This window comes from Labeo rohita, chromosome 24 (genome assembly GCF_022985175.1).
Source record: "Labeo rohita strain BAU-BD-2019 chromosome 24, IGBB_LRoh.1.0, whole genome shotgun sequence".
Classification (NCBI taxonomy): Eukaryota; Metazoa; Chordata; class Actinopteri; order Cypriniformes; family Cyprinidae; genus Labeo; species Labeo rohita.
In genome coordinates, this window is record NC_066892.1 from 30179417 (window position 1) to 30415539 (window position 236123).

General features: G+C 39.7%; 3 protein-coding genes and 1 long non-coding RNA gene across 6 annotated transcripts; 1 reads left to right on the top strand and 3 right to left on the bottom strand.

Moving 5' to 3' along the window:
• Positions 1 to 6028: 6028 nt before the first annotated feature.
• On the bottom strand, positions 6029 to 18059 carry LOC127156003 (dermatan-sulfate epimerase-like protein). 3 transcript variants are annotated; one of them, XM_051098667.1, is made up of 2 exons: positions 17549 to 18059; positions 6029 to 14887 (listed from the first exon to the last, which is right to left on the bottom strand). In XM_051098667.1, exon 2 carries the CDS (start codon positions 14697 to 14699, stop codon positions 11058 to 11060), a length of 3642 nt encoding a protein of 1213 aa, XP_050954624.1. In that variant the 5' UTR covers positions 14700 to 14887; positions 17549 to 18059; the 3' UTR covers positions 6029 to 11057. The 3 variants fall into 3 exon arrangements, with proteins under 3 accessions (XP_050954624.1, XP_050954623.1, XP_050954622.1); XM_051098666.1 differs by having other exon boundaries at positions 6029 to 14884; positions 17459 to 18059; XM_051098665.1 differs by having other exon boundaries at positions 17459 to 18059.
• A 1939-nt stretch (positions 18060 to 19998) lies between these two features.
• Positions 19999 to 40569, bottom strand: tmx3b (thioredoxin related transmembrane protein 3b). Its single transcript, XM_051097612.1, has 16 exons — positions 40478 to 40569; positions 40319 to 40379; positions 39128 to 39167; positions 38919 to 39042; positions 38118 to 38163; positions 34965 to 35045; positions 29137 to 29236; positions 26400 to 26477; positions 26198 to 26264; positions 25246 to 25344; positions 24814 to 24871; positions 24655 to 24708; positions 23692 to 23748; positions 23418 to 23547; positions 22983 to 23051; positions 19999 to 21836 (listed from the first exon to the last, which is right to left on the bottom strand). The coding sequence occupies exons 1-16, from the start codon at positions 40554 to 40556 to the stop codon at positions 21570 to 21572; spliced, it is 1410 nt and encodes a 469-aa protein (XP_050953569.1). The 5' UTR covers positions 40557 to 40569; the 3' UTR covers positions 19999 to 21569.
• A 4150-nt stretch (positions 40570 to 44719) lies between these two features.
• LOC127155426 (uncharacterized) lies at positions 44720 to 48635 on the bottom strand. The gene is made up of 5 exons (XR_007825599.1): positions 48122 to 48635; positions 47847 to 47931; positions 47679 to 47746; positions 46931 to 47060; positions 44720 to 45233 (listed from the first exon to the last, which is right to left on the bottom strand). It is a non-coding gene; the product is annotated as an uncharacterized LOC127155426 (long non-coding RNA).
• A 34920-nt stretch (positions 48636 to 83555) lies between these two features.
• LOC127155422 (cadherin-7) lies at positions 83556 to 226610 on the top strand. Its single transcript, XM_051097605.1, has 12 exons — positions 83556 to 83723; positions 93376 to 93824; positions 108238 to 108532; positions 127267 to 127386; positions 137363 to 137530; positions 150033 to 150220; positions 165785 to 166038; positions 170454 to 170590; positions 178681 to 178802; positions 186472 to 186589; positions 187165 to 187416; positions 225228 to 226610. The coding sequence occupies exons 2-12, from the start codon at positions 93600 to 93602 to the stop codon at positions 225743 to 225745; spliced, it is 2397 nt and encodes a 798-aa protein (XP_050953562.1). The 5' UTR covers positions 83556 to 83723; positions 93376 to 93599; the 3' UTR covers positions 225746 to 226610.
• The last annotated feature ends 9513 nt before the right edge of the window (positions 226611 to 236123 follow it).

The following is a 236123-nucleotide window of genomic DNA, read 5'->3' on the forward strand; positions in this document are numbered from 1 at the left end:
TTAATAACACAATTTCGAAAAGCATATGTTGTCCATAAGAACGCAATGACATCTCTCATAAAGGTGTGCATCTTTACAAAGTAAACAATGGTCTAAAAACACTTGGTATACTACGTCCGCCACCTTGCCGGAAGTTGTACCCACGTTCTTTTTTACAGTAGCGCCCCCAGAAACTTGTGGATAGAAAGCCTGATATGTCTGATATGTCTTTTAAATGGAGTAAGTCTTATTGAAAACAAATATCATGTGTTAAAGTAATCTGTATGAAACCAACCCCGTGTCCAGTCTTTCTCGTCAGACCTAATTATTTTTAATTTGATCACACCCACAAGCTACTTTCGGTTTGTTATTATAATCAGCCACGTGGAGGCGCAAGTGGCGAACCGCCCACATTAACGGAAACAAAGCGGGAGACTTCACTTCATTGTTCATCTCGGCTACTTGCATCTTGTTACTGGAAGAAGACACGCTGTGAGGAGTAAGATTTATATTTCCCTCAGAGGAAGAGCGTGATGCGACACACGGCGAGATCCACCGAAAGAGTAAGTCTTTCTTTTATTAGCCTACTGACGTTAGTTGTTGTGTTACTGTGATATAACTTGTACACATTGTAGTAGTTAGACTTTTTCCAAACTATAATTCCCGACTACGTGTAATCAAGTGAAACGTTATTAAGTGTGTTTCATTTCATTGCATCAAAATGTTTGACGCCAGGATATTTTTAATGTTCTATAAAATAAAAACGCGATATAAAAGTAATAGTGTTTACACTGTAAAACTGAATGATACAGTCTAAGATTGTTTAGACCAAACTACTGTTATATACTCTGTTCACGAATATATGTTTATGACGTGCTTCACAATAATAAATTAGTTTCCCAGACATAAAATGGTTTTGTTGTATAATACATACAAAGCATCCTTGTGTTTATTACTGTAAAATCATATTTATTTATAACCTATTGTATAACAATAGGATATAAAAGTAATATTAGTTTATTTTTAATACTGTGTTTGTGAGTAGGTGTTTAACATGCTAAACAATAATAATTAGTTTCTCAGATATAAATTGTCAATTTTTATGATAGTATAAATCATGTGTGAGTCAATGACTACAAAATCATACTATATGTATATATTACAGATGCTCCTGATATTAACATGCTCACAGATGTTTGTTGTTGTTGTTGTTGTTGTTGTTTTTTTTTTTAGTGATCTGATACCTGCACCACAGATGAATGCTACATGAATGCCACATGAAGACTGCCACCTGGACTACTGATGATGAGTTTTGTTTCTTAATTTCTTAAATCCATGGAAAGAAGCAGCAATCGCTTAAATATCAGGTATAATTTACTTGTTTCACTTGCTGAACAGAATCCAGAAAACAGTTTGACACAAAGTCTGTTCACATCTCTGTACATGTAACATCAATTTAGCCAATAATGTGCTTTTGACCTTCATTATGTATGTTTTGATGATACTGTGTTGTAAATAAAATACAAATAGTCTAAAACTCCATTCTCTGAATCTCTCATTGTTTCTACCTGACAGTCACAGTCTCACTGATGGGCCATTAGAGGAGGGTCTTTTGTCTCTCAGGTGTGAATCACTAAATATTCATGGTTGTTGTCACTCCCTCGCATATTCCCTTTCAATCACAAAACATGACTTAGAAAATTTAAATCAATATATTGTTTTCTGTAAACGCGTGAATGAGATGATTTTCACATCATTTTGTAGAAAAAACTCTAGACTACCACATCCAGTTCTCAAAAGTCTTGTGAACAAATGTTCTGAATGTGTTTCATGGTCTTATTTCAGTGACTTAAAGATTTTAGTTTTTCACTAACCACGCATAAACATCGTTTTCTCAAAAACACAAACATGCACATTAATGTTGCTTACATATTATTGTAGTCCAGTTTGTGCTGATTACAGTGTAATCAAACTTTAGCCATTAATATGTTTTTTAGATACTGAAAAAAGCACAAATGTCAGGGCATGTCAAAACTTCTCCAGGGTGCCAAAACATCCTCAGACCCCAAAGGGTTAATCAACAACAAATTGTGATGTCTGGTGACCCTATCGCTAACCCTGAAGGTACGTAGGCCATTGTTTTAGATCGCTAGTTCATGTTTTTGTAGCCGACCCGTCCATTGCAGCTTTCATACTGAGACTAGACATGCAAACACCCCTTATGATCCAATGACAGGGACGCACATAGACCGTTAACTTAGGCTATTGGACGTATTTTGAATGTCCTGTAGTCCTCAAACAACATTGTAGGCCTGTCAACATTTAAGTCTGTTGTTAACATTTCATCATAGTTTTTATCATCAGATATTAGTTTTAGCTCGTCAGCGTCTCGTCTTAGTCACGGAAAAAATGTTCGTTAATGAATTTTTTTCGTTGTCGTCTTCGTTGACAAAATTAACACTGTAACAGACATGAGCCTGTCAGTAAGAATTTTGTGAGCAGTTTTCTTCCTTACCACTAGGGGCGCTAGAGTGTTTCAGGTTTCTATAGGCTGTGTGTGTGCACCAAAGCATTTTTTGCCAGCTGCCATCTTTTTCCTTTGAGATGTTGTGGTTGTTATGATACGGAATATCCTTACTCAGGCAGAGTAAGACAAGACGAACGTTTGTCATTACAAAGAATATAAACTGTATTATTTTTATGAAAATAAACGATCGTTTCACTAGATAAGACCCTTCTTCCTCGGCTGGGATCGTTTACAACCACATTTGTGATCATTTGAAGCTGCATTTAAACTACATTTTGGAAGTTCAAACTCGGGGCACCATATCAGTCCATTATATGGAGAAAAATGCTGAAATGTTTTCCTCAAAAAACATAATTTCTTTACAACTGAAGAAAGAAAGACATGAACATCTTGGATGACAAGGGGGTGAGTACATTATTTGTAAATTGTTGTTCTGGAAGTGAACTTCTCCTTTATCTTCTCCAATGTTGTTCAGTCGAAGTACAAGCAGGGTGATCGGTATTAGCCCCACCCCTCCTCTGCTCTGATTGGTTAGCTGAATAGAAAGTGACAGTGATGAGCAGCATTTTACTCAAAGTTGAACATTCTTCCTAAGCACTCGGCACACTCCAGGCGTTTTAAAAAATGTGGCACTCTCGTTGAGAACAATTGAAAATATATGCTAGCCATGGGGAAAAACGTTTTGGTGGACACGTGACCTTAAAGCTGCATTCTGTAACTCTTTTTGGTTAAAAATTATACAAAATAAATTCTTCGAACAAGTACATATTGAGCCAGTGTTCTAAACTATCACTTTAGCCTGATTCACAATGGTTTTATAATAATGTTTTCTTATTTGAGTGGTACGGGTAGGTTTTCGTGTGAAATTCAAGCATGCCGGCACGACATGACATCACGTCTGTAAACGTAAAGAAGACTAGTAGGCCGTATAGCATGTAAGGTTGCTGCAGGTGCCAGATCATTTATAGCCTTTTCTCACAGCTGCTGGAATAATTAGAATGATCATTTTGATGGTGGGGTGTAATCCTAAAAGCTTTATGGGACATTCTACCAGAAACATTCATTATCTCTGACTTGTTACAAGGAATAAAAAGTATAAAATAAAACAAGTAAATAAAAAAAAGTCTAAAATGGACTAATGGTTGATTTCTGTGAGATGTTCTGTAAAGGAATGTCATTCATTAGGTTCTCAGATATTATTTTCCTTTATTAAAAACACTTTTGCAAATTACGAATCCTGTCCTTGTCCTCAGCCAAACTGGATCTACTATACAGCTTTCATAGTTTATGCTAACAACTATAGTTTTGAAACTATGCTACAAAAAGAAAAAACTCCATCAATAACAAGTTTAAGTTGTTATCATTCACATCAATTTATTATAAACATGAAATTATATGTAAGTTCCACAAATAAATACTATTTTACAACGGTCCCCATGTTTTCGGTCAGTTCTGTCACGTTTACATATAAAATGTGTGCAATATGCATTTAAGGGTTTGACTCAGAGGAAGTGATTTGACCATCATTTGACCGAGGTGAAGCTAACACTGATCAAGGATGAGTTATTGTCATTGTATTGTGTGATTTTAATCTTGTTTTTGTATGTTTATTTTGAGGAGGACGGGCTAAAGCGCCAATGTCACAGTGTCGTGTGCGGGGAAATGAGGAGGAGGAGCGAGGAAATCCAGAACATAGAGTTTATTAATATAATCCACAGGGAACGGGAACAGGAACAGCAGGGAAACAACGCAAACACAACGTAAAAGACTTAAAATAAACCGGAGTGACTGAACCAGACTGAACATGACAATACAAGAACCGACGATCAGATGTGGAACACAACCAAACTTACACAGACTAATCAGGGGAGGACAGGTGAAAACAATCAAACAGTGACATCATAATTAGAAACGGAACAGGAAAGACCAAATAAGGACATACATGAGGGAAAACGCACAAAACAGTCCACAGGGGTGTAACAGTCAGGCCCTGTCATGGTAAAACATCCCAGAAAATAATGAAAATGTCTGAAATCCAAAACATGCCAAAAAAGGTTAAAAAAAATCCCCTGATTGCATCTTAACGTTTTTATGCTAGAAGGCTGAGTAATGGCAGTTGAAAATGGCCGACCGTCAGACAGGCCCTGTCACATCCCGGCGTGATACGGCCTTACAAATGAATGGCATTATTCTTTTTTATTACCTTTATTGCATATAATATGTATTTAACAAATCCCAAGTAAAACATTATTTGAATAAATAGACATACACTGTAAATCCAAAGCTTTTTCTGTTAATCCACCAATTTTTTATTTGTTTTTGTCCCTCTTTTACCTGTGGCCTGTGTAGCACTGCTTTTGAGGTTGCACGTTGTATATTAATTAAATTTCAATATGTATATAGATATAATTGTAATTTCTATTAAGTTTGAGTAATGCTGACTGTAATTGTTCCAGGTTGCAGTGACTTGACTCCATTTACTGCAGCTGAGAGACAAAGGCAATGTCAGGCACAACTAAATGCAGACGCTGAGAAAAAGAGAAACATCTTCAGAAAGAAAGGCAGAGATGGAAGCATTTGTATTTTAAAGTGCTATGGAAGAGTTCAAACATGGCAAATTCATGCTCAGATTGTGTCTAATACAAAAGATTCCAACATCTTGCACATAACATTGTGTCCACATCAGGCATGACAGTAAATTGGTCATTAGTGTCATCTGCTGGAAGGAAGATTTTCCGCCTGGGCACATTTTGGAATTGAATAGAAACTTGAATAAAAACATCTTTCTATTGATGTATTGTTTATTAGGATTGGACAATATTTTCCTGAGATATTGGAATCTGAGGGTGCAAAAAAAAAAAAAAAAAAATAATAATAATAATAATAATAAAATAAATAAAAATATTGAGAAAAATCAAGTTTAAAGTTGTCCAAATGAAGTTCTTACCAATGCATATTACTAATCAAAAATTAAGTTTTGATAAATTTGTGGTAAGAAATTTACAAAATATCATCATATAACACGATCTTTACTTGATATTTTAATGATTTTTAGCATAAAAAAATCGTGTTTTGTTTGTTTACTGAATACATGACGTTAACTGATTTGTATGATCTTAGAGCTGTATATTATTGCCATAAGGACATGCATTGATTGCCAGAGGCTGAGTTTCCCTGATGAGTTTGGAGACTCTCAAGGTTTTTATCTAATAAATCATTACCAGCTTTTCTCTTTTCACAGGCTCCTCTGGCTTCACGTCTGTAACATTTAAAACATGCACTTTTTGTGAAGCTGCTTTGACATGATGTGTGTTGTGAAAAGTGCTTTACAAATAAACATATGAAAACTCAGTCTGGCCGTGTCCTCACTGACTCGACTGGTTGATTGAGTTGATTTTATCTGAGTCAGCACTGAAGAGTGGAAGTGTTTTCCCTGTTGGCTGCAGGATTAGAGCCCAATTGTTCTATCAGACAGCGACAGAGGAATGACACAAATACAGAGGAAAGAAATGATGACCAGTCTTTATTGAAACTCAAAGAGAGAGAGAGAAAACTACCCAGAGAATAAATCCACAGAGCAATAAATGATGGGAGGAGTCTTGAGGACGCAGAAGGCAGTTCAGAGACTGATAAACTCCTGTAGAGCTGAGAGAGAGCAGAAGAGCAGCACCGCAATGAAGAACAAATGAGAGCAACCCGGCGACTATATGAGACACACAGGGGAGAGCAGATACTCAACTAACTTGAGTAATCGCAAGGGAATTACACAAACAAGCATTTCCTAGGAGACGTTGATCGCTCTGATCACGTGACATGAGAAACACACATGAGGAAACAAACACAGAGATCCAGCAGCGACAGACATCAGAGCTGCTGAATCTGTGATGTGTAAATCTGTCAGGATTCTTCTGTTAGCTCTCCTAGCATTAAACGACAGAATTTTGTTAATGGAGTATTTGTTATTCATTTTGTTCTTCCATCCAGGTTTCTAGTTTTCAGTTTTAACAGCATATTCAGACCCTGAATGTGAGATTTTCTCATTCCAGTGTCTGCCGCATTTTATTGGCATGAAAAATATGGGTTTGTCACATCATCATATTCTTATGTAAAGTGTGGTTGTAACTTGGAACGATGTACTTTTCCATACCTTAATGCTAAATTAAATGCTATTACATTTATGTATGTTGAAAAAAAAAAAACATAAACAAAGCATAAACTGATTCTAAACAAAATCCAGTTGATTTGTGTGTTATATTAGCAGTCATCAGAAACTGTTCTAGGTCTGTTCATTTAATTACACAGGTCTGAATGTGAAATCTCATTGGGTCTTATGTGTCTGAATTTGACACTGCAACAGTCAAATGTTTTGAGTGTTACTATCTTTATAAGATCAGGAGAAGACTTGCAAACACTTCAGAGATCAGGCTGAGGTTTCAGACTGAGAACACTACACATCTCCATCAAGTCATCTCCTTTAAAGGGCACCTATTATGCAAAATTCCTGTTGTTTAATCACACCCACACTATAATGATAAAAAAAACACCCACTCCTTTCTTTTAAATCCCCATAAATCATAAGCAGTGTCTCAGAACAAACCAACAAAATGTGACATTTTACAGCCGCACTCATGACTCATGTTGATGGACACTGTGGTGTTAGCAGAGACACCGCCCTGAGTGAGCCGATTTTCTGATTTATTTTATTGTTTGGGTCACATTATCAGCGGAGACTGCAGTATAGGTACTATGTTTCGCTGCTGTCACTTAATACACAGATCTACATGTGATTTCTTTTCTAGCTGTTTAACTTTACAGACATAACCAACTGTTTTAGTATCTTCTGTGTGTTTTCAGCATAAACTTGTGTGTATCTGACAGTTTAAGCACAATAAAAGAGAAAGGTTTAGTATTCACATGACATGTGACATCTGGTTTCTGTACGTGTGCTTTGGATGTGTGCGCTCAGAAAACCCTATATCATAAGATTCAACTAATATGGCTTTAAAACGCATCACTTCAATTCAATAGACATGGAAATCAAACCAAAAATATTTTTTTTTTGGCATGCACGATATTGTTACCGTAGGCACTTAAACAATACAGCAAATAATTCTTTATTAGAGATTTTTGTATGCATTGTAAGAATACTTTCCCTATCAGCTGGTTAAAATGCACAACACCGCTGTATGCTGCTGAAAGACAAACGCCCACTCTGATGTAAACAAGCCCAATATGGATGAGAAGCGCATGGCGAAACAAGTGAAGGAGACACATTGAATGAAAGTGCACATTCACTCTCTGACAGCAGATGGCACTGATGGAACAGCAGAAATGCAGCCGTTACCCCGGTAACCATGTAAACAAAACAGCTGCACTGCTTTCTGTTTCTGAACAGGATTTAAATGATTAAACATTCAGATTTTTGTATTCACTACAGTGTTCATCATAGCACCAAATACTTAGACTTTTTAGAAAATATTTATTTTCAAACTTTATTACATTTTAATCAGGACTACAATATGTCCTGCACTCTAAAAGCTGCTGGGTTAAATAAAACCCAGCGCTAGGTAAAATATGAACATACCCAGTGATTGGGTTTTGACCCAGCTGTTGGGTTAATATTCAGAAAGTTATGTTTAACATTTAATCCAGCTGCTGGGTCAGAACAACCCTGTCCATGTTTTACCCAGCACTAGGTTGGTTTTTTACCCATCGGTGTGTAGAGTGTAGAGTGTAGATATTGTTTGAAAATGTTTTGATTCTTTATTGTTCATCACACTTTACATTAAGGCTACATTAGTTAATATTGGTTAATTCATTGGTTAACATAAACTGCCAATGAGAAAACCTTCTAAACATTAATTAATCTTAACATATTGTTCTTTATAATTCTTTTGCACTTTTATCTGTTTGAAACATATTTGTTTACTTTATATATTTTTGTGCATTGCTTTATTGCATTTAAATGTTCAGTTCTTTTTGTTATAAGAAAAAAAAGTTATTAAACCTGTTATACTGTTTTCTGACAACAGTTTTTGCAACTAAATTTCAGTACTGTGATAATACCGTATACTGTGACAAAAGGTTCAGCGATTATTGCAACAAGAAAATTTGATACTGTCACATGCCTAATTTACATATTAAAATATATAGAATGGTTAAGTACTAGTGACTACTGAATAGAGACTAGCCACTATTGAAACAAGTACTAGTAATTTTTGTATGTTTTAAGAAAAAAAAAAGTCTTGCCATAGAGTGTGACGTCAAGTGGTGTTTTATAACACATGTAGTAGACTGCATTTGCTGCATCTGATCACAGGTTCAAAATCATACATCGACTTTATTTAATGTTGAGAAATCAAACCTTAATAAAGCTTCAAGAGTCAGAGATCAAGGCCACTGAGACATGAAAACATAAAACCAGTCAGACTGAAGAATCAGACCATCAGGAGTGCGTTTCCCCAACAGCGGCGTAACTCACTGCTTAACTACCACAGTACCAGAAAGAACTAGTCAAGACTTAAGACTGTTCTCCAAACACGTAGGAACTTCGTCACACATCTGTTGCTTAAATTGAATTGTTGTTAATGATGTCAAGCAGGTGAAATCAGTTCCAAATTAATGTCAGATTATTGCTGTAAATAATGAACATATGGAGCCTGTTTCGTTATATCTATTATTTTGCTTTATTTTGAGGGTTTCCTTGTCACTCCAGGGTTCCCCTTCGGTATTACTGTATAACACATCTGCACACGCACACTCTGAAATGGCACTTTAATTCTGTAAACAAACTAAAAGATGTAGATTGAAATTTTGTATATGTATCGAATAAAAGATATAGATTGTCAGGTGGAGAGCTGTAGTTCCAACCACATAGGTTTGCGATGCTGTTTGCAATTGTTCGTTGTAACTACGATTTCAGGAATAACTGAATTACTGAACTATGTTGGTACTCCTTTGGGGAAACGCACCTCTGGATGCGAAAAAGAGCAGGACTGCAGACACAGAACGCAAAATGACAGCAAAAATACAACCAGTGGTTTGTGTGAGTGTACATGGCTAAAGGGAATTGTTACAGTGTCTTTGTATTTTTTGCATGCAAAAAATAAAACTAAAACATTCTACACTTTGTTACTGTCAAATTACTTGTGGAAATATGTAAAATGACATTCTGTCGACAGTGTCAAACATTATTTCTGCCTACAAAACCTAACTGGAAAATGTCCAAAAAAAAAAAAATTAAACATTCATCTTAATTCATTCTGTCATTTTAGGACAGTAATCTCATCAATCATTGAATATCTAATTATGCCTAAAAAGGGCTAATCCGGACAGTGGATTTTTAATGTAATGGTGAAGTTCTTCAGCCACTGGACTTACATGTAACTATATGGAAGCCAAACGTTAACTTTTTCCCTCCCTGATAATTAAAGGCGGAACAACACAGTATGTAGATAACTGTGACTAAATCACTGCAAACACAGTGTCTAATATAAAGGAGACTAATGTAAATATCTTTACATAAAAGTGTGGATTGGTGCAATGTTTTTCCAAGAAGTCTCTTCTGCTCAACAAGGCTGCATTTATTTGATCAAAAATACAGTAAAAATGCCATATTAATATTGAAAAACATGTTTTTTATATTAATGTATTTAAAATATATTTTATTCCCGTGAATTTTTAGCAGTCATTTGTCTTCATCCTTCAGAAATCAGTTGGTGACACTTTACAATAAGGTACCATTAGTTAATGTTAATTAATATATTAACTAACATGAACAAACAATGGTCATGTTAATAACCCTAACCCTAACCCTAATCTTTGTTTATGTTAATGAATATACAGTTGTTCATTGTTAACTTATGTTAATTCACAGTGCACTAACTAATGTTAACTAGCACAACTGATTTTAATAATGCATTAGTAAATTCTGACATTAACATGAACTAAGAGTAATAAATGCTGAAAGTAGAACAATACTAGAAGTACTGTTCATTCTTAGTTCATCTTAACTAAAGTAGATAAGTACTGTTAACTAATGAACCTTACTGTAAAGTGTTACCAGTCATTATACTATGCCGATTTGAGATCTGTTCTTGAATAGACTGAAAACTGTATTCACATTTTAATAAATTGTGGAAAATGAACAGCATTTATTTGAAATAGAATTTTTTTTGGAACAATGTAAGTGTTTGCTGTTACTTTTAATCAATTGAATGCGTCCTTGCTTTGCTGAATTCACTCTCTTCAACACACACATTGCAGGACGGCTGGTCCCCACAATGTCAAAAATTTCAGGTTTTACTATCCTTGTGGGGACATTTGGTCCCCACAATGTAGCAAAAACAAGTACACACACACACATACTGCATATTAGATTAGACATGATGATTGGACATGGTGCAGAATCACAGACTGAAGTTCATTTCTTGTGCCTAGTTCTTTCATTTTCACTTTACTTTGATTGCAACTCAAATTTGTGCAAAAGTACAACACAAATATCAAACAATCAGATACAAGAGATGAATGACAACAGCTGGCCTGCAGCTATTTAATCAGTGAACCTGTGATACCCGAGTTGCCTCATCAGTAATCCACATGTGTACTCTATGAGTCTGATGTCTCTCCTTGGCATGTTTCTCCTCCATTTGTCGATGTTGGCTGGTGATATGTCCCCTTCATACATCAGGTTATACAAGTTTGTCGAGGTGGTGAACGTGAGCTGATTCAGGGCCGACGGTGATACGGGGATTCCAAGGAAGGAGTGTATCTTCTCGGCCGTCTCTTGAGGATAGTTCACCACATCCTCAAACCTGACTTGAAGATAGGACTCTTCAGATAAGGTAGATGCGACTCTGAGAACAGCAGCGGTGTGAGCGAGCCACAGGTGGGCGAGCAACAGCACAGGATTGGTCTCTGAATGGGATATGAGCTGCCACAGCTTCCTAAACTCGGTGGCAAATGCGGTCGGACACCTGTCGCTCACCATATCCTGCTTGAAAATAAGAGCTAGATGCTGTGGAATGTTCTTGAGTGAGTAAAGGCTAGGTTTGCTATTATACAGCATCAGATAAATCCATGCACGAGGGTCCCTGACAACATAGATGGCTCTCAGAGAAGGGCCGATAACTTCTTGGAGAAAGGGCAGCTTAAGAGCCCAGCTGCCACTGCAGAGATTGAGAACCACACGGGCGTTAGGATAGTCCACCGTGTGTCTCCTCAGCTCTCTGACGTACTCGACGTCCCTGTCGACTCGCAACCGGCCTTTCATTTCAGCCTTTGACTCTCTCCTCCTCAGTCTCTTCCTCTTGTCCTGGGAAAGACTAACTCTTTGGGCCAGTTTCAGGTGGCTGGTGTCATGGAGTGGGATGTTTTGCAGGAATAAGTGGGTGTTGTGAACCAGTGAATGTAGCCAGCCCTGAATCATTTTAAAACGCCCGCACTGGGCTTCCGACCGCGTCCATTCGCAAGCATCCACTAAAGAGTCAAATTCGAACTCTGTTTCGGGGATATCCAAGTGTTCCGTAGGGATGCGCAGGTAGACAAAGTCTGTGTTGTTGTAGAAAAGGTGCTTAAGGATGTCAGATCCAGAGCCAGGTAGCGTGGTTATCACTACCGTGGGCAGAGGGAGCTGATACTGGTCATAAAGCGTCATTTGTTTACTAAGCTCAGGGTCTGTGGTGGCTCCGCGCCACTTCACCTTACAGAGGAGCTGATCGCAGCTGTTCGAGACAAACAGGAGCTCGGTTATCCACAGCATTAACACCGAAAGCAAAGCATAACGCATCAGTCTGCTAAAGCAAACGTAAAACTTTCGCTGTAGGGTCAAGAAAACAATGGCAACACACAGTATTACTCCGGCTACGACATTCACTGTAACTCCAAAATCAAAGAGATGATTGTGCAGTTTTGTCTGTTTGGGGACAATCTGGGTCCCCAAGCCAAAATGGATAATCTGATGTCTGTCTTCCACCTTTGCGTAACCCCCAAAGCCCAGATAGCTGGAACGCGCCCCAATGTCTCTGTGATTGGTTACTATAGATAGTATTTTCTCAGTATTGTTGATGACAAGAGAAAGTTTGAGCCCATTCTTACTGCTTTCAATGAACCTGCAGTTGGAAACTTTAACGTAAGGCCCGTGCATCACATACACCATCCTACCCACTGAGTCTGTGAAAGGAAAGGTGACGTTGATAAACTGCGTCCACCTCTTTTTAAACTCGGCTTCCTGCTCAGCCTCCTGTATTTGTGTATCGGGGCTGCGTCCCTGACTATCGAACCAGAACATTTTGTAATGAGCATCCCAGACGTCCATCAGTGCCCCATTGTACCTGTCTGTGAAACTATGGGGCACGTATTTAAAGTCGATATCAAGATTGTGAAAGAACGCGCTGACGACGTTCACGGGTGAGTCGTCTCTTTTCTCGATGTGGTCAACTACCACAAGAGTCTGCGAGTTGAGGAGAACCAGGGCTCGGTACACGCTCTTCAGTCTCATGGCTGAGGAATACGCCGCAGCCGCTTCTCCGCTCACAAACATAGTGTCTCCATGGGCAGAAGCAGCGATCAACTCTCCCGCCGAGTCTCCGACCCCTGTGTCGGTCCAGCGGAGCCACTTGGCACATTCCCCGAGCTGTCCTTCCCAAGGGACATTACACTGGCTCGTTGGAGAAGGGCTGAACACTAACACGTTGTTTAAGAAGCTGTATTTGGGGCCATATAATGCCTCAGAAACGAATACTTGTCCGTTAGGGGCGAAAGTAAACGAGTTTTGGTCTGGGTGCTCATGACCGGGGTTAAAGCTGTTCCAGCCATCGACCCATGAATAAGGCTTGGCGTGGACAATGTCAAACACCGCCCGACCGCCCAGCTTACCAGATTTAAATGAGACAAAGGTGTTGCCCTGAGCAACAGATAAACCTGCCCCGTAAGTCACCACTCCCCAGTTTGAGAAGATGTGCATCTTAGCCTTATTGTGGCCATAAGGGGGCTGTGGAGTAAGGTCGGCGTTATACCAGAGAAACTCAGTGTGAAGCGTCGTCCAGCGCTGGGCGAAGGACTGACCCATGGGACCATCTTTAGGTCTGTGCTTCCTAATCTGCTGTGCCAGCCAATTCCCGGACCCGTTTTTGATCACAAAGGAATCTAAAAACACTAGTTGGCTCTCTGGTCCATAGAACCAGTTATAGTTTGAGTCCCCTATACCAACCGTTCTCTGAAAGCCCGGAAGCAAAGTGGCGTAATAAAACCAGAAATGAGTACGCAGCCAGTTGTTCTGCGTGTTGTCTATGCTGAAGTGGCGATTTGCCAGGAAAACGTACTGCGTGATTGACTTTGCTGTGTAACTCCCGTATGCAACTCCCTCGTCCAGAGAGCCGTCTACTACGTGACTTAACAGAAACATTGTCTTCTCCATGTAATTTACAGACACCTGTTTCCAAACCATCGACTGAGTGTCATCGTGTGCACCCACAACTATAGCTCCAGTCAGAATAGCAACTATATTAGTGGTTTGATGGTTCTGAATAAACTGCTTTCCCCAGCCCCTGTACTTAGACGTCTCGTAGAGCGCTTGGGTTTCAGCAGAAATTTTCTTTAAGTACAGGTCTCGGCGCTTCTGATCCAGCAACGAGTAGACAAAGTCAAAAGCGGTAGCAAATCCAGTGAGAGAATGAGCCATTGGAACTTCGTCGTTTGGTGCGCTGCTTACTTTCCAGTCAGGATATTCCGACATACGGTCCATAAACTTAATCAGGAACTGCACGGCAGCTGTGTCCTCGGGATACAGTAGGCAGTAGAGGGCCAGAGGCGGGAGGTTGTTTCCATAAATCTCATTCCATTTGCTGGTGAACTCCTCGTGCTTTGTGGGTGGCATGTAGAGCGGACCGGCGGAGAGCATCGTCAGCACAGCTGTCCGGATCACTTTAAAGATGTGGCTGTGAGTCGTAGTTGACCTTTGTCTCAACTGTGTTATATCGTCCTGGTTAAAGTATAAGTTAGGGTGAAGATTAGCGGCTTGGAGTTTCCGTAGCTCTGGTGGCCCATTCTCAGTAATCTGGAATTGTCCAAAGTCACTAAAAATATCTTTCCCTGTGGCATTAAAGACTTCAGAGAATGAAGCTCCCATTGCTAGAAACAGAGACGCTGCAAATGTAGGCCACCCTATGGACCTCCAAACCGCTGTCCACAACATTTTCCCTTTGTTTGGTGGCTTTGGTGCTCCTCTCCCCCGATTTAATCTGGTTTCCCTCTCCCCACGTTACCTTCTGGTTCAAAGGCAATGTTTTTCATGACATACAATGATAATGGGTGCTTGTTTCAGTCGTTATTGACTTGGGCTCTGGTAAGCGTTTTCTTTGGCCTCCACAGTCTGATACACTGCTGTAAAACAGAAACAAAATATGGGTTATATTCCTTTAACTGAACAATATTAAAAAAATCTGTTTAACATTAAAGGGGTTATGACAGGGCTGGGTGATATGACCAAAATCATTTTATTTCACTATAATAATCTAATTGTAAAATGAATTGTTCAGTAGGCGATTGATAGAAAATAAATTGTTTTTAAGTATTCCATGTGGGTCTAACATTTGTATTCAGGTAAGAAATACTATAAGAAATTAAATAAATTAAAACATGTCCTGTCACACAGCAGTCGTGCAGGAACTGTGTGTTATTGTACAACAAACTCCTGTATGTCATAAACTAGGCGTGGGCGGTATGCAAATGACCAACCAGTACAACATTATCAAACAGATTAATTTTTATAGTCCATTCATACAGTTTGTAGAAAAGTAACATTACTGTTGTAAAATGCAGTCCTGTTTGGTTAGTGTTAGGGTTAAGTAGTTTAGGAGGTTGTTGTACTATACAACACAGTTCCTGCACGACTGCTGTGTGCACAGCTTCCTGTTCCAGCTGTCATTTATCTGAGCGGATGTTGAGACTCAGCAAACTTTGTGCTGCTCCTGGCTACAGAAACCCACGTCTCCACTTCCGAAGGATCGATATTAGAAAAGGCTGAGGCTTATTTTAACGAAGTACCTGATCGCTTCAGTGCAGGATTGTGTTTGATCAGCATATTTCAGTACAGATTGTTTATGAACCATGATGCAGGCCTGGCAAATAAAGCATTAGTGAATGATGGGACAGTGACAGCAAACCCCTCGCAACTAATTTCATTCTAATGCTTCATCTGCTGGTGTAATATTTATGAGTATCCAGAGTGTGCTGACTTTTATTGTTTTTCATAAATGTTCTGGATGTGTAATGCTTTAACAGGTTGCTGTGTTTGTGCTTTTGTGTATCTGTATTTCACTATAGTTGTCATTATTCGCCATTGCAGGGTTAAAAAGACATTAGTTTTCCTGTCACAAGCGCCTCTTCCTTACCAAATAGGTTATTTTGATGGCACACAGGTGCCGACAGTGAGACGTGTCTATACGGCAGGTGTGCCGATATCGAGGGCTGCTGTAGACTGATGATCGGTCAGTTTGATTGTCTCAGATCTGGTTTTAGTCTCATTGTCAAGGACATGATATAACGAAGATTATGCTCAATACTCTTTTTTTGGTCTCAGCTCCTGGCTTTATTCCTCACTTTCTCTGCCTTTCATTCATCTCTCAGGTGATATTCCACATACCTGTTGGCTACAATTAATTGTACATGGATTATTAACTACTTCCTGCATCCACTTTAGTACAACTTCAAGTGTACCCTTAAACCTGTACTTCTAATGAACTCTTTCTCTTAAATTATGTCCAAACAGCTGATCTATATATAAATGACTGGACCGCGCACAGGTGGTGAACCCATATTGTTATTCTCTACTGACAGAAGGCATCATTAAAATCACCTGATCTACGGCGCATACGTCGCACAGGAGTTTTTGTAGGATACGTGCATATAAATGAACTGTCAGATCTGTAATGTTTAAAGTTAAAGTCTGCTTCACGCTGCCAAAAGTGGTAATGAACCAAACACAAAATATATTTCTTTATGTATTTAATTATGCAGATAATAAAAAATGAACATGTATCTGGGATAATTATATATCTTATCAAAAATAAGTTATTAATTAAGAATACGTTGTGTATTTTATTTTTAAAAGATTTATATTATGACCAACATCTCGTTCTGTCTCTTGGGAATAATGACAGAACAAAAAGTTACAGAACAACACAAAATCTATGGCATTTGCAGTTTGTATTGGAATGAAGTGTTATCTATATACTGTTGAATTCATTTTTAATTTAACCAATTTTTAAATCGTTAACAAAACCATTGTTGAAAAATGGCATTATTTAGGGAGCATAATTACGTAACCACAGTTAATAACTGTAAAAGTTTAGTGCGAAGCATAAAAGTTTGATACATATTTTGAGGATCTCGTCCGTCCACCGATCTGATGATAACTACTGTAATGAATATGAATATAACTCTTCTCCAACTACACAAACAAGCATTTACATGCTTAAGATGTTTGTTATAAGAGGGAGACTCCAGATATAAAATGGTTGATCATTAGATGACGTTTTCACATTAAAATCAGATTATTTCAATATTCAATAGAATGTGTGTATAAATAGTTATGATAGATTAGTGGTCCGAACTAGTTTTGATTTGAAGTTAACATACTATTGCATTACACTATTGTCAGATTCTAGAACTGCTCTGTTTAAACTCTGTTTATTTCCATTGTTGATATAAATAACAGGGGGCTGTATTTTTTTAACCATTACACTGTTAATGTTTTCCTACAGGATGAGGCAGTGTCAAAACACTTCAGATCTGATGATCCGATCACACACTGAACGCAGCTCAAATCTGAGCATTTCATTCAGACCATCAGACAACACACTCTACATTTCAGTCAACAAAACACACCTGGATGACAGTAATGTGAAACAGTGATAACCCCTCTATCATCAGCTCTGTCAGCACTGAACTTACATGTGTCCAATCAAACAATGAGATGAGGAGGAATGATGTGTAGAATAAGGTGTAAGTCACTAATCCATTCATTTGTAGGAGAAATCCGACCTAGTTCTCTGTAATCCATTAAATGGAGCTGTCAGGTGATGTGGTTTGGATTGTGAGCGTGCGCGCGCGCATCTGCTCCGCTCCATCATCATCATCATCATCATCACAGTCGATCCTTCATCAATCTCGAACCCCTCCGATCATAACACACAAACACACGCATCATCATCATCACGATCATCATCACGCAGCGCTATCTGACATCTTCAGGAAAGGATCTGTGCTCCCGCGCGTGCTGATCGTCTGTTCTCCATCGCGGACGCGCGCTCATTCGCCGCGCACTGCAGACAGATGTAGAAACAGAGCGCAAGTTAATGGAAACTTCCAGTAGAAATGAAGAAAAGGCACAATCCACGACATTCTAAATAACGGCTATTTCACTGTCGGTCTAATAATCCTCAGAGATGACATTTATGATGTGTGTTTGTCCGCATCCGTCCGCTAACGCGTGATTTTGTTGCGTAAAACGCGTCTGATGTTCAACGCGTTCTGCCATTTGTCTGCGGCTCCGTCGATGACACTGACGTTACCATAGCGACCGCTGACTGTAGAGGGCGCTGTCTCTCTCTCTCTCTCTCTCTCTCTCTCTCTCACACACACACACAGTGATCAGTCTGTCCTTTAACATTATATATGATACAAAACAAAACAACACCTAAAAAAAAAAAAAAAAACACGACCTGCTCATCATCATATCACGCAATCAATAAACGTCATTTTATAAAAATGCGAGTCCAGATGATTTTGGCCAACAGGAATTCACAAGCACCGATGAATATGAGGAGCTGAACACACTCATTATCTGCTCATTATCACACATTTAACTCTGCCCTTCTTCTTCAATAAAAGCTGTTGTGTAGAAGCAGAGGGTCAGTGTGTAAGACATGAAATCAGCTCAAATTTAGGAAATCACTTTCCAACATTACACAGGTGTAAAGAGAGATGTGTAATAAATGTGTTTCAGGATGTGAAGAATGACTGTCTATAGAATATTTGGTCAAACTGTTCTCGTCTAACACACACTGCTGTAGTAAAGTGTTTCTGAAAGGACTAGTTCACTCACAAATCTCCATTCTGTCATCGTCTGTCCAAGACTGAATGACGTTCTTTCATCGAACACAAAGGCAGTTTTTATGGCAGAATCTCCCAACTCTGTTTACAGTGAAAGTGAAGGGCTGTCAAGATAGAAACAGAAAATTCACTCTCCTCTTTACATAAAGACTTGTGTGGACAACTTCTGTGGTGTTTTCATGCTGATCTGCTCTGATCCACTGTATGATGTTTTCTGTTTCTTCATCCACTGTCATGATGATCCTGAACATTGGTTCAGTTTGTGAAGATGAAGCTGAAGCTGAAGCGGAGACAGATGTGACAGCAGGAGAGTGAAGTAAAATCTTTGAGTCACAGCACAATGTTTTCTGCTGATATCAGTTCTGTCGGGCTGCTGTTGGGCCTACACAATGTCCATCTACCATACAAACACATTCGACTGCCGTGTGTGTGTTTGATGTGTTGAAAGACAATTTGACTCCTTGTGCTCGTCTCAGCATGTCTGCATTGTTGAGAGGGAAAAGCTGTTGCTGATTTCTACATGGTTTTAATTCTGGCTTCTGGTTTTGTGCATTAATCAAACGATCCCGAGCCTGATGATCGTTTAAAGAGTAAATGTTTTATTGCTCAGTTTTTGCTCTTTCACCCCAAACTCATGCTGTTTCAAATATGTGTGACTTTCCTCCTCCTGTAAAACACATTTTTTTCTGGGTGAACTGTCCCTTTAATGGAACTGTTTTATTTAATGATCAACTTTGAGTTGACAGACACAAATGTCATTTGGTTCAGTTCACACTGTAAACGCATAGAGCCGTACATGATATTTTAAAGTGGACAGAATATCGGAGACCTGAGCATGTAATGAATCGTCTGCAATAGAAGCACGGATCGTGAAGCTGTTCAGTGTTAGCAGGCTCTGTTTCAGTCGATATAAGCAAACATCTTAATTCAATCTATGTATGCCAGTGTTAATGTAATGTTGTCTAGACGAAACTCAAGAAAATCATTTTTCTGATGTCAAATGAAACTCGACTTCATTCAAATCACAGTGAAACTCTGTCCAGCAAAAACACAAGTGCAGACGTACCGTCCTGCGGCACAGCGTTTCTCTCTTGTGGTTTAAACCGGTCTAAAACAGTCTGGGCTTAAAAAAACCTGCCTTACACTCTTACTTTCATGATTTTAGTAACCACAAACATTAGTCCTAGGACTGCACAAGCATGCTGAAATGACCACCATCCACACAAGCTTTCTTGTTGTAAAGGTTCATATTAGCACCTGTCCTAATGCTAAGACTCCTGTAAGAAATTTTTCTACATGGACTATACATTGAAAGAAATGCCTTCCCAGATCTGAACTCATGATGTGATTTTTTTTAATGAATTACAGCTCCACAAAAATGTGTCAAACATGGACTTCTTTATTGATTGTAATTGTTTCAGCATTGTTTTTGGCAGAACGTTGCTGTTCACGATAGGCCCTTTATAAACGCGGACATGTGACGCTGACACATCTTACCCCATTAACACCTAAACTATATCCATACATAAACGTCTGAGCTGAAAGAAAAATAAAAACGACTGAATCTTTTAATCAAAAGCAGTCTGTTATAAATCCCTACAATTACCTTTCAGACAAATGTAATCACATACAAAAACTGAACGTGATCTAGTCAGACTCTACTTTATCATATTGATGTGAAGGGAAGAACGTAGAAGGAGAGAGAAACAAAGAAACATTTAATGAACAGCAGAAACAATAAGACAAGTGATATGTCAAAGTATCCTACAGTAACAACAGGCATCAGGAAGGGAAGGAGAAGGCAAAGTGAGCAACGTTACTTCATTACGATCCGGTGTGACCCTTCAGATCGAGTTTGACCATGAAGCAGCATGAGCTTCCAAATACTCGTCAGTGTTCTTGCGTAACGACAGCTTTGGCTCAAACTGGAAATGCCATCTAGTAAAAGTGTGTCTGCGATCAGATGAAGATCTTCAAACCGATGTCACCTGCATCAGCGCGAGATCGACAGATCCGCTCATCACGACAAACGTTTCGTGTCACGCACTTCTGCAACCGTTTACAGTGGTCTGCTGCACTTTTGAGAATCTAAATAAAAGTTCTGAGTCTTCACTTTCATTTTTCATGAATGTGATAACAGTTTCTGAGTAAAATTTGGTAATCAATGCTGAAAACAGCTGACATATAAAGCCTTTATATCTATAAAACACATACACAGACACTACTTGCTATAAAATGTTAAATATAGCACCCTACAGAAGGAACGCCCATGTTCTCCAGGATCAAGACTATTTCGTTTAAAAAAAAAAGAAAAAAAAAAAAAAGAATTGAAGCTGAAGTTGCTGTGTGTGTGTGTGTGTTCAGTGCATGATGTCAGTTCAGTGCATATGATAAAAACCAAGCCTTCGCTCCTTTCAGAGAAATAAACACACTCTCACTGGAATCACTTCACAACACTTCTACATTCGGTCAGATCACGTCCCCGTAACAAGCAGGAGAAAAGCTTTTATGTGCGGTCATTACGTCTGAAAATGGTTATTATTCATATATAAGACAATCCTCTGTAGATCAAGTCTCTAATGCAACAATAACTGCACTTTCTCATTCAAAACAAAGTGGGAAGTGCGTCCATGGAGAGATCAATCGTTTAGCATGTTTCAACTGAGAGACAACTGCAGTGGACACCAATAAAAGTGAGAGAATGGCTCGTTATTACAGCAATGATTATTAATAAGCACAAAGACCTGCTGTCGCCTCACTTTAAAACAGTCAGTGTTTGTCGCCCATGTGCTTTTTGTAACTGGAGCTCCACGGCTGGTCCTGAAGACTTTAAATTTGATGTACATTTAGGGAAATTCTGAAAATAATGAACTGGAAAACAAATAATCCAAAGCAAAGATGCGAGGAGATTCTAGGCCACGGTTTCCTCTTCTGAGGCGTTCGATTCTCGTTAATCAACCTTTTTGTCACTCGGACTCTTCTCTCCGTCTTCATCCTCCTCTCCCGTGTCTTCTATTCTAGGCGTCAGTCGGCGCTGCTCTTCCTCCTCGCCCTCTTCTTCCTCCTCGTCCGTAAATCCGTCTCTCTTCATCAGCTCCGCGTCGTCCGCCGCGTCGTCGGATTCGGCCGTGCAGATGCCGTAACACATGAGGCTGATGACGCCTAACGGCAGGCCGAACAGGAAGCAGCCGAGCACCGGAGAGCTGCGAAACACAGACTGCAGACGAGAACGAGAGAGAATGAGAGAGAGACATTCAGTGGGCGGCACTAACGACACACCCTGATGGGTCTCTAAACCGTTCTAATAGTATACAACTGTCCTGAAAAATTTATAACACAATAATAACACATCTCAAAGCGATCGTCTGGAACTGGACAGGTGTTTTGAACCATCAGCATTCAGCGTTGATCTCGTACTGGGGATCTGAACCTTTCAATATGTTAATCTCAAAACGTTTCCATTAGCATCTTCCACAATGAATACTTTGTTCACCGACAGCTTTTCATCAGATTAAACGAAAACAGACACTTGTTTACAATTTTGTATTTTTTCTTGTCATATTGTTGGTAATGAACAGATTGAGCAATGCTAAGAATAAGGAGGTCTAACATAAAGATGGGTTACTGTCCTGGGACACATGAGGTGTGTGTTTAAGTGTTAATCAGATGGAAATCACAGGTGTTTGTTTAGGATGCATGACTGGCACATCAGTCTTTTGCTGTGGATCCAAGTTCATCTGATTCACTGCCATCAGTCCGTGCTTATATTCAACGTAAAAGCAAATTACAAATTCAAGAGCACATAAGAGTCACACTAGAGTATAATATACTAAATGCATTAGTTATTATGGCTGTTTATCAGCTCATGTTCTTCACATCTCTAAAGTTTCTGTCAAGTTTTGGTGGGAAATAATGAAATAACACAAAGTCTAGAGCAGGGATAAGTAAGGTCGGTCCTGGAGTGTCCGATGTCCTGCAGAGTTTAGCTCCAAAAAAAACCCCCCACCTCACCTGCCTGTAGGGTGTGTCATCCTGAAGACACCGATTCACCTGTTCATGTGTTTGATTAGGGTTGGAGCTAAACTCTGCAGGACAGCGGCACTCCAAGACTGACGTTGCCCATCCCTGATCTACAGTCTTCTCTTGAATCATCACATGCACTAGCTACTGCAGTAAAACCCAACTCAGACTCAAGTCAGCATCAGTATGCACTTTGACTTCTCGTTAAACAGCAATGATTGTTTAAAGAAGGAACATGATTTCAGTCAGTACACAAACATCAACACCTTCAGCTGAGTAAAGATCGACTGCTGTTTACTAAACATGACATTCAATCAGGTTTGTTTTTCTGAACTCGGCTCACCATTATGGTGGATCTGGCATCGTACGCCACGCGCTTGATCCTCTGGAATATCCCGTCTCCTCCATACGCCTGTCAGGAAACACAGAGACCCTGCTGTTAGTAAAAAGCACTATACAAATATTGGTGTTAGTAGAGCTGAATCAAGACACCTGAAGTCCACCTGAATCTCTGTAAGGACAGCAGCATGCAGACGCTGCTCATTCACAGCACGATTCTGCCGTCACATCAAAAACCACTGACTTTTACAAGGCAAGTTCCTGTGTGTGGGCACTTACCATCCAAACAGAAACATTTACAGAAGGCGCTTCATCTCATTCAGTCGTGAAAACAAGATTGTGTGCGTATTTTATTTATAAAGAGACGTGATAGTGTTTGAGCAGTAACTGAAAGACATGGAGCGGTGCGTGTGTGAATCTGCAGATCGGAGGACAGTACCGGAGCGCTGCCGTCCAGAACGCTGCTGAAGAACAGGAGCAGCTGCTGAAGATCCTCCACAGGCTCCGCCGGCAGGAAGTACTGCTCGTTCGAGGTGTTGAGGATGATGATGCTGGGCACCGACACCTCACTGCGGGAGGAAGAGCAAACGACGGTGATTTAAATCAGAGTAATGACATATATCACGACCTAGTTATTTTTGCAAAGTATGTCACCTATTACATAACCTCCTTCCCCTGACCTCTGTGCGACCTGAAGATCCAGAGATACTCACCCCATTATAAGGCTGTTGATATAGTCATTACCGTCCATGTGACCGAACTGGAAATCCCTGGAGGACAGAGAGGAGGACAGCATGAGAGACGCACGTGTGGTGTACTGCGATCATGAGCTGTCCTGATTCGAGACGTCTGAAACAGCGTGTCCGGATGGGGTTGCTGACGTGGTCGAGACTGTTCACTCTCTCAGCCCTGCTCTAATGTCTCAGTGTTTCCCCTACCATTATATTATTTTTTCCGTATATGTAGAATCCTAAATGTAGATGAATCATACGACAATTTTAAATGAGTATGAAGCTGTCCGTATGATTACTTAACATGCTTACAGTTCAGTAAACAAGTGTTTCTTCACAGAAATATTATACTATGTTTTCTCAAAACAGACAAATAAAATAATCTCTTCATTTTATATGTACAGCAATTTATTTAATCACGTCTGGCAACCGGTTCAGTGTTACTGCGATATATAAAACTTATAACAACACGAGTAATCTATAAACATTTCACATATTTCTTCATAAACTATTTACAGAAAACTGTACCGTCATTTTTTATCCTGGTGGACAACATTAAAATCACAACCTCAAATACTGCTATTTACGGTTTGCCCATAAAAGTCAGAAATACTGACTGGGGTCATGAAGCTAGTACTTACATTACTGTACTTGATAAAAATATAACGGTGTTTGTAAAGTATTTGTGATGTGTTACAACATGTAGTAACATGATCCAGATGTTAAAACACATTACAGCAGGTGCTGTAATTGTTTTTTTCTGTGAGTGCATCATTTCCTCAGGGAAAACTCAAAAATACGTAATCCAAGGAAACAGTAGACTGCTTAAAGATGCTGTTTGTTTACAGTAGAGACTGAAAAACAGCAGCCATCACATTCTGAGCTACAGTACGGAGCACAGACGTGTGGATCTGAGCTGATGCTGGGAATCGTGACGACTCTCACCTGCTGAACAGATCCCTGTGTTCAGTAGCAACTCTCTGGATCAGACCTTTCAACCTGCAAGAACACAGATCAATTCTATAGTCAACCGTTTAAGCAGGAAATACTGACTGACATCACAGCATCACATGACCACAAAAACCATTCGCTGCTCCTCTGTACCTGCTGCTATGCTCTGTTGAATCCTTCCCATCAGTAACTGCGATCGCCACCAATTTACCTGAGAATAAAGAAAGGAAAACAACAGCCATAGTTTCTTAGCCTTTAGCACAGACAGAAAATAGGCTCTCGCTGATCATGTTCCACTTATCCACGTTCATCAAAGACATCCAGTTTAAGCTGGGACTCCATGTTCCGGTCAATGTACGTTCGATATATGATCGTATGTCGTATCGTATGATCATTTCATATGGAAAGCTCTGCATATCTGTGCTGAAGGGACTAACAGAAGCCAATTCATAAATGGAAAAAATAACAATTATTTCCAAAACATGTAAACAAATAAGGCTGTTCTAGGACTGAGCTTTCCATCCAGCATACGCTATACTTTGAAACAACTCACAATATTTTGTTTAAGATCGTACGGTGTAATACCTGTCTCTCCCAGTTCATAGAGCGTGAATCCATCGATCGGCAGGTAGCTCTGGAATCGCTCTCGATTCACCCAGGATGACAAACTGCCGTCCTCATACTCTGAAACAGAACACGAGCCATCTTACCACAGACAAACACAGGAAGTCACATACATCTGTGACGGCACGAGGGACAGAAAATGATGAGAGAATTTCATTTTTGGGTAGAGTGTCACTTTAAGAGCTCAATTTCTAATGTTTTTTTCTGTTTTCTATTCTAAATTGTCTATTCATTTTTCAAATTAAACAGAGTAAAAAGGCTTTACATTGGTTTGTGGACATAAAAGTGGATTCAAACCTCTTTCAGTTGTGATAATGTCTGTCTACATCACATTCACACTGCTGTTTTAAGAAAGCCACACAATCAGAATATATACAGTAATAGTAAAAATTATATATGACAAAACGAATGATAAATATTTTATATTTTTCTTTACACTAATACAGAACAATTACAACTTTATTGTCTTGCAAAAGTTTAGCCTACAAACTTTTATTTTGGCAGAAACCTGCAGTTTCTGTGAAAACAGATGCATCATATTACAAATCAGGTGAAATACTCCAATCATCTGCACACAGATATGCTAGAAATGAGTGTCTTTCAATTCCAGTCCTTGTGAATTCAGAACCGCTGATATAAATGATCCAAGTTTGAAAGTAATGTGTAACTTTAACATTCACAAACGCACATTAAACTCAGAGCACAGGAAGAGATGGAGTTTGACTGCATTCACCCTGGAACTGATGCGTTGTTCGTGACTGAACAAAAACACAATATCGTGCCTTTCACTTCAGTTTGTTTGACAGATGCTTAACCAACGTAACAGTGCAAAACACAACGTCAAAGTCCAAAAATATTTTGGGCTCATTGTGAACCTGTGGTGGCCGCCAGACTCAGATTTCACTTCACTCACCATCATATGTGAAATAGCTTCCATCTTTGAAGACGACCACTGACGGCAACTCGTGCAACGTCACAGACTGCAGCGGAACAACACATTTGAGTCAGATTTCATGCGACTGTTTAAAACACATGGATATATGACATATAAAACACACAAATATAAGAAAACACAAATATTTGATGTAGTATTATCTGGAAATGATTCATTTCACCTCCGGTAAGACGTCTTCAGATGCAAAGAAGAAATACGTGTACACGATGAGCTCAGACGCCACCTCTATGTACTTCTCCTGAAAATCACACAGTAGCAGCAAAATGAACTCCAGTGATCAAAGAGGTAAACGGATGACAGTGTGTGTGTGTGGAGAGATGAAAAAGAGGTGATGAAAATGAGTGCAACATCAAAAACACTCACTGAAACTTATGGACAAAAAAGTCAAAGCTTCAAGATAAGAGCGATGGCAGATTGGGTGTTTGCGTTTCATAGTTGCTCATCTCGTCCCATCACCAGAACCGACTACTGTTTAAAGGTTCATGAAACCCCAGACTAGCATTTCTGAGATTTTAGCAGAGGTGTTTGTGTTGCACATCATAGATGACAATGTAGGCATCCGTTCATTTTAATTGTTGGAGAAAACTGGTTAATTTGGAGCTTTTTTGTGCTATTTTCACCTTCCGGATTTAAAATCTACATTGAGTTGACATCACAGTTTGTGACGTGGCGATGGACTATAGTACATCGATGACACGTCGGTGTCTCTTAATTATTCATGAGGCTGTGTGTTCTTATCCTATGAGAAGACACTTTGCCTAATTATTCAGGACAGTGTGTGTTGATTTGCTGTGACAGACGCTTCAGACTGAGAGATTGCATATATTAACTGAGAGAAACGTTCATGAATTGAAGGAGTGTGTTTGTTTTGTAAGAGTTCGGCACAAACGTGATTCATATGGCGAGTGAACAGCAGTTTTTACAAATCCTTGACGCAACCCATCAAAAGGATTATAAACGGCGCAAAATAAGCCTTAAAAGTTAATAAAGGTGCAACAGTGCGTTTATATATGTGATGCGATCTAGGAAAACCCAACACATGGTGAAATTTGACCTTTTCTAGGTTGATACCATATGAAAGCTTGAATGTAACCAAAGTTATGGCTATTCTAATTTGGGTGATAGCGATGATTTTCAGGAATAGAATTTTGAGAAAAACAGGTTTAAAGTGAGACGGCTTTTACTTTTACTTTACGGGTTTAACGAGAGCTGTCGGAGATTGTGAATTGATACGCCTTTACTAAATATGTTACGTGGTTTATTTTGATAGGTTAACTGTTTTTGCGGTGTTAAGAGAAAACACCTCAGCAGCGTGTTCTTAACATGAGAGAAAAACATATTCATTTCTGTTTGCTGCAATAATTTTTTTCTATTTTTCTGCACTAAACAAGTGAATTTTGCAGAGATATTTTCAGAGACGATAGACAAGACATTATAGAATAATAATTTAATGAAAGCCTAATTTTGACCAAAAAAAATGTTCGACCTATTTTTCAAATTTCCTGAAAACGTCCCAGCGCGACATCTGACGGGTTTTCCCAGATCACATCACATATGTTTTTGTTACAGAGTGCAAATGGCTGTGCATTTATTTGTGTTGTCAACTCAATAGGAGCAAAATGAAACTGTCTGAACCCGAAGTTGACTCTCTCCCCTCTTCCCCCTCCGCGGTGCACCACGCCCACTTTTACAGCATTTTTTAAAACTGTGGTGAGAACGAACCTGTGCTGAACAGGGGTTTCATGACCCTTTAACAAACGGCATTTAGCCACACTTGTGTAGATGTTGTGAGGCTGTTTAGCACATAAAACATCTGCTGCATCAGAGCTGCTCGTTTCTTGCAGCTACTGTTCAAGCACATGTATTCAGCTTCTCTGAAGTGTCCGGCGCGGTCGCTGACACTAGCCTCAGTTCTTGAATCTTGTTTTCTCAGGCTTTTACTTAAGATTGGCTTAATGGTTTTTATATTGAAATTTCTCTGATTGTACTCCATTTAAAGTGTTTGTGTGTTTTTTAAATGCTTAATACATTTTCTGTACAGCATTTTGATGCAACTCGGTTACTTTTAGATGTGCTATAGAAATAAATGTTGAGTTGACTTGATAAACCGCTGCATCAGCTGTTTGCTGTGTGTTGTATAAGGCCGTATCTCCACTGCGGTTCATGAGGAACTGCAGGGTTTTGATGAGTTGATGAAAAGATAATAATTAATTAAACATAAAAACATAAATAGAAATCTGATGAGTCTGAGTCTGATGAGCGGCGTGTTTGAGAGTGAAGGGCGTCACTGTGTTCATTTACATGCGGCTCCACATCAGCTCCATCTCCGCAAGAGTTTGAGTCAGTACACTTCATCTCTCAATACTGTGCGTACTTGCGTTAATAAATGTGCAAAGTCAGCACAAATCACATTTGCTTTGCCATTATGAAGTATGGAGTGTGAACTATAAAGTCAAACTATTTAAGTCTGTAGCAAGATAAAGTGTGAAGTAAATGAAGGGCTCTGGACACTGAATGAACTGTATAATGGTTGTGAATGAACGATAATTACTTTAAAAATTGTTTTTTCCAATATTTAAGCATTTTTTCTTATACGAACATGTTTTTTGTAAATCAAACACACTGAATAAATGGCGTCATCTGCTGGGTGTGTAACTGGACATCAGTTACTAGACATAAACAAAAAAATAACTGAGGATTGAGGATTATGAAATCTATATACTTTGGGTTTTAATTTGTAACGGTGTAACAAAAGTATTAAGAAATTATAAAAACATGTGCTCCAAGATAAATTTAGGGTGAAGGATCATTCGAAGAATATTAAAGGAGAGACTTTACACACATTCAAGTGTCAACTTTAGTTATGTGTAGATATGAAGATGGGTTGACCAGCTCACTTTTAGAGGAGATTCACCTCCGACATACAAAAACAGCACATTGTGCCTCTTCAAGACATGCTCAAACATCTGTCTGCTGGGCAGCGACCGCACGGCTGGCCTGAAACACACACACACACACACACATATACACGATCATTAGAAAATGACTTTGGATTGATCAGGTTCATCCAGTCCTGCACGTTCCCAATCCTAAACCTGCAGAGTTCAGATCCAACAGGCTGTGTCCCAATTCACCCACTGACACTAGAGTATGCACACTTTGTGAAGATAAAGCACGTAGTTCTGAGTGTGTAGAGGAAGAGCAGGGAAGTTTTGGGACAAACTATTACATCGTAAGACTGCCGTGAAAGCCTGCAGGTATCTGTGTGTTACTCATCTTAACGTGTTGTGACGTGGAACACGCTCATTCCAATCCCAGACACGGTTTAGGGTGGAGAGCGTGTGAACTGGGACACTGGGACTTTTCCAGTAATCCTGATGGCCTTGATCGACTGATTCAGGTGTTTATTTAGGGATCTGCTCACAGAAGCAAGTTTAAGATCGCAGCTCAATCTGATGACAACATACTGAGAAAACTGATATAAACGTGTTGTTTACTGCACTGCTATTTATTATTACTCCCTACACACTTTCACTTTACTAAGGCCATATTCACATTCCGTTTGCCGGTTAGCCTGCCATTTGCGTTCCCACTCACGTCTCTATTCACGTCTACTACCGCTTTCCTTTCTTCCCTCGCTCTCGTTGATCGCTCGTTTTTATTCTACAACCGCGAGTGCAGCGTGTTTGTAGTGTGTTAGCCGGTTAGCTTGCCATTCGCTTTTAATTTTTTTCTACGCCTTTTTCTACACAAGTTCATCAGACAACAGTGGTGAGTTGAAATCATTCTACATCTACGGTGAGTAATGGCTTCTTCTCCTTTCCTGGTAACCTGCATCACCTGTCATATGTATAGTTTATCAATCTCTGTCGGCAGCGAGGGATTCACATGTGATAAATGCAGGGAAATAGTTAGGCTGACAGAGAAGATTTCAGAACTAGAGACACGCATCCAAACTTTAATCGAGGATAGTAAGAATGTGAGGGCATTAGATACGGCTTTGGATGCGACTAGCTCAGGAAGTCCCGTACATTGTTCGGTTCCGGTAACTTCGCCTTTGCAGCAGGGCAACTGGGTGACTGTGAGACGGCATAGTCGCGGGTCAAAACACCGCTCTTCCGTTCCGATCAGAACATCAAACAGGTTCTCCCCACTCAGTGACGCACCCACTGAGAAACCTGATCAAAGTGCTCTAGTTATTGGCGATTCTATTGTACGGAACGTGAAAATAGAGACACCAGCCACCATAGTCCAGTGTTTACCGGGAGCCAGAGCGCCTGACATCTTGGCAAATTTAAAAGTGCTGGCTAATGCTAAACGTAAATTCAGTAAGATCGTTATTCACGTCGGCACAAATGATGTTCGACTTCGCCAGTCGGAGATCACTAAAAATAATGTTAAAGAGGTGTGTGAACTTGCAAGTACGATGTCAGACACTGTAATTTGCTCTGGCCCCCTCCCTGCGTATCGTGGTGACGAGATACATAGCAGACTGTCGTCACTGAATGGCTGGATGTCTAAGTGGTGCCCGCAGAATAACATAGGTTTCATAGACAATTGGACAAGTTTTTGGGGCAGACCTGACCTGTTGAAAAGAGATGGTCTTCATCCCTCCAGGGGTGGTGCTGCTCTTCTCTCTAGTAATATGGCATATAGTCTTAGAGTTTGCACTTGACTAACTGGGGCCCAGGTCAGGAAGCAGACAGACTGGCTAATCCGACCGTCTGCTAGCCGCCTCACGTCACCAAAATCAGTTAATTCTCAGCACATAGAGACCCTTTCACCTAGATATCATGCTATAGAGACTGTGTCTGTTCCCGAGCTAGACAATACAAAAGACGTCCAAACCAATTTAAGAGTAACAATCTAATCAACGTTCAACAAATAAAAAACTTACATAATACAGAGAAACAAATGATAAAACTTGGCCTTTTGAATATCAGGTCCCTCTCTACAAAAGCGCTTTTTGTAAATGATATGATCATTGATCATAATCTAGATGTGCTATGTTTGACAGAAACCTGGCTAAAATCAGATGATTACATTATCTTAAACGAGTCTACTCCTCATGATTACTGTTATAAACATGAGCCACGTCTAAAAGGTAAAGGGGGAGGTGTTTCTACAATTTATAGCAATATTTTTAGTGTTTCACAGAGAGCGGATTTCAAGTATAACTCATTTGAAGTAATGGTGCTTCATATAACATTATCCAGAGAAACAATTGTTAATGATAAATCCCCTATGACGTTTGTACTTGCTACTGTATACAGGCCACCAGGGCACCATACAGATTTTCTTCAAGAATTTGCTGATTTTATATCTGAGCTGGTGTTGGCTACAGATAAGGTCTTAATAGTAGGTGACTTTAACATCCATGTTGATATTGAAAATGATGCGCTGGCAGCTGCATTTACAGACATTCTAAATTCTATTGGAGTTAGACAACACGTGTCAGGTCCCACTCATTGTCGAAATCATACTCTAGACTTAATACTGTCACATGGAATTGATGTCAATGCCGTTGAGATTCTGCAGCAAAGTGATGATATCTCTGATCATTATCTAGTCTCGTGTTTTCTCCAGATGACTAAAACTGTAAATTCAACTCCTTATTATAAGTATGGTAGAACCATCACTTCTACTACAAAAGATTGCTTTCTAAGTAATCTTCCTGACTTATCTGAATTCCTCAGCATGTCCAATAGCTCAGAAAAACTTGATGATGTAACAGAAACTATTGACTCTCTCTTTTCCAGGACTCTAGATACGGTCGCTCCTCTGCACCTAAGGAAGATTAAGGAAAATAGTCCAACCCCGTGGTATAACGAGCACACTCGCGCCCTAAAGAGAGCAGCCCGGAAAATGGAGCGCAGCTGGAGGAAAACAAAATTAGAGGTTTTTCGTACTGCTTGGCGGGAATGTACCCTATGATACAGAAAAGCGTTAAAATCGGCCAGATCTGACTACTTTTCGACTCTTTTAGAAGAAAACAAACATAACCCTAGGTATTTATTCAATACAGTGGCTAAGTGGCTAAGTTAACAAAAAATAAAGAACCAACAGGCACTGACTATGCCCATCAGCATAGCAGTAATGACTTTATGAACTACTTTACTTCTAAGATCGATACAATTAGAGACAAAATTGTCACTATGCAGCCGTCAATTACAGTGTCGCACCAGATAGTGCACTATAGATCTCCTGGGGAACAATTCAACTCATTCTCTACTATAGGTCAGGAAGAATTGTATAAACTTGTTAAATCATCTAAACCAACAACTTGTATGCTAGACCCTATTCCATCTAGGCTACTAAAAGAGATGCTTCCAGATCTCATAGATCCTCTGCTAAATATTATTAATTCATCACTGTCATTAGGATATGTCCCCAAAACCTTCAAACTGGCTGCTATTAAGCCTCTAATTAAAAAACCACAACTTGACCCCAACGAATTAACTAATTACAGACCTATCTCGAATCTCCCATTTCTGTCAAAGATATTAGAAAAGGTTGTATCCTCACAGTTATCTTCCTTCCTACAGAAATATGATATCTGTGAGGATTTTCAGTCAGGTTTTAGACCGTACCATAGTACTGAGACTGCTCTTATTAGAGTTACAAATGATCTACTCTTGTCATCCGATCGTGGTTGTATCTCTCTGTTAGTGCTACTGGATCTTAGTGCTGCGTTTGATACTGTTGACCACAACATTCTCTTGAATAGACTTGAGAATTATGTTGGCATTAGTGGTAGTGCATTGGCATGGTTCAAATCGTATCTATCTGACCGCCATCAATTCGTGGCAGTAAATGATGAGGTATCATATCGATCTCAAGTGCAGTATGGAGTACCGCAAGGCTCAGTACTAGGGCCATTACTCTTTACACTTTACATGTTACCCTTGGGTGATATCATCAGGAAATATGGTGTTAGCTTTCACTGCTATGCTGATGATACCCAGCTCTATATTTCTTCGCGGCCTGGCGAAACATACCAATTTGAAAAACTAATGGATTGTGTAGTTGAGTTAAAAAATTGGATGACAAGTAATTTCTTACTGCTAAATTCTGAAAAAACAGAGGTGTTAGTTATTGGGCCTAAAACCTCAGCGTGTAATAACCTAAAACACTGTCTAATACTTGATGGCTGTTCTGTCAATTCTTCGTCATCAGTTAGGAACCTAGGTGTGCTATTTGATGGTAATCTTTCCTTTGAAAACCACATCTCTAGTATTTGCAAAACTGCATTTTTCCATCTCAAAAATATATCTAAACTACGACCTATGCTATCAATGTCAAATGCTGAAACATTAATTCATGCGTTTATGACCTCACAGTTAGATTATTGTAATGCTTTATTGGGTGGTTGTTCTGCTCGCTTAATAAACAAACTCCAGCTGGTCCAAAATGCAGCAGCTAGAGTTCTTACTAGAACCAAAAGTATGATCATATTAGCCCGGTTCTGTCTACACTGCACTGGCTCCCTATTAAACATCGTATAGATTTTAAAATCTTGCTAATTACTTATAAAGCCCTGAATGGTTTAGCTCCCAGTACCTGAGTGAGCTCTTATCGCATTATAGTCCCTCACGTCCGCTGCGTTCTCAAAACTCTGGCAATTTGATAATACCGAGAATATCAAAATCAACCGCGGGCGGCAGATCTTTTCTTATTTAGCACCCAAACTCTGGAACAATCTACCCTACAATGTTCGGGACGCAGACACACTCTGTCAGTTTAAATCTAGATTAAAGACCCATCTCTTTAACCTTGCTTACACATAACAAATCCACATTCTTATAATTCAAATCCGTTAAAGGATTGTTAGGCTGCACTAATTAGGTCAACCGGAACCGGGAACACTTCCCATAACACCCGATGTACTCGGTGCATCGTCAGAAGAATGGCATCTACGCTAATATTAGTCTGTTTCTCTCTTATTCCGAGGTCACATTAACCACCAGATCCAGTCCGTATCCAGATCAGATGGTCACTGCAGTCCCCCCGGATCCAGTCCGAACCCAGCCCAGACGGTGGATCAGCACCTAGAGACGACCTCTACAGCCCTGAATGTCAGCGGAGTCCACATCGACTAGATGAGCCCCAGAGACGGATCCACATTAAAGACCACATCACCTAGACGGCTGTCGGCACAAGACCACGGGAACTTTGGCCAGAGGAGAACTGGCCCCCCGACTGAGCCTGGTTTCTCCCAAGGTTTTTTCTCCATTTGTCACCGATGGAGTTTTGGTTCCTTGCCGCTGTCGCCTCTGGCTTGCTTAGTTGGGGACACTTTCTCTTAACACAATATTGCATTTTATTTTATTGTTTTTGATTAACTACCTTTACCTATAATGTGAGTGTTTAATGTTGCCTTTGGCATTGTTGATGTACTGTTTCCTATTTAATACTGTACAGCCGCCTTGTCACAATTCTGTATTGTTAAAGGCGGTATATAAACAAAGGTGACTTGACTTGACTTGACTAGACAAGAGTTTTACATAACAAAATGTTAACTCTTCTGGAGACCCTGCTGCAAATCATTTCATAGGAAACAATGCACATGTGGTTTATAACTGTAGATAAAATTACATCCAATCGCTGTATTAAGCCCTTAACAAGGTTTGGAGGGGAAAAAAAAAATAAAAATAATAATAAAAAAAAAAACCTTAAATTCAGAAATGTAACTACAGGTTCGACAGTATCTGTATTCAATTCTCACCCAGCCACTCTGTTGGCAAACTCGATTATGTCGTCTTTGGTTCTTGGTCCCTTGTAGTTATATGCCATCTCCCCCTTCAGCCTGAGAAAGACAGAAACACACCTTTAATTAATCAACAATAAAGACTACAGAGCAGTTCCACTGAATCACTGATCCAGATCATTTTCAGCAGCATATATCAGGAATAATCCTCACATCACACCACATGAGTCAAAGAATCACCACACATGAAATGCATCAGTCTCATATTATACGAGGTGGCCTTAACTACTATATACTTACACTTAAAATAATCATTTGATACAACACATTTGTGCACATACATGTTTTTACAAAGTATTGACATTTTTAAGAATACTTGCATGTAATTAGACCAGTAATTAGATTTATAATTACACTGCTGACCCATCCCTTACACCTTACCCCACCCTTAAACCTACCCACACCACTAAACCTGTCCCTAACCTGACCCGTATCCCACCTCAAAAGCAGCAAAGGTGTTTTGCAATACAATACGAACACAATAACTACATTACACTTATTTTTTGATGCAAGTACATAGTAGTTAGGGACACTTAACATAAAGTAGGACCAATGCATCTAAATCATGTAATTCACACCTACAGTGAGTATAAAAGTCTACAAACCCTGCTACAAATGCAGCTTTTTGAGACGTAAAAACTGAAAGCAAAGTCATGTCAGATGTTTTTACATCTGCAATGTAACAATGAAACTCATGTAACAAACAACAGAACCACCTTCTGTAACACTGATCCTCAATGTGCTTTTACAGTAACACGCGTTACTCTGTGTGGAATGAACCGACCGCATTCAATCTCTGACCGTAAAAATAATTATAATCTTCCTCTTGTCATTTAAGTGATTTTTTTTTTTATTTAATAAATGCCAGATATTGGACAACACTCAACTATTCAAAATTGTGAAAGTACAACTGCAAACTGTATTTATTTAGTTATATTATTGTTTTTATTGACACACTGGGGTTGAATTGATCTTAGTTGATGTCATTCAATAAACTCCACTCAGCTGCTAAAGGTTGGATGCTGTATTGAGAGGCAAATGATGGTAAAACTCCTCAATAAAGAAATATTTCCTGTGTGTTCACATTATTTTGACCAAGCTATGAATACACAGAGTATATGCAACTGTATAATCTATAAATATCTCACACATTAAATCTCTACTGTCGTGTAAATGATGCAATCGATCCTAAGTTATCGCCCAGCAACTGGTGTTGTGAAACAGCCAAACAGGAGCATTTACCACGGTAACAGAAGTACACAAGACTATTCCAGCCTCCTCCAGAGAGCATGAAGTCAAGCGACTCCATCCAGCGCTGCTGTAAGAGCTTCACGCCGTCAACACCACGACTGATCTGAGCTTTCCTTCAGTCTCCAGTTCACGACTGACGCACATCAGTTCAAGCCCAGCGTGCCAATCAAAACAATAATTTAACAAATCACATAAATATGATTAACTATATACACTTTCATGTTTCTGCATTTTCTTGTGAGACGGACTCTGTCCTTCATTAGGTGGAGCATTAGCCTCATGGGTAATTTCATCAACACCTCTGTCCCCTGACTCACGGCCCACGTCTGATGGGATTCATCCCGACACCCGCGCTCCCACGCACAACGGCTCAGTAATGATTATTATAATAATAATAGTTTCAGAGAAACAGCAAAACAAGCAGAAACGCTGACAATAGTCTGATCCAGCATCGAGACTGAATCAACACGAACTCCTGAAACGCATTATATTATACTGCAATCATAGTAAACGCTCCCGTTCATTCATTTATGAACACATGTTGATTCTTTATGCAAGTAATGTTGTCCAGTGACTTCATTGCATCTATATTACATTTTTGTGAAGCAACAGCATTTTTTTGGAAACAAAGTTGGCCACAGTAATGTTAAATTAATTTTTCAAGATCAAGAATATTTGACTGGTTAAAAGTGGTTATCAATGATCATTTGGTTAATGACTTCTGTAAATTAAAATTTCTTTTGCTTTCTACAGTAAAGACTTAAAAAAAAAAAAAAGACTTATTTTAATAAATAAGCTTATATGACACCAAAATTTTACATACCAAATAAAATTTTACAATTTTTGATTCCAATTTCGATACCACTCCTAAACCTATTAGCCTAACTAAAGTCCAAACATTATTAATTATTATTAATATTTTATTAAAAATGAAAAGATGCTTTAGGGAAAAACAGCAGACAGACTGAAAGAACGCAAACTCAGTGTTTGTCAGCAGGTGGCGCTTATGAATTAACAGTGATATTCCGTTTCTATGGTTACCACTGTAAACAAAGCAGCTCGGTGCTTATGAACGCTACTTTAAATACATCATACATGAGCAAATGAAAGAAAACGCCATGTAAACAGTCAGTTCCTCTCACAGACACACTCTCATAAACCACAGTTTCAATATTTAGGATAATATTTGCACATTGTACACTGTGATCTTGGTCTTCCTGCTACAGTATTTTTTTCTCTTCGCGTTCATCTTTAGCATCTTTGGCCTCTAATTAACGGATGTCTAAAGAGTTCGTCATATTTCTACACACATGCCATTTTGACAGAAGATTGCATGTAGTTCGTGTGCAAGCCCAGAACAAGAGATGGGTTGAAATATGTCCGGTCAATCGTGCATCTGTCTCCACTCTATAAATTATGTATTGATCACTGTTAAAGCTACAAAGATAATACTTTTGTAGGATATTTGTCCGTCAGAGACAGAGTCTCTCTGTGATTGCTTAAAATTTTAAATTATCAAGGATAAAAAAAAATTTGCAAATTATAAACTTTCGTGACGACAGGGCAGTGGCCCAAACGGGGCAGTGATATATTCGTGAACTGTCCCGAGCGTCTTTCGTGCTGGCCCCGGGGCATCGGACACTCCTTATTGTCGAGCCCTGCACGGGCTCTGTTGTTATCAGTCGCGTCACCTCGGGTTTAAGAAACGTGTCCAATCAGGACTAAACAGAATTATTCTACACGCTTCCTCATGATCAGTTAGTCACTAAACTGTTTAGGCAACCCACAACTACTAGATTTTGAGAAGATATTAAGTGCAGATGTGTGGTAGTGTGGGTGAAACGCTGGTGAAAGACTTACAGTTTAATGGTGGGATATCCTCGCACGCCGAACTCTGACGCCATACCTGCATCACAACACATTAGAATCACATGACATACAATCCATCACAGAACCATCAGTAACATGCAAACAGCAGCACCAGATGTAATCCGTGACAAACTGTGCTTGGATCAGAACCATTTGTGTTTCTGTAACTGACAAAAGGCCAGTCTAGTGTTGAGCGATTCAGTCTACAGTCACATCATCAGTCTGTGAGATCACTGACACTCAATATCATCATGTATTTAATGTGATCGCAATTCAATAAACGCACTGAAAGTTACTAATTGCAACACTTTGATTTCCACATTTATTAAAACAGCGAATAAATGATAGACGAAGAACGATCAAAGAACATTTACATTATCAAAGAACTGACTCCAGTTATAATCAGTGAAACTGTGTACGCCGTGAAATGAATCTTTTACATCATATGTACATCTGCACTTTGTGGTTAATGATGGGAGAATCAGCTGTGTTTAAAGCTGCTTTTGATTGAGACCCACAAACACTGAGTGCGTCTGCGTGTGTGATTAAATGTGTCAAAGAAAAACAACACTTTACTCGCTTACCAAAGTGTCTGCTGATCAATTACTTGACCTTTGTCATTAAAACAGTTTTGTTTGCAATCTTTTACGAATTACAATAGCATTACTTCAGCTTTCAAACACCGTATGTTTGATTTCTTTATAAAGAAACAGAAGTGACTGCACAGAGATCTTGTGTTAAGGAGATTCAAATCTCATAAATAAAGTCGACCACTTCATCGCTCAGTCTCACCCGAATACGCGGTGGCGTCCATTTTGCCGACTCGGACCGGCGACCCCGAGCGCGTCAGCTCCGCTCCCACATCCTGCCATATCGGCTCCAGTTTCTTACAGTATCCGCACCACGGCGCGTAAAACTACAGCACAACACAGAGACAAATCAAACGCATTCACACACACACACACACGGCTCTACATTAGACACGTGTGCGTCTGACTCACATCCACCAGCCAAACGTCATCCATCCGGCTGTCTTTAAACCTGAACAAAACAAGGAAGACAAACAAACAGAATTTGCATTTACTGGAGGAAATAAAAGCAGAAACGTACTAAAGAACTAGAAAAGTCATTAACAATACTGAATTGTGGACTAGATTGGTACCTCTTCCTGACCGGTCGGTATTGATAAACGCTGCTGATTAACGAGTGTCAGTGAGTATATGTTGACATCTGTACGTAACATTTACACGCACAACATGTTTGGATGGAATTAAATGAGTTTGGAGAGCAAATGAGTTGACTGTGTTAAATACAACTGAAATCAATCTTATTGATAACACACACCAAAAAATACTAACAATCCTATGAATTCAATATTCATAGACTAAATAAGGAGTTTGAGCCCTTATTTTTGAACCCTTTCTGAGATTAGCATTGCACATCACAGCATCCGTTCATCACTGAACCCTTCATCATCACTGAACCCTTCATCATCACTGAACCCTTCATCATCACTGAACCCTTCATCACTGTCAGCAGCTGCAGCATTTCATCGTGCACACAGATGTCAATGATATAAAAAGTAGAGTGATAAAGGGCGCGGTGTTTGGCGACAGCAGACACAGACACAGTGAACTCACTACAAGATTAATATATTGAGCAAACATGTTGAAGATCAGCATGGAGAAGCTATTTTATAAACTGATCTATTTTTTTCAATTGGATGAATTTTTCATCAGTAAAGACAATCATCACATTTAATCAACTAAAGCATCTTATTCTTTGACTTTAAAACAGAACAGCTTTGACTGACATCTCTTAAACTCATTTACCAAAAAAAAACAAAAAAAAAAACAAAACCTCATCAGCACAGAAAAGAAACTACTTGTCAAGCAATTTCATGAGGTTTAATCAAAACTACTTAAGTCCTGTAATCATGGGCTTCATGACTGAATTTTAAAAAAAGCACTATATAGTGATCTGTAAATGACAAACACACACAGGCCGGTGCAGCTGTCACACATCAATGACAGAAACCGAATCAAAGCACCGGATCTTCATTTCCTCACACTCACATTCACACTGCAATCAATCAAGACTGTTCACAGCGAACCGCAACTCTCGACATTTCTCAAAATTCTGTTCACATTATGAAAATTCGAAAATATATGAAAGGAGAAGGAAAATCTCACGTGTCATCGAGTTCCTGCACCAGAGCAAACACCGCGGGACTCAAGAGAAGACAAGAGAAAACTGCAAACACACACAATCACACCGTCAGACGCCCATCTGATTTAAGATGACTGAGATCTCAGATTTGATCATCATTGTGTTAAATAAAGAGTCTGTACCCGCTCTCAGCAGCGCCATGGCTCCGAATGAGAAGAGCATCAACAGGAAATGCGAACAGCGGCGGCGGCGGAGGCGCATGCGCAGTGGCGCTGATGCGCTTTCAGTCAAAAAGCTGAAGCTGCGTCACGCTGCGTCTGATTCGGTCACTCCGGTTCTTTTGCCTTGTCCAAATACTCACACTTGCGGTCTTTGTAATTGACCACTTCTTGACCACTTGTCTACTTATATGATGTATTTACTGTATTTGTTCAAGTGCTCAAATGAGGATGAAGAGACCACAAGTGTTTTTTTCCCCTCCAGAGTTTTATTGTTATTTTCAATATTTTGTATTTTAAAATCAACGTCTAAGCGTCTGTTCATTAGTCCCTATAACACATGGCTCAACTTAATTTGTGGTGCTTCTAATTAAAAGGGTGCTATTATGCTTTTTCACTTTTTGAACTTTAGTCAGTGTGCGGTGTGTATGTTTGGGCTTAAACAAAAAGATCTACAGAGTCACAAATCTCAGAGTCCTCTCCAAAAGAACATATTTAGTTTTTAAAAAAAAAACTCCTTCCAAGAACTACAACGAACGGCTCCTGTGGACTACAACGTTTGTTTTCTGCATGCAGTGATGTCACAACACAGTCCATTAGAATATCATTCAATTAAATCCCGCCCACAGAAATTCAAATTGTTGGGGGGTGAGTGGAGACCAGTGTTGGGAAGGTTACTTTGGAAATGTAATAGGTTACAGATTACAAGTTACTTGATTTAAAATGTAATAAGTAGTGTAACTCTTCAATTACTTTATTAAAGTAATGTTATTTTATATAAATTTTATATAAAGTAACTTATTTTAATTACTTTTTGATTACTTTTCTAAATTTCTAATATTTTCAACTGTTAATCATTTTGAAACATTTAAACCAGGCAGAGTGAACCTTACAGTAGCACTCAACACTGATCACTATTTTGCGATAACAACTGGCTGAATGTACATTATCTCACTTATTACACAGCTGCTTGATAGATTATTTAGATGTTTCGTGTCAAAATTATTAGACACGAAACACTGATCTGAGTTGAAATATTTGAATGCAAAGCTTCCACGAAGAAATCAGTTGCTAGCAAACGGCAAGTTCAAACTAGACATTTTAGGGATACAGTGCAGTCATACCAGTTTTCTTACACAACATTTCACCACATAACTAATTAGTAGTACTAATTTGTTAGTTATCTTATAATCCATTACAGTGTACAAAAAAAAAAAAAATGGCAGCAGCTGTTTGTATAAAACAACAGAGCGAGTCCACGATACCAGGATGACAGAATTAAGAAATTGTCCACATAATATTGAATTACGCTTTAATATTTTATTAGCTAACCAAATGCAAAGCTTCCACCAAGAAAAATTATAACTTAAGTTGCCCTGAATGAGCCTGAGCTGTGTAATAATTTCATTTAAAGCACAGCCACAGCCTTTTTTGGGGTTTTTTATGCCTTTTATTGTGATAGGACAGTAGAGAGATGACAGGAAAGAGCTGGGAGGAGAGGGGAGCGGGATCGGCAAAGGACCTCGAGACGGGATTCGAACTGGGGTCACCGTGAGCGCAGTTGTGCTATATGTCATAACAAGATCATAACATAAATAACATCATAACCAGAAATAGTTTAATCACCATGATACTGGGTTTGAAATCAGATGTTTGCATAGTTATGACAGGAAACCCTAGCATCTAACAATGCCTTGGAAAAAACAATCTTAAAAAATAAAGTTTATGCATAAACCCAAATAGGAAATAAAACAGTTATCGAATAAGCATGTGTCGTGTTCTGTGTCCTAAATATGGAGTTAGAATTGTTGCATAATTCCAAATAAATACATTATGATCCACAAATAAATGTAAAGCGATCGACAAAAACAAAGCATATTCACAAAATAAATAGAATGAGATTCACAAATAAATCTTAGAGTTCCACAAACATGAATTATATTCACAAGTAAAAATAACATACTCACAAATATTTTTTTTTTATTTTACAAACACAACTTTGCCCGGCATTTATATGTGAATCGCGTACTGTGCATTTGTAGATCGCTGCACATATTTGTGGTTTTTGAAACATTTCAAGCCTCAAGACACACACTGATCCACAAACGCATGGACTCCACCCACCTTCTACTTAAGCCAATCAGAGGCCGGCCACGTGGGGCTGACCAATCGTTGCATGTTCTCGCTCCAACCAATCACGTTTTGCCTTACAATCAGTGCGGGACCAGCCGTAATTCAGGACAATTAACCAGTCTCTTCAAAATGGAGGACCAGGATAGTGGTGCTCATCACAGCATTATTGTAATAATATCTAAAAAATAAAACAAGTAATGTTATGTGTAATGTAATCAGTGTTTCATGTATCACTGAGTCGATGCGTGTTTTGACCGTGAGTGTGTTTAGCAAACTGGTATTCTACGGTGACCGGGAGGGGAGGTCTTCGGTTCACTTAGTTTTGTCGTGGCCACGACATATAAACTCGTGAGAACGTGATAATATAACACAGCCACGAGATATGAATTTGTGGGAACGTCATATTATGTCGTGGCCACGAGATCGTTTTGTCGAGGTAACGACATACTTATGCCACGACTTCTTATGTTGAGGGAAAGACATATTTTTCTCGTGGCCACGAGTTTATTGCATAAACAAACCTGCGTGACCATAGCAACCCGGGATTATCAGAGATGGATTCATTATTATTTTATTTTAAATTAATAAATTATTATATTAATTATTGTAGATTATTTCATAATTTCTTTTATTGTTTTATCATATACATTATTATATTGCACGCAATGTAAACAGCATTCATATTAAGTTTATAATGAATAAACGTTACCTAAAGTAGCCTAAATTACGGTGACCGGGAGGGGACACCTTCGGTTTACTTAAGTTTGTCGTGGCCACGAGATATTAATTCGTGGAAACGTCATATTATGTCGTGGCCACGAGATCATTTTGTCGAGGTAACGATGTCGTGGCCACAAGATGCTATGATGAGGGAACGACATCCATTTCATCCAGTTTAATGTGTAAACAAACCTGCGTGACCATAGTAACCCGGGATTATCGGAGATTTTTATCCGAGATTATTACCATTTTATTTTGAGTTAAGAAATTATTATATTAATTATTATAGAAATGAATACATTATTAAATGATTATATTAACAACAGGGGATGCTGTCTGTGTGAATGCTGTCTGTGCGCGATGCATTCGAAAGAAGTTTATCATTAATAAATATTACACAAAGTACATCAAATAAAATAGGCCTACAAGATATTTTTATCCAACCTCCTATTAACTGATCGTTTTTTCAGTATAATATTATTATTATTATTATTAGTATTAGCCTATTATTTTATTTTCGTTTATGTTCTATCTCTTTACTTAACGTTCTATATGTAAATACTGTAAATGCTCGACATATGTTATATGACTGGGATTTTTACTGGAATGCAGTTTAAAGGTTCCCAGCGAGCAAAAAGCGGTCTAGAACACGTCTATAAGACGTAATTTATAGACATCCAGAAGACGTCCTCACAGGAGCCAGAATGAAAGTTTTTTATACGTCTTTTCTGGACATTGCATAGACGTAATTTAAAGACGTGCTACAGACGTAATTTATAGACATCCGTAAATACGTAATTGTTGGACAGCTAAAGGCAGCCAGAATAAAAGTTGGATTAAATGCTTTTTCTGTAGAAATGTCTAAGACAACTGTACTAACATGGAAATCCCATCTGTGCATATTTGCAAGGATCAAACTTTAAAAAATGTTTACTTCAAACAGTGGAAGTGAGTTAGTTCTCACTAAGAAAAACCCAGTTACTCTTGTTAATGGTTGTCGCGTCATGAAACTTCAGACAGACCATACACTGTAAAAAAAAAAAAGTATAATATACGGTAAAATACCGGCAGCTGTGGTTGCCAGAAGTTCACCGTAAAATATATGGTCACAATGTGAAATGCTTTATAGAATACTTTTTGATAACCCGTAAATTTTACATTTGAGAACTGCTGCTTGTTTACAGTACATTTCTGTTAAATAAAACAGATATATTGTAAACATGTTTACAGTAATTTACTTTAAAATAAGCAGTTGTAAATGTAGATTTTCTTACAGTAAACTACTGTTAATATAATAAATATACTGTCAAACTAATTACATTCTATTTACGTAACAAACACAATACAACTGTATAGAATATTATAGTATTTTATTGTAATGTTCAATTTTACAGAAAATTACCGGCAGCTGTGGTTGCCAGAATTTCACTGCAAAAAATACGGTAAAATACAAAAGGCATTACAGTTGTTTGCCACATATTTTACAGTAATCAGTCAGGTTATTGGAATTGCTAAATTAACTAATAAATACTGTCTATAGTAAATCAAGGCACAAACCATAATTATTAGATTTTAAAGAAACAGATTCTGCACACAGGCACTGTGTTAAAACAGTCTGAGCTGATCCAATAACTTGACCAGTGTACTCACAAACACGTGTTGATCTTGGAAATAAAATGTGTCCATATAAATTCAGGATAATCAATGATGACATAAACATCAATCAGGGCCGCTTGTCTGGTTGAACAACAGTAATGAGTCCACACTTGATGGAAGACATGGGACTGAGTCAGTTCGAGAAACTGGAAATGTACTGCTTGAAGACTTGAATGTTGTCACTATTTCAATGTGGATTGGCATGATCTATCTGCAGAAAACAGACACAAAGACAAGTTAGTTCATAAGCAATATGCTTAAACAGAGATAAACTCAGTCTTCTTTTGTCAAATTGATTATTAATGAACTACACACAAGCAAGCAACACTCTGAATTATGCAGTCTACTTTGATAATCAATACGAGTATCAGGGCAAAAGACTGAAATACACACATCTACACCTATTGTAGCTAAAAATAAAAATACTGTTTATTTCATTTGTGCATTTGTACTGTGTATTATGAGGCGCCACGTAGGATTTAAATGAAACTTCGCTTATCAATACATACATAAAACACATGCATATACACCTAGAAACTACTTGCGTATACATGTATACTATTGGATGTTCAAAATATATATATGAAATACACGTGCACACTAATATGAAATCCATACCAATACATCTTTTATTAGTAATGAATACATATACACTTGTGAATAACTTGTATATACATATTAACTTAACGCATGCATACGCTAATAGACACTCGCTTATACGTATAAACTTGATCCATGCATATAAACTCGCTGCATGCAGACACACCTGTACATACTCGCATATACATATAAACTTGATCCATGCATATACACCTAAAAACACTCGCACATACAAATAAACTCGTTGCGCGCATATACACCCATAAAACACTCACACAAACATACAAAATAAATTTCAGGTAAGACGCAGGCTTTAGTTGTGTATATACATATATGCAAGTGATTTCATATGTGGATGTGCATGAACTTTTCAGCGGGGTATTAAAATTGCTTTTGAAGGCGTGTGCACGTTTTACTTTCGGTTTTGTATGAACAATTGCGCAAACTCTCAGTGGTGCTGAACGGGATTTTGAAAAGTGCCCAGTGGAAATTCGCCCCTGGTACATCGTATGCTATATTAAAGTTATTTTTTAAACACTATTTTAATGCATTAAGTCACGTTAAGCGTTTTAAAATGCCCCGGCATCTGGAGATTCCGCCGGAAGTGCCGCTGCTTCCGTTTGCACTGAAAAGTTAACGCACATCCACAATTGAAATCACTTGCATATATGTATATACACAACTAAAGCCTGCGTCTTACCTGAAATTTATTTTGTATGTTTGCGTGAGTGTTTTATGGGTGTATATGCGCGCAACGAGTTTATATGTATGTGCGAGTGTTTTTAGGTGTATATGCATGGATTAAGTTTATATGTATATGCGAGTGTGTACAGGTGTGTCTGCATGCAGCGAGTGTATATGTATATGTGCGTGTTGTTGTAGGTGTATATGCATGGATCAAGTTTATACGTATAAGCGAGTGTCTATTAACGTATGCATGCATTAAGTTTATATGTATATACAAGTTATTCACAAGTGTATATATATTCATTACTAAGAAAAGATGTATTGGTATGGATTTCATATTAGTGTGCACGTGTATTTCATATATATATTTTGAACACCCAACAGTATACATGTATATGCAAGTAATTTCTAGGTGTATATGCACATGTTTATGTATGTATTGATAAGCGAGGTTTGATTTAAATCCTATGTGGCGCCTCAAAGTGTATCTTTGATCTTTTTAATAGTAAAAATAAAATGATGAAATAAATATTTTTTTTTTATTATTCACTAATAGTTTGAACTGAGTGTTGTGCTTGAATCTACCTAGCATTTGTTACACTGAACTATACCACTACTTACCATTAATTGTCCTTGAGACTGCTGTCTTATTGGGTCCAGACTTGACTGAAGAGAGGTTGGACAGAGTCTCTTGCTCACAGGATACAATGTTCAGAAAACTGGAACTTTGAGCTGGTGCTGACATGATCCTCTTTGCAAAAAGGAGATAAGAAACAAAAAAAGAAAAAAATGATAACATAAACAGTTAAGTGATATAACAAATTTTATAGCATTTACACATTAGCTACAGTAAGTGCTTCACTTAGAAATATTAAGCAGGTTGTGTTATTTCCAACTAAAAAAGTAATCATCGTCAACATTATGTAAACAATGTACATGAATATATAATACATTTTACTCAAGATCTTTTACATGCATGCATACAAGCTTCACGAAGATGACAGAATGTGGTGAACGTGTGGTAATATTAATCTGTAAATGTGCAAGCAATTTTAGTAATATGATGTTAAAAGTTTAGAAAAATTAGCATAAACAATATTTTACACATCAGTTGAGATCAAGCATTAGGACCTCTGTTTTTTAAATTAAAAACTGACATATGCACTGCTATAGAATGAAAGATTGTGAACACATTTATGTTGTAATAAAATACTCTTTAGAAAAAAAAGATTTTAGTTCCACAATTTTATCATATCAGTGACAACAGAGTAAAGTTATTTGAGCAGCTGACCAAAAGGTAACATGTATGATCTGACAAATATTGATGCAGGGCAGTTACTTTAAAAGCTTATGAATGAAATGTACTCACTGAAGCTTAGCACTCTGAGACTTGGCCATCCCACATTTCTGCAAAGTTGGAAGCACTGAAATTTCCAGCTGTGCAAGTTAAAGAAAGGGTTAAATAATTAAATAGTACTTCAAAAGTTTTTGGTAAGAAAGTAAAAGAAATTAATGTATAATGAACAGCAAAACTTACTGCTATTTATTCTTGAAAAGTATCGAAATCCAAATGGATACTGTCAGGAAAAAGAGATTGAAGAGGTCCTTGTTGCGTACAACACCTGGCATAACATAACAAAAACAGGTAAAGGGAAAAATATTGTCCTAAATAAGACAACATATTTTCAAGCATATCTTTCACTCTTTTAAATGCAGTTTGCACATTACATGTAATAAATAAATGGCCACATTTAGTGAAAAACCAACAGTTGTGCCTCACAAGTGGCTAATCAGGTTCAACACAACACATACCATTATTGTAGCAACCAAAGTTCACTTCCACCTGTGTCCTGGTGCTGCAATCCGGATCTCTCTCCATTGTGTCTCGCAAAAACATGTCATTAAAAGTTAAAACCAGTAAATTAAATAAATACTGTTGATAAAAGAGTACAATTTCACCACTTTCTTTTGTCACAAAGGTCCAGAAAGTTGTTTCCTCAAAGTCATCATCTACTGAAGTTTGAATGCAGTGCCTGAAATGTGTCAGAATTGAAAGACTTCAATTTTACACTAGTTATGAAAATAGCTTATACAATGTGTGTGTGTCTGTAAAAGCTATTTTACTTTTAGCAGAAAAATTTGAAAGTATTTACTTACTTTTAAGTAGATTCCTAGATCTTAGCAATGCCATCAGCCATTAACTTAATTTGAAAGGTTACAACAATCACTGAAAAAAGGTGTCTGGAAAGTTTTCCAAAAGGTTTATTAACATCAGTATGTAAACAGCCAAACACTCTAAACTCCCTGTTGACTATTTTGAAAAAAAAAAACAAAACGTCTAAAATCCAAAACTAAAAGCATATCACACTATATGCAGGGAGTATAATCAATTTGTTTTGTAACATCTTTAGAAAAATGTAAAAAAAAAAAAAAAAAAATGCTCTTTTTTTTTTTTTTTTACTGAACTGAACAAATACAGCCTTTAACAAAAATGTCCAAAATGTTACATTGTTCTTAGGTAATCATTAGACATTAATAACTTTTACCAAAATGTGAAATAAGCCAGTTTACCAATTGAACTGAACCAAAAACAATGCTTATTAAAACATTAACATTAACCCAAAACCTAAAAGCATACTTTTTCTGTTAGTGGTTAACAGATAAGGTACAGTAAAGTGGATGCTGTTCCATACAGGTAGTGCTGTTTAAGTGTTTTGTCTTAACACTTCAAATGGATGTGACTGCACATTTAATAGCGGTAATGTTAACAGCTGTCCCGACAGTAATGTTAACAGGCGCATTAACATTATGTTTTCTGTAAAAATGAGCCTTAAATGATGCATATGTACAGAAAGTCTGTTTGCAATCGGCTGCAAAGCACTTAAATAAACAACGTGGTTCATTTCGGTGAAGTTTGCAGTGTAGTACATACCCCCTCAATGATTTGACCGACTTGCCACAGAAATTGCAACACAACATCGCGTCTACAAGACAGGATCAATAACTACAACGACAGTTGTCGGAGAGTTTTACCTTTTTAGTTTAGAAAAGTGTTGTCGGGCTTGACTCGAAAAGAGATATGAAGTCCCCAGAAGTCAAACAGTTGTGTTATCGCGTATCGTTATTCCAACAGTTGCTGGGCGGTGGGCGAGCTAAAATGGCGCTGACTAAAAAAAAATGACGTCGACGTTGTTAACGTTCGTTCAATGAGCGGTGCCCTTCCCCCATTTTAAATTAGTGCGCATTCCCGTGCACTATTGTTTTTTTTTAAATAAGCCCAGAAATGGGGAATGGGTTATGCACTTTGAAAAGATGTTATACTAAACAGATACACATGTAGCATGCGTCAGCAGTGCACGATAATGCCTTTCCCCTCACCTTCACAATTTGCAAGTAACCCTAAATAATATAAACAAATAAAGGCATTATAGTACTCACCACTTGTACTGCATGCAGATCGCGCCGTGCAGTTCTCATGATGTCAGAAGTCGGGACTGGAAGCCGTCTTCTTCTTGTTGTTTTTTCTGTCTTCATGTTTGTTCATGATTTTGATAAATGTTTCTCAGTGTTTCACAGTTTTATGATAGGTTACTTTATTTATTAATTTTTAAAAAATAGGCTTAGATCATGAATAATAGGCTACTACACCGTTTTCAATAATTTACTTTTAAAGAGTATTTTTAATAGGATTTTTAAAACATGCTATCATGAATAATAAAGGATAAATAATAAAACACATTTTCATAATTTTCTTTTAGAATGGGCAAGTTTTTGTTATGTCTTGTGCTCTTTTATTTAGCTTATTCTATCTGATTTTATTTCATAGCCTATAGTGACAATTAAAAAATAATATGGAAGATCAAATATTTTTACAATATGATTACATAAAGGTCAATATATTTGTATTCTTAAAATTATCTCTTGACTTTTTTCAAGACATCCATTTTGTTTTTCGTTGCATTTTAACGATCAAATTTGATCCATATTTAAAAGAAAAATACACAAAAGTACAGTCAATTACAGAATATTTTAATTTTTTTAATTAAAGGGATAGTTCACCAAAAGAAAATTTAAATTATGTCATCTTCGGAACAGATATTAAGATTTTTTGGATTTAATTGTGTAATTATGGTGTAACGACCATTGCTGTCTATCTTAATTTGTGTTCCAAAGATGAATGAAATCTTACGGGTTTGGAATTTTCATTTTTGGGTGAACTATCCCTTTAAAATTGACTTATTTAACAACCATATACCATATGTTTAACATCTTGCTACAGTAGAATTTAAGGTATGTGTTTGTCGAATTTTTGAAGGTTTTATGTTGTAAATTCTATAGTACACATCAACAAAATGTGTTTTTACACAGAATTATACCGTTGATTTTAGGGGGATTACTTGCTTGAGAAGTTACGGTAGTTTTTAATTTATTTTAGCCAAAATTAATCTTTTCACTGTAACAATTTGTGTTTTTTACATTTTAAGAAAGTAAAAATTTAAGTTATGTACTGTTTCTTAAATTACGGTAATTTAATGTATGTAATACATGTAGTGACATGCCATTTTTGTTTAAATAATCTTTTACTGTTGCTGCTTTACAGTTTTTTACTGTAGTTTTCACAGACATTTTTTACAGTGTAGACCTAAATTAGATTTGAAAGAATACTGATAATACTGAATATTCAATTGAATAACTGTGTAGTGTATACTAGTCTTGCATTTTTGAATCTTATCAATATAATTGTAATAAACTGCTTACCATTTTCCTGTAAACCAAACTGATCACTCCCAGAAATCAACTATTTAAATCTCAAAATATATTTTTATTACTAATACTTAGCAAAACTTAAAACTAGAACAGTAGTATAAATTAACACAACACAATAAAACTTAAAACGATCGTGTTTAAGGGCTTGGCACTTAATCTGGAATGAAAGACTTTAGGAAATTAGTCTGGACTGAGGGACTCTGCAATTATGACAATGACGATGGTTGTTAATTTTTTTTACAGTCATTTCAGATGTCTTTTTTGATTGGTTGACGTTTCGACTGTGGCCTTAACATATTTTCTGTCATTTATTGACTAAATCTGGATGTTTACGGACGTTTAGATTGTGGCCAAATTGGACATCTTTATTCACGTAATTTGTCGAATAATTCTGGATGTCAAAGGACGTACAGATAATAGCCAGGATGAACGTCTTTTCTCAACTAAATCTGGTAGTCAGTGGACGTTTAGATTGTGGCCAGATTGGACATCTTTATTCACCTCATAAATCGACTAAATCTAGATGTCAGTGGACGTTTAGATTATAGTCAATATGAACGTCTTTTCTCAACTAGTACTGGCTGTCAGTGGACGTTTAGATTGTGGCCTGATGAGACATCGTTTCTCAGTGTCATTAATCGACTTATTCTGGCTGTCAATGGACGTTCAGATCATGGCCTGGACGGGCGGACGCGATATCAACATGTTTTGTATGTCCACAGACGTCACTTGCTCAGTGGGTTGAATTATATTTTATTTTGTTTCGTCTAATTATTAGACTAGTGTTTTAGTGAGGAATGAATCATTCACGTAGTTTAATTTGTAAATGAAAACACTCATTTATCGTCACACACGGGCATAAATACAATTATATAGTCAAAACTTTATTGGCATAATTGTCAAGCATTAATAAAATTAGCCCTAACCAGTTATTAAAATAATAATAGCCTAACCATAATAATAATAGGCTAATAATAAATTATAAGTGACTTATAAGTGGCTATATTTTTATATTTATTGTGTATTGCTTTGCCTAATGTTCTGCCCTATATGCTAGTATTTGCTATATTTTGCAATTACTCTTTTGCAGTTGTTTTCATTTACAAATTAAACTACGTGAATGATTAATTCCTCAGTGAAACACTATAATTAGACGAAACAAAATAAAATATAATTCAACCTTTAAACTGCATTCCAGTAAAAATCCCAGTCACATAACATATGTCGAATATGTCGAGCATTCCCAGCAAACACAGAACGTTCCCCTAACGTTCCCCTATGGTTCCCGTTTGGTTATTTTTTTGGGAACCAAATGAGAACGTTCTAGGAACGTTCCCTGTAGGTTCTCTTTTTAATAACCTACAGGGAACGTTCCCAGAACGTTCCCTGCAGGTTATTTTTTGGTTTAAATTTATAACCTAAAAAGAACCTTCCCAGAACGTTCCCTGCAGGTAATTTTTAGGTTTTATTTTTAGAACCTACAGAGAACGTTCCCGGAACGTTCTCTGTAGGTTATTTTCAGATTGCATTTTTACAACCTACAGGGAACGTTCCCAGAACGTTCCCTGCAGGTTATTTTTTGGTTTAATTTTATAACCTAAAAACAACCTTCCCAGAACGTTCCCTGCAGGTTATTTTTAGTTGTCATATCAGTGTAAACTAATAAAAACTTGGCAGATCTTTCTGATCATTCTAATGTTAAAATGTATTCTTTTTCATCATAAACAAACTATTTTTTTGCAGAATTTCATGTCTAAAATAAGCGTTTAATAAAGTGTAGACATCAAAGTGGTCAAATCGAATTATAATTATAATATAATTCCAATTAAGCCAAGGTTAAGCGTAGTCAGAAAATCATATCATTAACACTGGGTTTGTTTGTATATTTATTTTCTGCGCGCCTCTGATCTGCACGCGCTTCTCTAGCACGCGCTCAATCCTGCCTTCCACAGAAAGCCGCGCACCCGCGTAATTTAAAAATTAACGGTCATTTCGTTTTACTGACTGACTAACATTCGTTGATTGATCGCTTTAATGAATAATTACTTATAATTAATATATATACGAGAGTAAATATTGTGATTTCAGGGAAATTTGACACGTCCAATTGAAGAGAACATGATGTTAACGGAGAAGTTTTTGTGTACTGACCAAAAGAGAGAAGCACATCGTCGTTAATTCAGTGGTAAGAAACGAATGTAATATTATTCTAAGTCAAATAAATGTATTCGTTTTCAATGTCTGTAAAAATAAAATTCACATTTTTAAAATCCAATATTTTGTTGAAGTCAGTGTTATTTGGTGCTTTAATAAACAAAATCTGGGTTATGGTACTTCTAATCTTATATATTAACGAATAAAACAAATCTAGGATATTAAAGGATAATTTAATGTCATTTTATGGTGGCTAAATGTGCTCTAAATATCTGTAAGGATTAAACAATAGTTTAAAACAAGACATGGTTTGTAGTAGTGATTATTGAGGTCCACATCCGTCCGTCTGCTTACTACGGGACGCGGGAGTGCTGACATACGGCAGCGGTATCGGAGTGAAGAGGTTAGGAGAACGTTCTGGGAACCTTCAGAGAACTTTCAGGGAACCTTCTAGGAACATAAATAGAATGTTCCCTATTGGTTAGCCAGGAAAGTTTTCTTAACGTAAATAGAACGTTCCCTGCAGGTTAGGGGAACGTTCTGGGAACCTATCGGGAACATTCCGAGAACGTTCCCAGAACGTTCCCTGTAGGTTCCCAGAACGTTCCCCTAACCTGCAGGGAACGTTCTATTTACGTTAAGAAAACTTTCCTGGCTAACCAATAGGGAACGTTCTTGGTAACGTTCTGGGAACGTTCTGGGAACCAAAACCTAACGTTCCCAGAACGTTCTGGGAACCAAAAATTGTTATCTGGGTTCACGGTATTTACATATAGAACGTTAAGTAAAGAGATGGAACATGAACGAAAATAAAATAATAGGCTAATAATAATAATACTAATAATAATAATAATAATAATAATAATACTGAAAAAACGATCAGTTAATAGAAGGTTGGATAAAAATATCTTGTAGACCTATTTTATTTGATGTACTTTGTGTAATATTTATTAATGATAAACTTCTTTCGAATGCATCGCGCACAGACAGCATTCACACAGACAGCATCCCCTGTTGTTAATATAATCATTTAATAATGTATTCATTTCTATAATAATTAATATAATAATTTCTTAACTCAAAATAAAATGGTAATAATCTCGGATAAAAATCTCCAATAATCCCGGGTTACTATGGTCACGCAGGTTTGTTTACACATTAAACTGGATGAAATGGATGTCGTTCCCTCATCATAGCATCTTGTGGCCACGACATCGTTACCTCGACAAAATGATCTCGTGGCCACGACATAATATGACGTTCCCACGAGTTGATATGACGTTCCCACGAATTAATATCTCGTGGCCACGACGAACTTAAGTGAACCGAAGGTGTCCCCTCCCGGTCACCGTACTAAATAACATAGGCATACAAGAAAACATTTTTACCCATCCCTCAATCGTCTTCAAAATATTTAAATATTATTATTAGGCCATTATTATCACCATCATCTTCATCAACATCATTATTATTAGCCTATTATTATATTTTTATATTTTTCCTTCATTTCGATCTTACATAACGTTCTTAATAATAATAATAATAATAATAATAATAATAATAATAATAATAATAAGAATAAGAATAAGAGAGATAAGAATAAGAGAGAATATACAAATATTAAATTAAATGTTTAATGTTAGTAAAAATGTTTTAAACAACTCTGATAATCCCTGGTTGCTATGGTCACGAAGGTTTGTTTATGCACGAGAAAAATATGCCGTTCCCTCATCATAAGAAGTCGTGGCCACGAGAAATGGATGTCGTTCCCTCAACATCTCGAGGCCACGACATCGTTACCTCGACAAAACGATCTCGTGGCCACGACATAATATGACGTTCCCACAAATTCATATCTCGTGGCTGTGTTATATTATCACGTTCTCACGAGTTTATATGTCGTGGCCACGACAAAACTAAGTGAACCGAAGACCTCCCCTCCCGGTCACCGTAGAATACCAGTTTGCTTAACACACTCACGGTCAAAACACGCATCGACTCAGTGATACATGAAACACTGATTACATTACACATAACATTACTTGTTTTATTTTTTAGATATTTTTACAATAATGCTGTGATGAGCACCACTATTCTGGTCCTCCATTTTGAAGAGACTGGTTAATTGTCCTGAATTACGGCTGGTCCCGCACTGATTGTAAGGCAAAACGTGATTGGTTGGAGCGAGAACATGCAACGATTGGTCAGCCCCACGTGGCCGGCATCTGATTGGCTTAAGTAGAAGGTGGGTGGAGTCCATGCGTTTGTGGATCAGTGTGCGTCTTGAGGCTTGAAATGTTTCAAAAACCACAAATATGCGCAGCGATCTACAAATGCACAGTACGCGATTCACATATAAATGCCAGGCAAAGCTGTGTTTGTAAAATAAAAAAAAATATTTGTGAGTATGTTTTTTATTTGCAATTCTAATTTTTTTACTTGTGAATATAATTCATGTTTGTGGAACTCTAAGATTTATTTGTGGATCTCATTCTATTTATTTTGTGAATATGCTTTGTTTTTGTCAATGGCTTTACATTTATTTGTGGATCATAATGTATTTATTTGGAATTATGCAACAATTCTAACTCCATACCTAAACTCCTGAAACATTGGTGTCTCATTTTAGAGCAGTCAATGCAATTTATGAAGGAAAGTCAATTAAGTCTGTAAGTGGGGGTGGGTGTGTGAAAAAATTCAGATGTAACCCCCTTTGTAATCACTGGCATTTTTCAAAAGTAACTGTAATTTAATTACACTTTTTTTTTTCTCAGTAACTGTAACTAATTACAATTACATTTATTTTGTAATTAAATTACCTAAATCCTGAATTACGGCTGGTCCCGCACTGATAGTAAGGCAAAACGTGATTGGTTGGAGCCAGAACATGCAACGATTGGTCAGCCCCACGTGGCCGGCATCTGATTGGCTTAAGTAGAAGGTGGGTGGAGTCCATGCGTAACTAGTTACTCACGTAACTAGTTACTCCCCAACACTGGTAGGGATGAGGTGGGGGATTAGCATAACTTTAGCGATGCAGTGCGGAGAGCCGCTTCAACGAGCCCCAGCGCGGTGGGTATAAACACAAGCATTGGCGCCGCAGACGTGTGCAGTGTGTGGTAAGAGATTTATTCATAAAGTGTAGATAGCTTCACTTATAACATAAGTGTTTTTTAAAATGCATAAACTTGCACTAGAATAGGCTAGACTAATCAGCGATGATGTTCTTTGATAATGTATGAATAAGTAAATGAAACTAAGTATGTAAATTAAATTAATTAGCACTATAATATCATGTATCTGCGATCTCACAGGCTGAGGATGGGACTAAACACTACTGTACTGTATTATTTACTCACACTCCATGCATCCTAGGTGTATTTGACTTTCTTCTTTCAGACGAATGCAATTGGAGTCTAATAAAGTCTAATAAAGTGCATCCATCCATAATAAAAAGTGCCACTAGCCCTACCACAAAAAAATTAAATAGGTGCTGTTATCATTGTTTTTGACTCATGCTATATTTTATTTTAATAAATAATTTTATATGACACTAAAATTTTACATACCAAATAAAATTGTACAACTCTTGATTCCAATTTCGATACCACTCCTAAACCTATTAGCCTAACTAAAATCCAAACATTATTAATTATTATTAATATTTTATTAAAAATGAAAAGATGCTTTAGGGACAGACAGCAGACAGACTGAAAGAACGCAAACTCAGTGTTTGTGTCACGAATCTGGTCGGTGTCCCGCTGTCCGCTCACCGCCAGATGTCACTCTCACCCTATCGTCACACTCTGACTGTTGTACTACACCCCGGACTACATCCCCCGTCATGCATCATGCTGATCGCGTCTGCGCATGTGACCAATCAGCAGCACCATAAAAGCCCCGGTCTTTCCCCATGCTAACCACGGATTGTTTATAGTGTTTCTCCCTTTGTCTAGTGTTTCATAGTTCCTTGTGTTTTTGATTCTCTCGCCTGGCTCCTCGTTCTCGACTGTTCGCCGCCTGCCTTCGGATTATCGCTCGTTTATGGACTATTCTCTCTCGTCTCGCCTCTTACACTCCCATTTACTGTTGTCTGACCCTGCCTGCTCGACTATGTATTTGTCTCCTAATGTCAATAAAGGCTCGCAAATGGATCCGCTCGCCTCTCGTCCGTTTCTCCCTGTGACAGTTTGTCAGCAGGTGGCGCTTATGAATTAACAGTGATATTACGTTTCTATGGTTACCACTGTAAACAAAGCAGCTCGGTGCTTATGAACGTTACTTTAAATACATCATACATGAGCAAATGAAAGGAAAACGCCATGTAAACAGTCAGTTCCTCTCACAGACACATTCTCATAAACCACAGTTTCAATATTTAGGATAATATTTCACACATTGTGCACTGGGATCTTGGTCTGCCTGCTACAGTATTTTGCTCTCTTTGCGTTCGTCTTTAGCGTCTTTGGCCTCTGTTAACAGATGTCTGAAAAGTTTGTCATATTTCTACACACGAGACATTGCATGTAGTTCGTGTGCAAGCCCAGAACAAGAGATCGGTTGAAATATGAAATATGCATCTGTCTCCACTCTATAAATTATGTATTGATCATTATTAAAGCTACAAAGCTAATACTTTTGTAGGCTATTTTTCCATCAGAGACACGTCTCTCTGTGATCGCTTAAAATTTTAAATTATCAAGGTTAAAAACACATGAAAATTGTAAACTTCCGTGACGACCGGGCCTGTGACATATTCGTGAACTGTCCCGATCGGGTTTCATGCTGGCCCTGGGCCATGGGACACTCCTTATTGTCGAGCCCTGACTATTATCCTAGCTTGCGCTAACAGCTTTGATAAGGGGCGTGTCAGTACTGAAACAGCGTCTAAGCTGTTCGCCAATCGCAACGCAGGGGGACAACTAACCAATCACAACACATTTGCTTTTTTTCAGAAGGCGGGCCTTCATTAAACCCAGAACTAATCAAGCTATTTGTGCCAGGCTGGGAGAAATGTATTGTAATAATGTAAATTATGTGAAAAATAATGCGTTTTTCTAAACAACAAGCATGAGAGCATGTTCCAGTACACCCCCAAAACAAAATTAAGACTTTGAAAAAGAGCATAAACGGACTCCTTTAAGTGATAAAAAGCAGTTGCAAATGTTGCACTAAATAAATATCACCACAACTCATCTTTGCACCAATAAAACGTGCAACACTTTGTGTTTCTACCAAATTAGATGTAATATCTAAATAGTATATTAATATTTAACTTCCATTTGCAAGGTTTCTGTGACCTCTGGCGAGATCTCGACAAAAAGCCTCGAATACTACTCCTGAGCGGTTTTCAAGATAGTGTGGATTTAGTGTGCGTTAAGGGCACTGCACTTTGGCATGTTTAAGACCTGGGACAGTATTGCACACTTACTTCCTGTCATGCGCACATGTTTTTAAGTGGCCAAGATTGCAAGTGTGGGTATTTGGACAAGGCATCTATGAAGTGCATGACATGCAGTACACTACAGAGAAGGACAGAGCGAAAATGAATGAGAGCATTCGGACATTGACGTAAATGGTTCTTGGTGCTGTTGCATAAACAACCTCGTAATGGGAAAGTTTTACATTCATAATGCAATGGCCTGACTCCAAAACAATTTTTCCTCACTAAAAGAAAAGTCAAGCTTCATCGTAATGTTTTTAATAAGTGTAAAGGTAAAAGGTGACACCTAAGCACACATTATCTATCTATCTATCTATCTATCTTGTTGTGCTGTTCCAAAACTCTAGCGAAGGTTTTCCATTAAAAAAAAAACACTTTGTCACTCATAAAACGATGACTGAAAAGCAATATTAGTTTTTTCTGTAAAATTTCTTTACAAATGTATAATGAAAGTTCCCTACTGTTCAGAATTCACTGCAATGTTACATAGTCCATGTTTATATTATAGTAAAAAAATCCTAATGTGTCTCCTTTTGTATAGATGTATGTAACTGAAAGACTGTTAAAACCATTGTACAGTTGTTTGCCTAAATATAGGTGTAACGTTGAGTGAGAGGCGAGCGGATCCATTTGCGAGCTTTTATTAAGAGGACGAGACAGAGACATGGTCGAAAAACAGGCAGGGTCAAAACAACAGCAAACAGGTATGTCAAAGGCAAGACGTAGAGAATAATCCAAGAAACGAGCAATAGTCCAGTAGGCAGGCGGCGAGACAGTCGAGAAGAGAAGGCCAGGCGAGAAAGCTAAACACAGGGAACTTGGAAGCAAGGGAACAGGGAACTGGAAACTAGGAACAATAACAATGAAAATCGTAACAACAATACTAAACACAATACTCCGTGGATTGCAAGAGGAAAGACCGGGGCTTTTATAGCGCTGCTGATTGGTCACAGGTGCTGACCCAGTCAGCGCGCTGAATGACGGGGAATGTAGTCCGGGGTGTGGTGCAACAGTCTGAGTGAAGTGACAGGGTGAGAGCGACATCTGGTGGTGAGCGGACCGCAGATCACCAACCAGATTCGTAACAATAGGGTAACTGTTGTGACAGTGTTTCATTTTGTTGATTCAAAATATCTCTCAATATAGTATTACTGTAGAAATGTAGCAAATTTCTGTCTCACTTATTTTTGTATAATGTTTTTGATTTCACGGTTTTCACATTTTTGTAAAAAACATGTACACATGCAAATTGGCCTGTAGATACACTGAGTACTATGCCCTAAAAGTATGTGAGAAAAAACAAACAAACAAACACATAAACAAACAAACGAAAACATACCTTTAAGTGTGTAGCAGAAGAGTGAGCAGGACAAACTACTTAATTGGTTCAAATGCAATGATAGAATGTCTTGCCTAGGCCTAGGTCAGACTGTATTTGCATATCTCCCTGCAGCCAATAGCGAGAGTTTTGGGTGTGGCTACTTTAGCAGGCGGAGCCAGAGGGTGTTTAGCCAAAGCCACTAGATGGCAAACCTGCAACCATTAGCCAAAAAAGCACACCAGCTAAAGCTAACGCTTCTGGTCTGGCAGTACGGCACTTCCCATTCATTCCTACGGTATCCGTAAATGGCCAATGAGTGTCGCACAACTCTGACTGAAATTCAATGAGGTCAAAGCTGTAATGTGATTGGTTATTTTGGGACACGTGGCCGAAAAGCCATTGGTCGAAAGCGGAGGAAAGGCTTCACATCAGCTGCCTGGAAATGCTAGCAGTTTGTCGGGCCTGTCAGTTCTTCCTGCCAGACCTAAGGGGACTCCATGTATTGATCCGCTCGGACAACATGTCAGTAGTGTCCTACATCAATTGCCAGGGAGGTCTGTCTTCGAAGCGCCTCTTCCTTCTGGTAGAGCACCTTCTGGAATAGGCCCAGCTCCACTTGCGCTCGCTGAGAGCATCACATGTTCTGGGCAGATTGAACTGAGGAGCGGACATGTTATCGCGGAGCAAGGTCCCTTCAGAGGACTGGATGCTCCATCTGCAGATGGTTCAGAGGATTTGGGAGATCTTTGGCAAGGCCGGGGTAGACCTCTTCGCCTCAGAGGACAACTCTTATTGCCCAGTTTATTATTCGAAGGACAGAGATGCATTGTCCCATGATTGGCCCAACCTCCTTCTTTATGCTTTTCCCCCATTCGTACTGACCCTACAAATAATGAGGTGAATCAGGGAGCAAGGGCACAGGGTTCTCTTGGTGGCCCCCTCTGGAAGAACCAACACTGGTTGTCAGTGCTAACTCAGCTAATTGTAGCAGCCCCATGGCCCATTTCTCTTAGACAGGACCTCCTCTCTCAAGTGAACAGGACAATATGACACCCCCGGCCCAACCTGTGGGCTCTACACCTGTGGCCGCTTGACGGGAGCCTGCAAGCCTCCCAGAGCATGTATTGAACACTATTTCAGAGGCTAGATCCCCATCTACAAGACGCCTCTACACCCATAAGTGGTCTGTTTTCTCCGCTTGGTGAGATCTGTGCAGTGGCTGGCTGGGCCTCGCTGTCCAAATTTGCTAGGTTTTATAACCTGGATGTTCCGGTCTTACAGGTCCTCTCTGCTTAGCTGGGTACACACTTGTTTATGCAGAACCAGTTCTGAGGGAGTTCAAGCTCTTCAGGTCAGTTTACTTGTGGACTGTCGGCCTGTGAAGTCCAGGAAATGCATGTGCATGTGGGCCCACCTTTTAATTAAAACGAGGAAAAATATTTCCAATTTGTGGCATAAGTAAGTAAGTAAATAAATAAATAAATAAATAAATAGTCTGCATGTCATGTGCAGGGCTTAGTAATTTCTTGTGTGCAGTTGTTATATATTGCTGCTGTAGAACTGCGTCATTTTTTAAAACTACGTGCAAACACTGCATTGTCACATTTTAATATTTAAAAATATGATTAATATTTAATAAATAAAAATAAAAAAAAAAAACTTACGTGAGGTTGGTAGCTAGCTAGTTGAATGTATCACAACTGTATCACATCTAGCTTCAGCGGCACCTGCACCTGCTTTTAATTCTCATTCTTTCCACTGAGAATACACAAAGCCTTAAAATAAACCTTGAGGACATTGTGGATGAAATTGGCTGAAAGAATTCAAATTAATTACAACAAAAATGTGAGTAGTAAGTAGTTTTTTTTTTTACTTTCTTTCTGTCTTTTTGAGTTTTGGGCCACTGTGCCAAGAATGTGTTTGCATTAAATAATTTACTAAATATGGCAGCGTTTTAGTACCATAATATTTTTAGAATAAAGTCAAAATTACAAGATTAAAGTTCTGTTAAAAAAAGTTAGTTATCTGACTCATTTATGAAAATACTAAAACAATGCTGGCAAAGTTATATTATTGGCGTTTCCGAGGGTATGTTACGACTGTTATTTACAAGTTGTTTTATTTAGACGATTTTCGAACATTTATTGATCGATTACATGAGACATTCGTTTTATTAAGTTGTTTTGATTTTTTTCAACATGTCTTCTGATATTTATTTTTGTTTATTTATAGTAGAAAAGAGAAAAAGATGACTGATTCACATGCTGCTTGAACTCGGTTAACCATCACAAGACAATTCAGACTTTATGCATCAAGTTACAAGCTTTTTTTTTTTTTTTTTTTTTTTTTCAAAATCAGTTTATTTGTTTCAACTAAAGTAAAACCTTTACATTTATATTTTAATTTCTTTGGAATTTTGTGCCCCATATACTTTAATTCCTGCTCCATTACTGTTAACACGCCTCAGATGCTGCAGATTTGTTTTGTGGAGGATCAAGTCACGTTCATATAATTTGTGCACGGGTGTTTTTGTATAGTGTTGAATGTAACAAATGTTTGAAAACAGATCAAATATAAAAAATAGTTTTTTTTTTTTTGCCAACCAGAATAGCAGTGCCAGTCCAACAATCTTGCAGAAAACCTGAAACTTTACAGGCCTTTAACGTTTGGCATTTAAAGTATAAAGAAAATGTTTAACCGAGAACTTGTCATGTTTCAGGGTAATTTGTCTAATTTTAAAAGGAAATACATGGTTTTCTGTAACACATCTATCTGTGTCATTTCCAAGGAGTGACCTGTGATAGTTTGTGTTAATAGTGACGTGCACTAGAGGGCAGCAGTGTTATTCGAACTGTACTGCTGACAGACGAGCATCTGTAGCACCTTTGCCATCATTCACCGCTTCACTGCATGTGTTCAGTACACTAACAGTCCATTGCTTTTTTCTTTCCTCTTTATTGCTGCTTTTTTTTTTCTTTTTTCATTCTTTCTTTCATTCTTTCTTTCTTCTGGTAATTCATTTTTGTTCATTGTTCTGTTGAATCTATTCTGTGGCTATGAAAAGAGATAAAAGAGAGAGTGATTGTAAACCATCATGACTTTACCAAGACTTTTAACAGTGAAAGCAGCATCTGCCTCATTATAAGAATCTGATATGTGGCTCGTCTGAATGTGTCCCTTAAAGTTCGAACGGAGGTTGCTCACATATTCTCTTTCTTTCACAATAGACTCTTGAATAATTGATTTTTGTTGAGTGCACTTTTTTTTTCTCAGAATGTATAAGATGAATCAATGCCATTCTCGGAGAACTAAACCCTCTTCACCAACATTAGGTGAAATAAATGAGTTATTATTTATGGCAAAGTGAGACTTTTATCAGCCTTTCTGCTTTTACAAACGTGAAAGTGACATGCATGAGAATAATTCTGAATGCATTATTTCTTTCATTGCAGAACTGCATGTATGATCTTTTAGCTTTCCCCATCTACACACACCCCTGTAGTGGGAAAATTTGGACCTTTTCCCTTTTTGGACACCCAACCCAGATTTTTTGATTTTACAGTGACAAAAATATGTTTGTGAATCTTGTGAACTATTGAAAATATCTGGATACTGACACTGATTACTCATTAACTCTCAATCATAGACGAACACAATCTGAATAATGAATTACACAATTTTTATTGAATACATTATCATTGATAGTGTAGCATGGGAAAAGTAAGTGAACGAGTAACTGAAATGAGATGGGTGAAATGAGTAACTTCCTGCAAACATTTCCCGTAGCTCCTTATAGATTTTTCCCTTCCCACAAATCTGTTTCAGTTTATCTAAATTTCTGGCTTGTCGTGATAGTGCAGCCCTTCTCTACTTTCATCTTTTTCAGCCGTTCTTTTAGCTGATTTACATGTGTGCTTTGGGTCACTGTCTCGTTGTATCACCCAGCCTCTTAAAAGTCATGAACGGCTGTTGACTCGACGTCTCCTCAGACTGTTCTGGATTCAGCCAGACGTCACAGTAGTTCAATATATGGATGCCACGGAGTCTCAGCAGAGCCAGAGCCGCTTGCATGATTTTCGTGTCTGACAAAGCGCTCTCCCGGTTGAATCTGTGACATAATGTAGCACAGGCCGCAGACTGCCATGTGTCTAAGCCTAACCCAATCTGCATATGAAACATGAGGGTTAAAAACAGACCGATCTTACTGTTGCTGATACGTGATCTGAGACGTGACTCCTGAGGTCTGAAAGCACTGCCGTACAGAGCTCAAATGTGTCCGTGTTTGTATGGAACAGTACAGACGGTCTGCTGTCGTCAGAAGCGTGTGCTGCGCTGGGCCAGACCAGGACAGAATTAGTGAAGAACACCTGAAAACATCCAGAAAAAAACAATAACGTACAAGAAAAGCATTTCACATCAGATTTTATTCAGAACAATTCAGATGCTAATCAGACAAGGGAAATGATTATGAGCTTTCTGCAGAAATCAGGTAATGAATTATGTGTCGGTGACTTTGATGTGGAGCTGATGTTGATCTGGTTTGATGAGTTGTTTTTCAGAGCGGGACAGTGGCCCATTTTCCCACCGAAACAAAAGCTCACCTTCCTGCTAAATGCCAAGGGTAATAAACCTTTGCTGCTTTCACACGCTTTGGGATTTAAAATATATGCTCTAATTAATGCCACCAAGAGCCGAACAGCACGATCAGAGCTAATTAACCACTGAAGGCAATTTTGCCTTATTAATTTTTTACTTGAGTTTCTCAGTAATGGCAAGTGTGCTGGAATCCAGGATGGAGATGTGTTGCTTATTATCCTGCAGACCCTGAGCACGGCACGTTCGGTCTCATCTGTCATAGAGGCTCGGGTTCAGGTTGCGGCTGGAAGCGCACAAAAACAAGTGATGGTTAATGGTGACCACAGAACCCCTGACCCATCCAGAGAGTCATAAGAATGAGAATGATTTTCTCCATATGCATTTAGAAAAAAAAATGTTCAAGACTTTGAACAACAATGTGTTCTAATCTTTGATCCAAACCAGCCAGCTCTGAGATTGAGTCCATGTGAAGGTACTGTATGTTCGAAAGCCTTTAAAAACCACACAAGGTTAAAGGAAGTTAGCGAGATCTGACGGCTGTGGCTCCGATTCAGAAACGTTTGAGAAACCCTCAGTTACAAAGCAAACCACAAAACCATGTCATACTCTACAAAAATTCAAAGAAATAAATAATAATCTTGCAAAAAAATATGGCTCATTGCATCCTTAAAACCATTAAGATTTTTTTTTCTGTGACATTTTTCATTACAATTAATAACACTGAATTTAATTTGGATTACTTTTAAAGACGATTCTCATTAGATTCTCATTTCTGTTATACAGTATTAAGCCTATTGCAATAAAAATGACTATAAAAAAATGACTGTTTTAAATGACTTTAAAACAGCATAAATCCAAAGCAGTACAAAAACCACAATGTACAGAATGAACGTTTATTTTGTGAATCAAGTATATGAAGCACAGAGCTCAAGTCTCCGGGTCACCATCTTAACTAGAACCTCCTCGACAGAGAATTAAAAGTTTCCATATCAAAAACTTTTCTAACATAATTGGTCATTAACTGCTTGTTTAACAAGTCTCTGTTACTCTTAAAAAAGTTCTTCATCATAAAACTAAAAGCGGTATCCAGAGGTTGAGCACAGCAAACAAACTTCAGCAACTCGTTTGCAAAGCTGGGTTAAGCTGATGTAAAACAGATGCATCTTCAGGGGCTCGGAAACAAACGCTTCCCACCTTCTGACAGGAGACTGACAGCTATTTAAATGCAGGCTGTCAATAACAAACACAAACCTCGACGACACCTGCTTTAATCACAGAAACAAAGGCGCAGCGAGTGGCCGGTCGTCAGGCTGTGATATTCAGATGATGAGGAGGAGCAGCGCTGCACAACAACAACATCAAAAGAGTCGCTCATTTCTGAGCAGGGCAGAGCTCCGCCCGCACGACGCTCGCTAATCACCCGCTAACGGCCACGCGGGGTTAAGAGAAAGAATCAGTCCAGAATCTCTTCACTGCAAGTGCTACAGTTAATTCATTCGTCACTTAACAATATAATGCATATAATGTTTACATATATTTAAGTCACATTTTTATTTCATGCATGATAACCTAATTTATTTTAGGTTACCAGATTAATTATTAATTTGCATATAGTCATTCACACACACCTCTCTCCAGAAATGTTCTCTCACAGACCGCCATCGGTCCTGCTGAGGTTAGCACCAACTCTAACCAATCACACCCCAACAAACTAACCGAGAACTATCAGAAAATGACAGACAGGTGTGTTATGTTGGGATGGATGGGTGCTGAAGCCCTGCTCTTTAAATATTGTCATGTTTGAGGGATACAGAATATGAAGAGCAGGTTCAAAAGCAAATCAGTTGTCACATTGTGTGCTAATGTATCTTAGTCAAACACAACATAGGAGTCGAGCTCTGGAAGTAACAGTTCTGGGATTCTGGGCACCAAACCAAACTGCTTATCCTAAACTAACAACTTCTCCACAATATAGTATTGAACACCCTGGGAGTGAGAGCAACCTGCCAATACACCACAGTAATCTAGAGTAACAATCCAGAATACTCCCCAGAACAGTAATTGTGTCTATTTGATTTTTTTTGTAACGATTATCTTAGAAAATATGTGGGCCAGACCAAAAATCAGCTACACATTCCTTAATTAGCCATATTCCTTAACACGTCCTTAATTAGATGCTCTCAGGATAACGGGACTTCAGGCAAATCCTCTCTGGCCTCTTCAAGACCAATTTAGAGTGGAGAGGAGATGGATCAAGTGCCTTCATACCCGTTACCCTTTTTAATTTATGACTACAACAACACAAACCCTAACCCTTTACCAAGAGAACAAACCTAACCAACCTCTAACCCTACCAGACCCTAAACCCAACCAACACCTAACCTTAACCATACAGCCCCAAACAGTGGTTGACCTTTGACCCCTAACCCTAATGCTTACCCAAATATCCTTAAGCGACAAAACCCTAGTAGTTACAAACCTACAAAATTCAACCCCAGAAGATCTACTCCTACATACACACAACCAACCTAATCTGAATTGAAATTCATGCCTAAAAAGATGAATGTAATAGTTATTTCTAATAAAAAGCTATACAAGGTCAAAAAGATAAATAAATAAACTATCTTAATTCTAAGATTATATTAATTCATCAGGAACATCACAACATTTCAGAAAAGTAACATTTTTTTTTTGAAAAACAAAATTTCAAAGCTCTTTGAAAGACTCTCTAGTGGACTGGGACTGGACAGAAGTGGGCAGACGTAGTCAGATTTTACAGCACCCTAACCATAACAACCCTACAGAGCAGCCTAGTAATCAAGAAAGTCCTAACGACGGCAAACGAGGAGCCAGAAACCCTCAGTAAAACTCTAGCAATGCCTACAAACCAACTAGAAGATCTTACAGTAACAACACCGTATTAATAAATGCTACATGCTTCTTGCTTCAAATCAAATTCAGACTGTGATGTTGTGATTCACCATACAACCTATGAGTTCTTTGAAAAATGTATGAAAACACTGCGTACAAAATTAATGAGAACCAAAACTGCTGGAAAAGCCAGATGTGCTGTATGGAGCCTCATTGTTCAGAACATGTTCAGAACGACAAAGACAGTATCAATACGCTAGAAGTTTGTCCCCAAAAAAGGAGGGGGAAAAATATCAAGAATTAACTGAGTACAGCTATCAAAACATATATTTATAATTTACTGAATTCCTGCATTTCTTAAATAAAAAGTTCTGACAGGCTAAAATGTTTATTTGCGATCTTTGTTTTTAATACACATCCAGAAAAAGTCCATACGAACAGTGGCAGCTTTGCTAACAGTTACAGTGAAACAAGAATGCCATTATATGTAATACTGACTCTGATTTCAGTTGCTCCCTATTATCCATATAATGATTCAATTCATATCTGCTTAGAATAAAAAAAAATCTCTATAGCTGAAATTGTATGGTGGCGCCAAGCGTGATCCAGTGTGGTTAGTCGTAGTTTACAGTATCTTCCCACTCCATCAGTCATCCAGGTGCCGGTATTGTGTCTGTCGTGAGCCTGTGCTCAACGGTTGCTACGAATTGTGTTTCTATGTAATAAAAAAAAGCAGAAGTGATTAAAGCTGAGGCGGCGCAGCCTTAAGCAGACACATTCGCGCCTCTGACGACGCTGCTCTCTCGCTAATTACATGGCAACAAATGAGTTGCCAATCATTTGAATGCATTGTTTGTGCTTTATCAGAAAGACCCATCAAGTCGAGCCAATTAAAGTCTCGAATGAGACAGACGGTGGCGGAGAGCATGTCCTCCCTCTTTACTTAATTCATGATTGCCAATTAAAAAAAAAAAAACAGTTTGTTGTGATGTAAAAACTGCCAGTAAGGTTGGCTGACATTACTCTGTTTCAGATTAGATGATGAATTGTTTTGTTCCTTTTCTCTTGTCCTGTTTAATTTTCAGGCAGTATGCTAAAACAGTTCGAGGCATTCAGTGGCAACTTTCCTGTATCTCCAGCAGTACATAATGGTGCCAGCAACACCAAAGTGATGGAGAAGCAGGAATCCAATCTTGAATGCAGTATTGCTTTGGATAAAACATCTGTCAGATGCATGAAAGTAAATGAACTCAAGATAATCAGTGGAACTGAGGTGAATTGGAGTATCATAATTTAGGATTTGAATCGCTTGACTTCATGTATTAATTGCCGCATCATAGAGAACCAGCAAACATGTACTGCAGAAGTTCTTGACTCTGGAGATCCACTTTGCTCCAACCTTGATCAAAGTCAGCTGCCTGTAACTTCAGTAATCCTGAAGACCTTGATGAGCTTGTTTAGGTGTGTTTGATCAGGGTTGCAGCTTAACTCTGCAGGAAAGTGGACCGGAGCTGTGGGCCAGAGTTGAGAACTCCTGATGTACTGTATAGGACGTTCATTTTCTTCCAGCAGATGTGATTAAGAGGAAACATGAGTATCCTTTGACTAATTGTAAGCCTAGTCTTTTGTAGGTTATGACTGAAACGGCATGTCAGCTTCCAGTCAGAGGTTGCATACTTTTATTAGTCCGTCTGGATGTGAGGTTTTGTTAACAGGTGCACAGGATTCAGAGGAAGGTTTTAACAAGGTTTGGCATTCAGTCTTTGAGAGATATTCAATATATTGTTTAAGGCGATATGTTTCATATGTTTGCCAGTGAAATATGGTGTCTTCTTATGATGAAGAATTATAAAGAATTCTGAAGACAAAGCTGTTCAGTGGCACTTGAATACATTATTTCCAACCATGCATATGCATAAAATAGACTTTAATCGTGGACTCAATACTGTCCTTACAGTCAACTTTTGTGTATAGATGGAGAGCTGCTGTCTCTCTCGTGACCCATTAGCTGCTTTTCTGTGCTGTTGATGGTCTAATTAAAACCAGCCACTCTGAAATGTGTCGCATTTTAATGGCAGGAAATTGATAGCCCACATTCATTTCCATTCTGTCTGTAATTTTTATACTTATGCTGACCTAATGTGTCATTTTGGTCCTTCAGTAATTTGTCACCAGTACAAGTGAGTAGTAATCATGATGTTATTTATTTTGCAGTTTTTAAAACAATTTTAAAAAGTTGCATCCGATTAATCTAATATTTAATTCAAATGCACTGTTATTACTTCACTGTTTTGGAAACATACTTTATTATAAATGTAATTTGACGAATTGAGAGTGCGCCTTCTATATGTATATTCCTCCTTCATTTCTGTTTTGCTCAACTCAAGCATGTTTATCAGGTAGCCGAGCTAAAATGCTGAAGGTGTTTTTTCTCTGAATCATTGAGACGCAGTGACTAGAAGGATTCAGATTCTCGCTGAAGGAACAACGCGTCCCCGGAGATCTTCTCCCGGGGCCTTTCTCACACGAAAACTGACACAAACCACGAGGGGCCGGATCAGCCTCTGTGACTCTGCTCAGCGTGGCCTTGATGTTGCTACCAATGACAGTCCGGATCCTTTGGGGTCTCGCTTGTCAAAGCTCCTCTGGCCGAGCGAGCGCTTTCAGTCACACGGGGCTTCTGGCGCTGTTTGCTGTTTTGTCATTTAGAACCTGTTAAGTCAGACAGAATGTGAAGTTTGTTGATTTATTGATCGGCTTCTCCTGCAGATTTCACGAACTGCAGGCTGTGACTTCCGACAGCCTCGTTCATCACGTTTGGCCTCGATGTTCTTTTGTAACCCAAATGTACGTTTAGATGGAAGGGTGTTTGCTGAGGAGCTCCTGATGGCAGATAGATGGATTGTTAACAGTCATGTTCTGAGCCAAACTGCTGAATTATGAGCGACGCTCGTCCTGGAGCGGGAAGAAACGAGTGTTGTTCGTTTCTCTGAAATCCAACAATGCTGATTTTTCCGATCTCAGTTTAATGTTGTGTTAGCAGTCATCTATCAAATGAGTCAGGAAGCATCATGCCTCGCTAGATTCTCTTAAACTCCCGAGGGCACAAAAATATGTTTCATATGCAAGACTTCATACAGCCCCATCGTTCAGTTACAAACTTTGTGAAAGACATTGTGACGGATTCTTAAAGAAAAAAAATCAGTGCTGAAATGTACCGCTCAAGCTGTTAAGATCAGAGTAGAGTTACTCTTTATGTTGTTGAAAATCAAATTCAGCTGCTTGTTTCTAATACTGCCATTCTTTAGAGGAATATGCAGAGCTGCAGGTGCTACACAGGACAGGCTTTCAAAAACTGTTCTTATCTGGTATTAAGGAATAAGAGTTAGAATGCATTTTTTTAGGTGCCTTACAAAAAAAGTAAAACACATAAAACACAATGACAAAAGCCAAAAATCTGGCCTAAAAACACAGAGCCCACAACAACATGACAAGCAATACAAATACAAATGCACAGTCACCAGAAAACCTGCCTAAAGAGATGAGATTTAAAATCAGGAAGGGTGTCACTATTGTGGAAGCAGCGTAGGTGGAAACTCGAGACCCCACAGATCCACACATGTGAGGAAAAACTAAAGAGGATGATGATGATGACTGATGATGAGTTTGAGAGGGAATATATGTGGAAAGAAGGTCAGACACAGGAGGAGTGAGGTTATTTAGTGTCTTGTTAACAAGAAGCTAAATGTTGAATTCAATACAGTGGAAGCCAGTGCAGCCGTTGAAGGACAGGAGTAATATGTTTCAGATTTCTGGACTGTAGTTTGTGTATACGCTTGTGAGGAAGACCACAAAAAAAAGAGCATTATAATAATCAATACGCGATGAGACTAAACCATAATGGCAGTGCTCCTCACGTGTGATAGTAAACTGTCTGAGTAATCGTGTTAATGTGTGATTCGAATGACAGAGTAATGTTGGAGATGACACTCAAGCTCTTAATCTGTGTAGCAAGAGAGACTGAAGAATCATCCAGAGAAACCGCTGGACTTTGCCAAATAATTTTTTCTACCTGCATTAGAAAGAATTTCTGCTTTACTGCTACTAAGTTTGAGAAAACTGCTTTAAAACCAAGTTTTAACCTCAACCTAAACAGACAGAGGAAGAAAAGACAGAAGTGGGTGTAGACGACTGGTAGAGCTGCCTGTCGTAACAGTGAAAGTGAACGCCAGATTTTACGAAAATGATTCCAAGCGGGAGTAAATGATGAATAATAAAGGGCCCAGAACTGATTCCTTCAGGACACCAGTTGATGATATTAGATGGATTTGAGTAAAACTGGCTTAACTGAACAAATTGAGTATGATCCGAGAGGTAGGATTTACACCAAACTAAAGAATATTAATATGGGTGTGCCATATATACATATATTCTTTACATTATGTGCAATGATTAGTTCACATTAGTGACAGAAATCAATGTTTCCATATAGAGCCAATATTTTTCCTAAATGTCAAATTAAAATGAAATGTTTTCAGTATAAGTAACCAGTGGGAAATGATTAAGCTTAAACTGAGAGAAACAGAAATCATGATCATGATTAAAATATGATATATTGTGCATTGTAACATAAATACAATTCAAAAACCATCTCAAGCGAGCGTAAAACTTTTTTTTTCTGAACTTCGGTGTTTCCATCACTTGTTTATGATGCGATACTTCAAAATGCGCATAAAAACAGGGTGATGGAAACATATCTACAGCCATGCTCGTTTACATCTGTCATCGTTTATGCAAGGAATACAGCACCAGACTTGGACAGGACCCTGCACACATTTTCATATTTAGCTATATTGAAAAAGGTTCAGTTTATTGATTTAGTTGATCTTTTTACCCCATTTTAACCCTGTCTCTGTGGAGACCGGAACACGAGAGCACCCAAACGGAAGTTAGAATCCATCATGGCGGCGTTTATCGGTTACTCAGGAAAAAGGTGTATAGTTTGTATGATGCCATACAGATGTCCTTCTTATAGAAAAGTTGCTTTCCTTACAGTCTATTGGCCAATGGCATTACTGCATCCAAAGGTAATTAAGCAAATAGGCCCTCTGGTACATATACTGCCTTCTTGCAATGTCTTAATTACTGTTAATTAATTAATTCCCATATATTGCAAAAAAAAAAAAAAAAAAAAAAAAAAATGTATGCTCGCATGAGGTGGTTTTTTAGGCAATTCAAAAAAGGAATATTTCGCAAAACGGCAATGGAAACGGCTTTTTCGCATTTCTGCGGCGCGTAACGCTCCGACGCGGTCACCGGAGCTGATGTTGTGTTTATACCAGCAGCGTCGCACACGTTTCTGAAGCGTCTCTCCACGCTGCTTCTGTAAAGATACACGCATACGCCTCTTTCAATTAAATAAAGCCAAAATCCGTCCAAATCCCACCAAAATCCGTTACCATGATTTATCACGAGAGAAACAAATCACGTTTTAGTCACATAACGTCGGTTAATGGAAACGTTGTCATTTCGCAATTCGTTTTTATCGACACTTACAAAATATTTTTAGTTTTGCGCAAATCTGTAATGGAAACGCGCCTACTGTTAACAGATGTTATTCATGACTGACTTGCATCTTGGCTTTCACTTGACACGTTATATGTTGAAATGTGAAATAATGGCATTGTTGTCTATGACATCTTGGCACTTTTCAGTGTCGGAGTCATTCCATAATCGCTGCATGGTTTCAAAGCCATATTTAGTTCTCCGGTCTTCCCTAGTTAGTGTTCTGCAGCTTATAATGATGCAGTTTGGTTTGTCATGTATGTGCAATGGTTTTCTAGAGCAACAGAAAGCGTCATTCTTCTTGGAAGTCAATGCATACTCTAATTTCAAGGGAATAAATGCATTTCACTGAATTATTTCTGAAACGAATTGATTTCCAGTCCTCTGTAAAAGCTCAGTTGTAATCAGTGGTAGTAATGAATGCTGATCAAGGTCCAATATTCACACATTGAGTGTCAGAATACTGATTGGACTGTTAAAAGATTTTGCAGTTGCTGGGTGTTGAACATTTGGACTTTTTCTCTGTCATTAGCACACTACGCAAACATCTCATTTCCAGCGTGGCTGAAAAAGCCAATGAGCCTTTGCCAGAACAACAGCATGAGCGACACACGGTATGATCATGTTTGCGTGTGACAGTCAATAAACACGTGTGGCTTTTTCAGCCTGAGCACTGAAGCACGGCAGCACGTTTTCCCATGAGACACAAGCTAATGCATATTCAATTCAGTTCAGTTCAATTCAGCTTCACATTTATAGTGGTTTTCAGTGTTACAATAAGGAAGTTTTCTGTTATTTGCGTCAAAGTAATGTCTTCATGACAGTAATATACAGCTACAACATCATAGATGTTTTGTGGTTAGTTAACATCATGTATTCAGTTAAGTAGACACAATGATCATAATTACAGCTTGTGATCATAATGATGACAAGACAGGATAATATCTGACTGTTCCAATCCAAAATTGGTTTCATCTGAAAAACCTCAAAAGTGTTGGTTTGTCTAAAATTTTCACCAAGGCTGGATCCAAACTGGAGCTGCAGGTAACATGCAAACATCTCATTTCCAGCGTGGCTCACACCTTTTTGACATTTAAACTAAACGATGACTAAACGCATTTGGCAGCATTTTAAGAGCTTTTATTTAATTTAATGATAATCGGACAAATTAATATGTAAAGTATAATCTTCCCCATGTGAAACCCCTTCAGTCTATTCAGTATCATCTCTAACATTCACCCTAAGCTTACACTGAATAACCCTTTTACATTTGTAGGAACTTACAGCAAATCAGGCAGCGATGACTAAATCAAAACTGTGCAGAAACAGAGCAAAAAGCAGAAATGCATGAGAGGCTCAAATCTTTAAAAAAAGCCTCCATGTTACTCCAAGCCCCTCCAACGCTGTCAACTTTGAGGTCCGAAGACGGCAAATTCCAATTAAATTGTTTTTTTTTTTTTTTAATCATAAGTTAAGACAAAAGAGGGTGACAGAGAGTTAAAACAGACTCCCTTTTGAGACCCTTAAGAAAATTAACCATGGTTTCACTACCAAAAAAAAAAAAAAAAACAGAAAAAAACAAAACAAATAAAAAAAACTAAGTTTTATTCTATTCTCATATTCTGTTATTGTTTTATTTTCAAGGACTTTTAGTTCCTGCTTATCAGTTGTCAAGGTTATTCATTCCTACTAATTAGAGCACACCTGTTTTGTATTGCTCTTGAACACAGGAGTAAAATCTTCTTTAATCTACTCTCTGAGTGGCACAGAGACGACCATTACACATCAAAACACATCAGGGCTCAGTTTCCTGAAACCTTCGTAACGCTACGTCGTTCTTAGGTTATACATTAAGATGAACCTTATCGGTAATACGTGTGTTAGGAATCCTGTCCGTGGTCTTTCGTCCGCTCATCACCAGAGGTCGCCTTTGTATCATATCGACTCTGACACTACACAGACTCTTACACGTCACCAGGGACTACATTTCCCATGTTCCATTTCACTAATTGCGGACTCACCTGCAGCCAATCACACACTCTTTAAGTACGAAGCCCGAACCACTGTTCAGGGCTGAGTATTGTTTGCATTTACTCCTGTGTTAGCGATAGCAACATTATGGAGCCACTCCAAGTTTTCCTAGTTTCCTGAGTCTAGTTAAGTCTTGTTTTTAGTCCGTTTCAACCTTGCCTGTTTATCTCGTTTTGTCTGTCTGTCTTGGATTATCCCTTTGTCTTGCTCTTTGGGACTGTGTTTCGCTCCTTGTCTGGACTCTGGCCTATCTTATGGATTACCCGTTTGCCTTGCACCCTGGTTTATGTTCGCTGTCGTTTGACCCACACCTGTTCCCCAGATTACTCTTGTGTCTTGCCTGTGTCTGACTAAATGTCTCTGAATAAAGCTTCACGTTTGGATCCGCTCGCCTCACGCCTTCGTCACTCCGTAACAATGTGTTTCCCGCTTTTAGTTAAGTACACCCTCTGTAAGTCATACTTTCGACCACTCTTAGCTATACCTTATCACTTTTGACAGTTCTTTACATCTCAGTCTATGTAAGAGATAATCAACGGTCTGCCGTGCATTAAAGGATTTGACCAGACGTGAAGTGCATTTAAAATCCTTTAATGCACAGCAAGCTGTTGAATATCCCGCTTATTACATGGTCATTTGCCAAGTTATAGACAAGTTGAAACTAGTATTGTTCTTTGCAGCACAGTATTTGACCGAATGGGTAAAAATTACAGTTATTTTTGTCAGTTATGACACATCTCTAGCATTCTGACACTTCAAATCAGACACAGAGATGAAACAGTGCGAAAAGATCACATTTCTATGACTGAATTATAGCATAATAATTTATCTATCTATCTATCTATCTATCTTTCGAGAGATGACAGTTGTGTGTGTGCATACCTGCACACTGTGTCTGCGCGTCTCTCTCTACAAACAATTACAGCGATTTCACTGCCTTGATGCTGAGGAATATAATGTAGCGATCTAGTATCCAGGCTATTTTATTAATAAAAATCACGGGGAAGCATTGACAAGAAGTTTATGTATTTGTGCAGCGCAATGCAATCTCCTCTCTCTCTATCTGTGTGTGTTTGTGTGCATCAATTAAAGCAGCGCATTATATAGAACAGTGATTAAACTGACTTGGAACTACCTGTGCAACGGTTTTATTGCATACCTGCCAGCCAATCCAGTATTATGACAGACCATGGAATAAATGAATATAATTCTTAAGTTCTAATACACCCAGTGTTGAATTAGGCTAAAGCAAAGAAAAAATAAAACTGTCATTACACTGATGGTTGTTAGCTTTTTTATTAGGCTACTTCCTGTATATTATCCAAAGGCACATCACCTGGCAAACCATTAGGCTGTAAATTAGGCAATTATTAAGCAGTGCCTCGTTTGTTTCCCCTTGTATTGTATGTGGTGTCCACTGGTGCTCAGAGTATATATATATTTCTTTCTTCGTTTTCTTCCCTGATGTGATGTATGTTGCAAAGAGAAAGGTAAAGTTTCATGCAAGTTCGCTGCCTTCTAACAGGAGTGCCGTGTCTTTATTTAAAATCATTTATGTTATAAAAAACACTACTTTCTCACACAGTGCACTGAAGCAGATCCTGCATAGAGTAAATAATCCATTTTACTAATATCAATTAATTCACCACCACCGCCAGGGACAGCACCTGGAAACACTTAAATCCACCTTAAATCCAGTGCAGTCCCCCGGATCCAGTCCGTACCCAGCCCAGACGGTGGATCAGCACCTAGAGACGACCTCTACAGCCCTGAATGTCAGCGGAGACCACATCGACTAGACGAGCCCCAGAGACGGATCCCCAGTGAAGACCTCGTCACCTAGACGGCTGTCGGCACAGGACCACGGGAACCAGATGAGTCCTCTGCGTCTGGCCAGAGGAGAACTGGCCCCCCGACTGAGCCTGGTTTCTCCCCAAGGTTTTTTTCTCCATTTGTCACCGATGGAGTTTTGGTTCCTCGCCGCTGTCGCCTCTGGCTTGCTTAGTTGGGAACACTTTCTCTTCACACGATATTGTATTTTATTTTATTGTATTTGATTAACTGCCTTTACCTGAAAATTGAGTGTCTATTGTTGCCCTTTTGCATTGTTGATGTACTATTTCCTATTTAATACTGTACAGTTGCCTTGTCACAATTCTGTATTGTTAAAGGCGGTATATAAATAAAGGTGACTTGACTTATTTTTCAGTGCGGAAGTAAGCTATTTTTTGGTCATGTGTTAGACTTTCAGTTCATAAGCTGCTGTAGGGAAATAACGAGAAGAATATTGAAGTGCTGTACAACTGTTTGCACTACAAACCATTGTGTTCATACTTACATTAAAATAATATGGTAAGACACGCCAGTTTGCAGTATCAAGCAGCAAAACGAGTTGTTTTGTACAGATAAAAATAGCTGGAGGTGGATGAGACCGGAATCCAGACACATTAAAATTTCAAATGGCCGCATCCGGGAAAATAAGGCGGATATCTTAAGGAACCTCCTAAGGTATCATTTGGGTAACACACCTAGAAAAGGTACACCTGTAGTTAAGATATAGCTTTAGAGTCCTCGTAGCGCATTAAGACACAATGTTATGGGGAAACGCAGCCCTGACCCCTCCAAATGCTAAGACTTAATCAGATATTGTGCCATTGCATAATTTCACAAATATGTTTGACTATGATAATTATGTCATTATAAATAGCTTTTGAATCGTTTATAGGAAGAATGTGATGTTTGGTTGATTGAATTGGTCTTATTATAGAAATAAATGTTTTATTTCATTTTATTTTATTTATTTATTTTTATGACAGATGTGTAAAGCAAAAAAACAAAAAAACAAAACAAAAACAAACCTTTTAAAAGATACAGTGTTTTTCAAAGCGCTAATTTACAAAAAGGTAAAACTTTTGTGTTTGTTGGGTGAAACTTGTTTCTCACCACACAGCCAGCATTTGCACAATTTTTTAACAACTCTTTTAACAATTTTCAACAATTCACAACAACAACACACCAATATCACCAGTAAATAATACTGATCATTATAACAGACAAGAAAAAATTAAAGAGTCGTCCACAAGGGAACAGATTGCATCATTGTAGCACCAGACAGTTTGAAAAGACATCAAATCCTTCATCATCTTATAAAATTTAAAATCTACCCACACTCGTGCTTTTATCCGGTTCTTAAAAATAGGTACAATTTCACATACTTCTTCACCTTCTACTTTGTTTCTCCTATTTATATACACTGCCATTTTTGCTTCACCCACCAGAAAGTTTAAAAGCTGTGATTTCTTTTTGTTCTTTGATGAGTACCGATAACCCAAAATAAAGTTTTGAACATTAAAACTTTCATTCAACTTATTAAAAACAAATGTAAGAAAATTAAATAAACAATTGAGTCTTAAACATTCTGTAAAACAATGAAAAATTGTTTCTCTTTCCTCACAAAATGGACATAAATCGCTAACATTGGGATTAATAACATGAATAAAAGAATTGACAGCAACTGCACCGTGTACAATTCTCCATTGAAGATCCCCCACCTTTTTATCCAGAGGAGGTTTATAAAAAACTCTCCACTCCGGCTTTATACTTTGATCAAACCCCAATTTACCTCTCCAAATATTTCCAACTCTTTCATTTAAAATTTTAAAGTTTAAAATTTTAACACAAGTTTTGTAGATTTTCTTACCATCAATCTCATTAAAAATGAAACCTTCTACGTTTTTAACCAGTTCTCCACTCTCACCTTCAAAATCAGGGAAAATATATATTTCTGGAAAAGGGTCTCTTTGTTGGGAACCACTTTCCCTTCCCCATAACTTCTAAGGAGAGACAATTCTTCCATCGTAAGTTTCTCTTTTAAAAAAATTAACAATTTTTCAACTAGTCTAAGAGAAACAACCCCAATACAAGAAGCAACCTCCTTTGCATTGTTTAACTCAGAGCCTCCAGCCTCTATTAAATGACACAGTTTGACTTTCCTTTTTTTACACATAGCACTTTCAAAGTTCCATGACATTTCATTGGACATATCCAGTCTGGCTCCACAAATCATTGGTTCCTCCAGTAACCAGTGTAAAGATGATCCACAATCTTCTCTCCTTTTCCTGAAAAAGCTCCACACCTTAAAGAGCCCTTTATAAAAAGATGGTAGTCCATTCAGCTGGATCTTTCTTGAGTCCATTAGAAACAGAGCAGAGTCCAAACCCAATCCTCCAGCCTGATTCAAAATAAAATTAGTAACTTCCCTCCACACAAGGTCTCTTGGTCCAGTTAAAAATCTTTGTATAAACTGTAAACGAAAAGTTGCTCCTCTGCTGGCCAGATGTACTAGTCCTTGCCCTCCTTCCTCCCTGGGGAGAAAAAGGACACTCTGCGGTACCCAATGGTACTTAGTCCAAAAGAAATCCACTGCAACAGCTTGTAGTTTTGCTAAGAGTCCATTAGGAGGGTCAGTGCAAGCCAACCTGTGCCACAATGCTGAAGCCACCAGATTGTTAATAATGATGACCCGTCCCCTGAAAGACAATTTAGGCCACAGCCACTTCCATTTTTCCAACCTTCCCTTCATTTTTTCTAAAGCTCCCTCCCAATTCTTTCGCATCATAGACTCATCACCCAGATATACACCTAAATACTTAAAACCATCCTTCTTCCATTCCAACCCACCTGGTAAACGTGGAAGTGATTTACCCTCCCATTCTCCACAAACAAAAGCTATACTTTTAGCCCAATTTACTTTGGCCGATGATAAAATTCCAAATTCATCAATTATTTCTTTTAAAACATCCACCTCTTTTTGATTATTTACCAACACCACTATATCATCAGCATAGGCTGATATTTTAATTTTAAAATCACAGCGAGGTATACTCCAGCCGTCAATCTTTTCCCTTATTCTTATTAACAAAGGTTCAATCGCTAGAGCATACAACATCCCAGACAAAGCGCATCCCTGTCTTATGCCCCTTGTAATTTTAAAAGGAGCACTCAGACCACCATTAATTTTAAGCACACTTTCAATGCTTCTATACAAAGTCCCAATCATTTTAATAAAAACCGTGTCAAAACCAAATCCCCTTAACGTCTGCAAAAGGTATCTATGTTCAACCCTGTCAAACGCTTTCTCTTGGTCTAAGGAAATAAGACCAACATTAAAATCCAATGCTCTAGAAATTTCTAAAATGTCTCTAATAAGATGAATGTTATCAAAAATTGATCTATCAGGAACACAGTACGTCTGATCCACATGAACAATCCAACCAATTGCTTCCCTTAACCTAATAGCAAGAGCCTTGGAAAAAACCTTGAAATCAGAACATAAAAGAGACACAGGCCGCCAGTTCTTTATATTCCCAAGGTCACCTTTCTTAGGGATGAGGGTGATCACTGCCCTTCTGCAACTCAAAGGCAACAAGCCTCTAGACAAGCTGTCATTGAGTACATCGAACAAGTCATCCCCCACCACTGCCCAGAATGCTTTATAAAACTCTACAGGAATGCCATCAATCCCCGGAGCTTTTCCGCATTTCATACTATTTAGGGCATTGTACAGTTCCTCTTTCGTGAGCGGCTTCACCAGTTCACCATTTACTCCTTCAGGAACCTGAGGTAAACCCTCATAAAAGCAACTGGCTGCTTCTTCCTCCACCACCTGTTCACTTTTATACAGTTCTTCATAAAAGGCCACTGCTACTTTCCTGATTTCTTTAGACTCTGTAATTTCTTTTCCAGACTCAGACAATAAAGAATGCATAATTCTATTTAGTCCATTCCTTTTCTCTAAACCAAAGAAGAATTTGGTTGGACTGTCCAAATGTGCTGCACACTGAAATCTAGAGCGTACCAAAGCGCCCTGTGCCCTGATGCTCAACAAATCATCTAAAATTTTATTTTTTCTTTTGAGAGCTTTAACACGCTCCTGATCTTTTCCAAATTCTAAAGAATGTTGCAAATCTAAAATATCCTTCTCTAGAGCTTCTACCGATTGGGAAATGTCTCTTGAAGCATTGAGCGTATGCGTACGGCACAGTTGCTGTATTTGTATTTTTCCAACATCCCACCATTGCTGTAAAGAGACATACGACGCCTTTGTACCTTTAAAATTATTCCAAAAAAACTTAAAAGCATCACAAAAAGAGTTGTCAGACAACAAATTAGTATTGAAGTGCCAATAAGCACTTTTTGATTTAACATTATTGATAAAAATATCACATTTTACCAGACAATGATCAGAAAAAGCCACAGGTAAAATTGTACAACCTTTAATGGTATTGAAATGATGTTTAAAACAATACCATCTGTCCAACCTAGCCATTGTTACATGATACTGCCTTATTTGTGTCCACGTGTACTGTCTTTGTGCTTTATTCCATACCCTCCAAATATCATACAGATCTTGATGTTTTATAATCTCTTGCAACACACGTTGCGATTCTTTGTGAGGCTCATTATGATTTCTATCAATCACATCATTTTCAGTGCAATTAAAATCACCTCCTATAAATAAAAACTCTTCAGGCTCACAATTTTCCAATGACTCTCTTAACTTATTTAAAAACATAACCCTTTCATTTCCCACTACTGGTGCATACACATTTATAAAAACAAAACTAACATTTTCTAATTTAACCCGTACTTTCAACAGTCGTCCACCCACAACATTTTCCACTTTACATGAATCCAGACTCATATTTTTCTTAAACAAAATAGCAACTCCTCCACTGATGTTAGTTTTGTGGCTCATAATCACTTCTCCATCCCATTCTATTTTCCAATCATTTTCATTCTGAAAGTCAGTGTGAGTCTCTTGAATGAACATAATGTCAATATTTTTTTTGTTTTATTGTATCAAAAAGCATTGCTCTTTTCTTCTGATCCCTTGCTCCATTTAAATTAACACTACCCAGCCTTAAATTACTCATTGATGAATGAATGAAAAAAAAGACTGAGTATACCAGAGGCAAAAAAATAAACAAAAAAGAATAAAATTTAAAACACTGCTTTTTCATTGTTCAAAGTGGTTGTTCTTAACTTTTGAACCATTTTCTTCAGTCTGTAACCCTCTTGTTCTGTAAGACTCCCTGTCCCTTTTTCTTTCATTGAGATTCTTGCTGATTCTATAAATAAATCGCGATCAGGAAAGAAAGCCTCTACTTGTACTCCTTTCATCCCTTTTGTTTTTTGCAAGAACTCCTTAATTCTTGCAGAGGTGTACACATTCCTTTCAGACCTTCTGAGAGAAACTGAATCAACTGAACTTATAGATTCATTCTCACTTTCTGAGAAAGAATCATCTGAATTACTGCACTCAGAAGTCACTCCCTGATCCACATCTTTCATCTGTTTTTCCTGAACCTGTTCTTTTCTTGCTTTTTTCCCCCTTCTCTTCCCATTAGTTTTCCTTTTCAATGTTGGTGTTTTGAAAAAACTATCATCATCCATCATATCTACATCTTTAATGATTTCAAGTTCACCATTGATATCAATGACAGTATTTCTAGCTTCAGTTTCCTCACATCCTATCTTTTGTTCTTTTGTCTTTGTCACATTTTCAGACTTAGCTCCTTGCTCACTCCCGTCACTGTCTTTGCCCTCTTTATCCTCATTTAAGCCTTCATCCTGTACTTGCTGAGTTTCATTCTCCTTTTGAATTTCACCATCTAAACCAACACCATGAGCCGCTTCATTTGTCTCATTGCCCGGACAGTCACGTACAATATGGTTTTCCTGACCACACTTAAAGCACCTCATAGTCTCTGAAGTTACATAAATGTTGTAATCAAAGTCATCAATTCTGAATTTCAGAACAAGATTCAAATCTTGTCCATTATTCAGAATCATGTACACCTGTCTCCTAAATGTAACCACATGTTTTAATTCAGCAGATTTGCTGTTCAAAGTGATCTTTTTAATCTGCGACACAATCTTTCCATGTCTAACCAATTCCCTAACAATCACTTCATCTTTAATGAAAGGTGGAACGTTAGACAAAACAACCTTTTTCGCTGGTTGCATTAGTGGCATCACCGCCGTATAAGCGTCATTTAAAACGATTCCGCTTGTCACAATCTCATTAACTTTATTGACGTCGTCTAAAAACAGAACAATCGCGCTGTTCATTCTCGCCGCCGATAAGACACTTTTATGTCCAACAACTTTAGCCACAGCTAGGCTACATTCCTCCACCGAACAGCGTTCCGCTGGAACAACTTTAATGCCATGCCGCCTTGTTAGCTGTTCCAGCGAAACCCCTCCAGACACCGCCATCGCACTCAGCAAACGCTGACCGGCAGCGCCCCACCCCACTCCAAGAATACCACTCCACAAACAAACCTCCAGATACTTTCTTAGAATCAACAGAAAAGATAGAAAAAAAACTCACAGACAAGCCGCTCGCACTCCTCACACACCACGCACCGCTCACTCGCTCCCGCATGCGCACACACAGAGAGAGAGAGAGAGAGAGACACAAACAGAGGCTCCACATCCTCTCGTTCAGTCTCAGTCTTGACGGGTGCTGCAGCATCAAGTCCACGAGACGATTTCACTCGAGCTTTCTCCTTTCTCTCTCTCACGTCTCGACTTGGGCTTTGACACTGATCAGATGAAAGCGAGCACTTCTGATGACACCTGCGGCTGTTTCTCCACATTTGGTGAGTGTTCTGTGTGTGTGTCTGTGATGATAGATTTTTCTGTCTGCTGCCGGACATTCACATTTAGAAAGAAACAAAAAGAGAGAAGCTATGGCTTTAAAATATGTCTTCAAAACTTGATTTTACATGAATGTTAATAGGCTGGCATGATCGTCATCTTTCACATCCATCCAAACAGGCACTCTTGATCTCATACAAGACAGGACAACTGACTTGTTGTCCAATAGTTCAGGACACTGTGACAGACTAAAATATACTTTATTTACTTTATTTAAAATTAAACTGTAAGGAAAATTAATCAGGAGCTATTTTATTTCAGAATAAATTTTCCTCATAATTTTATCATAATTTTATCTTTTGTAGACATTATAAATGAACCAGACACATAAAGCCATAATAACAACAATCTAATAATAATAATAATAATTATTATTATTAATAATAATTAAGATTTTTGTTACTACATATTAGTAACTAATTGCTGTGTTTTGTCAGAAATCACCCATTCACATATCTTTAGTCTATGTGAGTCACACAGAGACAAATTTATTTTCATTAGATAATTGTCAAACATTTTTACTCACTAAGAACACAAAAAACAAAACAAACAAAACAAAAAGGATCTCCTGTTGCTTGAAACTGTTATGATATTTTCCCCATGGAATATGCAAATAAAATATTATAAGAATATAACAGTTGCTCATTTAAAAAAAAAAAAAATCCTTACATGGTTTGTTCAACATCTTTTCTCCCAGTAGTGCCCTCTTAAAAAAAAAATAAAAAAAGCTCCTGAAAGGAATTGTCTTAAGTTTTATTCAGTAATATCTTATGTGATTCATAACATTAGGTAATATGTGTGTACATTTCATACTGAATATAATTTAATACTGAACATGGATAACCACATTTAGTAATGTAATTGTACTTACACAATCCGTTTGTGGCTTTCTATTGTAGCTTAGAGCAAATTTCTCTGAATGATTTTTTGTGTTTGCGTTTGCGTGAATGTTGATTGCTGCATAGTAAACCATTTGAATGATTTTTAGATTATTTTGCTTCATACTTTGATTAAAAAAAATCAAGCTCACAGATCATTGTACCAGATCAAGTTGGACTAATGATAAATAATATATCTCAAGTCTAGAATAAAATCTAGAATAGAACAACAGCATTTATTTGAAATAGAAATCTTTTGTAACAATTACAAATGTCTTTACTCTTTACTACTTTTGAGCAATAAAAAGATTAGGAAATATTAGCAGTAAAAAGAATAAAACAGGATTGGTTCCAGAGAAAAATCCCAGCAAAACAGCTGTGAGATTTTAAAAGTGTTATTCAAATACGCAGCTCGTAGGATGTTTGGGACAGTTTCGCAGGATGATTGTGATTACTTTTCAATAGGGTTCATTATAAATTTTAATTTCCCAGGATCCCTTATGCATTTGACCTTCACTAACAATAACAAACAGAGAAGGTGCTAAATAAACAAAACAAACAAACGTCATTCTAAGTATGATAAGTGGTCTTAATATCATGTCAGAAAGACATAAATTATAAATAAAATCAATTATTTCATTATTTTTATCTCTGTAGAAGTGTTGTTCTTTGCACTCATTTTAGATGCATTTGTTGTTTGTCAGTCAGAGTCTCTGATATTGTTTCATGAAATTCAGTGGCTGTAACAGCAAAGGCTCAGGTGTTGATTCTTCCTTTTTTTCTTGTTGTACGTGTGAGCAGTGGATCCTATTAATGGAACAGAAGCAATAGAAAAGAGTAAACCAAAAGTCAAGAAATAACAAATGTTTTTTTTTTTTTTTTGGAAAATCAGATTAGAGAACATGTGACGTGATATAATTAGACTTCGCTGCAAATCAAGAAGGCTGATAAGATTGATGGCTCATAAAACATCTAAACAAGCCTGCTAGATATTTGCTGCTGTCCATCACAGTGTGCATCTCCCTCTATATTTCACTGATCATCACATTGTCCATCACACTGCCCATCTCACTCACCATCACACTTTCCATCTGACTGACCATAACACTGACATCACACTGACCATCACATTGATGATCTCACTGAAGATCACACCAACATCACACTGACAGCCTCATTGTCACACTATCCATAACATTGACCATCACACCGTCCATCACACAGACATCACAATGAGCACCACACTGTCGTCACACTGATATCACACTGTCCATCTTAACACCATCTCACTGTCGGATCACACTGACTGCCACACTGTGCATTACACTAATATCACATTGTCCATTTTACTGTGACACATATACACAGGAATATGTGTCATTGCTTTAAATCAGGGGTGCTCAACCCTGTTCCTGGAGACCTGCCTTGCTGCAGAGTTCAGCTCCAACCCTGACCAAACACAACTTAACCAACTAAATTAGGATCTGAATTAGCACTTGATAATTACAGACAGGTGTGTTTGATCAGAGTTGGAACTAAACTCTGCAGGAAGGTAGATCTCCAGGAACAGGGTCGGGCACCCCTGATTTAAACCCACTAAATGCACTGTGTGTGTACTTCCTGTGGATATGTGTGTTATAGAATACTTTGCCAAATCACAGCAGAAGTGGATTCTGAATACAACATTCAAAGTATATATTAAAACTATTTAAGCCAAATAATAAATAAAATGCATTGTAGTTTTGCTGCGTTTCGTCAAACTGTTGGTCGCTGTGTGTTTAGCCTTGGGTTGCTGTCAGCGGTTGGGGAAAGAAGTGATTTTGAGGCACTACAAGACCAGCACACAGTTCAACCCTGTGCATTGCTTTTTTCCATAAATTTAGATCCAGAAAGCTATAGAATTTATTTAGACATTCTGAGCCACAAACACAAGAAGAGCTGAAGACATTGATCCACAGCACATTCCTTTAGCATGATTTTATTATGTAGTGATGCAGAATGATAGACAAAAAAAGCAAAAGCCAGACTATAAGCATAAAGTCTTCTTTGTAGCTTATTCTGGTCAGAAGTGTCCTGTTAGACAGGAAGTGACAGGATCATGAAAACTGAATTCAGTTTGAACTATATTAATTTGTTGGTCAGTGCTGTATATGTCAACAGGACGTCCTGCAGCACCTCACAGATTTTATGAGCATTTTGTGTCATCGTTGCTGGTATTTTTGCCAGTAAGATGACGTGTCAAGTTAAAAATAACTCTACTTTTAAAAACATCTCAAACCTCTGTTCAATCCAGTTGTCATTTAGTCATTTAACAGACACTGCGAGTTAAAGAGAATTACAAATAGAACATCACAAGCACACTAGGATCAACAATATTCTCCGCATTTCATTGCCAGATTAAAAGAATAGCTGGAGTAGTACAGAAGCAGTAAACAGAAGTTTGTTTGCTTATTTATTTATTTATTTATTTATAAGAATTGGGTGAACTCAAACTTTAGGGCACCGTGTTTTGTCGTTATGTGAAGGTTTTGAACTCCTGAAAGCACCAGCAGTAGCAGCAAGACGCCTCTCTGCTCTTCCTGCATAATTGTTTTAATAAGTGCGCAGCACCATGTTTATCATGGCCGGCTCGACTGTGGTTCAGCTCTCAGCATCTTGCTTTTGCTGCACTGTCAAGTTTGTAAATGGTTAAATAACAAGGATCCTGTCTCAGGACCCTGTGCTCTGCTTTATTCTGTCTGATTGTTTGGTCACATGATCATGATCAGGTGTCGCGTCTCAGTTCTCAGAACCATAGAAATTACCTGCCACCGTCATATTTGGCTTGGGTAGTTGGGCTCTAAAAGACACTTAACATTCAGTGATTATCGATTATCGGCTGCAGTGACACTACCAGGTGTGAATAAAACTTGAACTGAGCTGGATGATGACACTGTTGTCTTCTGTAGAGCTGCTTTACAGCTGAATCACATTTGTTTCATAATTGATAAACTTTCCAGTTATTGAACTGAATTAACTCCTAACTGATGTGAGCTGAATAATCACACTATTGACTTGTTGGAGCCGCTTTGCAACTGAATTAGGATTTTTTTTTACTATTGTGAAGCTACTTTGCATTTGTATTGTGCTGTAGAAATAAAGGTGATTGGAAGGACTCAGCAATGAGAGAAAACAAATCTGTGTTTCGCATGATTTGATTATGTGTGTTAATTATCACCCCCCAATAATCGCTCCGTTAAGGAAGGTGAAAAGCACAACACTGAACGAGACTGTCAGAATGCTGCTACAACCACTGCCACCATGAGTCTTTAATCTGCTGCCACCAGAGGTCAGTTGGCTGGTTTTTGTACCGCTGGACTGAATTGTATCATGTACTTTTGCCGTAGGGTCCGGGATGAGAATGAAAGAGTTGGATGAGAATCATTAAAGTCCAAGTGATTTTATTAATGACAGCGGTCTCGTCACGTGGGCTCCAACCAAATTTCAAAATAAACAAAAATAAATCAGCAAAATATCCAAAATAAACTGTGCAAAACATGAGAATAAAACATGCCGAGAGATTCCAGCATTCCAGCATTTGGCTTCACATACAAGGCCTTGGGCCTCCCATGGCCCGACTAGCCTCTACACCCAGACACCATCCCCTGTATATCCAGCCCTCCCGCCAAACACTAGCAGAGCAAACCATTAACAGGAAACATTAACCATTAACCCATGACAGCAACTAGTTTAACATAAGTATTAAAACATACACATTCAACTGATAATCAAAATATAGAATATTACAATTAATCAGACATAACCAATGTACATTTCAAATAAGACAATTACCATTTCTAAGCATTCAAATTAATCTCAGTACCCATTAATGGTATAACCATTAATTAAAGAAATTCAGGATTTTCACGCCATCAAAATGCTCTCCTCCCAAACACAGGACCCCACAGGTAATTCCTACTATTAAACCATAAAACATACGGAAAAACTCCATATACATATAAAATCATAAACATAACATAAACAAAAAATCCATAAACACCATAACACTGTAAACTGAGGTTCACGTGATGATAACCTTATTCATCATCACAGAGACAGCAGCATTTCACAGCAAGCGATGGGCGAGCGATGCTCGTTTAGCCTCAGGCGAGGAGAGCGAGAGACGCTGCGAGTGGGAAGAGCAGACGCTCAGCATGCTGGAGCAATTATCTCTATCGCCGGCACCTGCCCACAGAGAAGAGCCGAGACACGGCAGAAACAGACCAGGGCAAAAGCTTTCCATGCAGGGATTTTTGAGGCGTTCAAACTGACTTTGATGTGGCAAACTGAAAATGACCCGCAGTCTGATCTTCTGCTTGTTTTGGCAGTTGGAGGGATTGTTCAACTTGCTGAGACATGGAGTGAATGAGACTTTATTCCGTTTGCGAAGCTGTTAGAGGAGCGTAATACACCACAGATAGCAGCAGGGTCTGTGTGTGTGACGGAATGATGTGAGGAGTCAGGAGATGATGAGATGCAAACAGGTGACAGACAGCAGAGCGCTTTACTGAATAAACCAATAAAGCAATGTTTGTAAGCGCCACAGTCAGAGTCGCTGAATGCTCGCATCAGAAGGCATTTAAAAATGTAGCTGCAAGCAGAAATTACAGGGCCAAATGCAGAAATGGCACAGTGTTTGATTGAATGTAGCATTTCATGATTTCATTGGATTTTTTTTTTTTCAAATAAAAGCAGAACTACTTGCAAAGTAATACAACTTGCATTTGACATTTGATCAGTAGGTGACTGATGATTTGACAGTAGGTGTAATGCCACGCCAGCAGAGGGAGCCCTTACCCATGGATTGACTGTTACTGCTCACTCTGCTACTTCTTTGGTTACTTCCTGTTTGGTGGTCATTTAAGGAGGGCCATGCCAAACAGGCCTGGTGAAGTATTGTTTTGCCTGCGTGGACTCTACCAAGTGTTTTCCCTGTTTTCATCGCCTTGTTTTGTTATTTCCATGGTTCTTGTTTTATTTCATAGTCATAGTTTTTGCCCTGCTTCATCGCCATAGTTTTGCCTTGTTCCATTGCCTTGTTTATTTGTTACTTTGACTGCTCTCTTGGATTTTGACCTTTTGCATGTTTTATTGGATTACGCTTTTGTCTTGCCCTGGATGTTACTGTTTGTTTGAAGAGCGACCCTGCCTGTCTGACTACGTTGTGTTCAATAAAGCTCGCACTTGGATCTATCACGCTTCATATGAGCCCCGTTACAGCATACTTCGCCTACCCACGGATCCAGCAGCTTTCGGAAAACAGATCAACCATGGACCCAGCATCACGCCTCGTTCGACTCCGTCAAGGTAACCGGTCTATCGAGGAATACGTCACTGACTTTTGTGAAGTCACTTGGTGGACTTTAAAGAGTTTCCTCAAGGACATTTTTTACTTTGGTCTGTGCAAGGACATTTCATTTAGGATGCCAGATCATCACCCTCACTGGTCCCTGGTACGTTACATAGACTTTACTTTTGGCTGGTTCTGCATTCACTGTGGGCATCACGGATGAGGGACCCCGTGATCCTCCAGTAGTCACTAAGCCAAAGCCTGTTCACTCCATGCCTGTCAAGTCAAAGTCTGTTCACGTTATGCCGACCACTCAAAAGCCTCTTCGCACAACGGCTGCCGCTCCAGGGCCTGCACCTGTCATGGCCGCCATCCCAGAGCCAGTCCACAAGATAGCCGCCTCATCTGAGTTCCCGGCCAAGATGGATGTCATGCCTGAGCCTCATCATGCCAAAATCATCTCATCCGAATCTCATCCCATCATGTCTGCCATACCCAAAGCAAGTCAAGTGATGGCTGATCCTCCGGTATCAAGTCAAGTCAGAGCTGCACTTTCAGTCCCAAGTCAAGTCACAGCTGTTGTTCCTGAATCAAGTCACGTTACAGCTGGGTTGTCTATGTTAAGCCAAGCCACAGCTGATCTTCATGAGCCAAGTCAAGCCACAGCTGGTCTTCACGAGTCAAGTCTTTTCTGATTTTTCTGAGTCAAGTTAGGTCACAGCAGACCTCCCTGAGTCAAGTCAAGACACGGCTGCGCTCCTAACAGAGCCTAACAGATCATGGCGATCGCCATTTTGAGCATGTGGGCTACACACTGCGATCCTGAGGCCTTGTCTGCTCCCGAGGAGAACTTCCTAAGGGGGCGTCGTCCTCCTATGAACTCTCTGCCTGTCATGTCACAGCCAAGGAGGCCAAGGAAATCGTCTATGAACTCTCTGCTCTGCTATGGATGTCATTTGTTCCACTGTGGGTATCTTTGCTGCTGTCTGCCCTGCCTGCCTCGCCATGGCTCTCTGCTCTCCCTGCTCCCCCATGGCTCCAGGCTCCTCAGAATCTATCATGGTGGGCTTCTGCTCCAGTGTTCCACTGTCTGCCACTGCTCCACAGCCCAGGCCCTCCCAGTGTTTCACTGTCTGCTACTCTGCTGCTTCTTTGGTTACTTCCTGTTTGGTGGTCATTTAAGGAGGGCCATGCCAAACAGGCCTGGCGAAGTATTGTTTTGCCTGCGTGGACTCTACCAAGTGTTTTCCCTGTTTTTATTGCCTTGTTTTGTTATTTCCATGGTTCTTGTTTTATTTCATAGTCATAGTTTTTGCCCTGCTTCATCGCCATAGTTTTGCCTTGTTCCATTGCCTTGTTTATTTGTTACTTTGACTGCTCTCTTGGATTTTGACCTTTTGCATGTTTTATTGGATTACGCTTTTGTCTTGCCCTGGATGTCACTGTTTGTTTGGAGATCAACCCTAAACAATATTCTTCTACAAGATAGTTTAGAAGATAGTTTACCTTTTAACTCAATGACCTAAAAATAGTCCTCATTTATAAAAAAAAAAAAAATCCATTGAAACATTTTGTGTGAAACTGTGCTCATGCATCTAAAACAGATGTACTGGATTGTTTTGTATTGCATGTACTGCAACACAAGACAGAATTGTAGTAACACACTATCATGTTTATTATTTTGTCTCATTAATGAACTGTGATTCATGTTTTACCAGTTCTAACCCTAACCAAAACAATTCCACAACCAGTGTTGGGGAAAGCTACTTTTAAAAGTAATGCATTACAATATTGTTACTTCCTAAAAAAGTAACTAATCACATTACTTAGTTTCTTTTTATAGACTTTTACGTTACTTTTAAAATCTGGACAGGCCTTGCATGTTTGTTTCTTTTTAATATAAAAAGTTCTGTTTTAAGCAAATGTAAAATCCTTTTCACACCATTCATGTCTGTACAGTAGAATGCAGGAGAAGAAAGAAACACTTTCTTAATAAAATGGTTAATAAAATGGAATTAAATACATAAAGGATATTTGTGTTATTTAACGTTTAATTATTGCAGGTTTGTGTTTGTTTTAATTCATTTTGATGGAGACTGAATCTGCTTTTTGCAAGTGAGATGAATAAATGCATGTTCACATTTAGTTTAGAGCTGCAGTATAATCAGAGCGCACACAACGCCTCTGTACTTCTGATTTCTCTCAACATGGGGACAGGAGATTAGTTAGTCAATAAACGGCAAAACAAAGTAACTGCCGTTACTTATTTGAAGAAGTAATTCAGATATTTTCTTGTCAATTAAAAAGTAATGTGTTACTTTACTAGCTACTTGAAAAAAGTAATCTGATTACGTAACTCGCGCTGCTTGTAATGCGTTACCACAAATGATGTCCACAACACTGCTTGCATACAAATAACTGGCCTACTCACACTAAACCTAATAATGCTAGTCAACCAGCTTCACCAGAAAGACCATGCTGCTGATTCCTCCTGTTCACATGACCGTGCTGCTTCCCCAGCTAGACCAGTGTTAGAATTCATACTGGTTTACTGAATTTCCAGCAGATATGAGTTTCACTGCAGTGATGACTGTTATCTTTCACATGAGACTCCTTGAGTATCAGCAGAAAGATGTGGAGCTGTTCCTAATTGATATTCCCAACAGCAGGTCCATTGGCCTTTCCACTCAAAGTCTGTGTGTGTGTGTGTCTCTGTCTCATCATGTTCCTCTCAGATCTAACAACAACCTGTATGTTTTGTGTTGATTGTGAATGTAATGCATATTAAGCTGAATGACAGCGAGGACACCTGACCTTCTCTACTGTTGTTTAGTAGTCTTATTCCAGTATTTAGCACCAAATACATTGTAAACATATTTCAAGTTCACTGAAATCATAATTCTACAAATTAATTAAACTCTATTTAAATGCATTATGATAATTATGTTGCTAAAACTTAACTGAATTAAGTAAAACCATTAAAATAATAAAAATCATATTAACCCAATATCTTTTGCAGTTAAATAATATATCACATTTGCACACATGCATGTGATAAGGTAACTAACAAAAATTACTGTGCAGGGGTACATTTTAAAACGCATCGTTAGACAACTATGGCTGCAAGTTCTGTCATTACCGACGTAGTTAGTCAGTGTTTCTCGAATCCGTAGTCCCATTGAACATTCACAAACAGCATCACAAAGCTTCTACAGCTTCTGGCCTGTGCTTAGTCGTGGACTTTAGGAGATGAAGCAATTGAACAAAATAAGCAAGCTAACATGTAATACATTCCCTTCAATATATATATATATATATATATATATAGTTGTGACTTTTCCGCTCACATCCGCTCACCCTTATTTTATCTCTGTGTTTCTCTGACAGGTATCAGTAACTCCTCATGAAGAAGAATCGTGAGCAAATCATCCTTCAGAACGATCACATTATAATCACAGTCTGAGGATTTCTTTGTTCTGAGCAGCAGAAACCACAAACTACAAGGTTTTGATGTTTCATTCTCTACGTTTTTTTTGTGATATTTCAAAACTCTTGCTTGTTTGTCTTGTTCCTCAAATCCGTCTGTTGTGGTGATTCGTCACGTGGTCCAGATGAGTTTTCTCATATGTGGTGCCGTCTGGCTCCTCACCGTTCATCTCCCACGAGAGAACGTGAGCTGCTGGGGACTGAGATCTGCTGACGGGTCCCCTGAAAGACCCCACAGTGACCCCAAACGTTCATGGGACGCCCTGCAAAGACAGAAACGAAACTGGGTTTGGAATCAGTTCTTTGTTCTTGAGGAATACACAGGGACTGATCCTCTGTATGTCGGCAAGGTAAGATTTCTATTCTTATTTCTTACAAGAAAGTGGAAAGTGTTGCTGTGTGTGTGTGTGTGTGTGTGTTTTAATAATGATCTTCTTAAAAGTTTAATGTTTAGAAGCACAAATGAGTCAAGTACTGTCTTGGTTCTTTGTAGTCATGAACTATCAAATCAAATCAAAGTTTATTTATAGAGCACTTTTTTAAAACAACAACTGTTTGCCAAAGTGCTGTACAAGCATAATCAATAATAAATAACAGACATTAACACTAAAACAAATACAAGTGCAAGTTATTCCAAAGTTTTGGGGCTGCGACAGCAAAAGCCCGCTCACCCCTGCTTTTCAGCCTTGATCGAGGTACAACCAAGAGTAAACGGTCAGCGGACCGAGGTGCTCTCGATGGATCATCGGAAAGGTAACTTTCTGCTGCCAGTCCATTTATTGACTTAAAATCTAAAAAACTAAACTTAAAATCAATTCTAACACGAACAGGAAGCTAATGAAGAGAGACCAGTATGGGTCTAATTTGTCCCTGTTAACAGACGAGCAGCGGCATTTTGTTCCATCTACTAATGCAGCATTTGCTGTGTAATGTGCCACTGCGAAGTGAAACATACTGTAATACACATGGAAATGAGTGCCAAAGAAACATCAGCTGCATTCGAACCTAAGCACAAAGAATGGTCAGTGATTCACAATTAGAAACATTTTTGTTGTTCATGCAGAAAATTGCAGTTATGAGAAAATCAGCATGTTAAAATATAATGCTTCAGGAGTCTGTATACTAGGGTGAACAGACGTGCCACCTTCCGGGGACACGTTCAGCACAGGATTTCCAAATTTCCTAAAACAACCAGGTGTTGGTCGTTTGCGCTGCACCGAGAGCTGTAGAGAGCAGAGCAGAGGCTTCACGCTTTCGCCGTGCTTTGATGTCATACATTGGGCCTCACTCATGAAACACAAACAGAACAAATTTTTATGTAAATCGTTTGTAAAGCCGTTTTGACATAAACTTTTGAATTCATGAAAATGTTTGTGTTTTCAAACTGTTAGTTGGTACGAAAGAAACGTACACCTCCTCCCTACCACGTGTAAATGGTGCGTAAAACATTCTGTGTTCTTTTTGGCAAACTTATGACAGAATTTAGATCCACTGCCTTAATAATTACAAGTCCATTTGCCCTTGCGCCCTTTGTTTTTTTTTGTTTTTGTTTTTTTTTGCAGATGAGTTGATAACTGTAAAACACAGCGCTCCTCACTGCCACTATTAACCAGCCGTAAATAGAGGACGGGCGGGACAAATACCGACCAACCCAGCCATCCTACTTGTACAACTACTGCTTACAACAATGGAGAATTCAATATTACTGGTTACTGCTTTTTTATATTTAGTAAAATTCTTAAAAATGAGATACTAATAATACGTTGCCATCATGGATATTCCAAATCATAGCAACTAAAGTGTCTCAGCTGGAAAAAAACGCTGTGCCACCAAAGCGCCACCAGCTGGTCATTTTAAGAACAGTGCTTGACATTTTTTCAGCTTTTGTCTGATACCCATCTCAACTTTATTCAAATAAAGATTTAATTAAAATATATTGTGTTTTAACATTTATTTACATTTAATTTAGTGATTCCTCTGAGTACCACTAGTAGTACTTGTACCACACTGGTTTAGATCATTAGTTGTATGACACACATATCACATGTAAACCACTAATTAAAAAAAACAAAAAACACTGGGGGTCACCAGTCCAGATACACAGAATTCCAGTCGCTGGATGTTACACAGCACTGGTCCTGTAGTGTTAAACCATTCTGTAAAGCAGACCCAGACACACACAGTTTCTCACAGCACATGCATGACTTGGCAGTAGATCTGCTAGTTTTAGAGCTGTATTGTCCTGTTTTGTCCCATTTTCTGTCATTTCATGTGTAAGGATGAAGAACTTGTTTTCTTTCTCTCAGCAGCATGCATATATTGGCTTGTTTTGTTAAATTTACATGTAAGTGCAGAAGCTTGTTTGTGCATGTACTGACAGTAACTAGTATCTGTACCTGCTCTACAGCTGAGACATCATAAGATTTCTTAAGATTACTTGGGAAAAGATTCAGTTTGGCTCATCTGAACACAATTTTTGGAATATGTGTAGCAAAAAAAAAAAAAAAAAAAAAAATATATATATATATATATATATATATATATATATATATATATATATATATATATATATACACATAGACGGATATATGTAGATCGGGATGCACATTCCATTCACAAACAAATGTAATCCACTGCATCTTCAGCGGCTCAGATGTCGGGAGTAAATGACGACCACTATGTTCATTATTACATCCAGCAACACAACACCTCAATCACTCAATCGGAGATATTCTTGTCTAACTTACATCCCTGCTCCGCATCGAAACAATGGAGGTCGGACTGTTACAGCTGATCTGAGGTAAGACGCTCATGTCAATCAACTATGGTGGGAGTGGCCTCTGTCATGTGACGCCACAACGACAGGCATCTGAGAATGGCTCGATTTGAAAAAGGGGATATTATTTTTACAGATTAATTAAAAACCACTGCATGGATTTTTATCATTATAGGGTAGATTTGTACATACACTGACAACACACATTAATGTTCAAACAACATGAAAAAGTGAACTTAGCATCCAATGACCCCTTTAAGGAAAGATTAATAAAAAAAATAAAAAAAAACTACTAAACCCTACTTTTCTAACCCTACTAACATTCAAATGATTAATATTTTAATGCCCAAATTATTGTATAAACATCATTTGTGTAGCAGCATTGTTTAACTAGGAGCTATAAATGAAAGTCAGTATTTCTGATACAAATACTAATAAATAAGTATTTATTTTAGTTTAAGTACATTTCTGGGCAAATCATTTATTAATTATTTTTTATAACAACAACTATGAAAAAACAAACAAACAACTTGTTAGTAAACTTATTCAAACACCCATTATAATGAAAATCAAATTTGGCAATGCCTTTTATTTTAAGTCTTTGATGTTTTCAGTACTCCATCAGCTCTCTCTGTCTGAATGAGAGTTGTTGGTTCATTTTCCGACACTTTAACATTTATTTTGTAATATCCAGGAAATGTGTTCATTCAATGTATTAGTCACAGCTGCAGTGACCATAATTTGACCACTTACACTAAAAACACAAAATTGCTTAAAAAAGGAAATGAGATTATATTACGTAGGTCACATAAAAGATTTAATAAAGATTTATATATTAATGAAGGATATAGATATAATAATGAAGATTCCCACTTAGGGAAAAGTCAGTAAAAGTTCAAATGGAGTCTGACTTGATGATGAACTGAGCTCATTAACACAAACTCTTACTGTACATTAGAAAATAGGGTTTTGAACACCACTGTCCAGTGAACTTATACTTAAAACTATTTGTCAGTTCCCTTGATTTTGTGCAGTCTTAAGGTCATTGAACGCTGAAGTCCGAAAATTTAGTACGCGTTTTTTCGTATTCCTCATTCTAAAGCCGCCTTTCGACTGCACGCGACATTCGGACACGACTGACGCATTTCTCCCCCAGTGGCGGCCGCACAGAACTTTCAAACTGGTCGTGCAGCAACCGCTACCTTGGCATATTCACCTTGGTAAAATTAATGATTTGAATGAATATAATCAATGTATGAATGTTTCGTCACGAAACAAATGACCCCCAAATGAAAACACAGTAGGTTTTATGGGGCTAATCAACGTAAATAATGATTTAATTATTATAAAATAATTATTTCTGCCATAATTATTCTAAAGCACCAATTTACAGGAATAGTGTTTAAAGAGTAATGTTAAAGTGAACAACATGACGTGGTCACATACGTCTAGCCGCAGAAGTTCAAATATTTTAACGCATGTGCATCTCAAAATCGGATCTGAAATTTCCGCATACGCATATGATCGGAACTCCACGCAGCTCCCGCACTACTCTCCATTGGAAATGAATGACTTCCGGTCTGTCGCTTGTCGTTCAGCGGAGAAGTGGAAAAGCGGCTTAAATATTTGTCACAGAAACCTTGCATACTGAGTCCGATGCAAATTAATTCATCTGTTGCGAAAGAAATTCGCAAAACAATGCACAATGGAGTCTTCAAGCAGTGAGGATGATTTTGTTGTTCACTCTCTTCTTTAAAGAGAAAAAGAAAGGACATATTGGGTCCATCCAATTATAAGATATAGAGAGGAAGGAGAGAATACCTTTTGTGCGCACCTCCTTAAGAAGCTGTGGGATTATCCCTGGCGATTCAAAGTTTACTTTAGGATGTCAGTGAATTTTGATGCTTTGCTAATGTTACTGGATCCACATATTGTAAAGAAGACCACTCATTTCTGTGAACTCAGTATTCAAGGAACTTTACAGTGTTTTTGCTGCGAGACGAAGTAGATGAACTTGCCAGACGCAAAAATCTGGATTTTGTTAGATAGCCTTGTTAGAAATCCAAATCTGGATTTTGGTGTTCGCTTGTACGGTGGCTCTGATCTGTCAAAACACCTCAAAAATGCTTGCTACGGATGCGAAAAATGCAGAAAATCTATCCCTAACAGAATTTTTTTATGACGGACAAAAGTTTCGGAGACAGTGTGTATAAATGTGATTGACTTAACGTGAGGTCGTATTTATTTTTTAATGTGCGAAAATTTCAGACAAAAGTTAGTGTGTTAGTCATCTTGCTGTACTGTTAGTCATCCAAATGCAGAACCAGACTGTAATAATCAAATAACACAACTACAGAAATCCCACAAATTAGGAAACTAGAAAACAGAACTGAGCAGTGCAAACATTATCATCCATGAAACGAACCAGACTGGTCCATGAATATCCTGCTACTATTATAAGAACCAAACTGACATTCATAGAGCAAACACACAGGACAGATCATTACTCCAGATTAAACTGTATAGAAACGGCTTTGCAGTAAGCATAGCTAACACTTCACTACAAAAGATGAAAGATTACAATACGCAATAGTATTTGGATTGTATATTGGAGCTTGTGTCCAGAAGAGGATTGAAGAGAAGGCTATCTAACAAATATGGGTAACACACACACACACACACACACACTAACTCAGAATATACACATAGTCTCATCATTCAGGCTGTTCACGATTAATCTATTTTACTAAAGGCCACTCTCAACAAATGTCAACTAGCTAACGCAGGTAAACAGTCTGAGCACTAGCCAAATTTCAGAGAGGGGTAAAGGCTGCCAGTTTAAGGTGAATGGAAAAAGGTAAAAAGCATGCTGAATATTTACCATCAGAAATCCGGATGTGCGGGGGGATCCCAGAGGAAATTATCACGTAAAATGACACAATATCCGATCAGAAAGTGAGTTGACAGAAGCATAAACGCAGTCATGGCGCAGCACAAAAGGATTTGGACACTATCATCGCAATTTCTTCCTGCCATTACTTTAAAGCCTTAAATCTACTCTTTGAATAATTTGTAATTATTTAAACTTGTTTAAGGACATGTAATTTTATTTTTATTATTTTTCCTTTTTTATTTTATTTATTTATTTTTTTAAATTGAATTTGATGTAATTTATTTGTTATTGTCCTTGTATGTTATTTGTTCTAAAATTGCAGTAAAAAAAAAAATATATATATTGTTTATTCTCAAATTTCACAGTCAGGACTCAGGTTGAAAATCTGTTGGTGTGTGATGTTCTGTCTTTGCCACATTGCGGCACACCACACACTATAGGAGCAAAACGGTTAAATCTAGGAAGTTTTGTCCTCATGTTTGTGGCTTCTCACATTTTGAAGATCTTGTAAGATTTTAAAAATCTTCTCGTGTGTACCCAGCTTTACACACTTGTATATCACTGTACACCTGTGGATTTCTGAGTGATTGTACAAAGAGAGGGAAATTCACTAGACAGCTGAGCAAATTTTTATTTGTGCTATTACATCACAAGAAAAAAACAAAAACAAAACAAAAAAAAAACCTGTGTCTTAGATACTAACCACCTGCAAAACACCCCACTTAAGCAGGCATAATCCGCAGCAACATAGCAATGCTTAAAGTTTTTAAATTGAGTCATTTCCACACAGACACAGTTCTTTTTTTATTACATTGAACTTTTAAAAATTCAAAAGTTTTAAAAAGTTTTAAAAACTATTTGCTCGACACAGTTTACATTGTGCTATTAGTGTCCAACGAATGCAGTAAATGAATGTTAATTTAAACAATGCTTGTGTGCACTTGCTTGTGATCATTGCACTAGTAAATCAGCCAAAGATGATCAAGAACAGCATGGGTGTTTTGTGCCATTACCTGACTTATGTAATTCATTAGTGAATCAGTTTCTAAGCCAGCACAGATATTGTATACAAAAAACAGCAACTGATTCTTAGACCATTTCCCCTCTGTAAACTGTGGATTTTAATAAGAAACCACAAGAAACAGGTGAATAAAGACTGACAATCGATGTTTAATGTTCAGAAATTAATTTGCGCACATTGTTTTGAACTATACTCTATGGCTGTGTATTGCGATCAGGGCCGTCCCACGCATGGTTGCCATGTGTGCATTGCCAAACTCCAAAATTAGATTATTTTTAAGAAGTGCCAATATTTTATTTTATTGACAAAATATTTTAGTTTGTCGTGTATATTTTTTCATTCCATCAGATAACATTTTTTAAGCTGTCATATGGTCATGTTACAATGTGCCCCTCACATGTTATAATGTGTTGTCACATTTCACTTCCTTTCTTTTGAGGTAAATAATGAAAAACGTACACATTGTAATTATAAAACAAAGCGACATATTTGTACTAGACAAGTGTGAAATTAATGTGGATAAAAATGATACTCTGAAACCCACGTGGATTTACACAAACTGAGAAATTCAGAAAGTGTTAGGTTGTGCCCCGCGCTCCCCCAATCATTGTTCGAAGTACTGCACAAGTCATGTTGTTTACTTTTCAGTATGTACGACTTGTTCAACATTTAAGAACAAAATGTTACTCTTAAATCTGCTACCCCTGAACAGGTAAATTACTTTCACTATATTTTTTGTTCACAATACTGACCCGCAGGCAAAAGATAAGATTATGAATGCTAAACTAGACGTGTCACGACAGACTTCAACTGAACTGCTTCTCTCTGCAAAAATTTAAAGTGTTGTCAGTTGTGTGTTTGTCTGTTTGTTGCAAATTCCCCCATTTTAGAGCTCACCCAATTATTTCTTAGAGATGCTGTTCAATGTGTCTAATAAACATTGGGTGTTGGGTGATGCTCTCATAGGGTTGGTATGAGGTGATGTGTTTAGGGTTTGCTGTCCAGTCAAATGTGTAGCACAGTTTCAATCGGGCTCTATGTGCTCTATCATTCCTCTCTTGTGGGTCTTATAGCAAACATCATTCTATCATTTATCACTATCAGCGGTGACGCCGATCTGAAATCACTTCTCTCTGTGTGTTCACATTGGCGTGTTTAATTAGCCTCATTCCTCTGTTCTGTTCTTCTCCATCTTCACTACCGCACTTGAAACAGCTTTGCATCATGGAATTTTGTCATTGCCAGTGGTACAAACCACGGGCAAATTTCAGCACTGTGTCAAATGCAGAGACGGGCATTTTTTTGGTCCAGTGCAGTGGAATCATAAATGGAGAACATGAATAGGCTTCTTCTTCAAAGAACTATAGAGCACAACACCAAAGCTCTGTGCCCTGCAATATCTGTGACCTTTTTTCCTGTTTGCCTGTGAAATGATAAAGCTGAAAGTTGACAGCTGAAACACTTCAGACAGAAGCAGAGTGAGAGACAAAAACTGTACACGAAAAGAAAGAACGTGAGTAAGTACAGTCTCAAAGTGGATATTTCCAGAGGCAGAACAGTGGCACAATGTGTCATTTGCATTTATATTATTTTGTAGGTGCTGACATCCCTTAGGCTAACATGGCGTCATGCCAGAAACTGAGATTAGATAAAAGAAAGTGGGTAGATATGTGCTTGGATAAACATATGTAATAACAACCTACAGAGACCCGCAGAACATCACAGACAGCTACTTCACACAAACAGCATTGTTCAAGGAACTGTTATGAATGTTTGACAAGCATTTAGCAAAAAACAAAACAAAAAGACTTCTAATATACATCTAATATTCTTATGAAGCTTAGCAAGGGCTACTCAAATCAAATATTTAATCAATTAATACTATGTAACACATTTTGATCTGGGTGCAGTATTGTAACATTTTTGTTTCACCCCGTTGGCATCAAACGCTGCATACGTTGAGGAAGAATATGAGTGAAATTCAGTGAATCTTTGAGAACGAAGGTGACCCACGAAGTGGGTTCACTTTGTATCCTGGTGCTTATTGAAAGATTTGGTCTGTCATTTCAGACACTTACATCGAGCACTGCTTTCCTCAGTCATGTCATCTTTAGAGAGTGAATCTACCAAAAATAAAATAAGTTTTTTTCCTCCGCATTATGTATCACTGCATGTCAGTGTTTTATTCCTGGATTACGATCGACACCGATCAGTTTGGCCTTGATAGATGTGGATGGGGTGGTGGTGGTAAGATTGGCTTTTCTCTCATATAGATGGAGGTCAGTTGATGTTTGGAACTGCAATTATTGGATCTTGTAAATCCTGTATTATATGTGGTGGCTCAAACTTAACAAGGAATGTATTCATGAATTTATGCACTTTGTAGGGGGTATTGTTCCTAATTATGATAAAATGATATTCGTTAGGGACTTTGATATCCATGCATGTTGTCCATTCTTCTATCCGGTACGTCCAGCTCTATGTCAACGAGACTGAAGAGGCGCTACAATCCGTTTAGACTTCCTCATCAAAATGTCAGAAAGCATGTTAATACTTTTAATTCCACTTGTGCAAAGGTCTTAAATTCTCTTTGTGGGGACATGGCCAGAACAAAAGTGAGAAGACACTTGCTTGCAGTCAGGATGGAGTTTATTTGACTCACAAATGACATTTAAGTCATTAAAGCTGAGCCTCCTCACGGAGGCCCCAACCACAGCTAACTCTGAAGAGGTAAAGAAAGGGTCAAACCATCCAAAACAAAGGAAAAACAACAAAAAGAAAGATCACATACACACATATACATCTGAATAAACTCAACTGAATATAAAATCCAAAATAAATTGACATCAGCATTACCAAAATAAATACAAAAGATGAACAATGCAATACAGTACAATACGATACAATACATTTATACATACATTCCTAATAAACAGACTAGCCAGTAGACTATGCCTACACTACCCGGAACTCCATATGATGGTATAAAACGGGAAACAGGAAGGCCACATTTCCTCTTACTCAGGTAATTATTTTGAATAAGTAATTAATTCATGACAGCTAAAAAACTATGCCCAATATAGCATGAATGTGTAGTATGAATGTAATCTGGATGTGCTACATTCACCATGTTGTCATTAGCATATGATCTACCAGCATCGGTTGTGTCATTCACAATCCTCTCCCGTGGCCTCATGGGATAGTAAAGTTTCCATTAGATGCACACTTCAGAATCTAGTCATATTTCTTTTGTCACGTACTGTTTTTTTTTCTTGTTTTTTTTACCTTATATAGTGGGGAAGTATGTGGCTTCAGATGCAGCTGAAGAGTCATATAAGGGAGACGTCCAATATGTGTGCTGTTGGGCTGCCTCTAAAACAGGGTTGTGTAACACTGATCTATATTGTGTGACATTTCCTCACGCTTTTTTGTTTTTTTGTGTCTGTGAATACGATTGCAGAGAGCCGATACAACATGAAGAAACCGGTGTGTGACTCAAGACTCATTCTGCCACACATCTTGAAACAAATTATAGACACTGTAGGTCCTGGTTTGCTTCCATAATAAATAAAAAGTGAATCACATAGTCAGTTCCTAGGTATTTTAAGCCTGCAGTCGTTCAGCCTCTATTTTCTCCTAACTCCAGGCCTATTTCTAAATGACGTTTATTTCTAACATTATGGAAAAAATGGTATTTGCCTGCATGGCCTGAAATGATGTGAAAGCATGGTTTAAATTACATGTTTTAGATCTCAATAAAACAAAACAGATGATGTTTGGCCCTTCTGAGAAAAAAAAAAAACACCTTAGCAAATGGTGGGTCTGAATATTTGACTTTCTTCCTTAAATCACTAGTAAAAATCTGGGCTTTGTACGTGACAGTGGCTCGATAAACAGATTAATGAAGTCATTAAAACCAGTTTCTTTCAACTGATACTTTTATCTGAGGTAAAACCTTTCTTGTCTGTTCAGGACTTTGAGAAGGTTATCAGTGCTTTATCTTTGCTCGGCTGTGATTTCCTCTAAATAGGAATTAATAATGCTTCTCTTGCTCGACTGCAAATGTTTCAAAATGCTGCAGCTAGACTGATGTCAGCGGCCTGTAAGCGTGACTGAAATACTGCTGTTCTTTCTTCACTTCAATGGCTATAGAGTTCAGTATAAAATACTGCTTTTTGGTTTAGAGACTTCTTACCTCGCAGGCCTGTTATTCATGCAGAATCCTCAGAGAGGATCAGACTGACTGATCGATATATCCTAGAACTGAACTGAAAGTAAGAAGCGACCACACTATCATTTTTGTTGTGTGTTTATTTTGTTACTGAGAGGAAGGCATGCAGCACATATTCACAAATTCATCTAAACCAGTGGTTCTGAATCCTGGGGACCCAGTGCATTTGTACATTTGTCTCTGCTGTTTTTTAATAGGTGGCAGATCCTGTGAACACACACTTAGAAGTTAGGCAACTCAGCAGGGCTTTGCTTGCCTTTCGTATCTAAAAATATGCCAAGAAAGCTTGCAAACATTTCTTACAAGACATCAGAAGCAGTGGATTGAAATTACGCTTATGCCTATTGATTAAATAGACATCTCTGGATGACAGTACATAGTAAATATTGCTGGGTGACAGTTTTCCCAGACTGCATGGCTGATGTACATGAGCAAAGAGATTTCAGTGGTTTACATGGCCGCTATTTTTCTTCTTAAAAGATTAAAGTCTCATTTTTAATAAGATTTTAAGCCCAATTTGCACCTGCAAGTGATCTGGGGGTGTGACCTGATTCAAGGCAAACACACCTAATGATGCTACAGACGGCAGGTGTGCGATCTCTCGCAGTCTGGCCAAATCGTGTAGTGTGTGCGTTCGGAGGATTATAATGTTGAACCTCAGGTTGAAGCTGTCCTTAAGTCTGTGGTCTCCACCAGTTTTAAAATTAGTTAGGATTTTAAAGCAGGGGTGGCCAAACTCAGTCCTGCAGAGTTTAACTCCAACCCCAGTTAAACACACCTGAACCAGATAATCAAGCTCTTACTAGGCATACTAGTCACACACCCGGCGGGTGTGCTAAGGCAAGTTGGAGCTGAACTCTGCAGGACACCGACCCTCCAGGACTGAATTTGGGCACCCCTGTTTTAAGGGCATCTAGTGTGTCCCAGGCCTAACTCAGATCATCACGATAATGTCATTTTTTGAAAGGCTGATTTACAGTATTTCCAAAGCACTGGCCATTATGTATAAAATAAAGATTATATAATAATATATAAAGCACTTAAATCAATCAATAAATACATACCTTAATACGATAAAAAAAAAAAAAAAAAATCATTAAGAAATCATGATTTGTACGTACATGCAGACATGTTAGAGTATTTCTGACTTTAGCCTCTCTTTCTCTCTTATAAAAATAGTATATGCTGCACTTTTTCGATGCTGTTTGGATGCAGATATGAAGACTTCTGCTCCAGAAAATGTATAATCAGAAATGTAAGAATTTATTGTGACTTTGATGGAAAGTTGATTGGTCCGTAAGCGCTGAAGCTTGTCTTATCCTCAGCGAAGCTGTCTGAAGCTATTTTCACATTTGCATTTGTAAGGCCCCATCTCCAGACGCTTCAGAGCTACTGTCAAATTATGATTCACATGCTAGACTGTTCCAGGCTGACTGACGCTCCCAAAGCTGCTATCCTGCCTTATCATCACTTACCTTCGATTGATTTTAGCACACAACAAATAAGAGCTTTCACTCAGACCCTTCAGGAGACTCCAATGACCAATGGACCGTCCACTGAGCGCCTGATGTATTTTGTACACAAAAATGTCTTTCTTTCAACTCCCAAAAGTCAGATATTTGTGTCTGCAAATTGCAATGAGTATTCTGGCTATTACAATGAACAATGTAATGAAACTCTGATCATCACTACCAAAGTTTCTCTCTGGACTTTCAGATCAAATCAGTGAACTCATTCAGCAGTCTAGAAGCAGGAATTTATCAATGTGGTGATTTTGAAATGTTTAATTTACCTTGTTTTCTCTACTAGTCTACATCTCAGTAGCACTGATTTCTCGTTATATTGTAGGGATGAATGCATTTCTAAATGCTTTCACAAATAGGATAATATAGTGTTTATAGACCTGAACAATGCACATATTTTACTGTTGGCTGGCTAATGGAATATGACGTCACCTCCGCACAGGACATGAAGAACATCATGGATTGGAAATGAGGCAAAACTGAGGAGATTTATACTCATTTTATACGAAAGAGCAGCTGATGTTTGACAATGAACTAATATTGCGTTAAATGGAGTAATATGCATTGGACTTAAAATTTTCAGGCTAAACTTATTTGCTCCAGTTTTTCAGCAATCTGAGAGCTTTGTTTTCTGGCAAATCAATGCCTACATATTACATGAATCGTGTGGAAATCATGAAATAATGGCATAACACCATTACAGACCACATTTTGTCTCTGAGAAAAGAACACATTGGACTGTTCTGCCATCCACATTACCTTAAACATACAGATTGTTAAGCTCAGTAAAAGAGGAGTCACCTTTCAACTGCACATGAGCAGAAGTGAGACATTTTTCTGTAGCATTATTATATGATCATCTCAGCTGGGAGAAAGGTGCATAAGTGGCATGTGACATGACAGAAAATCACGTGGCTCCTGCTGGACTGAACGCATTCACAGCATCATTGTTTATTATTAGAAAAGGCAATGGACTAAAACGTCATCCCTGTCTCTCATCAGAATGTAAGCTTCATTGGCAGTTAGTGTGATGGCGAGATCATGACGTCTCTGTGGTGGACAGCGGATACAGGGATTGAGTGTCGTCCTGTGAGACCTTCACGTGTTGGATCAAGTTGATCAGATGCCAGGGAGGATTCTATGATGTATCTTTAGGAGCAAGACGGGCTATTTACAATTAGTGTAAAAAGATACTCTGTAACTATTTCAAGCTATATTTAAGGTATTTAAGGTTATCACACCTGATTCAGATGGTTAGAAGAGAAATCCATCAGCTGAACTGATGATACAGAGCCGTGGGTCTCCAGGACTGAATATATTGCCTTCTCCTGTTGTCTGTTTTTGTATTTGTAGCTTGTACTGTAGATGTCTTTGTGCTCCTGTTTCCCCTCATTAGTCCCTAGTCCCTCATTTTTAAAACTTGTGTCTTGTTACCCTTTTCAACTTTTTTAAGGCAAACTTCCAAGGTTAGCAAAAATAAAATAAATAATAAAACAAAAACATATGAAGTGAAATGCTGTGATACACTGGGCAGAAGACAAGAGGCTGTTTTTTAACGAATGTGGATGGAGGAGAGGTTTCAGTACGCACAAACAGTGACTGTCGTACAGCTCTCACAGCAACTGAGTCATCAAAAACTGCTTTTGCACTGTGTTTTTACAGCATTCTGCACTATAATCTCATCATAATCAACTACAGACACAATGTAAATGTGACGTTCGTTAAGCACTATAGACATTTTCAGTGATTATAACAGAAGTTTTAGTCACTGTCTTGATTTACCAATGTGTAAGCAGAAAGAAATGACAGAACTGTCCTTATCTTTACATAGCAAAACAATACTTTATTACAGATCAGGATTTGAAATGAAATGGGTTGCTTATGTGTTGCAGCATTATGACTGTATCTGGCCACTTTACTGGATTTGCTAAAATCACAAAGGCCTTTCGTAAAACCCATCCCTAAACAGAGCCATCCAGTGAGATAAAAATGAAGTGAAGAGGTAAAAAAGCGCCCACTGCTTAAAAAAAAAATGCTAGCGTTTCACATAGATCAGAGATCAAAGTCTTGTGTGATGGATTCATCTGTATTGCGTCATAAAGATAAAGAAGTCATTTTTCAGTCTGGTTTTAATAAAGTTGTTTTGGACTAAGAAGGAAGTTTTAAATTCTGAAATGTTTTATAGTACTGCACTGTAGTTTGCTGTACTGATTTTTTCAAAAGCTGGTCCCCGTTTCGTCAAAATTTCAGAGCACATGACAGCTGAAGCATGAGTTTTGGGTTGTCTGTAATTTTTTATGTTCTGTGTGTCGTTCACAGCTGCATTCAGATGTGGATAAGGGTGACGGAAACGTCAAGTACGTGTTGACTGGAGACGGGGCGTCCTCTATCTTCACTATCGATGAGAAAACTGGGGACATCCACGCCACCAAACGTCTGGACCGAGAGGAACAGGGTTATTACACTCTGCGTGCTCAAGCGGTCGACAGCAAAACCAACGCTCCGGTGGAGGCCGAGTCTGAATTTATTGTGAAGGTTCAGGACATCAATGACAATGAGCCAAAGTTTCTGAACGGGCCGTACACTGCGGGAGTGCCTGAAATGTCTCCTCTCGGTATGTTCAATTAATTAGTCACAAATCAGTAATATTGTGAAATATCATCACAATTTAAAACAGCTGTTTTTTTTTTGTGAATGTTTGTTAAAATGTAATTTATTTCTGTGATGCGCAGCTGAATTTTCAGCATCATTACTCCAGTCATGATCCTTCAGAAATCATTCTAATATGCTGATTTGCTGCTCAACAAACATTTATGATTATTAGCAATGTTGAAAACATTTGTGCTGACCAACATTTTTGTGGCACCTTCGATACATTTTATTATTCAGGAGTCAGAGATGAATAGAAGGTTGAAGAATGTGAAAGTCGTAATGTGATAATTTCTAAAATTTGCTATTTATCTTTAAGCTCATGGTTGTGGATGCCATATTTCAAGAGCTTAAATCCCCCAGTTAGAGCTTTTTTCTTAAATGGACATTTTTTTGCCCAGTGGTTTACTTAATCTTCCCAACATTTCCACCATTCGCACGTGCTGATGAGCGGAAAAAACCTTCAAATTCACAGATTGAGATCATTACAAGACTATGTAAATTAAAAAGAGGACTGAAATAGGATTTTCTCAATATATTAAAGCACAGCACTATGTGCTTTCACTTCCAAGATGCATTGTGAGTCACTGAATGTCAGGATCACATCTGTATCAGTTTGTCTTACAGCAAACTGCCAGTAAAAAGAGCTCTCAGAAACACAATTAGAAAACAATGTCACTAAAAAGAAACATGGAGGCAGAAGCTGTTACAAAGCCAAGGGTCCAGATGGCAAATGTCTCAGATCTCTTAGAGGAATCTTAAGCTTTACGCTCCTGGCCTGAGGACCCTGTCAGAATAGGATTCACAGATTCAACTTCCAGTGTAAATTGGAGTGACAGTGTGTCAGAGAAGGTGTCAGAAGCTACGACAGCGAACAGCAGCTCAGTGTGTGTCTGGATCAGTCACATGACAGATGTAAACTGAGGGCACATGCGCTATCATACTGTAAAGGTGAATCTAAGGGCTTGGAGGCTTCATAAAATCAACCGACTGGTTCCGGTTGAGTGAACGCTGGCGCGTTTTGGTTGCCGCTACTCACCGGTCTTTTGTTTTCTTTTCTTTTATATTTGGATATTTTAAGTTGGGAAATTTATCTAGCCTTGGCTGCATTTCTGAAATGGTTTTGCACATTCGCCAGCTGGATTCAATTTCCCTTTTTAAAGCTCAGATAAAAACGTATTTGTTTAGAATAGCCTTTAATGATCTGCTTGTTTAATGTGTTATGATGTTTGTCTATAATGTTGTGTTTTGTTTTACGTTTGCATTTTATTGTTTTGTTTTATATTGTACAGTGTCCTTGAGTGTTTTGAAAGGCGCCTATAAATAAAAGGTATTATTATTATTATTATAAAATCACTGACTCTGACTTGAAAAGCTCTTAACAGGATCTTGCATTGAGTTTTATTAGATGGACATCAAGACAGAGATAGATAAGCTGGCAGCTCTTTTGCAGATTTGTTTAAAACATTCATAGCCCTTAGACACTGACAAATGGTTCAGTTAAGTGGAAATCATGAATTTAATGAAGTAATTAGACCCACCTGCACACACTGAGACCTTCACTCTGGAAGACTTTTCTCTTCATGAGATGTTTGCTCCTCTGAGCTCATTCAATTTAATTCAATTCAATTCAGTTCAATTCAGTTCAAATTTATTTCATCATCTGAAGTCCTCTGAGGGGTTGGCATCATCTCTTCATTCATGTTGTGTGAGATCACGTACGATCCTAAACATTCAGAAAGTTTGGGGTAAAAATACCTGAGATGACGTTACATTTTGGTCATCTGGACAAACTCATCTAATGACTTAGTGACTGCTTAACAGCAGGGATTGTAGGTATTATTATTATTAGTTGTTATTATTATTACTATTATTATTAGTTATTAATTAATCAAATAAGGCAATACATACAGACAGAGAAAAAATAGAAATAGGGAAAGAACAAAACAGAAACTTACACATACAAATAAACATATATCCACATAAATGCAATATAACCACCTCAAAAAACAAAACAAAACAAACAAACAAACAAAAAACCTTTACATCCAGACTGATTGAAAGTGTGAATCATTGAAGGAATTGTGCAATTATGTTGGGTTACGAAAAAAGAAAAAAGAAGAAGAGGAGGCACGGCATATTACAGAAGAAAACAAGTAGACAAGCGGACAAATAGAACTAGTGTAAGAACTAAACAAAAACATATACACACAAACACACGCACACACACGATGAAAGATGAAATTGAAGTGCAGACTTTAAGCTTTAATTCAAAGGGTTAAACAGAACTATAACATAAAAACTAAGGAATTACAACTGCTTTTATACACAGATCCCCCATTTTCAGGGGCTCAAAAGTAATTGGACAAATAAATATAATCATAAATAAAATGTTCATTTTTAATATTTTGTTGAAAATCTTTTGCAGGCAATGACTGCTTTAAGTCTGGAACTCATGGACATCATCAGAGACCGGGTTTCGTTCTTTGTGATGCTTTGCCAGGCCTTTACTGCAGCTGACTTCGGTTGTTGTTTGTTTGTGGGTCTTTCTGCCTTTAGTTTTGTCTTCAGCAAGTGAAATGCACGCTCAATCAAGTTGAAATCAGAAGACTGACGTGACCATTGAAAAATATTCCACCCCCTTTTCTTCCCCTTAAAACCTTATGGGTTGCTTTTGCTTTATGTTTTAGGTCATTCTCCATTTGTACTACGAAGCGCCACTCAATCAACTTTGCTCCATTTGACTGAATCTGGGTAGACAGTATATCCATATAGACTAAAGAGTTCATCCGGCTTCTTCTGTCTTCTGTCACATCATCAATAAACACCAATAACCCAGTGCCACTGGAAGCCGTGCACGCTCATGCCATCACACTGCTCCACCATGTTTCATGTTTTATGATGTTTTATGCTTTGGATCATGAGCTGTTTCGAGCCTTCTCAATACTTTTTTCTTCCCATCATTCTGGTACAGGTTGATCTTAATTTCAGCCATCCAAAGAATGCTTTTTCAGAAGTGGTCTGGCTTTCTGATATGTTGTAAGTGATAACTGAAGCCCTCTGTGTACTATATAAAGTTTGAATCCAGTTGATGAATGATTCTCCAAAACCAATTTTTTTCTAGTGTTGTGAAGAGAAAGTTCCAGTTAACCTTGTCAAGTGCTATTTCTGCATCTAATGATACTACAGTTGTGTTTTGTGATTTATTGATAGACATTATATTGAATAGGCGTTGTATGTTATATGTAATATATCTTATGTTATGCAATAGTGAAATCTTTATTGTTAATGGTAGTATTGATTATAATATATCTTCCTTCCGTATCAGTTGTTGTGTTATTAATAGTAATAAAGAATTGGAAAGTTTTAAGTTTCTTATGTTCAGATTTTAACAGATGCACTTCTTGTAGCAGACATTCATTCTTAAAAATAAAGGCGCTTCACAATGCCGTAGAAGAACCTTTTTTGTCTAAATGGTTCCATAAAGAACCTTTAACATCCAAAGAACCTTTCTGTTTCACAAAAGGTTCTTTGAGGATAAAGAGGTAAGAAAGAGATGGTTCTTGAAAGAACCTTTGACTGAATGGTTCTTTGTGGAACCAAAAATGGTTCTTCTATGGCATCGCTGTGAAGAATGTTTTAAAGCACCTTTATTTTTAAGAGTGTATTTTTAAGATGTCAGCATTTAAATTTTTTTAATGATTTAATTTTTTGGATCTTTTGATGAGCGAATTTTTGCCTTGTACATTACAATTAACACATTTCATCTCTAGTTTTCTCCTTCCTTTTTTTTCCATTAAACAGTCTTGCACATTGCTCGTGTGATATTGCATTGTATAATCAAATAATACAGAATTCGAGTAGTCCAGATATTTTTGCAAATTTCCTACAGATGACATTCGAGGTATAAGGTAATATAATATCATGTAACATTTAACATGAGACAGACAAATCCTATAACTTACAACTGTAGTAAGTGTAAAGTACGAAAAACATATAAAAAAGCATATAGCACACATCAACGCTTGTGAGGAGTACGCTCATTAAGTGCGAGTTCTGGACACTTTGTTTTTATTGCATAGATGATTGACGGTCTAATAATCCAGCATTACCGGGTGTTAAATCCAAGTAATATCAGAGTCTTGTAGAGTTGTCCATTTATGTACAGTTTATCGACATTAAAGGAGAACTCCACTTCCAGAACAACAATTGTCAAATAATGTACTCACCCCGTTGTCATCCAAGATGTTCATGTCTTTCTGTCTTAAGTCGTAAAGAAATTATGGTTTTTGAGGAAAACATTTCAGGATTTTTCTCCATATAATGGACTTCAATTGTGCCCCTGATTTTGAACTTTCAAAATTTAGTTTAAATGCAGCTTCAAAAGGCTCTAAATGATCCCAGCCGAGGAAGAAGGGTCTTATCTACTGAAACGATTGGACATTTTTTTTTGAAAAAACAAAAATTTGTATAATTTTTAAGCACAAAAGCTTGTGTAGCTGTAATGCCATGCCAGCAGAGGGAGCCCTCACCCATAGACTGACTGTTACTGCTCCCTCTGCTGCTTTGGTTACTTCCTGTTTGGTGGCCATTTAAGGAGGGCCATGCCAAACAGGCCTCGCAAAGTATTGTTTTGCCTGTGCGGACTCTACCAAGCGTTTTCCCTGTTTTTATTGCCTTGTTTTGTTATTTCCATGGTTCTTGTTTTATTTCATAGTCATAGTTTTTGCCCTGTTTCATTGCCATAGTTTTGCCTTGTTCCATTGCCTTGTTTATTTGTTACTTTTGGACTGCTCTCTTGGATTTTGATCTTTTGCATGTTTTATTGGATTACGCTTTTGTCTTGCCCTGGATGTTACTGTTTGTTGGAGATGGACCTTGCCTGTCTTGACTACGATCTGTACAATAAAGCTCGCACTTGAATCTATTCACGCTTCCGACGAGTCCCGTTACAGAATACTTCGCCTCCCACAGATCCAGCAGCTTTCAGGACACAGATCAACCATGGACCCAGCGTCACGCCTCGTTTGACTCAAGGTAACCGGCCTGCCAAGCCAAAGTCTGTCCACGCTATACCCACCAAACCAAAGTCTGCTCACATCATGTCCACCAAGCCAAGGCCTGTTCACGTCATGTCCGCCAAACCAAAGCCTGATCACGTCACGCTTGCCAAGCCAAAGCCTGCTCAAGTCACGTCTACCAAGCCACAGCCTGCACTCGTCACATCTGCCAAGCCACAGCCTGCCCACGCCATGCCTGCCGCTCCAGGGCCTGCTCACGCCATGCCTGCCGTTCCAGAGTCTGCACCTGTCATGGCCGCTCTTCCAGAGTCTGCAACTGTCATGGCCGCTCTTCCAGAGTCTGCACCTGTCATGGCCGCCATTCAAGAGTCTGCACCTATCATGGCCGCCCTTCCAGAGTCTGCACCTGCCCTCCCCAAGCCAGCTCACAAGATGGCCGCTATCCCCAAGACAGTTCACAAGATGGCCACCATCCCCAAGACAGTTCACAAGATGGCCGCCATCCCCAAGACAGTTCACAAGGCCGCCCCATCTGAGTCTCTGGCCAAGATGGCTGCCACGCCTGAGCCTCATCAGTCCAAAATCATCTCATCCGAATCTCATCCCATCATGTCTGCCATACCCAAAGCAAGTCAAGTGATGGCTGATCCTCCAGTGTCAAGTCAAGTCAGAGCCACACTTTCAGTGCCAAGTCAAGTTACAGCTGTGTTTCCTGAGCCACGTCAAGTTACAGCTGTTGTTCCTGAATCAAGCCAAGTCACAGCTGTTCTTCATGAGTCAAGCCAAGTTACAGCTGTTGTTCCTGAGTCAAGCCACGTTACAGCAAATCTTCATGAGCCAAGTCAAGTCACAGCTGGTCTTCACGAGCCAGGTCAAGTCACAGCTGTTCTTCACGAGTCGAGTCAAGTCATTGCTGATTTTTCGGAGTCAAGCCAAGTCACGGCAGACCTCCCTGAGTCAAGTCAAGTCACGGCTGATCTCCCTCAGTCAAGTCAAGACACAGCTGCGCTCCTAACAGAGCCTCTTCATGACATGCCTGCTAGCATAGATTCTCGCCAAGCCACGGCCATCATGTCAGAACCTCACCAGGTCCCGTCTGACCTTCCGAAGCCACGTCACGTCTCAGCTGACTCTCTAGAGCCTCATCACGTATCAGCTGACATCCCAGAGCCTCGTCATGCCTCAGCCATCCTTCTGAAGCCTCGCCAGGTCTCATCTCATCTCCCAGGCCACGCAGAGCCCACGCTCCCAAGCCGCATGCTCACAGCCTCCACACCCTCCAGCCAGGCGGGCATCCCACTATCTACTGTGCTGCCCGTCATGGCGATCGTCATTTTGAGGGTGTGGGCCACACACTGCACTCCAGAGGCCTCGTCTGACCACAAGTCTGCTCCAGAAGCCTCGTCTGACCACGAGTCTGCTCCTGAGGCCTCGTCTGTCCACGAATTTGTGCCAATGCCTCCAGAGGTGTCAGCAAATGCTGTAGAACCTCCCAAGGAGGCGGCGTCCATCCATGAACTCACTGCCATGTCGGTCCATGAGTCAATGCCAATGCCCCGAAGGTGGCGGCTCCGGCTGCAGAACCTCCTAAGGGGGCGGTGTCCTCCTATGAGCTCTCTGCCCATCATGTCACGGCCAAGGAGGCCTACCATGATTTCTCTGCTTTGCTATGGATGTCATTTGTTCCACTGTGGGTATATTTGCTCCTGTCTGCTCTGCCTGCCCCTCCGTGGCTCCCTACTCTGCCTGCTTTGCCTGCCCTGCCATGGCTCCCCGCTCAGCCTGCTCTGCCTGCCCCGCCATGGCTCCAGACTCTTCAGAATCCAGCATGGTGGATTTCTGCTCCAGTGCTCCAGTGCTCCACGGCCCAGGTCCTCCAAGGTTCCACTGTCTGCCACTGCTCCACGCCCCAAGTCCTCCAGAGTTCCACTCTCTGCCACAGCTCCACGGCCCAGGTCCTCCAGGGTTCCACTGTCTGCCACTGCTCCATGGCCCAGGCCCTCCAGTGTTTCACTGTCTGCTACTGTTCCATGGCCCAGGTCCTCCAGTGCTTCACTGTCTGTCACTGCTCCACGATCCAGGCCCACCTCCTCTGCACGGACCTGGCCCTCCGTCCCACCCCCTGTTTTGCCTCTGTTCCTCCACCCTCTTGGACTGTTGTAGTTTTGAGCACCAGGAGTCGCTCCTAGAAGGGGGGATTCTGTAATGCCATGCCAGCAGAGGGAGCCCTCACCCATGGACTGACTGTTACCGCTCCCTCTGCTGCTCCTTTGGTTACTTCCTGTTTGGTGGCCATTTAAGGAGGGCCATGCCAAACAGGCCTCGCAAAGTATTGTTTTGCCTGTGCGGACTCTACCAAGTGTTTTCCCTGTTTTTATTGCCTTGTTTTGCTATTTCCATGGTTCTTGTTTTATTTCATAGTCATAGTTTTTGCCCTGTTTCATTGCCATAGTTTTGCCTTGTTCCATTGCCTTGTTTATTTGTTACGTTTGGACTGCTCTCTTGGATTTTGACCTTTTGCATGTTTTATTGGATTACGCTTTTGTCTTGCCCTGGGTGTTACTGGTTACTGTTTGTTGGAGATTGACCTTGCCTATCTTGACTACGATCTGTACAATAAAGCTCGCACTTGGATCTGTTTACGCTTCCGACGAGTCCCGTTACAGTAGCACAGGCTCTGGGATGCACGTTCTTGAATGATTCGTTCATTTTGAACGGATCTTTAATGTGACTCGGGAAGAACGAGTCATCTCGGGGAGTGATTCGTTCAGTCGCGTATGCGCAACATCCTATTAGGTTCTGTACTGGAATTAGTTCACCTGTTTCGAGTCTTCGGGTTTTTCGAGTCGTTCATCTTATGGGGCTGTCACGTGATGAACGAACGACTTGAACCCGAAAACTTGTCAGATGTGAGGTGAGGTGAGGTGAGCTAATTATAGACTAAAGACCCAGGTAAACAATGAATTAATCTTTCCTTTTTCTTATAGCATTACAGTTTTGTCTTGTTTGTATGTATACATCGTTGTAGCTTTTTGTTTGTAAACAGCGGTTGACTTACTTGCACTTTCTTAGTCTTTGCACGTTCGCTTTGTGAACACTGGGTCTGTAGTGTCGTGTGACCTTTCGACGTGATTCAATAGAACATAGCGTCGTGAACGCGCATCCCAGAGCCTGTGCTATATGAACTTTCGTGCTTAAAAAGTATACAAATTTTTATTTTTCGGAAATCGATCGTTTCACTAGATAAGACCCTTCTTCCTTGGCTGGGATCATTTAGAGCTTTTTGAAGCTGCATTTAAACTACATTTTGGAAGGTCAAAATCAGGGGCACAACTGAAGTCCATTATATGAAAAAAAATCCTGAAATGTTTTCCTCAAAAACCATAATTTCTTTACGACTGAAGACAGTAAGACATGAACATTTTGGATGACAAGGGGGTGAGTAAATTATTTGTAAATTGTTGGAAGTGGACTTCTCATTTAAGGTTTGCATGTTTTCCATTACGCTCTTCTTCTTCCAGTGACAAGATGCACATAGCCGAGATGAACAATGAAGACAAGTCTCGCTGCTTTGTTTACATTGATATGGGCGGTACACTGTGTGTGCCTCCAAGTGGATGATTATAATATCAAAAGTTTAAGTAGCTCGTGGGTGTGATCAAATTAAAAATAACGAGGTTTGACGAGAAAGACTGGACATGATGTTGGTTTCATACAGATTACTTTAACACAGGATATTTGTTTTCGATAAGACTTCATTTAAAAGTAGACATGTTAAGCTTTTTCTTTAGATATGTCTCTGTGTGGCATATTCACTGAGTTTCAGTTCATTTTAGTGACGCATTTCTTAATGACGATCACAGAAAACAACGCAGCAGACTGCATACCCTGTTTGTTTTCTTTACTTCACAAAACCACAGAGTGTTGTTATTATAATGAATGTACACAAATAAAAGTAGCCTCCTTACAGATTTAATTGATGTATTGCTCTTATCTGTACGATTAAAAATGACGGAGTAATTGAAGTTCTTCTTTATCAGAAAAACTGCCACAAACTGCGCTGGCGGCGTTTTTCGACCCCAGAGGGTTCATGTCTTGGTGTAATAATTCAAGAATGGCCAGTTTGGTGTTGATAGATTGGAGTACACTAAGCTCTGTTGTTGTTGTGTTGTCATCTGTGTCCGCCGAGTCTTCCCGATGCCAATGCTTTTTTTGTGGTTAAGGCATGTTGTTAAGTCCAGAAAAGTATCAATATATATCACTGTAAACGGGCCTAATATGGCTCCTGGTGTGTGTTCACGGTGTGTGTGTGTGCACTTGGATAGGTTAAATGCAGAGCACAAATTCTGAATATGGGTCACGAGACTTGGTCACATGTCATTTCCTTTCCTTTCCTTTCCTTTCCTTTCCTTTCCTTTCCTTTCCTTTCCTTTCCTTTCCTTAGTTCAGAGATTGGAAGGAACCAAAGATCCATCCAGATATTTTGTGATGACATTATGATTAAAGATTTATGAAAGAACTGTGCAATGCGGTTAGGCTCTTTCACTTTTAGTGTTGATTTTTTTAAGTTGTACATAACTTCACATCTGTTGTTTTAGAGCAGTAAGTCATGTGTATCTAGAGATCAGGGCAGCAGATGTGACAATAGACCAATGCAATCACTCCAGGAAATGAGTGAAACACTGAATACTCAAAATTTGCATGCCCTGCATTACATTTACATTTACATGTATTCATTTAGCAGACGCTTTTATCCAAAACGACTTACAAGTGGGGAATACGTCAAGCGATTTGTCCTAAAGAGGCAAAACGACTTAGGAAGTGCTTATAATACCATAAAACAGGCATTGTTCAGATAAGTACAAGCTAGAAAGGGAAAGAGTAGAATAAAGAGTTTTTTTTTTTTTTAGTCAAATAGTTTCGAGAGATGAGTTTTCAACACTTGCTTGAAAGTTGTTAGGGAGTTGGCATTCCGGATAGCGGTGGGAAGTTTATTCCACCAGCCAGGAATGGTGTAAGAGAATGTTCTGGAAAGTGATTTTGCGCCTCTTTGCGATGGTACAACGAGGCGTCGCTCAGTGGTGGATCTCAGACTTCTGGAGGGAGTGTAGATTGGTAGCAGTGAGTGGAGGTAGGCGGGCGCTGAGTCTGTGGCTGTTCTATATGCAAGCATCAGTGACTTGAATTTGATGCGAGCTGCAACCGGCAGCCAGTGCAGGGTGATAAAGGGAGGTGTGACATGGGCCCTTTTGGGCTTGTTGAAGACCGGTCGTGCTGCTGCATTCTGAATCATTTGTAGAGGTTTGATTGTGCATGAAGGAAGAGCGGCTAGAAGAGCATTGCAGTAGTCAAGCCTAGAGATGACCAGGGCCTGAACAAGGAGTTGTATGGCCTGCTCTGTTAGAAAGGGCCTGATCTTTCTGATGTTGTGTAATGCAAACCTGCAAGATCGAGCAGTTTTAGCTATATGGTCTTTAAAAGTCAGCTGGTCATCAAAGATTATACCAAGATTTCTGGCTGAACTTGATGGGGTAATTGTTGATGAACCTAAATGGATGGTGAAGTCATACTGTAGGGTTGGAGTGGCAGGAAAAACAAGGAGCTCAGTCTTTTCCAGGCTGAGCTGAAGGTGATGTTCTTTCATCCACGCCGAGATGTCTGCCAGGCAGCCTGAGATCCGTGCAGCTACTGTTGGATCATCTGGTTGAATGAAAGATAGAGCTGTGTGTCATCAGCATAGCAGTGGTAGGAGAAGCTTTGTGCCTGTATGATGGGCCCCAGTGATGTAGTGTATATGGAGAAGAGGAGGGGTCCAAGAACTGATCTCTGAGGAACCCCAGTGACCAGATGATGTGCTTTGGATACCTCCCCTCCCCAGGTTACCCTGAAAGACCTACCTTCGCGGAAAACATTGGATAACCAGGGGTTAGGAGGGGTGGCCCGTGCTGGCCTGGAAGAGAGAGGACATATATTGTCTAGGCAAGAAGTTAAAGTAGAGCATAAGGTGTTAGTAGTTGCATTAACCTCTAGAGATGACAGAGGAAAGATGGAAGGGTGAAAGGGAGCGTAGGTTTCGTCTGAAAGTAACAGGTAGAGGGGTTGGAGGTACACTGTTAGCAAGATGTAGGTTACATGTAATGAAGAAATGGTTGGAGATGTGTAGGGGTTTAACTGAACTGTTGTCTGCAATGCAATTGCGTGTGTAAATTAGGTCGAGTTGGTTGCCTGATTTGTGTGTGCTTGTAGTGACAAGTCATTTGAAATCAAATTAAGCTAGGAGTGAATGAAAGTCTGCAGCATAAGGCTTGTCCAGATGAATGTTAAATCACCAAAGACTAGAAGTGGACTGCCATCCTCTTGGAATGAGGACAGCAGCCCATCCAGCTCGTCTAGGAAGGTGCCCAGTTGACCAGGAGGGCAGTAAATGACCACAACGTGGAGTTTAATTGGAGCTGTTACCGTGATCGCATGAGATTCGAATGAGTTATAGTTGCATAGCAGAGAGCGGTTCAAGAATTTCCATTTGTTAGAAATGAGTATTCCAGTACCCCCAACCCTTCCCAGTGTGACGAGGTGTGTGAGAGAAAGAGAAGTTATTAGACAGAGCAGCAGGGGTTGCTGAGTCTTCAGGACGAATCCAGGTCTCAGTCCAGCCCAGGATACTAAGTGTAGATTGTGTGGAAAAAGCCGAAATGAAATCTGCTTTGTTGACAGCTGCCTGGCAATTCCAGAGGCCGACAGTAAAAGAGAAAGTTTCAGTGCAGGGAGTGACGATAGGGCGAAGGTTAGTAAGATTGCGCTGACGTCTGCGTGTGATGTTAGAGCATTGTGTGGAGACAACCGGAATGTATTGAAAACACATGATAGAGGTGGAAAGAGAGGGCAAGAAGGGGGTGTATGAAGGGAAAGCAAGAGGAGTACTTAAGTGCGTTGTCGGCTTCGTTGCTCGGTTAAAGTTGCGCAGGAAAAAGTCGCAGGTCTTTACCCTCGTCGTTCTTCACGCAAGGGCTGAACGCTTCCGCTGGCGCTTCCGTGTCAGCTCGCAGATAATAGATAAATACACAAGCAAATGACACTGGAGTGATAACAGCTGGGCACGCCTCCTTACTTAAGCCGAAAGTCTATAGCTATGCAAATGGCTCGAATCGAAACTAAAAGTGAGATGCTTCACACTTAAGTGCCTGCAGGATTTGAGCAATAGTAATTTCAATAAGTGCAATCAAAACTGCTAATTAAAATGAAACATCAACAATACAAATAGGTAGAGAACGAAAAAATATTTTCTAGCAGTAGTTAATAATTTAAACATCACCTATGGAACTAATGTATTAAGCAAACACTTATGTGCTGCTGTTGCTGCTGCTTTCTTTGTGGACTACAGTTGCTTCTTTTCTCGCATTATGGAAAAGCAAAATATATTTTTTTAGCTCCACTGTTAACTTAAATACCATATTTATCTATGATTGTCAGCAAAGATACAGGAATACACAATGAAGATGAGCATAATGGACCTTTATCGCACCGGAATTGAACACAGAAAGCGCTTGTCGAAGCAGTGTATAGATTTTTCCGGTTATGTATATTTTTCAATATGCTGTAATCACTAGTTGAATAAAAGCCTGTTAAAATGAGCATCTGCAGGATGATTTCAAAATCCGGACATTTTCAGAGACAGGATTTTCCAAACGCAACTGAACTTTTAGTTTTAATCCAACGTACTGATCTCAGAAACCCATGGCTCATAAACATGCGTGATTTCACCACATCAGTAAATCCATGGTTAATTTTGTAAGGGTGTTTATTTAAAATGTATTTTAATGCAAACAGGTATAAAATATGATGAGAAAGACATTGTTAATGAGAAGACTCATTTACTGCAGCAGGTTAAATTAATTTATTATTCAGAATGCACATTTGGAAGAGAAATATATTAATAGGAACATTTCAGCAGGTGATATGAGATGTAGGCCTAAACATCCTCAGTTTCGAAATGCATACTCCAAGCGAACGTGCTCCCGTGTAATATTTTAGAAGGACCTTAATTCATCCCACGCATCCCATCCGTGTTGTGTCAGGAAATCTTGAAAACTGAGGCAGTGTGTCATTGTTTAGAGTAAAAGCAGCCAGGTACACTGCAGTAACACCAGCAAAAGAAAGGAAAGAGAAGATTCTCGCATTAGTTTTCATTGCGTTGGGACCGGAAGTGGGAAGTTTTGCTTACCGGATATAGGAAGTGAGATAAAGGTCCATTCCCAAAACCCCATTCCCAGTTTAATAAAGATCCATACAATAATTCACAAAGGCTCAAAACAAAAGCTATTTCCTCCAATAATGCTGGAAAACAAATACAGGAAATAGTAGAACTTAAATATATTAACAAATGAGGTAATCAATTAATCAAACACAGCTGAACAAAATGAACTAATGACATTAGTAACCAAGAAAAAGCAAAGGAAACCATGAAATTAACAAAAACAAACTAAAAGTCCATGAAAACAGAAACTACCTGAACATATTTGTGAGAGTGACATTCTGCATTTATTTATTTTAATTTTATGGGAGCTTTATTTTTAATTGTAACATCACATTATTGCTTTAGTCAGTAATTAATTCTTTATTTGCATTAAAAAGTATGATTTCTGACTCTCTTTATACCGCAACCACACACACACACTGTTGCTAACAGAAACCAAACTAGTGATCCTAAGAAAACGAGATTTAGTGAGCATGACGGTCAAATTTCAGCTCTTGTTTGGCGGAGGAATATGAAAAAGTGTCATCTCCCGAAATTAGTCGAGGTATATTTATTTTCATTCTTGTCAGAGACAGTCAGCTGCCTGGAGCACAGAATTGATTACAAACTTCAGAGATGCATTTCTCGTACACAGAAAATGAATGGAAGCCTGAAAATGTGATCATTCACTGGAATGAAGATGGACAAATGAGAGATGACAGAGAGAGAGACAGTGATTAGACATACAGCTTTGACTCAGCAAATACAAAGCCATTCCAGGAGAATGTATAGCACAGTAGACAGAACAAGATTTTTTGTGTGTTAGTGATATATATATATATAGACACACACACGCACACACACACGTTTGTTTTTGTGAATTGTGGGGACTTTCCATAGACTTCTATAGATTTTATACTGACAAAACAATATTGTCTATCCCCTAACCCAACCCTAACTCTAAACCTAACCCTCACAGAAAACATGTTTGCATTATTACACTTTCAGATAAACATAATTTACTATTTTTAATAATTTTTTAACAATGTCAAAAATTTCAGGTTTTTCTATCCTTGTGGGGACATTTGGTCCCCACAATGTAGCATAAACAATCACACACACACACACACACACACGCACACACACACACACACACACACACTTCTGTTTGGTTAACATTCAAAAAAGTAAATGCATCAGAAAAAGAAAAAAACAAACAAACAAACTGCTGTTGGATTTGTTGTGCATTCCTACAGCATCTTAACCCTCTATGGTACGCATTATGATCTAACCATGAAATATTTTTTCACATAAGTTTAGGGGGGCATTTAGGAAAAAGTTGCCCTCTTCCTGTTGCCCTTTCCATGAAATATTGTTGTATTCATTTTTTGAAAGGACTAAATAATTTTCTTATTTATACGTAAATACACATATACCAAAATAAACACTTCAAATAATTAAATAATTGCAATCAAATTATTGATGTTACCATCTATCTAAAAAATCCCAGTGGGGAAATACATTACATCAATTCCACTATAGTACAGCGTTGCCATATAGCAACTTACCTATTTTTCCGTAGTTGATATTTTCTCATTTTACAGAAAAACTATATTAGATAATATTGATTTCTGAATAAAAATATGTAATTTACTAACCAAAAATGATGTAAAAAATCCCCCTTGAGAAGAGATGTTCAGAAATTAGATTTACAGAGCAATTTCTGGAGCACTTGAACAGGTGTCCTCCATGTTGGGGTAACAGTGGAAAAAAATGTTTTGGAGGAACATTCAAATGTCATGTGCCTTAAAAACAGCACATCATTGACTACGTTAAGGCCGACCCTTTTAATTAACATATTGCTATATATATATATATATATATATATATATATATATATTTTTTTTTTTTTTTTATTTTTTTTTTTTTTTTTTTTTTTTTTCAGGGTAACAAGAAAATAAGTAGAAAGTAACTGTTGCCATATGGCAACTTGCTTTATGTAGTAATCAGGTTAAAAGCGTCAGTAGTCTCTTCTCCAGCAGTTTTATGATATTAAGCTCCAAGTTCAGACAGTGTAATATGTTACATTAAGCCCAAATCAATATGGAATGATACTTCATTTATTCTCTATGACATTTTCATAATGTTTTCTCCCATGTGAATGTCATTGACTTTGACCCATGAAGACAAAAACATCCAAGCAGACAGAACATTACTCTAATTCTGTGACAGCTTTGGCTCCCAAATATGGCCTGTTGAAGCAGACTGCATGAGCTCATGTCAACAAACACTTGCAGTTTTTAGCATGTTGTGCTTCAAGTAGCTTTTGTTTGTTGGTCAAAATGGAAACAGATAAATCCATATTACCTGTTGGAACTCCACTATCTTAATGTCCACAAGCCTCTGTCTAGACAAATCCAGTTGCTGTTCCCTCTTCATAGTTAAAGCTTTGCGTTTTGTGTTTTTCTTTTCATTGTTAATTAATTTAGTAAAATAATCTAAGCAAAAACGTCTCTGTTAAAAATGTAACCCTGATCCCGAAGAAGGGGGACAAAACACTGCGTCTGACAAGATGCTATGGCAAACACCATCAGCATGACTGGTATCTGAAGCATGTTTTTAAATGTCAACAAATGTCATTGGTCGACGATACTCTGTGTGACATCACTATCAGTGTGACCATCAGTAGTATTCCTGTAGTACATCATCAGCTTCTTCGTCTGAAGGAGATGTAAACAGGCTGTTTCTCATTCGGCTTCTCAGGAATCTAGGGTTACATTTGTAACCGAGACATTACCTTTGGAATGGGAACTTGCACTGCACTATGGTAAACAAATAGTCACTGTGCCATGCTGAGAAGATTGACTGCCAGATTGGCTGTGAAAAACACTCAAATAACAACCCAACAGGCTCAGATGCTGGAGTTCCCCATTTCGATCTGCGGTTCCAGCGGAACTCTCAGTGACAATATTCCCTACGACCACTACCTAAGCTTCATGACCTGTGCATGTAACGTTCTGGCTTTCATCCTCCCTTCTTCACTGACCCAGGTGCCTGTCCCAAAGGCAGAGCTCAAAGGTCTGGTGATGCTAGCCTTCTAAACTAGACATTTCCTTTAAGGAAATACTGGTTCAGGGAATTCAATAAATTAAGGAGGAGCAATCGTCCTATGCTTTAGAAAGGTACTCATGCCCTGCTGAATGCTGAAGCTTCTTCCCCCTTTTGTGGGGTCCCCAAGTAGGAAGCTTCAACTTAAATACTATGAAGGAGCTTCCTGCTTAAGCGACCTGTTGTCTTTACCTCCCTGAACTTCCTGACCACCGTCCCCACTGAAAAGCTCAGATGAGGAAACCAGCACATTAGGGAGAAAGCTTTTTTTCTTTCTTCTTCCTCAATTTCAGCCAAGTTCAGCCACAAATGTCTGTCCATGGCCACCATCGCTGCCATCGATCAACCGACCATTCAAACGGGGTGTAACACGCAGAGGTTTGGATGGCAGGGTTGGAGCCTTTAATGATGAACCCTTCCCAATTGAGAGATAGTAAGCAAACGTCTCTTCAGTGGGGGGCATCGACTCATATCCATGATCCGTGATCTCTCCAGCTCAGTGTGGAGATCAGGAAGAAATGGAAGGCTCACTGTAACAGGGCAGTTATGTCCAGACAGAAATCAGTCCTCATACATGAGGCAGGCAGGCTGCGAGGACTCCAAGCCAGTAGCACATCCTGCTCTTCCTGGCTTGATGACAATAGAGCGCTGTCTGCTGGATTGGAGGATGTCAAAAAAAGAACATCCAGATCAAGCAGCTCGCCTGAGTCGGTTTGTTCTACTTTTAGATACTGGGGGTTAATTTATCAATAATATACACCTCAATTGTCCCTGCTTCTAATACCTCAGAATTAAATATACTGCATTATTCATTTTCTTTCCTGACTGGTATGAAAGAATTAGAGGTAACAGGAGGAGTTCTGAAAGGGAAAGCACTTCCCATCAGACTCCTCCTATACTCCGCCTGCAATCCCTGACTGATATCCCTTGGTTGAGAATCACGGAAGGACAAACGCTTCTTACCATTCTCTTTTAGTCATAATGAGCACAGTTAGCTTCCACGAGGAGACGAACATGCTCCACTAGTTGAGTTGACTTTATTTGACACATAAAAAAAGTAATAATACACTATTACATCTTTCTTGTCAAGGATAACACAATAAAGTTTCATTAACTTATTTCCATTGTGGTCCTTGCTTAAAAAGAGAAAAGAAGAATCCTAATCAAAAATCCACTCACACTCATAACAAACAAATCAACAATTCCTACTAGCATTTGTCAAATGCGTGTACAAACAAACGTCTCCTGCAGACAAAGACAGCTAATGATGTATACCATAGGTGCCCTTTTATACTGACAGGTAGTGACATCACAGATTGTTCCACATGTCAGACACAGTGTGAGTTCCGATTCGAATGGGACCTTTTTTATTGGGTGCTGCGCTTTAACTTACTATTACCTACTTGTACATTACTGTCAGATGCTTCAAAATGCAACTCTAAAGCCGACTTTAAACGTCTGCAAATCGCTGTGCTGTTCAGACTACATGACTTCTTGTCTAAGTCATTGTGGTGTTCACACTACGTAAGATCTGCAACAGGAGGTCACACACTAATTGACCTGACAACACATCTGTCACCCAACAACTCTGTCCAGTCCCCCAAACCACATTTTGTCAAGAAGACTCACACGAAAATTGGAACGGGAATGACATAAAACAACATGTGAAACAGGAGTTGTTTATTTGAAAATGAACGTCCGGAAGAAATTGGCGCTGAAAGCTGTTTGCACAATGATCTGATGATTCTGAAAAAAATTGCTCCATTTCTTGTGTCCAAACCTTTCTTAAAGCAATGTTCCTGCTGATGCTTTTATTCCGGTGACCTCAACCCATGCCTTTGCTCTCTCATTGGCTGTAGCTCATCACGACACCTGACACCACGTAATGTCGAGTCGGCTGACCGGTCCAGACGTTTTGCATGCTACATATTTGTTTGGCATCAGCGAGACATCGGTGAGGATCAGTGAAGCTCTTTGTGCATCGTTGAGTAGTTCAAACATAAAGATTTCTGAACGCTGACCACCTGCTGATTTTCCCCCTGTTGCAGCCCGACCAGTCGGTGAAATCGGGCTTAAAATCCTGTAGTGTGAACTTGGCCTTAACTCAGGATATCACAGCTATGTTTACCCTTGTGCCCACTGCTAATTACACAATTGTGCAAGTCAGAGAATGAGGGAACATGTACAGTAGATCAGTTTTCATGGAGGAACACTAACACTACACACATTTTCAAACTCTTCCTATTTAAACACAGGACTCCAAGGCCTGAAATGAATGGGTCATGTTTGAGTTAAAACTCACTAGCATTTTGTTTTGCATATTTTCTGGATGCACAGGCACCATGGTGGTTCAGGTGACAGCGACAGATGCAGATGACCCCACTTACGGCAACAGCGCCAGAGTTGTTTACAGCATCATACACGGACACCCTTACTTCTCTGTGGAGCCCAAGACAGGTGATCTTACATTTCTTAAAAAAATAATAATAATAATATTGGTAACACTTTCTATGAAGCCCCTATTTATAATACATTATAATGGTATTTCTAAGGCATTATAATGAATGCATAATACATTATAAAAAAGCTTATAGTATGTTATATCATCTCATGAATAATCATAACAACAATTATAATACATTATAATACTTGAGTATTTGAGGTTATAACTTTTAAGATTATGATTACTTATAACACACAATGCACAGCATGTAAAATCTACTTAATTTATAATGGACTATATCATATTACATTTATTTTTTTACATTATATTACGTTTTATTTTGATGGTCCCCCTAGTCTATTGACAATAAGCAATTTTCCAACTACATGTCAACTAACACTCCTTGGAGCAGTGGTTCCCAACCACGTTCCTGGAGGCCCCCATGCATGTTTTCCATGTCTCCTTAATCAAACTCACCTGATTCAGATAATCGGCTCATTAGTAGAGACTCCAAGACCTGATATGGGTGTGTCAGACAAAGGAGAGATGCAAAATGTGCAGTGTTGGGGGGCCTCCAGGAACGTGGTTGGGATCCACTGCTTTAGAGTATTACTAGACTTAGGTTAAGGTTAGGCTAGGTAGCAGGTTCACGTACTTGCAAAGTTACTTATAATCAGTTTGTCTTTTGGGGATCAAAATACAGTATATTTAGCATACTACTAATAATAATTACTGCTAGCTGACATGCAGTACCATCAAAATAATCAAACTGATAATACAAATGTGTCATATTACACATTCATCTGATCTGATATCTGATCTTATGGCTCTTTGAGAAATATCATTATTATAATTATTATTATTATTATTACTTATAAGTGGTCTTTGTATGATTTAAGTAAAGTGACATGCATAACATGGCAAGATATGAGACTTATAATACGTTATAATTATGAGTAGATAATCATACTCTTAAAAGCTATGACCACAAATAAGAAAAAATTATAATACAGTTTTTATGAATACTCATGAGATGATACAACATACTATAACGTTTTTTAAAATGCATTATACATTCATTATAATGCCTTAAGAATACCCTTATAATGTATTATAGATACGGGCTTCATAGAAAGTGTTAATAAACTTTAAATATATATATATATATATATATATATATAAACTATATATATATACTATTAACATAGTTAATAGTAAATTTGAAATCACAGACAAAAGTTGCAAACATAGATTTTTTTTCTCTCCCACAAACACAACACAACAGTTACACCTTCTTGAATCCTTCATTGTAGGTACACAAATCTTATTCTACGAATCACAAATCAAGAAACGCTCCTAGCATGTTTTGCTACTGTTGCTACAGTGAATATGGTGCAAAACACCTGCATTAAAAATGTCACGGATGAATTTTGTACATCCGCAAATCAGTATGCGTATTCTTGTAATGCACACTTGTAGAATGTTTTCTTGCATATATATATATATATATATATATTTTTTTTTTTCTTTTTTTTTTTTAAACTAGCTTAAACTAACGTTAGCTGGTTGAGGTGTGTTTGATTATGGTTAAAGCTAAACACTGCAGGACAGTGGCCTGCCAGCTCCAAGTTTGCCCATCTCTGCTTCAACTCACAAAGAGGCTTTGTAAAAGATTGATTAATCCGTTAGATGATTAAATATATCTGTTAATATGTTTAAATTATGAACAAATGTACAGTATAAAAGTGAGTGATTTCAGAAAATAAAGAAAATGTACTTCTGTTGGTATTTGCTGCTGTCAGCTCTGGAAGATGCTCACAACTCGCAAACGTTTTTATTATAGTTTTATTTTTCCCACTGTTTGTTTGGGTGCCAACTGACAGGCACCTAAACTACACTGTGAAGAGACTGCTGTAAGTTTGACAGTAGCTGGATGTATGCACTGTATTTTAATTTAAAGTATCATTACTGCATTGTCAGTATTGGGACAGTTTATGGTCATTTTTTTATAAAACAATCCAATTGTGGTATAATACTGTATACCGTTTTTTTTTTTTTTTTTTTTTTTTACAACCCCAACCCCATACAAATCACAATAACTCATTAGCATTTGGCTTTATAATATTATTTTTAATTGCTGAACATTTTCTTTTTGAAAATACAAATTACAAATCTTCATCTCTAGCGTGCACTAGCTAAAAAAGGGCATCACCAAAGTCCCCCCGGGGACTTGGTATCTGTAGCATGGCAAAACAGGCTTTGCAGAAATAAAATACAGTAAAAAATAGTTTGTGTTGCTGTGTTAAATTTCAGTTATTTTGGTTAAGTTGACAAGCTCTCTGATGAGAAACACCATGAGGGGATTCAGGCTGATGCTTTTTCTTTGCACCCTCTTTCCAGAATTCCATCTGATCTGTGAATCTCAATGGCATTTGGTGCCACCAGAGTTAATTCTTGGAATGAACCTGCAAGCACAAGAAAAAAAAAGTTTAAATGTTTGTTTAAGTAGTATTTATAGAATTTGCCCCAACTTTGTTCCCGTGACAAGGCAGCAAGGTGTCCGTCAGCAGATGTCACTAATCGCTATACCTACAAGGAAGGTGCATAATAAGTTGATAATCCATCACAAATCATTTAAAGTCCTTTTTTTATAGTGCATTCTTTTGGATCAAACAGTAGAGCCAAGTCAAGTCAGTTAAAGTCACCATTATTTATATAACACTTTTTACAGTGCAGATTGTGTCAAAGCGGCTTTACAATAATAAACAGGGAAATAGTGTGTCATTCTCCTCTGGCCAGAGAAAACCAGCAATTTCATTCTAGGCTGCAAGAATGTCAGATTGTGCAGAGGACTCATCTGGTTCCCGTGGTCTTGTGCCGATTTCTTGTGCAAAGAGTTTTGGAACTAAATATGAAAGGGATCTGCTGCCCGCAGCTGATTTTGATATTCTAGGTATTATTACATTGCCAGAGTTTTGAGAACGCAGCAGATGTGGAGGACTATAATAAAATAAGAGCTCACTCAATTACTGAAATGCTAAACCATTCAGGGATTTATAAGTAATTAGCAAGATTTTAAAATCTATACAATGTTTAATAGGGAGCCAGTGCAGTGTTGTCAGAACCAGGTTAATATGGTCGTACTTCCTGGTTCTAGTAAGAACTCTAGCTGCTGCATTTTGGACCAGCTGGAGTTTGTTTATTAAGTGTGCAAAGCAACCACCCAACAAAGCACTGCAATAATCTAACTTTGAGGTCATGAATGCATGAATTAATGTTTCTGCATTTGCCATTGAGAGCTTAGTGTTATATTGCTAAAATAATGGGGTTGGTTCCCAGGGAATGGATAACGATATAAACAACAACAACCTTTAACCTTTTGGCTAACTTACCAGTTGATGTTATCACCGTTATAATGGCCATCACAAGAAAACGCTCTAACTGGAATGTATGGTAGATGACATGATTAACCAAAAGGTTAGGTTAACCAATAATGACATAACAAGGGCAGGAACAGGAAGACCATATATGGGCACAAGAGGGAAAAATCAATACAAAGAGTTCAGGGGTGTTACAGTAGTAGTTGATGGCAGCTACTCACCTTTTGTTACCAATCACTCTATGATGCAATCACAAGAAAAGACTCCAATACACCTCCGTTGCAGATGTCATGACCAGCAGAATAGACTACAGCCTGTTTGCTGTTATGTAATGTCTGATATAACCTGCAATAAAAAGGCAGTGTAGAATCATTATACTTCCCTGATTAATTCCCTGATTGAGTCAGATAACTGACGTTAGAAATGAACTTACCGACTGATGCAATCACCGTCACGATGGCTCCAAAATACACCCCCAATGTTGCAGGCAATAAGATGCACAAATTCTTTAAAAAAAGAATAACAAAAAACTGATCCAGTGTAGCTTTTCTGATTGGCCAAACTTCTCTGATTTTTGAAAAGTGCCTGCCTTTGCCTCTACAGATGCACAAATCACTTTTGCTCCATATTTTAAACAGATATGTGGTGCAAAAGTTCTGCGCGAAACTTGTCAATTGCAAAAGAAAAACAGCATTTGAGACTCGTAGCAGCAGATTCGCGCCGTTGTCGTAATGCATCCAAGAAAAAACATATATATGCAAGAAAACATTCTACCAGTGTGCATACCTCATTACAAGAATTCGTGTGAATGTGTTTTGCACCATATTCACTGCAGCAACAGTAGCAAAACATGCGAGCATACGAGTGTCTTGATTTGTGATTCGTAGAATAGGATTTGTGTACCTACAATGAAGGATTCGAGAAGATGTAACTGTTGTGTTGTGTTTGTGGGAGAGAAAAAAAATCTTCAAGTTTGGAACTTTTGTCTGTGATTTCAAATTTACTATTACACATGTGTGGCTATTCTCTACAACTACAAATTCTGCCGTCACAGACGCTCAGTTGTTTTGCACCAAAAATACCTTCATACTTTTGGACAGTGTTTTCGGCAAAGCAGAATATTCGCTTTTTCATCCAGTGAAAATGAATCGGAACATATGCTCTAATAAAGAACCTTAGAAGTAGCCCATTTGACTTGTGCGTTTTGTGCTGTATTATGTCAGGGGTTGGCACCTATTTTGAAAGGATGTGCCAAGACCTGTTCTTGCATTTAAAGAAGAATTATAGAGTGGAGCAGAGTTTTTGGGCCAATTATATCAATGACACACAGCGCTTCATCTCATTTCTTTATTTATCCAGGTTAAAAACTCATTGAGATTAAAATCTCTTTTACAACAGTGACCTGGCCAAGAAAGCAGCAACAAATAACATAAAATATACAAGTTTGCATCATAACACAACACACAAATCAACGATCACAACAACAGTTTACCAGAGGACAAAACACACAGTTTGTTAAAAGTAGCTTAAACTCATGTAATGACGGAAGCATGGTCAGCTTTAAGATGCTTTGTAAGTTCCAAGCCAAAGTAGCATTATATCCAAAACCCTTTAATTCCTAGCTCTGTTTGAACTGTATGTTGGCAGGCTGCTGCTGTGTGCTTGCTATGGTGGTCTGTGTGCTACAGTGGTTTATTGTTTAATTTTTGAAAATCAAAGCAAGAAAGACGATTTAATGGGTGAATTTCTTCACTCGTTGTGTCACACCACTGCCCCTTTTTTACAGGTCCATATCTCAAGCTTAACTGAAGTGTGATCCTGAATTTACATCAGTAGGACTGCAGAGATGCTGTGTATGAGAGCAGTACAAAATAACGGGGACTTGGGGCAAAAAATGCCTTGCACAATTAAACTAAATTAATTATGACTTTTTATGTTTTATGCACATGGAAGCTGAAATCCTCAGTAGACCACATTAGTGCCCATGTTTTTATGCAGGCAAACCTTTAGTAAACCGGGGCCATATTCTTTGTGGACGATTGGGAAGAAAATCTGATACATTATGAGGCTACCCTTAACTCTTAAATCAATTAGTGTCTGCAAGAGAATATGTATCTTCATTGTATTAAAAGCTGAGCTAAAATCAATAAATTGAACTCTAGCTTAATGTGCCCTGCAGTCTGCTGAATATCGTCAGCATCTCTGTTAAACCCTAAATATGAACAAAAGTAATAGTAATGCTTGCCTTAGCAAACACTAAATTACATCAGGGGACATAGCAGAATCAGGACAAATAAAAATATTTCTCCTTTATTTTGACTTGCTGAGAGAGTGCTTCAGTTTGTGGTCTGTGTGTGTGTTTACACATTTGTTTGTGTGTGTGTTCATACTATACCTGCAGCAGTCTCATTACCCATCATCCTACTGTGCTCCAGCTGCCACCTGCAAAGCACCCTGGCTGCGAATCTCAGACAGGAGGCTGTAGATCTGCTTGTTACATTCTTTTTCCTGAGGGAGAGGAGCGCGTCGACCCATCTCATTATTCTTTGAGCATGTCTGTGGTGTTAACCAACACGTGTGAATGAAACTCACTCTCATATCTGATGCACTGTTCATCTTTCATGGACATTTTCCTTTTGATTTGGCTGAGTTTCCACATTTGAGGAGTTGTATAATATTGCATATAATAGGCAGAATTTGAAATGATGCAAATGCTGCATATGAGTAATGAATACTTTTTTTTTGTTATTAAGCTGTGAATTTTATCTCTCTTCTATTAAATTAATGTAAGAAATCCCCCTTTGCACCTGTCATTAATGTGGTTTTGGTCCACAATCAGATCACTCTTGACCACATTAAAACACAATAACACCTTATTTCATGACTGAATTACTGAAAACACGGTTTGAGTTGATCTGACTGAATGTCACAAATTATAGGCCTGCACAAATTCATCATGCCCCCACCACCAGAGCAGCTCTTAATGTGCTTAATGAAATACATTTTCCTGTTCAAATGAGAAAAAAAAAAAATCATTTTGGTGTTTACTTTATCAGTGAAAGTTTTGCCTTTATTTAATAGGACAGTTGAGCATTGGGTGAAGAGAGGGGGGTGGGATCAGCAAAGGACCTCAAGACGGGAATCGAACTCGGGTCACTAGTAGTGATTGACCAATATTGATTTTTTATTACCGATACCGACTATTTGCATAATCATGTGCCTGATAACCGATATGCAGAACCGATATTTATTTACTGTTATAAAGTAAATCAGTGACTGAGTGAAGTAAGTCCATACTTCACTTTGGTTTTTCCTCATTTCAGTCATCTTAAAAAGTGCTGAAAATTAGCAGTCTTTCATGTTTAATTTAATCTTCATATTACAACAATAAAAACATTTTATTTATAAAACGCATCAGCTGCAACACTAATGAGCAAAATAAATGTAGAATGTAGAATGTTTTCAAATGGAGAAAATAAATAAAGGACAGTAATCACTTTGTTGTCACTTTGGTGTTTTAAACAAATGATGATTGGTGTTTAAAACCCGTGCCCATCAGAGCATCAACCCGGTCAGTGAACGTAGAGCCCTACATTTCAATTTTCACATCATAGCTCAGACCCGGGCTGGGCTTCGCATCTGTTTTAAGGTTTTTCCTTATTTTTAATAATAAAAGGAGATTTTTAAAATTATTTATTTATAAACTAGTGTCTTTTGAATCAGTGATTACAGGGTGAATTTGCCGATCCGGACTCGCCATCTTTTCTTTGGACACGCCTTTAGATAGAAAAGCATCATTACAGATTACATAATGAAAGAGTTTTTGTTTTCTATTTGATTTTTTTGATTCATTAAGTAATAATTTTGAGCTTTCTATAGGTATATTTATCATGTCTGTGAGGTTTGTATTCGCTGAGTTTCGGTTTATTTTTGTGAAGCGCTCCTGTTGAGACAACAGAAAGCGCATAATGATTGCTTTATAAAAGCACCATTTGCAGCATTTTGTTGATATTGTTAGTGCACACAAATAAAAGCAGACCCTTTACAGTTCCGAACCATGTATTGCTCTACCTTTATTAACAAAAATGACGGAATAATTAAATTGTTTCCACTGAAAGAAGTGTGATTAGTGGTCGCGCTGGCACCCCCGTGTCCTGTAAGCAGCTTTAGTTCCACTCTCCGTGCAAACCATTGGGTATGTGCCTAATAGCACGAGTTTATCCAAGTTTAACATTGAAACTAAAATTGCTTTATACTTTAACTCTTTTAGGCCTGTATCTATAGATTTTATTTAAGGCAAGTCGTGATGATTTGAGAAGGCAAAGTTGATCAAACAGACTATGATCAGTTATCCGCTGGTAGCTAGTCATTACTTTTAACAACGAATTCAAATATTATTTAATTTAGGCAAAGTTATGTTCATTGGGACAGGACTTGAATTATTTTACGTGACTGTAAGTTCGTCTCTATTTCTTAGAGCCAAGGTGCATAAATTAGTCACATATCAGGCATTTATGTATCACATCTAATATAAGCATTAATGACTGTTATATTAAACAAAGTTTACTAAATATAGCAAAGCAAAGAAGTAGGCTATGCTTTACCTTTGCACGCCATTGTTGTCCGGTCTCCCCTCAGGGAGAGCGGACAACAATGGCGTGCAATTCTCAAAACACCCACAAGATGGCGGTGCTTATCGATGAACCCGATATTACAAAACCGATAACTGATTATGGTAAAATGCTTAAATATCGGAAAAATATCGGTAAATCGATATATCAGTCGATCTCTAGTCACTAGCAGCACAGTTGCACTATATGTCAGCACACTGACCACTGGGCTATCGGTGCCGACCAGAGGTTTATCGTTATTGTGAATCTGAAGTTGTAACATTTCTGTCAAGGTCTATTTTCATCCGTCATGATTGTTTCACTCTAACTCTAGTTTCACCCTGTGTTCACTTGTGTGGAGTGAGCTGAGCTGAACAAGCGTTTCCAGTTCATTCTGTATGGGGGCTGAGAGACAAGCTTACACAGGGGATTGTGGGACTGACAGTGGAGTGGAACAAGTTCTGAGAGGATCAAAAAGTTTGATGCAGAAAGGTGTCACGTAGGGCCAGAGTGAAGTGCAATTTAGGACTAGGTGTATTTTCTTTAATTAAAGTGTCTGAAGTTGTGATAATTCACACCTGTGAAAAGGCTTTAGTACGCACAAATGTAACTGGTGTAGCATCTACAGAATGACTAGCATGCGAATAACCCACTGGAGCGAGCCATTAGTGTCAAACAGAGCTTCACCAGTCTGGGAGAGGAAAAATAATGACATGAAAATCACTCTGACTTCATAGTTGTGAGTGCGTTGTTTTTTTTTTTTTAGACTGAGTATGAGTATGGTACTTTATATTTATGCCAACATGATGCCTTTATTTTTATTTTTATAATGTATGTTCATTCGGTGTAGCGGTGCCCACGTTAATCTGCTGTTCAGCACTTTCGTTAAAATAACATTTATTATTACACGTAATGCAGTGATGTACGAGATCTTCTGCACCAACTCTTTATATCTTAGTATTCATGTTGCAGATGGTTTTACTGCACTGGTTTTAGTTATGTTGTTTTTTGTTTTTTTTCAGTAGTTTGGCAGTAGCTCAACTGTTTTATGTAATACCTTTTAAATGCTACTTTTTCCAGTTTGTAGTAGTGTACAACAAGTGCTACATAATTATAATTAGTAATATCATAACATGCAGTAATGTAATAATCAAATCTTGTTTACATAAACAAATGTAATAATCTTGTTATGAGCCCTGTCCTTGTCACCCATCCCACTCGCCACCAGAGGTCTCCATCACTTTTTCCTCCTGGACTCCATTTCCCATAATCCCCTGTCTAGGAACTGATTAAATGGGCACCTGTTTCCCATTAGGAGGACTATTTAAGTTGCACACACACACACACACACACACACACACACACATTGCTGAGTCTTGTTTGGCTGTTATTGGACAATTCAAAGCGAGTCCTTGTTTGCTGTGTTTTCCTGGTTTCCTGTGTTTTGACCCTGGACTGTTCCCTTGTTTTGTGATCGTTTGCTGCCTGCCCTGACTATCGCCTGTTTCTTGGATTACTCTTCTGTTTTCCCTGGGACATTGTTGTCTGCTGGTGTTTATCTTGACTCGTTAAACCTGGATCAAATTAGTGAGCTTGTGTGAACTTAAATTGTCGTTTCTGGAACCTCTTTAGCCTATTTGTTAGGTTATTTCAAGTCATGTTTTGGACTTTAATCCCCACTTTTCTTAGTGTCTTTTATGAAACAGGCTCCTGGTGACCGTAAAAAAAACCTGTAATACTTAAAAACAAGCAAAAAAGAAAACAGGAGTTTCAAGTGGTTCTTTTAAACTTGACTAAAATGATTTGCGGTACTGTTGGATATCAAAGCATATCAACCCAATCAAATATCAGCCCATTATTGGATTATGTATGAGCAATATAATTTTCAAACAATACACAAAAATAAATTCATATTGTAGGTGATTGTTTGGTGTTTTTAGAATTTTTTTTTTTCCACATCAGTAATAACCTGCAGACTGAAGCCTCTGTGTTTTCCTCAGGCATCATACGGACAGCCCTGCCCAACATGGACAGAGAGACACGAGACCAGTATGTGCTGATCATTCAGGCCAAAGACATGGTGGGCCAGATGGGTGGACTGTCAGGTAGCACCTCTGTGACAGTCACGCTCACCGACGTTAACGATAACCCTCCACGCTTCTCTCGCAGTAAGAGCACAAAATGTCTTTCATGCATTTGCCTCATACCCTGACCTGTGATCAGCCCTCATGAAGTGCTACTGAAGTATATGTGCTGATTGTGGAAAGTGAATTGGTGTAATAAAAGAAAAGAAGAACATAGTTGCTCCACTTTAGCATGTGGTGTTTTAGTGCAAAAGGCTGTACCTTATTTGTGTAACACACACAGTCCATGAATATTAAAAACAACAACAACAACAAAACAACAAAAATATAATGGACGTTGTAGTGGTCAGAGCAATAACTGCAGTGTCTGAGTCACAGTGGTGTATCTTACATCATGATAGTCTGCCGTGTCTTCATCCATTTCTTACTCGGCTGCCCCTTACTAAACAAAAATATAAGCAAATACACAGAACATGTAATGCAATATTAAATAATACATTTCCACATATGGGAAACTATTTTTCATATATATTTCTTACATATTCATGGACAATGTATGGGTGTGTATTGATACAAAAAAAGCGCTGCATTTTTACATGTAATAGCTTCATTGAAACACTCAATCGATTTCGAATTCTCAGGAATTTTTATTGTTATTATTATTTTTTTCCCCCCAAAAGTAAATGCTTGGGTTTACACAAAGCTGAACACATATTATGTACAGTGCCTATAGAAAATCATCATATCCCTTTGAAATAGTTACTTTATTTGTCATACAGCCTGAAATCAAACCCCATTCCAAATAACTTTTCCAGCTTTATTTACAATTTTGGTCTTACAACATCAAACCAATTAAATAAAAAATATTTTTTTTTGTAAATTAATAAAAAAAACAACAAAAAAGTAAAATAACAGGGTTGGAAAAGTCCCTTGATTTAATACTTCTTGCTTTAATTACAGCCGTCAGTCTTTTTGGATATGTCTGTACTAGCTTTGCACACCTTGATTGGGGAATATTTGCCCATTCTTCCATGCAGAATTTCCCACTTCAGTCAAATTCTGTGGTGAGCGGCAATGGGCTGCTCTTTTAAAATCCATCCACAAATTTTTGATTGGATTTCAGTCAGGGCTCTGACTTGGCAGTGCTTAATTTGTAAATGAATAATTGCCGGATCCAAAACAGCTATGAAAACGCACTGTGACAGACACTGACAATACAACTTCAGTTTTCCCAGAACATTCAGTGATGTCACTAAATGGTCATGGCACAATTATAAGAGCATCGTTCACAAGTTTCTGCATGGACCTAACTGTAGGCCACAAGATTCAAACACCGGTTCAAAAATGGGTCACCAGGATAATTTTAGGAAAATGTATGTTACATTAAGTTACATTAAAAATAACAAAATTTGTTCCCATAAAATTAAAAAAAAAAAACAAAAAAAAAAACAATCACAGACTATATATAAAAGGTATAACTATGCAAAATATATCTGACAAATAATTAACAGATTTAAAACTGATGCGAGGCATGGCACAGCCGCAAACAAGTTCACGGAAAGGACACTAAGAACCGAAATGACAGAGCACACATCCTTGCTTTATTTTACAAAAGCACATGTTACGAGAAGAGTGAAGGACCCAGAGGCGAAGGCCGGGAAAAGCAACAGAAGTCTTTATTCGTTCTTGGCAGTAATAATATTAACACAAGTTGTCTGCCGTCCACTTCCACTTCAGTAGCGCATAACAGGAAAATACAGGAACGAAAAGTCTCAGAATCAGCAGGAGCGCGCAGACTCCGGCAGCGCAGCAAGGGGGGATTCCTCAGTCGGTACGAGTGAGCCAGCGGTGGGCGTCCCGGGAAGGGTGATTCGCTGAAGGTGCAAAACAGGATGACTGGGCAGACAAAGAAGACTCTAGACAGTTACTTGCAATACGACAGGACCGTACAATAAACACGACAGGGCTAGACTTGACTTGACACGACTAAACTTATCTTGCAACAGGTTTAGAGGGTCTCAGAGAGACGGCGTTCAGACATAGAGAGTAATAATCTGGCAGTAAAGCCCAGAAACAAACAGGTAGAAATAGAGAGGGTAATCAGGGCATAGTGGGGATCAGGTGCCGTAGCAATCAGCGCGAACCCAGATTGCGATAGCAGACAGCTGGGGGAGAGAGAGGGAGAGAGAGAGATGACATAGAAAGAAGAGGCTAGATGACAAGAGTCAAACCCGGCTCGTAACAGTACAAATGTTCTGTTTTTATTTTGAGTGTGTAAAAATAAAAGATATTATGAAAATATTTAGTAGTTATTAAAAATTATGTTTTACTCTTATCTGTATGACCAAAAATGGAGTAGGCCTGTTTTATGTTTCAGCTGTTCGACTGTGTTGGCGCCTCACACGCGCGCGCGCACACACACACACACACACACACACACACACACACACACACACACACACACACACACATTCCTGTTTGACAGTCATAGTGAGGTCCGGGTAAATTAACCTGTAAACTGAGGACCACCATTTCTGCTGCATCTACAGGTAAATGTTTACTAGATTTCAACACTAGATGTCTCTGTGATTCACATTATCACCTCAGATTCTTTAAAAAACAAAGGAAAAGAACCAGTTTTTTGCCAGCCGAGTGAGGACATTTTCATGGGGGCGCTAATGAGTCCGAATAGCTTCATTGAAACACTCAATCGATTTCGAATTCTCAGGAATTTTTATTGTTATTATTATTTTTTTCCCCCCAAAAGTAAATGCTTGGGTTTACACAAAGCTGAACACATATTATGTACAGTGCCTATTGAAAATCATCATATCCCTTTGAAATAGTTACTTTATTTGTCATACAGCCTGAAATCAAACCCCATTCCAAATAACTTTTCCAGCTTTATTTACAATTTTGGTCTTACAACATCAAACCAATTAAATAAAAAATAATTTTTTTGTAAATTAATAAAAAAACAACAACAAAAAAGTAAAATAACAGGGTTGGAAAAGTCCCTTGATTTAATACTTCTTGCTTTAATTACAGCCGTCAGTCTTTTTGGATATGTCTGTACTAGCTTTGCACACCTTGATTGGGGAATATTTGCCCATTCTTCCATGCAGAATTTCCCACTTCAGTCAAATTCTGTGGTGAGCGGCAATGGGCTGCTCTTTTAAAATCCATCCACAAATTTTTGATTGGATTTCAGTCAGGGCTCTGACTTGGCAGTGCTTAATTTGTAAATGAATAATTGCCGGATCCAAAACAGCTATGAAAACGCACTGTGACAGACACTGACAATACAACTTCAGTTTTCCCAGAACATTCAGTGATGTCACTAAATGGTCATGGCACAATTATAAGAGCATCGTTCACAAGTTTCTGCATGGACCTAACTGTAGGCCACAAGATTCAAACACCGGTTCAAAAATGGGTCACCAGGATAATTTTAGGAAAATGTATGTTACATTAAGTTACATTAAAAATAACAAAATTTGTTCCCATAAAAAAAAAAAAAAAAAAAAAAAAAAAACAATCACAGACGATATATAAAAGGTATAACTATGCAAAATATATCTGACAAATAATTAACAGATTTAAAACTGATGCGAGGCATGGCACAGCCGCAAACAAGTTCACGGAAAGGACACTAAGAACCGAAATGACAGAGCACACATCCTTGCTTTATTTTACAAAAGCACGTTACGAGAAGAGTGAAGGACCCAGAGGCGAAGGCCGGGAAAAGCAACAGAAGTCTTTATTCGTTCTTGGCAACGACAGTAATAATATTAACACAAGCTGTCTGCCGTCCACTTCCACTTCAGTAGCACAGAACAGGAAAATACAGGAACAAAAAGTCTCAGAATCAGCAGGAGCGCGCAGACTTCGGCAGCGCAGCAAGGGGGGATTCCTCAGCCGGTACGAGTGAGCCAGCGGTGGGCGTCCCGGGAAGGGTGAGTTGCCGAAGGCGCAAAACAGAATGACTGGGCAGACAAAGAAGACTCTAGACAGTTACTTGCAATACGACAGGACCGGACAATAAACACGACAGGGCTAGACTTGACTTGACACGACTAAACTTATCTTGCAACAGGTTTAGAGGATCTCAGAGAGACGGCGTTCAGACATAGAGAGTAATAATCTGGCAGTAAAGCCCAGAAACAAACAGGTAGAAATAGAGAGGGTAATCAGGGCATAGTGGGGATCAGGTGCCGTAGCAATCAGCGCGAACCCCGATTGCGATAGCAGACAGCTGGGGGAGAGAGAGGGAGAGAGAGAGATGACATAGAAAGAAGAGGCTAGATGACGAGAGTCAAACCCAGCTCGTAACACTACCCCTCCACCGAGGAGCGCCTCCGGGCACTCCCAAGGCCGAGGATTGACGCGAGCGAAGGAAATCATTGATGAGCGAGCGGTCCAGGATGTCCCGGGCCGGAATCCAGCTTCTCTCCTCTGGACCGTATCCCTCCCAATCGACCAAATACTGAAAGCCCCTTCCCCGAGGGCGGACAGCCAATAACTTCTTGACCTTAAAGACAGAGGGGTTCTCGACAATGACAGGGGGGGAGGGAGGGGAAGGACGGGAGGGAGGGCGGTTGACAGGTTTGATACAAGAGACGTGGAAAACCGGGTGAACTCGACGTAAATAATTGGGAAGTCTTAGACGCACCGCTACCGGATTGAGGACCTTGACAATAGAAAATGGACCGATAAACTTGGGTGCAAGTTTGCGTGACGGCGGCTGAAGAGGCAAATTACGAGTGGACAACCAGACTCTCTGTCCACAGACATAACGAGGGGCTCGGGAACGGTGGCGGTTGGCGGCACGGCGAGTGCGCTTTCTAGTTTGACATAAAGCCTGCCGCACCTTCCTCCAAGTACGCCGACAACGACTGATTAGGGCTTGGACGGAGGGTACGGAAGCCTCTACCTCCTGAGAGGAGAACACCGGAGGTTGATAACCGAGACACGCATGAAAAGGGGAGAGGCCAGTAGCGGATGACGGCAAGGAGTTATAAGCATATTCGGCCCATCGAAGATTCTCGCACCAAGAGTCGGGGTTATGGGCTGCAAGAGTACGGAGCAGGCGCCCGAGAATTTGATTGACGCGTTCAGCTTGACCATTAGTTTGTGGGTGAAAGCCTGACGACAGACTGACCGTAGCCCCAATCTGTCAGCAGAATTCCCTCCAAAATTGGGAGATAAATTGTGGACCTCTGTTAGAGACGATATCGGAGGGTAAACCGTGAATCTTAAAGACGTGGTCAAAAACTGTAAGTGCGGTCTCTTTAGCAGACGGGAGTTTAGGTAGAGGAATAAAATGGGCTGCTTTCGAAAAGCGGTCAATAACGGTAAGAATTACCGTATTGCCTGCAGAGGACGGCAGCCCTGAGACGAAATCTAGCGCGATGTGCGACCACGGACGGGACGGAATGGGTAGGGGGCGGAGCAGACCGGCAGGAGGAGAATTACTAGACTTAGACTGAGCACAGACTGGACACGAGGCAACGTAGCGGCGTACAACACGGACGATGTCAGGCCACCAAAAACGTTGGCGGACTGAGGTCAGGGTACCCCTAACTCCGGGGTGAACGGCTAACCAAGAAGCATGACTCCAACGAAGTACCGCTGAACGCACAGACTCGGGAACAAATAACTTGCCCTCCGGGCAACCGCAAGGGATAGTGACGTGAGAGAGAGCTCTTTTGACCTGTTGCTCGATTCCCCAGACCACTGCCCCAACCATACGGCCCTTAGGCAGGATAGACTCTAAGGGTGGGGGGTCATCTGGCGATTCGAACTGACGGGAGAGCGCGTCGGGTTTAGTGTTCTTGGAACCGGGTCTATGAGAAATGGTAAAATTGAACCGGTCGAAAAATAAGGCCCAGCGTGCCTGTCTGGCGTTTAATCTCTTTGCCGAGCGGATATAGGCGAGGTTGCGATGATCAGTCCAGACTAAGAATGGGAGAGCCGCACCTTCAAGCCAGTGGCGCCATTCACCGAGTGCTAAACGAATGGCCAGGAGTTCGCGGTTTCCAACATCATAATTGCGCTCGGCTGGCGAGAGACGATGGGAGAAAAATGCGCACGGATGAACCCGGTTGTCCAGCGGAGAACGTTGGGACAACACGGCGCCCACACCAACACTCGACGCGTCGACTTCGACAATAAACTGACGTGTGGTGTCGGGGGTAATCAAGATAGGTGCGGAGGAGAATAATTTCTTAAGCTTATCGAAAGCCTCCTGGGCCGACTCGGACCAGACAAAACGAGTCTGAGTAGAGGTGAGGGCGGTCAGGGGTGCGGCTACTTGACTGAAGTTTCGTATAAAGCGCCGGTAAAAATTTGCAAATCCCAGAAATCTCTGGAGGGCAGTACGGGAATCAGGAATGGGCCAATCGATCACGGCACGCACCTTCGCTAAATCCATACTAATGCCATCGGCAGACACGACATGACCCGAAAAGGTTACCGACTTGACATGAAAGACACATTTCTCAGCCTTTACAAAGAGGCAATTCTCCAGCAGACGTTGTAATACACGACACACATGCTGGACATGATCAGAGACGGAAGGCGAGAAAATCAGTATGACGTCCAAATAGACAAAGACGAAAACATTAAGCATATCCCTCAGGACATCATTTACGAGCGCTTGAAAGACAGAGGGCGCGTTAGCCAAACCGAAGGGAAGAACCCGGTATTCAAAGTGACCGAGCGGGGTATTGAAAGCCGTTTTCCATTCGTCTCCCTCCTTTATGCGTACTAGATGGTAAGCGTTACGGAGGTCTAGCTTAGTAAAGATCTTTGCTCCCTGCAAAATCTCAAAGGCTGACGACATAAGTGGCAATGGGTAACGGTTCTTGATAGTTATGTCGTTCAAGCCCCGATAATCAATGCAGGGACGCAAAGAGCCATCTTTCTTGGCCACAAAAAAGAACCCCGCGCCGGCGGGAGACGAAGAGGGAACGATAGTACCAGCGGCTAGCGAGTCGGAGAGATATTTTTTTAGCGCTTCACGTTCGGGGTTGGACAGGGAATACAGTTTACCTCGCGGAGGCGTGCTACCAGGAATGAGATCAATACTGCAATCGTATGGTCGGTGAGGAGGGAGAGAAGCGGCCCGGGACCGGCTGAACACTGCTCGCAGATCGTGATACTCCCTCGGGACACCAGAAAGGTCATCAAGCTCCTCCTGAGATACAGAAACAGAAGACACAGCAGGTGCAGCCGAGACTAGACACTTGACATGACACGACAAATCCCAAGACAGAATGGTTCCCTTAACCCAATTTATCTGAGGATTATGCTGAGTTAACCATGGGTGGCCCAAAACAACAGGGGTAAGAGGGGAGCGAAAAACTAAAAAGGTAATAGTCTCTTGATGGTTGCCAGAAATGGTAAGACTAACCGGGATGGTGACACGGAGAATCTTAGACAAGACGCTCCCATCCAGAGCGAAAACAGGGAGAGGATCTACCAGTTCTTGAAGGGGGACGCCGTGCTGGAGAGCCCAATCCTCATCAATGAAATTGCCCTCGGCCCCCGAGTCAATGAGAGCAGAGCAGGAACGGGTAGATCCTTCGAAAAACAACAAAGCTGGAAAGGTGGTGCGAGGAGAATTAGCTGGGGAAAAGGTAGTCACACTCGCCCGTACTCCCCGATCTACAGACAAGCTCTGTCTTTTACTGGACACTGGATAGCGAAGTGTCCCTCAGTCGCCACAGTAGAGACACAGCCTGTGATGAATTCTGCATTGGCGCTCGGCCCCAGAGATGCAAAGGCTGCCCAGTTGCATTGGCTCAGGATCGGTCCTCGGCGCGGCTGAGGAAGAAGAGGTTGAGATGGGCTGGAGAGTCAGGACAGGTACACGAGCGTGGCGGCGCCCCTCAAAACACTTGTCAAGGCGGATAGCCAACTCCACCATTTGATCCAGACTAGACGGCATATCGCGAGAGAGAATCTCCTCCCTGACCTCCTCCGTCAAACCCTCCAGGAAACGCGCCGCAAGAGCCGGCTCATTCCACTCGCAAGTGGCGGCAAGGGTGCGAAATTCAATCGCGTAGTCAGCCGCGGACCGCTTTCCCTGGCGAAGAGATGAGAGCAGACGAGAAGCCTCTTGGCCAAAGACAGAGCGGTCGAACACCTTTATCATCTCCTCCTTAAAAAGAGAAAAATGTTCACAAAAAACAGCCTCCATCTCCCACACTGCCGCTCCCCAGTCACGAGCTCGTCCAGAAAGGAGAGAAATGACGAAAGCGACCTTAGCGCGATCTGCCGCATAGGTGGCAGGCTGTAGAGAAAAAACCACTTCACATTGGGTAAGAAAAGCACGGCATTGTGTGGGCTGACCTGAGTAGCAGGGGGGATTGTTAATCCGAGGCTCTGAATGAAATCGGGATGGTTTGACGGTTGGTTCAGAGTGCAGGGACTGCAGCTGGTTGGTCAGTTCAGTTACTTGGGCTGACAACCCCTCCACGGCATACCTGGCGGCGGAGAACTCCTCCTGGTGTCGCCCCAGCATGGCACCTTGAAGTTCGACAGCGAAGCGAATGGGGGTCTCCTTCGCTGGATCCATGATATGGCCAGATTATTCTGTTACGAGAAGAGTGAAGGACCCAGAGGCGAAGGCTGGGAAAAGCAACAGAAGTCTTTATTCGTTCTTGGCAACGACAGTAATAATATTAACACAAGTTGTCTGCCGTCCACTTCCACTTCAGTAGCGCATAACAGGAAAATACAGGAACGAAAAGTCTCAGAATCAGCAGGAGCGCGCGGACTCCGGCAGCGCAGCAAGGGGGGATTCCTCAGTCAGTACGAGTGAGCCAGCGGTGGGCGTCCCGGGAAGGGTGAGTCGCCGAAGGCGCAAAACAGGATGACTGGGCAGACAAAGAAGACTCTAGACAGTTACTCGCAATACGACAGGACCGGACAATAAACACGACAGGGCTAGACTTGACTTGACACGACTAAACTTATCTTGCAACAGGTTTAGAGGATCTCAGAGAGACGGCGTTCAGACATAGAGAGTAATAATCTGGCAGTAAAGCCCAGAAGCAAACAGGTAGAAATAGAGAGGGTAATCAGGGCATAGTGGGGATCAGGTGCCGTAGCAATCAGCGCGAACCCAGATTGCGATAGCAGACAGCTGGGGGAGAGAGAGGGAGAGAGAGAGATGACATAGAAAGAAGAGGCTAGATGACGAGAGAAACTCAACTCAAACATGTCATGGCAGGCCCCTTCCTGACCACAATAGTGGACAAAGGTTTTGAATGGATCTTGGTGGACTAACCTAAGCAAACTGTCTAATGCCATCAGACAAAGATGCCAGGACAACAGCCAGACACCTCTTAGAGGGCAAGAAGAAGACCTTTGGTACAAAGCCTGGGGAGGACAGAACTTCCTATTGGTCAAAATGCTGTTTCTGTCCTCCACCCACCTTGAGACTGACTGGTTTTTCCTGTGATTGACCATAAAAATTCCTTAGGATCTACAGATGCAGCAGCAGTGGGTGACACAGAGAGATCACAAAGAACAATTCAAATCCATTAATAACTATGTTTTCAAACCTTTAAACTGATACACACTACAACACAAACATCTTATACTTATTCAGAGAAATAAGTATTCCTAGTAACAGCAATGAGTAGTGCAACATCTTACACAAACTCAGCTGTTAATGGACAAATAAATGCATGCATGACAGTTCAATCTTTTCCCATTATGTTTGGACTTAATGTGTTCATAACATTGTCTAATGTATTCTCGTTAAGGTTTGGAACAAGGTTATTTTCGTAAACGAAAACTAAAACATGAAAAAAAAAATGAAAAACTAAAACGAAACAAAACTAACAACAGTTACTGAAAAACTAACTGAAATAATAATGATCAAAAACAAATAATCGTTTTCGTTATAATTACGTTCTCATTCGGTGGAGGAAAAAATGTACGAACTGTGTGGCGGTTTAGGGAAATAGCCTACCTGTAAATGGCGCATCATAGAGGTGAGGTTATCTGACGGATAGATGAAACAGTTTAAAACAGAGTCCTGCACGGGTGCTGTTTGGTAAACACTGCTTAATAGAACACCCGACCCGTTATCCGACAGCAGCACATTCTGTACCCGACCCGGCCCGTTTAAGACAGCGACCTGAACCGCATTAAATCTGCTGCTGTAAGGCAAAAATATTTATTTTCTCATGTGCCACAAGCGATTAAACCAAAAAATAGGCATTCTAAGTTGGTGCTTTGTAGACGAGCAGCGCAACAGAAAAAAAATGAGAACGCGCATCCATTCTGTAAACAATAAAACTTTTGCCTACATCTTGTGAACAATCTGTTTTGAACAACACGCTTATAATACTTCATAAATGCAAATAACATTTAAATATGCCTTATTGCCTAAATGTGATTGTCTCTGCAGTGTATACATTCTAAAACGTAAAAAATAAAGTTATATAGGCTACAGAAAGTGAGCAATGAGCGCTCCCTCATAAGCTCATTCACTTAATCTGCAGCACGAATCCAGTATAAACTAATTACATTTATTTTCGATTGAAATATTATAACACATTTACTGCTTTTAATTATGATTATGTAAGAGCAACTTTGTGTATTTATGGAGATTTATGGAGTAAAAATGCTTGACTGCTAGTATACTTTTACCACCTAATCAAGCTCAGCATGCTTTACTTTTGCATCATAAGGTTAAATTAAGTCCTTGGTCTGCGCTCTGGAAGTGATCTATTTTGTAAAACTAAAACTGGAACTGAAACTAAACTATATAAAAAGGAAATAGAAATGTGCTCACAAAATAAAAACTAAACTAAAACTAACAAAATTATTAATGAAACTAATAAAAACGAAATTAATTTTTATTGCAAATTTCAAAACAATATTAAAATAAAACAAATTTAAAAAAGCAAAACCATAATAACCTTGCTCCACGGGAGAGCTAAAGCCTTTGAAATGTTTTGTAGCCTTCTCCTAACTTGTGCCTTTCTACAGCTTTATCCCAGAGGTCTTTTGAAAGCACTTTCCCAACCATGCTGAATTCTTTGCCATACCATGCATTACTAATAGTGGAATATTCAAGGAACAACTCATTTTATTCTGGTGGGGCAAATATCCTGGTGGTTAATCCTGGAAGTTAATTGCTTGCACCTGAACAAGTTTACAATGGTAAACTCTAAGGGACTGATTACTTTTACCAAACCAGGCATTTTTTTAAATGATATGTTTTACTTTAATGATGAGGGTTATAATGTGTACATGAAGCAAATATGTGTGATGGTATATAAGAAAAAAGTGTTTACTGAAAACAATCAATGTTAATGTTGACGTGAATCTGTTTAGCCAAAGTGATATACAAATAAACTTGACTTGATCACTTAACAACGTAGGGCTTAAGCTCTATTTATACAAAAAGGCTAACGTAAGGCACTAGACATAATTTCCTCTATTAAGAAAATGAAGGGGATTTTTATTCTAGAACCAGGCAAACAAAAGTCAAATAAACCCTAGAACAAGAAGAACAATATTTGTGAGACAATATGGAAACTAAAGAGAGCATAAAATAGGAAAGAGAGAATAATGGAAGACAAAGAAAATTTAAAGGAAAGAGAGAGAGAGATAGATGGAGGTAAAAGCAATCACATGGCAAAAATCAAGATGAGGGGGTGAACGCAAAGGTTTGGTCTACTAGAAGCTTCTATTCCATGGTAAATTAAAAAGTCATTACAGAGATTACATGGCAGTTCTCCATGAGAGTGACAAGAATGCTGAAAATACATGAGACATCTGCTGATGATGCTCCTCATCTTACCTTTCAGCTCTCATGAGTCTGCTACCGTCTCAATATCAGAATTTAGTAACAGATCTGAAAGAAAACTAAAATTGTGTGATTATACTGACCCACAGATATTATTTTACATTTTAAAGAATTTAGATTAAAAAATGCATCAAAATATGTCCTGCAAAAAGAAATCTAGTAAAAACTACTAGACAATTGTCTGGATATAATTCATGTTATTTACAGGACAATGACAGTGTCACGAATCTGGTCGGTGTCCCGTTGTCCGCTCACCACCAGATGTCACTCTCACCTCACCTACACACTCTGACTGTTGCACCACACTCCAGACTGCATCTCCCATCCTCCACCGCACCGATTGCGTCAGCCCCCGTGACCAATCAGGCATTCTATAAAAGCCCTGGTCCTTCCCAGTGCACTTCACGGATTGTTGAATTGTTGTATTGTTAGCGTTTGCCTAGTTTCTTGTTCCTAGTTTTTGTTCTCCCGCCTGGTTATCTCGTTATCGTCTGTCTAGCTGCCTGCCTTTTCGGACTATCGCTTGTCTTCCTGGACTATCCTCTCGTCTCGCCTCCTACATTCCTGTTTACTGTTATTTGACCCTGCCTGCACAACCATGTATCTGTCTCGTCCATGTAATAAAAGCTTGCAAGTGGATCCGCTCGCCTCATGTCTCTCACTCCGCGTAACAGACAGGTTCTTGACAGGTTTGGTGTGTGTGATTTTAGTGTGTGAATGTTAGCCTAACATGAAGTGTCTCTGTTTCTCTAGAGTCATATCAGTACTCAGTGCTGGAATCTGTGCCTGTGCCATCAGTGGTGGCCAAACTGAAAGCCACAGATGCTGATATTGACTCCAATGCAGAGATGGACTACCATATTATAGATGGAGACGCACCTGGTGTGTTCAATGTCACCACAGACGAGGAGACACAAGAGGGAGTCATCTTTCTACAGAGGGTGAGTTCATAGTGCCATTCATAGTGAACGATAGGCCATTTAGAGTATATAGTAAATTAGTTGACAGTGTTAACATTGGATAACAATCTAGTCAGGTCAGGTAGTATTGGTAGTATGCAGGGTTCCTCCCAGTCCTTGTTCTTGCTCTGTTCTGTTACATATCCTTACATCATTGCCAAAAATTGATAATGAATGTAATCTGAATGTGTTTGCTACCTGTCTAGTCATGTGTTTATGTTGACATATAATTAAAACATCAGTTTGTCTTTTCAAATGTTCTATCAGTTGAGTTGGCTTGTGCATTTTATGTTTCATGCTTTGTGATGTTTTATTAACAAATTTCGGGAGGAGCACACGGCCAATTCATCATCAGCAATTACTCCGTCTACCCCAAGCACAAGAGACAACCCCTATAAATAATCAAAGCAGTCTTACCCTCACTATTTCCAGTCTTTCAGCATCCCTCCACCACCCTGACTCCTCACCTTCAGCCCGTTCCTACTGAAGCATGGGGAATAGCACGTGGGGAGCTCTTTGGGTCCGGGCTAAAATGCCCAAATAAGCATAACCTTTGCTCAGTTTATCAGTTATATGTAAGTGTGAACTTGTGAAAGAATTGTGATGTACTTTCCAGTACAGTAGCATGGTGAGCACCGACTCCCTGGTGTTCATAGTGCTTTGTGTGACTTTTTAGGGAGTGAATGTTCCAGTGCCGACTCCTTGATCAGAGAGCCCTAACTATTGAACTAGGAAGCTGATTGAGACGCACCCTAAAAAAATCAGGCAGGAGTGTTGAAGCAGGGTGTGGACTGAGGATGGTAGATCTCCAGGAGCAGGGTTGGCTAACACTATTCTACTGTAGAACATTCCAGGACCCAGTATTATGGCATCTTAACTTCTCTCAAGTATGTGTACTTTTGAACACATAATAAGAACATAATAAGAATAAGAAGAGTCTACAGGTGCATCTGAAATCGCATACTCTCTGAGAAGGTACTTGTTATGAATATGCATTTGTCATGCCTTAAAGAATATTAGAATATGAATGTAATATGAACCTACTGCACATGTTATGTTGCGATTATTGTCACATGATTTGCAGCGTCAGCTGCACCACTTCTGTCACAGTACGTGAGAGGAAAGGCACAACACGAAGATGAAATGCAATGAAAAGTCTTTAATATAACCTATATCACATAAAGGTAGGAACACACACAGGTAGACCAAACACTCTGAATACAACAAAATGATAGAAGGTAGGTGATTAACTGACAATAACAAGGACAGGAACAGGAAAAATATGGGTACTATAAAAAAAAAACAAAAATAGTTCAGGGGTGTGACAGTTCTCCCCCCTCCCAGAAGGAGCGACCTCGTGCTGTAGAGATAAACAAAAAAAAAGGGATGGACGGAGGGGCCTTAGAAGGAGAACAAAGGAGTGGACCTGGGATGGCAACAGGAAGTCAGTGCAGGTGGAGGCTCTGGTGGAGGACGGACTCCCGGGAGGAGGACAGCAAACAAAGTCCATGGTAGTGACGACGGAGGGAGGAGCAAGGGTGGAGACTGAAGGGTCCAGGGTAGATCAGACGGAGGAAGGAGCCAGGGTGGAGACAGAAGGGACCCGGAGCAGGAGGAGCCAGGTGAGATCCAGGCCACAACCATGATGGCGGCCCACAGCGGAGCCGACAGAGGGAGAAGACAGCGAGCTGACAAGTCCGGGCGACACAGAGGATCTGGAGGGCCAAGGCAGAGTCCAATGCTCAGTCTAGCTGGAGGGAGGGAGGAGCCTGATGGAACCCGGAGCAGGAGGAGCCAGGTGAGATAAAGGCTGCAACCATAATGGCGGCCCACAGCGGAGCCGACAGAGGGAGAAGCCATGGTGGAGGAAGGGCTGACGACTCCAGGGGGCCGACTGACGGCGACAGAGCAAGTGGAGCCCAAGGCGAAGACAGAGAGCTGACGAGTCCGGGTGACACAGAGGATCTGGAGGGCCAAGGAGGAGTCCAATGCTCAGGCAACAGAGGCGGAGATCTGGAGGTCCGCAGTTGAGCTGGAGTGACAGAGGACTGAGGCGGAGCTGGAGGAGGGAGGAGCCCGACAGAGCCGGTGGGATGGAGCGACGAGGCGCAGCCGGAGGAGTGAAGTCCTGAGGCGATGGCGGGTTGATGACCGACCAAGGCAGAGCCGGAGGGACGAGGGAGCCCGGTGGAGCTGGTGGGCCGACGGGCAACGGTGGAGCCAGGAGCTGGGGTGGAGCCGCTGGGTCAGAGAGCTGAGGCGGAGTCCAGGACTCAGAGGCTGGAGGCGGAGACAAGGGATCCTCCAGCCACGACACCAATGAAAACTGGCAGACTCGCGGTGAACCCACTGCACAGATGGTGGGCTGAGGGTGAGCAGAGGGGCTGTCAGGAGACAGAGGTGATGTTGGCTGAGGCAGGGATGAGTGGATGAGGCAAGAGAAGGGAGGGTGGGTGGAAATCCAGGCAGGCAGACAGGTCAGGGCAGACAGAGGATTCAGGGTAAACTAATAGTTCTTATGATGGTGGGATAAAAGGGGGCATGTCTGCATATATATATATATATATATATATATATAACAGCATGTCATGAATGAGCAGGGACAGCAGCAATAATACCGCCCCCCCCAACACAAACAACAGGCCAACATGTCCTTCTGGAATAACAGAGACTGGGGCGGCAGCCCCTCAGCGAGAAGGGTAGCAGCGAAGGGGTGCTCTGCTTATAAACAGCTAAGAAGAGCAGCAAGCCCCTTTAATGTAGTACCTGCCTGGGGCATTTAACATTCTAACCTGTATAAGCTAGAGTTAAAATGTTTATATATATATATATATATATACATATATATATTGTATGTCATCTTTTATGTCATATTCTTGATATTCTATTAAGTGTATTATTAATATACGAAAGATAGCAATAAATAATGGCCAAATTAAAAGATACTTGTAGATTTACACTAAAATCGCCAGTAGGTGGCAGCAAGTCGTTGTCCTAATGAGCGAGGCGTCGCCTCTTTCATTCAACAAGGAAACGGTTGTAGTTATGAATGGGTTATTCGTTGGAACTATTGTTGTTGTAAAATATTTGTATATAATATAAAATATAACAAAACAAAAAATATTTGGAATATTGTGTTTAAAATGTAGGCTACATTTGAAATGTTCACTTAACATTACCTTTTCTTGAACGGTTATAAATAGTCAACATTTGCAAACTTTTGGATATTCAGGGAAAATTGCGCTCTTGCTTGTATTTTAAACATGAAAAACAATAACTCACACAGGGCATGTTCTAAATCAAGGAGTTTCTTAAATCGATCTCTGTTTACAGTCTGTGTCAATATTTGTTCTTCATGCTATTAAGTGCTACAAATCTACTTTAACATACAATTAACAGCAGCACGATTTGCTAAAGCAGTATACTTTGACTGCATCCACAACAGCAGCGTGCATATGATAGGATGCCCACAGTTTTGACGCAAAAGATCAGGAAATTTGATGTCATTTGACTGTTTACGACACTCCAATTGCCTATTTTATACTAAAAGTGGTATTTTGCTTATCAGAAATACATACTCAGTTTAAATGTTGCTTTAAATTGGGGTAGAGTTAAATGGCAAAGCTCAGCATTTGTTGCATACCAGCACGTACAAGCAGGTCTAGCAACAAACATGATATTGAACACTAGATAAGCCTTAACAAGCAAGCAAAATCCCAATATGGTGATAGTGTTAAAGCAAGACCTTCTGAAATAGCATAGACTGGGGCAGCATGCCCTTTACAGAAGAAGAAAAGCAGCGAAGGGTGCTCTTCTTTCTTTATTTATTTTTTTAAGTAGCAAAATCTAAATACAGCGCGTTAGGTATCGTTAGGCCTGTTGGAATTATTAAATAACCGTCTGATCGTGGTTATTTCATCTAACCATGGTCAATTCAGACAACCGCGATTATTGCACATGGAGGCATTATGTTTGTTTATGTTTGTTCATGCTGCTTCACAGAGTGCGTGCTGTCTGTGTTGCCATGATCACTCATTACAAGCGCATTTTGGGCTTGTTGTTTAAGCTCGGATGAAAAAGCGATCGGGTTTGTGGAGCTATCAAACTAAGCAGACACAAGTCACCATGTTTTGGTCTTTTTGTATTTTTGCATAATACATTTGGATTTGCTTTGCTTTTTTATGGTTTCTACCAAGATCTGGCAACACAAGCGAGTAAAGGCTCTTGTTGCTCTGCTTTCCCTGTGATTCACCCATGGATTCAACAATCACGATCAGATAATCAAGGAAAAGCGTGTCTTTTTTTTTATTTATTCACTTTTTAAGAAAAGTGGCAAAAGTTGTCAAATATTAACATAAATATATCTGAAAAAAGTTATAAATGATTAATAATTATTATAATACTACTACTACTACTACTAATATATATATATATATATATATATATAAAGGGTTGCTAGGGTGGTCTGAGAAGTTGTTCAATCTAGCAACAAATTTGCTGGATTGGCAACACTGCAGGCCACTCAAGCATTTTAGCATTTACTGCAGAATGTCACAAACCACTCCCAGTAGCCTTTGTCAACAATTGCGGCCCATGCTCCCCTTCCTCACAGCTCTCAACTTCATTCAAAATAACGTTGTTTTCTTCCAGATCAAGTTTCAGCTCTCCTCGATCGCCAAGACGCAGCAGACCATTAGCAAGCCTGGGCTGCACCCCAGACTCAGCTACTACTCACACTGCACGCTGACATGACTTTCCAACCTCCTATCGTTCCCACCCCTTCCCTTCTACCTCTGGTAGCAGACGCTAGTGTGAGGCTGCTTTTGCTAACCACTCAAGATCTGCCACCCTACTCTTACCCTCCTGCTACTCCTTTTCCCTATCAATGGCCAGGAGCTAATCCACGCGTGAGGTTGCCTCCGCAAATGGTTATGGCCCTTCCTTATCTTCCTTATTACCCTTCTCTTCAATCTAAAATATCAGGCTCCCTTTTCCTACTTACAACTCAGGAATGTTCAATCTAAATCTCTTCTCAACCTTCTTTGCGTCAGTAACTCTAACCAACGTGTGACATGTTTCTGGTTCAAAGACATCTAAAACTGATTCTTGCTCAAACAGGCTTACCCAAGGAAAAAATTTCCAGCCACTCATTTCACATCGGAGCAGCAACTACAGCAGCTCAAAAAGTCTCTCACAGCATCAGATACAAGTGGTCAGTCGATGGTCCAATCACCACCACATAAAGGAAGCCCATCTAGCCTTGATCAGAAATAAATAAATAAATAAATAAATTAATTCCCGCTTTTAATCACGTCGCTTACTTGGGCAGTCAAAGCTCTCCTTTCCGATGCAGCTAGTCAAAGCCCCTTTTCGCACAGAGAGCCCTTCAGCCATCATTTCAAATCTCATTTGCACATCCAGCAACCGATGGGGCTCTCCCTTCTGGTGCAGCAGGGCTACGGCTCCCTTCGGTCACAGTGTGAGCCCTCTGTCCATCGTCTCAAGTTACGCTGTGTACTCTGTGTCGGACGGGGCTCTCCCTCCCGGTGCAGCAGAGCCGCAGGCGCCCTTCAGTTGCAGTGAGAGCCCTCTATCCGAGGCATCAAACCAGGCTTCGTATTCAGCCGCAAGGGGGACTCTACCTTCCGGTGCAGCAGAGGCGTGGCCCCCTTTTGGGCACCCCATGAGTCCCCCGTCTGTCGTCTGTTGGAGTTACACTGCGTACTCGGCGGCGGACAGGGCCCTCCCTCCCAGTGCAGCAGAGCTGCAGGCTCCCTTCGGTCGCAGCGGGAGCCCTCGTCCAATGCGTCCCTTCCGGTGCAGCAGAGCCGCAGCTCCCTTCGGAACCAGCGAGAGCCCCTCATTTGATATCTGCCGTCATGCTTCTCCTTTAGCGACATTTAGGGCTCGCCGGTCTGACACCATGAGCCACAGCTCCCGTCAAGCACTGCACGGGCTCTCCCAAGGTTCGGGAGGAGGACGATCAGATAATCAACCAATTCGGCACAGGTGTAACTTGTCTAGCTAATCATCCGAACTAAAGTCATAAATATGCACGCAGCCGATTTGCCTCTGTAATTCGACGGTTTTCCGGCATCCCTCCTCCACCCCAACTCCTCCCTCTTAATCTATTCTCATCCCATACTTGGGATAGGGGGAGTTCTCAGGGTTCGGGCCATATTCCGGGCTCGGAGCCCTCCTCCAGGACAGCATGCCAAAATATGCTTACTATTTGCTCAACCAGATTAGATGTAAAGGTGAACTCATGAATTGAAGGATGTGTAAATATAAAAATAAAGAGAAGCCTAAAACAGGCCCGATGCCCGGCCGCGTCTGAACTACGGCCTGAAAATTGGCCAGAAGCCCGGCCCTAGGGTCGTAAAAAAGTTGGGACCTGTCGGGCTCGGGTTCAAATGCAGGGCTTTTCACTGCATAGCATTCCTGTAAAGGCAGTTGTCAGTCACTAACGTTATCTGTCTTTTTTCGGAAGGTAATGTGGTTGTTGATTCCGGTTGTCACTCTCGTATTTTACTGAATTATGTGTGTACAGAACACTATTAAGGAGTAAAAGGTGAACTAACAACTGAATTTAGCTGCAGTGTGTATGTGGCCAGAACAGTCGCAGAGAGGACAGAACAGATGCAATAGCAAAAAAACAAACAAACAAACAAAAAAATACTGTATGGACACAGCAAATTCATTGTTCATGATTCTCGAAATATAAGAAGAAAAATCTAAATATTGGTGTGGGGGTTTATATCAATGTGTTTCTGAAGGTATTCTGGTTTTCAGAAACATTTCAAAGTTATTTTGTTCCTAATCACAATCCTTTTTAACAATTTATTGAACAAAGCACATAAAAAAAAAAGTATGTCAAAGCTATAAAACAGACAATTAATCGCCATAATCGTCATAACTGTCAATGCTCTAAACCAGACAATTAATTGACATAATCGCAATTATTTCTTAGACAGTTAATCGTCAGCGAAATTTCATAATCATGACAGCCCTAAGTATCGTATCAAGCATGTTACCGATACACTAGATAGCTTTAATCAACGGCATATCACAGACAAAAACACAGCGTTTTGGAAATAATAGTTGGATAAATTTAATGAAACCACATTCCCAATACTAAAACAGCAAGCCTGTTTCACATCCAACAGCCTTGACAACAGATTTAAAAACAAGCCTCACTGTGGTAAGTTTAACTAGTAATATTACCAGCATGTCATAATACAACCAATAAGCCTAAGCAACAGCGTGCCTAGCAAACAAACGTTACTGAATAACTAACCTTAAAATACGAGCAAAATTTAACACTAGCATATTTGACAACATAGCATTAAAGGGGTCATCGGATGTTAAGTTCACTTTTTCATGTTGTTTGAACATTACTGTGTGTTGGCAGTGTATGTACAAATCTACCCTATAATGATAAAAAAATCCATGCAGTGGTTTTTAATTAATCTGTAAAAAAAATATATCCCTTTTTTTCCCTCAGAGCAGCTGTCACAGTCCAGTAACTTTCCTAGTTATCGATGTCAAAGCAGGGATGTAATATAGACAAGAATATCTCCGATTGAGCAATTGAGGTGTTGTGTTGCTGGATGTAATATTGAACATAGTGGTCGTCATTTACTCCCGACATCTGAGCAGCTTAAGATGCAGTAGATTACATTTGTTTGTGAAGGGAATGCGCCTCCCAATCTACATATATACGTCTATGTTCATGCGAATCATTCATGATCCAGGTTCACTTACAGCAGAAGTGTGTATAAGCATTTTTAATGAATCTTTGTGATCGCCTTTCCTCATAACGTTGTAGTTAGGAAGTTTAGTGGCTAAACACGGCTAAAGTAAACAAGATCGTCATTCCACAGAGAGAAGAGAGGGGCGGGGCGAGCAGAGCTCATTTGCATTTAAAGGAACAACCCCTTAGAATGAGATGATTTTTGCATAGCTCATTTTGACAAGGTAAAAAGGGTGTTGTTTTACAAAACCATTGAGAATTTTTAATCAAATTATATTAGAGACTTTTCATTAAGACCCTAAAGAATCATATCAACTTGTGGAAATGGGCATCCGATGACCCCTTTAAGCAATGAGAATGAAATAAATAATAGCTTAGCTTCGTGAAGATATTCAGAGATAAATTAAGGGTGAAATGCCATGGCATTGCAGTTGTTACGTGGATGCTTTTAACCTTTCTTGATATCTTGCTCCTAGCGGGGAAAGCAGATCTCGTGATGCAGGCACATTAGCAGAACTCAGCAAAAATTGCGGGCATCGCAGGCGAAGTGTTTAGATCGTGATGTATCGTTGCGAGAAGCAGTACTTGCTCAGGTCACTTCCGAGTCCATCAGCATATATCAATCAACATGGCAAATTCGTGTTCGAGTTCAAGATCTCGAATCTGGTGAGAAACTCTGTGGGAAACAAACCCCTGTTGTGAAATCCTGACTAAACGCTTATAGAGAATGAAATTGCAGACTATCTGTTTTGCTCCTGGCAAGTGACAAAGCTGCCGAATAATAGACCAATTCAGAGTAGACGTCACAGTGACGTCACTTGCAGCTGCGCATGCATAGTGGTTGCAAAAAAACATTCATAACAAGGAAAGGAAAAGAAAGGAATGGAAAGGAAAGCACGTGACGTGTGGCCAAGTATGGTGACCCATACTCGGAATTTGAGTATGGCAGTATTTGAGTATTTGAGCATTGGGGGGTTCGGTGCCTTGCTCAAGGGACTCACCTCAGTCCTGGTACTGAGGGTGAAGAGAGCACTGGTTATTCACTCCCCAGCCAAGGCTGCCCCTAACAAGTGGAGGTAAACAGGTAAAATCGATGGAATATGAGAAAAATTTTTTTTTTTTTGTGCCTTTTGATGTCAAAATCAGAATGCAAATAATTTTTATAGAATACTGTAATAAAAGACGCCATTTGAAGCTAAACGCAGATGTTTAAATGGACATACTATGGATGAAAACGTCTCGGTTACGTATGTAAACCTCGTTCCCTGAAGGAGGGAACGGAGATGTACGTCGGAACTGACCGACGAATCGGGGATCGCTTTGGGAGACCCATTTTACTTTAAGTGTAAGAAAACGAGCCAGTGTAGGGGACTGGGTAGTCTTACCGTGAAGAATACACACGGGATCGCTGCAGGGATCACTACATATAGACACCCAGCCTAACACAGGTTACACAATGCATACAAGAGTAGGCCTGGCGTCAGACACGCCGCCACGTCTGACTGCCGGGGGGGTGACGGAGGAGATCAAAGGGTTAGCCATTTCTGGGGAACTCTACTGGAACAATAGACACACATATCCGGCCCAAGGGGCGGGAGTGGCGTTGCAAGCCGACACCTGGAACAGGCTCTACTGGCCACTAGGGGCGAGTATACGGGAAGATAGTGGCTCTACATGTAGGCTATAGAATCTAGCAAATGTGTTTGGTGTCACCCAGCCCGCAGCTCTACAAATATCTGTCAGCGAGGCGCGTTGAGTCAATGAAGCAACACTTCTAGTTGAGTGTGCTCACAACATATAGCATATAGATATGCCAAGACAATAGCATCCACTATCCAGTGGGCTAACCTCTGTTTGGAGACAGCCTTCCCCTTTTGCTGGCCTCCGTAACAGACGAAGAGCTGGTCTGAGATCCTAAAGCTTTGGGTTCTGTCCACGTACAACCGCAGAGCGCGGACGGGACAGAGAAAAGCTAGGGCTGGGTCCGCCTCCTCCAAGGGCAGTGCTTGCAGGCTCACTACCTGGTCCCTGAAGGGAGTGGTAGGAACCTTGGGCACATATCCAGGCCGGGGTCTCAGGATAACGTGAGAGTTAGCCGGCCCAAATTCTAGGCACAATTCGTCAACCGAAAATGCTTGCAGGTCCCCTATCCTCTTGATGGAAGCCAATGCAGTCAGGAGAACTGTCTTTAGTGACAGGATTTTCAACTCAGCTGACTGCAGTGGTTCAAAGGGAGGTCTCTGCAGTGCCATAAGCACCAGAGACAGGTCTCAAGAGGGTATCGAGGTAGGACGAGGAGGATTCAACCTCCTCGCCCCTCTAGGGAACCTGACAACCTGGTCATGCTTACCCAGGGACTTGCCATCAACTGCATCATGATGTGTGGCTATTGCGGCAACATACACTTTTAGGGTGGAGGGGGACAGCCTTTGCTCCAACCTATCCTGCAGGAAGGAAAGCACGACTCTGACCGGTGGGAAGAACACCAATTAACGAATAGGTTCCACTTCAAAGCATAGAGGCGCCTCGTAGAGGGAGCTCTAGCGGAAGTGATGGTGTCTACCACTTCTTGGGGTAGGCCACTTAGAACCTCCACTTCCTGTCCAGGTACCAGACATGAAGTTTCCAGAGGTCTGGACGCGGGTGCCAGATAGTGCCCCGTCTCTGAGAAAGCAGATCCTTCCTAAGAGGAATGGGCCAAGGAGGGGCTGTCGTGAGGAGCATAAGTTCCGAAAACCAGGTCTGGCTGGGCCAGTATGGCGCAACTAACAGGACCTGCTCCTTGTTCTCCCTGACTTTGCACAGTGTCTGTGGAAGAAGGCTCACTGGGGGAAACGCATATTTGCGAAGGCTCTGGGGCCAGCTATGCGCCAGCGCATCTGTGCCGAGGGTGCCCCTCGGTCAGGGAGTAAAATAACTGGCAATGGGTCAAGTCCGGAGAGGCAAACAGGTCTACTTGTGCGGCTCCGAAGAAGTCCCAAATCAGCTGGACCACCTGAGGATGGAGTCACCATTCTCCCGGAAGCACAGGCTGTGGTGAGAGCTCGTTGGCTGCACGATTGAGCACGCCGGGGATATGAATGGCCCGAAGCGACCTCAGATGCTTCTGACATCTCAGAGGAGGAGATGGCGGGCGAGTTGCCACATGCGACAGGAGCGTAGACCACCCTGATGGTTGATGTACGCAACGGTCGCAGTGTTGTCTGTATGAACCAGCATGTAGCAGCCTCTTGAGGCGGTCTAACACAAGATGTACTGCTAGCAACTCGAGGCAGTTGATGTGCCACTGCAGTTGAGGTCCCGTCCACAGACCCGAGACTGCATGCCTGTTGTACGTGGCCCCCCAGTCCTTGGCCGAGGCATCCGTGAACACCACAGCATGCCTGGACACCTGATCTAGAAGGACTCCCGCCTGTAGAAAAGAAGGGTCCGACCATGGGCCGAAGGTTTGGCGACAGTATGGGGTGATGGGTACCCAGTGCATGTCGCTCTGCCACGCCCATCTCGGGACTTGGCCGTGAAGCCAGTGCTGAAGCGGCCTCATATGAAGCAACCCGAGCGGCGTTACTGCGGCTGCGGATGGCATATGCCCCAGGAGCCTCTGAAAAAGTTTCAGTGGGGCTGCAGTCCTGCCTCTGAACAAATTCAAACAGTTTAGCACTGACTGGACACGTTCCTCCGTGAGTCGTGCTGTCCGATTGACCGAGTCCACTCCACACCTAGAAAAGAGATCCTCTGCACCGGGGAGAGTTTGCTCTTTTGACCCAAAGTCCCAGCAGGCTAAGATGTCGGAGCACCACGTCCCTTTGTTCACACAACTGGTCCCGAGACTGCACCAGTATCAGCCAGTCGTCAAGATAGTTGAGAATGCGAACGCCGCGTTCTCTGAGTGGAACAATGGCTGCCTCTGCGACCTTCGTAAAGACGTGAGGCGACAGGGACAGCCCGAAGGAAAGGACCTTGTACTGATACGCCCGACCTTCGAACGCAAACCGTAGGAACGGCCTGTGTCGAGGGAGAATCGAGACATGAAAGTATGTGTACTTCAGGTCAATCGCTGCAAACCAATCTCGGGGATGGACGCACTCGAGAATGCGTTTTAGCATTAACATCTTGAACGGGAGCTTGTGCAGGGCCCGATTCAAGGTTCGCAGGTCCAAGATTGGCCGTAACCCACCACCTTTCTTGGGCACAATGAAGTAGGGGCTGTAGAACCCAGTCTTCATATCGGCTGGAGGGACCGGCTTGGGCAAACTGAATCACATAGCCGAGTCTGATGGTACGAATGAGGTGGAGGCTGCTGCTTAGGCTGAGCAGGGGCGGGGGTGGCCGCCATGGGTCGCCCTCAGCGATGAGCAATGGAGGGGCTGCAGCCAACGACTGGGTGGAGGCAGCAGCTGGTCATCAGGGCAGGATATGTTTGATCGCCTCCGTATGCCTCTGTGCTGCTGAAAACTTCTGGGCGAAGTTTTCAATGGTGCGCCGAAGAGGCCTGGCCTGACAGACGGGGGCGCTGAGGAACCAAACTTTGTCGGGCTCACACATATCTACCAGATTTAGTCATAGGTGGCGTTCCTGGGCCACTAAGGTCGACATCGCCCGACCCAGGGAGCATGCAGTGACTTTCGTCGCCCGTAGGGCGAGGTCCGTCGCTGCCCGCAGTTCCTGCATAACCCCCGGATCGGAACTACCCTTGTACAGTTCCTTGAGCGCTTTGGCCTGGTGGACCTGCAGGAGCGCCATGGCATGCAGGGCGGAGACGGCTTCTCCACAAGCTGTAAAAGCCTTGCCTGCCAAGGAGGACGAGAACTTACATGCCCGGGAGGGGAGACGCGGATTACAACGCCAAGAGTTAGCGGTCTTGGGACACAGCTGCATCGTCACAGATCGCTCCACTGGGGGGAGCTCCATGTACCCCTTCGCCACTTCGCCATCGAGGGTAGTGAGGATGGAGGAAGGACCAGATCGGCTTCGGGCAGAAAAAGGTTACTTGTTCACTTCCTCATGCACTTCCGGAAAGAAAGGAACTGGGGCGGGGCGCTGAGAACCGACCCGGGAAAGCATAGCAGCCATTTCTGGGTCTGACCAGAAGAAGACCTAGATCGGGGAATATACGCAGGGGCTCCAGACCTCTCCAGATACTGGAGTCTCGACCTTAACACTGAGATGGTCATGTTACCGCAGTGAAAACATGAACCATCCATGAGTACTACAAACATGTGAGGCAGTAATCATGACCATTACTGGGGTCCAGATAGCGACCGCATCCAGTATCACATGGTCTGAATGTCATCCATAAAAGGACGCAGCGTCAGACTGTGTATTACTGTGTATTTCTCTCACAGGGAAATGGCCGCGGCCACACAACAGTTCGTTAGTGCAAGCCTGTTGTGAGCACTCCTACTCGTCTTCACAACCCGCTGTTTGCGCCGTCACACCCGCACCAACACGCAGAGAGACCTTCCACGAGCTCATTCTCTGCCACTCCGATGAAAGCACACGCAGCATACAGCACGTGTGCTTGGCTCCGAAGCAAAAAGCAAATATGCGATGCACCTACTGCTCGTTAAATACTCGCGCTGCAGCGTAGAGCAGCTGGTGCAATTATCGCATGCCAATAGACATTGCCTCGTTTTCTTACACTCGAAGTAGATTGGTCTCCCAAAGCGATCCTCGATTTGTCAGTAAGTTCCGACGTACGTCGAACGAGACCGACTGAAGGGGAACCATAGGTCTACATAATATTCACATATGCTGTTCATAGGGGACGTATTGTATTAGCCCAGTTACAGCATGAAATATTATTTAAATCTATTACTATTAACATTTTTACATAACATAACATAACATATTTTTATTTTTATATATTTATTTTAGTTTGTTAATTCCAAGGGAAAAAAGCCAGAAGTGTGGGATATAAACTCTGAGCCGAGGGAAAAAGAGTATTGTTTTTCCTCTAGAGTTGTGCAAAAATAAAGTTAGAATTTTGAAATATAAAACCAAATTTACCTTTTTTTTATTCTTTTATTCCATGGCTCCATTGTCACGGATGTGTGTATAAAGGAAGCGCACGAGAATGACACGACAGATCTTTTAATAAATCCAAACAGGTAAATCCAAGTAGGGCAGGTGAACACACATCAAAGAAACCTTGAGATCGGACAACAAACACAGAACTGAATACAACTTATATAGACAGGATAATGATACACAGACAGGTGTGGGTGATAAACTAATAAGGATTTAACAAGGACAGGAACAGGAAAAACCAAATATGGGCACAAGAGGGAGAAACCAACAGAACAGTCCAACGGGGGTGTGACAATGGGCAAAACCAACACAGACAGTCCAAGGGGTGTTACATCCATAGACTGCCACTTGAACCGCCCACAATAAAACGTCATCCCTGTTTCGGATCTGTAAGACTGTCCTACTATCTAACATCGATATTCTTTTTAAATCTAAGTATTGTATACTGTATCTGTGTAATTCTCTAGCCATAAAGGCTACTGTATCTCTCCCGGGTTTTCTGCAACCATGCTGCGCATGCATCCCGAATGTTTACAAACAGATAATTGGTCTATACTGAATAGAGCTTGTGATAGGTGCCGTATTCCTATAGGTAGATGCGATCAGCTGAGAGTCAGCTGATGTGAGCTTGACACACATGACCCGCCAGAACAAACGCTACATGCTTAATTATGACTGCACTTTATGCCTTAAATGTCTGTCTAGTTTAAACTTCCTACTTGTTAGTAACTGATTTCGGTAACACTTTCTATGAAGTCTGTATTTATAATACATTATAAGGGTATTCTTAATGCATTATAGTGAATGCATAATGCATTAAAAAAAAAAAAAACTTATGTTATATCTTCTTGTAAATAATTATAACAACAATTATTATACAATTATAATGCTTACGCATTTGTGGTTATAACTTTAAAGATTATGACTATTTATAACACAATGAACACCATATTAAATCTTATTTTACATGTAGAATGGGCTATATATCTTGACATTGTTTAAGATTTGCACAGTATCTTGCTACATCTTTTAAGTGGATTGGTGTGGAGTGTTCCCTGTGAGGCTAATATTAATTTTGATGTGAGCTAGACAATAATTTGAACTGAAAAATGTTTATGTTAAAAGGAACTTTGCAACTACATGTCAACTAACTCTCAGAGTATTAGTAAGCTTATGTTACGGTTAGGGTAAGTAGAATGTTGATGTACTTGCAAAGTTGGTTACACTTTATTTTGATAGTCCACTTTAGACATTCTACTGACTATAAGTAACTTCACAACTACATGTCAAGTAATTCTGATTAATTTGCAACTACGTGTCTACTAACTCTCAGAGCAAACTGTTAGGTTAGGTTTAGGGTTAGTAGAATTAGTTGACAAAGTTTAGAAGAGTGTTAGAAGATATTAAGTCTACTAATACTCTAATGACTAACTGACATGCAGTTGCAAAGTTACTTACTGTTGGTAGAATGTCTAAAGTGGACTATCAAAATAAAGTGTTACCGCAAAGTTACTTAGTCAGTTTATATGCACTGTTATCATCTTTTTTAACACCCAGTTGATTAATAATTTAATTTGTGTAGCCTCTGTTGATTGGGTGGAGTTTTGTTGTTGTTGTTTTTTTTTTTGTGTGTGTGTTTTTTCTCTACAATACTCATTATTTTTAGTGTTTATTCTTCCATTTTGTTTTAAATGATAATCTCTCTCTTTCTCTCTCTCTCTCTCTCTCTCTCTCTCTCTCTCTCTCTCTCTCTCTCCCTACAGCCTTTGGACTATGAAAGTAAAAGCAGTTTTTCTCTGAAGATTGAAGCCACTAATCGGAATATTGACCCTCAATTTCTGACCTTTGGCCCCTTCAGTGATACAGCGGCTGTAAAGGTCATAGTAGAGGATGTCAACGAGCCGCCAGTCTTCTCCCCCCTGATCAGTAAGATGGTGGTATCTGAGGCAGCGAGGGTTGGGACGGTCATTGGTAGAGTTTCAGCCCGTGATCCAGACTCACCCAGCAGTGCCATCAGGTAAATGCTTCACTGATGTGTGTTCTATGTAATATCCTATTAGACTGTGTGTTTGTGATTCATATGGCTGTTTATCTTACTGTCTTCTTAGCAATATATGTTAGTTCTAACACAGAACTCTAATTGGATGCTAAAACTCAATTTAATTACTTCATTCTGTACTTAATCTATAAAAATGTCAGTGAGCTGTACATAGACCACAAAATCTTGTTTAACAGTTTGACAGACTGAGGTGATCATGCACTTTAATAATTTGTGTTTGTTGACAAAGCATTGGGACTTGACAATGACAAATATCTTTTATTTAAAATTAATAGAAGCTGTAGCTTTTTTTAAATTTTTTCATTTATTTATTCATTTATTTTTTGGTGTTCGATTCAGTGATTACATTTATGACTTTTCAGTGAGTATATGCATTGTTTTGGTGTGTATAATTAACTGTACATACATACAATTTTTAAAATTTGCTCAATACAATCTGTCTTTTGGTCTATGCTGTTTTCAGTTGATGAATGAACAGTACAACACATCCAATAAATCACAATAGGCTGAGCTCTGTGCTTTGTTACTTTTGATATAAAAAAAAGTCTCAGATTTGTTCTGGATCCTGTGCTCTTCTGCGGCACTGGAGTGCAGTCGCCACCAACTGGACAGAGGTGGGAATTGCAGCTACAATTTACAATCAGTCAACCTCAATGTAATTTATCAAACTAACGGACGGCATTCAGATGCTGTAGATTTTTATGTCACTGATTTAAAAAAAAAAAAAAAACATCAATGACAGACAGTTTTCGGTTAACCTGACCTCTGGTGTAGATAAACCATTGCAGTAACAATTTATAATAGGGGTACATAAAAAATAATTTACTAATATCTGTTAATACTGTTAACACTTGGACATGAACTAATGATTAGTGAAGGCATGGCATGAACCAAAGAAGAGCTGACCTTAACTGTTACTACAGTCATATGCCATCCAGGGATGTTTATGACGAAAATGCAGATGAAGTTTAAATTATGACATTTTAATTGATACTGTTTAATTCAAAATCAGGGTACTTCTTGTTTATTCTCACAGAGCAAATTTGAGTTTGTTTATCGCTAAATGTTAATGCATACATCAAACATGTACAAACACGTATTTAAGGTGGCTGTTATTGATACATGAATCCATATGATTCCAGTCATAGTAAAGGTTAGCTTTTCATTGGTTCATGATTAGTTCCTGGTTTCACCAATTATTAGTTCATGTTGGAGTAGGTATTAATTTAGATATTAGTACATGATTATTCATACCCTTACTATAAAGTTTTAGCACAGTTATATTTTTTGAACCATGCCGTAACCAGGATAGTGTATTTTTCAGGGACAGTGTTGACTCACCTGCACTGGCATTCATTTGTGCCCGACGACACATGGTAAATGTCATGAACATTCCCACTGGAGACCTGACATTCCCAACTATAACATCCATTCTGACAAGCAGACTGTTTATCTGTGTCATTGTGATCCTTTACAATTATTTGATAATTGAAGAATGATTGTGAGGCATTGAGGCGTGGAGAGTTAATGATAATCTGCCATTTTTTGTCGAAAAATTTAATTACTCCCTTTTGTGCCTCATGGATTCTCTGTGACTGTTCCACGCTTATTCCAAACTAAACTAAGCCTCAAGATGAAATATGCAGTTAATGTCTGCACTTGTTTAATAACAACATAGAACAATATGTTACCTGTTTAAATTTCTTCATAGTGAGGTGTAATGACTACTACCACGGGGTCAGCTAGTGCTGAGTGGTTTGACCAAAAAACTGTATTTTTTTTTAGATTCTGGTGGTTTATATAATGGTTCCTCATGTGTGTGTGTTTTTTTTTTTTGTTTTTTTTATTTGATGACCCGTGACTGGGGCTTTATATAAATCAGAATGCATGAAAAGTTTCAAAACCATTTCAATTACTGTTCAAACAAAGATGCTCATGTAGCATAAGCAGTTTTTATTTAACTTAAGTTGTATAGTTTCACATACTTACGCATGCTTTTTGATTATAAGCACTAATGGACACTGTTTAGTGCTGCTATGTGAACACAAATAAAATGCAACAGATTTGACTGACAGTGTTGGGGAGTAACTATTTACTGCTCTAAACTTTGTTCACCAGTGTTATGAATGTGTTGTTATTCTATTCAGTATATCATGAATTACTGATTGATTATTTTACACTTCTGACATAAATTATGAAACTACTGTCACTGCAGCAGAGTTTTATTACAAACAGTGGTCAAATACTGAAGCTTGGGCCTATACGATAATGGTAGCTGAACAAATTCAGAGTTACAGGATTAGTTTTGAGTTGACAAAACCAAATGACTCTAATCTGTTGGTACTGTCGTGCTGATCATTGACTTTCTTTGTCATCTCAGGCTTTGAGTTTGTGGAGCATGTGTTCTGTAAAAGTATTTTACATCCAAAAGTGGCAGAACTTCAGATTTCTTGACTGAAAGTCAGTCAGTCATTTATCGTGATGTCAATGATTGTGTCTTTAGTTCCAACAGCGGAGGCACTTTTTACCCCAGGTAACTTGCTTTTTAATTCTCATTTGCTATATAAATCTATAACATTTTAAAAACATTAAGAATAGTAGATAGTACAGAATCATCTTCAATAGGTTGTTTGCACATGACGTCATTGCTGTGGCGCGAAATGCAGCTGGAGGGCAGGAAGTGATATTTCTCCATAGGAATCACTAGCAGAAACTCAAAAATGCCTATGTTTTGCGTTGTTTATGGATGCTCAAATCGGTCAAACCGAGAAACCACAAAATATCTTTTATCATGTATGAAAATTTGCTGTTCATAAGGGCGGAAAGGCAAGAATTGACTGAAAAGCGCAGGAAAAAGTGGCTTGTAAAGTTCCGTCTGTGGTCAGGAGGAGAGTCGGATAATGCTCGTGTGTGCAAATGGTTAAGAAAAGATGTAATAATATGTTAAGATATTACTAAAGAAATATATAAATATATACAGGGTGAGACAGTGAGAATTCACCTAATGCTAAACGCCACACGCAGACACAACGTAAGATATTATATATGTAGTCATTGAGCGTCATTGATTATAACGGAACATTGTGAGATTGCAATAAATTGAAGTGAGTGACAGCTTTTTAGTGACTATATGGAAGCGCTATTTGCTCGCTTTCTATAATCAGATCGGAATTTGAATAAAATTTTCGCTTTACGTGTTGCTAACAGGACCAATGGCCACAAAACCCTGCACATGCAGTGAAGTTTCAGGACTGACTGAAAAAGCAGAATGGATGAGATGGAGAAAAGTCTGTACTGTACAAGAGAAATGTATAAACAGAAAATCACAACATATGTTGGATGTGATCCTTATGTTATGAAGAGGAATGATTTTTCAACTAAACTAAAATAGCTGCCTCAGTTGCCTGTCATCGAGGTGGTGGAAATAAGCTACGCAACTAAGCCTGAGAGCAAACAAACTCTTTCGAAAGTGATTCATCACATTTATATGAAGGATGCAGGATATATGTCACTCCTAAAACTACTGCTGTACAGGGTTTTTGGCCATTGGTCCTGTTAGCAGCATGTAAAGCGAAACTTTTTTTCAAATTCTGAACTGATTATAGCCTAGAAAGCGAGCAAACAGCGCTTTCATATAGTCACTAAAAAGCTGTCACTCACTTCAATTTATTGCAATCTCACAAGGTTCAGTTGTAATCAACTGCAAATATAAGATCTTATTTGCGTTGCATGTACGTGTGGCATTTAGCATTGAGTGAACTCTCACTGTCTCACCCTGTATCTATTTATATATTTCTTTATATCTTAATATTATTATCTTTCATTAACCATTCACGCACACACACATTATCTGACTCTCCTCTTGACCACAAACGCAGGTTTATAAGCCACTTTCCCAGTTTTTTTCAGTCAAGTTCTTGCCTTTTCCTCCTTATGAACAGCAAATGTTCATACACGATATGAAATACAATTTCTCGATTTGACAGATTTCTATAAACAACTAAAAACAGTCATTTTGAGATTCTGCTATTGATTCCTATAGAGAAAAATCACTTCCTGCCCTCCATCTGCATTTCGCGCGTCTTTAGAATCACGTGATTGCAAACAACCTATTTGCATAATGAAATGCAGGTGTTTAGGAAAGCGCTGGGGTGAGATTTTGTGCCATCTAGTGGTTAAGAGGAGAAAAAAAAATGAAATGTGTCTTTTATTTTTACAGTGCGGCTTTAGCTCTTTTGTACTTTTAGACGTGCTACAGATAATCAAATGAATCATTGATAGAATCATCGATGATGAATAAGAAAAGAGGAAAGCTAATAAAGACAAGATCATTTTCCCTGTAATTACTGAAGGACTCCTCATGGTGTGTCCAGGTACTCCATAGACCGGAACACAGACCTGGAACGCTTCTTCAATGTGGATGCTCTGACTGGTGTCATCAGCACAGCCAAAGTCCTTGACAGAGAAGTCAATTCAGTCCACAATATCACCATATTTGCCACTGAGAACCGTGAGTATAATGCAGGAAAAAGAATGCAGGCATTGTTTTTTTTTTTTTTTTTTAAGTTACATTTATGGGTTTTTTTTATGCCTTTATTGAGATAGGATAGTAAAGAGCAAACAGGAGAGCATTGGGTGAAGAGAGGGGAGCAGGATTGAAAGACCTCGAGATGGGAATTGAACTTGGGTCACCATGAGCACAGACCCGCCGTATGTTGGCAAACTAACCACGAGGCTATTTGCGCTGACACGCATGAGTGTTCTGAAATGTGAAGAAATAATTATTATGTGATTATTAAATGCAAGAAGCTTTGAATGAATTACTTAAACATCTGTTCTGAAGGGGTGACACTCTTTCATTCTTTTCTTTCATGTACTCCACGTGGGAGTATTCATAGAAATTCTATTCTCATTTGCTCTTCCTCATGTCATTCCTAACTCATATGGCTTTTCTTCACACACAAAATAAGATATTTTGAAGAATGTCAATATTGTAAATATGAATCAAAACTAATACTTTCAAGCTCCATAAAGGACATGAAGTGTTAAGGAAGCGAACAGACAACGTAGTAAAAGTAAACAATAATAGTAATTTATTCAACACAGGTTCTTCGCAGGATGCGGCAAAAGGTAACTCAAATATATAATGATCCAATCCAACAGAAATGATAAACAAACTGAAAGTCTCTCTTGAACTTTAGGAGGAATAGTTGGAGCACACAACACCGATGGAGACACACACACCACAGAGACGAACCAGGAGGAGGAATAGAGTAGGACCACGGAGAAATGGAGAATCACACTGGAGGCGATGGAGAACTCTGGAGAAATCACAGGTAAACACAAGGTAAGTATATTCACAAGGAGAGAGCAACGAGAGAGTCCACTTACGAATAACGAGATCGGACAGTAAGTGAACTGGTGAGTGTGCTTTTATGTGGTGTGGTGATTGGTGTCAGGTGTGCAGAGCAGGTGTGGCTGGTTAATACTCAGGAGAGGGTGCTCGCTGCGTGTCTGTGAGGGTGGAGCCTGGTGTGGATGTAACACTATCTCCCCCTCCAGGCCCCCCTCCTGAGGCCGAGCCCCTCCGACGTCGTGGTGGTCGACCTCTGCCTCGGGGTGCTGGACGATTTGGGTGAGTTTCATGGAACTCTCTGAGTAAAGTTTCATCTAGGACGTCATCTCTTGGAACCCACGATCCTTCCTCAGGTCCGTATCCTTCCCAGTCAATGAGATACTCCAAGCGCCCACCACGACGTCGGGAATCCAATATCTCCTTTACTTGATAAATGGTTCCTTCCTCGACGACCATGGGAGGAGGGGGTTGTTCAACACCAGGCTCTGTGGGAGGAAGAAGAGGATCGTGACAAGGTTTGAGGAGGGAGACGTGAAAAGTGGGATGTATTCTGTAGTGAGGTGGTAATTGTAATTTGTAGGTGACCTGGTTAACCTGCTCCGTGATGGTGAAGGGACCAACATATCTGGGACTTAGTTTCTTGCAGGGCAGGCGTAGGCGAATGTCCCTTGTAGAAAGCCAAACCTTTTGGCCCACCTGGTAAGTAGGAGCATCAGAGCGACGTCGATCCGCAATAGTCTTCTGCCTACGCACTGCCCTCTGAAGATGTTGGTGAGCCATGTCCCAGACCCTCTCGCTCTCCCGGAACCAGTGGTCGACGGTAGGTACGTCAGATGGTCCTCCTGACCAGGGAAAGAGTGGGGGCTGGAAGCCGAGTACGCACTGGAAAGGGGTGAGGCCGGTGGTATCTTGGCGGAGAGAGTTCTGGGCGTACTCGGCCCAGCCCAGGAACTGGTTCCAGGTGTTCTGGTGGTCATGGCAGAAGGTACGGAGGAACCGCCCCACCTCCTGGATCTTTCTTTCGGTCTGTCCATTAGTTTGCGGATGATAGCCAGAGGAAAGGCTTACGGCCACACCTAGAAGTCGGAAAAATGCCCACCAAACTCTGGATATGAATTGTGGTCCTCTGTCAGATACAATGTTTTCGGGAAGACCATAGGGTCGAAACACGTGATGAAACAGGTTCTGTGCTGTCTCCCAGGCAGCAGGTAGACCCTTTAAAGGAATGAGACGACAAAACTTCAACGAAACGATCAACTATTACAAGGATGCACGTGTTACCTTCTGAGGCGGGCAAATCAGTTATGAAGTCGACCCCTAGGTGTGACCAGGGGCGGTTAGGTGTGGGAAGAGGTACCAGCTTTCCTGCAGGTAGATGTCTCGGTGTCTTGGCCATGGCACATTCCCGACACCCTCTCACGATCCTCTGCACATATGACTCCATCATTGGCCACCAGAACTGTTGTTTAAGGAGCGAGAGGGTTCTGTTGGTCCCTGGATGCCCAGTGCCCACTAAAGTGTGCGTGGCATGAATGAGGGGAAAGCGTTCTTCTTCTGGAACAAATCGGAAGTTCGGAGGACAACCTGGCGGAGGCGCCGGAGCAGGATCTGATGCGGCTGGAGGGGTCACCCATTGGATGGGACAGGAAAACAATTTCTCTGGTAAAATGGGTTCAGTTGATTCAGGTTCCTCTTCTGGAGCATGGAGACGAGAGAGAGCATCTGCACGAACATTTTTTGAACCTGGTCTGTATGAAATTGAAAACTGGAATCTGTTAAAGAATAAAGGCCCACCTGGCCTGTCTAGGATTCAGTCTTTTAGCATCTCTCAGATATTGTAGGTTTTTATGGTCAGTTAATACCTGAAATGGTTGAACAGACCCCTCCAGCCAATGTCTCCACTCTTCCAAAGCTAGTTTGATGGCCAGAAGTTCTCTGTTCCCGATGTCATAATTCTTCTCCGCTGGGGTGAGTTTCCTTGAAAAGTATGCACACGGCTTCAGTTGAGGTGGGTTCCCCTGCTGCTGCGAAAGGATGGCTCCGACTCCTGTAGTTGAGGCATCAACTTCCACGATGAACTGCTTGGATGGATCTGGATGACGGAGAATTGGGGCAGAAGTGAAAGCAGTTTTCAACTGCTGAAACGCTTGTGTAGCGTCAGACGACCAGGTAAGGGTCTTGGGTTTTCCCTTCAGCATGGACGTGAGTGGACTGGCAAGCATACTATATCCCTCTATGAATCGTCTGTAAAAGTTGGAGAATCCTAAGAACCTCTGAAGTTCCTTAATTGTTATGGGTTTGGGCCATTTGGTGATAGCTTCCACCTTTCCGTGGTCCATGCTCACTCCAGCTGGATCAATGTTGTAACCGAGGAATTGGGTGGATTTCTGGTGGAACGAGCATTTATCGGCTTTAAGGTACAATTGATGTTCACGTAGCTTGGTAAGTACATGTTTAACATGCTGGTGATGTTCTTGGAGTGTAGAGGAGAAGATCAAGATATCATCTATGTAGATGAGTACAAATTTGTCCAGATACTCTCGGAAGATCTCATGCATACAGTCCTGGAATATGGAGGGAGCGTTAACAAGACCATATGGCATAACGAGATACTCGTAGTGGCCAGTAGGTGTGCTAAAAGCAGTTTTCCATTCATCTCCGCGTCTCACTCTGATTAAATTATATGCACTACGAAGGTCTAGCTTCGAGAAAATCTTGGCTCCCCGTAACTTCTCCAGAGCAGCAGGAACGAGGGGTAATGGATATTTAAATGGGATGGTTACCTTGTTGAGAGCTCGGTAATCTATACATGGTCGGAGTCCTCCATCTTTCTTGGCCACGAAGAAGAAACTTGAAGCAGCAGGGGATGTAGATGGTCGAATGTAGCCGTGTGCAAGGGCTTCTTGAATGTATTCCTCCATGGCCTTTGTTTCCGGGATAGATAAAGGATAGATCCTTCCCTTGGGCAACTGGGCATCTGGGAGCAGGTTTATAGCGCAGTCCCATGGGCAATGGGGTGGTAGGCGAGCAGCTCTCCTGGGGCAGAAAACATCCTGAAAAGAATGATATTCAGAGGGAATGTCAATCGATTGTTTCTCTATAGGACTTTCAATGGATGTGGTACAAACCGTAAGAGACTTTGGAGAACACAGTGGAAGTTTGGGGAAACAGGTAGGCCAACATTGAGAGCCCCATTTCAGTATCTCACCAGTGCCCCAGGAGAGGATGGGCTCATGCCTCGCCAACCACGGACACCCAAGCACTATATCGATCATAGAACCCTCCAGAACCAAAAGCCATATCTCCTCTTGATGACATACACCCAAATCCAGTTGAATGGGACCTGCACGACGCTGCACATCCCGATTGGAGAGGGGTTTTCCATCAATTGATTGAACTTGATATCTCCATTCCGTTGGTTCAGTCCGTAGACGCAGTCGTCGTGCCAGGTGTCCAGCAATAAAGTTACCAGCTGATCCAGAGTCTATTAAAGCAGCAACAGAAATGGAAACTCCCTTAGCAGTAAGAGTTACTGGATATGTGCATGGGTGCATATTCTCGGAAACAGTTATAACTTGACTCACCATAGGACGAGGAAGCCGAAGAGGGCAGTTCTTCAATATATGTTTAGGTTGTCCACAATATAAACAAAGTCCTGAAGACAATCATCGCTGACGTTCCAGGGGTGTGAGACGACGTCGACTTAAATCCATAGGCTCTGGAGCTAGCTCGGGATGGCTAGTGAACTCTGGCGGGCAGGGGTTTCCAGTTTTAATGTGGAAAGTTTGTTGGTTGTAGGCAGTAACTCGTGCAGAGCATCGGAGACTGAGTTGAATGAACTTTTCCAGTCCAATTGAATCATCATATGGAGCCAGCATCATACGAAGATTCGATTCCAGACCTTGTCGATATGTTGTGACCAAAGCTCTCTCGTTCCATCCACTGGCTGCTGCTAGCGTTCGGAACCTGATAGAATATTCTTGCACAGTGAGGTTATTTTGTCGGAAATTATACAATTCCTCACCAGCGGATGAATCGGAATCGGTTCTTCCGAACACATCTTGGAAATGGGCAGCGAAAGCATTGTAGGAACTGACAGCGGGTCCAGCTTGGCTCCATATTGACCAGCGAAGAGCGTTTCCTGATAAACAAGATATTACATATCCTATTTTTGCATCATCAGAATAATATACATTAGGGTATGTAGCGAATGTGATGGAGCATTGAAGTAAAAACCCCTTGCAATCCCCGCCTCGCCAGAGTAGGGCGTCGGTCGCACCATGGGACATACAACAGCCGCTGGCGAAGAAGAGTTGTTTACTTCCAGGTTCTGGCGTGGTGCTTGTGATAGCGTGGGTGCCGTTGGTGGTAGTGTGGAAAGGATTGACCGTCTGAGAGCGTCTACAAGCTCCTGGAAGGGATCGGCGGTGCTCATGTTGCTTCATTTTCTCTTTTTTATGGTCCGATCTTCTGTTAAGGAAGCGGACAGACAACGTAGTAAAAGTAAACAATAATAGTAATTTATTCAACACAGGTTCTTCGCAGGATGCGGCAAAAGGTAACTCAAATATATAATGATCCAATCCAACAGAAATGATAAACAAACTGAAAGTCTCTCTTGAACTTTAGGAGGAATAGTTGGAGCACACAACACCGATGGAGACACACACACCACAGAGACGAACCAGGAGGAGGAACAGAGTAGGACCATGGAGAAATGGAGAATCACACTGGAGGTGATGGAGAACTCTGGAGAAATCACAGGTAAGCACAAGGTAAGTATATTCACAAGGAGAGAGCAACGAGAGAGTCCACTTACGAATAACGAGATCGGACAGTAAGTGAACTGGTGAGTGTGCTTTTATGTGGTGTGGTGATTGGTGTCAGGTGTGCAGAGCAGGTGTGGCTGGTTAATACTCAGGAGAGGGTGCTCGCTGCGTGTCTGTGAGGGTGGAGCCTGGTGTGGATGTAACATGAAGGTACAAGTTTGCATTATATAGTTTCATGCAGTTAAATTATATTCTTCTTCTGAGGCAGCATGATCACTTGATGAAGAGATTAAAATTCAAGCCTTTGTTTGCTCTCAAGTGAAGTCAAATTTAAATCAAAATACTACACTACTTTTCTTACTTAAATTTTTTGTCTTGTTTCCAGCCAAAATATCTAAAAATTCTTAAATCAAGAAGGATTTTCTAGACAAGCAAAAATTATTGTTTTGTTTTCAGAAAAAACAAGTCAAAATTAAGTGAGTTTTTGCTTGAAATAAACCCAATGGGGTTAGCAAAATAATCTTGTTTTCTGCTTGAAATAGATTATTATATTGCTTACCCCATTGGCAGATTATTTTTCTTGTTCTAAGCAAAAACTAACTTAAATTTGATGTCTTTTTTCTGAAAACAAGACAATAATTTTTACTTGTCTAGAAAATCCTTCTTTATTTAAGAATTTTTAGATATTTTAGCTGGAAACAAGACAAAAAAATCTAAGTAAGAAAAGCATTTTCTGCAGTGTAAGACTCCGACAAATATGGTGACATGAAGTTCAAACGTTATGATGTTTGGTCATATGCTTGTCAGATCAATGGTTTCTGCATGCACTACAGGTTAAGTCTGATGTTGGTTGAAACTTTGAAGTAATGAGGTTTGAATTGCCATATTTGATGTTGTTTGGGCATACATACGTTGATAATTGTTTTGGTTTCATCAATCTGTTCGGTAATTTTGTGGCTTCAGAAGTTTGTACAATATACCACTTGCTTTATATGGATTCTCACTAACTTTGTCTTTTTTGGAGCTTGAACGTGTTGGGTATCATTGACTTATAATAGGAACAAAAACAGATACAAGTTGCTTCAAATATTCTGTCATGCTGGGCAGAAAAAAAGCAGGCCGTATGAATTTGAAACAATACGAAGGTAGATAACTCATGACAAAATGCTCATTTATGGGTGAACTTTTCTGGTAACATTTTGTAATAAGGGTACCTAAATAATCATTCTACTACCTTAATTAATACTGAACTAATGATTAGTGAAGGCATTAACTAAACAAGATTGAATAAAGAGTTAACCCTAACTTTAACAGAAGTCATATGGATATGTGCTTGAATAATAGAGACCTCAATCACATGGATATTCAGTGCATTAATTAATTAACATCTAGGTGTAAACTAAATCAAACAGGCTCTTTAAGAAAGAATGAGAAGTACTCTGACATTCAGTAGATGTGAATAATTACAATTATATGTAATTACTGAATGTTAATAATATAATCAATTAAAATATTAGATCAGTAATAAAGTAATAATGCAGTAAAAAAAATATTAAATTAGTATGTGATTATTTTTATGCCATTATTATAACATGCTACCTCTAAAAGTTTAGTTTAAATAAGCTTTTACATTTTTCTCTAATTGATTATTAACTGTCCTAGAGTTGTTATAGTAGAGTCGTTGTTGGGAACAGTCAGCACTGGATCAGATGCTCTTTAAAATGAATTGTAAATGAGCTGTTTTGCATTGTAATAATACTCTTTATTATTATTATTATTATTATTATTATTATTATTTGGTTAGATGTGTTAGGTTTTTGATTTTGGGAAGGTTACAGTATTATTTTTCAATGTATCTAAGGTTGTTTGACGGTGATCTCACAAGGTCAAAGAAAATGTGATTCCGTAGGAAGCTATAGGACAGTTTAATTGTAAAGTTCACTTTGTAATTTTCATATATTTTATCACATCAGAGTTCAAACTGGAAAAGCTAAACTAAACTAAACAGCCCAGCTTTGCTGGTTCATATTTTGTGCTCTGTGTCTCTGCGTGTCTGTGCTGAAGCAGGACAGTAGAAGACTTGAATGTTAATGTGTTCTTCAGGGACTGGTTGTGACCTATTGCTCAGGGTGCACAGCTGTGACTGAGGTGATTTGCTGACTAAGGCATGTATCCACAATTGTTCTCTGTTTAATTGTGCAAATGCAACGACCAGTGGTGACACACGTGCAGAATATCAGCAAGCACATTTAAGGAGAAAGGATCTCACATACTGTGTCACACCACAGAATCAAAATGTGTTCTCACACACACTCTCTTCCATTATCAAATTCATATTACAGATCAGATTGGAAAGCAGCTCTAAGTAGACAAACCACCATTAATAGTGACTCATCTTAAGCCACCAATCAATAGTCACTTTCTATGTGGTGAATCTTCATGTCTCATGCTAACTATGTTTTTGATGTGTGTCAGACGACCCGTCTCAGGTTGGCAGAGGAATCGCTCTAATCACAGTCATGGACATTAATGACAACGCTCCTGTGTTTGCTATTGAGTACGAGACACTCTTATGTGAAAATGCAGCACCTGGACAGGTATGTGTAGCCCTTCGTGTGTTTATTAGGGGTGTCAAAATGCAACGGTGCATCATTACATTACAGTACCTCTAGTAATAACCAGTGTGTACAGAGGTCACAGATTATACACGTGTGGGGGGGGGGATTTGTCCGAAAACCAGTCAGTATCTGGTGTGACCACCATCTGCCTTACGCAGTGCAACACATCTCCTTCGCATAGAGTTGATCAGGTTGTTGATTGTGGCCTGTGGAATGTTGGTCCACTCCTATTCAATGGCTGTGCGAAGTTGCTGGATATTGGCAGGAACTGGAACACGCTGTCGTATACGCCAATCCAGAGCATCCCAAACATGCTCAATGGGTGACATGCCCGGTGAGTATGCTGGCCATGCAAGAACTGGCCAGCATACAAGAATTGTACACAGGAATTGTGTACAGGTCCTTGCAACATGGGACCATGCATTATCATGCTGCAACATGAGGTGATGGTCATGGATGAATGGCACAACAATGGGCCTCAGGATCTCGTCACGGTATCTCTGTGCATTCAAAATGCCATCAATAAAATTCATGTGTGTTCGCTGTCCATAACATACGCCTGCCCATACCATAACCCCACCGCCACCATGGACCACTCGATCCACAACACTGACATCAGCAAACCGCTCACCCACACGACGCCATACACGCTGTCTGCCATCTGCACTGTACAGTGAAAACCGGGATTCATCCATGAAGAGAACACTTCTGCAAAGTGCCAGATGCCATCGAATGTGAGCATTTGCCCACTCAAATCGGTTTATGACGACGAACTGCAGTCAGGTCGAGACCTGAGGACGACGAGCATGGAAATGAGCTTCCCTAAGATGGTTTCTGACAGTTTGTGCAGAAATTCTTTGGTTATGCAAACCGATTGTTGCAGCAGCTGTCCGGGTGGCTGGTCTTAGACAATCTTGGAGGTGAAGATGCTGGATGTGGAGGTCCTGGGCTGGTGTGGTTACACGTGGTCTGCGGTTGTGAGGCCGGTTGGATGTACTGCCAAATCCTCTGAAAGGTCTTTGGAGACGGCTTGTGGTAGAGAAATGAACATTCAATTCATGGGCAACAGCTCTGGGGGACATTCCTGCAGTCAGCATGCCAATTGCACGCTCCCTCAAAACTTTGTGCTGTGTGATAAAACTGCACATTTTAGACCGGCCTTTTATTGTGGCCAGCCTAAGGCACACCTGTGCAATAATCATGCTGTCTAATCAACATCTTGATATGCCACACCTGTGAGGTGGATGGATTATCTCGGCAAAGGAGAAGTGCTCACTAACACAGATTTAGACAGATTTGTGAACAATATTTGAGAGAAACAGGCCTTTTGTGTACATAGAATAGAGTTCAGCTCATGAAAATGGGGGGGGGGTTACCAGTGTTGCGTTTATAATTTGGTTCAGTGTATTTATTTTAGTTATTGACAAATGTCTGATTGCATATACAGATCTTTTACACAGACTCAGATATCACATTATGTATTTGTTAATTGGATAAATAATAAATGCACATTCATTTCTTTTCAATTTTATTATTATTTTTTGTAAAGGTACATAATTTTGTAGATATTTGACTATGTTTCTTTCAAATTGCTTTGTTACTTAAAATGTCTTAAAATGTATTTTTGGAAGTAATTACAAATTGTTCCAAAATAATACAATCAAATTCAGGGTTCTTTATACATCACAAAAGTAAAGTAAAAAAAGAAGATAAAAAAAGTAATTAAATTGTGAATATTTATGTATGCATGCATTCCTCTCATGTATGAGCATCAATTAGTCTTCTAGTTTTTATTTATAGTAAGTAATAATTACTTAGCAACAAGGTGAACCATCACATGAGATTAGATATTGTTAAGTGCGTGTGATATTGCATTTCATACTTTGTCTTTATCACTGTTTCATATGCACCTCATGTGGTTTGGGTCGACACGATGCAGTCAAACAGAAAGCAGAATTAATGACAGTGTTTAAAGGTCAGAGGAGCCACACAATTCATGCATTACACAGCGAATATTACACATATGCCATAGCATTTGCAATATTTAGCAAATATTTTGTGGTGCTGAATGTCTGGCCTGTGTGCCTCTGGCATTTAGAAAATATAATCAGCAAGAGAGAAAAGAAAAGTCATGAAAAAAGTATAATAGATCAAAATGATACTATTAAGGAAATGGCCATTAGGCTGCTTATGAGTAGCAAGAGCCAATGCAAATACATGTCACAGGCAAATACAAGTGAGTGCCTATATTTTGAATCTGTGTTTAATCATAACTCCTTTGTTTTAACTGAATATGGTGGCTGTATAGGATCAGTGTGTAGTCCTGTGACTAAAAACAAAACTCAAATAAATGACTCCACAACTAAAAGCTAATTTGGCTTGAACACAGAAGAATGAAATGTTTTTGCCCTGTTCTCCTAAAATGATACTGATGTAGTCGCAAGGCAAAACGCAACTGGAGGTGGATATATTCATAAAAGAAAATGGGAAGTATGTGTGAATGAAAAATGTGAAAGCTAATTTGCTTTTTTTGTAAGAAATTCAAGACTGCAGTTAAAGCACTATTTGGATGGGACTAGTTTTCTAAACAACTTTGAATTACAGGTCTGATCACATGACGTCTGTGACTACACATATCGATTCGGACGGGACTAACATCTCTGTGTTTGTTACACAGGTTGGGGGGTTTTTTGTACATCTGGATGTTTCAGAGATCATGTGCTCTGTATTTGTGCACTGCGTATAGTCATAAACTAAAACATCAACCACAACAACCATGTTTAATTTTCGTAAGGGTACATATGTAATTAAAATATTATGTAATTGAGTGCAAAAATCAAGGCGAGTAATCTTAGCCAGAGATGTTCACAAGTCTTTAACTTGGGGTCCGAGCAGTGTTCGAATTGAGGGGGGGGCTGGGGGTTCCCGGACCTCCCATAAGCTTTAAGGGACCCCCTATAAAACCCCTGGGGGGGGTTTTTCAATAAAACTATAATACGTCAAACATGAAACTAGTGAAAATGAGAATTAAATGAAAAGACTTGATTGCTGTATTAAATTTAGACCTGCTCACGTTACATCATATTTTATTTTTGCGCGTTTTTACAGTGTTACTCATTACAACCAATCACACACGACTCTGTTGAGTTTAGAATGCAGTGGCCAATCAGAGGTGTTCAGAATAGTCATGGCTGAAACCCAGAGTCTTTTTCAGACTGAATCTCGCAGATTCCCTCATCATAAGCAAGTGCAAATGTACATACGATGTAAGTAAGAGATTCATTTATCATACAGTGTGTGGCCTTATGGCCCCTGCATCTCCAGTTCTTCAGTTGGGCCTGCTTTGTATGCGGCCCCTTCGGTACTGGCTGAAACCAAGAGTTGGTTGGACCAACTTGGACCAAAGTCCCTTTGGAAGGCTGGATGCTCCACCCTCAGATGGTTCAGGGAATTTGGGGCATCTTTGGCAAGGCAGAGGTCGACCTCTTTGCCTCAGAAGAATACTCTCATTGCTCAACTTATTTTTCCAAGAACAAGGATGTGTTGACCCACAATTGGCCCAACCTCCTCCTTTACGCTTTTTTTCAGTCACCCTGATCCCACAAGTCATCAGGCGAATGGAGGATCAGAGACACAAGGTTCTGTTAGTGGCCCTGCTCTGAAGGAACCAGCCCTGTGGCCCATTCCCCTGAGATGGGACCTCCTCTCTCAGGCGAACAGAACAATATGCCACCCCCAGCCCAAGCTGTGGGCTCTGCACCTGTGGCCTCTCAATGGGAGCCTGAAAACCTCCCCAAGAGCATCCTGAATACAATCTCTCAGGCTAGAACACCGTCCACGAGACGGCTCCATGCCCTTAAATGGTCTGTCATCTCCACCCGCTGTGTAGCCCACGGAGCAGACCCAATTTCTTGTGACATTTCTCTGATATTGTCCTTCCTGCAAGAGCTGTTGGATAGGGTCGTGCTCCTTTCACGCTCAAGGTCTTATGTAGCAGCCATAGCAGCCTCTCATGCTCCTATAGCTGGCGAGTCAGTGGGCAGGAACAACCTAGTTGTTCTTTTTTAAAGGGGTCTAGGAAGCTTAACCCACCTTACCCCATCACCGTCCCTTCGTGGGATCTGCCCATAGTGTTGAGGACCCTGAAGAGCCCTCCCTTTGAGCTGCTACAGTCCATTGACCTACGCCTCTAATGCTAACCCTCTGGGGCTGAAAAAGCTCCAGCGCAGTTTGTGGCAATTTTTCTGATAACGCCAAAAAGAACTTAAATTACTCCGTCATTTTTGATCGTACAAATAAGAGCAATACATCAATCGAATCTGTAAGGAGTCTACTTTTATTTGTGTACACTCATAATAACAACAACACTCTGTGATTTTGTGAAATAAAGAAAACAAACAGGGTATGCAGTCTGCTGCGTTGTTCTCTGTGATCGTCATTAAGAAATGCATCACTAAAATGAAGTAATCATTTTGTAAATTTGTAATCATTCCGCATGACACCACAGTTGAGGAGTTATACTAAGCGTTCCACTCAGCTGTTTGTATGCTTTGGTGGCTGCACCAAATGGCTTCCTGTCACGAAGCAGAGACTGTCCAGATGGATAGTTGATACTATTATGCTGGCATACTCCTTCTGGGCCTAAAATGCCCCATGGGAGTAAGAGCCCACTCGACTAGAGGCGTCACCTCGTCCTGGGCTTGGTCTAGTGGTGTGTCCATTGCTGAACTTTGTGCAGTGGCTGGCTGGGGCTCACTGTCCACATTTTCCAGGTTCTATAATCTTGCCCCAGGCCTGGGTCCTCTCTTCTTAAGATGGGCTCACTCTTAACAAATCCAGTACTTGACAGTTGCCTCCTTCCTGTACGCTCTTGGCCCTCGGGCGAGTTCTGAGGCTGTACAACTTCCTTGGGATGATTACTTAGGCTGGGCCGACTGAGTTTGGCCTTATTGTTTTTTGTGAATGAATGAATGAATGAATGAATGATCGCATTTATATAGCGCTTTCATTGTGTATTGCTATACACCCAAAGGGCTTTACAATCATATGGGGGGATCTCTCCTCAACCACCACCAGTGTGCAGCATCCACTTGGGGTCCCTTTTGTGGGACTCCTGCAAAATACTGAGCCCCTCTGATGCTTAAGGCAAGATCAATTATTAGTCATTCCTCTAGCATAGCACGGCGGGATTGAACTGGTTCCCCATAACGTCTTAGCAGACGCAGTACGAGTAAAGTATCGATAGGGAAAGTACTCGGTTACTAACCTCGGTTCCCTGAGATACGGGAACGAGTACTGCGTTGCTGGCCATGCTATGTAACTGCACAACTCAGTCGTTGCTTCAGTCGCAGTAACCTGAAGATCCTATGGAAATGCCCACTGATATAGCCAGATGGCCCCGCCCATTCTAATATGGATAAAAGCATCACTATTGCTGTAACTGAATGAAAACAAGATATAACGTTAAACGTTTTGAATGATGAAATGTAAGGACAATATACACTTGTCTGCAATAATATATGGTTTTTCTGTATTCTTCAAGCTGATGCTGTGAAGTAAAAATAAGTTATAATGTTCTCTTTTGTTGGACAACAAGTTTGAAAGACTTATCATTGCATTTCATTAAAAGGGAATAAGCTCTGCAAGTGTTGCTTTTTCAAATATAAATGAGGAGGCGTTTCCTCATATCAGCATGTGAAATCACGGGCACACACACAGCAAATTTCGCAGAGAAATAAATCAAGGAAATTATTTAAATGCAAAACCGAAAAAATGCAATTCACAAGTGCGTATTGAACCATGGATGTCGTACCGAAAGGTTCAATATTATATTGAATATTGTGACCTCCCTAGTCTATTCCATAACAAAGATAACAATTAGTCATTCAGTATGTACTTTTAATAATGTTAAAAAGGTTGAATATTTGTGAACTAGATTATAAAGTTATAAACTCCATTTCACTAGGAGTGCGGTTCCAGAGAGATTGGCTGTGATATTTGATTGATTCCATAGCTCTGCATAGCTGTGTTGTGTCCGGTGTGGACATACAAATTGCTTGTCGCTGGAATCACGTCGCATCGCGTCTGGTTAGGAAATGGTGTTATGAGTTCATGTTTTGCTATCCAACTGAAGCTTTTAAAACCACAAAACCACAGCTGACTCACATAAAGTTTTTTGTACATTCATTTCAGATTTAGTTAACCTTTCAGATACCCCGTCCATGTGTGTGTGTGTGTGTGTGTGTGTATTTATTTATTTATTTACTTTTGGCAGACTTAATCTTTTCTGCCATCCAAAAGTGTAGTCCTGCAAAGACTCATATGCTATAATTTGTACAGCATTATCTAGACCAATGCCAAGTTGGCTGAATAATGTATCCTCTTTGTGAGAGAACAATGTCCTAATAAGTTAATTACACAGTATTGATTCTTGTCCCAGACGTAAAGATTTAGATCTGCTTAAAAAGATTCTCCTACTAAGATCTGACGTAAACGTCCTGCCAAATAACCACTTACTTTGAGTTTGAATGATAAACAGTGCCACAGAACCTAAATACCCCAAACTGAGCAGCCTCAAAAAACAATATGCTGGTCATATTGACATGGCTCTGTAGTAAAGTATCCACAAAAAAAGATACATTCTGCTTTTAAAAATGACTATTTTTTCATGGTAAGACTTTATTTTGATAGTCCACTTTAGACATTCTACTAACAGTAAGTAACTTTGCAACTGCATGTCAACTAGTTATTAGAGTATTAGTAGACTGCCTACTTAATATCTTCTAACACTCTTCTAAACTTTGCAGGTATATGTCAACTTAGTCTACTAACCCTAAACCTAACCTGACATTCTGCTCTGAGAGTTAGTAGACATGTAGTTGCAAATTAATGAGAATTAGTTGACATGTAGTTGCAAAGCTACTTATAGTTAGTGTATAGTTAGAGTGTCTGAAGTGGACTATCAAAATAAAGTTTAACCCAGCATCCATTATAGTAATAGTTAGTTTAAAGAGATGCTTACGGTGCTGTTGGATTCCAGACATTTTGGATTTCAGGTTAGAATTGGTTGATTCTAGGAACTGGTTCAACTCTAAGCTGTTTGGAAAATGGACGGTTATTTTATTTATTTATTTTATTTTATTATTTATTTATTTATTTTTTTTTAATGAAGACATGATTTCACATGTTTTTGCATTTTACTGATCTGCTTTACAGCTGTTTTTATTTTTGAACATTTGTGAATGTCAAGCAAAAAACAATGGAAAAGCAGAACAGTAAAATACAAAAAACTTTTGTGTGAACAGCTCCAAGACTGTCAGGTGACTATTGCATATTTTTACCTCAGATATCACCTCAGAAAAAAAAAAAAAAATAAAAAAATAAAAATAATATACATTGGACGGACGTTTCCCAATAAAAATGACTACATGAAATTGGGATTAAATCCAATCTTTAGAATCCTGAAAATGACATTAAATTCTGTGATATGTCACAGTATAAATGTAATGCTTTTTTCATTTGCTCTGAAAACATTCTATTAACTAACATTAATAGTCATTTAAACACTCAACCTTGAAAGACAATCGACAGCTGTATGTTTTGACAAGCTTTTTTTTTATTTTTTTTGTCTTCTTGTGGCTGGTGACAGGTCATTCAGACGATCAGTGCTGTGGATAAAGATGAGCCTCCCAGTGGCCATCGTTTCTATTTCTCTCTCACTTTCTCTGCTGCCAATAATAACAACTTCACCCTCAGAGATAATAAAGGTAAACTCTGCAAAGCTTGAAAGAATTACAGGTACTCTTTCTATAATATATTTGTGAGCAACGTTTTATGGCTGCAATCTGCTTATTTTAAGCAAATGGGCTGTTTGCCTGAGGGCCATTGAGGTCAATTGTCAAGTAAAACTAAATCTCTGATTGCAGCCCTGCAAATACATATCTACTAATAAAGATTTAGCTAGTACGGAGAGACACAGGCAGGAGATTTGTAGAACACAGAAGGTTAGATATTAGGGATTTAAAGTCTACTGATGGTACAGTTTCATATAAACGGTTCTGAAAGGTGCTTTGGCATCTGTTTAATAAAGTGAGAATGTCTTATGTTTGGTCATGTTTTGTATACACACATTTTCCTTTCTTATTATGAAGACTTTTATCTCTTCATGTGTCCATCCATCCATCCATCCATCCAGGAATTCATTTAACTCTCAATCCTCATTTTGGTGTCAGGTGACTGGTTTTGATCCAATCTAACCCTCTTGCCATGTTAATAGATTCTAACAGCTAATGTCACTGTGCACATTCTTAACCTTGATGTTTGGCCCTCCCTCTCACCTCAGATAACACTGCATCAGTGCTGACTAAGCGTGCTGGTTTCCAGCGGCAGGAGCAGTCACTGTACCTGTTACCAGTGTTGATTGTGGACAGTGGAAGTCCGGCCTTGAGCAGCACTAACACACTTTCCGTGCGAGTGTGTGACTGTGATGTGGATGGCGTTCCTCAGGCGTGTGGTGCCGTGGCTTTCTCTCTTCCTGCTGGTCTCAGCACTGGAGCGCTGCTTGCTATACTGGGCTGCATCATCACTCTTCTGGGTAAGACTGCACTGGCACAACATCAAACAGTGTAGAAACTGATTTTACAAGAAAAGTGAGGACAGTTCTCCAAAAAATTATCCATCTGTTTACTGCTGTTGAATTGATGTTCACAATTCATTCACACCTTCATCTAATGACATTTGTGTGCAGCTACTCTTTGCTCTTTTGCTTTCTACTGTGATGTGAATATACTTCTTTCCCTCTTTATACAAACAAAGTTCTCGCACACATGTATGATGGAGCTAGAATGGAACGAAAGCAATCCTTATCGTTATAGAAGACTTAATATACACTACCAGTCCAAAGTTTGCAAACACCTAATAAATCTTTGCTTATTACTATTTTGACATTTAAGAATAAAAGTCATAGCACAAATGTACAGCATAGTATTATTTTGTAGTGATCAATAAATTAATTAATCCAAACAATCTCCTATCAAATATAGATTCCAACTTTTTATACAGCATAGGGTTCCCATGCACTTGTTGGTTACTTTTCCTCTTTTATCCACTAACTAAATACATAAAAGTACAGTTTTGTAAAGAAATCCATAAGTTTAAACCATAGATCAAAAGGGTTTTTAAGATCATAAGAAGCAGATTCAGTCAAGTGTATCCAAACATTCGACTGGTAGTGTGTAGCCCTCAGACCTTTGTCCTTTTGACAAGAATATTTACTTCATTTAACCTGTTTTCATGTCTGTTACTATTGGTGTGTCCTCAGAGCAATTACATGCTCTAAATTTGCTCCAGCTGTATAAACGCAGATGCTAAATGCCGCTGCTAATATACCTAATATTTTGCTCCTGCATACAATGCAAACTGCTAACATGACACTTAGTTTAAACTTGATTATGGTTGCTAATTTTTTCATTCAGTTAGGCATTCAAAAGAGCATTCACTTACCTTAGATGCTGATTTCTGCTGTTTGAAGCACGCTGCAAACTGCTACAGCAAGCACTAGTCATATATTTGAATGTTGAGCAGCGAGCTCATTGGCTATTGATACAGTCAGCTGTGTTATGGGATTATACACATTTTTTCCCTTTATTTTACAAAAGCACAGTGTTTCGTTGTAATCATGATTATATACAAATAAAAGTAGATCCTTTACAGATTCGAATGATGCATTGTTCTTAACTGTACGATCAAAAATGATTTAAGTAATTTAAGTTATTTTCGGCGTTATCAGGGGAAAGTGCCACAAACACACTGGCGCGTTTGTGGCGCGTTTGATCCATCCATCCACTGGCCCAAATGCGGAGTCCAGTTGTCTGGTTGAAGGTTTAATGCATGTTCGGTCTTTCCACAGCGCTTCTGCAAAGTTCACTTAATTTATCAGGATTTAGTTTCAATTTTAATCTAGCTCCATGTTTAATCTGAATCCAATTTCATATGATCAGAAAAATTTGGGTGTTTACTCTAATTTAGGCTGATCACAAATATCAATTATGTATTAATTTAGATATTTGATTATTCTGGAAATCCCATACTTTCAATTATTCGTTCATTGGTAACCTAATGTCTCTTTTGAGTCTGACGTGGCCAGTGCCGATCATCACGGTCACAAGTTCTGTCCTTCCAAGGCTTGGTACCAGAGGTCGTCTTCTTGCCCTTTAAGATGTGTCTGGCCATTATCCTAGCATCTTCATCTGATGGCATTGGACGGTTTGCTTGTGTTAGTCCACCATGATCCAGTCAAAATGTAGCAAACCTTTGTCCACTCTTGAGGTCAGAGTGGGACCCGCTGTAAAACTGGGCTCTGGATTGTGCCGTTCACCATATTAGTTGTCAAAATGTGTTAATGAAAATACGAACAGTTGTCCCAAGTGAGTCAACGTGAGTTTTTAATTTTTATTTTTTTAATTTTTGGTTTTGGTGTAACATCCCAATACCATACACATTTCAAATGTTTTATTATGTAATTAAAAGCCTTGTTACATCTTAAATGACAAGAAAATGTATAATAATGTTTATGTTAATAAGCAAATCTCTGCACTCACTTTGTTACTATGCAAAGCATTCACAGCTTAAATTGTAGGGGGAATCAGTAGAGGGATTTAAAAGACCAGTTATTAGGCTTAGTGGAAAAGTGTTTAATTAGGTGAATTACAGGTGTCTGAAACTGTTAAAGTCGAAATGGACAGATTCTATTTTGCGGAGATGGTTATTATGAAGAATTTATTAATTATTCTGCATGATGCACTGCCATGAGCAAATGGTTCTGCTGAAGAAATAGGCACACAGACATACATTTTACAACACACTTTAACAAAAAAACATCACTACTACACAACATAAAACATCAGGGTTCCAACATATTACTAAACTGGGTTTAACACACACACACACAAAAGTTTGTGAGAAGAAATTAGTTTTTAAAGATTTAAATGACACCAGTGAAGAAACAGTTATAATGTGCATCTTGGATGCATACAAATAAGCAACAGCTTATATGTAGGTTTTATTGTCAATTTACTTTGCTTGTTCTGTTGTTTTCACTTTTCTTACTTAAACATCTAAGCACAAAGCTGACATACATTAGACCAAGTTTAATGTATGTTGAGTAGTTTTAGTACTGTGACATTAGTAATGTGTAACATGCTAGTAAAGTCTGTGCTCTTTCAACATGATCTTATAATTTGTGTCTTTTTATGTAAAATGTTGTTCTACAAAACGTACATTTACTTTTGTTTTTACAGATGCTAAAACATACAATACTGATGTATTTACAGCATCTAAACATACAAATACTTACGTATTTTCAGCATTTAAATGTACAGTACTGACACCACCACCTAAAAATGAATCCTTATTTAGTTGTCATGTCAATGGCCTTATGTTTTCAATTTACTTTATATGAAATGATAACATTTCTTTTTGTTCTGTGTGATTTTTGCTGCCAGCTCGTTTCCAAGAATGGGCCTACATAATATTTAAAAACATATGTTTTATATCCTTTTATAATCGCTATGAAATAATAATGGGTAGGTTTAGGTTTGGGGGTAGGTTAAGGGGTCTAAAACAGATGATGTCAGCATACTTACTAACTATGCATACAGTGATTGGCTGATAGAGGAGGGGTCTCTGTAAGAGATTTATTCATTGAAATATTGTAGAGTGTGATATTATGTTGCCATATTCAAATAAAGATTAAATGCAATAAAGAAAAATGCAGTCTAAGTGTCACTAATTAAACAAGTATATGTTCAGCTAATTGTCAGCCTCTTCCATGTGTGCTTCTCGCAAACAGTTAACAGATATGCATATAAACAGCCTTTTAAATGACAGAGTAGACTAATCATGGCTGATAGTAAGACATGCAGATGTAAAATAAAACCAAACTGGATGCAAGAACAGCGGTTACTTCTTGCCCGACTTGTTACTAAAAACAAGGATATAATCAAAGTAAAATTGGGAGTTGGGAAAACCTCCAAAACCAAAACAGATCCGTGGGAAAACATATGTGTGCAAAAAAAAAAAAAAAAAAAAAAAAAAAAAAAAGCAGTGTGTAATGGTTTGTAATGGTTATAATGGGAATTGTACTGATTTTAATGGAAACTGTAATAGTGCTTGTTGGACTATACTGGTAATTGGTCACCTTCTATTGGTGGCTTGTTAAAACTCCAAAATTCTAATAGAATATGTCCCAAACCTTTTTAATGGGTAAAAGTTGGTGGTTTGTAATGTTTGTAATGGTGTTTGCAGTAGAAACCGTTGGACTTTCTGTGATGGTTTGTATTATTTGGTTTCAGCAGGGAGCATAGTTTGTGATTTGGTCTTAGCTTAGCTTTAGGAGCTAGATTTAGCTAAAACACTTTGTGAAATACTCTTGGAGCAAAAATTTGATAAGATTTTCTCCTAAATCTGCAAGTTATGAGCTACTTTTGGCCTTAAGATGTTTTGTGAATACAGGCCCAGGGCCTTCAGCCACAGACCTTCAGCCCTCTGAAGAATAAAACATGAAACATGTAATTTAATAAACTGTGTATGTATGTGTATTTGTATGTAACTGACTATACAAATGTATTATAATTATATAATAGCTATATGATAACTGACTATGAGAATGTCCTATTTCTTTTTCTAAGATACTTCTAAATTCTGCATATTATTACCATTATTAATGTTATTATTATTATTAAGAAAGCCAACTTACTGAAATGCTATTGAAACTTACAGTTATTATTCTTCTTCTGAGACTAAAATTTCTGACTGCTACTCCTCCTAGAGCTTTAACTCTACAAACTCCAAACTCAGCCCAGCTCTTCAGACTGGTCTGACTCGAGTTGCTATATCTTTTCTAACTGATCTTAAGATTTTCCTAAAACTGATGATTAAAACTGGACGGAATGTTCAAATGAGCCAAGACTATTCAAACTCCAACTGTCAAAACTCCTAGAATCCCTTGAGACTCAATCAAACCTTCCTTCTATGTACTGTATTTCTAATCTGTTTAAACTCATCTATCTATCTATCTATCTATCTATCTATCTATCTATCTATCTATCTATCTATCTATCTATCACTGGCCAAGCCTAACAACTAAAGTCATGCTAGTAGCTTGCTAATCATGCTAGTAACAGGCTAATCATGCTAATATCATGCTAAAACATGCTAATTATGCTACAAATATGCTAGCAACTTGCTAATCATGCTAACAACATGCTAGTAACTTGGTAATCATGCTAGAAACATGTTAGTAACTTGTTAATCATGGTAGAATCATGGCAACAACATGTTAGTAACTTGCTATTCATGCTAACAACATGCTACTAACATGCAAATCATGGTAGAAACATGCTAATAACTTGCTAAACATACTAGAATCATGCTAACAACATGCTAGTAACTTGCTAACTATGCTAGAAACATGCTAGTAACATGCTAATCATGCTAGAAACATGCTAGTAACATACTAATCATGCTAGAAACATGGTAACAACTTGTTTATTATGTTAGCAACTTGCTAATCATGCTAGAAACATGCTAGCAACATGCTAACAACTTGCTAATTATGTTAGAAATATGCTCGCAACCTGCTAGTAACTTGCTAATCATGCTAGTAACATGCTAGTAACTAGCTAATCATGCTAACAACATGTTAATTATGCTAAAAAGATGCTAACAACATGCTAATCATGTTAGAAACATGCTAGCAACATGTTAGTAACTTGCAAATCATAGTAACAACATGCTAGTAGCAAGCTAATCATGCTAGAAACATGTTAGTAACTTGCTAATTATGCTAGAATCATGCTAACAACATGCTAGTAACTTGTTAATCATGTTAACATTATCCATCTATCTATCTATCTATCTATCTATCTATCTATATATCTATTCTTTAAAACTACTTCAAACTGAAAACCTTCTAACTTCTAGCTTTTAAAACTTTTCAAACTTCCTGCTTAGCTTTCTCAAGCCAACTTTAAAGTTTGTCTTGACAAACTTTTTTATCTAGTTATTATTATTATTATTATTATTATTACTATCACTGCTGCTCTCACTGCTTCTACTTCTACGTCCATTACTATTATTATTATTATAAATAATAATTATTATATATTATTATAATTCCACTAGGACTGCATTTTTGTCCTACAATTTTAAAAGTTGGTTATCATCTGTCAGTGCCATTTGATTTGTTTCCATCAATATATTGACTATGAAAATAGAGCTGTTCCTGCATTAGAGATTGTACATGGCGCAATGTTTTGAAGTTACTGCAACAATTTTGGACTTTAGGACCTCTTTTGAGCGTTTAGATGCTTTCTGAATTACTTTTTTCTTTATGAGGATCTTTTCTTTAATTTTAAGAGGAAACGTCTAGGTTACGTCTGTAACCCTCGTTCCCTGAAGGAGGGAATGGAGATGTTACGTCGTATTTGGGGTCTCACTTGGAAGCCAATCACCTCTGACCTTAAGAAAACAGTGGCGAGTGGAATTTGCATACCAAGCAACTCCTCCGTACACACGGGTATATAAGATGGTGGCATGCATCCACTCATTCAGGTTTATGAATGAGTAGTCGAGACGCATCCTGGCATTCAGCGCAGTTCAGGATTGTGGCAGGAGGACGTAACCTCTCCGTTCCCTCCTTCACGGAACGAGGGTTACAGACGTAACCTAGACGTTCCCCTTCAGTCGTACTCTACAACGTTACATCAATACTGATGTATTTGAGGTCTCCTCTGGAACACTCCACAATCCTGAACCGCGTTACATAGTTGAGGAACAGATGCTGACAGGCAAGCGTGTCAGGACAAATGAAGCTCAACACGTAACCTTCCCAATGCCCTGTAAGCCAGATAACGGCCCACCAGGGGTAAAATAAAAAAAAATTATCGTTAATTGTTAATACTAGGGGAAACACGGTGGGATAAACCGTGGAGAAAATATACTGAGACATTATGCCACAACCTCCAGGGGGTGAAGGAGACAGCAAGCCGACACCGAGCGGTCCTCCCGTAAATTATCTGAAGTTATCCAACGCATGGAGGAAACGGCTTAGAGCAAGAAAAAAGAATCTTGCAAAGGTGATGGCTGTCGACCGACCCGCAGCTTCTAATATGTCTGCTAGAGAGGCACTGTGCACAACGCCTAGGAAGAGTAACACTTCGTAAAGTGGACTCGACTCCTAGGGGACACAGCTTACCTTGGCACTAGAAGCTGAGGTGAGGCACCTACCACCCAATGGGCCAGCCTCTACTTGAGGACAGCATTCCCCATCTGCTGACCCCCAAGCAAACAAAGAGCTGATTGGAGCATCTAAGCTCCTGGTGAGGTCTACGTAAACGTGCATGACATGAACGTGACACAGCAATGTCTTGATCTCTTGATAGAAGTGAGCATGTTCAGGAGCAAGGTCTAAACGACTGGAATTTTAGCTTGACTGAATCAAGCGTCTCAAAGGGAGCTCCGCGTAGACCTAGAAGGGTGACGGAGAGATCCTCAAAATGGGATGAGGTGCGGCCTAGGAGGATTTATCCTCCTGCACCCTTCAGGAACCCCGACAGTCAGGTGATGCTTCCCTAGGGACGACCATACACATCTTCTTTTTTCTTTTTCTTTTTTTCTTTTGTGATAGCCGTAACGAACACGTTCAAAGTGGAGGGAACATCCTTCGCTCCAACTTCTCCTGCAGGAAGGGGGTCCTCTCGGTGGGAGGAGCACCAGGGAAGACATATTTGAGCAGACCCCGGGTCCAGCTGTGTGCCAGCTCATCCCTGCCGACTCAGACCAGAAGAAGCTGGCAGAGGGAGGACTCAAAAGAAGCAAAACAGGTCTACCTGAGCTTCGCTGAGTCGACTCCAAAGGAGCTGGATGACCTGGGATTGGAGTCGCCATTCTCGGGAAGAGCGCAACTCAACTCTCTTAAAAAAGTGAATGGCGGGCAGTGATTTGAGCCGCGTCAGACTCCAGAAGAGGAGATGGCGGGCGAGTTGCAACGTGACGGGAGCGTAGACCACTTTGGTGGTAGGTGTACGCTACCGTGGCTATGGTGTCCTTATGGACTAGTGTGTGCTTGTCCCGCAGCATTGGTAGGAACCGGTGGAGAACAAAGCACTGCTAGCAACTTGAGGCGACTATTGTAGCTGTGGCTTAGGCCTGTGACTATGAGGAATGATTACCTCAAAACGTACATCGATATACAGTTTTGTATAAAACTTCTCAGAAATGCTCTTAATAATAGTCTTATCTTAAGACTTAAGTGTCAAAAAAAAAAAACGCTCACACTTTCTATGAAGCCCGTATTTATAATACATTATAAGGGTAATCTTAAGGCATTATAATGAATGCATAATGCATTATAAAAAACCTTATAGTATGTTGTATAATCTCATGAGTATTCATAAGAACAGTTTTAACTCCAGATAAGTAGATGGCAGGTGAGTTGCAACATGTGACGGGAGCGCAGACCACCTTGGTGGTAGGTGTACACTACCGTGGCTATGGTGTCCTTATGGACTAGCGTGTACTTATCCCGCAGCATTGGTAGGAACCGGCGGAGGACAAAGCACTGCTAGCAACTCAAGGCGACTATTGTAGCTGCAGTCGAGGTCCTGTTCAGGAGCCTGAAGCTGCCTGCCCGTTGCAAACGGCACCCCAGCCCATGTTGGAGGCATCTGAGTTGACTGCCTCATGCCTCAACATCTGGTCTAAGAGCACTGCTGCCTGTAAGAATGCAGGGTGTGAGCAGGGGCTGAGAAGGTGGCAACACTGAGGGGGACGCCAACCTGAAGTGTGCCACAGTGCCATGCCCATCTCAGGAACCAGTTGTGTGGCCAGTGCTGAAACAATCTCATATGGAGCAGCCGAATGGTCAAACCGCAGCTACGGCTGCCATATGCCCCAGGAGCCTCTGAAAGTTTAAATGGACTGCTGTCATGTGCCTGAAAAGAATCAGGTAGTTCAGCACCGACTTTTTTCGCTGACATGTCTCGACCGGATCCAACTCCATGCTAAGAGCTTGTTTTTCTTTTGTTTAATTTTTATTTATTTGTTCTTTAGCGCTCACTCTTCTCCCAGTCGACCCAAAGTCCCAGTGGCTGAGGTGCAGAGGCACCAAGTCCCTGTATTCGCTCCAACAAATCTCACAAGTGAGGTATTTCTATTCCAGTCGTCGAGATAGTTGAGGATCCAGGTGCCCTTCTCCCAAGTGGGGCCAGGGCACGCCCCACGAGTTTGTAAAATGCAGGGAAACGGATCACTTTGAAAAGCAGGGAGCCGAGGGAAGACCTGTACGATACATCTGACCCCTGAAGCAGACCGAAAAACGATCTGCATCAGGTAATCGGCATAACAGCACATGTCCTTCAGGTCGAAAGTTGTAGCCCAACCCTAGTGCTGAAAACTAGAAACGTGTTTTTGTTTCAGCCACCCAAATGGTAGCCCAAAGAGGGGGACCGAATCAGAACTCAAGAACCAGGATAAGGCAAAACCCACCGTTCTTTTCAGGTTGTATGGACCGACCAAGTCGACCAGCAGACAGGCTAGGTAGATTTAGTAACCGGGCTGCTACCTGCAAAAAATAGGGTCATAGGGACGGTACCCAACACCTCCGATTTTTTTTTTTTAAGGATGGCTCAAACCAGAAGGCAAGCGCCCCGAAGTAGCACCAGCTGCTGAGGCAGCGCTTACCTTGATCCATGATCCCGCATTGTCACTACTAGAGTGCGAGGAAGCAATGCGTCCCGTAACCCCAGCTTAGATGGCAAGACCATGTGCTGGGTCTGAGTGTGAGGAGGACGTGCGTCACTTACAGACAAACCCAGTGTTTACTGAGAAACCCAAAGGACATAGAGGAAATTGCTCTTTTATTGAAAAGGTGGTTACCTGCTGACCCGTAGGTCAGAGGCGGCAGCGGTGGAGAAAGCCCCTGTTTTTCTCAAGGGTATTTCCAGAACAATCCCTCCAGTCCTTGGGTAGTCTGCTTCCAGGAAGCCCCGCTTTCATGCAACGCAACCCAATGGCAGACTGCGCCCCCTAGGTGTGGCCAGCTCAACGCCCCCAAAGGGGAGCGGACCAATTCCTGTTGGGCCCAGCGGGCAGATGAAAATGTGGCCTTTCCACAGGCACTCTTAGTTCTTTTGAAAAAGTGAGAACTGCCCAATACTGCTGGGGCAAGTCCTGAACAGTGTCGCCGAGTGAAGAGGCCGGCCTAGGAGACATCACACATCTCCACTAGGTTCAGCCAGAACAGCACTTTGAGGCCACAAAAGTGGACATCACCTGACCGAGGAACCGCCCAGAGACTTTTCAGTAGCCGTATGCAGTTCCTGCATCAACCTCGAGTCAGAACTACCCTTGTGCAATGTCAAAATCATTGCCTGAAATAACGCAGGACGTGTGCAGGGCGGAGGTGGCATGGCCTGCAGCGCTGTGAGGCCCCGCTTTACAGCCAGAGCTGGCAATGCTTACAGGCTTAGGCAGGAAGCACAGACACCCCTGCCAGGTGGCGGCGTTTTGCGGGCACAAAAGCCCGCAATCGCACACTCCACCAGGGAACGTGTTCCGAGCCGAACATGTAGTTAAGCTCTTCATGAACCTCCGGAAGGAAAGGCACCAGGGGGTGCAGTTAGGAGCCGCGCCCGTTGTCGCCAAACCGTGAACGCCCTGGGGAAGGCGGGAAACCCAACCTCCAACCTGGCGGTCAAGGTTGCTCAGGGGAACATGGACGTCATCTTAGCCTCGGACTCCGGCGGAGCAGCTGCCACAACGGGAAGCTGTTCAGCAGAATCTCCAGCATCAGTAGATGATAGCCCCTCCCCTGATGTGGCGATAGACATCTTAACTTTCTTATGAAAACTAAACGAAATGCAAGGCTCGCGCTGGGAAGAACCAGAATCAGCATTCAGAAAGTTAACAGTAATATGCTGAGAGGAGCCCAACCTCTGTGGGGGCTGAGCAATCCAGACTATAATCCTCAGGTCTTCCCGAGACCGGAAAGTGTAGAGCGCAAATGCAGCTCACATATTAAATGTAAGCTATGACCACACGTAATAGTGGGCATGCCCATGCTGCGCGGCCATTCAGCGGCCATGTATGCTGTAGGAAATTGCTCTTTTATGCTGGATTGGCCAGGGGAGAACCGCAGCACTCATCTGAGCGCAGCAGGGCGATCTCTCCACTGAAATGAAAAGAAAGGATGTTCCACACAGCCGAGAAAATCCTGCAGCAATGAAAAGTTTTCTTTCTTCTTTGTAGAAGCAGCTCATGAAGCAATTGGCTCCGAAGCAAAAATCTGAATGAGTGGATGCACACCACCATCTTATATACCCATGTGTACGGGGGAGTGGCTTGGCATGCAAATTCCACTTGCCAATGTTCATTGGCCTGTTTTCTTAAGCTCAGAGGTGACTGGGCTCCCAAGTGAACGTCATAGAGTACGACTGAAGGGGAACACCCACATTTCCAAGAATTTTCTTAGAATGTTGTTTCTAGGAGCAACTCTTTGCACTAAGAATGTTCATGAATACAGGCCCTGGGCCCATATTTATCAAGCCTCTAAGAATTACTCTCAAGAACACTGCTAAGAATTGACTTAAGCCAGGCTCACATTACAGGATTTTTAGCCCGATTTTGCCCCAATTTTCCCCTCCCGACAATCAGAGCAAAAATCTTGTAGAGCACCGCAGATGTGTGCAGTGTAAATAAGGGGTAAGAGATTTATTCACCATACAGTGCAGATAGCTTCACTGATTATAACGGGAGTGTTATTTTAAAGAGCATAATACTTGTACAGTTATGATGTTCTTTGGTAATGTAAATGTTCTTTGCTCGTTTTGAATTACTGAGGAAATGTAACCATTTGATTACAGTTTTTCTCAATTGCTTAAACGCATTTCTTGAAATTATGGCTCGCTTTTGCGAAACTCTAAACACAAATCCGTAACTTCTAACTCAATTCCCCGAACTTACTATATTCAGGTCAAAATGAAGCTCTCCACTCAAAACCACTCAATCTTGCTAAAAAAAACAAACTTTGCTCTCAGACATGACACACAAACCCTCAAAAACACACACACACACACACACTACAACACAGTTTTACACACTGAGAAGATCAATTCAAAACAATACTACGAAAACTGGTAAAACTTTTGATGATGGACACAACAAATGTACACATTGCAAGTGTTTTAATCCTTAATTTATTGTACTGTAGAGTACAGCACAAAACATCAAACAACAACAAAAATAATTATTCTGCCCCAGCAACCTCCTCAACATTACAGACTAAATTGGCCCTGGACAGGCAGCGGGGGTAAAATCCTCTTGCATGCCTGACCCAACCCTGGCACGCATCAACTAAAATACATAAGACTGCTTGTTTTCTTGCCCTTGCCCTTCCTATTTCTCTTCCACGTTGTTGTCGTCGTCGTCCTCCTCCTTCTCCTCCTCTTTCTCTTTCACCTCCTACTCTTCGTCTTTGAAATTGCATATTACTGTATCTGCATACTGATATTGATTGAAAAAGACCGGATAGGATTCACAGTTACACTTTTACTAGTGGTCTGACGGAATAATAATAATAATAATAATAATAATAATAATAATAATAATAATATATATATATATATATATATATATATATATATATATAAATATATATATCAACATAAAAAAATAAAATAAAATATAAATACATTACAAAGTTATTGTGAAATAGAAAAGAAAAAGAAAATATGGGCAAAGGCGGAAATATAAATTAGAAAGTCCACTGTCAGAATTTGTAACTCTTGTGTTCTCTGTCTGTATATGCTTTCCAATTGAAGGTTCATGAGATGTTGAGATGTACCTTTGAGCTATTTCAGAGAACTGCTTTATCGTTGGTTGATCTGTAGACTCCACATTAGTGAAAGTCAATATTCACTTGAACAATTCATGGCAAATTTACAAAAATTCTAATAGAAATGTGTAGAATATGCTTGACAGTTTATGACAACTAGATCAAAAATTTAGCATTTACTGCAAAGACATATACAATGAGCTAATGACTTGATGTTTTGAGGGGTAAGACTATAGCACAGAGAACTATATACATGTAATGCAACTTGTTAAAAAAAATTAGAAACATTTTATGATGTGCACAAGTGACTAGATGATGTGGAGGTTGAAGAAGTAGTTTTGAGAATTTTATTTTTCTGATCTGAGAAAAGCAACAAACTGTAAACTGACTTTGGCCCTTATATCTCTATCGAAGGTTCTGATTGGTGTGTGATAGATTTTGACTCCTAGTGTTTCCACTTGGGTAATTGTGTGCTAATTGAGCTCAAACTTTGCAGACTTGAGTGAACAATATTGAATGCTAATGCTTTCTAAATGATCACATGGTGTAAGCACTGAGAAATGTAGGGATTTGTGTGTAGAGTTTTGCAGTAACAGTTCACCAAATCTGACTCATGTGTTAAATCAGGGGAATAGTGTTTATAGTTCAGGGAAATGGGTGTGCTTTTTGAAAAATGGCATTATGGTTTTGAAATTTTAGTTCAAAAGACTGGTTATAGTGTTTTAGCAATCGAGAAAAACTGTAACTGCACGTTGTCGAACATTTCAAAAACATTCTTCCTCTCCTGAAAGATTCACGGACATCTCTGTCTCATCAGTGCCATCACAAGCTAAGAAGCTAACCACTTGAGAGACCTCTCGAGCTGTCTTAAATAACTGGGAGAATAAGAGTGATTCTTAGCTTTAAGAAATGTATAACTCGCTTTTATACTATAGGTCTAAAAGTAGGAGTAAATTTTATGAATTCTCAGCACTAAAGACTAAAATGGCACTTTGAGAAGCTTGATAAATATGGGCCCAGATTTACAGTGTAACCCTACTGATCACCATTGTATGTATGTGAATGTTGTTCACACAACACTGTCATTGTGATTTGTGTGTGGAAGAACATTGTGTATCGACTTATTATAATATAAATATTATAATGTACTTATTTGTGGTTATAGCTCTTAAAAGTATTATTACCTCCTCATAGTTATAACGTACACTGTAAAAAATTTCCCCGTAAAAAAATGGTAATCTACTGGCAGCTGTGGTTGCCAGCATCTTACTGTAAAAATACAATGTGCTACTGTTTTTGAAATTAACAGCACAATGCCATTTTGTCATCAGTATACTGTATCTGTTAAAATACATACTATTCATAACTCCATGATCTCAATTTTCAATGCATATTATACCCTGCATTTTCTATTTGACTATTACAAAAAGTCCAGTTATGTTTTGTTATTTTATTCTGATATAAACTTTTACAATATTCCCTAAAACCGGCATGCATACAAACATACGAACATGCATAAAGTCTTTATTTATTCATAAAATACAAATGTACTCTCAAATTAGGCTTCAGTGAACACTAGCTAATGTTTTTTTTTTTTTTTTTTTTTTTTTTTTAAACAAATGGTTTATAAAAGATATTGGATGAAATGACTAGAGTCTTTAATTCATCGTACCTTTATGTTCCTTTTGGAGCTCAAATGTTTGGTTCCCATTTGTCTACCATTGTATGGGCAAGCATTTCTCTATGACAATATCTTAATTTGTCCTCTAAGAGAAAGTCCTACTGGTTTGAGACAGCATATGGTTGAGTTAAGGATGAGATACTTCTGGACTGATGTTCTTCTTCATCATCTTGGGTCTTCTTCTGCAGTTTTTCCAGTTATTTTAGACACCCCTTTTCTCCATGCAGCTTTGATCCTCTTTTCTGGACTTATTCCAAAAAAGTATCTGAAAAATAAGAGGAGAAAAGCTTCAGAACATATTCTTGTGTATAATTTGATTTGGTCAAATTGAACTTTCTAACTAAAAACTAGCCGATAATTAAAGAAGTCCACTTCCAGAACAACAATTCACAAATAATTTACTCACCCCCTTGTCATCCAAGATGTTCATGTCTTTCTGTCTTCAGTTGTAAAGAAATTATGTTTTTTAAGGAAAGCATTTCAGGATTTTTCTCCATATAATGGACTTGATTGGTGCCCTGATTTTTAACTTCCAAAATGTAGTTTAAATGCAGCTTTAAAGGGCTCTAAACGATCCCAGACGAGAAAGAATCTAGCAAAAAGATTGGTCTTTTTTTTTTTTGGAAAATAAAAATTTGTATACTTTTTAAACACAAAAGTTCATGTAGCACAGGCTCTGAGATGCGTGTTCATGACACTACGTACTATTGAATCACGTCGAAAGGTCACGCTTAACTATAGACCCAGTGTTTACAAAGCGAACATGCAAAGACTAAGAAAGTGCAAGTAAGTCAAACACTGTTTACAAACAAAAAGGTACAATGGTGTCAGACGATTCTGAAGTTATAGGAGAAAAATAAGATGGTGTTTTTCTTCATACTCTATCTTTTTAAGCCGGAGTACACAGACGATGAATTTAGAAGTGATTTATAGTAGTGATGGGAAGTTCGGATCATTTTACCAACTCAGACATTTGAGTCTTGTTCAGCAAAATGAACAAATCTTTTTTCGAGTCATTTCGTTCATTTTAGCAAAATATAATTAAAATGTTACGTGTTACTTCCCTAATACATCTACTGCTTACACAAACGTTGATTACACTACAAACAAGACAAAACTATAATGCTATAAGAAACAGAAAAGATTCATTTATTGTTTACCTGGGTCTTTAGTTTATGATTAGCTCACCTCACCTCTTATCTGACAAGTTTTCAGGTTTGAGTCATTCGTTCATCACGTGACAGCCCCATAAGATGAACGAACAACTCAAAAAACCCGAAGACTCGAAACAGGTGAACTAATTCCAGTACAGAACCTAATAGGATGTTGTGCATGCGCGACTGAATGAATCACTCCCTGAGACGACTCGTTCTTCCCGAGTCACATTAAAGATTTGTTTAAAATGAACAACGACCCATTACTAATTCATAGCATTGTGGACATGCATCCCAGAGCCTGTGCTACACGTGCTTTTGTGTTTAAAAAGTATACATTTTTATTTTTTGAAAAAAAATTACCGATCATTTCGGTCAAAGACCCCTCTTCCTCGTCTGGGATCGTTTAGAGCCCTTTGAAGCTGCATTTAAACTACATTTTGGAAGTTCAAAATCAGGGCATCAGTGAAGTCCATTATATGGAGAAAAATCATTAAATGCTTTCCTCAAAAACCATAATTTCTGTACGCCTAAAGACAGAAAGACATGAACATCTTGGATGACAAGGGGGTGAGTAAATTATTTGTAAATTGTTGTTCTGGAAGTGGAGTTCTCCTTTGACTGAAGCCTCGGAATACACTGCACAAGTCATAGAAACTAATGTAGTAGCTTTGTTTTAGTGAAACAAAATGCAGACATATTCTTACCAAGAAGGATCAAACTAGGAGTCACAGGCAGGTTACCCATTTTCTCAAGGTCAGAAGGAGTGGCAGACATCTATTAGTAAAGAAAACAATTTAAAATCAACAACAACAACAAAACAACAAAAACTAATGTGCTACTTGTTGCAATATTCTACAGAGGCAATAAAACTATTATACTCAGAGTAGAATTCAAAACTGATAATTTTCCTATTTACTTACACGTATGCTGATTTAAACTCTGATGATGCGATAAATGATATTTAACGGAGATGTGATGTCTGTTTGTCCCTACAATGCAAAAGAAAATGGGGACCAAACTTTAATACCAACAGATATACAGTAAATGGAGGATAAAGGTAATTAATTGCATGGTTTAGCCAGTTTTCTAAAGTGATTCAATTTGTTTGGGTGAAAAATTTGTGGTTCTTTGGTCTTTTATTTTGATATCAGACAAAATTACTGGTAATTAATCATACCTTTATGTTCCTTTTGGAGCTTGAAGGTTTGGGTATCACTGGTCTTCCATATGGGCAAAACAGACATCAGTTCTCCAGGACAATATCTTTATTTGTCCTCCAACAGGAAGTCCTATGAGTTTAAGACAGGATAAGGTTGAGTAAATAATAAGATTTTTAGTGAATGATTTCTTGAACAAACAACAGGAAAACTTACATTTTCTTAAAGAATGAGTCATTTGCTTCTCTACAAAGTCAGCCTTTGAACTACAAGGATAAGGAAAACATAATGTAAAGAATAGATAGCTTCTCTAGTTAACTAATTACAGACATCCCACAAACAAAACATTAAAATAAATTCTTTCCGTCCATCTGCTGCTATTTTTGCAATCGTTAGCAGCGCTTTGAACACGTTCACAGTAATCGTGCAAGAATTTTGAATTTTGTTCATACACATGTATCTTTTGCTTAGATGAAGTTCGGAGCATGTTTCAGTTACAGAAATTGTGTAATGGTAATAAATAACAAATAAAATGCAGTCTGAGTATATGCTAATGAGCTAACAATGCTAACAATGCTATCATATCTTACTTGGTTACTGTTCCATGATTAAAACATGCTATCCTTTCATCAAATTATGCTTTGCTGGCTCTTTATAATGTTAATATTTAGAAGTGTACGCGGTAAGATAAAACCAAAAGTGTGGTTGCAAATAACAGCAGCAGAAAATAGCCGGTTTGAACCTCATGCTAAAATTGTAACCACAAAAGAAAAAACAAAAACATCACTTCACAAAACATCATATTTTTACTCAGATAAAGTTTAAGATGTGCGGGTTAGAGAAAAAAAAGTTTCTTACCAGTTGTGTGTTATTGTCACGTCATTCACGCGATCCTAAACCAGAGCACGCGTGAACCTTCACCTGATTAATGATCACGAGCACCTGTGCACCCAATCACCACAACAGTATAAATACTTACCTGTTTGCTTTACTCACCGGCTGGTATCATAGTTCTGCACGTTACCCGTGGATGTACGCTTCTCCATCTGTGGACTTACTTTACACGAATTTCCTGGAGGACTCTGGCTTTGTCGGATCTGTGAAGGAAGGAGGTTTAACACTTTTAAGGGAAGTGACTGAACTGCTCCTGTGGAATGTTTTGTCTGCTGACTGGATACTTACCTGTATCTACTGGAACGGCTGTGAATTACCCGCCCGAAAGACTTCACTACTTACCTGTGTTTCACCGTATCACTTTGTTCTTGCACCTTTGTAAAAATAAACTGTTTAAACGTAATCTCTGCCTCTGCCCTTCTGTACCAGCATGACAGGATACCAGCCCTGACAAAAGAGGATTTATTTTTACAGATTTGAATTCATAATGACCGGAGCCATTACCAAGCAGCAGCGGGCTGAGGATCGGTTGTGCACGCTACATCAGGATGGTCGCCACCTGGAGAAGTACGCGGCGGAATTCTTCGAGCTATCCCGTCAGGTGGGCTGGCCTTTCCCGTATTTGATTTCTCTTTAATTGAAATAATCAATCTCATTCTATATTTGAATGGCTCTAACATTGAAATCAAAGAGGGAAGAAAGAAAGCGTTCCAGTCTTGTCCTATCCCTTCTGAAACCCACGTCACTTTACCAGCTCACCCTTTCAAGATTTCCTGTGGTCACAAATGGGGGTCCTACAATGCTAACCTGGGAACCAAGCTGGTGGACCCAGCAATCTCTTCAGTCCAATCGGCACTGAAATCCGCTAGTCGTCCTCTGAAACCCGCTCACGTCACGTCAGCCAAGCTAAAGCCCATTTACGCCAAGCCTGCCGCTCCAGGGCCTGCGCACGTCAAGCCTGCCGCTCCAGGGCCTGCGCACGTCAAGCCTGCCGCTCCAGGGCCTGCTCACGTTATGGCCGCCCAGCCAGAGCCTGCCGCTCCAGGGCCTGCTCACCGCCCAGCCAGAGCACCCGGCCGAGAAGGCCGCCCAGCCAGAGCACCCAGCCGAGATGGCAGGCCAGCCAGAGCACCCGGCTGACAGGGTCACCCAGCCAGAGCACCCGGCTGACAGGGTCGCCCAGCCAGAGCACCCGGCTGACAGGGTCGCCCAGCCAGAGCACCCTACCGGGAAGGCTATCTCGCCCGAATCCAGTTTCCTCGTCACAGCCAGGAATGCCATTCCATGCGCTAATGAATCCAGTTCCCTCATCACAGCCAAGAGTGCCATTCCATGCGCTAACGAATCCAGTTCCCTCATCACAGCCAAGAGTGCCGTTCCATGCGCTAACGAATCCAGTTACCTCGTAACGGCCAGGAGTGCCGTTCCTGTGTCAGATCAAGTTACAGCTGTATTTCCTGAGTCAAGTCGAGTTGCAGCTGCATTTCCAGAGTCAGGTCAAGTTGCAACTGTGTTTCCCGACTCGAGTCAAGTTACAGCTGCATTTTCTGAGTCAAGTTTCCAAGTCCAGTCAAGTTGCAGCTGTGTTTCCTGAGTCAAGTCGAGTTGCAGCTGCATTTCCTAAGTCAGGTTGCAGCTGTGTTTCCTGAGTCAAGTTACAGCTGCATTTCCTAAGTCAAGTTGCAGCTGCATTTCCTGAGTCAAGTTACAGCTGCATTTCCTAAGTCAAGTTGCAGCTGCATTTCCTGAGTCAAGTCAAGTTTCCAAGTAAAGTTGCAGCTGTGTTTCCTGAGTCAAGTCTAGTTACAGCTGCATTTTCTGAGTCAAGTTTCCAAGTCCAGTCAAGTTACAGCTGCATTTCCTGAGTCAAGTAAAGTTGCAGCTGTGTTTCCTGAGTCAAGTCAAGTTGCAGCTGCATTTCCTGAGTCAAGTCAAGTTGCAGCTGTGTTTCCTGAGTCAAGTCAAGTTACAGCTGTGTTTCCTGAGTCAAGTCAAGTTACAGCTGCATTTCCTGAGTCAAGTCAAGTTTCCAAGTCCAGTCAAGTTGCAGCTGTGTTTCCTGAGTCAAGTCAAGCTGCAGCTGTTATTCCAGAGTCAAGTCAAGCTACAGCTGCTGTTCCTGTGTCAAGTCAAGTTAAAGCTGTGTTTCCCGTGTCAAGTCAAGTCAGAGCTGCTCTTCCTAAGTCCAGTCAAGTTACAGCTGTTGTTCCTGTGTCAAGTAAAGCTACAGCTGTATCTCCTAAGTCAAGCAAGGTCACAGCCGTGGTTCCTGAGTCAAGCAAGGTCGGAGCTGTTGTTCCTGAGTCAAGTAAAGTCCCGGCTGGTCTCTACGAACCAGGTCAAGTCACCGCTGGTCTTCATGTGTCGGGTCAAGTCACTACTGATCTCCATGAGCCTAGTCAAGTCACTGCTGATCTCCATGAATCAAGTCAAGACCAGATCAAGACACAGCTGTTGTTCCAGAGTCAAGTCAAGATACGGCCGTTATTCCAGAGTCAAGTCCAGCACGCCCTCCAGAGCCTGTGCTTCCTCCAGCGCCGCCCGAGCGCCCTCCAGAGCCTGTGATTCCTCCTGCACCGCCCGAGCGCCCTCCTGAGCCTGCTCCTCCAGAGCGCCCTCCTAAGCCTGCGCCTCCAGAGCACTCGCTGGTGACCGCTCCTCAAGAGCATCCTCAAGAGCCTGAAGGAAGGAGGTTTAACACTTTTAAGGGAAGTGACTGAACTGCTCCTGTGGAATGTTTTGTCTGCTGACTGGATACTTACCTGTATCTACCGGAATGGCTGTGAATTACCCGCTCAAAAGACTTCACTACTTACCCGTGTTTCGCCGTATCACTTTGTTCTTGCACCTTTGTAAAAAATAAACTGTTTAAACGTAATCTCTGCCTCTGCCCTTCTGTACCAGCGTGACAGTTATATGATGCCAGTCTGTACAAAGGGCTGACACTCCAGTGGTAACTTGCTGATTAAAACATGGTCACGAATTCAATTTAAATCCCAAAAGGTTAATTGGATGTTGAAACATTAATTTTTAAAAGTAATAAGTACTTTAGAAATAAAACAATAAAAGACAGAGCTGCAAAATGACCTTGTGCAGATAAACCAAAATGTCTTCCCTTCCCTGCATGTACAATGGAAAATATGGTATTATGCTGTTAAACAACAGTGTCATACTGTTGCTGATCAGCATATCCCACAATGCATTGCAAAATACAGTAACTTACTGTTATTATATGAAAACAGCATTTTACTGTTAAATTTCCTTGTAAATTTACAGGAATTTTTTACAGTGTATTGTAAGTCTCATATCTTGCCACGCATGTCACTTTACTTAAAGCATACAAAGACCACTTATAAGTAATAATAATAATATTTCTCAAAGAGCCATAAGATCAGGTATCAGATCAGATGAATTTGTAATATGACATTTGTATTATCAGTTTGATTATTTTGATGGTACATGTCAGTGTCATGAATCCTGTCTGGTCTGCCCGCAACCAGAGGTCGCCTGTGCATCTCACTAACATTTCACATCACACAGACTGTTGCACCACACCCTGGACTACATTCCCCATTACCCATTGCGCTGATTACTCGTACACACCTGTATCCAATCAGATGTGCTATATAAGCCTCAGACTTCCCCTTGTATCTCGCCGAGTATTGGAGTTTTGTATTGGAATATCTTAGTGTGGTTTGTAGTATTGTGTTAGCTTTCCCTAGGTCCCTAGTTCCCTAGTTTCCTAGTCTAGCATTCTCATCTCGTCATCTTGTTTTGTCTGTCTTGCTGCCTGCCCCGTGGATCTCTTGCTCGTTTTTCGGATCACCCTTTTGCCTAGCCCCTTGGATTACGTTCGCCGTTCATCGACCCTCACCTGCTTCACGGACTACTCTTGTGTCTTGCTCCTCATATACCTGTTTGCCACTGTTTCGACCATGCCTGTTTTTGACCTTGTCTTTGTCTGACGTTAATAAAGCCTTGCATTTGGATCCGCCCGCTTCACGTCTCCCGCGCTCCATTACAGTCAGCTAGCAGTTATTATTATTAGTAGTAGTATGCTAAATATATGCTAACACTGTATTTTATGGTTCCCCAAAAGACAAACTGATAATAAGTAACTTTGCAAGTACGTGAACCTGCTACCTAGCCTAACCTTAACCTAAGTCTACAATACTCCAAGGCAGTGGTTCCCAACCACGTTCCTGGAGGCCCCCAAAACTGCACATTTTGCATCTCTCCTTTGTCTGACACACCTATTTCAGGTCTTGGAGTCTCTACTAATGAGCCGATTATTTGAATCAGGTGTGTTCGATTAAGGAGACATGGAAAACATGCATTGTTAGGGAGGCCTCCAGGAATGTGGTTGGGAACCACTGCTCCAAGAAGTGTTAGTTGACATGTAGTTGGAAAATTGCTTATTGTCAATAGACTAGGGGGACCATCAAATATATAATGTAATATAATGTAAAAAAAAAAAAAAATACATGTAATATGATATAGTCCATTATAAATTAAGTAGATTTTACATGCTGTCCATTGTTTGTTATAAGTAATCATAATCTTAAAAGTTATAACCTCAAATACTCAAGTATTATAATGTATTAGAATTGTTATGATTATTCATGAGATGATATAACATACTATAAGGTTTTTTTATAATGCATTATGCATTCATTATAATGCCTTAGAAATACCATTATAATGTATTATAAATAGGGACTTCATAGAAAGTGTTACCAAAAATTCTTAATAAAAAGTAGGATTTTTCTAAGAGTACTGTTAATGAGGAACTATCTTCCATTGTGGAATGGTTTCAATGGAACAAACTTACTCTCAATATAAAAAAATGTAACTTTATGATTTTTTGTAACACTAATAAACATTACCCAATAGAATTATCTAAAATATTCATTAATAGCACTCAAATTGAATTGGTTCAGCATACTAAATTTTTAGGAGTTATTATTGATAGTGGTCTTAAATGGTCTGACCATATCAACTTTGTATCTAAGAGGTCTGCTAAAATGCTGGGTATATTGAGAAAGGTTTGTCCTTTAATTCACTTCTCAGCTTATTTAACCTTATATTATAGTTTTTTGTTCCCATTTATTAATTATTGTAACATTGTTTGGGCAGCTACCTATACTACTTATCTGAAGAAATTAACAGTCATACAGAAGAAATATCTTAAATTTATTTCCCATTCAAATAGATATGCACCCTCAGTGCATATCTTAAACCTTTATAATAAATTTAAAGTTCTTCCTATTGACAAGGTAAATATTTATCAAACATGTTTACTTATGCATAAGTTTATATATAGGAAACAAGATCTTCCAGATACTTTTCAGAATTTGTTTATCCCCACCTCACATGTACACTCATATCAAACTAGACACAGTAACAACACCTTACTCTTACCTTACACACGAACTTTAAGACATCAATTTAATATTTCTTTTAGAGGTCCAAAGCTCTGGAATGAATTAAGTCCATCTTTGCGATCAATGTCTTCTTATTCTGCTTTCAAAAGGCATTTGAAGAGTCTTTTATTGCCAGCCTGAAGCCTTTATGTACTCTTTTCTAGGTATTATTAATCCTTCTGATCGTTGGTTGCTTGCTCTTTCTGCAATTTACCTGGATTGATTATTATTATTTTTTTTTTGTTATTGAATTTGTTGTTTATGCTCTTGCTTTGTTTCATTTGTTGTTTGTTTTTTATTGTTGTTTAGCCTGCATGTCATGAATTAATATGAATAGGAGTGGAACTCTGTACAAGCCTAGAGTGGCTTCGTTCCCTCCTTGCACAGATCTGTATGTGTACTAAATTTGTGCTAAACAAATAAACCTAAACCTAAACCTAGGAGACTTTTATAAAAAAGCTAAAAGCAACTTTCAGTAAAGTCTAAGACTGATTCTTAAGTGATGACTTAAGTGTTGTGAACTAAGGACTACAATGATGTCAACCCAAAATGGCTGCCCTGAACCTCTAAAATAGCCAGTAAGCCTGCTCATGTGGAGTCACTGCAGCACAACACTAATTATTCAATGTAACTACAATAAAATCATTTAATTAAGATAAATAAATCCTTTTCTCTTGGTATGTATGTGGAGACAGGAAGCAGGCGGATCCAAACGCAAAGCTTTATTGAACAAAGACATAGTCCAAACAGCAGGCCGGGTCGAACATCAGCAAACAGGTATATTGGGGCAAGACACAAGAGCAATACCTAGGACAGGCGAGGGTCGATCAATGGCGAACATAATCCAAGGGACTAGGCAAATGGGTAATTCAAAAAGACAGGCTAGAGTTCATTCGAGGGGCGGACAGAGTCCAAAATGACAAGACAAAATGTGAAAGGTTGAAGGCAGACAAGACGATATAACAAGGCAAGGATACAAGACTAGTATAAACCAACTAGAAACACAACTGAACTAGACTAAGAAACTAACAGTGGCTCCGTACAGTAGATAACACAAAGAGAGTGTGAGAACACAATGCAATACTCGGCCCAGAATAGTGAGAAGGGCCTCGTATTTATGCTGTTCTTAATTGGCTGCAGCTGTGAGTGCAGTAAATGAGGTGGAGCATGGGAAAGGTAGTCGGGGTGTGGTGCAACAGTCTGTGTAATGGCAAGGTGATCTCTGGTGGCGAGTGAACCGAAGATCAGGACCAAACTCGTGACAGTATGTCTCCTTGTTTACAGTTGGAACAATGATGTGGACATGAGTTCCATTAACTCCAGGAAAGCCCACAGTCCTCATAAAAGTGGCTTGTTTTTGCAGCATGGTTTGACATTCAGTTGGATGAATGAACAGTCAATGAACTGGCATGTACTGTAGTATTAATGCAATGAAACATGCCAAGTTGTGCGACCTTAATTTGGCCATGCTGTCATGCAAAGAAATTATGAACACATGCAAAAACAAGAGATGACCAATGAAATACTAATAACTCATTATGTCGTAGTCAATGTCATAGTTGCCAATTTAGTGACAAGTGTTTAGTGACTTCCTCACCCCTTTTGAGACTTTCACTATGTCATCACCGGTGCATTGCTGCATTTTCCCAATTTTCCAGCGAAAAAAAACAAACATATTTACTATTTTTATTTCTGCAGTTAGAGCATTAATTTGTACAGTTAAGTTTCTTACTTGGTAATTTACAAAAACAACTGCTTGATTATCAAGTTTGTATCGTTTTATCAGTTCTGTATCATTATATAACTGCAATATGTCATATATTCATTGGAAACTGTATGTCTCCTCCTTTTTGCTGCCATGTTGTTACTCCTAACTAGGTTAGTAGACTTCTCCAGCTATCTTAAAAAATGTAAAAGCTGAGACCTAGTCTTAACACTTATGAACCTTTTTTAATCACTCTTATTCTTAAGTCTAGGAATAAGAATAAAATTACACCGTTTTTAGAATTTTGATACACTTAAGACTAAAATTTTACTCTAAGCGGCTTTATATATGTATGTATAAAGCTTCACAGTTTCCACTAAAGCTGTCACAGAGAGTGCCTCCGTAGCTTCCCCTTCGGGCCATCAGAGGGCTCCATCACCGGAATTTTGATAATCCTCACACACTACATTTGCCATAAGCCCCGCACCTGGCACTGATCACCTCTGACACCTGGACCTCTGTCACGTGTTCAAATTCAAATTTATTTGTATAGCGGTTTTCACGACACATATCGTTGCAAAGCAGCTTTACACCAAATTAACGTTTTTACAATATATGTAGTAGTAGCTTACTAGTGGTGACTATGTCAAGTTGATATGGCAGAGATGTATGGTAAAGATCAATTAATGATGTAATCAAACAGACAAAGAACACTATACATTTGTAGCAGAATTTGGTAGTGCTGTATGTTGTTTCAGGGTTGGTATCATCTGAAGTCCTCTGAGGGGTTGGCATCATCTCTTCTTAAGTGTTCTGGATCCAGACTGGAGCTTGTGAATTCCTAGTTACCACGCGATGTCAATCCCATGGCAGAAACAGAGAACAAATAGGAACATAATTAGTGTAGCTGCTGTTCAAACTAAGCAAAGAAAGATTTGTTCAACCAGAGCTAAAAGATTAATAATGAACTTTTGATCAGATATAACTGCAGGAAAAGTTTATGAGATGCATTATTTGAATGCTTGGCTAAAAAGATGTGTCTTTAATCTAGATTTAAACAGAGAGAGTGTGTCTGAACCCCGAATGTTATCAGGAAGGCTGTTCCAGAGTTTGGGAGGCAAATGCAAAAAAGCTCTACCTCCTTTAGTGGACTTTGCTATCCTAGGAACTACCAACAGTCCAGAGTTTTGCGACCTTAGGGAGCGTGATGGATTGTAGTGTGGTATAAGACAAGTTTGGTATGCAGGAGCTAAACCGTTAAGTGCCTTATAGGTTAGAAGTACTATTTTATAGCTGATGCAGAACCAAATAGGTAGCCAGTGCAGAGACTGTAAAATTGTGTTAATATGATCATATTTTCTTGACCTGGTAAGGACTCTAGCAGCTGCATTTTGGACTATCTGTAGCTTGTTTATTGAAGATGCAGGACAAAATGCTGTTTTTGTAACATGAGAAATATGATTTTCAAAAGACAAGTTGCTGTCTAATATAACACCCAGGCTTTTGACTGTAGTGGAAGTAACAGTACATCCGTCTAGTTGTAAATTGTAAGTCAAAAGATTCTGTGTACTGTTTTTTGGTCCAATAAGTAATATTTCTGTCTTGTCTGAATTTAATAGCAGAAAATTATTGGTCATTCAATCTTTTACATTTTTAACACACTCTGTTATATGTACTTCGATAATTTATACATTTCATCTGGTCTTGTTGAGATATATAGTTGAGTATCATCAGCATAACAATGGAAACTAATCCTGTGTTTTCTAATAATATTACCAAAGGGCAACATGTATATTGAAAATATTAGGGGACCTAGGACAGATCCTTGTGGCACTCCATACTTTACTGGTGATAACTGAGGTGACTCCCCATTTAAATAAACAAAGTGGTAGCAATCAGACAGGTAGGATCTAAACCATCTTAAAGCCTGCCCTTGGATACCTGCATAATTTTGTAGTCAATCTATTAGTATGTCATGATCTATAGTGTCGAATGCAGCACTAAGATCAAGTAAAACTAGCAATGACATGCAGCCTTGGTCTGACACAAGTAGCAAGCCATTAGTGATTTTAACAAGTGCAGTTTCTGTGCTGTGATGGGGCCTGAAACCTGACTGAAATTCTTCATAGATATCTTTTTTTTTTTTTTTTGCAAGAATGAGCACAGTTGAGCAGATACAACTTTTATAATGTCTAAAATTTTAGACATAAATGAAAGATTAGAAATGGGTCTGTAATTTGCCAGTGTCTTTTGGTGTTTTGAGTTGTGTCTTCATTATGGTTTTCCCCTGACCTAGTTTCCTGTGTTCCTGATTCTCATTCCATTCACCTGTCCCTTGTTAATTATCCTCATTAGTCCCTTGTGTAAGTTAAGGCAAGGCAAGGCAAGTTTATTTATATTGCACATTTCATACACAAAGGTAATTCAAAGTGCTTTACATAAAAGGAAGTAGAATAATCATAAAAAAACAATATTATATTAAAACAATAATGAAAACAATAATCACAAAAAAGGAAGTAGAACAATCATAAAAACAATGATCACAACAATAAAACAAAAAATGTAAAATGTAAAAACTGATTGATTTAATGATTTAAAAATAATTTAAAAATTGATTTAAAATAAATTTAAGACAGTTAAAAACAGAAAATGATTATACATAGTGCAATCAGTTCGGACAAAGCACAGTGCTCATTCAGTAAATGCACAGCTAAACAGATGAGTTTTGAGTCTAGATTTAAATGTAGTTAACGTTTTAGCAAGTTAGTACTTATAGCCCTGTCCTTCCATAGTTTCTTTGTCCTGTCTTTGTTGTGATTTAAGCGGTTGTTTTCTCTGGATTTATTAAATATTCTGTTTGCATGGACTTTCTGCCTCCTTTGTGTTTCTCACCCAAACAACGCATAACAACCCCGTTCACCCGGCTATTTATAGCACGCTCTGCCCCTGGGTCCTTTGTGAATCTTGTTTTGCCACGGTGAACATTACTGAACGTTTATTTCTATCTTGTTTTGGACTGTCTTTGTTACTACCCTGCCTGCCCTTCGTTTACGGACTATTGCTATCGTTTTGGACTACTGTTGATATCACTACCTGCCCCGACCTTTCACTCGTCTAATGTTCACGATTCTGTTTGCCCTGCTCTGCTGCTTTGCCTGTGTTCTGACCCCTGCTTGTATGATAACGATACCAATAAAGCTGCTAATGGATCCCAGTCGTAGGGATGAATCATTACAGAAGACTTCGCCGCAACATGATCCACCAGCGATTTATCATCTCTCGTCAGAACTTTCTGCTCAGGCGTCTCAGCGCACTGTGCATCACCACCAACTGCAGAAACTTAGCACTCTCACGGAGGAATTAGTCAAAACGCTGCAGGCTCTGCGCATCTCCCAGCCTGAGCCCGCAAATCCACCAACGATCCTCCCCATCCCGGCGTTGTCACCGCATACATCCAGCGTGAGTCCTCGCCTGGCGTTCCCCCGAAAAATATGACGGGTAATCCTGCTCAATGCTAGGGCTTTTTGCTTCAAAGTACCGTGTTTGTTAACCAACAGCCCACTCTGTATGCCACTGATGAAGGGAAAATTTCGTTTGTTTGTTCATTGCTCACAGGGAGGACTTTGGAGTGGATGATGGTGGTATGGAAAGACTCGCCATTCCCCACGTTTGAGGTTTTTCTGAAACATTTTCGGGAGGTCTTTGATCATTCTAAGGATGGCAAGAGCACGGGTGATCACTTGCTGGCATTAACCCAGAGGAGGAGGTCCGCTGCAGAGTACACTCTTACTTTTCGTACCCTTGCTACTCAGACTACGTGGGTAGATGATACCCTGAAGGTACTTTTCGTAGGGGCTTAAATTACGATCTTCAGACTGAGTTAGCATGCAGAGACGAGAGGAAAACGCTAGACCAATTCATTGAGCTTCCCATCCAGATCGATAACCTTGTCAGATCATGTCACCCTGTGACGATCCTCTCCAGCAGTAACCTCTGACCACCCCGAACCCATGCAGGTTGACACCTACCATATCTCTCTGGAGGAAAGAGAGCGACACATCTCCTTACGGCTTTGTCTCTATTATGGCGAGCCCGGCCACATGATGGCGTCCTGTCCGTCTTGATCTCGCCGTGAGCCCGCAGTCCCGGTGAGCGTACCTATTTTAGCCCATAATGGATGTCTACAGTGGACATAAGTGATGCACTGCAGTGTTTATGCTTCTGTCTACATTGGATGTGTCCACCGCGTAAGGCAGAGTTGCCATTAATAAAGGATGCCACATTCTCCTTCTCTGTACTCTTTTTCTAACTAATCTTTTTGAATGATCATATTGAAGAGTCCAAATTAGGCAGCTAAAAACTATATAAACACTATAGAAGCAAAATGGTTAAATCTAGGATTTTTTTTTTTTGTCCTCATGTTTGTGGCCTCTCACATTTTGAAGATTTTCTAAGATTAAAAAAAAAATTTAGTGTGTACTCAGCTGTCACATTTATTAACTCTTTTGTTGTGTTTTGTTTCATATAGAATATGTCTTCTGTATTGGTTTAGTCCTTTTGTGTTGGTTCCTTCCAGTTCCTGTTTGTCCTTATTTGGTTGTATTCCAGTTCTCATTTAGTTCATTATCAGTTAACTCTCATCACCTGTTTGCCCCTTGTGAGCTAAACTATTTAACGTCTTCTTTCTGTTCATTTGGCTGTCGGTTATTGTTTAGAGTCACATGTGTTTGTTACCTGGAGTTATTATCTTTCATGTATTGTGTGAATTATAATTAAAGACTTTTTGTGAATTATCTTCATCGTCATTGCCCTCCTTAGTGAAACTGTGACACCAGCATTATAAATATATTTGCAGTTATATATATATATAAATACAATATATTACTGATTGTTGAGATAAGGGACAAAACATGTCCTAAGCAAAAGCCCTCTTTATGAAGAAATTTATCAAAATAAAACTACTTAAAGTTAAATCAAAAGCAAATTTGTATACTTAAGGCATCCATTGCATTTATTTTTAAATAATTTCTTTAGTATTATTCTAAATACATGCTCTACATTTGGAAATGCATGTAATTTAACCAGTCCTCAGCATGAGGTCTCAATGTAAAATTACCAAACAAAGGCTTAAAAAGTGCAACAAATGCAAAAATGTATATATATATATTGTATCGAAAGGCAGAGATCTTTAATATATTACACGATACAAAAAGTAAATCTTAAACTATATTACCGATAAAAAAAAATCAAAGTTGTGTCCTTACTTTGCGTCAACTCTGTCAGGATTTATTATAATTCTGAATAAATCAGGTAATGTCAACTCTGAACTACCCTTTCTGTTTCCTGCTCATTGTGAATCTCACAGTAGGACACACAGTAATGGAACTTTTGTATTTTTAAAATATTTTATACAAACAATATTAGTCTCTACAAAAAAAGTCTCTTTGGTCACAGCTTTAACATGTCAGCTCTGTCATCCCAGTGTAATAGTTTATGTAAATAGTTTTTGTTTGTTTTTTTGTTTATTTGTTTGTTTGTTTATTAATGCAGCCACAACTGAAGAAAAAACAACCATGTACAACACATGGTTAATGTGCAAAAATATTCCATTTTGTCAGCTTTATCAGACATCAGTTCTGTCAGGTTTTGTGTCTGACAGTCTTGACTTCTAAGCTGACGGAGTTGACAAATGCTCATAAAACTCTTTATATAGTGATATATGTTTTGCATATGGGGAATTATTCTAATGTCATTTCATGGTTTTATTTACATATATATTTGGCCTGATTTACATGCCTTATTTATTTATTTTACAACCTTTCACTCACATGAGATCAAAGCAGTGGTAAATCCTGATGTAAAGGACTTCATAGAGTGCAAACATACTAGCTGACCACAGCATTGATTTGTTCATAGAATTGTTCATAGATTGAAAACTGAAAAAAAGAGTATACAATGTATTTCATCACTTCAGTTTCTTTACTGAACACAGTTATTACATAATTGAAGACTTCACACTGTTCACATTGGGTGGATCAAATTAAATGAAATATATTCAGCCTCTACAGGCCAACTATTATGGTTACGATAGATAGTCAATAGTGTATGATCTATGTGTATAATCTGCTCCATTTTCTTGCAACAGTGCAAGTGTGAAGCTTTACAATTTGCATTTTAATTCAGCTAAGTTCACCAGACTTGAACTTTGGAATCATCTAAAAGATCATTCATCATCTTATCTTCGCATGCGCTTATGTTTCCAGTGTCCAGCATTCACATGCATTGGAAGTGAATGGAACCTGAAGTGTAGTGTGTCCGCCCGTTAGGGTACCATTTGGGACAGGGCCATATTTGCCGCTGCGTCATACACTGAGATAAACAAGCTTCTTCTTGTCTCTTCTTGATATAGGGTGCGTACAATTTAGGCCTGCAACAAGAAGTGGGGTGTTCTCTCTTCCAATCATTGAAGCAGAATTGACTAAGCATTGGATTGTTCACCAGTAATAGGGAACGTGAGCTGGGTTTAGACTGTCATGAGACAATAGTTTTACCCTGTTGATGTCCGTGTTGTTGCAAAAGTAACCCTTCTCAGTGTGCAAGGAATAGACATTTGGTGTTTGTGCTTGTCTGAGGAGCCACTGGTGGAATTAAATGCAACCATACAGAGTGTCAGTGGTTTCTCTCACACCAAGATCAGTTGTGCAAGGTTTCTCTCTCACTGCTTTTTAAGCAGAGGAGGGGACATTTGTTGAACTTTATTTAACCAGGCAGATCATTTTCTTCAAATTGGGCTGTCCAGTCCTGCTCCTTCCTGGAGAAACTTTCTGCACAACACCTGCCTGGATGGTTCTAGTAATCTGTACCTTGATTAGCTAGTTAGTTCCGGTACAGTATGTTTTATTAACACTGGCATTACTTCATATTAATTACTTGTTTACTGTTGAATGTAACCCTAATCCCAGCCCACTCTGATGGATTTAAAACTTACTCTACCATCTCTCCATCACTAGAATGTTAACTGAAATATCACATGTACATCAGCAAGGTGTCAATTTAAAGGTTTGATTTTTATCTGAAAATCTGTTCATTTTAAATCATTTTCTTATTGGTAATACAGTACTTTCCTAATGCATTTCCTGTCAGATGTAAGAATGATATTTAGCACAATTTTACATTTAAACATTCAGATCTAAAATGACAAATGAAAGTTCTATCTTTATGTGTCACATGATGATGTGAATGACAAAAATGCACTATTAAAGTATCACACATTTGTACTTAAAACTGGGAGAACTTGTGAGCGTGCACACGACTGATGCTGCGAAAAGTAAGTTACTAATGTTGAATTTTAGGATTAAATATTGTAACTGAACATCATTGTCACGAATTCAGCCTCTGTGGCTCCCTCCGATCACCACCAGAGGGAACCGTCACCGGAGTACTAGTTGCAATTCGGACTCCATTTCCCATAACCCTGTACCTGGGGCTGATCACCTGCACAGGTGTCAGCCATTTCATGAACTATAAATAGCACGCTCACGCTCACCTATTCGCAAAATCTTGTTTTGATATTGCTGACATTTCTGAGCGTTTATACCCTGTTTGATCTCTTGAGAGAGTAGTTACTTCAGCTCCGACAAGGCAAGAACACCGCGGCTGACTTTGCTCTAACGTTTCGCACGCTGGCTGCGCAGACCGGGTGGCCGGATGATCCCCTCAAATTGCTGTTTCGCAAAGGTCTAAACGCCGAACTACAGTCTGAACTTGCCTGCCGGGATGAGGGGAAATCCCTGGCACAATTCATCGATCTGGCTATTCGAGTTGACAGTCTCCTTCGGTCACGTCGTCCTCGTCAATCACTTACTCCGTCCGTCTCGATCAGCGCACCTCAGCTGGAGAATGAACCCATGCAGCTGGGAGTTACTCATATCAGCTCGGAGGAGAGGGGAAGGCACATACAGGGAAACCTGTGTCTCTACTGTGGTCTGCCCAGACACATGAGATCATCCTGCCCAACGCACCTTGCCCGTAAAACTGCTGTGGTGAGTTCTGGTTCTCATTCATCTACCTGTATAGAAATTCCTGTAATACTAAACTTCAGGAATAAAACTGTGCAGACCGTAGCTCTTGTTGATTCCGGCACTGCTGGTAACTTCATTGACCGTGACTTTGCTAGAACTCATTCCATTCCCCTTGTTCCTTGTGTGTCTCACTTGGCAGTGGCAGCAGTAGACGGGTGACCCCTGGGCTCCGGGCAGATCCAGCACACTACCGATGATCTCACTCTGTTCTCTGGGGCTCCCCACACCAAGACAATCCGCCTGTTTGTCCTACCCACCTCTCAAACTCCCATCATCCTGGGCTTCCCCTGGCTGGAAAGACACAACCCGACTATCTTCTGGACCGAGAAACAAATTCTGCGATGGTCTGATACCTGCCTCAAACACTGCCTCACTCCCTTACCACCCAAAACGGAGGTTGACAACGCAAGTTACCCAGGGAGTATTGGGATCTCGCTGAGGCGTTCAGCAAGGTCAAGGCCTCGCAACTGCCCCCTCATCGCTCCACCGACTGTGCTATAGATCTGCTGCCGGGCTCTCATCCTCCCAAGGGACGTGTATTTCCCCTGTCACAACCTGAGTCTGCCGCCATGAAAGCGTACATCGACGAGGAATTAAAGAAGGGCTTCATCCGTCCGTCCACTTCTCCCGCGTCTGCTGGTTTCTTCTTCGTCAAAAAGAAGGATGATATTGATTACCGAGGGCTTAACGAGATAACTGTCAAGTTTCGCTACCCGCTCCCTCTCGTTCCAGCATCCCTAGAACAACTGCGGAGGGCAAGGTTCTTCACAAAGTTGGACTTGCACAGCACGTACAACCTCATCCGCATAAGGGAGGGTGACGAGTGGAAGACGGACTTCTCAACTACTACTGGCCACTACGAGTACCTCGTGATGCCCCTCCGGGTTGGTAAATAGCCCTTCCGTGTTTCAAGCTTTCATTAATGATGCCTTCAGGGACATGTTCAACCGATGGGTCATTGTCTATATTGACGACATTCTTATCTACTCCGACTCCTTCCACGATCATGTCAGTCATGTCCGTTCAGTCCTTCAACGCCTCATGCAACACCAACTGTACGCCAAATTAGAGAAGTGCGAGTTCCACCAGACCAAGGTATCATTCCTGGGGTACATAATCAGTTCAGAGGGTGTCGCCATGGATGACTCGAAGGTGCAAGCTGTTGTAAACTGGCCACAACCCACCACAGTCAAGGGACTACAACGCTTCCTCGGATTTGCTAACTTTTACCGCCGCTTCATCCGCAACTTCAGCTCCATCTCCGCACCTCTAACGTCTATGATCAAGGTGGGGAGACAGCGGCTCTCCTGGTCTACATCACCCTGACCCAGACTGGGAGTTCATTGTGGAAGTGGACGCCTCAAGCACAGGTATTGGCGCTGTACTCTCTCAAAGACAGGGCAATCCTCCCAAAATGTATCCTTGCGCCTTCTTCTCACACAAACTCACCCCCACTGAACGGAACTATGATGCCGGCAATCGGGAATTACTGGCCATGAAAGCCGCCTTTGAGGAGTGGCGGCACTGGTTGGAGGGGGCAAAACATCCATTCAGTGTTCTCACAGACCACCGCAACCTAGAGTACCTCCGCTCAGCCAAACGACTTAACCACAGGCAGGCCAGGTGGGCTCTGTTCTTCACTCGGTTCAATTTCTCAGTCACCTACTGTCCGGGCTCCCAGAACACCAAAGCCGACGCGCTATCACACCTTCATGATACAGATGCATCTCCTTCCACCAATGAACCCGTTCTCTCACCCAGTATCATCGTAGCACCTGTTCAATGGGACATTTCCACTGAAATCTCCGAGGCTCACCTCACTGACCCTCCTCCAGCAGAGTGCCCACCTGATCGCACCTATGTTCCACTGGCTCTAAGACAACGACTCCTTCAGTTAGTCCATGCCACGCCCAGCTCAGGTCACCCTGGCATCACGGCTACCATCCAGCTCCTTACCAACCGTTACTGGTGGCCCACACTTCAACATGACACCACTTCCTTTGTGAAGAACTGTACTGTCTGCAATACATCCAAATCCACTCACCAGCTCCCTGCCGGCCTTCTCCAACCTCTGCCCATACCTCGACGGCCCCGCTCACACATTGCCATCGACTTTGTCACCGATCTGCCACCTTCTTCAGGGTATACTACCATCCTTACGGTCATCGACCGCTTCTCAAAGGCCTGTCGCTTCATCCCTCTACCCAACTGCCATCCGCTCTTGAAACTGCTGAGGCATTGTGTGACCAGGTCTTTCGCTTCTACGGTCTCCCTGAGGACATCCTCTCAGACCGTGGTCCCCAATTTACCTCTCGTCTCTGGGCATCCTTCTGCAAACTGCTTAACATAAACGTCAGCCTCACATCAGGTTACCATCCTCAGTCCAACGGCCAGGCCGAAAGACTTAATCAGGAACTCACCCGCTTCCTCAGATCATACTGCCAACGAAACCAGTCTGACTGGAGCCGCTACCTACTTTGGGCCAAGTAGGCTCAGAACTCCCTCCGTAAGCCCGCAACCAATCTCACTCCCTTCCAGTGCATCCTAGGATTTCAACCACCACTATTCCCCTGGTCTGGCGAGCCCTCTGAACTCCCCGCCGTCGACTCCTGGCTCCGTCGGAGCAAGGAGACATGGGACCAAGCTCACGTGCACCTTCAGAGAGTAGTTCGTCACACCAGGGAGCAGGCTGACCGCCACCGTCGTCCCAACCCCGTCTATCGCCCTGGTCAGTGGGTTTGGCTATCAACCCGGGACCTCCGTCTTCGACTACCGTGCAGGAAGCTCAGTCCCAGGTACGTGGGTCCGTTCAAGATACTTAGACAGATTACTCCGGTTTCATGTAAATTGGCCTTACCTCGCAATTATCGTATCTCACCCACTTTCCATGTCTCTCTGCTCAAGCCCGCTGGTGGACCGAGAGGAGTGGAGGACCAGGAGGAGGCTGGTGACCAGAGTACCCCTCCACTCATCATCGATGGCGAGGAGGTTCACCAGGTCTACAAAATCCTGGATTCACGGCGCCAAGCCTGAAGTCTCCAGTACCTGGTGGACTGGGAGGGGTACAGACCGGAGGAACGCTCTTGGGTCAAGTCTTGACCCAAGAAGTCTTGTTTTGCTATTGCTGACATTTTTGAGTGTTTATACCCTGTCTGATCTCTTGTTGCCGACTGATTGCCTTTATACTCTGTCTGTCTGCCGCCTGCCTGTGACCCTCTGCTACGGTTGTTTGGATTTACGTCGTTTGTCGGCTGCCTGCCCCGATCTCTCGCCTGGACTCTGTTTCTGTCTCTGGATTGTCTGCATTGCTCTGTTTGCCCTTGTGAGACCCTGCTTGTTTTGTTTATGAGCTTGACTTTAATAAAGTTGCATATGGATCCTACTCACGCTGACTCCTTGTCACAATCATATTTAGGTCAGAACTGTCAGTTGCTTGTGAACTAAATCTGCTGTAAATGGTGATCTGTTTAAGCCCACTGAAATGCTTGAATGCAGACACATAAAACATCAGTGTCTTAATGTTTTAGATCCAGAAATGAAGCATTAAAAAAACACACATTAAATAAAATAAGTCATACACATTCATATTCCCCGCTGCTGTAACATTAGCAGTTTTATTAAAATGCTAAACATTTAGCCCTATGTGACGTCTGTTTTTATATTATTTATCAACAGTATAATTTTTTGTATTGTTTGGATCAACTACCCAAGTAGACAGATATGAATCTTTATTCATAACCATACTGAAAATAAGTAAATATTGTCCAAATATTTTTATTCAACCACCTAGATAGATTACATCTGAGGAAAACAGAAGGATGTGATGTTCAGGACATGGTAAGTATGCTCTCAGAAAAAAATGGTACAGTTCTGTTGCTGGGCGGTACCCTAAGGTACAAAAGTGAAAAGGTACATCTTTGTACTTTACCTACCCCTAAACAGTACATATTAGTACCTTAAAGGTATGTTTTAGTACTTTGAAAGTACATATTGGTACCTTAAAGGTATATATTGGTACCTTACAGGTACATATTAGTACTTTAAAAGTACATATTTGTACCTTTTCATTTTGTACCTTAGGGTACCGCCCCAGCAACAGAACTGTACCTTTTTTTCTGACAGTGTACAGTAATTATCAAAGTGGGAATTGGTGCCCTTTGGAGGCATTTGGCCAGGGGTGTTTTTACACCACAGACAATGTTTCAGAAGAAAAAAATCATTATAAAAATACAATTATATTTTCCTTAAAATGTTCATTTTTTTCTTACTAGTTTCTTTGACCAAATTAGATGGTCAGATCTGTTTTCTCTCAGGTACATCGCAGTGTAAGCTAACTACATCACTCTCGTCAATGTAGACAAGATCAACAACCAAAATATATCTCCACTCCATATAGTGGTTATGTTGGGAAAATCCCAGGTATTTTGAGCAGTAGGATTATAAAAAATATGTGCTAATATAAAATAAATTAAGTAGCCTATATAAAATGGCTAAATAAATCTCTCAGTATTTTTGTACTTAAGTACATAAAAAAGTAAGTACTTTTGTGCTTTCACTTGAGTAAAATTGAAAAAGGAGTATGTGTACATTTACTGGAGAAATATTTTATTATACGTATTTGTACTCAAGTACTTGATTTGTGCACTTCATCCACCACTGTATAAGGTCTATCTTTAAAGGTTCTCTACAGCACCTCAATCATCAAATGGTGCTACATATCTAACCATAAGAACCATTCTCCTTCTTAGGATTAGATATGTTACTACACATTTTTACTACAATGGCACACTGGCAAACAAAAGTTTTTATGCTTTTTTAGATCAAAAGTCTTGTGTGGGGGGCCTGGAATATTTCCTTATAGGGGGGGCCTTGGGGCAAAAAGGTTAAGAACCACGTTATCTTCAGGAAATACAATGTACTTTAATGTTGTTTTTTAATCATTTACCCAACTAAACTAGAGACTAAGAGAAAGTTAGAGAACCAAAACCACCCCAAAGAACCGCTGAAGAACCACTTTTGTGTGTGTGTTCATGTGGTCAATAGGACTTTTGTAAAATGTTCTTATATACTTTTTATTAAAGCCACACAGCTTGTGTTCATGACCTATCAAAACTGGTCTGAATCATCGAGTAATGATTATAAAGGAAAATGATTTATCGGTTCCACTCCCTATATTATACTGTACCATCAAAGTTTATTGCAAGAACAGTGTGTATAAAAGTCTACACACCCTATAAAAATGTCAGCTTTCTGAGATGTAGAAAAAAAAATGTAGAAATGGATCCAAGTAAAATCTTGTCAGATCTTTTTCCACATTTAATGTAATATTAAATGAATGTAACAAACAAATATAAACTTTAAAGGAAAATAAAAATAAAAGAAATATCTTCATGCAGCATGTTTGTATCTCTTCTAGTGCTGATCCTGTTGATCGTGGCAATGCGACACAGACGAAAAACACCTCTTTTCCTTGAGGATGAACGTGATGTGAGGGAGAATATTGTTCGGTATGATGATGAAGGAGGAGGTGAAGAAGATACAGAAGCTTTCGATATGGTCACCCTGCGTAATCTGAATATTGTACGTGATTCAAAGGTCCAGGATGTCAGTCCAGAAACAGCCTCTGTCTACCCATACTCAACTTCAGCTACCTCCAGGACATCTTATAAAATGCTTCCTGACAACATTGTCTTTCAAGAATTTATCTGGGACAGGCTGAAAGTAACTGATGTGGATCCCTCAGCACCACCCTACGATTCTCTGCAAACGTATGCTTTTGAGGGAAATGGCTCTGTAGCAGAGTCTCTAAGCACACTGGAATCGCCCAGTTCAGATTCAGAGCAGAGTTATGACTACCTCAGCAACTGGGGGCCACGCTTCAGAAAACTGGCAGACCTATACGGCAATCTCGAAGGAAGCAGTATTTTCTCCTAGCCTTTCCTTCATGGAGAACACTGGCCTATAAATATTTGAGAATGTAACAACTGTTATTGTACTAAATGCATAAAGGCAATGTGTAAGGTCTGTGTTTTGTTTGTTGGCTTCATCAGATTTGCAGAATAACTCTAATGAAACAAAATCATGATACCAGGGTTTGATTTGGTAGGTGTACCACAGGGTTCCTCAGATCTGCCCATGGCCCTGCAGAGTTCAGCTCCAATCTTAATCAAAGACACCTGAACAAGCTACTGAAGGTCTTCAGATTCCAAACACTCTATTAGATCCAAACAAAAATCTCAGTTGGACACACAGTGATCCACCTTTTCTGAAATGTTCAAATATTGGTGTATGGGGCTAGGGGTCTCCAGCGGACCAAATAACCTTATCTGCAGCAATCTCAAATAAAACAATAAAACAATTTCAATTCAATTTCAATTTCATTCAAATAAAACAATTTAAAATCTACATTCTACAAAAATCTATATTTCATTTAAATATGCCTGGTATAACCCCTTTTTTTTTAATTATAATTCTAACTATTCTTTAAATATCTTCTAATTAAAACAATAATGCTAAGTATTAAATGTAAGAAAAAAATAAATGTATTATTTATTTACTTTCTTATTTACTTACTGTACTTACCTACCTTCCTACCAGACTTTGTATAGAGAGTTTGTATATCAGCACAATCATCCACAATCTCTGTCTGCTAGCCGGCTTTGGGAAAGAGTGAAACAGAGTAACATTGTGTATCATAATGTACAAGGTTTAAATACATTTAAATAGATAGTAAATAGTAAAAATGTCTATGATTCATTACATTATTTGATATTACTCTTGATATAGCTCTGAAAGACACACAGAGCCAGCAACTGTGTTCGCATTCATTCATTCAGACTTTGTATATAATAATTTGAGACGTTAATGTAAATATGATGCCTTCCCTTATCTATCAAACACGAGGAGTGACTGTCTCTGCTGAATATTTTCTCTATTATTCTGTAGAATTCATCATTTGTTTTGAAGCCATTATCCGTGCCTTTCTAATAAAGTATTCAACTTTGGGCATATCCCCATACAGGACTCTGTGAGCATGGACATTGCAACATACATCGTGAGTTTATAGAGTGCTGCTTGAAAGTTTGTGAACCCTTTACAATTTTCTATATTTCGCAATAAATATAACACAAAACATCATCAGATTTTGACATAAGTCCTTAAAGTTGACAAAGAGAATCCAATCAAACAAACAAGACAAAAATATATACTTTGTAATGTAGTTATTGAGAAAAATGATCCAATGTTAAATATTTGCGTGGTGCAAAAGTATGTGAATCTTTGCTTTCAGTACCTGATGTGACCCCTTTTTAAAGCAATAACTGCAGGTAACGTTTTTTGTAACTGCTGATCAACAACAACTTGTAGGAATTTTAGCCCATTTTTTATTACAGAAACACTTGAACCCTGTGATGTTGGTGGGTTTCCTCCTAAGAACTGCTTACTTCAGGTCAGACTTTGTCAGCCTTTCCAAAACATTACCTTTGTTCTTGTTTAACCATTTTTTGGTAGAATGACTTGTGCACTTGCAGTCGTTGTCTTGCTGCATGAGCCACTTTCTCTTTAGATTTTAGTTCATGGACAGATGTCCTGACATTTTCCTTTAGAATTGGCTGGTATAATTCAGAATTTATTGTTCCATCAATGACGGCAAGTTGTCCTGGCCCAGATGCAGCAAAACAGTCCCAAACGATGATAGAGGTTCTTCTTATGCTGGAATGCACTGTTTTTATTTCTCCAAACATAGCACTTCTTGTTTAAACCAAAAAACATTTCTCCAATAGCCTTCTGACTTGTCCACATGATATTTATCAAACTGCAGACAGGCAGCAGTGTTTTTTGGAGAGTTGTGGCTTTCCCCTTGCAACCCTGCCATGCACACCATGGTTGTTCATTTTTCTCCTGATGATGGACTCAGTGACTTCAACTTTAACCAATGTGAGAAAGGTCTTTAGTTGCTTAGAAGTTATCCTGGGGTTTCTCACAAACTATTTTACATCTTGTTTTGGCGTGATCTTTGTTGGTCGACCACTTCTAGGGAGGGTAACTACGGTCTAGATTTTCCTCCATTTGAACATAATCTGTCTGACTGTGGATTTGTGAAGTCTAAACTCTTAAGAGATGGTTTTGTAAACTTTTCCAGCCTGATGAGCAACAACAACTCTTTTTCTGATTCACATACTTTTGCAACTTACAAATATTTAATGCTGGATAATTTTTCACAATAAATAAATGATAAAGTATATATTTTCATCTCATTTGTTTAATTGGGTTCTCTTTGTCAATTTTCAAAACTTGTGTAAAAGTCTGATGAACTTTTTGATCATGTTTATGCAGAAATATAGAAAATTCCAAAGGGTTCACAAACTTTCAAGCAGCACTGTATATTCTTAGCTTAAAGGTGTGTTATAAAAGTGTTCATACATGGCTGTTAAGATGATATTCTCAAGTGAAACTGAGTGGAGGTTTGGGGCAGTAAACAATATTGAGTACCTCAAGAATTAACAACTGAATTTTAGGTGAATTTGATGAGGGTTTAAGCTAAACTCTGCAGTATATGGCCCTTCAGGGATGCCACTGAGGAAAGCTTGTATACCTGTATGTAAGCTATGGATAAATTTAGGATATATTCAGAATGAACAACACACTTACAAGATTTACGTTTTATAATTCAGTCTGGTTAAGGTCAGTTATTTCTAAATCTAGTTTATTGTAGAAGTGTTCACAGGTCCACTTGAATCCGAAAACCCGAGGTCCGACCCAAAACTTGTATGAGTCCCTCAGACACAGGTCGTGTTTGGTATTAGCCACCTCGGCTCTCTGGTTTTAAAATAAAAGCTTTTTCTGAATGAAACCGAAAAGACCTAAATTCTTTTAAACTATCCCAGATGCGTAGCCTACTTTTGCGCTTATATTAAGTTCATTTTTGAGAAATGCACGTAGAAAAGGAACGTACGTTTGTAACCTCTTATAGATATGCAATCCATCACGCTTCATTATGCTGCGCGTTCATGCATGGCTTTTCTTTTTTGTGTGCAGAAGCCCTTCACTGGAGATGAGGTAAGTGACATTGCAGTCAACACTAGCGAATCTATGATTTATTAGGCTATTGATTTATTTTTTTTTTTATCAAACTATCATGTTTATTTTTCAAATCCACTGGTCACAACTGAAAGCCTAACTCAGAAATAACATGTATCCATCAGGCAGGCAAAAATATAAAGTAATAATTAATAAGTAAACAAATAAATGTAAGTAATGAAGCCACGGCTAAATCAGTCAGCAAGACAAAGTGGTTTATCTTTACTCACTGCGGGGCTGCGAGCTGTGCACACGTCAATGCTTTTTATGTTCGGGTCAAGGCGGGTTCGAAAATAGCCTAAATGTCATCGGGTCGGGTCGGGTCAGGCTCGAGTCAGGATTTTCTTTTAAAAAAATAATTAATGTACGTCGGGTTCGGGTAAGAAGTGATTCGGGTCTGGTAGGGATTTTCTGACCTGAGAAGACCTATGGTTTGTTTGCTTGAATTTGTTTTTGAGAGTTTCAGAGAAATATATGCGGAAGGGTTTTTGTAAACCTCAGCCTGTCAGTGTTTATACATAGACTTTAAGCGTTCACTTTGTGGCGTGCAGTTTCAGTATAGCTCTTTTTTTTTTTTTTCCAGCAATTATTATTATTATATATTTTTTAACTAATTATTAGACTTATTAATTGGAAAATGTAAATCTACTTTAGGAATATATGCTACTGTATGTATTTTATTATTGTTATTTATTTTATTTAAGTTTCATTTAACCTGTTATGATATTAAACAGTCCACAAGTTGCTGTTTACAAAGATATAAAGTGAAAGCATGTTGTATTTTGTTGAAAATCTTAAGTTTACAAATGAATGCAGTTTATATATATATATATATATATATATATATATATATATATAATATTATATATTATATATATACAAAATTGCAAACTCCTTTAGGTACATTTTGAACAAATAAGAAGGGAAAAATGTTTGAAGATTGTTTTAAAGCCTATTTAGTGAACAATAGAAATGACAATTAATTTTTGAAAAACCCTACTGAATCCATGCTATTCTTTTGACCAATTGTTAAGAGAAGTCATCAACTTTCTTTTATCAGGTTTAGGAAGATCATGTCTGACTGAGAGGGTCAAATCTTTGTTTCTTGGTGAATATAACAGTGTTATTTGTCTCTTCTTAGTGAGGCTTGAACAGTTGAACAGCAGACAGGAGTGAAAGCTGTGGGTCATTATCCACAGAGAGAGTCATGATGGGCCAATGAGTCCACAGTAAACACAGTAAAACTAGTCTTTCAGTTCCATACCATTAAAACAGTCCTTAAGAAATCCAAGTTCTGTGTTGTAGGTTCCAATATAAAAGTGTCCACCAGTGTATATACAACCTAAAGAAGTGATAATCCAATAAAAGTGAGATGCTGGAATAGCAAGTCCTCAATCCAGCATGTTTAGTGATTGGTCTGTGACCCTAATTGTTTGTCATGCTGTCTCCTTTATACTGTTCGGTTTCTATTTCCTGTCTTTTAAAATGGTTAAAATGGAATAAAATGGCTAAGACAACATGAAAACCTAATAAAACTCAAATATGCATAAAATTATAGTACATTGCATATAACATGTGTCCTGTGTGACAATGTCACATGCTTAGTTTAAAAAAAAAAAAAAAAAAAACAACAACAACAACAACAACAACAACAAAAAAAAAAAAACAAACTTATTTTTCACATAATTTACCTACCTATTCTACATTGCTCTGTCCCTTCTCCTATAGAGAGTATGCACGTGATGTCTGCCCACTGAGTGGCAAAATGACTGAATGGTAGCATTGGTTTCAGCTTGAATGCTTTGACAAGACACACAAAACATATCTAAAACAAGAAAGATTTGCGATTGACTGTACAAAGAAATTTGACAAGAAATTTGAAGCATATTTTTACAGACTGCCGAAAGCTACAGATAAAACAAGCAAATTGATTGCTGTAATTCACAGAAACAAATGAAGTCTATAGGCAGCAAAACACAGATTTGCAGTTATCATTTCATGTTAATATGTTGAACTTTGCTGTAAAATCATGCCCTATATATTGTATTATACTATATCATATTGTAATGAATGTCCAACTGAGGCGGTGAGTTGAGATGAACCCAAGTGCAGTTTATTGTAGAAAGTGTAAATCCAAATGAACAATAATCCAATAACGACTTGACTTGACAGACCTGGCATGGACAGACTTGACATGGCATGAACAAGGCATGAACAAGGCATGAACAAGGCATGAACAAGGCATGAACAAGGAACAGAACTCACCAACAGCAGGAAAATACTTCAATACACGACAAGGAACAATGGGAACATGAGGGCTACTTATATCAAACAACAGGGGTCACATGACATGAACAAACCAATAAGCAAACAGACTAAAACAACCAATCAGAACATGACACATTGAACATGGGAACCAATGGCAGGAGTACAACAGGGCAAGGGAAGCAAGACACAAACAAAGAACATAGCAAAACTTCAAAATAAAAGACATGAAAACATGAACATGAACAAAACCCCAAACCCCACATTACACATATTGACAACTCATAAATAAGACCCAGAGAATATTAGTTAAGAGGACTATGCTGAACCTGTGCAAGCACATCTCTTAAAGAACGTTTCATAATGGCATGTTTTTTGTTTGTTGTTGTCTTATTTGTGTTATTTGTAAATGCTACTGCTTATGTTAGCTTTTAATGTACAGTTTTATCCTGATTAAAGTTAGAATAAGAAAGAAACAGACTAATATTGGTGTAGATGCCACTCTTCTTACGATGCATAGAGTACATCGGGTGTTATGGGAAGTGTTCCCGGTTCCAGCTGACATAATTAATGCAGCCTAACAATCCTTTAACGCGGTTTGAATTATAGAAATGTGTTACTGTGTTATGTGTAAAACAGGTTAAAGAGATGGGTCTTTAATCTAGATTTAAACTGACAGAGTGTGTCTGCGTCCTGAACAGTGTTAGATAGATTGTCCCAGAGATTGGGCGCTAAATAAGAAAATAATCTTATCAAATTGCCAGAGTTTTGAGAACGCAGCGGATGTGAGGGACTATAATGTGATAAGAGCTCACTTAAGTACTGAGAAGCTAAACCATTCAGGGCTTTATAAGTAATTAGCAAGATTTTAGGGTTAGGGTTAAGGAGCCAGTGCAGTGTTGACAGAACCGGGCTAATAATGGTCATACTTTCTGGTTCTAGTAAGAACTCTAGCTGCTGCATTTTGGACCAGCTGGAGTTTGTTTATTAAGCGTGCAGAACAACCACCCAATAAAGCATTAGGGTCAACAAATGAAAAGTCAGCCTTCAATTAATTATCCTGTTTTGTGCCTTTTAGCCCCAACAGCGGGGGCACTTTTTACCCCAAATGCCATACTTTTGCATATTCTTTTGTTATTTAAAAACTGCTGTTTTAATTATCTTAAATAAAACTGAAAATCATTAAGAAAACCTTTGTCTCAAGATGTATTGAATAATTTTAGTGATTCTCATTTGCTACTTAAATCTACTACATTTTTAAAAACATCAAATATTAGATCAAGTAAGCACAGAATTGACTTTGCGCTGCTAGCCGTGATTGCGTCAAGGATCAGCCAATTTTGCACGTGTATTTTGAAAAGCGGATGTTTTTTCCACTTCTAATGCCATCTAATGGTTCAGAGGAAAATAATATCAAAGGCGCCACATTGTACTCTATATATATTATTACCATATATTATTACATGTATAGTATGGATTTTATTTAATATAAAATGACATATTTCGATATATATATACATAAATATACAGTTGTAACAAATCCGGCCTCTGTGGTTCCCCCAAATCGCCACCAGAGGTCACCATCTCCTGAATATTGACTCTGTTGTTCTCAAACTCCATTTCCCATAACCCTGTACCTGACGCTGCCCTCACGGACAATCATTTCCTGTTCCCATCCTATATAAACTTCTGGTTTTCTGTCTCTCATTGCGAAGTCTTGTTTTGCCCTGGCTGACAACTCTAAGCGTTCTCTACTACTTTGTTGGATTATTGTGTATTGACCTAGGACTGTTTCTCTCATTGACGATTCTACTCTGCCTGATTATTGTTCATCCTGTCTGCTGCCTGCCCCGACCACTCACCTGTTTTGTTACTCTGCCTTTGTCTCACCTCTGATACACCTGTTCGCTATTTATCGATCCTGCCTGTTTTACCGTTGTGCTTTTTCTATTAAAATGCTGCATATGGATCCCAACTCTGACCCGTCATTACAACTGTCATTGTCACAATCATCAGTTGGTGTGCTTTTGATAGCCACTCCATCCCATTCAGTTGCTGTGTTGGACTTCATTCCCCCCAGTCCCTTGCAAAGACTCATCAACACTTATTGGTTTCACTTGTTTCTCTTTAACCCTGCCTGCTCACCCTATATAATCCTCGTTCTTTCAATTATACACTGCTCAAAAAAATAAAGGGAACACTAAAATAACACATCCTAGATCTGAATGAATGAAATATTCTTATTAGATACTTTGTTCTTTACATAGTTGAATGTGCTAACAACAAAATCACACAAAAATTATCAATGAAAATCAAATTTATTAACCCATGGAGGTCTGGATTTGGAGTCACACTCAAAATTGAAGTGGTGGAAAAACACACTACAGGCTGATCCAACTTTGATGTAATGTCCTTAAAACAAGTCAAAATGAGGCTCAATAGTGTGTGTGGCCTCCATGTGCCTGTATGACCTCCCTACAATGCCTGGGCATGCTCCTGATGAGGTGACGGATGGTCTCCTGAGGGATCTCCTCCCAGACCTGGACTAAAGCATCCGTCAACTCCTGGACAGTCTGTGGTGCAACGTGGCGTTGGTGGATGGAGCGAGACATGATGTCCCAGATGTGCTCAATTGGATTCAGGTCTGGGCAACGGGCGGGCCAGTCCATAGCATCAATGCCTTCGTCTTGCAGGAACTGCTGACACACTCCACAATTTGCTAATCTTGGTGTTCACTGGCAAATGCCAAACGTCCTGCACGGTGTTGGGCTGTAAGCACAACCCCCACCCTGTGGATGTCGGGCCCTCATACCACCCTCATGGAGTCTGTTTCTGACCATTTGAGCAGACACATGCACATTGGTGGCCTGCTGGAGGTCATTTTGCAGGGCTCTGGCAGTGCTCCTCCTGTTCCTCCTTGCACAAAGGCGGAGGTAGCGGTCCTGCTGCTGGGTTGTTGCCCTCCTACGGACTCCTCCACGTCTCCTGATGTACTGGCCTGTCTCCTGGTAGCGCCTCCATGCTCTGGACACTACGCTGACAGACACAGCAAACCTTCTTGCCACAGCTCGCATTGATGTGCCATCTTGGATGAGCTGCACTACCTAAAGCCACTTGTGTGGGTTGTAGACTCTGTCTCATGCTACTACTAGAGTGAAAGCACCGCCAGCATTCAAAAGTGACCAAAACATCAGCCAGAAAGCATAGGAACTGAGAAGTGGTCTGTGGTTACCACCAGCAGAACCACTCCTTTATTGGGGGTGTCTTGCTAATTGTCTATAATTTCCACCTGTTGTCTATTCCATTTGCACAACAGCATGTGAAATTGATTGTCAATCAGTGTTGCTTCCTAAGTGGGCAGTTTGATTTCACAGAAGTGTGATTGACTTGGAGTTACATTGTGTTGTTTAAGTGTTCCCTTTATTTTTTTGAGCAGTGTATAATTGCTACGTCTTTCACAACTGCATTTGCATGTATACACAACATGCGTATATGATTATCTTCTTTGTTTATCTTAGTTGTTTATCTCATGCATAATGGAAACTTGAACCGGAAAATCAGAATTAGAGCTGCTGAAATACAGGGAAAAGTACAGATTAAATTAGATCCAAAAGTCACAAACTAAATTTTTAAAAAATCAAGATGTGTTTTATAAATCTTTATATAACCCTAATGTCACAGCCAGGTGTTTCTCTTAGACTCCTCTGTTTCCAACCTTTTGTCTTTTCTCTTTGTACAGTATGTGTATCTTCAAAGTGTCAGTACCCCAAACAATGGATTCTGTTTACCAGCTAGTGGAAATAACTTCCTCATTGCATTTGGTTGCATCACAGTAAATTAAAGAACACCTTGCTTATTTCACTGACAGAATGCTCATACAGGCAAACCTTCCACCTAGTATTGCATCACTACACTTAAATCTGTTGTGTGCACAGCTTAAAATTAGGGAAAAAGCTGCCCTGTAAAGTTAATCCTGACAAACAGGGCAGTGATGCAATGGAGAAACCACAGCACATCAGCACTGGACCATTTCTGTGGATGATTCAGAGATTAAAGAATGAATGTATGAACAGAAGTGTAACACTTAATGTATGGCAGGATAAGCAAAGACAGAGCCCGTTAATGTGCTTCAGAGAGTCTTTTTTTTTTTAATAAAATAACAACAACAACAACAACAACAAAAAAAGTGTCCAAATAAACGGGGATCTGGTGTGCTTACCTTTGCTGGGGGAGTTGTGAAGGATGGAGTGTGAAAGGGGTCATCGGATGCAAAGTTCACTTTTACATGTTTTTGAACATTAATGTGTGTTGTCAGTGTATGTACAAATCTACCCTATAATGATAAAAATCCATGCAGGGATTTTTAATTAATCTGTAAAATAATATCCCCTTTTTCAAATCGAGTCATTCTCAGATGCCTGTCGTTGTGGCATCACACCACAGAGGCCACTCCCACCATAGTTGATTGACATGAACATTTTACCTCAGATCAGCCTCACAGTCTGACCTCCATTGTTTTGATGCCGGAGCAGGGATGTAAATTAGACAACAATATCTCCGATTGAGTGATTGAGGTGTTGTGTTGCTGGATGTACGAATGAACATAGTGGTCATTTACTCCTGACATCTGAGCCGCTGAAGATGCAGTAGATTACGTTTGTTTGTGAATGGAATGCACCTCCCGATCTACATATATCCGTCTATGTTCGCGCAAATCATTCGTGATCCAGCTTCACCTACAGCAGAAGTGAGTATAAGGGGTTTTACACTACCACTGAGAATTTTTAAACAAAGTATATTATAGACTTTTCATTAAGACCCTAAAGAATCATATCAACTTGTGGAAAATGGGCATCCGATGACCCCTTTAAGACGAGTTCAGCCCAGAAGGAGTGAGGTCTCAGCAGCGACACACTCTCCTCTGTTAACTGGGACAAAAGGGGTGGCGCCCTTGGCATTTAACAGCAAT

Coding starts and splice junctions, on each gene's coding strand:
- LOC127156003 (XM_051098667.1), bottom strand. CDS start 14,699: ATGTTGTGGACAGCGGTTTGGAGGTCCATAGGGTGGCCTACATTTGCA.
- tmx3b (XM_051097612.1), bottom strand. CDS start 40,556: ATGCGCCTCCGCCGCCGCCGCTGTTCGCATTTCCTGTTGATGCTCTTC. Junction 29,237..34,964: donor TTTGCCAACAGAGTGGCTGG/GTGAGAATTGAA, acceptor TGTGTGTTTCAG/GCCAGCCGTGCGGTCGCTGC. Junction 26,265..26,399: donor CTGAAGACGTCTTACCGGAG/GTGAAATGAATC, acceptor GTTCCGCTGCAG/TCTGTGACGTTGCACGAGTT.
- LOC127155422 (XM_051097605.1), top strand. CDS start 93,600: ATGAGTTTTCTCATATGTGGTGCCGTCTGGCTCCTCACCGTTCATCTC. Junction 166,039..170,453: donor TCACCCAGCAGTGCCATCAG/GTAAATGCTTCA, acceptor TGGTGTGTCCAG/GTACTCCATAGACCGGAACA. Junction 186,590..187,164: donor CACCCTCAGAGATAATAAAG/GTAAACTCTGCA, acceptor CTCTCACCTCAG/ATAACACTGCATCAGTGCTG.